Raw genomic sequence first — 265,932 nt, 5'->3', positions numbered from 1 at the left:
TTTTAACTTGACTGAAATTAAACACGGTGTCACAAGCAGCACAATTCATCTTGCAGTATAGATGTATGCGTAGATTTAGTAGTCTAGGCAGCTTTTGATTGAACACATTTACATGCACTGAACAACAATGAATTCAGAATTCAGACATATACATGCATAAAAACCAATGCTCTCACATGTACAGTAATGGTTTGCGGTGCTCTCTGTTCTTTTTCTCACAGCAGCAGGATGGAGACAGCAGTGTGTCTCCTGTGAAATGTCTGCCTGCCTTTGCACTCTATGTTAATGCAGCCGTGCGTCTGCCAGAATTTTTCCAAAGGAGATGGACAGCTTCTTGTTAGCAGCAAGAAACTGCTCAGACATTCACAGCCATACATTCACAGACACATGGGGAATATACGTTCAGACAGATGATGTCATACATATTCATCCGCCACTAAAAAAAAACAACCCTCACTGTATCCCTGTGTCAGGCTGCTCAGTGGAGATCTTTTACCTCATACACAGATACACTTTTAAGGGAGAGTTCTTTCTGTTTTTCTGTTAAAAAGTTTATTTTTGAAGAATATCCTTGTACCTCTTTTCAATATGATTGAAGTGAATGAGGACTGGGGCTATCAATCTCCAAAAGGACATATATCATTGTGTGACATACTATGGAAACTTAATTTCTGCTACAGAATAGAAATAAAAAAGGTGATTTAAACGTTTTTGTATCACAATTCTGAAATGTTTTTTTTTTTTTTTTTTGCTTGCAATTAAGAGTTTGCATCTCACAATTCAGACTCTTTTCCTTAGAATTCTGCGTGTGCATGCTTTCAGGTAAGGAGTCTAAAAATATAAAATACGAACATTAGAGGAAAAAATTTAAACTTAAATAAAAAACTTACTAAGTTTAAGCTGGAGTATAAAAATTACTAAAAGTATAACTGAAATAAAAATAAATTACTGCTAAAAGAAATAATAAAACAACAAAATGTCAAAAACAACTAAATTAATCAAACTTAAAATGATTTTTTTTTTTATTGAAACTGAAAACATAAAAATGCAATTAAATATATAAATAATTATTTTAATAAATAGTTCTAAAATAATACTGGTTCCACAGAAGAAGACAAAAATAAATGGGTTTGAAAAAATATATATTTTTTCCCATTCCTTAAGTATAGTCCCTAGAGCCATTTTTGGTTGCAAAGAGTTCATTTACATAACCCTCTCTTTATCTTCTCATCTAACTAATGCCATTTTGGCAGAGTGACAGTCATTATCCTCTAAAGGACGTTAGAGATGTACCTATTAATATTAAAACAGTTCAACTCCATCTAGTGTATGTCTGCCTCATTCACCTTGGGCCTGTCTAGGTAGCCGGCATCTTATTTTACATTTTTTATGTATGGCGTGTCAGACTTGAGCAGATGGTATCTGTATGAATATGAGCGGCTTGTCACCCTTTCTTATCACCTCACACCTTTACCTGACGAATATCACTTCCTGAAACAAGACCCCCTGCAGGAAGTATTGGCAGAGGCCGAGGTGTGTCAGCCCGCTCACGGTAGGACACTCCCAACCCAGACATGACCTTCAGCGCAAAACTCTCTCAGCTGTCTTGTGTTGCCATTTTCAAGATGCAAGATGGATACTCTCCCTGTCTGGTTGGTTTAGCATGCAGGGGTTTATTCAGTCAAATTTACCACAGGGGAGCTTTAATGCTTGATAACCTTTCCTACCACCGGTGTTCAATCGAAAGCAATTTCAACATCAATTCTACCCATTTTATTCACATTGATAATACGCCAATAACTGCAGTTGATTCAGCATCGATCTAACTAGTTTTTCGCCTAAGGATAACAAGCAAAGTCACTTTGTTCTTTGGTAAACAAAAGCTGATGGCGGGGAAGTGCTGGTAAAACCATAATATGTCTTATGGTGCCTAATATGCCTGATAAAACTTTTACTTTTTTATAACTCGGTTCTCTGTCATCGCGCTGCAAAATACACAATCTTGCCAGAAACTTCAGCATACGTCTGGGAAGTCATTGCCGTCCCAGGGGGAAAATGTGAAATGCCTAATTTTGGCCGTCCTTCCCAGCACGTATTATCCTTTGACTTGTTTTCTCACTTTTTCTTTTAAGCCACTTCTGATTTTCTACTCTAATGTTGGTAAACCATATACCAAAATAACAGATTGCCATAGAACTTGTACAGTTTGTGCTGTATGTGTATACTTTGGACAGTATGCAGATTTTTAGTATCCATGGAAAATGTTCTACAATTGCCAAAATGTGCAGTACTCAAGAGAAAACAGCACAGAATACTGTATCCCACAAAAACAATATGCTCAAGTACATATGTAGCCACTCATTATTTGAGTGGCCTTGATTCCGGAAATAAATATACATATATACGTATATATATATTTGTGTGTGTGTGTGTGTGTGTGTGTGTGTGTATACAGGTGCATCTCAATAAATTAGAATGTTGTGGAAAAGTTCATTTATTTCAGTAATTCAACTCGTATTGTAAAACTTGTGTATTAAATAAATTCAATGCACACAGACTGAAGTCGTTTAATTCTTTGGTTATTTTAATTGTGATGATTTTGGCACACATTTAACGAAAACCCACCAATTCCAACACCAATCTCAACAAATTAGAATACTTCATAAGACCAATAAAAAAAACATTTTGTGAATTGTTGGCCTTATGGAAAGTATGTTAATTTACTGTTCATGTACTCAATACTTGGTAGGGGCTCATTTTGCTTTTATTACTGCTTCGGCGTGGCATGGAGGTGATCAGTTTGTGGCACTGCTCAGGTGTTATGGAAGCCCAGGTTTCTTTGACAGTGGCCTTCAGCTCATCTGCTTTTTTGTCTCTTGTTTCTCATTTTCCTCTTGACAATACCCCATGGATTCTCTATGGGGTTCAAGTCTGGTGAGTTTGCTAGCCAGTCAAGCACACCAACACCATGGTCATTTAACCAACTTTTGGAGCTCTCGGCAATGTGGGCAGGTGCCAAATCCTACTGGAAAATGAAATCAGCATCTTCAAAAAGCTGGTCAGCAGAAGGAAGTATGGAGTGCTTCAAAATTTCTTGGTAAATGAGTGCAGTGACTTTTGGTTTTCAAAAACGCAATGGAACGACACCAGCAGATGACATTGCACCCCAATTCACCAAAGTCTGTGGAAACTTAACCCTGGACTTCAAGCAACTTGAGCTACTGTATGAGCTTCTCCACCCTTCCTCCAGACTCCAGGACCTTGTTTCCAAATGGAATATAAAACTTGCACTCATCTGAAAAGAGGACTTTGGACCACTGGGCAACAGTCCAGTTCTTCATCTCTTTAGCCCATGTAAGACACCTCTGATGGTGTGTGTGGTTTAACAACTTCCTTGACACGTCTGTGTGTGGTGGCTCTTGATGACTTGACCCAAGCCTCAGTCCATTCCCTGTGAAGTTCACTCAAATTCTTGAATCGATTTTGTTTGACAATCCTCATAAGGCTGAGGTTCTCTCGGTTGGTTGTGCATCTTTTCCTTTCGCACATTTTCATCCACTCAACTTTCTGTCAACATGCTTGGATACAGCACTCTGTGAACAGCCAGTTTCTTTGGCAATTAATGTTTGTGGCTTACCCTCTTTGTGAAGGGTGTCTGTGATTGTCTTCTGGACAACTGTCAGATCAGCAGTCTTCCCATGATTGTGTAGCCTAGTGTTCCAAACTAAAAGACCATTTTGAAGGCTCAGGAAACCTTTGCAGGTGTTTTGAGGCGATTAGCTGATTGGCATGTCACCATATTCTAATTTGTTGAGATAGTATTTTGGTGGGTTTTTGTTAAATGTGAGCCAAAATCATCACAATTAAAAATACCAAAGATTTAAACTACTTCAGTCTGTGTGTGATTAATTTATTTAACACAAAAGTTTCACAAATTGAGTTGAATTACTGAAATAAATGAACTTTTCCACGACATTCTAATTTATTGAGATGCACCTGTACTACGTATACTGCTAACTGTATGCATATGCCTGGATAACATAGTTTTTGTTCAAATATGCAATATATAACAGTGTATATAACAGTGCAATATATAAGTGAAGTTAATAACAGCAAAATGTCTACATTTTACAGTTAGCAAATGTATAGTGTGCAGGATTTAATTAGTAAACTAGTATTCCATTCCAAACCCAGCCATGGACTGATGAGAAGGCAACTGAAATTACACAAGCACACGGTGTGATCGATCCTCCTTTTGATTTTCCATTTCTTACTCATGGTGTCAACAAGATGAAGAACTTCCATTCCCTCATCTCTATATTTAAACTATTCTCTAGTTCTCCCTAATTCATCATGCACTTGCTGCTTCCTCATTGGGAACTAATGGCTTTGTGTAAAGAGCATGTTAGCTCATTTCAGACAACCATGTGTGTTAGTTCGGCCTGGTATAAATTAATGTTATAAATTAACATGTTTTTTGTTGCTTGAGTAGCACATGGTAGTAACCCTGAAGATATGTAACACATTTTTTTCTTTCACACTTGCCAAATTTTGTCTGTTAATTTCAATAAATCATTATTTATACAAACACTTCAATATTAAGACAAAAACAAGGAAGAAGAAAAAACCCAGAAGAATTTGGACACTTAAATGATTATTAAAATGTATAAAAGTAACTGCATCATCTAATTAATATCAAACCAAATATATATATGAGAAAAGGAAAGTCAAAAATTTTAAGAGTCACTGAAATTGTGAATACTGTTTCCAGGTTAACAACATCACATTCTGCATGAATCGAGTCATTTGAAAGTGGAAAGACCCTTTTCCCTCTTGCATGTAATTACATTACTTGTAGCACTAAATGAGGGCTTTCTGAATTCTCAGTGCAATGCATGGTAGGTTGGGACTGCAATTTTAAAAGAAATAAGTGACAAATTTGACATAACAGAACTTTTTGCACAAACCATTAGGGAGTGTCTCCTTTTTTGCAGGTCAGCACAAGCTTGTGGTAAGTTACTGCCATCTATGGTCTGAAAGGCTCTTTTTAATCATTTTCTTTTATTCAGTAATACATGGATTGATCACATCTTGTAAATTATTTAAAGAAAGACTGGTGAAGGTATGATATTCATGCTTTAAAAAGTTGCAATATGGATGCACACTTTAAATCTAAAAGACAGGATATTCTATAGAAACCATAATTTTGCCCCACATCTATACAGTAGATTCCATAGAAGAGATATAGTGTTACACTACTGAGTAGATTCTAAAAAGAACCATAAAGTTGCATTATATTTATAAAGCAGAATCTAAAGAGAATGTCATAAAGATGTTGTGTCACACCTTTATAATGTTGCACCACATATATACTACAGATGTTAAAAAGAAACCATAATGTTACAACACATCCAAGCAGTAGATTCTATAGAGAATACATAATGTTACACCACATCTACGCAGTAGACTCTATAGAGAAACCGTAATATTACACCACATCTACGCAGTAGATTCTATAGAGAAACCATAATGTTACACCACATCTACGCAGTACTCTATAGAGAAACCATAATGTTACATCACATCTATGCTGCAGATTCTATAGAGAATCCATGTTACACCACATCTACGCAGTAGATTCTATAGAGAAACCATGTTACACCACATCTACGCAGTAGATTCTATAGAGAATCCATAATGTTACACCACATCTACGCAGTAGACTATATAGAGAATCCATAATGTTACACCACATCTACACAGTAGACTATATAGAGAATCCATAATGTTACACCACATCTAGACAGTAGACTCTAGAGAAACCATAATGTTACACCACATCTACGCGGTAGACTCTACAGAGAAACCATAATGTTACACCACATCTACGCAGTAGATAGTATAGAGAATCCATAATGTTACACCACATCCATGCAGTAGATTCTATAGAGAATCCATAATGTTACACCACATCTACACAGTAGACTCTATAGAGAATCCATAATGTTACACCACATCTACGCGGTAGACTCTACAGAGAAACCATAATGTTACACCACATCCATGCAGTAGATTCTATAGAGAATCCATAATGTTACACCACATCTACACAGTAGACTCTATAGAGAATCCATAATGTTACACCACATCTACGCAGTAGACTCTACAGAGAAACCATAATGTTACACCACATCTACGCGGTAGACTCTACAGAGAAACCATAATGTTACACCACATCTACGCAGTAGATAGTATAGAGAATCCATAATGTTACACCACATCCATGCAGTAGATTCTATAGAGAATCCATAATGTTACACCACATCTACACAGTAGACTCTATAGAGAATCCATAATGTTACACCACATCTACGCGGTAGACTCTACAGAGAAACCATAATGTTACACCACATCCATGCAGTAGATTCTATAGAGAATCCATAATGTTACACCACATCTACACAGTAGACTCTATAGAGAATCCATAATGTTACACCACATCTACGCAGTAGACTCTACAGAGAAACCATAATGTTACACCACATCTATGCAGTAGATTTTATAGAGAAACCATAATGTTACATACATAGCCCCGCACATGACATGCAAGAAAAAATAAATAAATTGTGCGCATGATTTACTTATTCGTTCCCTCGATGTACTAAAACGTGCACACAATTGCTATTGTGTACCCTCGATTTGCTAAATTGTGCACACGATTTAGCAAATCGAGCGAACAAATTAGGAAATTGTGCACATAATTTATAAATCGAGTAAACGAAATAGTAAATCGAGGGAACACAATATTAACCGTGTAACTGATAACTGAGGGGAACCAAGTTGAACACAGCTTCCAAAAGACAAAAAATAGCAGATTAATATTTTCTATGTTTGATACAATCACACCGGCGTGAGAACTCAGTGAGTCATATCATTAGCTGCTAAATTCAGATCTGCATTCGCTGGCTGGCAGTGAGTCAGAGACAGACGCGTTTTTACAGCACTGCACATTATAACCAATCACACAAGATTCTGTTGAGCTTATTAAAGCATTGGCCAATCAGAGGTGTTCCGATGAGTCATCGCTGAAATGCCGGTGCTTCCTTCACTCGCTCACTGACGGAATACCTCTTTCTGGCGAATTCTCTCAATTCGTATTAAAAATATGTTATGGCATGACACCTATATTACTTAAGTAAACAGACAGGTTTTATAATAAATTACATAATTAGGCTATTTTGACCATCGCATATTATAATTATTAACAATTTATGAAAAGTGAGAATCCAGATATTTCATTATATAGTTCATGTTTCTGGGAATGTTTCTAATAAAATATCAATATCAATAATAATAATAATAATAATAATAATAATGCTTAATAATAATTTGCCAATATGCTGTGGCTGCTGTGTGTCACATGATGACCCCCCTATGCCTAGACACAATTAATAATAATATTTCCACAATATTTATGCTTGCAGAAATATACATTTGTTTACATTTTGCAGAACAGATGAAAGAAGATCCGTCAATGTGCATTTGGTTCGTTATGTTCAGATGTTCAGTAACTTAGCGGTTATGTTAGGAGTTTTCACTCTTCTTTGTGTCAGAGGTTATTTATACATATTGATACATACTTATATAATTTATTTCGTGATGCAAATCAGAATTTTCATCAGCTGTTACTCCAGTTTTCAGAGTTATGATCCTTCAAAATATAAATATAATATATTGATTTATTACCAGTGCTGGAAACCGTTTTGCTGCTTAATATATATTTTTTGGAACCTGTGAGATTTTGTTTAGGGTTATCTGATGAATAGAAAGATAAAAAGAGCATCATTAATAGTAAATCAACATATTGGAATGATTTCTGAAGGATTATGTGACATTGAAGACTGGAGTAAAGGCTGATGAAATACAGACCAAACGTTTGGAAACATTACTATTTTTAATGTTTTTGAAAGAAGTTTCTTCTGCTCATCAAGCCTGCATTTATTTGATCAAAAATACAGAAAAAAACAGTAATATTGTGAAATATTATTACAACTTAAAATAATAGTTTTCTATTTGAATATACTTAATAAAATAATAATTTATTCCTGTGATGCAAAGCTGAATTTTCAGCATCATTACTCCAGCCTTCAGTGCCACATGTAACATCCAGTCTATCACATGATCATTTAGAAATCATTCTAATATTCTGATTTATTATGAGTGTTGGAAACAGTTCTGCTGTTTAATATATTTGATGAATAAAACATTAGAATGATTTCTAAAGGATCATGTGATAATGATCCTGAAAATTCAGCTTTGCATCACAGAAATAAATGATAATTTAAAGTACAATAAATTTAAAAACAATTATTTTAAATTGTAATAATATATCACAATATTAAAAAAAAATTCTGTATTTTTGATCAAATAAATGCAGGCTTGATGAGCAGAAGAAACTTCTTTCAAAACATTAAAAATAGTAATGTTTCCAAACTTTTGGTCTGTCATATATATATATATATATATATATTTATTTATACACACACACATACATTACATACATTTTATCTATATATCTAAATAAAAATAGACTCAGTATATATGACCCAAAGTAACTAACTACTTGAGTAGATTTTTTTATCCAATACTTTTTTTACTCTTACTCAAGTAACTATTCAGACTAGTAATTTTACTTTTACTTGAGTAAATATTTCTATAAGTACTTTTACCTTTATTTGATTACAGTTTTTGGGTACTCTACCCACCTCTGGTCATGCACACAATTTAGCCTAATATTTTTTCCTGCATGTCATGTGCAGGGCTCCGTGGTTACACCACATCCATGCAGTAGATTCTATAGAGAAACCATAATGTTACACTTCCACGCAGTAGATTCTATAAAGAAACCCTAATGTTGCAACACATTCTAAATCTAGGCCAGTCTTTTGTAGGTTTTGTCATATTTCCCCCATTCTCAAATGTCTGCAACAGTTATCAGTTTTAGAATGACTGGCACACAATTGAGATCTGCTCGGTTCTAAATTCTCTGTGTCCACCTGCCTAATTTCAGAGGTAGGGGTATCTATCACACTCTGATAGCATCTACATCCAGCAAGCATTTATTCTGTCGCTACCACTCTGCAAGCTAATGAATCAGGGGTTGACCACACTCTACAAAGAGATTCTATCAGGGCCTGCCACACTGAACACAAGAAAAATGTATGCAGCCTTTTATTATGAGACACCCCATCGGGTGATGGATGGCCCAAATTTAGCCTCAGCAAACTTCACTGAGCTTCTGTTGATACTGGCTGATTAATGACTGTGTGATCCATTCAACAAAGGGAGGAAGGTGGAGGAAGAGGAGGATAGATGAGATTGAAGGAAATGTCTCTGATATTAAGTTTTATTGACTGAAGCGCACTGCTCAACAAAAGGTCTGGAATGCAAACGAGTTGGCTGCTTAGTTAAAATAATTCACCATTGACATCTATAGTGTTGCGTGAAGTATGAAGCCTGTCCAGGAAAACGGGCATCCAGAATGATTCTCCAAATGATGCATTTGGAGCAGGAGCAGAGAATTAAAGATCTCCTGTTGAAGTGGTCATCTGGAAACTTTTAAAAAACGCTTGGTTGCCCACATCAATCCAAAGAGGCCTATAATACCTGAAGAAAGCCATCCATTAGCATTCCCATTCATCTCAATGGCAGTCATTTGGCTGGCATTTGCAGCCCTGCAGGAATCTTTGTTCATGGGAACTAAGTGCTAAAATAAAATATGATTTATATGTTTGGGACCACATAAAGGGTTAGTTATGGAATCTACCAGCAGAGGGTGACCAGCCAAACAAAAATCAATCATGTCGTCACGCTAACATGCACTGACCAACAAATGTCTTTTTTTTTTCTTTTTTTTTCACGGTCTACTTACTATATAGATCCATATCAAGAGGGATTTTCAAAGGGCACTGAAGTCATGCGAAGGTAATGTTTCGGTAATAGCCTCCCAATGGCCTTTGTAAATATTTATAGAATATGTCCTATTAAGATCATGTATGGAGGTCCTAGGCCCAGATAATCTGTAAACAGCTCTTGTTTAACCTCAGTAATTTGGTTTCACATGGAAATCCTAAGAGGCTGAAGCAAAACCAGTCAACCTGAGATCTGGTGCACAAATCTCTTCATGGACCAATCAATTCTGTTTCATTACATCTGATCCAATCAAAGTCTAGATTATTTTCCCTAAAGTACCCCATCAAATATCAGATGATGGGATTTTTTTTTTAAAGAGTCGGACGAGCTTATTCAAACTTCAAAGTTCATAATTGAAAATCACTGAATCTTTTACAGTTTGATTGTCATGCTGATGCTCTCCATCGTGCCAAGTTCGAATTCATCATCTTTCAACATTACATTCCCATCACCCCCATGTCTCTGATTTCTTGCCACGGCTTTATTCATTTCAAGTGCCACCGAACTTCCTGAATGCTGATGGACATTCTTGATGCAATGTTTTGATCCCAAAGCTCAAAGACAAAATTGGGCTCTCGGAAGTCTAGCAAAGATTGAAAAAATGAATGCCACCAATCTTCTCATCTGTAAATAATATTTAATAATAATATTAAAAAGGACTGGACTGGAGATGGAGATGTCTTTTAATTCTGCTCATCTTCTTTTTCAGTAAACAAATCGCAATATTATAAGTTCAAATGATGATTGTTTAGAATGTGATGCTGCAAAATAAATTAAGAAATAAGTACATCTGTATAGAATCATGTGAACCTGCTCTTACAGCAATACAGCTCTTCACTTACACACTGCTTGTGCATGCATTGGGAATGAATAGAAATAAATCATAAAAATACCACTTTTGTCATTTTTTGGCTTCCAAGCAAAGCACATATTTTAAAAGCTTCCTTATAAAGCATGGAGAGGCAGATATGAAAAATAGCCTACAAATGGGTAAAAATCTGATGAGAGCTGATGGAAGCAGCATTAGACTTTTTCTTTTTTTACAAAATCATCACTTTAAAAGCTTAAGAAGGAGTCAAATGAGTTCAAAATCAGGAGAAAGTATAAAAATCTAATCCAATTCTCGCAGTTAAGCTGTCAAGTAAGTTCTAGCACTGCTCTCTGAACATGCACCACTCAGCTTTCACAAAGTCTGTTCTCAACCCTGTCCCCATTTTGAGCCAGATGGGCGAACAGGTTTGACTTAACCACCGCGGCCGTCACCGCCGTGACAAGTACAATAACCAGGTCTTCCGCTGACTGTCGACAATTTTCTCGAACAATTAATGCACTCTCTGTGATTCATGTTCTCTTTTCTGGGTTACTGAGCAGGTTGTTGCTACTGAAGCCTCTCCCTCCAGGTGTGCTCAAACCTGCCAAGGAGCATGTCAGGGAAAGGAAACCCATGGGAGACCATTAAGCTGCAGCCTTTCTCCCCACCGAGAGTAACAGCAGGTGGGGGTAAAAATAGTCCACCGTCTGTTAAAGAAAGAGAGTCTGAATATCTTTTCAGAGACTCAGCAGGGACTCAATTAAAATGTGCATTTTCCACAGTGGCTAAGGGAAGAAGCGTGGCCACCCTGGTCCATGCAGGTGCAAGTATGGCTAAAGGCCCCCCAGGCGGAGCGGGGTCCACATTTACAGAACCACAGAGAACTAGGCCGTTTGCTCCTTCTAGCCAATGTATTTCTGTTTGACTTCCCAGTCCTTCAGACCTTGAAAAAAGAGATGGCTTTTGTTAAATGGTTAAGTGAAAATGTTTTAAGGTTCATGACACCTGCGGTTTAACCTCATGTGCATTCAAACTTTGTTCCAACTGCCTCAGGAAATCAAATTCCATAACTGCTTGGAGAATCTGGGAAATGGCATTTGCACGGCCTAGTTTGCCACGGATTCATCATAATATGGTTAATCACATCTGCATATGTTGGGAGAATAACACTCAGTAGGAATCGTAGCAGGTGCGGACTGCTGGTCTGCACATGTGCATTCACCGTCGCTCCACAAGGGTCTAACCATTACCCACTCCAAATTCTGAGCCAAATTAGTATGACTGTTCTGGGTACAGGCACAAGAACCACCTGGCATATGGAACAATCAAAGTAGTTAAGATCTTTAGTCAAGAGACCACCTGGCAGCAAACCATTTCTAAACTCAATTCTTCTTCAACTTTGTTGTCAAATAATCAAACTTCATTGACCTGAAACAAGAGCTGAAGCAGAAGTTCAAATTGTTGACATCACAGTCAATCATGAATGAAGACCATTGATGGTTCATGTTGATGTTAAATGATAGTAAAGTGATCCTTCTTATGAGCTCTGGAAATGAAACTGGCCTCAAACTGAGATATATATATATATTGTAATAAATTAAGACTTCGTAATCATCGGGAAGAAGGAGGCGGGAACCGGCAGACAATCCAATAACATTTTAATAATGCAAAATAAACACAAAACAGCGCACCAGCCCCTCACGGACGACTGGTGCGCATAAAATGAAACCAAAACACAACTAAAAGCCCAGGCCTGGTCCTCTCTCGTCCTTCACTGTCGTCGTTCCAGTTTTATATCCTTCCATCTCCTACGTGGGACTCGAGACCGGCGGTGGGCCGCAGGTGTCACTGATTTCCCAATCATTGCCGGCCTCCCTCCTTGTTCCCACGTCACTCGGCCCCGCCCCACTTGCCACATATATATATATATATATATATTATATTTATTGTATGCTATTATAAAATATATAAATTATAATAAATAATATTTACTATAACTGAATCAAATCATTTTAAAATAAGCAGTTTTGTGAGAATGAACCATTTTTTTCTTCCGAGTTATCTTAACTAAATGTATTATTATTAGTAGTAGTAGTATTATTAATAGTACTAATAATAATAATGTCACTGAATCAACCGGTCTACATTAGGTTACACCAACAAAAGTGCATGTTATGGGTCAGATGAGAAAGATTTAAATTAGGACACTGTCAGTGTCCTTTTTACATATTTCTTTGTCAAAAGTTCTATAAGAATCATTAATGTAATCATTAAGAAACTAAAGTTGTTAAGATGAATCTGAATTGGTACCAGAATTGTGAAACTTCTTGCACTTCTCATCTTTATCCATAACACTTTACGGCTCATTCTAAATTCTGTATTCTATGGTGCACAGAGACCTTTTATTTCTGTGTAACACAGCAGGACATGATGGCTTACACTTCAGTGCTGTGTTTATGCACTTGTGAAGCTGAGAGCCTCTGACTATTCCTGAGCCACTGTTAAAGCAGAATACATAAACACAGCGGCGGCTGCTATCTGTGTCCGGCAGCTGAATATGTGTCCTTACTTAATCCTGCTTTCTGGAAAAAGTCTCCGTAAATCACCTGTCAACGGTAGCATTATAGGGCTTCATAGAACAGGAACTCAAACGGTGCAGGATAGCTCAGGAAAACGGTTGGGCTTTTATTAAAAACATCTTTCACTCAAAGATAAATGAGATCACCACAGGGGCAGGACAAAAATACTGTTTTGCTACAAAAATAAATAACTGCCTTAGTGAAATGTGCCGAAAAATAAAAGATCAAAAAGTTGTTCACCTGACACAACTAAACCAAAAATAAGTGTGTTCGTTTTTAATCATGGTAATATATTAAAGGTCACTTTTTTCGTGTTTTTTTTTAAGCTTTGATTGTGTTTACAGTGTGCAATATAACATGTGTTCATGTTTTGCGTGTAAAAAAACACAGTATTTTTCACACAAATCACCTATCTGTATACCGCTGTTTTCACTGTCATAAAAACGGGCTGATGACTTCCTTGTTCTATAAAGTCCCTCTTTCAGAAATACGTAATGAGTTCTGATTGTGCCAGCGGTTCCTGTGTTGTGATTCGACAGCAGCTGAGCGCAGGCTGCCCTCCTGGAAACGCGATTGGTCTAGTTTTGATAAGCAAGTGGGCAGGATTTGTTTTGAAAACCTGGCAATCCTGATCTGAACGCACGTGCTGGAGATGTACTTCTAATCACAGAACACTTTTACTGACGAGATGCGCATGAAAATCGCATTTGATTTTTTTTGCACAGCACTACCATCTAACGTTAGTTAACAAAGCTAAACAGCGTTGCCCTTTGTGTAATAAGTTACAGAAACTGTTAAACGCACCAACTTAAATAATAAAATACACTTACCGGTTGTGGTCCATAAACAACGCCTTCTCCAGACAAAGAGGGAACTGCTCCATCTTTCAAGAATAATCTTTGTGCGAATCCGGTATTAAACTGATTGAGATTGAGGAAGCTGTCCTCAGCAAAATGTGCTGCACATTTTACATGTGGATTATAATTTTCGGGAACCAAGTTAAACATAAATTGTAACCATTGATCTCTAAGTACAGCGTCCCTGGGAAGGCCAAACAAAGGGTGATTGGACTCCGAGATAAAAATAACAGCGTTTCGACGACATGGCAACTCTTCCTCTTCTTCGTCAGAGCGCAACAAGACCATGTCCCCTTTTTTGTGTATTCCTGTGGGCGGAGGTCAGTCAAAAAATGGTTTTAGTGATGTCATTACTGCAGGAAGTAGAGGGATGTAGTCCATACTGGTCGTTCGATGTAGGCGAATTCTGTTAAATAAAATATCTCGCTTGGCATTGAACTTTGAGCTTTAGAATTTTACAGATATTATTTATACTCTAACAACAACATTACACACTAACTAAAGTTTAAAACATGGGATCATGAAGAACGAGACCTTTAAGGTCTTATCATATTATCAAAGCTAAATTATCAAATTAAACATTGCCTTCATTTGTTAGTTAATTTTTAGCAAACCAGCTTAGCATATTAGCTCTGTTTAAGACAAACCTTTGATTAGTTTGGACAATATATCACAATAATGTGCTATGTTTTTAATAAGGCGTTGAGGAAGGAGGATATAATTGCATACAAATAGAGATTCATTCATCACACGGGAAATATAAGGTCAGGTTGAACACACTGCATTGTGGGATTCAGTAATTATGAATGCTGCATCTGTATTTACCTAATTCCCTAGTATAGTAGGCAAAAATAGTATGCAAAAAGAATTGTATGTCCAGTCAGGGCCTACACTCCAGGACTGGATTTGTGAATGACAGAGATACAACGCAACTGAATGTTATTGTCTGGATTACATTTGTACTACACACATCCATGTGCAATTTTGAACACAGCCAGACTACTGCTGAAAGAGTACGAGCAGTATTTTAAAATGATTTTTGGAATGCAGGGACCTTTTCTTTTAGTGTCATAGCAGCAGAAATAAATTGGCTGGGATTGGTCTGGCCACCAATGAAAGAACCAATCAACACATCACTTCATAGTGTGTTGTTCATTGTTTCAGTTCCCCTTCTGGCTTTAGCAATTAAGTGTCAGATGTGGAGTTAGCACATTATGTTTTGCTCAATAACTCCAAACAATTCTGAAAGGCGACAGCAATACCTGTTCAACCCTGTGCTCAGGCTTTCATAACAACAGATTGCTCCGATGATACTTTTTCACTCCACTGAGCAAATTATTTACAGCGTTCACACCATATGGGCTGCAGATTTAAGGCCCAGTCCCTGAGGTTTATAGACTTTAGATGCCTGACAGCACAGCCATGTGAGAACCATGTCTGCCATTACCATCACACAACTAAAAATGGAGCAATGAACTTATTGCAGTCAGATGGTTCAAGACCTTGGCCATGGGAGACGTGAAATAGCTGGAAAGCCATGAATTCGCCCTGCTAGACTGGAAGTGACTAGAGCTGATTTGCTGATGTTGACTGTAAATCAATGCAGAAGAGCAACTCCCTTTTCAATAATGGCCACCAATAAACAGGCTGACTGACACTTTCTCATTCGGTTGAGTCCTGTGCCTGTCTGGCTCCTATCAATCTCGAAGTAACCACTTCGTCCTCCACTGATCCTTTTCTCTGAAAACAGCCGGGTTTGCTGAGCTGGGGGCGATTACAGATAGTAATATCAGACTGGCTATAAAAGTGAGGTTTTTATGGACAGGTTTCTCTTTCATGAAGTGACTTGTGACTATGCCAACTTCACAACTTTTTGTGTCACTCCGGCTTCCTTGATGAAAGCAATTGCCAGCTACCTTGGGTTTTAATTACCGTTTTTCAATTAGTGTGTTTAGTGTGTGATTCCAACCACCTGCAGGTGTGTCCATGCTGCCATGTCATAACGGCTTTCCGTTAAAACTAATTAGGACCTGGAGAGAGGGACGGGCAAGGAAACAACTGTTGAGACATCATGTTCAGGTGTGTGTTATTTATTTTTCTCCCTAATTCCTATATTTCATCTTTAAAAAGTTCCTTTCTAAAATAACCTAACACTTATATACATTCAGAAAGTCTTCTAGTTTTGTGGACATTCACACAGAGAACAGTCATTGGTCAGGTGGCTGGAATTACACAGAAAACTGACCCAACGCAGCATTTGACCACTTATTTTTATTTTAAGCAGTGTTTTCTCAACATTTTAATATTGCATCAACTACTGAAGAACACCTTCATTTTAATTTTCACTCAGTAGGTTAACCATGTATTACTATGTATTTGGAAGGCTTTTGTCTTTCAAACACATTCAAATGCACAAATTCATGTTATTTTTTATTTACATGAAATGCAGGCATTACCAAACATGTTTTGTCAAGCCATATCTCTTTCACCTAACTTCTATTTATCTGAAGCCTGTGTGTGTGTGTGTGTGTGTATCGATAGATAGATATTAAAACTTATATATACATAGATTTTTTTTATTAATTGTCCATTTTATATTATTGCTTAATTTATTATAAAATGCATGTACTGTCAAGCCTCTGCAATTGATCCAGAATGCAGCAGCGAGGGTTGTCTTCAATGAGCCAAAAAAAGCTCCCGTTACTCCTCTCCTCATCAGGTTACACTGGCTACCAGTAGCCGCTCGCATCAAATTCAAGGTACTGATGCTTGCCTACAAGACGACCACTGGCACGGCACCAACATACCTAAACTCACTGGTTAAATCTTATGTGCCCTCCAGAAGTTTGCGCTCTGCAAGTGATCGACGCCTTGTGGTACCATCCCAAAGAAGTTCAAAATCACTCTCACGGACCTTTTCCTGGACTGTGTCCAGCTGGTGGAATGACCTCCCAATCTCAATTTGTACAGCTGAGTCTTTACTCATTTTCAAGAAACATCTAAAGACTCCTCTTTTTCAACAGCACTTAACCAACTAATACTAGCACTTTTCCTTTTCTTGTCTTTTCATTAAAAAAAAAAAACCTGGCTATGCGTTCTATACTAGACTAACTGAGACTTGTCATGGCACTTGTATACTGTTGTTGTTCTCTTGTTGACCTGACTGCTTCTATTGTTCTCATTTGTAAGTCGCTTTGGATAAAAGCGTCTGCTAAATGATTAAATGTAAAATTTAAGTCCATCAACTTATACGTGTGTGTGTGTTTGTTAGATTAATAGATTTTTTTTATATGATTTGGAATTTATTATTATTAATATTATTATGCAGCTTACAACAATATCAACACTAATCTACCCAGATCCAGAATCGGATTTAAAATATATATATATATATTTTTTTTTTTTTAATGTTAAGTGATGAAAAGATGCATAAAGACTTTAAGAGAGAGAAACTGTTGGATATCTTACATCTTAAAGGTTGTTTCTGAGCCAGTCGTTTATCAGAAGAATGAGTTGGCCTGTGACAGAGCTCAGAGCACCTTGGATTTCAACCCAGCGATGGGCGTCCAGGTTTCCTGGGCTGCTCGTACACTAAGCATTCCAATAGGAAGATGAGAAATGTTGTTTGCTTCAGGCCACAGTATATCACTCTCCGGCCTTGCCACTTGTTGACAGCTGTGACCTTGTCCAAATATACAACTGAGACATCCACTTTCAAGTCGTAAAAACTGCAATGCCTTTAAATTTTACATTACATTTTTCCCCACTAGTTCTACCCTTGAAGAGAGACATATATATACATATATATAGAGAGAGAGAGAGAGAGAAATGAAACCAAGCTCAAGTTATCATCATAGAAGAGGACTTTTTTGTTATTGTTTTTCTTCCTCTTTTAAAGATTACAATAGAATTATAAAGGATTCACCTGAAGTTCAAAGATCTTCGTGACAAGTTCAAGCTTGAGTCTGGAACTTCAATTTTCAAATTGTTCTGTGTGAAATGTAATCGGTGTTATACAAGGAAGTTGCATGTGCCACCCCAGAGCCTTAACATTAGAATTAAGTTCCAAATAATTCCTTTTTTTTCCCACAGTAATGCCATAGAATAACCATTTTAGGATCCCCGAAGAACCTTTCAGTGAACAGACCTTAAAAAGAAAAATAATAATGTAATAAAAAAAATGGAATGATCTAAAAATATTTTTCAAATATAAAAATCCTTTTATGCAATGGAAAAGTTCCATGGATGTTAAAGGTTCTTCATGGAACCAAAATATCCCAATAAGAAACCTTAATTTTGTGTGTAAAGTAAGATCTTCTCTGCTTAATGCATCCACACCAAAACACAGCATCTACCATTATATCATATTTCTTGGTGCTTAACACCAACCAAAAAAATAAAATAAAAATTACCAATCCAAAATGACAGCTCATTCTATTTTTAAGAAAGCAATTACCATCTTCAATTACCAATGCACAATTAAATGAACTCTTGAGTAGCATTTTAGATTATAAATCAAGGTAATTGGCAATTAGGATTTGCTTAATGTTACAGAACAAAAACAAAGTTATTTAGATTACCCTAATAATTCTCATTTCAGAATAAAAAAGCATGCCTTTCACCCCAGCAGTCTCACTGACTTTGACTAGCATCTCATAAGTATTTCAGCCGTCTCGACAGCAAACAGCCTTTCTGCCACCGAGCATGTCATAAACAGGGCCTTATAAAAATAGTTTTCAGCATTACTGTCATGTAAGACACTCTCTCCCTTCAGCTCCCCGTGAGGCGGCCGCCTCGGGCTCCTGCTCTGCGCTGAGCCTCTCTGATCTCAAGACCTAGAGGCTATGACTGCATTAGCATACTACCATAAACAGACTACGCTTTCCGTAAACAACAGCCTCGCTCGGCGCGAACAACGGATGATGTGGGCAGAGGTCATCCTCACCCACTGAACAGCAAGCTGCGAGAGATTTAGCTCGTAATGAATAGAGTTTCGATTTAGGGGACTGCGGACGGTTCTCGGTTTACAAATCCGCTAGGGTAAACAGTGGCACATTTGCCTTGGATGCATTGTTACAGCCATATCCTCTCATGCCCGTGGCTGTTCCTTTACCTGGCGGGCCTTGTAGCAGAGGACTGGCATTAATGGCCCCTCTCTTGAAAGGCTCTTAGCTGAGTCGCAGTCCTAAGCTTCTCCCTGGGCTCTCCATTTGTTTTACCTCTGCAACCCAGTCATGGCAAATAAACAACCTGAAGCATGGAGAATGGCAGCTCCGCTCTCCTCTACTCTCCAATTTAGATATCCCAGCTTCACAGCTGAGGGAGATTAAAGAGTGTGGCGCATGGGAGTCGGCCTACAGCCACAGCGAGAAGCCATCTGGGTACACATCACAGCCTCTCCACCCTGCTTTCTCCCACCCTCCAACCAGAAGAAAGGAGACAAGCTGCATGTGCTGACTAAGACCTCTGCGATGAGGGATGAGTTTGGTAGAATGCATGCAAATTTCATAGACAACTCTAATAAAGCAATAAGACATGGTGTGCATTATCACAGTTAAGGGGGTTTGGAAGACACAATGGATATTCAGCAGCTCAACATAAAACTCAACATGACTCATTGGGAAAATCTGCCTTTACCTACAATTTGGCAAAACTCCAATAGCATGCCTATACACATACAGCTCACTGCAGTTGAGCTCTAGGTCACACTAAAACACCAACTTTAAGTCCTTTTCCCACAAAATATGACTAAAGGGGCAGATTATTGATTAATAATGAATTGACCTCAAAACACGTATCATAGCACGAATTATGAAGTCTGTATAACATAACCAGCTCCATTTAAATGGCTTTCTGAAGTAGTAAACCTGCTCCATAGCTCACCCGGTACAGCCCTGCACTCGGGTATGGATCCTGTGAACCAAGGGTCACCAAATGACCTCAAAGACTTGTACAAAGAAGCTAAAATGGCATGGTTGCTTCAGCAAAAAGCTTTTAAAAACAGTATCAGTTAAGTTTAGGGTAGGATTTAGTGTAGATGGTATATTATTTTCAAACTTAATTGAGCATTAACTTATAACATATATTAATATACACATTTAATATATATACAGTACAGACCAAAAGTTTGGACACAGCTTCTCATTCAAAGAGTTTTCTTTATTTTCATGACTATGAAAATTGTAGATTCACACTGAAGGCATCAAAACTATGAATTAACACACGTGGAATTATATATGGAATTATATACATAACAAAAAAGTGTGAAACAACTGAAAATGTCATATTCTACGTTCTTCAAAGTAGCCACCTTTTGCTTTGATTACTGCTTTGCACACTCTTGGCATTCTCTTGATGAGCTTCAAGAGGTAGTCACCTGAAATTGTCTTCCAACAGTCTTGAAGGAGTTCCCCGAGAGATGCTTAGCACTTGTTGGCCCTTTTGCCTTCTGTCTGCGGTCCAGCTCACCCCTAAACCATCTCGATTGGGTTCAGGTCCGGTGACTGTGGAGGCCAGGTCATCTGGCGCAGCACCCCATCACTCTCCTTCTTGGTCAAATAGCCCTTGATTCCTTCAGTGTGACTCTACAATTTTCATAGTCATGAAAATAAAGAAAACTCTTTGAATGAGAAGGTGTGTCCAAACTTTTGGTCTGTACTGTATATTCTAGGAAAAATTTGGTGCTGTCACAAAGCCAGAGTATTGTTACCAAGGTGTTCAGATTGTTTTTTTTTGTTGTTGTTTTTACAATGGTATGCAGCTGTTAAGAGTGTTCAGCTTGGTTTCTAGATGGTTGATTACTAAAAAAAAATCCAATTTCCAAGGGATTTGGTGCCTCCTTCAATTTCTTCAATTCACTTTTTTTTTCTTTTAATCGTCCGGCAATTAAAATTGATCTTCTGATCATTTAAATATGTAGCACACCTCAATAAGATGGAAGCTCTGGAGGTAGGAGGTGACACATGGCAAGGTTTAAAATGTATATTTTGAACAAAAAGTGAGTTAACGACACGCCGGAATTACTGCAATTACGAGACTTTGACTTGTAAAAAGCATTCATGTCCTTGTATAACTCATAATTATAGCTTGGGGCTCCAACTTATACCACCGGACCACTGCAACATCACACTGAAACATTCAAAATGGCAGCTGCTTCATCGGGTAATTTTATTTAAGCAGTTATTTTGTAGTATTTTTGTTTAATAATTCCTACAATTGAGTACTGTTAGTGCATTAATAATGAAAGACACGTAGATCTGCTAAAACTAAAAATTTTGTTATGCAATAGAAATCAAGTAAGAGCAACTAAAAGTGAATTCAAGACAAACTGACTGTTTTCCAACTGATTAATTCCTGTCCAGACAAATAGCCAAACTCCTAAATGAAATTGGATGAATCCTAATTTTTCTTCTGCCAGTGGGTTGAAAAAGGAAAGAAAAAAGAAATTGTGAGAGCAGAGAAGTGGCCTCCTCATCAAACAAGGGAATTATAGCCAAGTGTAGAACTAAACACACAAAAAAATTAAAGGCAGAACAGCAGAGCTGGTCTCCACTGCGGGTCAGCCAAACCACTGGACATGCAAATTGGCTACTTTTATGGTAATAATGAAAGTTAAAAGAAGGCTGAGGAGAGCTGGCCTGGTTTCATTGTGTTGGCAGAGCATTAACTAGGCCCTGCACACTATAGTTCTCGCAGAATTATTATGCTGAAAACTGAACATGCAGCTCTGGCCCTGCCTACGCTTTCTGTAACACACACACACATCCTGAAATGGCAGGAAGAACACATTGCATGAAGATAAAAATCTCCTGTAAGACAGAGAGAATGTTGCAGTTTTAACAAAGTGAGTTTGTTAACGTAATATTGCTACATAACATTAACCTGAGTGTCTATTTACCTATCCATCTTCATTCGTTCCATTGTTCTGTCATTCTATCTATCCACCGATCTATCTAACCATCCATCCGACTATCTATGAGTGCCTATTTTAAACTGAGAATACAGAAGAATACATTTTTCTGATGGCTTTGGTTTGATACTTTTTAAGAGCAATAACCCTCCCTTGACACGGAGCGAATTGAATAAAACATCTCTGGAAAAGGGTTTTTAAAAAAGCATCAAATCCCATGTCAAACATGCAGCGACACCATCCAATGCTGCCACCAAGTGGTTCACATTAATCTGTAGCTTGTGGAAATGTCAGCCATGAGCTCAACGCTTGAAGCTTATGAACAATGATGGGCCAGTTTTTAAGGTATCGAGATTCACTGCATTGGCTCAGACCACTCCAGTGCATTCATTTGTCATGTTTAATTACCTAATGACTTCCAAACAAGCGTGTAATGAAAACAAAGCCTCCATTACAACAATAAAAGACTCCGAGCCAGTGAGACAGACCTGAGAACGACTGCTATTTTGGTGCCAGCAGCCGCTGTCTAATTGGTCCTGCTTCCAAGAACTAGCAGCTACGGAGTTAGCGTTTTACAATAACACTGAAATTGGCATCCTGGGCATAATAAATCTGATAAAAGGCTTTTGCTAGAGAAATTCGGGGGAGGTTGTTATGACAGTGCTCATTATACGTGTGAGAACTTCCTGCTGACTTCTCTCTGACACATCATTAACTATTAAGGTAGTCCTATTAGCACAAGAAAGGGACGAAAGGTATGTGTTTCCTCACGGAATATATCCTGAGCCATCCGACAATACGGTCTCATTGTAGTCTTTACTATGCTATTGATTTTTATCATAGATAAGACGGCTAAATCTCCTCAAGAGTTCTAAATGCTTCCTCTGCATGCAACAGAAAATTATCTTTTCTTTCTGGTTTTGGGGATCCTCTTCTCCATGCTCTCTCAGGAGAAAAGCCTCGGTCACACCGTATAGGGCAACAGATATAAGCAACACTACAGAAATATCTTCTAAATTATACTGTTGTTACAATGTAATAACTGTGTAATTACATTAATACATGTGTATTACAATGTAATAACTGTAATTGCATTGTAATACGCGTCAAGTCTGCTTGTCAAAATACACTTCAATCACATGATTTTAAAATTTAAACATGGCTAGAGGAGAGACATGGTTTTGTTCACATTTGTTTCAGGTAGTGTTCTGCATCATGCAATACATGTGGCTCTTCAATGGGAACGTCTATTAAATATTAACAGCCGAGCAACTGATGGAATTAGATGTGCTTTCATCACCGACCTTTTTTTGCCTCTGAAATTATTCTTCAATGATTGTCTTCCCTGCGTAAATGCAAACGGCAGCTTACCTTGCAGCGTCAATAGATAAGCTACAGTGACTCTGAGGAACAGACACAAATGCACAGATAATGTGACACACTGTGATTGACGGAAGCTGATTACGTAAAATGACATATGATAAACAGTGAGGCTGAAAGTATGATCTGTATTTCAGGACCACAAATTGTGTCATGTTACACAATCCATGACTACTAAAGATCAAAGCAAACAGAAATCTCTGCAGCATACTGTGTCATTATACAAAATATCATCAAGCGGAGATAAAAATCAAAACTCTGTCCATTATTTTCTATACAGGTCATCCATATGGTCCCATGTTTATCAGAACATCAGTAGAAGCTATGAACACTTTGATTTCACCAGAAGATCTACCTGTGAATTACAAATTTATGTAACCTTACATATGATGAACCATCTTGCCACCTTGGACAAAAAAAATGTATTTAAAGAAATGGTACACACACAAAAAAAAAATTCATATCTTGTGATTATTTACCCATGTCATCCCAAACCTATTTGCAGCTACATTTGATTAAAACAAGAAGAGTACAACATCCTACGTTTTATGCCATTCACTAAGCTACGATATGACTTCTATTTACAGCATCTTGTACTATACTTAGTTTTGTATTTATACTCTCTTCTTTTTTGGGGCTAGACAGATGTGTTGAGAAAAAAAAAGTGTCTGTGTTCCACAAAAAAATAACATGAAAAAAGTTTGGAATGACATGAGTCCAAATAAGGACAAAATGTAGATTTTTGGTGAACTATTCCTTTAAGGCCATGAAATCTCCCGCTTGTTAAGCCTTCATTGTCCTGTCAAGCTGTCTTCAGTCCAATCCGGGTACTTTGTTCTTTGGGATTCCGACTGTTTGTTCATTCTATTGTTTGTGACGGGTGTTGTTGGATGCATTTTCAAAGTCAGAATCTAAAAGGCCATGGTAATTTGCAGCACTGCAAAAATCGAATGTACAAATGAACAGAACATTTCTTTCTGAGTCAGCTGTTTGCCAAGGATGTCATTCACCTATTATTTGTGTCCATGGAGACAGGGCTTAGAAGAAAGTCTCTCGGCACAGAGGACATGTGGATTTGTTGCTAGATGTGAACCATTTATACTGTGGAATGAAAGGAAATGGAGACAACTGGTCAGTGAGGGACCAGAAGCATTCGAGATCATTCAAGGTTGCACATTTTGCTGATTCTGAAATATCTGCAGAATTGAGGTGATAAATGGTGACAGATTGAGGACTTCACTGCGGATGGGAAATTATTCAGTTTCAAGTGCACTGGTGACCTTTTATAGAATTTGAAACCTATGATTTGAAAGGGATTCAGTCATAGTGCCAATAAGAACATTAAAACTCAACACAAAATCAAAATTGAGCTCATTTACTTTCTGAAAATCTTTGAATATCTTGTTTCACACAAACATGTCATATAACACAATTAAAATGGGTGCCAGATATTTTAGTTATGTAAATTCATAAAATACCAAATGCTCAAAACTCCACTTACTATGTTTTAAAAACATTAATCTAAAAATAACTATGATGGAAGCAAAAGATGCTGCATGTGGCACTCACCAGACAGGCGGAGTGGAACTTCTTTTTGCAGGTACGGCAGGCTTTCTTTGGCAGCGAGTAATTGGATCCGTGAATGACAGAGAAGCAGATCATACAGTCCTCCACCCCCTCAAAACGCTTGTCAACATTGTTCTTCCACAGCGACAGACCTTCCAGAATACTGCCATTCTACCAAACACAAACACATCATCTAAATTAGTCTGGGCATTTTCAGTTATTCAAAATAAATCACTCTGAGCATTTAACTGTTACTTTGATAAACCAGTTCAACTGGGCTAATCACAAACTAAACATGCAACATTAACAGCAGCCCCCAAAAGTATTCAAATCTAAAAAGAAAAGGGGGGAGGGGGATGTACAAATACTACTGCATTAGATAAAGAGCCCACCTTTTAAAGCAACAATGGCCCAAAAAATATTTCCTTTTTTTTTGACAAGCTAGTTGTTTTATTAAACTAAATGTTACTGCATGTATCTTAAAAGGTTTAAACGGAGAACATTTTTTACTCCCTGTACCTGGTGTGTGAGGTACGTGTTGAGCTGAAGCATCCAATTGCGCCACTGCTGAACGGCCACACCCACTCTCCGCCCACTCTCCACTAAGATAGAGCCGAGCGGATAATTCTGAGGCAGCTGAATCACCAGCTCTATGAAGATTTCGTCGACAGAGTAAGTCGCAATCACCTCCCGCGTGGCAGACCGTGCTTTTACCTGAGAATGCCAATCACATCAGATCACAATGCCTAATTTAACTTAAGCACCGATTATTTTCTTACACTTAAATTTCCACCACAGCTCACCATCATGTTCTCAAAAGTCTGGGTGCTGGACTGCACAGAAGCAATCTCCTGTGCAGACAGAACGCTGCTGACATACTTGCTGGTGAATTTATCCACCGTGCTGAATACACGTTTCTCTTGGCTGTTCCACCACAGACGCACCATTGCAGGCAAGTCTTTCAGCGCACCATAGAATACAGAGCAGGCCAGATGGGGAACCTCAAACTGCAGACCTTCAGTTTCTAGAAAACACACACACTTATTGAGATAACCTCAGATACGGGAGATATACATTAATGTTAGAAATAATTGTCAACTGATGGGCTGCAGGTTTATTTTGATCAGGTCACAGGTAGCAGACTGAGTTGGTATCGATGACTAAAACTAACTATTAAAACTCTGTAATTTCCATAAAGTTTCAGTTATTAAAATGAAGCTGAAATAAAATGTAAATATAGATGAAAAACATGCTTAAAAAAAAGAAAACAAAAAAGGAAATATTAGGAATGTTGCTTTGACTACTAATTGATAATTGTTAAACAGACTAAAATTTAAATAAAAATAAAAACTAAATAGAAATATTTTTAAAAAATTACATAACCAAAACATAACAAAATTGCTTAAAATGTAAAATGAAAACAAAAATGAACAAATAAAAATAAAAAATCATGCTAAATGCAAAGAATAAAACACATTCAAACAAATAATTGTGCTTAGTTTGAAACTAAATTAAAAGGCATTACTTTTTTTAATTACTAATAATATTGCATATTTAATGCTTGGTTTTTATTAACACTTTTATTTACAATAAATCATTCTGGTAGTGTGTTGAATCCTGTGGTTAAACCAGCTGAGAATTACGGTTATAAATGATCTACAACATACTCCGGGGTGAGAGAGACAAACTCTCAGTGAAGAAGGTTTTGGGTTCTTTGCTTGAGGGTTCTGCTGGCTGCCCAGGCACTGATGGGATCTCTGGCATCAGACGGAACAGGTGAAGGAGGAGTTTATGAAGAGAGCGAGTCTTTTTCAAATGCAGAGAGTATTGAGCTCGCAGCTGATAAACAAAAACAGACATTTTCACTACGTGAAAGATTCTGCAGCCTTTTTTCACTTTCACTCAAAATCATAAAGAGCTGGGGAGATGAAAGCTGTGACATTATCTCTCAATATTTCTGTCACAATGAGACGGACACATCTGACAGATCATTTAACCTCTAGAACGTCACTTTTAAAAGTGTATTAAAAAGGATGAGACCATGACTGACAGCTTTCCAGAGTAATATTACTTACTAAATACTTACATGAGATGAAGAAGACTTGAAGAAGGTGAGGAGGAGTTTCCAGGCCAGAAGATATCCCAGAATGCAGCAGTGCTCCATACTGAGGGGCTGCACCACTGCAAACTCGCCCACTTGCACACCACCTAGAATACTCTCCAAGAGCTCTTCTGTGGCAGACAGGATGCTCATTAACGCTGCTGGAGGAGACCTAGAGGAAGTGCACACAGAAAGTTGCCAGGATACCATTTAAGTTGTGGGTGGCCAAAAAATAAAATAATAATAACATAATTAAAAATAAACAGCAAATATTAAACATTTTTAAATAATAAAATATCTTAAATAATAAACAAATAAGGGTAAAAAATGCAATTAAATAACAATAAATAAACATTTATATAATGTTTACTGCATTTCTTTATTTTACACTGTAGTAATTTTAAAATATCAAACCAAAATGGGATCTATTCTGCATTACATATCCAAAGCCTTTTAAGAGCCGGTGTGTGTATTTGTGTGTCTTACAAGCATGGTTCTTCTCCATCTTCGTCATCAGATTTAGCTCTGGCACTCTCACTGTCACTCTCTGGCAACAAAGGCATCACCCTGTAAGACACGAACACATCACTCACATTTCTCCTGAGACGATTCAACGCCAGCACTGAGCCTCATTCAAAGCCTTGTAATGGACATAGTATTACAGCAACAGCACAGAGGAGATCTCAGCTAACCCTGTGGAATATAAAACCGTTTCTCTCCCAGAGGCTTGTGCTCTCAATGAAGCATATTTAATTAAACCCAAAGCGGAACGCATTGTGGATTAAACTTCTTCCGTACAATATGACCTTAAGGCTATGCAAAAAGTTGCCGTCCCTTGGAGTATTTATTTCAATTACATATACAATTATGTTCTAGACAGATACATTCCTACCAAAGCAACTTACAGGAAAGTCCATTATAGCGTTTCTGCAGATGCTGCAGAACAGGTAGATAACCTTAAGGCGGTATTCTAAATTTTGCATTTTACTTTTCCCCACAAGTCCAATTATTATGTTAAACAAGTTTTCTTGCACCAAAAACAGTTGTAATTTGGTTTAGCATGACCATTTTCTGCCCTTTCAGTCTTTAATACAGGTTGTTTTTGCTACTGTTCCTTTAAAACTTTGTTTATACGTTAATGTGCCTATGGTTGCTGATCATGGGAAAGGGCATTTAAAATATATCTACATTATGCTGGAATTTGAGAAAAAAAGTTTACCCCCAAAAATCTAAATTTGCTGAAAATGTATTTCCCCCTTAGGCCATCCAAGACGTAGAAGAATGTATTTCTTGATCGCAACACTTCCTCGCCATTAGTCCTGTAGACTTAATGGGTGCCATCAGAAAGAAAGTCCAAACAGCTGATAAAAGTATCACAATAATCCACAAGTAATCCACACGACTCCAGTCCATTAATGCCTTGCGAAGTGAAAAGCTGCATGATTTTAAGGAACAAATCATCATGAAGTTGTTTCATGATGCACAGATCGAGCACCATTAACAGGCAGAAACGGTTCTAAACTGTCAGTGGATTTTTGTGCGCGCTGACAAAAAGACTTTTTCGTGGGAGGAAACATTATTGTGGATTATGGACTGGTATTTTGGCCAAAAAGTTTAGCTTAAAGTTAAAATTCCTTACTGATGGATTTTTTTTTACAAACACTCAGCTTTTCCATTCACAAGACTGGACTGGAGTCCTGTGGATTACTTGTGCATTATTGTGATGTTTTATCAGCTCTTTGGACTCTCATTTTGACGGCACCCTTTTACTGCAGAGGATCCATTGGTGAGCAAGTGGTGTAATTCTAAAAATTCATTAAAACAAATAACATTTTTGGGTAACCATTCCTTGATAAAAAGTAAGTTTTCCATGATATGACACAGTTAAATGAGATAAAGGTGGTAACAGATTCTATACTTGTGTAGGATGTGGTAGACCGCGAGCTGTAACGGCCGGGCTTTGAAGAGCAGGAGGGGTGAGAGGGTATTCAACAGGGTCTGGAGGGGCTCTGGCAGACTGCTCCTCTGGTCAGCTACAAACCGAGGAGGGAGTTTATTCTGTGTGAGCAGCTCCACGGGGATGTAGGTAAGAGCCTCCCCCACTGCCCTCAACACCGCCAGGGGGAACAAAGGATCATCTGGCTCTGTAAAGTCTGCTGAGACAAAAGTTTGACATTTTAACCACCTGACATCATGTTTCCATTAAATATCAAAATTATAAATGATACAAGTATAAAAATGATTTCTAGGTTAATACTAGGGATGAGTCACTATGCCATTTGGGCAAACAGATTATTACGAAGTTTAAAAAGTTTTTTTGCTTGTTTTGTTTAGTGACTGAGCTTTAATTTATACTATACATTTATTTTTAAATGACTAGTTTTTTTTTTTTTTTGCAATTTTTGCAATTGTAAAAACTATAAATACAATACAATTTATGGTCAAAACAGTAGAACATTTCCAGTAGTCGCCGCATGACATTATGTATAATTATATAGTTAATCTTATATAAATAATTTTTGTTATCATTAAGGTATTTTGTTATTTAGCTAACGTTTGCTGCATTTAGTACTGTTGCCGTTTTGTCTTGGTTTATGGCCTTTTTCACCATCTATATTGGAGTACTGCCCATGTTTTATGAAACAGCCTGTCTTTCTATTTTACCACCAGTATTATTATGGTGGTTATCAGCATGTTTTAAGGTAAAGGGGAGATTTCAGTAGTTCAGGTGGAGTGGTATATAAATAACATATGATTTAATAAAAAAATAATGTTAAAAGTTATAAAAATATATAGGCACCAATATGCCATCCTGTAATACTTGAAGATTGTAACAGTATTTTTTTAATATGAAATTCTTTTTTTTTTTTTTTCCAGGTCAAACCTTCTTATACAAGTTGTGTTTTTAAATGCATCCCATTTAAAGCACTAGCACAACAGCCAAACACTTTTTTTAGATGGCATGTTTTGAAACATTTACATATTAGGGCTGTGCAAAATAATCTAATGCGATTTTCATGCACATCTCATCAGTAAAGACGCTCCTGTAATTAGAAGTATATTTCCAGCACGTGCGTTCAGATCAGGGTTGCCAGGTTTTCACAACAAATCCTGCCCAGTTGCTTCTTAAAACTAGTCCAAAACTAGTCCAATCGCGCTTCCAGGAGGTTCCCTGATAGAAATTGCTTCCCGGGGTTACAATATAAGTTTTTTAGCAGGGTTGCCTTGGTAAAATTCGCATTTTAGGTGCTAAATATCACGTTATTTGTATTGGGGTCGCTTCGACCCGCAGACATGAAAAACAACCACAGACTTGGCAACACTGGTTGGCATTTACTACACCGAGCCGTAATTCACTGACAATCTACACAAAATCGATGTTAAAATCGCAGACGATTCTTTGACGATTTTGAAGACGATTTTGTGTTAGTTGTTGGTAGACTACGGCTCTGTGTAGTAACTGCCGCTCCACCTGAACCAGTGTTGCCAAGTCTGCGATTGTTTTTCATGTCCGCGGTTTGAAGCAACCCAAATACAAATAATGTGATATTTAGCCCCTAAAATGCGAATTTTACTAGTTTTGGACTAGTTTTAAGAAGCAACTGGGCAGGATTTGTTGTGAAAACCTGGCAACCCTGATCTGAACGCACGTGCTGGAGAAATACTTCTAATCACAGGAGCATCTTTACTGATGAGATGCGCATGAAAATCGCATTCGATTTTTTGCACAGCCCTATTACATATACACTATTGTTCAAAGGTTTATGGTTGGTAAGATTTTTTTTAAATGTCAGGATTTAGACTAAAATATTAAGTAGCATGACTGTTTTAAACATTGATAAGAGGAAATGTTTTTTAAACATCAAATCAGCATATTAGAATGATTTCTGAAGAATGAAATTTAGCTTTACTATCACATTAATAAATTACATTTTAAGACTTATTTCAAAAACATGAAACAACTTACTGACCCTGAACTTTACACTATCAGTAGTGTAGATATATATTTTTTTATTTATTCATTTTTTTTTTAATCATTAAACCACAAACTAAACATGAAGGTTCTTGTTAAGTCGACTCACCGGGGATTTTAATAAGCAGTGGGAGCAGAAGGTTGTGAATTCCCTCCAAAAAGAACTCCTTCCACTCGGCTTTCAACTCTGGAGGAAGCTGTTCCTCCACACCAGCAGGGGGCGATGTGAAAAACTCGCTCAGCCTCACAATCAGCTCACAGTTTGTACACACAAACAGCTGTACCCAAGGATTCCAGAACATGCTGCTGTTCTCACGGGCAGTCTGTGAAAACAACGCAATTACATGTTGCGCTGATTTAAAATGACATACGCATGATTGTCGCCTATATGCAACACGGTTCTAGTAAGTCTGATTATTTATAAAATCAGCCATATGTGTAAAGCATTTCAGATCGGATTTACACCTGGTATTAAAATAAAATCTTTTCAAAATGCAGCTTTTATTGTGCAGGGAAAGTGTCTCTGTGAGCCTGTCTACTGCATACAAACAGTGTGAATAAAGAGGAGGAGAGAAATCTCACCTCAAGCCATGCCAGCATGGAGCAGAGCAGGAGATCCCAATGAGTGTTTCCCAAGACTGTAGGAGAATGATCCACCACCCAGGACAGGAAACGCATTATTTCTACAGCCAATAAGAGCCATGCGGCTGAAACTTTTCCAAGGTCACTGAAAAAGGACAGATTGCTTGTTATGATAACTATAATAGGGCAGTCATGATAACCGCATTATCGCAATACCGCGCTATTGACGAGCCAACAGCAGAGGAATGCAAGAACAGCAGCAACAGAGCGAGTTACATTTTCTTCTTTGTAAGGTTACACCCTTCTCGTTTTACACTTTGTGCATGTGTACTGAATTTTAAAGTTGGTAATGATAACACAATGTACACTATACTGATTTGTACAAAAATAATTTCGACAGTGTTTTTCATTACATCTCTCTTTGTATGAATCAGTGTTTTTGAACATGCAGTTGAATGAACTGTTTAAAGACTCACTCAAAGACAGTCAGTCCCTTGCCATGTGGTGTAAAAATTTAATTGCATTGACTGACAGCCAATCTAGAAGATGGCTAGAACTCCAGCTCTTAATGCATTGTGTTGCCTTCTTGAGCATCAGTAAATGTTTTTTTGTAATAGTTATATAAGAGTCCCTCAGTTGTCCTCAGCTTTAAAAGATGATCTCAAAATCATACAGTCACTGTTGGAAAGGGTTCAGATATGCAGAAGATGATGGAAAAACCAAAGAATGTGAAGGATTTTTCAGAAGAACAGCAGGCAGTTGAACTGCTCAGAATAAACAAGGGATTAATGAACAACTATTACAAAACATAAAAACAATCATGAATGATCCAAGAAATGACACACAGTATTAAGATTTAAGGGTATGTAAACTTTTGAGCGGGGTCATTTCTACAATTTCAGTTATTTTGTCTTGTGGAGTACATATAAACATCTGTTATGTGAAATAGTTTATTTAAGACAGTACTCAATAAAAAAAAAAACAACATGCAATTTTCATGATCCCCCTTTTGTTACAATTATGAACATTTTGGATATTCTGCAAGGGGTATGTAAACTTATGTGCACTGTGTATACTGTGTGTATATAAATCCTCTTATTTTCACTGTGGTCGTTAACAGTTCTGTCTAATACGAATAGAAGTCTGTCTAATAATCAGATAGAATGGTTAAACAAAGGAATTAATGTATACAGAAAGGATTATAATGATTGCTTTTATATTAGGCCTATTAGTAATAGAAAGGCAAACATTATTATACTTTCTCGTTTGCCATCAGCGTTAAGCAAATATGCATTTAAATAAGTTAAACAAGTCTTTGAATGACTAATGAACATTTAATTTCACAAACCTTGCAAACTTCGAATCCAGCTGTGAGATCTTGTGAAGTGTGTATGTGTATCCAGCATGATCACATGTGTGACGGTCGGTCCGTGTGAAATGAATGCTTTAAACTTTAAACTCGTGATTTCAAATTAAACTGCGCTTTATGCATTTGCCCGCCATCATATATTCATGTCATTTTCACTGTGTGCTCTATGTAAAATGAAGGTTACCCTGGCTTTATTTGAAAAACATTATTCCCAGTGCACAAAAACTTCCCAGAATACTGAGTGCCCTGTTGGTTGCAGCATTTACTCTTTTTAATTATATTTTATTAAATATTTATTTATTTGGGGAAAATACTGTCATCTAAATTATAAGCATGTTTAATTTACACAATTTTTTTTTATCCATTGTCAAATGATTTCCAATTTCTTAAATATTAATAATAATAAAAAAATCATATGGACTTTATATCGGCCCCATGCTTTCCAAGATATCGGCATTGGCTGTCAAAAAACACTAGTGGTCGACCACTATATTGCAACACCCACTTTAGCATCTTGGCCACAGCTCTGACATAGTAAACACGACTGCCATTGCCGTCTTCCTCATTACAGAGGTGCACACGGCTGAGGCAATGTCTCACCTGGTGAAGAGGAACCATTCTTCCCTACTGTTCCTCCATTCGGCAATCGTGGCTACGACAGCCAACAAAATCTCATCCTCCACAGCCGTGTCGGCCTGTAGACAGCAGAGCAGAACGGCCAGACAGCCCCACACACCTACACACACACAACATTACTTTTTCACAACACTTAAGTGAGTGAGATCAATGTTGCTCAGCCTACACGACTCATCATGTGCGGTGTGTGTATATGGTTTGAATCTCACCATCAGTGCAGTCCTGCTCTCGGTCCTGCCAGTTAAGGAGCTCTGCGACACACAAGGCGATGAGGGATTCTCTCTCTTCACTGGCTAGATATGGACATAGCACTTGCACTGTGCTTACACTGTGTTCTGAGAGAGGAAAGAAACTGACACACACAAGAGCCGCAGAATTAGTCGGAACGTCACAATCACCTCACTGGTTAGGCTGACATTTCTCATCAAAACGCAAGCACATTGTGATCATCTGGATCTGTATAAAAAGATTCCTCCAGGTCATGAGGAGGGTCACATCCACATCAGCATATGCTGTTTAACACATTAAGTATTGGGGATGTCTCACCTTTCTACATTGTCATATAAGGCCTTAATGTGGCTTGGTTCGGTTTTGCTGCTCTGCATGTATTTTGCCAGAGCAAGTGACCAGAGGGAGCCCTCTTCTTGTGACCTGTGATTAAAAAGGATAAAAGGGTCTATAAATGATGCTTATTAAAAACAAAATAAAATACATCTATTCTATACACGGACTAGACCAGGGGTTCTCAACTCTTTCCTGCAGAGTTTAGCTCCAACCCTAATCAAACACACCTGAACAAGCTAATCGATGTCTTCAGAGTGACTCGGGCTAAAGGCAGGTGAGGTTTACTAGAAAGTTACTGGTAGGAGGGTTTGATCAAGGTTGCAGCTAAACTCTGCAGGAAAGTGGATCTCAGTGGTCAGAGTTGAGAACCCCAGCTGAGCTAGATCCTTAATAATGAAAAATCACATGAATGAGCAGACCTTGTGAAAAGTGTGTCTAAGAGAGTGGTTTTGATCAGGCTGCTGTTGTGGATTCTCTGCTCTAAACTCCAGGACTGCAGCAGTTTGTGATATTCACACACCATGAGTGGTGACAGCTCCATTTCTTCACACCACTGAAGTCCATAGAAAATCTCCGAAACTACATTAAAACCAATATTGGTGACACTTTATTATAACTCTATAAAGCCTATTCTATCAATTTTACACATTTGATAAGGCCTCCAAATAAAATGACAAAAAAAAACGTTGCAAACAATCTTCAACAACTCTTTGATTGATAGTTTACACTTTTCTTTAGCAAATAAAATGCATTTTACTGTAATTTTAACAATGAGCATTTCAGGTCTTGATACACAATACAATAGACAATAAAAACTACAGAGCTTTGATCATAAAACTAAGCATGTACGTTTAAATAAGACACTGACTGAATTAATTATTTACATTACAAGCTATCAGAATTGACCCTACTTTTTGGCATCTGCACCAAATTGAATGTTTTGCTCAGTTTGGGTCTATGAATAAAATTCAGGTGTTTTCCCTCCTTAAATGTTTTAGCTGAAACACTCTATCCTTTTAGAGCTTGTAATACATAAGCAACAATGATTATTATTTTACAAGATCACTGCTACCAAAATCTATATGAATGAACGAGTCTCACCTATGTGTTTGAGATCAGGAATTTCAGAGAAGTCTGCCTCCATCTGCTGGTCATCAGGTGAAGCTGCAGTGAAGATGATTCTGCCCAGTAATGCACTTACACACAGGTGTGCCGGCAGCCGGTTAGTTTCCCTGATCCTCCAGACGTCCATGCAGGGGTATTCACCAGTGACTCTGAGACGACCACACAGTAGAGGGTGTCTCACCCACTGCCGACATGCACAAAGATAATTCATTAGAATGGCATATTTTTGCCATACGAGTACCTTCCAAATACAATTCTAACAAAATATTGAACCAATGGTTCCTCACAAAATCTGCTGCCGGCTTGTTTGGCCTGTGTGAATGTCATTTTTTGACCGGCTGAGTACCTGAGGCAGCAGGGCTCGTCTAATGCGACTCCATTCCTCTTCAGTAGGATTAAGACAGCAGATAAACTGAGACAGGAGACAGCTGCTCTTCTGGGCCGAGGCGATGGTCTGAGCCAGACTTTCCACAGCCTGCACCAGGAGCTGCAGACTGACATTAACAGAGGAGATTGAGACAGGTTCTTAAACAATTCTTTCAGCCATCCAAACTTAAAAAAAAAAAAATTAACAGCATTTGGAGAAAGCACATTTATGTAAAGGCGATTAGATGAGTCCTTATAAGACCTTTTGACTGTCAGCGGTGTGGTGAGCAGCTGACTTTTAACCCAGAGTGCAATGTTGTGGAGGAGGGTGCCCTTCGTGACCCCTGTGCCCAGGTTAGTGATCAATGATTGAATGCCAACAGTGTAGGCGTGCTGCAGGTTCAGAAGAAGAGCATCTGCCGAGAAACATAAGACATGCATTTAAAAGCAATACACATAATTGAGAAGAAATTGTTTGTTGGTGTGTAATGGATGAGAAATTCAGAACTACATTCTACATAGACAAATGTTTGAACTTCTGGATTGTTTGGAGTCTACCTGAGAGGTGAGTGATGGTTTGGTCCTGTGCACAAAGCTGGAAAACAGTCATAAGCAATTCCTCAGCAGATGCCAGCAGCAGGCAGCTCGTAACCGAAGAAAAGAAGGTGGCAGCCACATCAGAGATGAAAGTGACTAGCGGCTCCATGTTCCCAGCGTCTGACATGCCCTTTGCTTCCGACAGGGTGGCGTGAAGCTTGTCAATGATCTGCTCGACATACACCTTACCAATGAGAGGCCCTGTAGAGAGAAGAAAGGGGGAAACAGCATTATTTTCTTTGAAGAGAACCACTCATCAAGCCATTTGCAGCTTAATATACTACGATTCAAAATGTTGGGGTCAGTAAGATTTATTTATTTATTTATTTTGTTAGAAGAAATTCATACTTTTTCAGCAAGAATGCTTTTTATATACATCTAGATTCATATTTCAAATGGATGCTGTTCTTTTGTACTTTCGATTCATACTGAAAAAATATTAACACACCTATTTTCAACATTGATAATAAAAATAACTGTTTACACAGCGTCAAAACAGCCAATTATAATGATCTCTGAAGGATCACATGACATTGAAGACTGGAGTAATGGCTGCTGAAAATTCAGCTTTTCATCACAGGGATAAGTGACATTTTTAAATAAATTAAAACAGAAAACAGTTATTTTAAATTGTATAATTTATATTGTAGCATAATAGTATAATATAATTGTAAATATTTCACAATATTACTGTATTGTTGATCAAATAAATGCAGCCTTTGTGAGAGACTTCTTCAAAAAAATGCCAGTATTACTGTCACTCTTATTTATTTTTGTGAACAAATTTTCTACCAAGGACTTCAATGACTCTGGTATTTTATTTATTCATATCTGTGATCCAGGGACTTGTAGAAAGAAAGTAAACAAGGTCAGTTTTGTCTTAACTGCTATATGTGAGAGATCAGGTTGTTTCTGAGTAGCGATGACTTGCAGACTTACCATTATTGTGCTGCTGTGACAGAGCGAGGCTGATGAGAGGCCAGCCGTGTGCATGATGGGATGATGAAGAAGGGGATCCACGCAGACCCATCACACACAGCTCTCCTGCCAGACCCACAAACCTCTCCCCTAACACAGGACCCCTTAGCCAGCCAATAAACACCTCCAAACGGACAGGATCTGCACAGGCCTGGTGTCATGAACGTGACAAGAGAAGATTTAGTTCATTCATATTTCTTCAATGCAAAACACTTTAAAATGTAAGGCTAAATATAACTTAACTGAAAAGATCTCTTAATAAAAACAAGTACCTTTTCAATAAGTTGAAGAATCACACTCCAATTCAAATCCCTCTGTTTTAAAGAGACAAATAACTGATTATTGATTTCACATGTTCGTAAATGAGAAAAAATGTCTGTTGATAGACAGAAATGAAGTAAAAACAGTTGGGAAAAAAAAACGTAACATTTAATTAAAAATATGCAATACCATTCAAAGGTTCAGGGTTGGTAAGTTTGTTTTTGAAAGAAATCTTTCATGCTTACCAAGACTGCATTTATTTGATCAAAAATACTATAAAAACTAATGTTGTGAAATATTACAATTTAAAATAATTGTTTTCTTATATATTATATAAGGCTTTATTATAAGGCTTTTGTGAAAATATAATTATTCTTTGTAATAAATATAATGCTTTACTGAAGACCAGTGTCTGTTATTGTACTGGGGTTGTTACTTTTTTATCATGCTTAATGATACCCCTTGTACGTGGTAAATTCACTGAAATACAGCATCTTATGGTTTATTGTTTTAATATATCCCAGTCCCCCCGAACCATGTGGGTCTCTTACACTGATGTGGTTGAGGATCAATGTCTTGTCATCACTGGAGCAGCAGCACTGCAGGGAACTGAAAACCATGTCCACCAGGAAGTCCGTGTCCTTCTGGTCGTCTTGTTTTAACCATACAGTCACTCTTTGCAGGAGAAAGTGGACAGCTGCATTCTCAGCGAGCGGGCTGAGCTCCGGCCCCATTTCAGGCTTCATTTCCTCCGGCTTCAGCAGCACTTGGAACACCTTAGGACTCGGGAACGACCTAAGAAGCTGAGACAAGAAGCGCAGGTGCCTTTCCGACTCAGAGTCGCTCACGTACACCATGTTGAGCTCCGCCAGCTGGCACACCAAATCCAGCAGGTGTCCATTTCTCAAGGGACAGTGCTGCTCCTCCACTGCTGGAGTTTCCTTGGGAGGTTCCTCTCCTTGGCCTCTTTCTTCTCTGTCCGTGAAGCAAATTTTCACCGTTTTTTTCTTCTTAGTTTGTTTACTGGCACTTTTCGGGTTATGCATAATCTGCAAGAGCAATGCAATGCCCTCTAGGGGAGTTTGCTCGGCTTTTTCACAGTCCACATATGTTGTGCACAAGCATCCCAGACCCTCCCAGAAGTCTGACAACAATCTATGAAAGGTGGGAGCCTCTTTCCCAACTGCCCGCTTTTCCCAGGACAGAAGCATATCTGAGACCTGAGGGAACAGAGGACCTGTCTGCAGTGATGGGTTTCCTAGAGCCCTGTCGATCAATGGCAGGAGCTGTGAAGAGAGAGATCAATGCATGAGACATAAGCAGATTTCAAGAGAGACCTTTTCCTTGTGATCTACAGACCTGTTCTGAGATCAGCATGTTCTGGATGATTCTCTGCTCCTGCTCGTCTCCGATGTTCTGCAGAATGATAAACCGAAGGCACTCCATTGTGGCAAAAATGATGGCTGCACTCTCTGAGGGACTGGACTTAGCACGATCACTCGACAGCCTGTACCAAACATACCAGAATAAAGGAAAACATAAATTAAAAAGTGCAAAAATACACAACTAGTCAAAAGTTTGGAAAAATTATGATTTTATTGTCCTGTTTTTTAAAGAAGTCATCTCTTATGCTCACCAAGGCTACATGTATTTGATCAAAAATACAGTAAAATGCTATTATTCCAATTTACAAAAAACATTTTTTATTATATTTTAAAAAATGTAATAATATTTTTTACAATATTACTGTACTACTGTCTATTTGATCACATACATGCAGCATTGTTGAGAATAAAATACTTCTTAAAAAAAAAAAAAACATGAAAAAAATAATTCAAAATTAAAAAATAATTCAAACATTTGACTGGTGATCAAACACATGTATTTTGAATTAATAGGCAGTGTCAATACATTATATGCAAAACAACATTTTGAATTCCTAAAACTGCCAGTTTAATTGTAAGGGTCATGGGAGGATGAAAAATGATTATGTAAAACTAAATGAATTACAACTGGGGTAAGACATTTTAAAAGTGCACTTACTATTTGAAGGAAGATTTAAGTGCACTTAAGATGGAAAATGTAAAAAAATATTCAAAAAGAATTATAAATTAAACAGTAATAAATTAAAATAAAAAATTATAAATTTATACAAATTATTAATTTACATTATAAATTAAAAAAAGATCTGTATGAAGAATTTCAGTCAGGTTTCGGGCCCCACCATAGCACAGAAACTGCACTTGTTAAAATTACACATGACCTGCTTCTTGCTTCAGATCAAGGCTGCATCTCATTGCTTGTTTTATTTGATCTTAGTGCTGCGTTCGACACCATAGATCATGAAATAGATCGATTACTAAACTATACAGGTATTCAAGGGCAGGCTCTAAAATGGTTTAGATCCTACCTGTCCGATCGCTACCACTACGCCACAAGGATCTGTCCTATGTCCTCTTTTTCAATATACATGTTGCCCCTTCGTAATATTATTAGAAAATATGTTATTAGTTTCCACTGTTATGCTGATGATACTCAACTATACATCTCAACGAGACCAGATGAAACTTCTAAATTATCCGAGTGTGTTAAAAATGTAAAAGATTGGATGACCAATAATTTTCTCCTATTAAATTTGGATAAGACAGAGATATTACTTATTGGACCAAAAAACAGTACACAAAATCTAGTAGACTACAGTTTGCAACTAGACGGGTGTACTGTTACTTCCTCTACAGTAAAAAATCTGGGTGTTATATTAGACAGCAACATGTCTTTTGAAAACCATATTTCCCATGTTACAAAAAAAGCAAAAAAAGGATTTCCCACTTCAGGTTGGTGGAGAGTTCCTGCCTCAAGTGGAGGAGTTCAGGTATCTTGGGGTCTTGTTCACAAGTGAGGGAAGGATGGAACGGGAGATTGACAGACGGATCGGTGCAGCTTCTGCAGTAATGCGGTCGCTTTACCGGTCTGTCGTGGTGAAGAAGGAGCTGAGCTGTAAGGCAAAGCTCTCGATTTACCGGTCAATCTATGTTCCTACTCTCACCTATGGTCATGAGCTGTGGGTCATGACTGAAAGGACAAGATCCCGGATACAGGCGGCTGAAATGAGCTTTCTCCGTAGGGTGGCTGGGCACTCCCTTAGAGATAGGGTGAGAAGCTCGGTCACTCGGGATGAGCTCAGAGTAGAGCCGTTGCTCCTCCACATCGAGAGGAGCCAGCTGAGGTGGCTCAGGCATCTATTTCAGATGCCTCCTGGACGCCTTCCCAGGGAGGTGTTCCAGGCACGTCCCACTGGGAGGAGGCCCCGGGGAAGACCTAGGACACGCTGGAGGGACTATGTCTCCCGGCTGTCCTGGGAACGCCTCGGGGCTCCCCCGGAAGAGCTGGAGGAAGTGGCTAGAGAGAGGGAAGTCTGGGCGTCTCTGCTTAGACTGTTGCCCCTGTGACCCGGCCCCGGATAAGCGGAAGATGATGGATGGATGATGGATGGACAAAAAAAAGCATTTTTCCATCTTAGAAATATTGCCAAGCTACGAAATATGTAACCCGTTTCTGATACAGAAAAGCTAGTTCATGCATTCATGACCTCTAGACTGGACTATTGTAATGCACTTCTTCAATAAAAAGCTACAGGTAGACCAAAATGCAGCAGCTAGAGTCCTTACCAGGTCAAGAAAATATAATCATATTACCCCAATTTTAAAGTCTCTGCACTGGCTACCTATTAAGCTCCATATCAGTTACAAATTATTACTACTTACCTATAAGGCCCTTAATGGTTTAGCTCCTGCGTACCTAACTAGCCTTATACCATGCTACAACCCATCGCGCTCCCTAAGGTCACAAAACGCTGGACTTTTGGTAGTTCCTAGGATAGCAAAGTCCACTAAAGGAGGTAGAGCTTTTTCGCATTTGCCTCCCAAACTCTGGAATAGCCCTCCTGATAATGTTTGGGGTTCAGAGACATTCTCTCTGTTTAAATCTAGATTAAAAACACATCTCTTTTGCCAAGCATTCGAATAATGCATCTCATAAATTGTGACTGCAGGGGTTAAACTAAGCTGGGGTTAAATTAATTAATTTTACTTTGTTGGAACCGCAGCTACACTAATGATGTCTCTATTTGTTTCTCTGTTTTGCCACGGGTAATTTGCACATAAACTGATTACCACTTATAAGCTACTACTAAATATTGTAGAAACTTAATTTTCTGTAAAGTTGCTTTGCAATGATTTGTATTGTAAAAAGCGCTATACAAATAAACTTGAATTTAATTTAATCTTTATCTCCTTCAAGTTCAAGATATTGATGCTTGCATATAGAACAGCCACAGGCTCAGTACCCGCCTACTTCCACTCACTATTACAAATCTACATCCCCTCCAGAAGTCTGAGATCCATTAGTGAGCGAAGCCTCGTGGTATCATCACAGTGAGGCACAAAATCACTATCCAGAACATTCTTGTTCACCATTCCTGGCTGGTGGAATGATCTTCCCACCCCTATCCGGAATTCTGAATCCCTGACAATTTTACAGCTTAAAACACATCTAATTGGAAGCAACTTGACTTCACTTCATCATGAAAATAAAAAAAAAATGTCTCTCTTTAGTAATTCCTTCTCTTTCTAGCTTGTACTTATTTGAACAATGCCTAAAACTTTGTATTACAAGCACTTCCTGTGTCCGTTTTCCTCTTTAAGAAGAATTGCTTTATGTATCCCCCAATTGTAAGTCGCTTTAGATAGAATGATTAAATGTATATGTATACATATACACACATTAAATATATATATATATATATATATATATATATATATATATATATATATATATATATATATATATATATATATATATATATATATATATATATAATTAAATTAAGCTACGTTTTATATTATATATAATTATTGATGGAAAAATATATTAAATTAGTAGAATATAACAAATTTAAAAAGGAACATAGGATGAATGACTATATGAATATGACATTTACCCCTGTATGACAGATGTGAGGAATGTCCTAGAGAACTCCAGGTTGGGCTGTGTGACCTCTGCTGGCAGTTTGCTTATAAAAGGGAGCATGTTTGGATGCAGAGATGTTGCAAGACCTCGACCCCCTTCTTTAAGAAGCACCCAGAGCTTTGGCATCACGCCTTTCCTGGCACTGACATGCGTCCAGCAGTTCTGCACAGAGTTTATGTGACCATTATGAATCACAGCGGACAACAGACAACATTAAGGTGCACTAACATTTCAATAAGATAAATCAAGATTAATTTTGGAATGAATTCGCTTTATGGCAGAGCTAGAAAATATTAGATTTTTGTTGTTTATCATGTAAAATAAAGATTTATATAATTATTAATTTAAATTACCATTTAGGTTTGGGGTAAGTAAGATTTGTTGATGTTTTTTTTAAAAGAATAGTCTTTAATTCTCAGTAATATTTTGAAATACTATTATAATTTAAAATAACTGCTTTCAATTTTATTAAACCGTAATATGTCATTTATTTTTGTGATGGTGATGCTGAAATTTCAGCATCATTTCTCCATTCTTCAGTGTCACATGATCCTTCAGAAATCATTCTAATATGCTGATTTGCTCCAAACCATTAAACGGTAACATATTTTTCATTATATCGGTGTAAAAAAAAAATCAGTCTCACATCAACGCAGGACAGAATATGGAGGACTGCCTCCCACAGAGGGGGCAGCACCACCGGGTCTGTGTCGTCGATTGACAGCAGCACAGAAGAACACACTCGGGCCGCTTCTGCCTGGATCAGCTGGGGTGTGTGCTCACACATGGTGACAATCAGCTCAAAAAACGCCCCTCGAATCTCGAAAATAAAAAAGAAAATTCTGAATCATATTAACACACATAATAATCAAGAAATCATCTAACAAATAGTACAAAGAGATTTTAATGTGGGTGTAAAGTGTCATAAATAAAAACTAGCAGAGTTGCTAGTCATGGTCACGTTTGGTTAGGATCCCAGCTCACCTGTGGGGTCTTGTGTTTGCTGTACTTCCAGAATTTGACCTGTGTGATGAGTTGTGTCAGTCGCTCCTTTAGAAGCTCTCTGTCCTGCTCGGGTAAAATGCTCAGCAGTCTCTTCAGAGCTAGCAAAGAGCTGGTCAACAGACGGATGAACTTAGCCTCGCGTTCCTCCTCTGGCACACTCCTGCACAAAAATGAACAAAATTTCATATATTCTACACATAAACTACTACTAATATTAATCAGGAACACACTGCGTTTATCTTTAAATATAACAATATCACCAAGTAAAGCAAAACTAATGTCACCATCAGGTTATTATTGTACATATACACTTACTGAGGGTCACTGAGAGTCTCAGCTGTTTCTTTCAGCAAATTGTCTTGGAGAACCTGAGAATCACAGAGAATATATATATATATATATATATATTCCTATATGTATATAACTTCAGCTGAGCGATGACAACATGCATCAAAAATTCTGCAGTTTGTCATTTTTTCTAACTAGGAGCATAATATAAGCTTATCTTACATTCAGGATTTCATCTTTACAGAAGCTGATGGCCTCTGGTTGTTTATTCAGGGGAAATGCGGACTGGAAGGCAGCGCTGGCAGCCGAGGCAGCAGGAGAGTATGTGTCACACTGAGAGATGAGCCAGTGGCCCATGATGCTCTTCAGGTAGGGTGCCAGATTCCTCTTCACTTTTAAAACCAGCTGCTCAAAGGCCTGTTGGGTGGCCTCTCGCACACGGCGATCATGGTCCTGATGAAAACATTATATATTAAATAAACTTGTTCAGCAAACCTTTTATTTACACAGATACACAGGTAAATTAAGCACATTCAACTTCAACTAAATTAATCATTTAAATCTTCTAGCTGCCTCTATATAAAGTGGGGTTCGAATCTCTGAGACCACTAGAGAAAACTTAGTTTTGCATGTTTCTAATTTAACACAAAATCTTTCATTTAAAATTGTATAATCAATATTACAATTTGAATAATGTTAAATTAAAAAAATGTTCATTTACGCAAAAATACAAATTAAATACAATTATAAACGTATAAATAAAATAATATACAAATAATGATAGGGTTGTCATTCTTCCCTTACCACTGATATTCGGCAGTATATCCGAGGCCAGTATGGGAGGACACCTTTTACAACATCAGGCTGTCGCTCTTGACACATTGCTCCAAACTCTTGTACTGCCTGAAATAAACATCAACCAGTTTTTATGACCCATTCAATTACAGAGTCAGTTAAATAAAATAGTTTATTGAAATGGATCTGTTTTTTTACATATGCAACAGGATAGCAATATATGGTTAATTTACTGAAATTACAGTTCTAATAAATTATTACATTTACAATTTACCTTACATACAGTAGTTGCATTGCTATCTATGCAGGGTCAGAAAGCTCTCGGATTTCATCAAAAATATCTTCATTTGTGTTCCAAAGATGAATGAAGGTCTTACAGGTTTAGAACAACATGAGGGTGAGTAATTAATGATAGAATTTTCATTTTGGGGTGAACTAACCCTTTAAGAAAATGCGTGTGGAGATCAAGAATGACCGTGATAGTGCTTAGTGATACACAGTTTTTACATTTTGCACATCCCTTTTGAAACATTTGCCCACTAGACAACAGTGATACCTTCAATTTTGTGACTGCATCTCTCTTGGAAAGCTTCCGCAGAACCATGCGGAAGTCTGGATCAACCTGATTGTCTATCTCCTCTGCCCCCTGTACTGCAGGTACATATCCTGGATCACTGGAGGTGGAGACACCGAATCCATCAAACCCTGGTACAACGCCACTCTCCCTGGCCAACAGATCAGCAGCTCTTCCACTGCTAGACGGCTGAAAGGCAGAACACATAGGGCTGCCATTACACATTCATCACCATTTCATAGCTAGTTGATTACAGTCCTATGGTAGTTAGTCAGTGTGTCCCAGCCGCATCACAATCATCATATATGATTGCTCAACTCATGCACTTTCAGTCAGATTACACTACAAACACGTGACGTCAGGCGGTTTACATAACGAGACAAGATAAAAAGAACCGCTGTTTCACAAACACTTTACTTTCATACAATAGGTGACAGGAAGTACATAAATGTACATCATTTGTTGTAACGAGCTATCATGCAGTTTACATAAGTTAGTTTATAAAACTGACCAGTTAGGGTCAACTACAATGACTCATTGCTCTTATTTCACAGATTTGGCTTGTAGCTAGAAAATGTTACCAATCGAATAACTTCCATTCGTCTTACCCGAACATTTCCTTTCGTTCTCTGTTTATTTTTGCCACCCATTTTTATTTGTCGGCTGATCGTCTGATTCTTTTCCGACTTGAGCTTGAGTACAGTCACAGTAGGCGCGCGGTTATGATGTCACGCACACGCGATTTGCGTGCGTCTAAAATACTTTACGTTGCACGCGTGGAGTGTGCTGTGATCAATAACGACAGGTATCTCGGTTTTTTTACTATGTGGACATTCTCGCATTCTGTATACATATGGAATTCTTGTTTATTTCTTGAATTTATAAAATAGTACTGATATTTAATTATCTTACTGTTACTGATGTTTAATAAATAGCTTGTTCTGTACTTTCGTGCCTCATGTGCTGATAGTATACTTCAGTGCGTTTCTCGTTTAAAGGGAAGGATGAGCATGGACGTGGAGCGTGTGTTGATCCAGCTCCAGGATGAGACCGGAGAGGTGCTCGGATCCCCCTTCGATGTGCCGCTGGACATCAGTCCGGAGAAACTGCAGCTGGTCTGCAACGCACTGTTACAGAAGGTAGGACTGATGTCCTCCATCCAGCTGTCAGAGAGCCTGCACATGATGTACTGGACTACAGTACCTTACCTTATCTATTCTGTTAAAACCCTTTTAATATATTTTTATGATAGATATGAAACACTGTGTTAGAGATGTGTACCGTTCAAAGGTTTGGGGTCGATAAGAAGTCTCTTTGTGCTCACCAAGGATTCGTTTAGTTGATAATCAATGCAGTAAAACAGTGATATTGTGAAATGTTATTAACATTTTAGAAATACCTGTTTTCTATTTGAACAATTTTTTTAAATGTAATTTATTCCTGTGATACAAGTCTGTATTTTCAGCATCATTACTCCATTCTTCAGAGTCACATGATCCTTCAGAAATCATTCTAATATGATGATTTGCTGCTCAGGAAACATTTCTTATTATCATCAATGTTGGAAACAGTTGTGATACAATTTTTCAGGACTCTTAGATTACATGTATCTGAATTCAGAATATTTTGCAACATTATAAATGTCTCTACTGTCAGTTTTGATCTGTAATGCACCTGTTGTATTACATTCTTTAAAACAAACTCCAAACCATAATGTATATTTAGTTTATTGCAATCTTTTAAGTATAAAATCAGTTATATATCCTAATGTGTTATAAAGTTTATGTTCATTTAGAATATATATTTGGGTCGTTGACATAACATCACAGCAGTGATATACTATATCTAAAACTTTTTGCGTACTTGAGTAATACTTTTAATTGTTTTATTACATATTGTTCAAAACATTTAGTTTTAATATATTATTTGGTTACTTGTAATATAGTTTCTTAGAACTATTTGAGTCAAATGAAATTATGATCAGCACATAATATACAATTTACAATTTTTTTCCACTCTTCAGCCTATAGTCTAGATTTTGAAAAAATCTGATGTCCTTGTTATTTGTCAATTACACATTACATCAGCAAGCCTTGTTCAATAGCATGTATACTGTACAATAGCTGTGCTTAAAAAATTATTACATTACTTTGGATAAGTAATGGCTGGTTCTGAATGATGCTGGTTATGATGTACTGCAGATTTGATTGCTTCATAACCTCAATCTTTTTGTCTTTCTACAGGAGGAGCCTGTGCCGTACCTGTTCTTTGTGAAAGATGCAGAGGTGGTGTCGTCCCTGGGCTCCTGTGTTCAGGACTTGGGCCTGGAGACTGAGCAGGTGCTGCCGGTTGTGTACCAGCCGCAGGCCGTGTTTCGTGTCCGGGCCGTGGCTCGATGCACCAGCTCTCTGGAGGGCCACACAGAGGCTGTCATCTCTGTGGCTTTTAGCCCTACAGGAAAGTAAGTGGATTAAACCGTAGCTTTACTTTATATTAATACAGATTAATGTCTACCATATCAGACTATATGCATCCAATTAAAGCTTTTTTTATTTTTGGGGATTCTCCTCAGATATCTGGCCAGTGGATCTGGGGACACGACAGTGAGGTTCTGGGATCTGAGCACAGAAACACCACACCACACTGCTAGGGGTTAGTTTTTCGCTCAATTTTATGAAATGTAGTGCATCTGTAAGTTAAACCAAGCATCTGACATTTTGTCTGTCATTTTTTATAAGGACACACACATTGGGTTCTGTCCATCGCCTGGTCTCCAGATGGCAAGAAATTAGCATCAGGGTGCAAAAATAGTCAGGTGAGCAAATCACATTTATTATAAATCACTGATATTGCAGTTTACAAAATGTTCTTTAGGTCTAATATAATCATTTATATTTGCAGATCTTCTTGTGGGATCCAATCACAGGAAGTCAGATCGGAAAGACCTTGACGGGACATACAAAGTGGATCACCTGGCTGTGCTGGGAACCTCTCCACCTGTGAGTTTTAACAAATCAATTTGGCCTTGTAATCAAAGTAAAATGTTTCATATCGCTTTATTTACATGTGTTAATTTAGTTATTTTAGCTCTACAGGAAATTCATGATAATTTATTTGAAATGAAAATAATTTAACTTATTTCATTTTACTGTAATAATTATAATAATTAATAATATTGTTTTGTTTATTATTTAACAATTGTTTAATTTGGTAACACACTAAAATCAATAAGCTCCCATTAGTGATTGTTAGTTAATGCATTAAACAAAATTAACTAACAACAAGCAGTTCATTTAGTATATGTAATAATCTTTGGTAATGTTTGTTAAAAAAAAAAAATGTAATAAATGCTTTAGAATAATTTTTAATTGTTAGTTCATGTTTAAGAATGTTGAAAAATGGAACGTTATAATTCTTAAAAAGGTATAATGAAGTTATCAGTAATTTTCACCCCATCACAGGAACCCAGAGTGTCGATATTTGGCTAGCACCAGTAAAGACTGTTCGATTCGGATCTGGGATACGGTTTTGGGCCGCTGTGATAAGATCCTGACCGGCCACACACAGTCAGTGACGTGTGTAAAATGGGGAGGTGATGGTCTCCTGTACACTTCATCTCAGGACAGAACCATTAAAGTCTGGAGAGCCAAAGACGTAAGTTGTTTCCACTCATGATGGATCAAATATAACTTGAAAAAATATTAACTTGGGCGTTTGACTGAATTGTGGTGTGAATATGTGTTCTCGTCTGTGCCATAGGGGGTTCAGTGTCGTACATTGCAAGGTCACGCTCACTGGGTCAACACGCTGGCCCTCAGCACAGACTACGTTCTGCGCACAGGAGCGTTTGAGCCAGCTACTGCAACCATAAACCCTCAGGATCTCTCTGGATCATGTATGTTTCAACTCCTGCACATGATTAATTAACACACGCTACTGTTCAAGTGTTTGTGGTCGCAAAGGCTGCATTTATTTGATCAAAAATACAGTCATATTTTAAAATATTATTACAATTTTAAAATAATGTTTTTTATTTATTTAATATATTTCAGAATTTATCTTATCTGTTTAATTTATCTAAATGTTTCTGCTTTCTGCAGTGGAAGAGATCAAGGAAAAGGCTTTGAAGCGCTACAACAGTGTCAGAGTGAGTGCGACCAGTCTATATATAGTACCATCCTGTGAGAAAAGGGATTTATGTATAAACCTGAGCATTTTGTGTTCTTAAGGGTGAAGGCCATGAGAGACTGGTGTCAGGATCTGATGACTTCACAATGTTCTTATGGAACCCAGCAGAGGAGAAGAAGCCAGTAGCCCGTTTGACGGGTCACCAAGCACTGGTCAATGAGGTGCTGTTCTCACCGGACACACGGCTGATCGCCAGCGCTTCCTTCGATAAGTCTATAAAGATCTGGGACGGAAAGACGGGAAAGTAAGTAGGGTGGTCATAGATCCTTGATTGATAGATCGACAATTTAATTATTATGTAATAATTATTTTAGTTTTAGAAATAAAAAAAATAATTTAGTTAACATGGTAAAATAAGTTTCTCTTCTAAAATTAATGTCTTTGTTTTTATGTGTGGCCCTGGACCACAAAACCAGTCTTAAGTCGCTGGGGTATATTTTTAGCAAAAGCCAAAAAAAACATTGTATGAGTCAAAATTATCGATTTTTTTTATGCCAAAAATCTTTAAGATGTTAAGTAAAGATCATGTTCCAACTTCCATGAGGATATTTTGTGAATTTCTTACCGTAAATATATTAAAATCTAATTTTTGATTAGTAATAAGCATTGCTAAGAGCTTCATTTGGACAACTTTAAAGGTGATTTTCCCAGTATTTAGATTTTTTTGCACCCTCAGATTCTCCTCAGGTAGTTCTATCCCAACCAAATATTGTTCTATCCTAACAAACCATACATCAATCGCAAGCTAATTTATTCAGCTTCTAGATTATGTATAAATCTTAATTTCGAGAAATTGACACTTAAGACTGGTTTTGTAGTCCAGGGTCACATTGCAGCTTTATATCAGATGTTGTTGAATTCAACAGTTATGAAACAAAGAACTTCCAGTAGTGTACACTAGAGGGCAATATCACATTATCACGGGCATATTTGCCTGCACATGGCAACAACCCAGAATGTTACTTGAAATACAACATTAAACATGTCTGTGTGTTTTCTCTGACCTCATGAAAGTGATTTTAAAGGGCTGTAAGGTTAGGTTATTTCTTACTGTTTTTCACAGGTATCTGAGCTCACTTCGCGGTCACGTGGGCTCGGTGTACCAGGTGGCGTGGTCCGCAGACAGCCGTCTGTTGGTCAGTGGCAGCAGTGACAGCACTCTGAAAGTGTGGGACATCAAGAAGGGCAAACTGACCGCAGATCTGCCTGGACACGCTGATGAGGTGACACACTGAATGGATTTAGTTCAGGGCTTGGAGTCTTACACGAGAGCCAGAACTTCAGAATGACTCGCATCAGTTATTTTATTAGCATTTATATATTATAATAATATTTTGTATTATTTTATATTTTTTAAGTTTTAGTAATTTTTAGCTTTTGTCATTTTATATATATATATATATATATATATATATATATATATATATATATATATATATATATATATAAAATGACAAAAGCTAAAAATTATATATATATATATATTTCTACATAGTATTATTTTTTATTTGGTTTTAGGAATTGTAGTACTTAAATCTATTTACTTCAGATTGTTGCCAAGGCAACACCCACTGCTCCGGGTGTGTGTTCACGCTGTGTGTGCACTCGGATGGGTTAAATGCAGAGCACCAGGTCTGAGTATGGGCTACCATTTCTTGATAAATGTCACAACTTTCACATTTCTACTACAGCTACAATTTATTTCTCATCAGCCTTATTTCAATTTCATTTTGAAGTTTTCATTTTTATAAAGCTTTAATTTATATTTTAGTTTTTAGGAATTTTTGTACTTCAATTTTATATATTTCATTTAGTTGCCTAAGCAACATTTCTAACTTCAAAATTCAACATTTTTTAATCAATTTAAAATTAATGTTATATTGGCTTTAATTTAAATGTCAGTTTAAGTTTTAATATTTTTGTTTTGGCTTATGACATTTAGTTCAAAGTAGTCCATGTGACATCAGAGGGTCAGTTAGAATTTTTTGAAGCATCGAAAATAAATTTTGGTCCAAAAATAACACAAACTACGAGTTTATTCAGCATTGTCTTCTCTTCCGGGTCTGTTGTGAGCGCGTTCACAACACTGCAGTGATGCTGCCGACGTGTTATCTTTGTTATTGGGTGCACCAGAAAACACATCAGCAGCGCCGTACGTCAGCAGTCGCACTCATTGCGACTGTCGCATATATTTTAAAATCTGGAGATGACTTTTGACAGGCCACTAAGCACTCCAACACTCCAAAATATATAATAACAGCATAAGTGTTTTTTTTGCATGGACAAACACCTAGATTAGTTTGCTCTCATTGCTCAGGTTTTTGCAGTTGACTGGAGTCCTGACGGACAGAGAGTGGCCAGTGGTGGAAAAGACAAGTGTTTAAGAATGTAAGTGACCCTACATTATTTATTTCCACACACAAACACAATACCATCTGCTAGGAACACCTGGCATGTCTTGTATTCTTTTCCCCTTTAGATGGAGGAAGTAACCCGGAGAAACCAGCGACCTCTGGCTCTGCACACAACAGCCAATCAGGCGTCTCGAAGCATCACCCCACAGGAGGTGGACAGCAGTGTCGGAGCATTAAGCCTTAGCCTATTTCTCAAACAAAACCGCTTCGACAGCATCACAGTAGCTGACATATAATGCTCTCTGATGGTGTCAGGCCAGATAACAGGAAGATAAAACGCTGCCTTTTTATTTTTTTTGCCCGACCCCCCACTCAAATGAGCAGTTGCCCTGTGGAAGTGGAGGTGAATTGACCCAGTCTAATCTGTGTAATCTTTCTCACACACATTCTTTGCAATTAACTTAATCCCTAATGCTGTGATATAGCAGCATTAACTGGGTCTGTTCCAGGGCCAAGAGATAACCAGCGTCATCACAATGGACCGTACTATGTCAGCAGAGATGTTTTCTCATTTAACAGCAATAAAATGATTTTTATTGGACCTGTGTTGTGAGTGTGTCTTTCTTATCTTAAATAACCAACTGTAAAGCATCAAAAGCAGTGTGTTGTTATCTTACAGAACATATATGACGTGCAGAGTCTTAAGATGGAATTCAAAGAGTTTGGATCGATTAATCAATATTGGCTACTCAGTAAGGTCAAACAAGGAAACTGAACCTGGTTGGTTTATTGAATCTGTCTGAAGTTTTCAGAATTGGTTTTGAAGAAGCACTGCTTATATAGCAGACACAAACACAAAATTAGCATAACTAGTACAGAATAATCAGCCTTTGTGGGAAATGCTTAAATGACAAAAAGCGTTAAGTTAAATAGGGCAAATAAAAAAAGCTGCCATTTACATTATAAAAACACAAAACCTCAAGCTTGAGTGCCAAGGTCTTGATGATGCCACTCACCATGCAAGTTTTATATTGAGTATCATGAATGTCTGAGCCCCTACCAGTTCTGAGACTTACGACAAAATCAAGATACATTTGACTTCTTATAAAAGCACATTTTCAGTGTACCTCAGAGCTTTGCATGTAAACTTTGACAAAAGAACTTGTACGTTACATACTTGGTTGTGCGGTTAGGTTTCATGCCACATAAGTAGACTGTCTCAAGACAACCTCTTTAAATGCATGTTGGTGAGAAGACACTTGCACAATTTTACTGAAGTGAACGGTGCAAACTGATGAAATGCTTGCTAATTAATCAATATTTTTGTGCATCGATAAAGAGCGTAAGCTACAGGTTCCTTCACATGGCTCAAGCTCATGGCTTCAACTATACAGACACAGATGGATGGTTAAAATCCTCCAGGCCAGTGGTCACGGTTCAAATCTGACGTGGCCAACTGTGTTTTGGATAGTTCAGTCTGTCTCAATTTGTTTTTCCCCCGATCCGTCCTCAGTCGGTTCTCCAGACATTGTTCAGTAGCTTTACAACCTCCTCGTAGAGAACAAAGACAATGGCCACATCTAGACACACTCTGCCCAGTCGTGGGACCGTGCCTTTGTAGAACCTGTGATGCAAAGTGAAAAAAAAGTGTAAAGGTGAGGACACGTTTAACATTGTTCAGCAAATTTTCACAGTCATTTTAGGAGTTCACATGATCAGGAAGTTAATGTGAGGGCGAAAGGTTTTGCATCAGGTTCAGTTATTCTCACTGTATTGACCATCATAAGGCCACTTGGTTTGAAATTACAAAATATTTGTTACGAATTGGGGGTGAGTAAATGATGACAGAATATTCTTTTTTGGGTGAACTAGGAATTCATGATTTTGAAAGGAAAAAAACATACGCTTGAGGGCCTTCATTCTTCAAAATCTGGAATGCACAATCTAATGTGCTCTTGTAGCGATGAGCCTCCAAACCCTAAAATAAGATTATAAAATATATCGTGAGTGGTATTCAAAAACATTTTCTTTTAAAAAGGATAAATATATTCATTTGAATTAATTATTTAATCAATAATAAGCATCAGTCTCTGCTAACCTGCATTCGGGTCTTCACCACATCAAGTGGCGTGTTTCCAAATACGCTCGCCGCCCCGGCTGTTGCTCCGAACATCGCTGTAACCAGTGGATGCATGTCACGACTCGGGTCGTCGCCTGATGGAGAAGCCGAGATGATCATTTTTGTTGAATGGCAATAGTGAAAATATCAGAGTATTGTTAGGGCAGTGATCTCATCCTCACCTTTGTACCAGTTGCGCAACAAGTTCATAACATAAAAGCGTATAGCCTGGTTGCTGCCCTGCTTCAGAAGTGTAGCAGTCAGTCCTTGATACGTCCCTCGAACACCTATAAACATAGAAAGATTCGTTTTAGATTTTATCAAAACTACTATTTTATTTATCTATATTTTTCTATGAGTGGTCTGTCTCCTCCTACTTTACTGTCTCTACGCTAAATTAATTTAGATCTCATTCATTCGGTACCTTGATCTCTGATGATCTCCCTTACACCATGGAAGAACCCTCGGTAGCGTGGCCTCAGGGAGCACTGGTCATGAATGAACTTCACCTGAAAATAATACAGACATGAGATATTCAGAGTAAAATATGAATCAAATTGTTCATCACAGAGAACCAGTTAAGGTGGTATATAGTAATTTAGAACCAAAACAACTGGTCCCAGTCCTACCTTGACTGTCTCCATTGGACAGACTATCAACACTGCCTCTGCAATTCCTGCTCCAAGACCACACAGCAAACTTCCTTTATTGTCAAGCCGACCCGTGGCATCCCTCATTGGGTTACTAAGAACCTCAAAGGTTCCAAAACTGCCATAATGTCAAAAAGAAAAGCGTCAGCAAAAGAGACCATATGTAAGCTTTAACACACAAATACCAACGTTTCTTACCGTACAGCGGATTTCGGGATGGATCCATAAAGCAGTGAACTAAGCCCTCTGTATAGACCTCTCAACCCATGATCCTGCACCGTCAGCTTAACACAGTCGCCTGCACAAAATAATCCAGGTTATACTTGTTTTTTTTAAACAATCACACATTTCATTCATTCATATAGTTCACCCAAATATAAAAAAAATGCTGATACTCGAAGATGTAGATGATATTGTTTCTTGGAACAGATTAGAGAATTAAGCAGCACATCACTTGCTCACCAATGGATGTTCTGCAGTGAATGGGTGCCATCAGAATGAGAGTCCAAACAGCTGATAAAAAATTCACAATAATCCACACCACTCCTATCAATTAATGTCTTGTGAAGTCAAAAGCTGCGTATTTGTGAGAAACAAATCCATCAAGGCATTTTATTTTTAAACCATTGCTACTGGACAAAATATCAGTCCTATAGTATCTACGACACTTTCTTCTGGTGAAAGTCCCATTGTTTTCTCAAAACAAAACCCACTTATACATTTGTTAAGAACTGTTTTCAATTGTAAACAGTGCTTGATCTGTGCATATATCTGATACAATTTTTTCACTGGTGTAAGTGATAAGATATATAAAGGAATTGTATTTTAGCCTGAAGCAACAATTTAAAGTTAAAAACATCTGAGTGATTGATTTGCTTTATTACAATTCTGTTCCGACAAAGAAATAATCTCATCTTCATCCTGAACAGCCTGAGAGTGAGTACATTTTCAGAAAATGTTCATTTTTGCGTGAACTATCCCTTTAACAACAGCCATCCTTCACCTATGCCTCGGTAGCGTGGAGGATTTGCTCTTTCATCTAACTGTAGCTGGGTCTTCACGTACTCTGTTGGAAATGTGATGCAGATCTCAATGCCTCCTGCAATGCCACCTGGATAAAAATAATATCATCAGTAAATAAAGTATAAATTACATTCAGTGATATCAGAGGCAATCTATGTGATTCATTTAAACTTACAGCTGTTTAAGTTCCATCAAGGACAAGACAGTTTCATACAAGGTCATTTTGTTTTAGTTGTACTTTGTTGTTTAATACAGTTGTATGAACAATGCAACAAAACAAGTGTTTGTTGTTAAAGTAACAATTATGGGATATGATTAAGTAGTTAAATTAACATTTATATTACTAAAACACACTATTTTTAGTGTCCAACCCTGTATAAACTGAAGTCAACACCATAGACTGTATAGGTCAACACATGAGATTTCTGGAAGTTGCCATTTGGTTGCATGACTGTTGTTGTGGGCTCGCTCATTATAGGGTATCACGTGATCCACCAAAACATTGGCGCTTGTCGGCTTCTAACACAGACACAATACGCACTTACCTGCAAGAATAGCCTTCCACGGATGAGTGATTTTTCTTCCTCCGATTGCAGCGGCCGCTAGATTCCTCTGACCTGGGTACATGTTAAGAATTGGGGTAAAAGTGCGCGTCGGCGCGCCAGCGGAGGGAATCCGGGTCAGCGCGGCAGGATGCTGTAGCGGCGTGCGACCTCGCCTCACTATCGCATCTTTGCACGGCCCGTCCGAGACAGAAAATGGTTTATACAGAGACGACATATTTAATGATATTTTATGAGTAAAGTGAAAATCTGCGATGTGTGACGACGCGCAAGATGCGTCTGCCGAATAGGACAGAGACAACACAATCACAGGAAGACTACTGCGGAGGCGTGGCCCGCGAGGAGGTCATGAATATTAATATGGAGGTCATGCACCGAGCTCAATCATTGGTCTGTTTTAAATATTTGAGTCATTATGACTATGACCATGACTTACTCATCTTATGTAATATTAATCAGGTACGTTCGCCCAATTGTACCCTACGACCACACCCACACTCTAGGGTTCATGTTAAAAATACAAGAAATGTTTGATCAGAGAAGGGGTGCTTTCACACCTTCCTTATTTAGTTTGGTTGAATCGTACCAGAGTTCGTACCAGAGTCCACATCCGCGCTTCATTGCCCTTGGTTCGGACCAAATGATCCGAACTAGAGATGTGAAAGCACCCAAGGTTTGAGTTTAATGTAGCAAAGACATCCAGTGTAGATATGTTTGATAAACTGTCATCTAAGGTTCTTGGTTAAAATCGTACAATATTGAATTCCTATAAATTCATTGTATAAAATATTTTAAATGCGTTACCAATTTTAATAACAAAATGTTCGTCAAACTCAGCCATATGCAAAAGAAAATTGCATAATCATGAAAGCATGAATGAAAGTTTAGTATATTCAATGAAGACGCTGTTAAAAAAAACTCCTGTGGCATCTGTGTTGCTTCATGCGGTACTTCAGGAATACTTTGTAGTTTGTACAGACTTGGGAATCTGAATATGGCTGTGGTCTCTCAAATGCTGCCACCAGTTTCCCAGTTTCACACCTCACCTGTTGGCCAGACATGCCTTTGTAGAGCCTGGACCAGGGCTGGAGATAAGAGCACTATCATGACAATAACTGCACCGCACTCCAAGTAATTCTTTCTACTAGTGTATTTTAGAACTTGAAATAAACCTTAAATCAGGAAGAAGGAAATGGGAACTAAATAGATGGCTTGAATTGTACTTGTCCAGTCAATCAATTTAAAGATCCTAATTTAAAGGTGATTTTCTTCAAAATCCTGTTGTAAAAACCACATTTTGGAATCCTTTTCATCCTACTCCAAACAATAACCTAACCTATAGACAGTGGTGTCCTCAGAATTGATAATTTGACATATGATAGTGACCAAGCAGCCAGCGGCAGCTAATGAGTTAACAAATTTTGAACAATTTAACTTTCTTAAATTATCACAAAATGCCTAAAATAATATCTGTAGATATAAAACACTTCAAGCATATTAATGTTAGTTTAAACGTTTAACTAAACAATTTGCACTTATTCAAGCATCTGTAAGGAAAGTGGGTGATAAAGCAGGCTTTGCAGGACATTGAGGCACCGGCACGTTCACATACGTATTATTTTTAATAACAGAAACAACTGAACGCCATCATTTTTGCTCATAAAGATAGTAATAATGCATCATTTGGAATTGTAAACAGTCTACTTTTATTTGCGTGCACTCAAAAAACCTACAAAACACTGTGCTTTTTTAAAATAGACTGAAAACAAACCGGATGCACTTTTCTGCAGTCTCGGTCTTGAACATGGGCGCTTCACAAAAATTAACCAAGACTCATCAAATACTTGTCTAACAGACATGATAAATATGTCTATAGAAAGCTTTAAATTACTGTTTTAAAATGAAATAAGTCTAAATGAAAACAAAAACACTTTCTCTATGTAATCCGTAAAGATGCTATTCTGTCTAAAGGCGTGTCCAGTGAGGATATAGTGAGTCAGGATCTCAACATTAATCTCTGGTCAAGTCAGCCCTAGTTTAAAGCCAGTCTTCATCTCTTCCGGTGGCGATGAAGGCACGCTCGCTGCTGCTGCTGGCGTGGACACTAAACACTGTATGAGCTGGTGTTGACAGTCGAGGTAGCATGGTTAGTCATGTTATTGCTACCAGCTGGCAAATCTTTTTCATCACCATAATTGATAGATGTCTAAAATTAAAGAGGAAAAAAAAAGCCTAAAACAAGCCCAATACCACGACTGAGCTATGACGCCCGTCGGGCTCTGGCTGAAATGCAGGGCTCTAGATGTAAGAGACAGGGCTGTCTGAGTAACAGCACACTGAATGGTGTTGTTACTTGTTTATCCTTGTGCCTGAATGCAGTAAAATCACTTAAATGTTCAAATTGGCAAGGTGTATGTGCATTTAAGCACTTTAAAAAAAATCTAAATTCGTGATTTGGGGGACCTCTATCTTCCTAGGCTCATATGCCTGACATAATCTGTACACCCATAACAGCACCCCTGGGGAGACTTTACTGTTGCACCTTGTAGAGGCTACTGGATCATTTGTGCTCAGTATTAGTCATTTGACAGTCTAATTGTTGAGAACTTTGTCTAGCTGCTCTACCTTTTCTTGGTCCAATCTATGTTGAACATCCCAGTATCGATGTGCATCAATTTTAAGTTGACTATTCTATGCACTATTGATAGATATTGTAATATTGGTATATGGATTTCTGTTATAATGTCATCGACACAAATAACAGATATAATCTGTTTGTTAACTTTTTGCTGATACCAGACAAAGAGATACTTTTTGTATATATCATGTATATTAATATATATATAGAGAAATGTACATATATGGCCAATCAAAATGTTCATATTAATAAAATAATACACTGCAGGTCTGTTTCTTATGGTAAATGGAGCTGTGTCCCTGTTCTGAATTAGAAAACCAGTGAAAATCATTTTGGCATCCTGTCTTGGCCCATAAGCCAATGGTCTATGGACACTTCTGGCTTTAGGATGTTGCTAGACTCAACCATGTTGACAGTTCACTCCATGTGTGAACTTTCAGCTTGAGGCAACTTTGAGTCACCCAGACTTTGGCTGCCCCAGATAACACCTGAAATGTGAGGTTTGTGCATGAGAAATGAACCTCTCAGCCTCTGCTCATTCCTCCATGCAATCAAACACAAGGGTTTAACACTGATATAACTAACCACCGGGCCATATACATTTTAATTTAAACAATTTTAATGTATACATGTACTACACAGCTTTAACAATATAGTTTTTCACATTGCTAGCAAACTTTGGGCAATTCAATACATTTTTGACATTCCTGATTCATCCTTAGTAAGTGCTATTTGACAACATTGCACATAATGCATTAGCATCATTTCAAGCATACAATAGTATGAATAAAATAAGCACCGCAGTGAATAGTAAAGACAAGAAATCCATGACTCTTGAAAGGTTCAATTTCCTCATTGTGATAAATGAAAAAGCATGTAATGTAATGCTAAAATAAAGAATTGGATTTCGCTTAGAAACACTGAAGCAGTTGAGTGCTGTTCTTGACCTCAGAGAATATAATACTGTATTGTTAAAAGGCAATTCTATTATTTCTGACAGTCCAACTCCTAAATTGTTTACAATATGTTACTGAACAAATATATTAAAACTTATAAACTGGTAAAACTGGACTAAACTAAATTATCAACCGATTCATAGCTTATATTAGGTAGCCATCAACAGACAGGAGCGACAGACGTATTAAGATGAATCGTTTCTCTGTCCATCAAATAACATACACTTTTCCTGCACAAAAAGACAGAAATAAAAACAGTGAAAGCAAAGCCAGAGAAATGTACCATTGTTAGGTAAATCAATTTATTTTAAATATCATACTGTTTTTATGTTGTCTCTAATAATCAACATGCACATAAAAATCTGTATTTTATTAATTTTATTATTTATATATTATTATCAATATAATATAATCATAATAATAATAATATCAATAATTTAATTAATAATATAATACATTAATTTATGTTATTATAATATTTATGCTAATATTGTTCATTTATGATTATGAACGTGGTATGATTTTTTTTGCAGTACATGAAAAATGAACTTAAGAAAGGAATTATGATATATTATTATATTTTATATCATTAAGGAATAATTCTTATATTAAATGTATGTGTGTGTAAAATAAATACACAGGCATTAGACAATGTATAACATACATATACAGTATAAATATGAATTAAGTTTATTTATTTAATTTTTGGCAATACACAATGTAGTAGTATATACTATTATTGCATTCTGAAAACAACTTTTGGCGTGTCTACTAACCTCATGCCAGTTTAGTGTATCACGTGGCAGCCCAAGATGGCAGTGAGGACAACAGCTGACAGATTCCTCGGCCTCCTCCTCCTCCTCCTCCTCTCCCCTCTTTATCTCCCTCGGCCTATCACTGTCCCACAAGGGGAAAGACACAGAGCGAGAGGAGTGGGCAACTCCAAAATGAGGTCTTGGGTCTCGCTGGTAGTGCAAACGCTCACCACTGGGGGGCAGTGTTAGATCCTCTCTGTCCACCTGCAACTGAAACAAAACCTTTACTAAACTCCTCCATCTAGTGGACACATACGGGAATGGCACGTTATATTTATCGGCTACATAATTTACAACCAGCTGAAATGGTTGCAACAAGATACTGAATGCATGTCAGATCAATGAAATCCAACCCCAGAGTCTATCGATAGCTATAAAGGCAGACAAACCAGATAATAAATCTATTAAAGCATGCCCTATATTTGATATAGACGCATATTAAGGACAAACATGAGTTTCTCACTGTACCTGAGACATGTTGTGGTCTTCGATGGGGAGAGATTTCAAGCAGTACCAGCAGAGTTCAAGGGCGACTCCTATAGCTATTGAAGAGCATGCTCATTATAAATTAATTACTTCACATACTCCACCTACAAGATCTGTGAGCACTATCAGTCTTATTTTCATTCTATATAGCCTAATGCCATTTCTACAATGTTTTATTTATTTATTTTTCCCACAGAACAAACCGCCCCAAATATCCAAGAGCAGGCCTGTGTGCCGGCCATTTCCCATCATCCACCTGAGTACACAGCATCAGCATTTCAGTGCCGAACATTTGCACAAGGACAAACTGTTCAGCATTTTTAGTGTACCTTATCTTTATTATCAGTGTAATAATTTATCAGCTGGTTAACAGTGATGGGTTCAGACGTACTGTGTGTGTGTACTGGAGTCGCTGCCAAGGCCTGTGCAATGTTTGGCATCTGGCCGGATTCAGATTTCTCCTGTGTAACACAACAGCTCCCTTCCTCACATGAAACGGCCTGTGAAACAACCCATAATGAAATATAGTACAAGAGAATGAGTCACAGTGTTTAGGGACAGTTCACACAGAGCACGTTTATGCATTCACTTGCGCTGCTTTTTAAGCGTTTTTTATATGCAAACAGGCGTGCTGTGTCTTGTTGCTTTTTTAGATGTTTTTATGATTTTAAATAAACTAATTGGTCCATTGAAAATAAAGAAAAAACTCTGACCTGTTCCTGTCGGTCCTGTGGAGAGTTTTGTCCCTTGTCACTTTGGTCAGTCGTACTCATTCTGTATTTTTAAAAGAAAGAGTGAGTAAAGAGTAAAAAATAAATAAATAAAACATGTTTATATTGTTTTTGTTTGTTTGTTTTTTACATTTTAATAAAATCCCTGACACATGGCTGGACTTTTCCAGACAGTGCCTTGACAGTCAGTCTCAATTACTGCTGTTTACCCCTCAGCGGGAGGTTATCAATTAATCCATCCGCCTACGAGTTACACTCAGAGGCTTGAGTTTTCCCAGCCAAGACCTTTTAACTCACCCTGACACTAGCAAAACATCAACAGTTAAGTGTTGTACTCATGGAGGGCTCACTTACCCCACTTGGGCCACTTGGCTGTCGTTAACCGTCCCCGCCATCTCACTGACCTCCTGTTCCCGTGACAGCAACCTCTTTTTGTTTATCTGCTCTCTCGTTCTCTCTCTCTCTCTCCTTAACCCCCTCTTCTCACGAAACGGAAAACTGTGGCCATTCAATATTTGATGAATCTCAATGGCTCACAAGCAGATTTGCTGTAAAGAGTGACAGCAGTGGAGCTCAGGTGTCAGGCCTCATCTGCCTCGGTCAGTCAGCAGTCTGGACTCCCCAGCTGAGGATAAACACCCCTGAGGGACATTTTACCCCATCTGCCATAATAGCACTTGATGTAAACATCAAATAGATTACGCCCTCGAGACAAGAGGGCTGTTTGCACACACAGTGTAGATCTAATAAAGTAGAGTGAGTGTGAGTGCATGGGGAGCAATATCAGCGAGTGTGTGTTCACTTGTTGTCCCTGTGGGCTTTTAGAAAATAGACTCTCTTAAAACACACTTTTAACGCTCTCATGTAATTTGTCTGCTGACAATATCCAACAGTATATGCACACATTATCAAAGGACTTTTTTCTGCATTGTCATTGTCATCACATCTTACATGCTTACACATATTTTAATACAAATATTTAATAAACAGGAAACACTATTTTACAGTGTCCTTTTCACATGTATACACGCACTTAGTAATAACAGTACATTTTGCATAATCACATCCATAAACCAAACCCTAATCTTAACCCTAACCCTGTTAAGTACACATTGTTAATTTATATTACTCAGAACTTAAATATATAATTACAATGTACACCTTAAAATTAATTGTAACCACCAAAAAATTTAAAACATATTTAAAATGTTTCCACCACAGAATTGTATTACACAATCCATTTGTGTTTAATCACATTCTGTGATGGAAATTATATTTTAAATGTATAACTAAATGTTTAATTGGTCAGCCTGGGGGCTGTTGTAAATGTGCTATAAAAATAAAATTGAAATTGAAAAATTGAAACAAATAAATATAACCTCACATGAATTATAACAATTGCTTAACCAAAACAGCTTAACCAAAGCTAGTGACATATTTTTTCTTCTCTCATCATGTCTCATATTTCATATCTAGCTCTTAACAGACACTAAAAGAGAGTTAGAGAGCCTTTAAAGAACTATACAGGGGCTAAATGGGTTCTTTGTATGGCAGTGGTGCTATGAAGCACCTCAACCACCCAAAAAAAAAAAATAAATAAAAATTAATTAAAAAAAAAAATAAAAAAATAAGTATATATATATATATATATATATATATATAGCTGTACCAAAAATATGATAAAGGCATGGCAAAAAAGGAGCCTACATCAAAAAGAGTAGCATTGGAATCTATTTGAAATCCATTACCTTTAATAACATAAATAAATAAATAAAAATCAACCCCTGGGACAAAGAAGAGCCCACAGTTGCCAAAACATCCATGAATATGAGAGTGTTCAGTGCTAGAGAAGCCTGCAGGCAATGAGCTTGTTACTGTGAAGGTGGTCCGCCACTTTACAGAGCTGCTGGATAAGTACTTATAGAGAGTGAGTCACTCAGACCTCCACCTTTATTCTCTCGGTTTCATCTGACTCCATCAGCTCCTCAACCCTCTTCACCTTTTCTTTTATAAATGCGGCACCGACCCAACCGGCAGATGAATAAAATGTTAATGTTGTTTTTCCACTCTCTGTTAACCTTCTTGCAGGTGTTTCTGCGGTGCTGATCGTGATCAACACTTTTTTTGGCTTGAGTGTCATAATACAGTTTCTATCCTTCCATTTACATCAATACACTTCAATAAAGATAGCAAGCCACATTAATCAGACTTCATAACGTGATAGATGGCATTCCTTTTGTTTTGCTGTCAGAGCACACAAAGCTGTTTAATGGAAACATGACTGCTGGTGCATGCTGGGAGCCGAGAGCCTGACGCCTGCCTCCCCTGCCAGTTCTGTCAAAGATCATTCTCCCCCCGGCGGGTGAAATGGAACATTTTGAATTGATTCCGAAAGAAAATAATTTCACACAGTCTTTAAAATGAAACCTCTAGTACGTGACATTTTAAAGCTGTATCCACCGCCATATATTACAACATGACAGTGCACGTATATTCGTTTGATGCCAAAAAAATGGCATAAATGCACATCCTGTGAGACACAACGGCAGACTCTGGCAATCAGCTATTAACGGACACACCGACAGCTCTTACGGCGAGAGCAGAGGGTATAATTGAATGGTAATTACAAGGTAATTATCATCATGGATAAAGGTTTGGCATACAGAGAAGGATTGGGGGAAGAGGAATTTTTTATTTTATCTTTTCTTTTAACAACCTCTCCGAGATTTAAATGATTCTGTTCAATTATGGCTAATCACTGAAATCCAGGAAGGACGTAAATGGGGGTTGTCTATCTACAAAGGCAGCAGAGAGCTTCAAGGCACTTTGAAGCACCTTAGAGAAAGTTTCATCCCAGAGTGTTTTTCCTGTGCTGTGTTGGTTGGTCGGCTCGTCAGAATGCATCATTAGAGCATCTGTCTGAGTCACACAGTCATTATCAGCCACTTTTTACCTCTGAAGTACTGGCTCCACTGCCATCAGGCTGTGTTTATGCCTAATATTTGCATGTGCATGCATGTGTATGTGCGATCACGTGCCTGAGCAACAGATGGAGCCGCGGCATACATTTAATGACTCAGAAAATTTCGTGTGTGAAGGTTTTGAAGAGTCGGGCGTCCATTTACAGTAATTACCGCTGTAACTTAACAGACTCTTTGCATATTTCAGTGAAACTGCTTCAGAATGGAGGTTGAGGCAGAACGTAAGTGGCCATGACTCACCAGCCTCCGACAGCAGCGCCATGAGACTTCGCCACACTTATGCTCATTCATGGCCCTCTGTGTTTTGACACAAAAGCTGAAAGAAAAGGAATGACAGAAACACATCAGAGGCAAACAACTGTCCCTCATAGCCGCTGCACTCTGGTCACTAATGGAACATTTTCAAGCGACCGTCTACCACCGCAATGGTTAATTTGCAGCCAGATCGACCACTAAGGGCTGCTAGATGGGAAGCCGTAGATGTTTAGAGTGCATCAGCACGATAATGAACATCTATTTGGGGTTAAATCCCACTATTATCGGTCGCCAAGAGGTCTTAGTGGTGTTTTAACCAAATGCTGTGTAGTTTGAATTAGACCGCAATGCCTTCTGGTAATAGGTGTGTTTGTGTCTTGCCTAATGCAGGTGTTTTTAAGCATTATTGAGTTCTGCATTGTGTCCAAAGTCAGTGTGTGGGGGAGTGGGCTGGTGTTTGTGCCTGTGTGTATGAGAGAGAGAGAGAGAGAGAGAGAGAGAGGGTGTAAGTGCTTGAGGTTCTGCAGTGGTGCATGGCAGTAGATGACTCACCCGTCAATCATGTGACTCATTAATCACTGCAGCTTTCTCTCTCCCCACCCCTCTCTTTCATTTGGTCTCAGTGTGTCTCTATGTCTATTCCCTTCACATTACTCGCCTTTTATTATTCAAAGTTCTTTTTATTAGTGAATGACTTTCATCTAGTGGTGTCTTATTGAACAGCATCATTCTCAGGAGGTTGAAAACATTTTTTGCAAGTTAAAGCCTGCATTCAGATGCTCTTACATCTTCTTTCATGTAATTCTGTACATGTTTTGCTCTGATGCTTGGTAAACATGTTCCATTTTAATAATCACAACAAGTTCCAATGACTGTTTGTTGGGGAACAGGATGCCACAAGTCATGATTGCATTACTCGTGGCATCCTGTTCCGCAACAAACATTCATCCATAAAGGTTTTTAAGAAACATAGAGCTGCATATCTATGTGTTTCATTAGAGATCTTCTCAGACACACATAGGTACGTGAGATTAAATTCACTCTGTAGTCTGTCAGTTTGTGTTTTCAGTGTTCTGCTGTAATATGGCATGACAAAATGCTTGTGGAAAATACAGATAAAATTCAAAGATGTACTGGGCATGCTGGTTCAAACTGTGTGTTGTCAAATGCAATTTCTGCTACAGGTGAGATAAGACACGTCATATATCATCCTTGCAAGAACCCTCTGTCATACAGAAATTTATTCATTTCTGCTCAGGATATGATCAAAGAAGTTCCAATAAAAGATCTGTTAAAAAAAACTGACTTTAATAAAATAATTGCTTTTATTTTCGTCATATAGCAAAACTAGTAATCAACATGCTGTTATTTACACATTGCACACACACTTGTTTATTTGACACTGTACAACTTACAATTGGGAAGTTGACAACAACATATTCCTTTCACAAGACAAATCACTGATGAAAAACACTTTTAGAGTTGTCTTTCTTTGTTTTGTTTTTTTTTATTAATTTTTTTTAAATAATCACAGTTTGATCAAGGAAATTTTCCCCAAATTTGTCTTTTTTTTATTTTTATTTTTTTGTTTTGTTTTTTTAAGATGCAAATACAGATAGACGTGCAAACTGTTCACCCTTAGAGTATTCCTCACAAACTTCAGACATTTTCAAACTTATTTTTAGGAACAAACTTTACAGTATTTTGTTGGCTCTCAAGAACATCGGAGGTAACTCATAGCAACAGGGGCATTTTTCAAATTTGTTCAAAATTTTGGCAATATGTTAAGTTTACTGTAAATCACATGTATACAGGTATTCCATCAAGCAGATTGACAGGGCACCAACCAAGCAAAGATATTCACCATTTTTTCATTTCTGTGAATAAAATGGAAGATTTAGTTTCAAGCATTGTTTACAACGTGTGTGACAGATTTTTTTTTTTTTTAAAGTGGTGCAAGACCTGCATGCACGTGGATGAGCTAAAACAGTGATCAGTATTAAGGCAATAGGAACATTGATCAAAACAAATCAAACAGACCCTCAGTAAAAGCCTGTAATAATTTGACAGTTACTTGTTTGTGTAACTAGTGCCATAGCAATTATTACTGTGCCCTGCAGTGTCAAGAATGCAACCCCAAGCTTTGCTTTTCAATTAATCAAGTGTTTCCTAAAGAAAATAAATCTTTATATAAACATGGGTCTCTTGCAATTGGCACCAAAATGTTTTCTTTGACCATTTTGTCTGCTTGTTTTTGTTTTGTTTTTGCATTTTATTTTTATTTTTTTCCCATATGCAAGAGAATCAAAAACATACCTGAATGAAACCTTACAAGTTCACCTGTGTATTCTCTCACCAAATTAAAATGTAAACTGCGAGAGAAACCAAATGAGTACACGCAGAGAGGCTCTGGTATAGCATCACCATCTCTTCCGTTCCTGATTTGGAATTTATCAAAACACAAGAGTGGAGAAGAAACACCTAACTGTCTTTTCACATCCCTGTCACAGAAACTCTCTGTCAGCTTTTTCTCCTCACTCTTTCATCGCTTGTTTCATCGCTTTAGAATATCCTGAACTCTCTGCTGACTAAAATAACCTACGGTTGTAATAAATCTTCTCTATGAAGTTCTCCAGTTCTTCATCACTCTGCTGTGGAGACTCCGGCTCATCGTACACATAGTCTGGTGGGTAGATGTAAGAAGGTACTCTCCCGCTTGGAGGAGAACGTGGTTTGGGCATGGGGAGAGCCTGGTAAGTTCGGGGATGGGGGAGAATGTAATTAGATATGACAGCGTCCGGTTGCGGGTAGGGGCTCTGGGAGCGTTGCGGGGCTTGTGCCCATTTCCAGTCCCTGGCCTTAGGCCTGTCTCTGTTCCTACGGTTTGGAGGCTTCAGACCATACCCCATGGAGTCCCCAAAGTTGTAGTCAAATGACAGAGCAGGATTTGTATAGAACCGCGGCTTGGGGGGCGGGAAGAAGACCGGGTAATAGGCTCGATATGGCTTCTGATAATAGGGGAACGAAGGATAGGCCAGAAACTGTTTCTGCGGCTTAAACCAGTAGTCCTGCTTGCTGAGCTTGCCTTTGTTTTTCTCCTTGTACCATTTCTTATTTGGATTTACTGTATAAGAGGATTTCTTAGGTGGCTTGGGATATTGATATGCCTGAGGCCTCGGCTTGGCTTTGAGAGGAACTAGAGGGCGAAAACGAGGAATGTTGCTCGGGGGTAAATCCTTCCTCTTTTTCTTCTTCTCCTGAACATCGCTGATTATTTCGACCACGTCGTCAGCAGGCAAGTGCAGCTTGCTGGAAATCTCTATCAATTTGTCAATTGTCTGGGGATCCATCTCATCATCGTCATCATTATCCTCCACCTCGTTTGAACGCTTGTCCTCAGCCACGTTGTTTAGAAGAGCTGCCTCCTTCATGTCTCTCATGTAGGATGATGCTTTCTGCTTCCTGCCCATGTAGTCCAGAAGCATGTCAGAGGCGATGTCTGCCAATCTCTGCTCCTCGTCACGTGCCTCCTGTGCCTCTGCCTCCTGCCGCCTCACCTCATCCTGCTCTTCCCGTGCCCGTGCCTCCTCCTCCTTGCGTGTCAGAATCTCCTCCTCCTCTTCCACAAAATCAAAATCATCCATGAAGTTTCTGTCAAGCTGGGATGGGTTTCTCGTTTGCTCCTCCTGCCACTTAAGCTTCTTGGTTGCCTGGGCCAGTTGCTGGTTATAGGCTTTATAGCCTTTTAGAGGTGGGAGGATCTCATTGTCTTGCAGTCCGAGGTCAATATTTTGGAAATAGCCCCTGGTTTTGCGTTGAATGGGGTTGGCAATGTTGGACTGATTCCGCCCATCCATTCCTCCAACCGGATTCACTTTGTCCTCCTTCACACTCCCACTTTCATCCTTTGGCTTTTCATGTCCCCAGTTTTCCTGCCCTTGCTGTAATACCTCTGACAATTTCTCTGTGTTCTGCTCAAGGTGTCCCTGATTAATTTTTGCCTCTATCAAGAGTCCTTCTTCAGATTCCCCCTGGGTCATCTTCTCTCTAACTGGGTGGTCAAGAGCCTCAAGCAGAACCGAGGCTAGAGAACTGGCAGAGTCCATATCTGAGACATGTTCCTGTCCCATGGGTTTCTGGAGCAGGCGGTCCACTTTCCTATGCGTCCAAGCAGGTCCTTCTGCTGCTCCCGGGTCCTCTTTTGCCAAGTTGAGAGCCTCATCGATGCTGCTGCTGACTGGAGATCTCTGCTGAAGTGCAGGGGCAGCCAGGGCCAGCAGTGGGGTGAGGCTGAGGAGGACTAACAGGAGAGCTGAGGTGCAGGAGGGGTAGCAACAGCAGACCATGACCATGCAGAGAGGACAGGATGGGGGAGAGGGGAGCACCTTACAAAGACAAAAGAAAAAATGGTTGATTGGTCTGTGTTTTTCATTTTTCTGAGCATTAACAAGACTATACAGTTTATTGACGCTTATATTTTAATATCTGTATCAACAGCAGTATAACCTGTGAGAGCTGAAATCTGTTTAACTAAATTAGTATGGTAGAATAATACAACGTGCGCTTGTTTTACAGCAGTACGTCATTAACAGAATATATTATCACTTTTTAAATCCAATTATTTGTTATGCTTTAAAGTGACCCCACACGAAAACATACATATAAGGGCAATACCGAGCGAATTCCCTGTGGTTGCCTCTTCACCTATCACTTCTGGAGTCGGATTAGCGAAGCGCCACAGCAAGGCGACATATGGTCAATGAAGCTATATTTAGTGTAAATCGTCTTTCTTGACTCACAAGGGAATTGACAGCATGCATAAAAGAAAACTTATAAGTTCGCATGTGCTTTCTCTCACACTCTCCAAAAATGCAAACTATCATATAATATAATATAAAAGCAATATAACCGTTGTAACCGTTTATTTACATGCAAATCTGTACACTCTCTCCCCTTCTTTCGATTTTCAAACAATGAACTTCCGACGAACTCTTTAGATTTCTTCTTCTTCAAAAAAAAAAAATCAGCATTCTGAGGCACACATTCCAAAAATAAAACATATTATAAATATAAATAAAATATATTTTTATAAATATTGGATTGATTTAGCAAAGACGAAACAGAGAACACATATCAAGATTACCTTGTCGGGAAAATACTGATGCGGATTGTTGTTAAAGAAAAAAAAAAAGAAGTGGGGAAAGACGTTTAGAAATTTATGAATGAAACGCTTGTTGATCGGTCGACCGGCATCTCCTAGAATGACTTGCACTGAGATTCAACATCATCTCAAGGTAAGTATCAGCAGAAAACGTATTATCTTGACCTTCGTAGCCTCTCTTTGTTTTATATGGAACTATAAACTATTTATCGAGTGCGTGTAGGAATGTCAGTGCACTTACCTGATTTCCCGAAACAAATTAGCTGGAACTCAAAACCGTGTGCTTCTTGGATGAGGTTTTGAAATAACCGCTATCCTTAAGTTCATTTAAAACTTGAGTTAAAGAAAGTTTGCTTCCCACAAGAATGATTTGAAATACAGTTCGATCTGTCTTGTTGAGAGATGAATGCGGAGCGTGATTTTCTTTCAGTACCACGGACAGCGCAACTCCCATTTGTATAGACGCGTCTGGACACGTGATCCTCGAGTCATCCCGCCGCTGTTGACGTCAGACTCTCCATTGATAAGAATTACGTGTCTCGTTTGAACTCAGAGGGTACGCTATGGTGCTCCGATGAATGAACAGAGATTGCATGAATGAAAGCGTCTCTCCATTAAGAACGGAGCGCTGTTGTACACAGTGAAAGCACCACTGCTAAAATAACTCATACAGAAATTAAATCTAATTGTGGCTGAGTTGATTAAACACTGGCGATTTGCTTTTTTGAACATTATACATTAAGGTTTAAATATCCGTTTATTCGAAATACGTAGGATGTATTTATAGAGTATACCATGCACCTAGCATAAATTGACACTGTCACTAGTAGACCCCTTTGGCCTGTTGATTGTTTTCGAGGTGGCCTTAATCAGAGCTGGATCGAGAGACCGAACGGCTGCACCCACTGTGACGCAGGCGGTTCAGCTTCACTGCTCTACTTCGCTCAATTTCCCAAGCTCGTTCAATTTTCCGCTCTTTGTCTCCTGCCGAACCTGACTTTTATCCATCTGTCTCTAACGTCATTCTCATGTAGGCTAATGTTTTCAAATTAAAGTTTTTATTTATTTATTAATTATGTGCATGTACAGGTAGCTTCAGTTGATTCAATTGACCTACAAATGATCCAGAAATAGTCGAGACGTTTCATGACGAGTGCAACCATACTTTAGCATTCTCTCGCTTGCAATTACGCTTTTATAGATAAGAATTCCGTCTGACGTGGTTTAGAACCTTTTTATGAATACTGTAGGTTTTAGGAATAGGCCTAATTGGAAAACGCTGGCGTGGCATTAGAGCCAACAGCAATCCCGCCAATCAGTTTATGATTCGTGTAATTGGATTAGTTGCAGTGCGGATATTGAAGTCCCACGAGCCACACTAGAAATGGCAGCATCAAAGCTGTCTCATTATAGAGTGGGAACCTTATTTCAATATTTCCAAAGGTTGCATCCAGACTTGTGCTCTTGAATTGGCATGAAACTTTAAGACCCGGCCTAACCCTATTATGGTGTATGTTTGCTTTTTATTTGTTTTGTTTTTTTATTGTTATTTCCAGGTGGCCTACTTAATCAGGTTGATGAAAATTGGTTCGAATTAGAACCTAAAGGGTTTTGCAGCCTGATGTCACTGGCAAACAGTTTTAAGAACCTTTGTAGCCCATGTGGCACATGGTGCTTTATGAACCCATAAACCAATACGCTTATCTAAACAATCTAACGAAACATTGAAAGGGAAAAGAAAAACACATTTAAAACAAACAAACAAATAAATAAAATCAATAAATTTCTAAAGAACCACCAGTTCAAGAACCATATACAACCACCTTCACTGCAAAACCATTAATTTTAAGGGTGGCACTTAGTAGCTATACTTAGCACGCTCCATATAGTATAATTACAATACCTGATTGTATCAATATTTTCCAACAGATTCAATGCCAATAAATATTTTATGTTATTTAAACTGTAGACTAAAGAAAAATGCGGCATGCAACAAAGGCATTCACAGGAAAGCGTGTATATTTGAGTGTGAATGCGTGTCCTTTTCTACCTTGGTGGCGAATAATTTAAGAGCTCAAAGGGCCAGATTCTGATACGGCTTGGCATTATCTACTGCCACTCAGCATTAGCACAGTTGCGACCCTTAACCAGCGCTCTCCATCCCCCGCGCTGACTCACCTCCTTACTGCCCATGTACTTCACGCAGGACCCAAAATGCCCACTCTAGAAGAGAATGAATACATTATATGTTAAAAACTGAGTTAAATCAACGAGAAATTGGCAAAATAGCAGATAAAAGCGCTTTTAAAGTTTTTCCTGGGTGTATGGGATGATGAGAGTTATTGTTAACACCTACACAAGGAAAAGATTCGTCAAGTTTTAGAGGGCTCTGTAGAAATATTGGCTGCAATTATGAAAATGTATGTTCAGATACACTCAAAAATGTCCACCGCCTAATGGAAGTGACATAACACGCTCATGAATAAAATAATTCCTACTCCCACCAGACTGAAAAGAGCATCGTCCTGGGATCGATTAATTCTCCCATTTCACATTTTACTCAGCTGCGGCTCGAGCTTAATGGTGTGTAGCCCAAGCTCGCGCCCACACACGAGCACCGCATCTGTTTGAATGGCAAATTCTCGTAAGCGACTGCTCTCCTGAGGCGACAGGCTCTGATTTGTCGAAAATGTCTGACTGAAAGGTGCCCCAGTACGGAATGAGCCCCGTGACACATTCAGTCACTTGAAGCTGACGATTTAAACCGATTTATGAGAGCTAATTTCCACGTAAATATTGACAAAGAAGCACCGTCCCCATCGCAGACAGTTAATCGCTCTTTGACCGTTGCCACTGGACTAACTTGAGGCTAGCAGTGATCCGTTTGTATATGTATTACGCACGATGTCACAATTTCAATAATATCGACCCAGGGGAGTGTTTGACCTCGGAATATCTTAGTATTTACAGTTTGCACAGTTCGTTACACTGCGAATGAAGCGTAGTCTGTCCTCGCGCGCCCGTCGTCATTCAAACAGCTGTTCTGCGCGCGTCATTCACCAAAAGTGCTTACTACTAGTATTGTAGCGTTTTAATTGATGACCTTTGTCAGCAAAAATATTTTTTGGGATAAATGCACAGATGATAACACCAACATGTTCCTTATGTTCTGTCGCAGAAAACGACATTTTGCGCTGTAGGCTAATATAGGCTACAGCCGATTGGAAGCAGTTGTGCTGTAAAAATACAGTTGTTGGAAAGATAATATGATTATCGTAAAAAAAATTGTTTCCAAATATATTTGCGTTTAGCATCTCTTGCGTTTTTGTTTAGAGAACAGACCAAAGGGCATTTTCGCCGAGTTATGGGATTAAACCTTTTGGTCAGTGACATATTACGTCGGAGGTTGGCTTCGTATTTGGAGTTAATGAGCCGATTGATATCAGCCAGAGTCATCGGTTCCCTGCCATCAATCTCTTTTTCTTTCTCGGGGAGAAACGATGGATCAGCTCGCACATAACATTCTGACTTGGTGCGATGGTGAGATGTTCAGATAAAACACGCATTTAGCCTACATTTGTTCAGTAAATACGATTTTGAAAAAAACAAAAATAGTGATGTCTCGAAATTTTTAGAGACAAAAGGGTCAAGACAAACCATTTAAAATATTTTACGTATTTTGTGTTATTATTATTACAAATTATTGTAAATACGTTAACCGGTCCTGTTAATAATATGTTGTGGATATTTGTGCAGACTTGAATTTCGACAGAAAAAAAAAACATATTGCTATGATACGTTAAGTTTTAATATCTCGGCATGATTTTTAATTCACTAAACAAATTCCGTAATATGTAAGCTAAAAGATCATATAGAATCCAGTATCACAAAATGTATGAAGACCTTTAAAGGAATGCTAAAATAAATTGGAAATTAGTTCTAAACAAGCTATGTTAGTTAAAATCTCAAATATGTTTTATAAGTAGTATTTATAAATAAGTGGCCGAGAAACAATCACATGGAGTCGGAATGACAGGCTATATAAATCTTATGTTTTGACAAATTTAGCCTAATGCAAAATACGTGTTAAGAAATAGCCTATATTTCGTCATACATTGGCCTAAAATACAATTTATTCATTTATTCTAAGACAAATTATTATTTTATGTTTTAATGAAAGGTTACAAGAAAATGTATTGCTAGCCTAGATGTGGAAGTATACAGCTATCATTCTAATTTTTACATGCATTTTCATATGGGTATTTTCAAGACTTTATTAAAGACTTAATTATATTGTCAACAATGTATAATAAAGAGGGTTTAATAAACTGCTTTGTCTGAGTGTATATATATCTCTTGAAAATAATTCCAGGAGAGGGCGCTATCATTACGCGTTTCCAAACGTTTTGACTTATGGTTCCTCTCTGATGTTGTACATTTCACTTTTAAAGTTGGCATCAAGGCAAATATTGGGGGGGGGGGGGCTAAACTATTAATTTCATCAATGACAGAGATTTCAAAAAGATATGGGCTATGCGTCCTCTGAAAAGCCTTTTGAAGATTAAAGTCGATGGAATGCACAAACGAGTAAGTATAAGAAAAGTATCAGAAAAGTAAGATGAAACAAAAGAAGATGAACTGCAGAATAAAACGTAAACAACAAAAATGGTGGCCATTCAAGAGTTAACAACCTCAAAAAGTAAAAACGAATTATTAAAATATCATATTTTTCTCACAAATTGTCACTTTCGATTGTTATAGACCCGACAGTGTCAAACTACGAGTAGCAATCCATTTATGAACCTGCAGATCAGGGGATCGTCTTCATCATTTTTGTTTTCAGCCACATGACTGTCGGTGTTTACCGAGCTCGCGACGCGCGCATGCGCACCTCTGCACAACACACATACACAGTTACGCGCCATAAACACGCGCGAACTTGTTGTAGGAGCTGCACTTACATGTCCGAGAGGCCTTTCAATGACGGCCTCCAAATGAAATGACTTGCCTTAAAGGGACTTTGACAGAAGCCCAACAAAACATTTACGTTGTGGCAAAGTCGTTGCCACGTTCCATTTATACCATGACAACGTTGCGGTCTATGACGTGCTCGCGACATTAGTAGCAATGTAGAATTGTAAGGGCTGGAGCAATGTCCTGACCACATTTGTTCATTTCTTATGCCAGATAACAACCATTACTCTTTATGTGTGTAGTTATATTTTGTGGTTAAAAACAGCCATCCAACATATGTTTATATTATATTGTAAGTCATCAATCTTTTTCTTAATGCTAACAGTAAATTAATAAATTAAATCAACACCTGCCAACGTAAACTGGAGTTTTTTAAAATATATAAATTCAGTATAGGGTTGTGTAATTTAACTTTTATTAAAAATATGCATATGATATAATATAATGTGCATATAATAGTATTTTACACATACGGAGATGACGTGATAAGATAATGAGGACAGCACCACATTAACATCACCATTATCTGTTTTTGTGTCATTTGACATTGGTATGGCATATGAATGTACGAGAGCGAGCCTCCGCACCAAACGCTGATTGTCTTGTCTACAGGCGAGGAGAACGATAACATCTGTGTAATTTCAACACGATGACGGGCCCCACTGGAGCAAGCGCAGGAGATGATCTGAGTTGAGCTAAGTACTATTAATCGTTTAATTACCACTGGCTGATTCAGTCCATCAAAGCCCTCTCCGCATCGCCTCATACAAATTCATCCATTATGAGGTCATTCATGCCCTCGTCAATCAAATCGCACCACCCCCAACCAGCCGTCATACCAGCTTGTGTTTTTACAGTGTGCAACGATAGGTGACATGAAAGGAACAGTATCTCTTGTCCTATTCAGTGCTGCACTCGGTGAACCAGATGGTTGTGTTGGTTAAGAGGAATATGTTTAATAATGAGGCCTATTATGACTGGAGATTAGCGCATAAGCCTCGGTACAACGACGGAAGATTCATTGAGGATATTTAGATGAAACAGATGGAGGCCAGCACGTGCCCCCTCAGATTTCTGAGCCAAGTGGATTTTAAATGCAGCTTCCAAACGAAAAAAAAAATTGCAGAATAATATTTTTTATATATTTGATACAATCACAGCAGTGTGATTAGATCATTCAGTGCACAGCATCAGCTGCTAAATTCAAATCTGCGTTCGCTGGCTGACGCTGAGCCAGAGACAGACGCGTACGTACAACGCTTCATGATAACCAATCAGAAACTATTCTGTTGCGCTTATGGATGCAATGGCCAATCAGAGACGTCCAGAAGAGTCATCACTGAAACGCGGTGTTTTGTTCACTTGCTCGCTGACTGAATTATTTAGCGAATTCTCTCATCAGAAACAACAAAAAGTGCAGATGTGCGTACGAATGTAAGTAAGATATTCGTTTCATAATGTAAAGTGCTTCAGTGATTTTAATGGGAGTTTTTGAGAGTGCCTGAACTCTGGCTAGACTGAATGAAAATGTTTTTTGATAATGTAAATGTTCTTTACTCTCTGTAAAATGAAAGTGTTAAAATAAGTATCTTACAATATTGTTATTAAAATTTACATTAAATGCAAATTCAGTCGTATTAAAAATATTTTATGGCATGATATGGCACTTAAGTAAAAAGTCAGGTTTTTATGTGTAGTTAATAGATTACACTACATTTCCATATATTGATCAAATAGCAATCTATAAAGGTGCAAAACGCGTTTACCTACACATATTTGAGAAACGAGATATTTCCTGATATATTAAGCATGTTTGGAATTGTTTTGAATAAAAAGGAAAAAAAAATAATAAAAAAATAAGCCTATATCAGTTATACAGTGCTTTCGTAGAATGACTTATACCCCCGACCCCGAACCCCACTCCCCCGAAAAATGTGCCCCCTCAAAAATCATGAATGCATGACGCCCCTGCCCATCACTGTGCAAGAGCTGCATTACAAAACACAATATTCCATCTGCATTCATTGTAGCAATATTGCCTCTCAGTTTATAATGGCTTTATTCTCCACACTCCAAAGGTATTATAATCTCTTTCATTTTATGTCAATAGGAGAGCGTTCACTCTTAGGATTTGTAAACATATGTCCAGAATAATGCTCTCTTTGCTTCACTTGCTTCTCCTCGAGTGTTGTTTAGTCTGCAGATCATTGACTTCTTAACTTTCTTTGTAGGTTCCCCGGATATGATTCATTTGTTTATACAAATGCCATCATAGGAAGTAGGGTTTTTTTGGGTATAAGCAAATAAGAAACAGCATATAGAATATCTGTGGCTATAGGCTCAGATAGACGATTTAACAGGTGCTTATTAATGAATCATATCATGGATGTCATATCTGACGCAGACACAAAGCAAATTGCGCAAGATAGAAGTTTAGCAGTTTGGACAATATAACTTGGTTTTTATATTTCAACCAACAAAAATACTTCTAATGCTTGTTGTCAAAATCATGGGTTGTGGAAATTATATTTAGGACCACATAACTGTCTCCATCCCTCTCAATTTCATTCACAGCAAATTAAATATGGCCGTTATAATATTTTTTTATATGATGCATTAAAAATGAATAATTCAAAAGTTTTGGGTCAGAACGTTTTTTTTAATTATTATTATTAATAAATAATATCATACATATTCATTTTATTATACTCATTTATTTAGCAAGGATACTTTTAAAAGATCAAAAGTGACTGTAAGGACATTTATGATGTAACAAAACATTTCAAATAATTGTTGTTCTTTTGAACTTTATAATCATCAAAGAATCACTGTTTCCACAAAAATATTAAGCAGCACAACTACTTAACACTGATGAGAAACATTTCTTAAGAACAAAATCAGCATATTAGAATGACTTCTGAAGGATCATGTGACACTGAAGACTAAAGTAATCATGCTGAAAAATTCAGCTTCGCATCACAGGAATAAATTACATTTTAAAATGTATTCAAATAGAAAACATTCTAAATTGTAATAATATTTCACAATACTGTTTTTTTTATCATATTAATGTAGCCTTGATGAACATAAGAGACTTATTTCATACGTTTGAACGGTATGTACACACACACATACACGTTGACACGTAACGCATTTGTATTCTCTTACAGTTCGAATATGATTATTTCTTTAAGCTGTATCTTGGTGGGTGGTTTTTAACAGTGTTTTCCAAGTACAGCAAAGTGTCAGGTGTCCACTGGTGTGCAACGACCTTGCTGTCCCAGATAATGTTTTGATAAGGACATACCTGCTCCACTACAGCCCACCATCATTCACCCACACTGCCTCTTCTTTGGACCGCTCTTAAGGGTAAGGAGACCAGATTTCAAAACCACACAATATTTAAATTACAGATTTGTAATAAACAGATTGTAGGCTACACCTCGCCAGCATGTGCTAATTAAATATTTTCTGCAAATAAATGTATAAAGTAGCAACTATGTTTTAATTATGAATAACTATAATATAAAAAAACTGTGTATACTTTTGTACCTTCACTAAACATTAAAACTGCTATGAAAAAAGCACTATTTACAGCTACATGGTTCTAGGGTTAGACAGTAAATCAAAATTGATGTATACACAATGATTTGACAGACTTTTCACTTGGCCATTCAGTTTCCTTAGGAACTTGTCATTAGAAAAGTGATTTTGAGTGCCGTCTGTCAGTTCAAATTTAATTAGAAAATGACAGGTGTTAGGTTTGATTCTCTTCTACAAATTGGTTCAAATTGAATTAAGGAAGTGATTCAGAAATCTGATTCAGTAATTAGTTTGCATCAAAACTCACAAATGTTCACAAAAAACAAACAAACAAAAAAACAATATATATTACAGTATTGTAATGTTTAGTTTTTTTACTGTATTTTTACATTGGTTGAAATAAATTAAAATATTAAATATTTTATTCTTATAGGGAGAAAAGACTATTTTTCTTTATGTTGTTATTGTATTTTACTACCTTGCAGTGAATATTTGTAATTTACTTTGCAACAATTAAAGAAATATTAACTTTTAAACCATTCAAAGCAAAAACAAAAAATATCCAAATACCATTAAAAAGATACCTGGACATCAGTGGTTCATCCGTAATTTTACGAAGCTATGAGAATACTTTTTGCATGCAAAGAAAACAAAAATAACGATTAACTTTATTCAACAATGTGTCAGTCTGAGTCAGTCTCCATCACCATTCACAAGAGTACCATGATGCATACGTGTGCATTCCTCTGCTTGTAAACAAGGCGCAGCGTGTTCTAAGTCAGAAAGCAGCTCCTGGTAGTTGCCTTGCTGTTTACTTGCTCTCAGATTTCATCAAAAATATCTTAATTTGTTTTCAGAAGATGAACAAACGTCTTATGAGTTTGGAACGACATGAGGGTGAGTAATTAATGAATTAAGAATTAAAATTTTGGGGTGAACTATCCCTTCAATGCACACAAACTCACATATAAAACAATGCAAAAACAAACTGATATGCATTACTGAGAGTAGAGACAATTTGAGAAGTCTAAAGTTTTTATTGTGACTCTTTAGCTAGTCATGGCACAGCTGCAATGGCTGAGCAAACTGAATGAGTCATAGCTGCAACCGCTTTAAGAAATTCGAAAAAGTTACATTTCCGATTTCTTTTCATTTACATGGATAGCCAGCTCCCCACTCAGCCATTATTCTATATAGCCACTTTCAGTTTAATAAAAGAATAGATTTCATTTGATTGTGTTTCAGCAGAAGTCTTTGAGAGCGTTTAAATGGTGACATCAGTTTGTTGCTCCCCATGCGTATCCGTGTTTTAGATTAAGCTAATTGGATAACCACGGCAAGTTAGGTGCTAAATTGCTTCATCTTTTCAAGCGATGAACAATTATTAATTTTTTTTTTATTTTTTTTTTGGTCAAAGCCAACGAGAGCAGTGCTCACAATTACATGACTCACGGATGTGATCTGCCTTTTTCCCACTTCTTCCCAAAAATCTTGAAGGACAGAATAGAAGCATATGGCCTCAAGATCCACACAATACTGTAATTTAAGCAGTGTTTAAGCATTAAACATAATTTCTGATCGATTTATTTTCACTATGTGCAAAAATTGATGCAACTGCAATTACTTGCAATTACTTTCCTATACTGCTCCTTGCTTGTTTTGGTTGCAACTGTCAACTGAAAACACAGTGATTAAAAATGAGTCATATTCTGAGTCAGAAATTGTGTAGCTTTCATGGTAAATCAGGTGACTTGCCAGCATACATGAACACGTGTATATGGTTTCTTGTCGTGACGCATCTTTGACGTGTAACATACAAGACAAACATTCACTTTTGACTTCTTTTCTTTCCTTCTTTCCTCCTTTTTCATTTTTGTTACTTTCTGCCATCTGAACTTTTTCAGCTAACGCATACATTTTTATTGATTTGATACAAATGGAAAAAAACATGGCAAAATATAATAGAGACTGCGAGAATGATAAAGTGAATGAAAAGGACAGAAGATGAGAATAGTGAAAAAGTAACAAGTTTGTGGGATAGAGAAAAAACAAATACAGATAGATTCAAATACTGGAGGGAATCGGTCAATAAGTGAAAAAACATGATTAGAAAAATCAGGGGACAGTGGCGAAAGGAGAAGAGGGATGGAGTGGCAGGGACTGAATGGAGGAGGGTAAGAGAGAAAGAGGTACAAGGGGGGACTGGGGAAGAGGTGGGTATAGAAATAGAGGGAGGGCTGGTGATCCTCAGGGCTGGATGACTCACTTTGCTGCAGCCGTTTGTGCGTCACTGGCGCAGGGCTGGAGGAGGAGATAGTAGAGGTCTGCACATTTAATTACAACCTGCCAATTTATATACAGTGTACACACACATATTCTCACTCTCTCTCTCTCTCTCTCTCTCTCTCTCTCTCTCTCTCTCTCTCTCTCTCTCGCTCTCTACCCTCGCTGCCCCCCCTATAATGCCAACATATGATAACATGAACGTTCAAAGACCCCCACATCTATACACATGACAGCATTTCAGGCCACAGAATTTCTGCACTTAGACTGATGTGGACACAAAACCACTCATCAATGCAAATGTAGAGTCCCGGCAGCTTGGCATCATGTCAAAGGCAATGCAGAGAGAGAGTGTTTACAAGGATTTAAACCTTCACAATTCCAGGTGTCACAGGATAAATTAAACAAAACGGATGGAAAAAGCCAGGCAAACAGATCCCAGCTCTAGCTTTAAAGGCAAATGTATCTTGTCAGATAGTACAAAACAACATCTGACAAAAGTCTTACTTCAAGTGGAATGAAACCTCAAAGATCATCACCATCGCATTAACAGATAACGTCTTTTAAAAATCATGATGGCTCCGGGGCTCTGAGGGAGTAGACTATTCTCTGAACATTTCCGAGCAAGGCAAAGACACATATCACGGTGAGAGATAGGGACTTCAGGTTACAAGCCGCAGAGTTGTCTTGGCACACAATAGACTGGTATAAAAGCCATTACGGTTGTTTTTGTGCATTTCCCACTTGCCCTTAACAGAGTACCCTGGGTCTTTGGTGAAACAATGGAAGTGTATTTAGTACAGCTTAGTTGGAGAGTCCCTCTGGGTGTTTTTTTTATATCTAGAGAGCGTTGTAGAGAAACTGATCATAAATTATAAATTGAAAACCTTACGTTGGGTTCGTCCTCATCCTCCTTCCAAACACAGAACACACTTGCACTCACACACATTCGATCTCTCCCTTTGGAGCACACCTTAGCCTCCTAGAGCGGCAATTACCCCGTGAGTGCCCATAAGCCACACTCGCTAGACAATAGCCGCAATCAGCCACCCTTTCTTGAGCCGCGCACTCTGTTCCGGCTTTCTTGTTCAAGAAGAGAGCAATTTAAGCAAACAACAGCATTCCAAGGAAATCATAAAGACAGAAGAGACTGCACGCTGCTCCGATGATTGGCCAATGCGGCAGCACGCTCTCAAAGAACACAAGAGGAAAACATAACACACCACCATTTAATTTATGCTCTAATATGGCAGCTGCTGATTGGATTGAAGGGATCATCGTGCTTTAGTATAAATGCCCCAATGGAGCGACCTCAGAAAGCGAGACATTGTTCAATCAGAAATGGGTGAGCCGAGTGTGAAGCCATTGGCCCCGTCACTCAAAACATGGTGAACAAATGTCAGGCAGATTTCGCTATGAATTGTTCACTATGATCTCAAAAGAGATCTGCGCTAGCAGGCCGACATGCATTTCAGAAATACAGAATAGGAACCTACGGAATGAGTCAGGCTTTAGGTGACATCATAAACAGCTTGCCATTTCCACGCTTGAACTGCACTTATTTTCAGTCAAATGGCTTTGAAACGCTTCAGCAATCACCCCTGACTGTGAAATAAAGGCATTTTCTGTCCTTTTAAAATAAATTTCAATAGACCACCGAAAGGCAGAGTAGCACACAAGTATAATAAAGCTGATTACAGACCCCTATGCAGCAGCTCTGGGACACAGCTCTTACTCGTCTGACAGTTTTATTCCCATTTAGTGTGTGGCGTTTATGATGCATGTTTTTCAAGTGTTTTCAGCAAGCTGTTGTAAGCCTGAGGTGTTTTAATACTGTCAGAGTGCAAATGAGCAATAACAATCATGTAGACATGATAAATGGAAAAGGGAGGATGAACAGACTGATACGGCGAGAAGAAATTGCAATGGAGAAGACAGAGATGGATGGGGGGAGAGGACAGTGATGATTGATGCCAATGTGACGTTAAATGGGAAAAAAGGGCGGAGTGGGAAAAGAAATAAAAAAAGACAACTGGGCGACACTCACAATACATCTCAGATTTGAGCCGATGCTCCGCACTGCCGCGTGCCCACACTCGCTACGCAACACACTTACAAGTTCTACACACCCTGTGACATCATGATGACAGAGCGAGTGGTCATGTGTATTGTCCAGTGATTGGATGGTGGGTTATTCCGATGCTAAACACGCATGTGAAATTGTGTCTTTTCACATTAGTAAAGTGACCTATTGGAGGCGGGCTCTCATTTTACATTTAGAGAGAGTGAGAGAGAAACAGACAGACAAAACGGATACAGAAAAAGAGAGACGGGGACACAAAGAGACAAAGAAATATGCATGAAGCAGGTGAGTCACCATCAAACAACGGTCAAAAACAACAAGTGGGAATTCATTTTTTTGATGATAAACATTAATTGTCATCTTTTCGGTTGTTGTTCAACAGTACGCAGACCAATACTAACCAACTGCAGAACCATTACGTCATAACAGTCTGAGGACGACAGCACCAGACCGACTGTTTGAGAGCAGAAGTGGGCGGGGTAGCAGTCCGATGCCGGAAGTGTACGGAGTTCATGTTTAGACGTGTTTGTTTAGACTAGACAATAAAAGGTTTTTAGACAGTAAAAGATAGACAGTAAAAGGTTTTTAGACAGTAAAAGATAGACAATAAAAGGTTTAACTATGGCTGAGCACACTGAAGAACAAGGAAAAGAAGAAGAGAAAGAGGTAAAAAGAAGTTATATATTAGATAGATGCAACATACTTAACATTAACATTAACGTTACGCTTATACAAAACGGCTCTGTACTGACATTTTTTTTTGAAAGGAAGTATTTTGTAAGTTAGGCTAATATTTAGCAATATCACAGTATCATTTTGTTGGGTTACATATTCATGGTTTGTGATTTAATTTGTTGTTGGCGTTGTATTTTACAGCATTTGTTACATTTTCTGACCATGAGAATTCCGCTCTCAGACAGTCGGGCTGGCGCTGACGTCCTCAGACTGTTATGACGTAATGGTTCTGCGGTTCTGCAGTCAGACCTATCTCACTCAGACACTTTGAAGGGGAGGTTAACAGATCTAAAAAAATTATCTTTCTGGCTTAGTTCATAAACAAACACACATTTGTATACATACACACACACATACACACAAATAAATAAATATTCACACAGGCAGACATTTTCTCTTTCATGTGAGCTTCTTTGATATAAAGGATCAATAATCTGGAGGTTAAACGGGTGCAGAGAATAAAAAGATGAGAATGAGCAACATAGCATCTTACTCCTGCACACACACAAACTGTTTATATATTTGGTCTATCATCCTAAGCTTTGAGGTATAGCATCAGAACAAGGATTAAAGCACACAAAACCATTACTATTGCACAAACACACACAGGCCTCTGTGAGGATAACACACACACACACACACAGTCCCCTATCAGGCAGAGCGCATAAAAGGGACAGATGTCAAAGGAGTGTGATGGGAGAAAATTGTCTACCAGAAAGACCACAATAAAGAGATAATTGTACACCGCAATCTAACCATCATGGGCCGAAAGATAATGTAAACCGACATAAAAACATGAAAAATAATAGAGAAATTTCTGTTAGAGTTCAGATCAAAGTATAAACTAAGACGTACACACGTAAGAGGTTGGCTATTTGGCAAATCCCGGTATTCACAAAGGTTTTATTCTCTCCTCTCCCCCTCGGTGAATGGCTAATGTGTGGTGTGCATGGTGGCGTGACACAGCTGCAGTGTGCTGGTCTGTCATCTCTGCTGGTTATTGTGTCTGAGATTAGCCTCTTCCATTCTCTCTAAAACCCTAAGGGCACTAGAGCCGAGACGATGGCCGTTATCACAGCGCACACAGTCTTTATCTGGAAAGCAGAGATGACGAGCGAGTGCTGTCACATGCGTGTTTGGCTGCTCAGGTGCCCATCTGTGACAAGCCCATGTAAGAAGCATGTGTGCTCATATGTGAAAAAGTGCTGTTTAGGATTTAAGTATGAGGCTTGTTTATTTTTATTAATTTGGATTATTAAACTTTTCATTAATAATATTATGTTTAAATGAATAAATATCTTGAGATGTTTAGTGTATTTTTGTTCCATGGCCCTTATTAAATTGTTTTTATTTTGTCCATTATAATTGATAAGATAAGTTATGCAAGTATTTAAATGTACCATCAATTATTTTATAAATGAGTCCTATGACTTGGTTTTGGGAGTCTGTTACAATGAATTTTACTGTAATGTTCTGATAAAATCATCTGTGGTTTTATTACTGTCGGAGTAGGGTATGCATAATCCTCTAGCGATTTCAAAAATAGTACAGGAAAGCAGTAATCCTTCAGAACAAAGGTGCGTAAATTAGAATTGTCCCACTGAGCAGAGGGTTATCATTTGACGGGCGATGTGACTCTGTCAAGACAGGCCTGTAATGAAACACTGGCACATGTTTAAAGATGCTTAAAGGCAGCTGAAAGCAGGGCAGTCATGATAAACATCTTTCATTTACAGAACATCTAATTCCTAAATGTTTGACTCATACACTTAATTTGGCTGCGGATTCATTATTCACCATTTCCAAACAAATGGAGACCCTCCCCCCCAGCCCCCATCTACAGCCCAACTTTTCTCCTACTCCCCCTCTCTCTGTCTTCCCATTTCCCTCTCCATCACACACAGCCCTTACTGAAAATTAGCCCAATTTAGCCCACCATTAATAGCCCCAGTGCCCACCGCCCTAAAACTAATGGCACTGGGTCTTTTCCTTCATTTATGACCAGTAATTAAATCTCTGTTGTTTCAAGGCAGATTTGCACACTAAGAGCCCCAATTTTTTTACAATTAATTCCGTCATGCTCTTACGACGTGGCTTTTAATTACTGTATAAAAAAGCAAGCACCTGGGACTGCAGCCTCTTGAGTGATTCATGATTATGTGGAGACAGATTCAGAAATATTTCGCAATATACTTGCATCTTTTGAACTCATGTTGATTTTCCATGTGACATTTTTAAATAGTCATTCTAGCTGTTAAATTAAAAATGCAAACAAACATCTTATATCCTAATATCAACATTAGGAATTATTATTTGTCAGAGTAGATGGTTTCATTTGAAGTGATTTAGTGTTGTAGCAGCAGTCCCCCTGGAGGAACTGGAGGTTAAATGCTTTTATGATACGATTATCCTCTTGAGACCCAGCAATTTATTTTTATGTCTACTATAGAGCACTTTTTATATATAATATATCTGAGACTATTCTTGACAGTTTTACATCCAATATAATATAATTAAAATCATAAAATAAACATTTCCATTACTTGAAATAAACTAAATGATAACTATAAACACTTTTTGCCAAGACAATGTTTCTCATTTTAATTTAGTATATCTAAAATGACTAAAACTAAAATAAAAATTGTAAAATTCCAAAGACATATATATAAACATACAACACAATTACTAAAACTATAACTAGGCCTATAATGACTAAAACCTTAATGACTCAAAATATTAAAAATGTAATGTAATTAATGTAATTAATATAATGTTGATGATACTAAAATAATTCTAAATTATAACAATATAATGTAATGACCAGCTGACTGTACATAATCCCACTATTTACATAACAAATGGACACGGTGTAATAATTTGAGTGTAATATATTTTTCATTTTGTGAGAATAATGAAACAAGGGACACAAGAAACATGAACCTTCCACAGCTATGAAAAAAAATTAATATATTGATTAGATTTATGTAAGAATAAAGAGTAAACTGTAAATATATATATATATATATATATATATTTAGATTTATATATATATATATATATATATTTAGATTTTCTTTTTTTTTTTTTTTCCGAGAAAATAATATAGTCTTTAACCTTTAAATTTACTAGCAACTTCTAAATAAAAATAGTTTCTACACTTGTTGGTCATAATATAAAAAATAAAATGCATAATGATATAATATAACAGTATTCTATAATAATACTTTCCTATTGTTTTTAATATTTTATATAAACAAAAAAAATTACCTTCAAACTAAACATTTTTTGTAAACCTATAAATGCAGAAATATTTTTTGTTGAGCCTCAGTGAGAGATATAAAAGACCTGGATTCAGATCAAATTAAGTCTCCAATTTCTGGATTACACCTGTTTGGGAATCTTGGCAGCTAACTACTAACTAAAAGTAACATCTGCTTATTTACATATTCAAAGAAAGCTAATTACGAAAGCAAGAGCTATCCTCAACCAAAATGCCAACAAGCAACGTGTGTTCACATGTCGTTTCCCCAGCAGCACTTTTAGACACTATTCTTAGAATTCAATAGAAGCTTAACTACCAGCTAATTGACTTAATTGCTTATCCTCGTACCTCAAAATTAGTATGATCTCAGACCAGAAGTCCTTTCTGTGCATTTGTGCGAGTACAAATCGAGTATGTTATTTTTAGTTACTGAGTCAGAGCGTCATAGTCATCAGCATATGAGACATGACAGGAATACCTGCAAATGTGTAGCGAGGCAAAAGTGTATCCATGAGTCAGACTCTAAGCACAAAGCATACAGCTGCTATGACAACAAATCGTTTGAACAACTTGTGTTGTATTAAATCACAGCAGCAATTGTTTTACCATGGAAATACATGTACTCTTTTAAAAAAAAAATGTTATTTGCATCTATTGTTCTAAGAAGAATTTTTTTTAATCCATGGAAACTTTCCATTCCACAAAAGGTTATTTTATAGTGGAAAAAGTTTCTTATTATTTATTTTTTTTATTGATCATCACACTAAGATCAAAAATATATATTTCAGTCATGAAACTCTAGATGGCGCGGGTGAAAGGTTATTAACGTAACTGATGATATTCAGAGAGTTGAACAACTTGGCACAAGCTGATTGGTTCATGCTGCATATGCAGCCAATGAGCTTACTGCCTTGCACTTATATGGCTGGCTAACATTCACTAGAGATTCCTGCAGTGCACTTTCAGGGTTTCTCTGAAACCCTCCTTTCCCATCTCCACCTGGTTAGATCAGTTACGGGTTATTTTATATGCTATTTGTTCAGCAGCATTATGTCTTAAATACTCCAGGCACTGATAGCCGTATGCATTGGCAGTAACAAGTTCATGTACTTGCTTGCAGCAGCAGCAATAATCTACAACTAAACCAATAACCGCAGCAGCAATTCAACAGCAAAGTAGCAGATCTATTCCACCAAGACCAAATACATCAACATTGTCATATCCATCACCATGCTAAAATTTTCAGAGAGTGGTCATGAGTGCAATGGTTCTTTTGGGGCTTTTGCACTGGTTGCTTTTAAAGGAACTAAGTTATAGGAACTAGACACCAAGGCAGTCCCTGAAGAACTAAATTTTCTCCTAGGGCCCACTTTTTTCCTGGTTACACTTGCATCATCACCAGGAATTCGTGAGTGACGTAAGCCAGCGTAAAGTGACGCCATTCAACAATGTCAGCAGCTGGAGGAGAGAGAAATACCTGGACTTCAGCGTTGGTCAATCTATCATGGTTTTCTGTGTTCGTGGAATTATCTTATGGAGTAAGTATATGTAAACTGTGTGTTTATACAACTTTTTAAACATGACAGGTGCTAGGTTTTTATATGGCATGTAGCCAATCAACAGTTAATTTTATGCTGGGTAAACCCTACAACGAAGGAGCTAATTTTCCCCCCCAAAAGGCATTTCCTATAATTAAAATCAAGTTCTGGCACGCAAACAAGCCAAATAAGTGGGAACATACTGCATATGAAACACCCACCAATTTTAATGGTGAATGGAACATGGAAAATAGGGACAGATGGATCAACGGCAAAGTCCAGGTACTTCTCCGTCCGCCATCATCGAGTTTTTGAAGTTGCTGACTGAAGCGCTTAAATTATGTCATATTATCGTTGTCGGAGTTCTGGTGGTGCAAATGCAACCAGAAAAATGGCCTTAGGGGAAAAGTTTTTAGGGGAGCACGCTGGTGGCTAGTTCCTATAACCAAACTCTTATTACTACCTGGTGTGAAAGCCCCTAGTCAACAGATCTTAAAAGAACCATGTTGTTTTTAGGTTGAAGAACACTTTAATCTAAACAACCTTTTTCACTCTAAAGAACAATGAAAGGTTCCAGTGTTCCAAGGTTGCAATGTTGAAGGTTCCAACAGTGCCAATAAGGAACACTACTGCGAAAAAACAATTTTGGAGCCTTTATTTTTTAAAGTGTTTATGAGTTTATGTTCAGTTACTTAGTTGGTCAAGTGTACAAGTAGGGATCTTCTTGCATGTTCCTATCATAAATTCAGTTTAGCTATATAAAACAATGAACTATGAATCATCGGTCCTAAATCTCCTTTAGATGCACATGTCCAATAGATGGGGGCTCTAAAGGTGAAAAGGGCAAGTTGGTAACTGCCCACAGCTGAGCACCATCAGAACAGGACTTACAGCTGAATGGGACACCAATCTCAGGCAAGAGTGTAATTGGCAGGAAATAGAGGCAAGGGGGACAGATTTGAGGGCGTCACCATGTAAACACACACACGCATGCACATATGCACCAGCACACAGAAACACGCACACGTTCGAGCCCCAGGGTACTGCAGCATCTCCACTTTAGTGTGTCAGAGCGACTGATAATCCTTACACGTAAGCAGCTGGCAGGATGAGAGCGACATGGAAAGTTGGTTATTACTGTTATCATCATAACTATTATCATTATCAGCTTGAGCAGCAGCAGGTCCCCTTCATCTAGAAGCGGTGCGTCATACGGCTGGGTCGAAAGACTCTAAACCATGAAGTGCCAGGAAGCGACCTGTGCTGAATGTAAAATACAAAGTCTGGGAGAAAAATGGGTTGATTCACTTCATTCTTTCTATTTCTCTGCCTCTCCCTATTTCGGTCTCCCTCACCCTCTCGTCGCTCTTGCCCTTCTTCTCAATTTTATGTTTTTCTTGAACAAGCAGAGATCCATTTCTCCATGTCTCCTATCCTGTACTGGACACAGTTATATAATGAATACACCTATATGTCCTCTTGTTCATTTATTTTCTTTGGTGCTCACATGCTCGCGCCACGGTAAGGCCACACCATTGTATGCTGGTGGGCTAAAAGCTCATGCTTGTCAGAGACAAAGAACCACCACTTGTCTCTCTCAAACACTGTCTTTTCCCCCACAAGAGAGTTTATTCGCGTTCTTCTGAGACTAGCATCTTTCCTCTTATCTCCAATTGGCACATATCGGAGGGTGAAAGGAATCATCATATTATTTTTTTTTTGGATGTCTCGCACTCCGACAACCGACAGCCTGCCACTGCAAACACAGAACATAATGTCCGTCATCATGTTTTAAGGCGCCAAATCAGAGAGGGTGACTTACTGCTGCCATCAAGTGGCCTTCGGGGAATCTGCAACCTGTTGCTCATAAAGATTCACAATAAACCCGTAGTGTACTGTACGTAGGCCCAAACCTGCAGAAACCGAAAATAAATAAATGTAATAAGATAAAAAAAAATATTCAAACAATTTAATTTTGTTTACATTTTTTAACTTAATTTAAAATAATTGTAAAATTAAACTAATTTTTATACATCACAAAATCACTTTCTCACATTAATTACCTTAAGGGTGTATACGTTTTTTTGTAAAGCAATAAAGACTGCACTTACTGGTTTCAGGCATCTGAGCACTGTCACTAGCTTTCCCAAAAGTAAAGTAAAATATGTTGTCAATAACCTGTGACTTACAGGGTTTTGAGTAAACGCACTTTCCAACAGTGTGTTAGGCTGTCTGTAAATAACATTAATGATTTTGGATGTCGAGTACATAATTGACTGAGGAGGTGGATGCAGGAGGTTTGTCTTTCCCGGTGGGGTTAATCAGGTTAAGTACAATGTTGTCATGTGTGCTTGATGCTAATTCTGCCTAATCTACGGACATTATCTTTATACATATATGAAAGATTAATGCTTCAGAAACAAAATGCAAGCCAGTAATATGACAAGAATATGTTATCTGGATTAAAACTCATTTTATGTTCCCATCCCACGTATACCTGTGGGACAGGACTCCTCATCTTCCTGAGGGTTTTTTATACTCCATCGGATGTGACTGATCAACAACCCCTTGAACAAAAGCTCTGAGACGAATGCAAATTTCAGGGCATCTTCTAAAATAAACATGTTATAAATAAATATGTGTACTGTAATGCTATAACATATTTTTCTCTCTCTCTCCCTTTCTCAATGCATTGTTCTCATGCACTCAAATGTTCATGAATGACCTGAATTGGGTTTTTTTTGGGGGGGGGGGGTAATTTGTGCATGGACATTTTTTCATTGTGGTGGCTGAATGGTTAAGGATGTGATGTGATGTGGGCTGCTAACACAAGCATGGAAGGATCATTCTGTACAGTAGTACAGTAGGAGTGATCCATAAACTGGTGACAGCAAGCCTTCTGCATGAATACTGACACAATATTAAGTTATAGTGATTGTGGCAGGGGAGGTGTGGTTTAGCGAGGTCTGCGACGGGAGAGAGAGTGAGGAGATCAGCGGTGGTAAGTGAGTTAAGTGAGAGACAAGTGACACCTGCTTCTCACTTAACTCACTTACCACCGCTGATCTCCTCACTCTCTCTCCCGTCGCAGACCTCGCTAAACCACACCTCCCCTGCCACAGTGATAATGTACTAATCACACATAAGATCCCTTTAGATCATTGGCATAAGGCCCACAAAATAACTTATCCTGGGCAAACAATGCCCACTTGGAATGGAAGAGATGTCTAAAGTGGGCTAACACAGTTCAATTGTTTTTATGTGATATAGGTGATATAGCTCAGTTATTGGAACTAGCCACCAGGTCGATCCCCTGAGACCTAAATCCACTAGGGCCATTTTCCTGGTTTCCATGTGCATCACCAGTAGTATATCTAAAGTGGCACAAGGTGACAGACAGCTACGTCATTTAAGTGTTCAGTCTCTAAAAAAATACGCCTAAAAGTTGCATGAAGTCAGACAATCGGATTCTAAACCATCATAACTAGTGACTAATGTTGTACCTTCATCTTTCTTACATTAATTTATAGCCAGTAAGGTTTCAGACAGTTAACCTCAATATTAACATTAAATGTAAGTAAATGTGGAGACACATGCTAGACTTTTCATACAATCATTTTATAAAAGCCTTGTATAGGTATATATATATATATATATATATATATATATATACACAGCCTGCAAGTGGATTGTGCATAAGTATAACAATGCAATTTAAACTTAATTAAACATAATTAACTTGAATATTATCTTTATGGTGATTTGCTATGTAATGTAACATCAATTATCTGTACTTTAGCCTCAAGCACAAATGCTAATCTCAGTTGTCTGACATTATCCAATTCAATAAACATTTTAGCATACAATTAGGTTAACTTTTTAATAATATGAAAGCTAAATTGCTGTATGTCCAATAACAATATAACAATATGAAAAATCAGAGATGGTTTAAATGTCCTTTGAAATAACGCTAACCACTTGTTTCGGTGTGGTGGAAATTTTAAGTAGATCATTAATTAGCCTATTATATACATTTAGCAGACGATTTTATTACTAATGAGATCAATAAAAGCAGTCAAAACTGACAAAAGAGCAATAAAATGCAAATGCTATGACAAGTCTTGGTTAGTCCAACGCAGTTAGCAAGGTTTTTTTTTTATTATAAATAAATGTGTATATATATATATATATATATATATATATATATATATATATATATATATATCAGTCAACATTTGTGGATCAAAAAGTTCATTAAAGTTGTCCTAAGACAATATCGCATTTTGGTTTTAGGACACTTTGATTTATGGATTTGATCCACTTCAAATGATTACTAGTGTACACACACACACACACACACAAATCAAATAGTTAGAATATAAAAATATAGAAAGCAAGTGTTTATATATATATATATATATATATATATATATATATATATATATATATATATATATATATGTGTGTGTGTGTGTGTGTGTGTGTGTGTGTGTGTGTGTGTGTGTGTGTGTGTGTGTGTGTGTGTGTGTGTGAAAAACAAGTAGTTAGAAAACGAACGGAGAGTAAGTATTCAACCCATTATGATTACTTCAAATGGGAGCATTGATATGTTCATAAATGCTTCTCTTTGGGGTAGTAGTAATGAGGAAATGAGGGTCAAGTGTTTTTTTTATTTAGATGCAAACATGTAAACAAATGTGTACAGAATTATGTAAAGTTACATATTTACATTATTTGTACAGTTACATTGTATGGCATAGGTAAGTGGTAGAAGTGAATGGTGTGTGTGTGTGTGGGGGGGGGGGGGTATTCTTTTTTATGTCATCAAACCAGAGTCATGGAGTGGTGTATCATTCCTGAATCCTGATATCTGCTTCCTGAATCCCATTATTATAGACAATTCAGTGACCAATTATTAAAAGACAGACACTTGAATTTATTCCTGAATGAATCAGAATCTTGATCGAATAAATTAGATAAAAGGCTTCTTTATTAACAAGGTGACTTACCGCAACCTAGTGATGATATTACTTTCATAAGTATCATAAAGTAGGCCTATCATTTCTGTTACAAAAAGGCTATGGGATTCTATTATTCTAACTCTATTTTAAATCTGTCCTTCTACATGTTGAGACCTGTTTTTATACAGTCTATTGTTGAGACAAGTACATACACAGTCTATGGTTGAGACAAGTAACGTACGTACATTGACCACTTCACCTGAGCGAATCAGCGTCCAGAAACCTTGACCACGTGATTCCCCCCGCCCTCACAGAGACTGCAGTTCAGTGCAGGATACGGGTGGACGCTTAAGTTTCTGCAACATTATTGTTTTTGGACTGTTCATAGATCGCCTTTTGGACAAAGTGTTGTGCGTGAATGAAAAAGTATGTTTGAATCGCTAATTATATAGTCGATGAGATACTTATTCACCTTTGTATACAAGTTATAAAGTCCGTGAGGTAACGATATCTATATATGTATGCGTGCATTCATAATTAGTGTGTAACATTGCAAACATTGTAACTCCGTTGTTTATATCCTTATATACATATCTGGTGAGTGCTTGAGTAACATTTGTTGTTATTATTACAAGGTAAGTTCCCGTTTGAAACAGGGTTCGCTGCATTTCTTTATATCTAACGGTAACGGGTATACTCAGTGGTTAAAGTGGGATTTGGCAGGTGGGGGAACCCTCAAATTTTGTGTAGGTGCAACAGGGAAAACAAAAAATTACTCGCCGTGGGACAACGTATTGAGGTATAGAAAATTTTTGAGACAAGAGTGTCACTGTGGCACCAAGTATCACAATACTTATTTACTTGATATTTGAATGGTTTTATTTAGTTTTGTTTTGTTTTCACAGACTGCTTTATTCTGTGTAATTACTATTCATGGACATTTTTGTCTCTTTCTAGCTAGCCAACTACTCTGCAGTTAACCTTACGTTTGTCACAAAGTTATGATAGTTTTGCATTTTTAAATTAGTTTTTATTTTAATATCGTTTTCAATTTTTTTTAAATTTCAGTTAGTTTCATCAATGGTTTTGTAAGTTTTAGTTTATTTTTTATTTTGCAAACACATTTCTATATAGTTTTTATTTTATTTCGTTTTAGTTTCAGTTTTAGTAATTATATAATATTATTTTATTAGTAATTATAGTTTAGCAGAGCAAACAGAACACTTCCAGTGAAGACCAAAGCAAGACATTTAATTTCATCAAAGTTACATTTTTTGCACAGATTAGTTAACCCTTGTGGAGGCATCTTAATAATAAAAATAAAATAATGGTTTGAGATTGAAAAAAAAAAATGCAACTTAAAAGTATACAAGTAAAAACTATGAAAAGTTCAGACAAACTAATTCATATTACAGATGAAATCGTGTGTGTCTGTCTGTTTGTGTATGCGTGCGTGTGTGTGTGTGTGTGTGTGTGTGTGTGTGTGTGTCCTGGTATTCTCTACATTGTAGTCTCTCCACATGGATGGTAATATTATTAGCAATGTTTTGTAAAAAACAAAGATAATAACAGCACATTTCAGCCTGTCAGCCTTCGTGAAAATATGACATCTCAAACATAGGCTACAATAAAGTTTTTTATTTATTTATTTTTTTTGTGCTTGACGGACTTGTTTTGCTGTTGCACCTGCGTCTCGCACAAGAAACTAAAAATGCAGTGCTCAAGTTTAAAGTTCAACTTCTGTCTCATAACCTGTGTTATTTTCTATTTCACTGCCACAGAAGCATCCTTTATGATCAGCCGCTTAGAACTAACAACGTTAGCGATGTGTTCAAGGTTACGGTCCTTCATTGAGCGGTTAATCGCCTCAGCAACTTCACGCGCGTACAGGCATTTCCCTAAACAGCCACAGGCCAGATTTTCCGCCACAGTAAAGAGCTTATTAATAACGAAAATGTTTATTGACCAATAGTTTAAGTCTTAGTTTCAGTTTTTGTTTACAAAAATATCCTTTGTGAATTCCTCACTGACTAGCTGATGAACAGAGCCATACCACCCTGCAAATAATAGTCTAACTCGGAGCCTTGCTTGTTCTTTAACTTGTGTTTGTTGCCCTGTCTAAATCATGGAAATTTGACATTAGCCTACTTCACCTTAGACTTTTAACTCCACTGCAACATCCACTAGCTATGGCTAGAACAGCAACTGTAAACACCACGACTTGCGTTTAACCGGCGATGCCCTCAAATCAGACAGGAGAACCATGACGCAGAACATAACACACGTCGGGAATCGTGTTTGTGAAGGTGGGGCCAGGGGGTGATATTACTTGATGCGTAAAGACTCCTTCAGATCAGAAGCACCAGGCTGGTTGGAATTTGATAGTGCACACACAACATTTTTTTTAACTATAGCCTACCATCGCTCTATCATTGATATTAATGAATCTATTTATTTATTAATTTATCTGACGTGCCGGAACGCAGTTCCTGACCGTTCCGGCCCACTTTAACCCCAGGGTGTACTGTTATAAACATAACTTTTTAAGCACATGTGCTCTCGTGGCTCAGAGTGGCGTTCACAAGTGGCACGGCTCTAATAAGGTATCAAGTTACAGCTGTGCACTGCTTATAATATAAGAATTACAGCCTGCCTTGTATTCTACATGTCTTTTGCAAATAATGTTCATATTAATGTCATACTACTGTAATTATCAAGTTCAATTTATTGTGCTGCGTTGTTGCCAGTTAGTTGTGGTTTATTTTTACTGTTATCATGTATATTATGTATATTCATGTTTATGTCATTGTTTTATTTTTTTGTAGAAAACCCACAGCCACGACCAAACAGTCTGTTGAGTGGTGACAATAAATGGGTTAGTCTTATAAACCCAGTGCATCTTAGTCTCGTCTCTAATCGGACAGTCTTTGGCAGGTCAGTACCCTGAGCCGGTAAATAGTTCTATTTGGTGAAGAGCTACAAAAGTAAACAATATGGTCCTTTGAGGCGGAGCCTGGCCTTGCCAGAGAGATAGAAGATATCACAACATTCTGAGGATGAGCCAATTGCGCGCGGCAGACGGTCCTTCACGCACTTTACGATGAGTATGATCTCACTGGATTCACCCTCCCTAAGGCTGTTACACAACCCATGTCACCACTCATCCATTACAACCAGACTGGCTGAAGGCGACGAAGCAGAGGAAGGCACAACTGGCTTTACTCCATTGTTACCAGGTTATGAAGTAGACAGTCCGCTACAGTGGTCTGGCGACGAGCATGAATCTGCATCAGACATCATAATGAGAGAGAATAAGGATCTCCCCATAGCCCTGCATATGATACAGCAGGAAAGAAACACATTCCAGAATGCAAATGATCAATACGTAAATGAGCGTTCTCAGCTCAAACAACAGATGAAGCACCTACGATCCACCTTCATCTGTTGCCCCTCCAAGGCAGCATAGCTCCAGTCGTTCTATACCTGCACCATGGGTCCAGCCACAGGCACGTTCTGTGGAAATGAGCAGCAAACCTGTACCAGCTCAACGCCTCAGACTACAAATGGAGCATCAGACTGAGAACAAGTTTCGAAGCCCAACTCCAGTATCCGCCCCCCTTACCAAACAGAACGCCTCCTTCCATTATATGCCACAAACGGGTCAGAGATCCAATGTGCAATATTCCCATAGACAGGACCCTTCCAATTCTCCATATAGGGAATCTCAAGACACTGCCAGGCATCCACAAATACCATGCTGGTCACTTACTCCACCACCTCTGCCTGAGTAAGAAATGATGTATCGAGGTCCAACTCCTACGAACTCTGACTTCATACATCCCAACCCAAGAGAGTTCTCGCGGTTAAAAATTGCTTTGGAGAATGTCCTCCCAGCTAATACGATGGAAAGGTTCAAATTTCAGATACTGATGGACCATCTGAAGTTAGAGGAGGCTTTATTAATTGCTGACTCATACTGCCATTCTCAACATAGTTACACAAGGACAATGGCTGCTTTAGACCAACAGTATGGCCAGCCACATCAACTGGCTCTCCAGCGCATTGCAGACTTAATGGATGGCCCAAGCATAGCTAGTGGAAACCAGAAGGCCTTTCGTCTTTTCTTTTCACTCTTAAAGTCCGTTCACTGGTTGGCATGCTGAAGCAGTTAGGCAGGAAGGGCACTCACGAGTTACAATGTGGTTATCATGTTTCTCAGCTACTTGGAAAGCTTCCCCATGACCTGAGATCCGGGTTTCGGAGGTTTGCGCATCCACATTGTGTACCCATCCCTAATCTTCTGGATCTTGCAGAATGGCTGGAGTTTGAAATTGAAGTTCAAGAGGACACTACAAGGTTTGTAAGCAATCAGCGCAGAGGACCCTCAACATGAACAAGAGAGACTTTCAGAGAGTCTAAGCCAGCCACTAAAAGCACCACAATTTTGCTGGGTACTGAGAAGGTGATTCCTGAGTCTACACTGTCTACTCCACCATCTACCAGTTTTCTGAGACCCTACTGCCCCTACTGTGACAACAGTAAGCTCTCCCTCAACAACTGCAACAACTTCAAACAGCTTACTAAAGAGCAAAAACAAAGCTGGGTCAAAGACAATAATAGATGCTGGCGTTGTGGCAGAACTCATAAGTCTGCAGAATGTAACCTGAAGATGTGCTGCAGACAGTGCAGCAATCGACACGTTATGGCTCTGCATGACATCAGTGCTGGGTAGCCAGAGAATCCAAAGCTTGTTAAAGATGAAACTGCTGATACCAACAGCTGTCTATTCAATACCATGAATGAGATTCTCCTGATTCATAAACCGCCTACCAGCAGGAAGGTTCTACTTAAAATCAGCAAAGTGATTCTCAGAAATGGCAAGAGAAGGTTGAATGCATACGCAATCCAGGATGATGGATAGGAGAGAACTATCCTCTTCCACAATGCAGCTCAGCAGTTGGGCCTCAAAGGTCAGCCTGAAGATCTCCCACTCAGAACAATCAGACAGGAGCTACAAGTTCTGAGAGGAGCAGCAGTCTCATTTGTGAACTCACCAATTGCTCAGCCGACTAAAAGATATCACATCAAAGGTGTTCACTGCTCAACAGCTAAGCTTGGCAGAACATTCACACCCAATGAAGACTCTGAGGGAGAGATATATCAGCACCTTAAAGGACTTCCACTGCATGACTTTGAAGCGGTCTGTCCTGTGTTGCTCATTGGATCGGATTATCTCCATCTTATCACTCCTGTGGAACCAGTTAGGCTAGGGCCTCCAGGGGGACCCAGCTGCCATAAAGACACATTTTGGTTGGACATTATAGGGTCCGATCCAACACTTACGGAAGGACATGACTGAACAACACGGTCTCTTTACTGCAGTCTCATTCCCAGAAGCTGATCTCTACAGGCAAGTACAGAAATTATGGCAGATGGACTTACTACCCTGGCATAATGAAAAGATGTGCATCAGATCCAAACAGGACCAAGAGGCAGTGGAACTTCTGGAAAGGAAGACAATAAGGGTTGAAGTGGAGGGTGTCAAACGATATGCAACCCCTCTCCTGCATGTCAAGAACATACCCGAACTCAAAGCACCTAAAGAAGCCGTCTTATCGCAGCTGAGGGCCACTGAAAAGAGACTGGCCAGAAATACACAGCAAGCAGACGCTTATACCAAAGAGATTGCAAAACTGGTACAAGCAGGATATGTTAACAATTTTCCTCAAGATTCTGTAACAGACATGTCTGGCTCCTGGTACATCCCACACCACATGGTGCATCACAATGGGAAAAACAGGATAGATTTCAACTGCTCATTCCAATATCATGGACAAAACCTGAATGAGCTTCTGCTCCCAGGACCAGTGTTGGGGCCATCTCTACTTACTGTGTTACTCAGATTCAGGGAACATTCAGTGGCAGTCAGCAGCGACATCAAGGGGATGTTCCACCAAGTTAGACTGCTCCCAGAAGACAAACCACTCTTGCGTTTCCTCTAGAGAGATCTAAACGCACAGGAACTACCCAGTGTGTACGAATGGCAGGTGCTTCCTTTCTGCACCACCTGCAGCCCCTGCTGTGCCATCTTTGCACTCCAGAAACATGCCCTGGATCATAGCCAGCCCGGAGATGATGTCTGTAATTCTGTGCTGAAATCCTTTTATGTAGATAACTGCTTACAAAGCTTCACTTCAGCAGAAGAGGCAAAGTGCTTTGTTGACAGAATCAAGAGCCTGCTGGCCCTTCAATGATAAGTCACCTGCCACACAATTCCATATCAGACAGTGCAGAACTCTGGATTTCGCAAGGCCGAACAGACATCCATGAATCAACACTGGGGCTCCTCTGGAACCATCAGTCTGACACAATCTCCTACAAATACCGTGCTAAGGACAGTTGTAAAACCAGCCAGTACGACCCGTTAGGTTACCTCATCCCGTATACCACTCACGCCAAGATCATTGTACAACACCTGTGGAATAACACTTGTGTCAAGAATGAGTCTGGGTTGGGGTACATATCTCAGAAAGAATAATGCCAACATTAGCGTATATATACTCAGTCCACATTATGCATTTAAGACTCAATTAATATTTAGTTATCATTTGAAAAATCTTTACTCACAAAGATAAGGTTAATCCTACATGTTTTTGTGGAGGAAAAAGATTAAATCCACTGTAGATGGCTTCAGCGCGTTCCTGCACTCACTGATGGTGCGTCATTAATCACTTATTATTCTCATTATAAACATGGTCAAAACTTTTCCACACCTCAGACTTTGCTTTAGTTGCTGGTGCAACCAAAATGTAATCACCAGAGGCAAGCCTCCGTTACACCTACTCAGCATCCATTTTCTCATCTTTCTCGCGCTAATCGAAACACATCACATGACCGCACGTTTAACTCGCAAACCGGAGCGCAAGCCCTAGCCCGGCCCGAGCCCATGTAAGATGATACTTCGGGTCCCGTCGGGTTTGGGTAAAGATAGCTCTATTGTGGACTGACTCTACCACTGTCCTCACATGGTTACAATCCGACTCATGCTGGTTCAAAGTATTTGTGGGGACTCGGTCGCAGAGATCCAGGATCCAGCTGATTACATCACTCGGGGAAGGAGTCTTTGTGAGCTTGGCCCGGAAAGTCACTGGTACCAAGGACCACTCTTTCTGAAAGATCCACCCAATCTGTGGCCTGAATGCCCCAGTTCAAAGGAACTAGACAGTAATGAACTTCGTAAGACTTCGAGCTTTCAAGCCTGCCTTTTTCTCCACTGGCGTGAATTGCTTCGGTCCTTATACTATCAGAACAGGTCAGCACAGTGAGAAGAAATGGGGAATAATATTCAAATGCCTCACTACAAGAGCAGTATATATCGACATCCTCCACAGTCTGGCTCCAGGCAGTTCACCAAGGCACAAACTCGGTACAAAAAGGAACTTGAACTCCAAACTATTGAAACATACTTCATGTAATGCTTCCGATCCTGAACCTATTACTCCAAATTGTCTCCTAATGGGGCGGCCGGATGCATCACTCCCCCTGACAGTATACCCACAATCGGAACTGATAAGTCGGCGTCGATGGCGCCACAGCCAAATCCTTGTGAACCAATTTTGGAGACATTACGTCAAATTCTACCTCCCTGGTCTTCAAAGTCGTCAAAAATGGCAAAAGGATACTCCAGACATCCAGGTTGGCACTACGGTGCTGATCATTGATCCGCAAATACCCAGAGCTCTCTGGCCAGTGGGGAAGGTGTCGGAAGTATACCCTGGAGCTGACACCAGAGTGAGGACAGCCAAAGTTCAGGTGGGAGAGAAGGCTTACACTAGACAGGTCGCACGCCTTATACAATTACCTGCTATTTCTGATTAAAGTAATTGTAAATTCAACCAATAAAATAGGCCTTTTTGTATAAGTACATATTTCCTTATGGAAATCTGGGGGCGGCTGTAAAAAAGGCTATGGGTTTCTATTATTCTAACTCTATTTTAAATCTCTCCTTCTACATGTTGAAACAAGTACATACACAGACCACTTCACCTGAGCGAATCAGCGTCCAGAAACCTTGACCACGTGATTCCCCCCGCCCTCACAGAGACTGAAGTTCAGTGCAGGATACGGGTGGACGCTTAAGTTTCTGCAACATTATTGTTTTTGGACTGTTCATAGATCGCCTTTTGGACAATTTGTTGTGCGTGAATGCAAAAGTAAGTTTGAATCGCTAATTATATAGTCGATGAGAGACTTATTCACCTTTGGATACATGTTTTAATGTCCATGAGGCAACGATATCTATATGTGTATGCGTGCATTCATAATAAGTGTGTAACATTGCAAACATTGTAACCCCGTTGTTTATATGCTTATATACATATCTGGTGAGTGCTTGAGTAACATTTGTTGTTATTAGTACAAGGTAAGTTCCCGTTTGAAACAGAGTTCACTCCATTTCTTTATATCTAATGAGTATACTGTTATAAACATAACTTTCTAAGCGCATGCGCTCTCGTAGCTCAGAGTGGTGTTCACAAGTGGCACGGCTCTAATAAGGTATCAAGTTACAGCTGTGCACTGCTTATAAGAATTACAGCATGCCTTGTATTCTACATATCTTTTGCAAATAATGTTCATATTAATGTTTAATTATCAAGTTATTGTGCTGCGTTGTTGCCAGTTTGTTGTGGTTTATTTTTACTGTTATCATGTTTATTATGTATATTCATGTTTATGTCATTGTTTTATTTTTTTGTAGAAAACCCACAGCCACGACCAAACAGTCTGTTGAGTGGTGACAATAAATGGGTTAGTCTTATAAACCCAGTGCATCTTAGTTTCGTCTCTAATCGAACAGTCTTTGGCGGGTCAGTACCCTGAGCCGGTAAATAGTTCTATTTGGTGAAGAGCTACAAAAGTAAAACTATTTTTATAATCTCATTTTGTCATTACATATTTCTGTGTTAAAATTATGTATAAAACATTAATCTCTTTTCATTATACAGTTATAATTGTTATGTAAAGGCTGCAGATGCAGTTTCTATCTCTGAAAGCTTGATTAATACTGATTTAATTGGTAACAGCCTATTGTCATATTACATGTTTTCTAATTTAACAGTAACATTTAATAATTTAACATTAAGGTTGACATACATATTTAGGCCTAATATGACATTCTGTTTAAATCGTTAATAAAAATCAGTTGCCCCTAATGGGAAAGTAAATTGCGGACACTGATAGAATCATCTCTGGTTTATTTCCAGTTAGTGAGTGCAGGTATGACGTAAATTCATGAGATAAATGGATATTTCAATATTAAATAAAAAATTGATTAGGATGAAACACTGATTATATGCTGATTCATCACAAAGACGACATTCTTCTTTAGGCTATTCATTTATTTTATGTGAGAATTAAGAATCAAAAAATTCTGCTGGGAGAATTTGGAAGAATATAAATCATTAAAGAACTTAGCACAAAAATCTGTAATTATCTTAAAGTTATTTTCCTATCAATACATAGTTGCTGAATATAATTTTTATCTTGCTGCCTTTCCAACCTAAAGAAATAGGCAGCTAAATTCTGCTCACCCTCCTCTAGCCAATTCAATATTAATAAATGTAAAAACTGTAAAAAATAATGTAAATATGTCATTTCGTAGTTCTGTACATATTTGTTGACGTGTGTATTGCTACTAGATCTTACATTTTACAGTACAGCTGTGCAATAAAGCTGTTCTATAAATTCAGTATAGTGAAAGTGTGTAATATATTTGACTAATTGTCAGGTAAAATACAAATTACAAACATTACATTTTTTCAACCATTGCCTTTTTAATTGCATTGTTACCTTTAAAATTGTTATATTGCAAAGCAAAACATATTTTACATGCAGTAATGCACATGCATCTTCAAGAAACATCTAAAAACGCATCTCTTCCATCTTTATTTGACCCTTGAACTCTAGCACTCTCTATTCTAATTATATTTTAGCTATTTTAATTTTTTATTTAAAAAACAAACAAACACGGATGACCTAATGTAAATGTATTTAATAATTAATGATCTACTTAAAGTGGTTAGCGTTATTTCAAAGGACATTTAAACCATCTCTGATTTTTCTTATATCGTGTTTGAGCTCTGCTTTAACACTGGGTTTTGTTATAGGCCTAAACCATAAATATTTGACTGAAACTTGTCTATTAATATCTGTTTGCATGAACTTTAACTTTGAACCTTTAACTTTGAAACTTTTAACTGTTGCCCCGCCTTCTACTTCTCAAACCAAGTACTTTCTATGGTATCATGCGGGGAAAACATGAAGGAACATTGTGCTTTGCGAGTTACCCATCGCGTGTTGGTAGTGGCGTACACGTGTGCCACAGTTTGCTTTGCCGATTGCAAAACAGGATTGGTAAACAGTTTGCCAGAATATACCCTGACCTACCCTGACCCATCCGCCCCCCTTCACAGCCATTCAGATAATTTCTTAGGAAAAGAAACGAGGGAAATGTGTTTGTATCGTGAAACTTTGAAAGAATTGGCAGTGGCGTATACAATGAGAGTGTGTGTCTCGTTACTGATAAGAACTGACAGTTATAAAGTGAGCTTGCCGGAAGATTTTCCTTTCAGCCAATACAGCCGTCCCACAGCAAACAACACAGGAGAAATCCATATTGTTTGGAGGCAGCTGACTCAAAGACATGACCGAAGTTCATATTAGTGACACATTATTCAACTGTTGTGGTGACCAAGCATTTCTTTTCGAAAGGCCTTCAAAATGGGGGATTATGCTCACTAAATCTCTGCAGTAAACAGCTTTGTGTGTAGTGTGTGTGAGTGATTATCGGCAGTGAGTTTTCAATCCAGAACACGTAATTGCTTCTGACTCATATGAAACCTGCAAGTGTGCTGATAAAGACAATCAGTGCGCATGCGCACATTTGTCAAGGGGGTGGGGAATCATTCTTTTAGCTACATAAATTATGAGGAATTATAAAATCGGAACGGAAAATACTTTTTGCTATTTTGTTCTGACTCTTTATTTATCGTTCTCTGTGTTTTCTGTATCGGGTTCGTTTTTCTTGTAGCTCTGGAGCATGGAGCAGAGGAGTAAAGCTCGTGTAGCGGTGATAGGAGGTGGGCCGGCGGGGCTTTGTGCTGCTCAACATATCCTGTCTAGGCCCGAGGCCTTTGATCCACCCGTGGTGTATGAAATGACCGATCATTTGGGTGGGACGTGGTTATATGAGGAACAAGTGGGTACATATGACAATGGATATCCCTTCCACAGCAGTATGTATAGAGATCTCAGGTAAAGAGCCAAAAGTTGTTCCTATCCCTGCTGAGAATAAAAACAACTTATTAAACCTGCCTTTAAGATGTTTTTGTGACTTTAATGCCGGATGTTTAAGTTGTTTGTTTTTGAGCAGGGGATGTAAATTTTTATACATTTTATAACTTTATGTGCTATAAAATCTCATATCTGTTTCAAGAACCAATTTGCCTAAGGAGATTATGATGTTCCCTGATTTTCCCTTTGATGACCACCTTCCTTCTTTTTTGCACCATACGTCAGTTCAGCAGTATTTGGATAAATACTGTGAGAGACATGACATTGCTCGTCATATCAAGGTATATGTCTGTCTTAATTCTAAATTCTGTGTTTGTAATAAACTACAACATTTGAAAAATAGAAAAATGAAAAATTGCTGAACAGGTTTGGAGGAATGTAGCATTACGTAACTAGCTTATCAGTGGATATGGCTGCCCACTGCTCCGGGTGTGTGTTCACTGCTGTGTGTGTGCACTTTGGATGGGTTAAATGCAGAGCACGAATTCTGAATATTGGTCACCATACTTGGCTGTATGTCACGTCACTTCATGAGAGTCCAAAAAGCTGATAAAAGCATCACAAAAGTAATCGACACGACTCCAGTTCATCGTTAAGCTATTGTTCAAAACCAGCCCATCACTATCTCTGTGACTGTATATTCTGCAAAACCAAAACATAATGTCTCTAGATATTTGAGGATTGGAACAGAAAAAAAATCATAATAATGAGGGAAGCTGATGGTATTGGAAATTGTGCATGTATGAGTATGGTATGTATGGTAGTATAAAAAAATATATATTGACTTGTCTTCACACATTTGATATTGTCACTGTCTTTGAAATTGTGGGTAAATCATCATGTTACAAATGCTATTTGGCATGTGTCCTATTATTTTAAATCTGAGAAACCAATGCATCACTCAGTAAATCTGTAATTTACTGACATCTCTTAGTCCACCTACATAAGACTTTAAAAAAAACGTATTAGTCAAATAAAAATGGCTATTGGGGGAATATTGTTGTAGAACTGCTTGTGGCCAGAAATTTGAGATAATTATGGATAGTCTCTTTGATCGGGTATCACTGACCCCTGCTAGTCAAAGGCATCAATGTCAGTACAAAATCCAAGGACCCATCAAGTGTGTTTCGAGACCACAGTAGAAACATTCTCAGTGTTACTAAGTGTTTTTCTTACCAACGGAAGCAAGAATATTGCATATGACAGACTGCTTTGTCCCTCACAGTTCAACACCGTGGTGGAAAAGGTGAAGCCCGTCTCCATGGAGACGGAGACGGGGGGAGCTGTGACGTGGGAGGTAATTTCACGCAGCACATGTGGAGACCAGAACAAGCAGACATTCGACTCTGTGTTTGTCTGTAACGGGTGAGGGATGCCATCTTAAAGAGTCCTTTTATCTCCCAGACATGCTCAAATGGACATAACAGCATCTAATCTCTGCAGTGATGTTCTAAATGCATAGCATTATTCAAATAGTGACATGTACATTTACCCCATAATATACCCAGAGGCTTTTATCTGGCTGAATTCTCGCTGAGGTGATGTGAATGGGTATTATGTTATGCATTCATGTGGCATTTCTGTGAGGGAATTCAGAAGACCACAGGAGCCCTTTAGCATCTCAGCGCTGACTCATATTTCCTTCCTCTTTCTGCAGGCATTACTCCGACCCCCACCTGCCCTACATTCCTGGAATAGAGCATTTTAAATGTACAACAAATGATCACTGATCACTACAAATGCATAACCCTGAAAGCCCCAACCATTAGTCTCATTACTCTCCCCTTTTATCTCTCTGTCTCTCATCTTCTTGCATTTATCTTTACCTTCTTCCACTGCTGTTTGGCAGGGAAATTCTTACACAGCCACTGGTACCGCTATCCAGAGCCCTTCACCAACAAGTCTGTTGTGGTCTTGGGGGCCAGAGCATCCGGTGTGGATATTTCCATTGAGATAGCCCAAGTTAATGCTCAGGTTTGTGACTTAGCTCCCTTTTTTACAATGTCACATACTATTTTAAGTGCATGCAGCAGCTTTATTTGGATGTAAATTAAAGGGTTGGTCACCTGAAAACGAACATCTATCATTATACTCACCCTTCATGTTGTTCCAGAGCCAAATGACTTTCATTCCTCTGTGGAACACAAAAGAGCACATTAAAGTGATGTGCAATATTCTAAACAGTGAAGTTTTAGTATCCTTGATATGCTATTATAGGTTTTATTAATATTTTATTAATTTGGTTAGATTTTAATATTTCCCTTTTTTTCTACTGTATATAGTTTTTATTAACTTTCCAGTTGTGGTTATTTTATTACTTATAACTTTAGAAAATAAGTATGGATGACAACTTTTAAACTAAATATTAATTAGATATGTTGCCTTGGCAACTAGCTGCAATAAAACAAGTTTAAGTTTATATATATATATTTTTTTATTATTATTATTATTTTTTATTTTAGTTAACTTTTTTCTCAATATTTTGTTACACTCAGATGAACAATATGGAAGAAAAGATCCGTCACTACTTCCATCTCATTGTGACACTAAACCTTCCCACCAATCCATTTTTATTGTCTCAAAAATTTATATGAATATTCTCCTTTTGGGTTTCACAAAAGAAAGTTGTCATGGGTTTGGAAAAAATCTAACTTTGCGTTCTTCATTCTATCCATCTCAGTGTTTAATATTTAAATTCTTAATCACTTCCAATTAGTCTCTAGTATCTGTGTGGAGTGAAAAGTGATGCTTGGCCTCACTGATAAGTGACTGAGATTGAGTTAATGTTTTCTCTATTTTTCATCCACAAATGTTTTTCTCATTCTAGGTGATTCTAAGTCATAGCACACCACCCATGTCCTTACCTCCACGTCTGGGTATCCGGCAGGCTAGCGCTGTCATTGGGGTTTCAGAGGATGGATCTTTACAGTTCCAGGATGGATCAGTGACCCAGGCTGATATTCTTCTATTCTGTACAGGATACAAACTTAACTTCCATTTCCTTTGTCCATCAGACCTAGGACTGGATGTACAGGATTTTTTTGTGACTCCACTGTACAAGTACTTGCTGCCCCCTGGTTTCCCTTCAATTTTCTTTATAGGCACTTGCAAACTTATTTGCCCTTTCATACATTTTGACTGTCAGGTGAGCAGAGATTAATCACAGTAAAATTTGAATATTGATATTGATTGATTCTCACTTTTAATGTTCCTGTTTTTATCAATAGGTTAAGTTCGCTCTTGCTGTCCTGGAGGGCTCAGTAGAGCTGCCCACCCAGGAAGAGATGGAGAAGGAGGTGCAGAGAGAGATGCAACGAAAACAAGACACAGGTGTGCAGGTGAAGCACCTGCTCAATTTGGACAAAGATCAGTGGGATTATTACATGGATCTGGCCAAGGTGGGCCGATTCACACCTCCTCAGCCAGTATTTCAGAGTCTCTATGAAGAGGTGCGCAGACAGAGGCAGAAAGACCCACAGAAATACAGACAGATCAACTATAAGCTCATTGATGCCACACAGTGGGAGATTTTGGAAGCTCCACCAGAACAGACTGAGTTTAGCTACAATCTTGAGGCCAAATGAATTATATTTACTATTATTATTTGTTTTTATTTATTTATCTATGGACAAAAATCTGTAGAAATGTGAAAGAAAGAACATAAAAATGCTTACAAACTCTTACAAAACTTACACCCTTGGTAAATAAAATCAAAGAATCCTTTTAAAAATTTACTAAAATATAACCTTTGATTGGAGAATAATAATTTAAAAATGGGAGCGAAATCTCATTATGAAATAAATGTTTTTCTCTAAAATACATTGGTCACAATTAATAAATTAATCATCCCCTTTTATCCAATACTTTTTGCAAAGAACATCTGACAGGAGATCAGAGTCCATTCCTTCATGCAGAACCTCTCCAGACCCTTCATGTCAGCATGAGTTGTAGGTGGGGGCAGTGAATGAATAGTGCTCTCTTCCTCCCTCAATACTCATGGCTGAAGTGCCCTTGAGCAAGGCAGTGAACCCCCCCAATTTTTCCCCGGATGCTGGAGCAAATAGCTGCCCACTGCTCCGTGTGTGTTCACAGTAAGTGTGTGTGTGTGTTCCCTACTCACTGCTGCGTGTGTGCACTTGTATGGGTTAAATGCAGAGCACCACTTCCGAATATGGGTTATACCATACTTGCAGTGTTGTGCCTGAACGCGTTCATTGAACGATAGTTCATGAACTCGTTCATATTTTGGGCGAACGTGAACTGAACGTGCACTGAACGTGCTGTATTACTGCCTGATGAACGTTACTGTGAACTCGTTCATTCTGGTGTCTGTGAACGGCACGCTCTCTCAGGTTAACTTCGTTCAATAGGGTGCCAGATTTCTATAGAGCCTTCCAGGCGAAAACCCGGCTAAAACACACCGTAAACGGGTCTTAATATGTAGTGGAAAAACACCCAATCTGGCAACACCAGCCACCAGTGTCGCACCGCCGTCCGCCGCATATGCGTGACGCGTCATCAAAAAAAAAAGCATGGAGGCGACAGCAGCATGTAGCAAGAAGGCGTATGATCATTTAAAATAATTTTATGATGTTTATGACAAGGTCGGTGAGAATGGGAGACAAAGCATTAAAGCAACAATGGGGAAATGCTGTCCCCTCAATGCTAATGTAAACCCTGGTTGGATAAGGATTCAAAAGTGGATATGAAGATGAAATCTGACGCATAGCTTCATTGTTAAAACTGATAAAATAATTGCTGTCTGTGATTCTATATGGGCTGTGGCAATAATTTTGAAAGATAATAGCTCGCAGCAACATATGGAAAAAAGAACTATGAACTAGTTCATAAAATTGTGTAGTTTGAACTATGAACTGAACTAGTTCATTTTAAAATTTGTGAATTGAACTTTGAACTAGTTCATGTAGAAAGTGAACTTTCCCAACACTGCATACTTGGTAAATTTCATGACTTTCTTTTTCATTTCATTGTACACATGGGGTACTTTTATCCCTGTGTTCACCAAACCCATCTTGAGTGTTTGCTGCTAAAAAGCTTTTTTTTGTTTGTTTGTTTCACCTGACCATTGAACCCATTCCCATTTAAAGTGCCAGTCGTGTCTAGCAAATAAATATGCTGGAGTTTAAATTAGCAAGAGAGCGTTTTCTTTTTTAGTCTTTTCCCTCCCAAACAACAGTAATTCTTTCTTAGGCTTTCTGACCCCAAGACTTAACTATTTTCTGCAGTTCTCCAGCTGTGATCCTTGGAGTCTTTGGCCACTCAAGCGCTCCTCCTTACCGTGCATTAGGATGATATAGACACACATCCTCTTACTGTCCCCAAACACTGAACAAAATTATAAACGCAATCGCTTTTGTTTTTGCCCCCATTTTTCATGAGCTGAACTCAAAGATCTAAGACCTTTTTTATGTACACAAAAGGCCTATTTCTCTCATATATTGTTCACAAATCTGTCTAAATCTGTGTAAGTGAGCACTTCTCCTTTGCCGATATAATCCATCCACCTCACAGGTGTGGCATATCAAGATGCTGATTAGACAGCATGATTATTGCAGGTGTACCTTAGGCTAGACCAAAGAATTTCTGCACAAACTGTCAGAAACCATCTCAGGGAAGCTCATCTGCATGCTCGTCATCCTCATCAAAGTCTCGACCTGACTGCAGTTCGTCATCGTAACGGACTTGAGTGGGCAAATGCTCACATTCGATGGTGTCTGGCAGTTTGGAGAGGTGTTCTCTTCACGGATGAATCCCAGTTTTCACTGTACAGGGCAGATGACCGACAGCGTGTATGGCATCATGTGGGTGAGCGGTTTGCTGATGTCAGTGTTGTGGCTCGAGTGGCCCATGGTGGCGGTGGGGTTATGGTATGGGCAGGCGTATGTTATGGACAGTGAACACAGGTGCATTTTATTGATGGCATTTTGAATGCTCAGAGATATAGTGATGAGATCCTGAGGCCCATTGTTGTGCCATTCATCCACGACCATCACCTCATGTTGCAGCATGATAATGCACGGCCCCAAGTTGCAGGGACCTGTACACAATTCCTAGAATGTGAAAACATCCCAGTTCTTGCATGGCCAGCATACTCACTGGACATGTCACCCATTGAGCATGTTTGGGATGCTCTGGATCAGCATATACGACGGCGTGTTCCAGTTCCTGCCAATATCCAGCAACTTCACACAGCCATTGAAGAGGAGTGGACCAACATTCCACAGACCACAATCAACAACCTGATCAACTCTATGGGAAGGAGATGTGCTGCACTGTGTGAAGCTAATGGTGGTCACACCAGATACTGACTGGTTTTTCGGACCCCCCAATACAGTAAAACTGCACATTTTAGAGTGGCCTTATGCAGCCTTAGGCACTCCTGTGCAATATTCATGTTGTCTAATCAGCATCTTGATATGTCACACCTGTGGCAAAGGAGAAGTGCTCACTAACACAGATTTAGACAGATTTGTGAACAATATTTGAGAGAAATAGTCCTTTTGTGTACATAAAAAAAGTCTTAGATCTCTGAGTTCAGCTCATGAAAAATGGGGTCAGAAACAAAAGTTGCGTTTATAATTTTATTCAGTGTGTTTATCAAGGGTATGAATAATTTTGAGCACAACTGTATGTCAAGATTTGCATTTTAATCCATTTAAAAATATATATTAGCATAACAAAAATAAAATATTACAATTTAGTTGTTTGAAATTTTTTTAATTTTGATTTAAACATTAACATGATTTACAAAATATTTTTAGTTATGTTCTTACTTTGCTTGAATGACAGCCACATACTAGCTCAGTGAGCTCCACAAGTAATACAGTAAGAAAATAATAATAATTCTCTGTATCATTGACCCAAATGCATAGTGACATAAATATGTATGTTAATGGGCAAGTGACATAACACTATTTTCTGCCTAGGAAAATAAATGAAAAGGCTCTCTTTAAAATGCAAAACTTTCCTTGGAAAAAAAATTATGTTGGCATGTATATTTTGGTATTATCTTTTTCTTCTTCTTCTTCTTTTTATGCACTTAAAACTATTTTGTTGTCATACAATTTAGACTTTTCTTTAGAATATAATGCTATTTATACTTATTTAATGGATACATAACTTGACATTTTGTAGTCATTAAACCTCATTTTAAAGATTGTTTAATATCCCACTTCATTTTATTCTTTTCTTATACTGTATGATCCTGCAAAATGAATGTATTTCTTTTTCCAAACGTTTTCCGTCTTCATTTTAGTGATTGATTGGGTTGATAAACATTTTCAATACTTTAGTTCACTTTTCAGTTTCATCTTAACTCAAGGCAACTCGGCAACCTCGAGCTCCTCTAGAAATATTCAAATATTTACACAGAGATGCGATGTGAAGTTTATGTCAGGGTTGAATGAGATGCGATTTTCTACATTACTGAAGCATTGCACCACATCTTTCATCAGCAGAGAGAACACCACGCCACAGTCCCGCAGACTTTCCCATCTGCTCGCAGTCTTCATCTCCCAACATGTGAAACCGGACACCCACTTTCTCAGCCCGTCCCAAACAGTCTTATCTGCACTTCCAGCTGTCACTATAACACAATACAAAACATTCACGCGCAATTCAAACTTTAACAGCAGCAACTGACTCCACAAGTTCAGAAGATCAACATCGATAAAAATCTCCGTTTAAGAAAACACACGAGAAGAAACTCGGACGGAGGGCGGGAGGAAAGGGAAAGCCAGAGGGGTGTTTTCTCTCCACGAGAGGAAGGATTAAAGTAGAAAGAAATAATTCATTAAACGGCGTGAAATAAATACAGACTTTTAGCTTCCAGTCGCGATGTCGACATCAGTTTTGCGATAAAAGGTGAGTGAATTCATGTCATGTAGACGACTACTAGAAAAGAAAACAGGAACCGAAGAGGCTCAGTGACGGTACGATTAAACTTTGTCACTTCTAAAACTGAGTAAAAAGTTGACGAACAATAGGGAGGAAAAACATTTCAGTTGTTACTTTTTAAAGATTCGTATATTAGTCATACGTCATGAAGCAAACAGAAACGCTCCTTCATTTTAATATGACTTGAGTGTGCTGGACTTGTTTTCTCTGAAAACAGGAATTTTAATGTAGCATGGTTTTACTTAAAGGTCTGGAAAGAAATCAGATGCCCTTGTGTATTATCTGAAGGGTCATTTCATTTCATTTTGTCCATAACAGCGCAAAACAGATTTTTACTCTTTCTACAGGCATTTTCTTATGTAGCATATGTTTCTGTAAATAGAAACACAAATGTGGTGAATGTATTGTTCCTCCATGAGAATGTCTTTTGGCCTGTTCTCAGCCATGTTTCCCAATTCTCCTGTGTGTGTTACGAAATATGCACATTATGATTGTTCAATTTTCTGTAAAACTGTTAAAATATGTAAAAATAAATAAATAAAAACTTGTTTTAAATTGTTATAATGTTTCACAATATGTAAAAAATGTTGACTGCATTTTGATCTGCAGACTTGGTGAGCATAAAATATTTATAAAAGTCTTACCAACCCCCAAATTTTGAATGATAGTCAAAATTATTTTGATTGCCACAAAACATTTTATTATCACTTAAAGACATTCTAATAGAATCTTTAAGAAATTAATCACCTTCTCAGACTAGAAATTACTAATTTTCTTGAGTCACCCTGGATTTTATACCTCTATATATATTTATATATATATAATGTCATATAATGAAAGGTTATAAAAGTTGTTTAAAGTCTTTATATATTTTATAAATACTTAACATGTTTTGACTTCTGGCTTAAATGCTTGTGGCCTGTCTATGCTGGACTAGCATCACTCTCCAACGGATGGAGGAGAATCCAGATAGCGACAGGCATTATGAGAGGACCACTGATGACCCCTCACCCTCTGGCCAGGGGACCAAACAGCAGACTGAGGAGTCCCCCCTGGGTGATCACGACCTACCTATCATGCAATGGGAAGATTTAAGTTTGCGAATTGCAGAGTTAGAAAGGCAGGAAGAGGAGAGAAGGAAAAAAGCAGAGGTAACAATTGATCAAGACTTTATATACATTTATTTATTAAAATATACATTTTAAATATTCAAAATGCAGTAAAGACCTCCTTATATTTCAGAGGCTGGGTTTATCAGAGCGAGACCAAATACTTGACAGATGCTGGACAGAGTCAAAACAACATTCACTTCGCCGGGCTCCAGGGGCGGATGAGGACGACTACGGTCCCTGCCGTGTCCCTGTCATAACGTCACGGTATTCTGCATGTGCAGGTTCATAATCTTTAGCTACTTTGTTCTGATGTTCTGTTTTATGTGTGCTGTGTGTTTCCATCCTTCAGGTTTAATAGTCCTAAAAATCTTCAGCTGTGTTTCATCAACAACAGTGAGAGTGAGGATGACGAAGTAGCATCTAGCAAAGAGGTGGGTGCAGATTGTAGATTCCCTGAGTTGTATCTCAGGTCATGATTTATGAGGTTGCAAAAGGCATTGCGTTTTTTTATCATCCTCAGAGCTCATGTGAGGCAGAAGTACGTGGAAGTTGCTCTCGGGGGCTAAAACAGGAAGTAAAAGCAGCACTCAGGGCTCTAAGAGACAAGCTATGGGCCGAACAGAAGGAGAAAGAGGTGAGCGGTTTCAAAGACATAGTTCACCCAGCAGTCTTTCTTCCCTGGACCACAAAAGGAGAATGCGTTGGGTGGTTTATTCATACAATGACAAAAAAAAAAACAGAATTGGAGCTTGTAATGGGGACAGAAGCTTTCAAGTTTCAAAATGGATTATAAAACACCATGGAAGTGTCATTGAAGATATCTACTTTTGTGTTCCACAGAATAAAGTTAGACAAGATCACATAAGGGTGAGTAAATGATGACAGAAAAGTGGACTTGTTTCCGGTACTTTTCCCTTTCATTTTCTCCTCAGGGATTTCAAAAAATTCTTCACTAAAAAGTTCAACCAACTTCTGGGATGATTCACAACATTACAAACTTTAATTTAAAGTATAAAATTACATATCTATAATATGTAAAATAATTATCTTATGCTCATTAAGGCTGGGTTCGTTTGATCAAAATTACAGTAAAAACAGTAATATTGTGAAATATTACAATTTCAAAGGGGGTTTTACTTCTGGAATGTTAGTGATGTACTCTGTGCCTTTAAGGCAAAGGAGTGTAAGATTTCAGTGTTATCTGAATGTAATCCCATATGTGTGTGTGACTCTCATGGTGGTCATTTCTCTGGTATTTATATTTTGCATATTTTTCTTTTATTTTCAGCAAGCCCCCCACAGTAACATGAGCATAAGGAGAAAGATTCTTAGCCTTAGTGATCTGCAGACATGCTCTTTACTGCAGCTGAAAGCGCTCAGGGCCTCGCTGAATGAGGACATTCAAGGTATCTCTTTCCTCAGTGATACAGTTTGCAGCCACTGAACTGCAGCAACCACATTTTCAATAAGTAATACAACTCGCTAATGTCTTACAATTTTCATGCTTTAAACTGTTTTCCAAAAAAAACTTTGAAATGAAATAGATTTTTACTCATGTACTAATTCGATTCATGCTTTTAGGTTTGAGCTCAGAGCTGGTGAAACATCTCGTCATACGGGACCACCTTCAGACTAAGCAAGATGCTTTGCTCCTGGATGTACAGGATATGACATCATTATGAACGATATTTGTTTTGAACACTGCGTAACTGCAGTTTAACGTTGGCACTTTCTGAAAGCAGTAATTTACTGTTACTCATCCTGTGGACTAACAAAGGCCAGAATATCCTGTTTATTCTTGAAGAAATGTAGCCCTCTCAGAAACTTTTGTTAAAATGTGAGTCAAATTGATTATAGTCACAAGTTTTATTGTGGAAAAAAGTGCCTTATAACGAACCCTAATGCTCTGATTCATTTGTCACTTAAGGTTTAATTTTGCTTTCGTAAATAGAGAATATATTAAGCTGCTGTCAAAGCCATATGTGATATAACTGTGATGTATTAATCATCAGTTAGGCTACTTTAAGCATTCCATTGAAATACATTATATGTAATCGTCATGAAAATATAAACGTGTGCATTCTTATGAATGTGCCTTACAACTTTCCTGTGTATCAAACTTATACACGAGACTGAAGTATATCTCAGTGCTAAATATTCACAATGATTTAATAAATCATTTATTTTATATCTTATACACAGTCATTAGCCTTTTTGTGGAACTGGAAAAGCAATTATGGCATACATACTCTGCATTCAAAGATACTTAAGGTCCTTTTGTGTTTCCTTGGACTGCTAGACACCCTCTTGAAGGTGCCTCAAATATCCCAGAAAGCCATAATTAATGCCATAATTAATGTTGTGGTTTTTCTTTTTAAAGAAATAATAAATAAGATATAATCCACATTGTATATTATGTGTATTGTATATATTATATGTTATGCATTTGTATGAATGACACTTAGCAGAATAAATGTGTAATTTGCTGACTTTCTTTAATTATATTACAGGAACAGTTCACCCAATAATGTTAATTTACTGAAAATGTACTCGCCCTCAGGCCGTCGTTTCTTCATCTGAACACATTTGGAGAAATTTAGCAGTACATTACTTGCTCACTAATGGAACCTCTGCAGTGAATGTGTGCCGTCAGAATGAGAGTTCAAACAGCATCACAATAATCAACATAAAATTCACACTGTTTTTTTCGGCTAAAATACTAATTCTCTAACCAAAATATTGCTTTCTTCAATGAAAAAATTTTCTTGTATGAATCAGAAGAGAAAAATGCACAGATCAAGCCCTGTTTACAAGTCAAAACAGCCACAATAGTTCAAAACAAATATGTTGATGAATTTGGATGTGTGAGGACAACAGAGGATGATCTTTTACATTTGGAGAAGTGTCATTATGGATTGACTGAGTATTACTGGTAAGGGTTATGGGGGTTCATAATGCACAGTGAACGGCAAGGGAGTGAGAGAGGACACAGAGACCAGAGAGAAAAGAAGAAAGCACACAGAATTACTGATTGAGAACCGATTAGTAAAACCAAGCAGATCTGGATACCACACTAAGAAAGTAATTTGTAAACAGAGACTGTAGTTCAAGAAGTGCAGCAAAAAGTACCCGGCACTGAACTTTTCAACCTGACCTTTTATCAAATGCGTGAAGAAATGAATGCATTTCCGCTGCACAATTGAAGTTACGTTTTTTCTTGGCCTTTAAGCAGGTAAGATATTTCATTTAGATCTACTTTCAGTGGATTTATCAGAACAAACTTTGCTTTAATACTGTAAAAAAATAGCTTAAAATAAGGATGACCTATAGAGTCTTTTTCAAGTAATACTATCACACTTTTTGAAGCAAACTTTTTCCAAATGAAACTCAGAAACACACACTTTCAGCTCATTATGATCATGCTTTATTTATGCTTGAATTGTAATTCCTAGCCTTTGCTAATTCAGAAGCAACACCAGACATTTGTTTTTAGAAATATTGTTCAAACTGATAGAATAAACTTTATCAATAACTTAATTTTATTTTGTTTAAATTGTTTACCTTGTTAAACACGGTTTTGAAAGTAATACACACACACACACACACGTTCAGACTACCTCTGAGGCATGGCTGGACTGGCCATTGGGCATACCGGGCATTTGCCCGGTGGGCCGACGTGCTTTTTTGGTCCGACATATCTCATACTCATACTTTTTTTTTAAACGGCCCATAAAATTTGTACATCGGCGGCCCAGTCGTTTTGTTTTGTTTTGCTTAATTGGCGGCGCTGGGTTTGTGCCGGTGTAATGCATTGGTCAAAGTCAGTGTTAGTTTTTTTTTCTGACAGACCAGCCCATGAAACACGTAGATCAGCGGCCCATTGGCTCTTTTCTTGATCGACACTGATGCCGAGGTCACACCTCTACTCTTTTCAAAAGACATCCTGGGATTTTTACTGACCACAAAGAGTCAGGACCTCGGTTTAACGTCTCATCCGAAGGACGGTGCTTGTTGACAGTATAGTGTCCCCTTCACTACACTGGGGCGCTAGGACCCACACAGACCACAGGGTGAGCACCCCCTACTGGCCTTACTAGCACCTCTTCCAGCAGCAACCTAGTTTTCTCAGGAGGTCTCCCATCCGGGTACTGACCAGGCTCAGCCCTGCTTAGCTTCAGTGGGAAACCGGTCTTGGGCTCCAGGGTGATATGGCTGCCGTTGTCCAAAAGACGACCATTGACACCTTACATAAAGAGGGCAAGACACAAAAGGTCATTGCAAAAGAGGCTGGCTGTCTACAGAGCTCTGTGTCCAAGCACATTAATAGAGAGGCGTAGAGAAGGAAAGGATGTGGTAGAAAAAAAGTGTACAAGCAATAGGGATGACCGCACCCTGGAGAGGATTGTGAAACAAAAACCATTAAAAAATGTGGGGTAGATTCACAAAGAGTGTACTGCAGCTGGAGTCAGTGCTTCAAGAACCACTACGCACAGACATACGCAAGACATGGGTTTCAGCTGTCGCATTCCTTGTGTCAAGCAACTCTTGAACAACAGACAGCGTCAGAAGAGTCTCGCCTGGGCTAAATAACAAAAAGGACTGGAATACTGCTGAGTGGTCCAAAGTTATGTTCTCTGATGAAAGTAAATTTTGCATTTCCTTTGGAAATCAGGGTCCCAGAGTCTGGAGGAAGAGAAGAGAGGCACACAATCCATGTTGCTTGAGGTCCAGTGTAAAGTTTCCACAGTGAATGATGGTTTGGGGTGCCATGTCATCTGCTGGTGTTGGTCCACTGTGTTTTCTGAGGTCCAAGGCCAACACAGCCGTATACCAGGAAGTTTTAGAGCACTTCATGCTTCCTGCTGCTGACCAACTTTATGACATGTCACCTGCACGCAGTGCCAAAGCTACTAGTACCTGGTTTAAGGACCATGGTGTCCCTCTTCTTAATTGGCCAGCAAATCTATGGGGTATTGTGAAGAGGAAGATGCGATATGCCAGACCCTAGAATGCAGAAGAGCTGAATGCCACTCTCAGAGCAACCTGGGCTCTCATAACACCTGAGCGACTCCATGCCACGCCGCATTGCTGCAGTAATTCAGGCAAAAGGAGCCCAAACTATGTATTGAGTGCTGTACATGCTCATACTTTTCATTTGTTCAAGATTTCTAAAAAGCCCTTCTTGGTATTGGTCTTAAGTAATATTCAAATTTTCTGAGATACTGAATTTGGGATTTTCCTTAGTTGTCAGTTATAATCATCCAAATGAAAATTAAATTAATGTTTGAAATATATCAGTCTGTGTGTAATGAATGAATATAATATACAAGTTTCACTTTTTGAATGGAATTAGTGAAATAAATCAACTTTTTGATGATATTCTAATTATATGACCAGTATAAGAGATTAAAATTCGAGAGAAATTACCAACTCATAAACAGCTGTAGATATTTGTTTCATGAATGTTATAATAGAATTAACTTACCTTTTTAATTTTATTTTGTTAAATGTTTACCTTAAATATATACACACTTTTAGATACCACTGTGGTAAATGTTTAATCTTGATGTAATGGTGTAAAATGTATACAAATTCAGAATTTTACGGTTTTGTTGTTGTTGTTGTTGTTGTTTTTACATTTTATACATTTTCAATTTGTTATAATACATTTACTTTGATCAAACACAGTTTCGTAGTGCACTGCTGATGTATGATGGTTTAGTATTAGTATGAGTCATCATCCCAAGGTGACTCTTTTGAATTAATCCTCAATGAAAATAAACCTAAATATTTACCCTTTTTCTTTCATTAATCGTATTACGTTCTTTTAATCAGATTAATCTGAAAAGCAAACTCTATATATCTTGAAATAATGCCAGAGTAATTGGCAGAAGAATAAGCAGTAAATACTGGAGCTATACGCCACATATTCACGTCTCTTGAGCACAGTGCTTTATCTCTGCGTGCAGTTCTCTTGTCTACCAGAGCGAGGCGCTGTTGTACAAGGGGATGCACACTCTATTTGGTTGCGGGAAATATGTTTTATTTTCTAAATTAAGAAATGACCGAAAACTTTTAATGTATCCAGTGTTTCAGACTGTATCAGCAGACACTTTTAAATGAGGATGCTTTCGCCGACAGAGCCGATGATCATATGTTTGATCGGGATGGTGTTATGTCATTTTTCCGACTGCTTTACAAACTAGCAGGTAAACTTGAAAAAAAAAATATAAGCCGTGGCAGAAAGCTTCACTTTTATCACGACATTTCACCGAAAATATCCGAAAGCGTATTTTATGAACAATTTTATTCGTATTTATTCGCTTATGTGCTGTTTTTGCTTTTCGATGTTTTATTTGCTCTGTTTGGATAAATTGGATTGGATTAAAAAGCCAAAGGACCTTGTCAAGTTGGTGGCTTTGCTTTGGAAATTGTGCTGACTATACATAACTTGTGGTCTGAAAACGAAAAATATGTTTAATGCTCAGAAATAACTGTATTTGCTTCCTGTTTACGCCGACGAAAGCAACCTGAGGAGTTTAAATTAAGTTTGTGCGCGATCCGATAAACCAGCTGTAGCTCGAGCTCACAGCTGTTCATTAAATAAGTGTATCAAGCTGACACTGTTTCGCTTAGAATATAGAACAAAATGCGATAGACACGAGAAAACAGTTCATTCTGTTAAATTGGACCGGGTATTTTGGCGTAAGGCCTGCTGGTCGGGCTTTTGCCGGGTGAGATTTGGGGGTTAGGCCGCGTCAGGTCGCCTTCAGCCCGGCCGTGAGTGACGCGCAGTCCCGCTGCCAGAAGAAGAGCTATGGAGCGGATGGAGGTGGACCAGTGCGCAGGCGCAGGAGGAGCCCTCCGAAGGTCGAACAGCGCCCCCATGATCACGAACGTCAGGTGAGAGAACTGCACTCTGCTGAGTGACTGGAACGGAATACTACCTTGTGAATTCATTTAAAACAGTGATATACACTACACAATCAAATAGATGAATGATTTAATACCAGAATATTATTTTAAACTCCCAACTGTTGATTGCTGGCACTGCAGCGACGGGACGACAGTATTCAGCCCTAATAGTTCGGCTCGGTATCGTCGGAGCAGCGTTTCTGTTAATCCGAGCTGTCCCTCCCGGGTGAGTGTTTGTTCAGAGGGTCTGTGAATATCAGTTTTGGACGTTTAGTGTTCCAAAATCTTAAGCAATTTGTTTGTGTTACAGACCCTTCCTCTGTCCCCATTCTCCCTGCCATGTGAAAGATCCGAACACAAGAGACGGGTGAGAACTAAAGAATCGATTCAGTGATGCTTCTGAACTTCAGCGAAGGAGTTCTCAAGCGTGTTGAGCACTTGTGGCCTTTGACTTCAAAATTAGAAGAGATCTAGAAGCCATTGTAGTTTTGCCAATAAGTTTATTAGTAGGCACAATTTATATATCAAAATTATAAGACATAGAGAAGCCATTGTAGTTCTAGCAAGAGATTTATTAGTAGGCACAATTCATATTTCTAGTTCAAGACATTGATTCAGTCAAGTGATGTTTTATTGTACAATGTTTGTCTTAAAGATTGAGAATATGGAGCTCACTTTGAGGGGGAGCTTGCAGAGACTAAGGTAACCTGATACAGAATTATGCATAAATGAAAGGTATATGTTATCAAAATATTAACTTATTTAACGTAATTTTCTGGGCTGTTTATTCACTTTGATTTAAGCGCCTCGCCTGCTGTTCCCTTCCCTCCTGCGAGTCAATGGCATGACCATCTGTCTCCAGTGAGTAGGCTATCGCTCTCTGTTCGTGTTTCAGGTCATCAGTTTCAATCCATTTTCTTTCTTGTTATTCACCCCTGTCTGCACGTCCCATGCAGGGATTCCATTCCCAGGACAGCGGTGTCACTCCTAATTCCTCACCCAGTCCAATTCGAAGGTTTCGAGGGTAAGTTCATGAATAAAACTACAGTATTTGAATATATATCTTTCAAATGTTGATGGTAGCAGGAATTTGGTCTAATATTTAGTTGTTTCAAAATACAAGAGATACAAATATCTTTTCTGAACAAAGCTTTTGGTGTGGTTTTGACTGAACAGAGGATCTGTGAGCTCTGGAGTGAGATGGCCATCATCAGTTGCACCTTTGAAAAGGAAAGGTAATGATACTCTGGTTCATTATTCTAAATGCTTTTGCAAAATAATACTAGAAAATTATCAGAAAGTATAGGAATCCTAATGAATACAATGAAAGAATTATTATAACTATTTAATATTTTATTGGTAGTATCTTTTTTTGTATGTTGTAATACTACACTGCCATTCAAACATTTGGGGCTGGTAAGATTTTTAAACAGCACTGGGGGGAAAAACATATGCTTATCTAGTATGTTGCTGTATTTATTTGATAAAAAAAAAAAACAATAAAACAGTAACATTTTGAAATATAACAATTTAAAATAAAATGTAATTGATTCATGTGATGGCGAAGCTGAATTAACTACAGTCTTCAGTGTCGCATGGTCCCCCAGAAACCGTTCTAATATGATAATATGCATTGTAATTTGGGGCAAAGAAACATTTATTATTAGCGATGTTAAAAACAAATGTTTTTGTGGAAACAGTGACAAGTGTTTTTTAGGACTCTTCCATGAATAGAAAGCTGGAATGAACAGCAATTATTTAAAATAGAAATCTTTTGTAAAAATGTAGCAGTTTCTACTGTAATTTTTTTTATCAACTTAATGCATTCTAGCTGAATAAAAGTATTGAATTGTTTAAAATGAATCTTACCTCAAACTTTTAAATGTTAGTGTATGTAATTCTAATATTTAGCTTTCTATATATATTTTTCTATATTACTATAATGTTTAAGCAATATAGTACATAGTAAAAGTTCTTGGTTAATTTTTAGTAACATGGTGAAAATATGTAAGAGTCATTGGAAACTTGAGTGAGTCATTTGGACTGATTTATTCAAAAGAATCAACTAGTTTGTGAATCGAGCTTAACTGTTGATGCTGTTTGTTTGTTGCGCGCAGCGTACTTCAGTTCCAATATTAAAATTTTTCATCTTTTAATCAGTTTCTCCAGTGACTTTGTTGTCATATAATTTTGTCTTTCTTCCCATCTTCTCCACTCAGGTGGAGTGGAATCGGACGGTCCTCCCAAAAAGCTCTTTGTTGCTGGAGTCACAGACCCTGCTCACATAACCAGTTACACAGTCAGGTGAGTCCTATAATGATGCTTAAATAATAAACTCAACAGAATCTCATCCCGCATTAGGATCTTGTTCAGAACTTAATGAATCTCTTCATACATACAGTGTTTCCCAGTCAGTCGACTGTTCCTCTGGGACTGCTCCTGTCGATTCAAACCCCCAGGCCACCCCCCTGTGCCTCTCCTCTCCGTCTCCCTTCACCTCTCACCACCCCAGCATCTAAACCCCAGTATTCATCACCTTGTAGAGCTTCGGACTCAAGGTGTTGTAAAATGAAGACCAAACCTCGACCTAAAATCAGTTCTGTCCCTTTTTGTTTGCCTGTTTTTAATTTGGTGTTTTGAATAGAGTTTTTCAGCTCAATCACTTCTGAAGGAAATTCAACCTAGTTGCGACTTTGATCTAAAAGAAAAAATCAAGATGCATTAGAAGACAAAATCTTCTGGATGTATCTGACATGACAACATGAACGCTGCAGGCTATCATGTGATTTGTGTATAAATATGGATCTTCGGTGCCTATGGAATAGTGTGTTATAGATGTGAAACAGTATCTGCAATAGCACATTGCAATGAAAGTGTTCAGGTAATTGAAACCTGGCGAATATTGACACAAAGACTCTTTCCTCATTGTACGGAAGTGTTCAAGAGAAAGACCAGTTTTGCTCTTCTTTGTTTTCCTCAACTTTTGTATTTTGGCACATCTTCAGCTTCCATTAACAGGGTCCAACGGTCTGGGAAGACATCCAGAATGCATAGATTGCGAGTATTAAAATCAGTTGGCCATAGATGTCAATTCTTTGTATAAATGTGAATAATCGAATATTATTTTGGTAGGTATTAATCCTATGTTTTTTTTCTTGCGTTTATCCGAGGATTCTGATGTCTGTAAATGTTTATTTTTCCATATAACTTTAAGCTTGGACTGAACTTTTTGAGTTTGAAAAATATTCCTTAAATCATTGAAAAGGATACCAGCGAATTCGGGCAACGCCCACATTTTGATTCGCTCGTCGCTTACTTGAAGGAATAGTCCATCCAAAAATGTAAATTTGCTGACAATTTATCTACCCTAAAGGAATGCAAGATGTAGATGAGTTTGTTTCTCATTCTGACGGCACCCATTCACTGCAGAGGATCCATTGGTGAGCAAGTGATATAAAGCTAAATGTAATGCCATTCTATTCTATTCTAATGAAGAAAAACTCATCTACATCTTGGATGGGCTGAGAGTGAGTACATTTCCAGCAAATGTTATTTTTGAGTGAACTATTCCTTTAAAACAAGTACTGTAAAGACTAGATGTCTCACTTGGCATCTACAATCCAATGTTGGAGTATACACAAAGCACTTTCAGTGAAATGTCCATATCAAAAACTGACCTAGAGCCTTATAATGTATCCCGTCTGAGGCAAGAAGATGCTTTTGAGTAACGCCGCAGTGTGAAAAATCATTAGTCAATCTGTTTTTCCTTCCTAATGAAACCCTAAACAAGACTTTTATATTGTGAACTATGTATAGAAATTGAGGAGTTAAGATACTTGCAAGGGATGAGCTGTTGCATTACAAAACAAGATAAATGTTTCTACAATCACTGTTTCAGCAGATATCATACTCTTCCTCTTGTACTATTTGCACAGTGTTAGATGTCAATGTTGCTGTTACATGAGTGGGATCATATTTACTTTTACTTTGCATATGTGGCTATAATTGTGGCGTCTGAGCTGGATGGATTTTATTAAGCTCATTGAAAATGTATCATCCAAAAAGTGACATGCTGCAGTTAACTGAACTGGAAGCCCTTCTGAAGCGAATTGACCATGATACTTCACAGCATTATGCAAATTATTAGATTGTGGCGCATTTTGCATTGTTATTTATGAATGTGTAAAAGCTCTGGTTGCCGTATGTACTTCAGTGTCAATGTAAAAATATATCACAATTCTTGATTCCCAAAATCTTTATTGAATCGGCACCGGCAGCTTGTCGGTCAATAAAGTTGCACAACAGACATTTGAAGCCGTTCCTCTGTTTCCATATTCATGTATCAGAAGGAATACAGCTCATTCTTCATTTATTGAAATTATCATTTCGTTTTAAACTCAATGGTAATGCTTTACAGGTTTTGAGTCTTGAAGTTTTAATTCCAAAGTTACTTTGCAGTGTCATCTGCGATTTCCAGTTATTGGGGTCCTTTGGATTTCAAAGATTGATACCAATGTTTATGGGTCTTTAAAAGTGATTACAAATGTGCAATATGCATTAAAGTTGCTGGAATTAGTATGTCAAGTTCATCTGGATAATCAGTTCAAATCAATGGGATACCAGGTATTTATTAAGAACCTGCACGGAAGACTTGTCAGCTGTTTGTTCTGAATCATTTGTATAATCTAGTTGTCATTTATTTTTCAGATTTGCCATACGCTTACTATGACAGGATCTGTTGTATATGTGTGTCAGACACAGAATCATGATTTGTCCCTTGTTCTCCTTAAATGACTGAGTGGTGTTGTGAAGAAACTAAATGGGTTGGGAGCACATGAAAAACATTGTAAAGAAATGCCAAAGCCATTGTTCATAAATTGTAAATATATCCTGGAAGCCAGAAAAATTAAGGGAAAGACGGATATTGTTTTGAAATTGGTAGCAAAAGTAAATTTATTCCCTCTCAGTTGCTCAAGATGAATGTCCAATTATACGAGAAAAAAAATTATATTATACCATATATTCTTATGAAAAAATTCATAATTAAAAACTCATTTCATTGATCTGTATGCTGTCTTTTTATGCTGAGCAAAGAAATTGCATGATGAAAGCTTTTGTTCATATAAAATTCAAGCAGCTATGACTCATGTTTGCTGTTGAAATGACCTGTGTAAGTATTCTGTAATGGTAAAAAATGATATATATACACATACAATAGAAGCTGCACCTAACATACAGTGGCAGTGAAAGAAAATGGTTTTCTCAAACTATTTTTGATATTGTGCTGCCACATTTTCATTACAAGCATCTTACTTTACAAAGCTTTACTTCAGCCAAAAGGGCCTAATAATAATATTAATAATAATAATAAAGGAAGTACAGTTTGACTCTTGCAACACGGTCCTGTAAACCCCTTTTCAGCTGTGGGCAACACAACGTGAACTACTTAAAAAGTGATTTGATTCCATTATTGATTTTTGCTGCATTTTAAGGATGCAGTTATTTTTCATGGAGTACTTCATCTAAACTGACATGGGTAGAAAATGGATGGTTTTATCTGGTGCTGTTTGAACCCACAGTGGGAAAAGTATAAGGGGTTACAGCAATGATCAAACTGCAGACCCCTGAATATCACTTTGACTGACAAGAGAAGATCAGCGGGACAGCAGAGGCAGATCACTTGAGTTCATTATAAGACTGGAGTCCAGATTCAAGCTCTCTGCAAGAAAAAACACACAAGAAAATTCAACCCACTTCAACATATTTAATCAACACATTTTCTATATGGATTAATTTACCCAAAAATGAAAATTCTGTCATGTCATTTGTGATATCACAGTCTGTGGAACAATTCTGAATAATACACTTATACAATAACTTCTACTGCACCTTCTGATCATAAAAAAGTGATGTTATTCCTCAGTATGTTCGTCTTTTTTCCAGAGCAAATATACAAAGATTCTTAAATCAACATACACTGAAAAGCAATTTCACATAAGATAGGAAGTCTTGTTTTCTGTGAAATTGATCAACGTGAATTGAGTTTATGATTAAAACAAACACAAATACTTGCCAATGGGCTCAGAAAAAAGAAAGAAAAAAAAATTAAAGGGAAAACACTTTCTGATGCCAATGACATGTTTGTTCTTGTTTTCAGAATAAATTCAATTAATGTTCACATTCTCAGAAAACAAAACTTCAGCTATCTTCATTTTGCATATGAAGTAAATATGTCTTGCTTTCTGGATGTTTAGATAATTGTATTGGAAAACAACACAAAATGCAGAGGAAAATATTCCCATGCATGATTTAATGCCATTTCTTTATGAATTTAAGACTTTCTGTTCCAATGTAAGAACTTTTAAGGCCTAAATTTGCGAAAGGATGAATTTATACTTTTTAAGACCTGAAGAAACCTTGTTTTCTACCTTCATAATAAAAACAAATGAACTATAAAAGGGTTTCGAATGACACAAGGGTAAATGATGACAGAATTCTCAATTTTGGGTCAATTAAATGCCTCACTTCGTTTAAAATGTGACTCACCTTGGTCAAAGTTGGGTTTTTTAGTGGAACCCTCTCCAAGCCCCTCAATATCCACCAAATCACTGTTCACATCAGAGTCATTCAGAGCACTCAGAGTCACATCTAATAATAGACAGCCAAACTGTGTAAGTGTGCTGAAAGACCACTTGTATACTAATATTGCTCATTTGTTTAATTTTTTATCAATTTTCATTCAAACGGAGTCACCTGCTGGTTTAGGGTTCTTTATTGCTGGTTGTAAAGATGACGAACTCTGCAATCCAGTTGTCACGACAACCAGAGAGGTCGGCACAGTGATAACGGTGGGAGCGACTGATGCAGGAGGGGGCGGTAGCGCCACTGTGGTTTTCTTCATAGTTTTTTTAGGTGACTCTGTGGTGAGAGGAACCCTGCTGTCCTCATACAGCTTCCTTTTCACGGTGGTCTTAATCTGGGCACTACAAGATGATGAGGAAACAGATTTGTGGTGCATTAGGGTTAGATAAGAGAAGATGCACTCGTTAAGAACAATGCAAAAGTGCATTTGCTTTTAATTCATAACATATTTAGATAGTTTAGCATGTGATGATGCATCAGTCCATGCGTTATCATAGAAAATAAACGGAAACATTAGCTAATATAGTTATTAGAGCACAAAATGCCCCCACCACTGTGGTAAATTGGCCCCATACCTGGGGAAAGAAGCCCCGACTTTTACAGAATGTATAAATGACTTCTGATTTCATTTTTATTAATTTTATATATGGTTCAAAAGACACAAAGGACTATTTGGGGTTCACATCAAATTAAATTTATAATATACATAGAAGAAAGCATATTTAATGCAAATAAAGTGTCTAGTTCAATATTTCAAATAACTTTTGTGAAAATAAAATACAAAAATGTGTGAAATAATGTTCCATGGCAATTCATTGTAAAATTTAAACACTTAACTGTACTTAATATAATGTATAAAATAAAAAGTGATCATATGAAACTGTATTATATATTAAATTATTAAAAGCTTCTTGCTGATAAAACCTAGCGGTTTGAAGGACAGTGGCAAAGATTGGTAAATATTTAAAATTACAATTAATTAGCTCTCGCACTGTGATCCTTAAATAATGTCATCTTATTGTAAACATGCTGGCAAGATTTTTTGGTATATAAACTATTGTTACAATGAATGACAATGTAAAATATCAATGCTTAAACTGATCCTGTCACACAAAAAAAAAACAAAAAAAAAAACAATTTAAAACAGAATTTTATATTCCACAAAATCAGATTATATTACATCTAATATTAGAGAATTTTAGTATTTTAGTTTGAAAACAAAAAACTGACAATTATCCAGCTATACCTATCACACCAACAGCTTCATAAACACTTACACCGTTCGCTCCTTTATGACGGAGCTGATGCTGTTCAAATCTTCACCGAAGCGGCGAACTGCAGAGCGCAGCATCTCGATCTCCGTGTCGGTCCATTTGGCTCTGAGAGAGGCAGTGAGAGTCAGTTATAAAACATCCACTGCACTTAAACAACACTAGTACATCTGGAATACTACAGAGACGCAGTTTCAGCAGGAAGGAGGTCTCACCCCGCAGGAGAGGAGTCCGCCACGGGATGCAGCTGCATGGTCAGTTCACCCAGTTTAGAGAAAGCAGCGCCTGCCGCCGAAAAGATCTCGCCCACCTGATTGATATTTATACGTGTGCTTTTTTATTTACCAATTACTTAAGAATATTTATAATGCACAAAACAAAATTCCAATGTTTACCTTCGTGGAAGCTGAAGTCATGCTGGAGTGATGAGCTGAAATAAACAGACCTGACACTAACACAGAAATAACCCAGTCGAGTCTCAGTCAACAATCCGGTTTAAAATTACGGTTGCAGTCATTCAGTGACCTTTCGTATGAAAATATCTTTATCTGTGTTATTTTTTAATAGTAAGTCTCTATAAACAACATGAACTAAAAATTCCCAGAGTACAATGCGCTTCGAAACTGAGGCGTGTGGTTGGTTAGTGAATAGCCATCAAATGACATTACACGATCTGCGCAGCATCCAAACGAAAATAGCCGAGCGCTGTCGAATGGGCTTACGGAACTAGTCGAACAAACCCGAGTACTGCCGATATACATCTCGACTCGTCGATTGGGTCGAGAGAAAGCTACTAAGCTAGAAGCTAGCAGGCTGTCATACGGACTGGATGTAGAATCATTTCCCCAGTTTTGAGAGGAAGAATCGGATAAAATGCCGTCGCTTTTATTCTGTGGGCCCAAACTGGCCGCATGTGGAATCGTGTTAAGCATCTGGGGTGTCATTATGCTGGTAAGGATTTGAGTCTTCGTGACATTGCTTGCTAGCTGTAGCTAAAGGCATTCACCCCAAACGACAGGAATATTTTACCGATATAATAATTGTAAATATTGCTGTATGTTGATCTTCACTGATAGAAAATGCATGCATTTATAATAAATGTGCATAAATAGATCTGTTCAGTCACCCATTTATCAGCTGGATATACAAGGAACTTTAAATGAGAAATAAAACTGCAGGTGTTATGGTAACGGTAATGGGATGTAAATGCCTCATAGCTATTCTTTACAATTCGACAGTTTTTAAGTAACGTTACTTTTTTTTCTTTGTGTGTGTGTTTATATACTGTATGTGTATTGGGCTTCTATCCATATTTAATTCCACCTAATGTCTTAATACGATATTATTATTATTTTCAGTCAATGTTAGGAATTTTCTTCAGTGCAAAATCTGCTGTGCTGATCGAAGATGTTCCATTTACTGAGGAAGACATCCGTGATGAGTGAGTTCATCTGATCAAATATTTTAAGATAATTTACCTTTTTGGGGTCAGTAAGGTTTTCTCTCTCTCTCAGTAAGGAAACATTCAATTAATCAAAAGTGACTGTAAAGGCATTTATCATGTTTTAAAAAAATGTTTTAAATAAACGCCATTCTTTTGGAATTTCTTTGGATTAAACATGAAAAAATATCATGGTTTCCACAAAAATATTTAACAGCACAACTGTTTTCGACATTGATAATAATGTTTCAGGCATCTTAGAATGACTTCTGATTGATCATGTGACACTGAAGACTGCAGTAATGATGCTGAAAATTCATCTTTGCTATCACAGGAATAAATTACAGGTGCATCTAAAAAAAATAGAATATCATGGAAAAGCAAACTTTCTTATAGTCTAGATATATTGCACACAAACTGAAATATTTCAAGATTTTTTTTTTATTCTAACGGTTACGACTTACAGCTAAGGAAAATTAAAAAAAATCAGTATCTCAAAAAAAAAAAAATCCATTTTGAGCTTGATTAATTTTGAGTATAAATACTGGGTACCTCTTGGGCTAGTTTAGAACATGCAGCCACAATTATTATTTTCACCTGGGGTAAGTAGAAAAAGGACTGGACTGTTGCTCAGTGGTATACAGTCCTATTTTCAGATGAAAGTAAATGTATAATTTCATTTGGAAATCAAGGTCTGGAGTCTGGAGGAAGAATGGAGAGGCACAGAATCCAAGATGCTTAAAGTTCAGTGAGAAGTTTCCGAAGTCAGTGATGATTTGGGTGCCGTGACATCTGCTGGTGTTGATCCATTGTGTTTCATCAAGTGTAAAGTCAATGTAGCCATCAGATTTTGGAGCACTTTATCCTTCCATCTGCTGACAACCTTCATGGAGACGCTGATTTAATTTTGCAGCAGGACTTTATCACCTGCCCACAGTGCCAAAACCACTTCCAGGTGGTTTGATGACCATGATATTAATGAGCTTGATTGGCCAGCCAACTCACCTGACCTGAACCTCACAGAGAATCTATGGTGTATTGTGAAGTAACATCTGACAAACAATACAGAGGAGCAGAAGGCTGCTATTAAAGCAACCTGGGCTTCAGTAACACCTCAGCAGGGCCACAGGCTGATCGCCTTCATGCCACGATTCACTGAAGCAGTAATTTGTGCAAAAGGAGCCAAAACCAAATATTGAGTGCTTAATTAAACCTGCTTTGGAGATCTTGAACATTTTTGTTTTGTAAATCTTTTATTAATTGATATTTGAGAAAAGTTCTAATTTTTTGAGATATTGATTTTTTTTTTAAAATTCCTAAGCCATCAGACCTTATGAATTGTAACAAAAAACTCTTGAAATATTTCAGTTTGTGTGCAATGAATCTAGAATATAAGTAGCTTTTTTTGAAGATGTTTACCATAATATTCTAATTTTTGAGATGCACTTGTACATTTGAAATGCATTCAAATGGAAAACAATTTTAATGTTTCACAATATTGATGTTTTACCGTATTTTTGCTATAAATGCAACATTTGTGAGCCCAAGATACTGATTTAAAAAGAAACATTTAATCCATTTTACCAAACCCAACTTTTAAATGGTAGTGAATTTTTTTTATTAATTGAAGTATAATGAAGTCTCATATTTTGAATAGACTACATGCATTGAATGAGAAATGGTAGGTATGAGATTTCTATGTGCAAATATTTATTGGTTAATTTTCTTTTCTTCAACAGCAAGAATCCACCGCAGACCATTTACGGACTCTACAACCAAGTTGGCATCAACTGCTTCATTGCTGCTGCCATCTATGTAGGTGTCGGCGCAGTGTCTCTCTGTCAGGTTCGCCTTAACAAGCGCCAGGAGTACATGGTCACGTAAACCCAAACAATTTCAAATTCAACTGCAATTAGTCATAATTATTTATTTCTAAAAGACTTCTCCATGATCTAGGAGCACAGTTTGTTCTGTTACATTGTCTGAATTGGATATATTTGGTAGTTCATCTTTGGGTCAAAATCTAAACACGATATATTGATAGTGTAATGAATAAAAAGTGAAATAATCATGAAAACCAGTATATATGCACAGAGACACGATGTGCATATATATGCATGCTATGTATTATATTTTCCACAAATATTCAGATCTTTGGCTCCACATTCTCGATTATATAAATAAAACAAGCAATAAGTCTTTACTTTAACAGCTGTCTTCTGATGAACCTAAAAGACACTATTAAACACTATGAGTCCATATGATAGTAGCTGGTGTTCATGTAGAATGTGTGAATGTTTGACTTTATTTCATTGTTTAAATGTTTGTTTGGTAAAATAAATGTCTGTTGTTTTATTGAAGTACATCCTGCAACCCTTGTGCTGTACACTTAATATTTTTCACAACAAGATATGTAAATAGACAGTCTTACGTTTCCTTCAATAAAATACTAGTGAAAAAATATTTTATTGTTCTTAAGTCATAACTATAAAAAAAGTGATTACAGAAATTAAAACATGTAACAATTCTTAATAAGACAAAAGCTTTGGTGATATTGTAAGCAAAATCACTAGTTTTGTGTATAATAATAATACAAAAAAAATTTTTTAAAAGTGTTGTTGGCTTGTAGACCGTATTCAAAAAGTTTTTGATGCATGTGGATACTTATGAAGTCAGCTGGCAGATATTGCAAAGCAACAGTCCATTTAATGTGTCTTTACGTCTGCGGATCAAGCATTATCTCACAGGTGCGTCCCAGCTCTCCCAGTTTGACGCGGGCATACTCTGAACGGTTTAGGGCCATCTGACAATCCTTTCTTGCCGAGTATGTCGATCCCTCATGAGGCTGACCTGTTGCTACCTTTCCTCAAAACAAAGGATGAGACAAAGAAAAAAGGAGAAAGTTAGTGCATCGCACCATAGATGTATAATCAAAGGTTTCCTCCAATTCTATGTTTTATACATATATACCACATAGATAGATTGATAAAATGATCAACAGATTGAATGACAGAACAATATATATAAAGATAGATAGATAGAATAGATAGATAGATAGATAGATAGATAGATAGATAGATAGATAGATAGATAGATGTGAACACATACAGACCTGTGTCAGATATCGGATCTGTGAACTCAGTTCACTCTCCACTCTGTTGATGGAGGTCTGGAACTGGTTCAGCTGTCGGTCTAATAAACTGGCATTGGCTTTCTCTTTAGAAAGCTCCAGCACGATCGTTCCTGAAAGACGGATTGTTACTATTCAATTTGTCGATTTGAATACACATAAAAAAAAAATCTAAATATCACTGTAGATGAGGTTTAAATATGTATATTTTGTCATGTCAAAAAATACAAAACCCTTAATTTAAAATAAAACAACATCATTAAGCTGGTCTCCGGGTCTGGCCCTGATGGTCTGTTTACTGCAAGGGCCAACAAACTCAGTCCTGGAGAGCCTTAGCTCCAACTTAACCTGCCTGGAAGCTTCAAGTATCCCTAGTAAGAGCTTGATTAGTTGATTCAGGTGTGTTTGATTAGAGTTGGAGCTAAACTCTGCATGATCCCTCAAGGTTCGCGTCTGGTGACCCCTGGTTTACTGGCTTTTCCTTGTTAAGACCAGCTTATACAAATTTGGCTATTCTAGGACATAAGTAACAAACTATCTTAAGCTGGTTTACGCTTCTTTTTGTCGGCAGGTACGTCAGTTCTGTACGTTTTATCATTGAATACGATTGATTTCATGATTTCTAAGGTAACGCAATCAGAATCCACATCACAGTGTCTGAATTAATATTAAGCATTACTGAAATTAAACCCATGCACACATTTATAAAGTGACAAACCTGCGCTCTGCAGCACTAAAGCAATCTCCTTCTCCACATCTTCTAACGCTCTCAGCCTGTCATTCGCCATTCAGAACACAGCCTACTGAAAAAAAGAGAAAACAAGACGAAAGACGAGACGAATAGCATGAGCAACAACAGCAGAAAAAAACAAACACACACGCTAGCTACACAACGAGTGTCTATTTGCTAAAATATTAATAAAGCAACACAGAAATCCATGTTTAATAGTTAATTTTAAGGCTACTTACGTTCATTCACTGTAGGCTAAACTTGACGAGATGCTCAATGAATGTAACCTAGTACAAAGCGCTCTCAGTGTGTAGCTAACTACGGAAGCCGCAGCGGAACAAATTAATAGAACGCGACACCGCTGACTGCATTAGTGGAAACAAATCATGGGTTATGGTTAACTTGTAATTAAAGCCATTTGCGCCACATCTGGACAGAAATGAGTTCTCTGGGATCGCCCGTGATATTAATTGCGAAGAGGTGGTGAATTGTCACCACAGATCATGGAATTCTGGAAGTCACGTGCTGGCAGAGACGTTTCTCAGAGACTGTAGGCAGAGAGAGATCCTTTCTTTGGCCTCTTTGACAAGGGTGAGTTTCATTACAAATGTACAGAGAGACACAAGCTATAAGTATTGCTTTAGTAATGGCTGGATGCTCTGACAATGTCCAGGCTAGAGGAGATGCTGGCCTTTCACATGAAACTCTGGCAAGACATGAAGGTAAGACAAACAGAACTTGACATCTCTTCTAGTACTGATTTGACTTCTTGATTTCATGGTATATGCACTTGCCATACATTTCAATTTAGTGTGCTTTGTTTTGTGTCATATTTTACTCAATTCCAAAGATAATGGAACCTCCAGAAGCCCAGATGAAGGCGGCACCCTTTCTTTAAGAGTCAATGAGCTGCAATTTCTTAATCAACAGGTGAGAGTAATATTTAGAACAATAAACATAAGTAATCAAATGCCTTATTGCAAAAACGAATATTTTATTTGCCTCCAGGTCTTGGAATTTTGTGCATAACATTGTCATTTGTACATTTAATAAAGGTTTTGTTATGCTTAATTTATATGAAATTAGTTTTTACTTAATAATTCAGCTTTTTAATGTTTTTGAAAGAAGTCTTTAATGATCATGATCAACCCTACTGGCAAAGGGCATCTCAGGAACTGCACTCCAGTGGTTTGAGTCTAACTTATCAGATAGGTCCTTCAAAGTATCTTGGAGAGGTACATCTATCTACCGTGGTGCTTCAGGGCTCAGTTCTTGGACCAATTATCTTCTCTGTTTTCATGGCATCATTAGGTTCTGTTATTCAGAAACATGGCTTTTTATAACACTGCTATGCTGATGACACGCAACTCTACCTCTCATTCCATCCTGACGATGTGACAGTAGCTGCTCACATCTCAGCTTGTCTTACGTTTAAAAATAATACTTTTATTCTGCAAGGATGCATTAAATTGATAAAAACTGTCCGTAAAGACATTTATAGGGTGACAAAATACCTCTATTTTCAAATAAATTCTGTTCTTTTGAACATTATTCACCAGATAATCCTGAAACAATGTATTACAGTTCTCATAGTCTATCACAACTATTAACAATGGATTATCCTTCCTCTTCTGTTTTTTTCTAGCTCAAGCTGAAATTCTCAGATCTGACCAGCAGTATATACCTGAAGGAGGCGGAGTTACAATACTGTCACTCACAGTAGGTCAAACAGCAGTTACATCATCATCAAGGCAAGCAGTCCTAATAGGCCACTGTGTCTTCCTGCTATAGAGTTGCCCGCTACAGGACCGAAGCGGAAGCGAAGTGGAGGAACACCAGCATCAGCTTGAGTGTCAATCAAGGAACTGACAGCACTGAGACTGGAGCACAGCTCACTCAGAGAGGATCTGACTGCCGCAAACCTCCAGAACGAGCGGCTCCTCGACCGCTGGTTAGAGGAGAAGAAAGAGGAGGCTGAGATTATTAATAAATACAATGCAATACAAGAAAGGTGAATGTAATTCTATTAATATTTTATTACAGTTTCTTCAATGACTTTGCACATCAATGATTTAATTAATTTATCGTCCACTAGGTGGCAATGTTTGGCTGGTCGCCTGAAGACGCGGTCTCGTGTCCGATCTCGTGCAGCCAAAAGCAGCTCAGCTCAAAAGCATCAAGCCCACAGAACGCACTCCTTAAGACTTGCTTATCTATGAATGTCAATTAAGTTGTAGGCAATTTTACTCCGCTTTTGGAGATTATTTTACAAAAAAATAAAGCTTATTCTTAATACCTATGTTTAATAACACGGTAACACAGCCATGTTGTATTTCTATTAGAGGTTTATTTTTAAAAAATTAAATAAAAATTCAGTTTTAAAAGAAAAAATACAATGGCAAACAGTGTATCCTGTATTTATGAAAACTGTAATAACACAACAAATGTCCTTTCTCTTGAAGGATGATTTTAAATATCTATACATTTACTTCTCTCTTTTTGAACCAATGCAGCAGTCAGACAAATTAAAAGCAGCACTTTCATATATTAAGCTCCTGTGCTAAATCACACATGATCCTCACAGCAGCACTGAGAAACATGCACAACCTGTGTCAATGAAACCATCCAGCTGTCCATACTTTATATAGATCACATGAAAATTCATGCCCACCTTCCTAAAGGAATAAATATGGAGCAAACCTCACCATCTTTACAGACTGGTTTGCTGTTCATAACACAAGAGACGGCACAATTTCAAAGAAAGATATAATTTTACATGATTATGCAAAAACATGAAATTCCCTGGAATCCCCACCTTCATTGCTTTTTTCATATGTATATTAATTAGTCTTTTACGTTTCTCCAGGTTCCAGTAAAATATCCCAATACTGCTTCTTTCGTAATGAGATGAGAATTGAGTCACTGTTACACCCTTGACGAGATGAGATGCAGAATTTAATGAGGAGCACTTCTGTTCATGATGAATGAGATGATAAATTCAGCAGTCCTCTTCCTTGTCGATTATTCCTTTTAACCTCAAGCGAGCAAAGTCCTCGAATACAATGTCGTCATCTGGGGTTAAACCGCTGTTAGAAAGAATAACAGAGAAAAAAAACTAAGCTTAAAACAAAAGAGATATATGATCATTATGCTTAATAATATATATATATATATATAAAAACTCTCACTTTGTGTCAAACTCTATCAAGTTGGTGTCAATTGGTGGATCCAACACTGGAGCAGCTGTTGAACACAAAAGTAACAGGTCCTGTTACAGTTCCATGCAGCCTTTTTAGTGCAATTAATAAGGTGTTCTGTGAAATATTAATAAGATCTCAGCACAAACCTGAGGTTGAATGTGAAAGGGTGGAATCTGTGGGTTTTGGATGCATTAAGACAAAAGGCAGTTCTACGGAGACATCCCTGAATGAAAGAGAAAAACAACTCAAAACCAACACAGCCATCATTTGAAATACCGGAGGTGTGCAAGAGTTTATAAGAGGATGAATCTCCCACAAACTGATTAGCCCTTATTTCAAACTTAAAACAATATGGCTTTTCTTTTGAACTTTCTATTTATCACAGAATAAGCAAATCAGCATATAAAAATGATTTCTGAAGGATCATGTGACACTGAAGTAATGGCTGCTGAATATTCAGCCAAATATATAAAAATAGAAAACAGTTATTTTAAATAGTATTTCAGTAATATTTCACTATATATATATATATATATATATATATATATATATTCATTCCTCTTGACATATATAAATGCAGCCTTGGTAAGCATAAGAGCCTTCATTTAAGACATCCAAAAACATTACTACCCCCCCCCCCCCTTATTGTACTTTACAATAAGGTTCATTAGTTAACATGAATTTAGGATGAACAATCCTTCTACAGCATTTATTAATCTTAGTTAATGTTCATTTCAACATTTTTTAATGCATTATTAAAATCAAAAGTTGTACTTGTTAACATTAGTTAATGCACTGTGAATTAACACAAACATTTTTAAAATATTACTGAAAATAAAATCTCATTTTTAAAATAATACTAATTAAAAAAAAATGTCTTCTGTCATATATATAAAATGCCATATATATATAATTTGCAAAGCTTAACAATTCAGCTGGTTTCATCATGTGAAAGTTTTTATTATATATATTTTTTTTTCCAAAAAAAAATTTGTATCATTCTAGTAGTATTTGTTTGACATTAATCATTTTAATATATATTTTCCCAGTGGGCCAAAACATTCTCTACATTATAAAATGTCTTTCTTTGTATTTAGAGATACAAATATGAACTAGACATTTCTTAGTGAGATTCATCCATACATGCGGCTTCATGTGTGTTAAGGTTAGTGCTCTAACTCTATGAATATCAAACAGTAGACATCATGGTAAAGCTGAGCAGAGCTTTCAACAGCATGCAGATCTCCTTTTCATGGCAGACCTAGAGACACTACAGCAAAACAACATACACAATGGATGTATTTACCTCTCCAGCAAGCTGCTTAAAAGCCTGACGCAACAGACAGATGGAGGGGAAGGAAACAGATAGAAAGAGAGGCATAAAACAATGGGAGAATGACAAAATCATCTGATAACCAGAACGAAGCAGCACAATCCAGGGAGGGAGTATAAAACACTCAGGCTCACAGCATCCTGCAAAAGTTTTAACAGCTAAAGCACAGCACGCTAACTAAAGCACCAGCACTGAAAATATCAAACCGAAAAAAAAAGAGATCAAATAAGGCCAACCTCACAAACGGACTACTTCACTATTGTTAATATCCACAGAGAATTGAATCATACCATCAATCTTGTGCACATACACTCACACACACACACAATATGGAACAATCAAAACTGTTCCCCAGTGTGTGACTGTAGAGAGGAAGCAGGTGGGACAGAACACATGACTTACCCTCCACGGGAGACCACCAGTTTGACTTTAACCCGATATGACACCAGGACACCCAGAACTTCCTTATTAGTCACATCCTTCACGCTGCAGGCAAACACACAAACAGAATCAATCAACTGGCTCTTTATCTTCAAAAAATTAAAGTCAACACAAAACTGCAGCAACTGCTTTTGGCACCAATGGTAAACCATTGACTGATGAATCCTTTTTGATTGTACACTACCATTCAAAAGTTTGGATTTAGTAAGGTTTTTAGTATTTGTATTTCTACAATATTACTATTTTATAAGAAAATAAATAGATGTTTTTTCATGTTAACCACTGAGCATATGGGTAAAATGTGCAAAAAGTACGGCATTACTCACATAGTACTGGACGCCAGGTTGGTGTCCTCATGTTTGAGTTTTCCATCCAGCGCCAGTCCTCTCTTCTCTCGATTGTTGTTGAGAGTGGGTGTGAGTGTGTACACTTTACAAAAAGTAGAGCTGGATGCCACCTGATCGCTGCAGGACACAGAGACGGAACAGACACACATCGTTAACGAAAGACGACATGTTGTTCGTGTCATTTTTTGGGCAGGTTTGTTTTCTCAATGACATCTCAATGATAAATCTTGAATAAAAGACAACTAGAAGTTCAGAGACAGAAGGATTTCTATAAATAAAACACTTACTCTGCCTCTATCTGAGCCACTGGACATTTGTACTGTGCTGTACTGAAGAGACAGATATCAGCATACTGTCGTACTGCAGAGACACAGATGGAAACAGTGCAGAGGTTATACCAGATCATAGAGGATGAGAGCGATAGGAAAATAATGTCAATCTACAAACAGCAATAAAAGAACTGTTGGCTGTGACTCACCTGATATTTTAACCCTTTTCACAGTCTTGGTTGAGTTATTGGTGACATGGACATTAACACAGATGGGCTCCCCATGGTAGTAGAGCTGGGTGAGAAAATCAAGGTTAATTATAGGTTAATTATTTATTACTAGCACTGATCTGGGTTAACTATCGTTATGCATTCAAATCTGTATATATTTGAATGTGAAAAATATTTGTATATATATTTATTAATATATATATATACAGAGAGAGGTTTTTAGAAATGTTATATACGTGCAGTTTTTAGATGTTATACATCTCTTCATTGAAATTCTTTAATGCAGAAAACTTTTATTTTGTGAAAACTTTGATTGCTTAACTAGATTTTTGCAAATATGCCTGTATGTGTTAATTTCTACAATATGTTGTTTTCATGGTAAATAAGTAAATAAATAAATAATGTGTATTTTTAGAGTCTTGAAGCACTTGCAAAGTTTCATTCCCTTACTAAATACAATGCGGTTTTTAGAAATGTTTATATCTCTCTGTATTGATCTCTTCCAGGTCAATACACACCCGAATGCATTATGAGGGTTAAACAGTATGATACCTCTTTATCTAGTGAAGCCTCTAGGTGTAATGACCGATCTGACATGAGGAAACTCCTCGTCATCTCCACCATCGGCTGTGGGCCGGGTTTCTCAGGAGCATACTGGACTTTACGTATCACTAGTCGCACTGAATTCCTGTGGAGGAAGAAAAAGGCTTCAAATAAGATCTAAACTCTCTTTTCTCTTTTACACTGAAAACAAATGATTACGGACAGGAAATTGTAAATAATCTAACCTTTTGTAGTTCTTCTCTTCCACCATTTTGGCACAGAAAGCCCTGATCTCAAAATCCACACCACAGGCCTGGAGTGAGAACGACGGAGATGAACAACGGACAAATTAACCCGAGCTTCACAAACAGGGTGTGTGCAAAATAGGGTGACAAATCTAAAGGTGTTAGATGGAGTTTGTTGTGTTAAAATGAGCCACATATGAGTGATAATACCTTTCCTGTGTCCTCAGGCCCGGGCTGCAGAGTAACAGAGCATGGCAAGTTTTGTGGTATCTGAAAAACAGAAGAATATTTCAACGTAAGTATCTGATCAAGTTCTTCCCATTTAAAAGAAAAAGGTACATTAAAAAGTTAACGTCTGATTCCAAACTGATCATTTTTTCATGTTATGCGCTGTTTTCGTTCAAATCAAAGCGTAAATACACATAGAAAACGTATCCTTGTGGCGTGGCTGACACAGAAGAGCAAACACTGCCTGCGTTCAGCTCATATTCTCCTAAATGGCGCTACGGTGATGTGGAGTGACACAGAGGAGACAAATTGTCGAATAAAGTCGTTATTTTGGCTTTCTTCGCATACAAAAAGTATTCATGTCGCTTCATAACGTTATGGTTGAACCACTGATGGCAGATGGTCTATGGGACAGTCATAAGCCTCCCAGTTTTCATCCAAAATATCTTAAATTATGTTCCAAAAACAAACTAAGTTTTTACGGGTTTGGAATGATATGGGGGTAAGTGATTAATGACAAAATTTTCATTTTGGGGTGGAGTATCCCTTTAATAAATAACAAAAATAATAATTAAATTACATAAAAATAAATAAAATAAGAATTAAAAACAAATACTAGATAATAATTTAAATGCAATTTAAATGCAATTTAAGCATTATAACACAATCATTTGTGACCCTGGACCACAAAAGTCTTAAGTCGATGGGGTATATTTATAGCAACAGCCAAAAAAAAAAAACATTGTATGGGTCAAAATTATAGATTTTTCTTTTATGCCAAAAATCATTATGATATTAAGTAAACATCATGTTCCATTAAGACATTTGGTAAATTTCCTACTGTAAATATATAAAAACTAAATTTTTAATTAGTAATATCCATTGCTTAGAACTTCATTTGGACAACTTTAAAGGGTGATTTTCTCAATATTTAGATTTTTTTGCACCCTCAGATTCCAGTTTTCAAATAGTTGTATCTCAACCAAATATTGTCTTATTCGAACAAACCATACATCAATGGAAAGTTTACTTATTCAGCTTTGAGATGGTGTATAAGGCTCCATTTCAAGAAGAAGAAGAAAAAAAACTCACAGGGAGAAACTCACAGTGAAATGAAAAGGATAAGCATTCTGGCCCATTTTCTTCAAGAGCCTCTCCTGCAGATGACTGTGGGGCTTGGCTTCCTCTGGAATGGGAGGATAGGCCTGAAAAGTGTAGATGTAAAGATCTTTTCGGAAAGAAAGCCCTAGAACGTCAAGGTCCTCACGGCCATACCGGAACGCACAGGTTAAGGTCACAAACACTGGAGGATAAACAAAGAAAGTTTATACCAGAAGTGAGACATCATTTGCACATGATATTAAATAGGTTGTCATAAAACATGGAAAAACTTTCTATTTGAGAAAAGCTTTTCAAATTCATCAACTGAAAAACCATACAGTAGTGATGCTCGATATATTGGTATCATATACTTTAATTGGCCATGCTCATTTCCTTGTATTTAAATTTAGATTACCTTTGCAATCATCTAATGCTCACTTGAATCTTTAAAAAGTAATAATTTAATAACACCGTTGTAATTTTTAGACAAAAAATATCCAAATGAATATCTATTACTTTATAATGTTGAAATGCATAAATTCTTGCATTTAATTTACTGAATTCCATTTTTTTTGTTTTTGTTTTTTATTTTATTATTTTTTAGACAAACCAATATGCAATTATAGTATCTGCAGTTTACTGGTTACCAGCCATTATATGAATTTTATTATTGACTTATCTGTATTATCCAGAATTGTAATTTCAATGCATTTATAGCAAATAACAAAGATGCTTTCAAGCTCACCTTTTTTATCTTTGAGATATTCTGGGTCGAACAGAACCACACCATCTGTAGCAGAAGTAAAATATGATTTGTCAGTGAATATAACTAGTAGACTTTCACTTCTCCATTAAAATTCAATTGAACTGTTTATCTGAAACCACTGACCAACAGGGTCCACGTGATCTAGATGGTCCACAAAATCTCTTTTCCCCAAATATACTGTAAGCTGTGGAAACAGACAGGGTTGTAACTACAACTTGTGGAAACCAAAACTGTGATATATAAAAATCTTACCTTGCAATTCGGACTGGACTTCTTGAATACCCTTTAGAATAAGAGAAATGAGCGCGTGATTAATCACAGGCATTATCAAAGCTGATCGATTGTATGTAGGTGAGAACATTTTAAAGTGAAGCTGATGCCAAGATTAAACAAATGGTGGAGAGCAGCAAACTGAATACTGGGAGAACTAGTTTGCTTGCAAAGCCTATTATTATTACATTCATGCTGACAACATTAATAATACTAAGTTTCATTAAATAAGCAACAAGAGCAATATGATGATGTGGGCAGCTGTTGTTAGCTGCCAAGCTATGCGACATGAATGCTAAAGGATGAACGGACTTCTAAAGAAGCCTTTGGAAACGTCTAATACACATTTCTAACAAAATGATACAGACAAAACATTTTTCATATAACAAACGTGCTGCTTCTCCAACACGCTCAGTCAGGTTATCCATCCACGTCCATTACAATCCAGCTAGTATTAGCTTTGCGACTGTTCGCTTTATAATTTCAACAATAATGATACCAAACAAAATTAATTAGAAGTGTTAAGCTTTAAAAACAAATACTCACCGGGTGCCTGCCTTGTCTCCCATAATGAGGGAGAATTTGGCCGTGGGAATTTGTGGGAGAAAACGGAGTGTAAACAGCAGCAGCTCCTGTTGGTGTTCAATCGTTCCCTGGTGGCTGGCGGTGGGCGGAGCTACGGTTGGGTCACGCGGCAGCACTGCTACAACAAACCAAAGAAATGCATTATTTTATTTTTTTACTTTTAATATAGATTTAATAACACTGAATAATCGCATCTATTTATTTTGTATTTATTATATGAAGTGTTTTATCCGTGTATTAATTATATTATACTAATAATTATATTTACTATGCACTAATTAGTATAATACAATATAATTATAATATCTACTATATATTATACAAGTCACACAATAACACAGTAAAAAAATAACCGTAACAAAAAAGACAAAGGGGAAAAATAAAAGGAAATAAGAGGGCAGTACACAAATTTATATATAAAAAAATTACACATTAAATACAGTAAAGAGTTTGTAGGCTGTGTAAACTGTACATGTTTAGAGGGGTTTTTTTTGTTAATTGAGAGTGAAATTGTAGGTAAATAATGTTTTATCTCTTGAAATAACACTACAAATACTACAAATATAGGTTTACAGTTCGAAAACTTACATTTATGGATATAAAATCTACTTAGAAAGATAATTATGTTTATAATAAAGCAGGCATTTGAATCCGATGAATCCCCATACCCCCATCTAAAAATTACTATGGAAGTCAATGGCAACCACCAACTATTTGATTACCAGCAATCTTCAAAATATTTTATTTTATGTTCAACATGAGAAAGCAACTCATGTCAGGAACGACATGAGGGTGAGTAAATGATGACATAATTTTTCATTTTTGGGTGAACTAACCCTTTAAGTATTAAAAGCATTTTTCAGGTATCTGTAGTTTACTGGAGTAGTTTTATTTTAAGTAACTTTTACTTTTACTTCACTACATTCCAAAGCATAAGGTCGTACTTTTTACTTCGCTCCGTTTCATCGTTACTCTATGGAAGTAAAATAATGACTTATGTCTTTGAAACAAAAAAGCATGCCGAATAGCACTATCTGAAAAAATAATACATTGAATTAACAGTTCTTGCATTTTAATGCCTTGTATTTCCAGGGTTTTGCATCTTTAGGTCCTGAAATGTAATATAGTTGTTCGTTTAAGCTGTGAATATTTCAATTAAAAATATTTCACACACTTTTTCATAATAAAAAAATCAATAATTCATATTCACGTTCCAGAATTCACTTCCAAAATATTAAATTGGTTAAAAAATACGATGTATAATATTCAACAGGCAAATTTCGGTCCATTTTATTTCACTTCCACAAATTCAGTGGTTAAAATTCGGCAGATAATTCGCCCTTTCACATCCGGGAGCTGCAGGAATAGCAGTAGAGCACAGAGGCATGATCTCTATCTACTGTCAGTTGCTCACCAACAGGTGGTGCAAGCGGCTGTTAAATAAGGCCAAAGCAACAGGTGGATTAAGTAATACAGTTACAAAAACTGATCTGCAGAAATTAAGCAAGCGCTAAGTAGAAGTTTTGATTATCGGGGCATGTGGAAAAGCTGATTGTGCGTATGTTTATTTCAACCTCTTTTCTGTTACCAAGTAAGCAGCATTCAAATGAGATTATTATGGTGTTTTACCCAACGCTGAATTACAGAACTAACATTACATCTAAGGAAGACATATATTGCTTTCGGTTGTTTAGTTTGCCTAACTTTGTGTCATGGCTTGTGAGTCGCTGTGCTGTAATACTGGGGATCCCCTCACGTCACACTCCAGGATTCCCCAATGACGAGTAATGCTTCTCAGTCAAATAATACTGTGATATAAGACCTCAGATCTCAGAAGACATTTTATTGATGATTATGCAAACTATATAGACAGTTAAGCAGATGTAAAATATGAACGAACGCTCAAGGTTTCACGCGGTTTCCCTCAGAAATCTGTTAAAGAAAAGAAAACACGTGGCTCAGCGCACTAACAGTGACAGCGATTTAAAGACAAACTCACATCTTACTGATGATGCAAACTATATACAGACAGATGTGGATATGAACGCAAGTTACGGAACAAGAAAAAGTGCATGTTATATATATAAAATAATTTAATTTATTTAAAAAATAATTAATGAATGAATAAGGGGCCATTCACATATCGCGCCTAATAACGCGTGGAAAAGGCTATGTGCGCCGCTTTCTCCTTTTTTCCAAAGTGCTCGGGCAGAAGCGCTCCTGAGGCTAAGAAACAATGACGCGCTCTCTCCATGAAGACGCGGAAATTTCAGCAAAGGATAAATGGATTTGCAGCACAAAAAAAATCGCTTTCAGTAGCTCTGCTACTAAATTTATTTCAAAATGGCAATCCATTCAAAGGAGATTATAATGGTGTTTTACCCAACGCTGAATTACAGAACTAACATTACATCTAAGGAAGACACATATTGCTTTCGGTTGTTTAGTTTGCCTAACTTTGTGTCATGGCTTGTGCGTCGCTGTGCTGTAATACTGGGGATCCCCTCACGTCACACTCCAGGATTCCCCAATGACGAGTAACGCTTCTCAGTCAATTAATACTGTGATATAAGACCTCAGATCTCAGAATAGATTTTATTGAGGATTATGCAAACTATATACAGGCAAGCAAATGGGATCAAAAAGAATCCAATGCGCTGCATTTTCTTTATAATTGATTTCCATTACCACTGGTCTATAAAGTCGACAGTCACACAAAGATATCAATACCATGATTAGTTTTAACAATATGCAACCAATTTATATTAACATAAAAAAATGAGTTAAAAACAATCTAGGTATATTCTGAAAATGTAAACTGAAGAAATTATTGACGTGCTACCGCACCCAAGGGACCGTCTGACAATTCCACTGACTGGGTTAAAAGGTCCAATGTGTTTTAATTAAAATTCTAAATAACACAGTCAAATTCTTAATCTTGTATTTCTCATAGTGATTTTCTACAGGTGAGATTTTGCCAATACCTCCCTTCATATATTTACAGTATACAATCATTTACATATTAAAGATCCCTGGAAAGGGTTTTCATGTTCCAACAGTTGTAGTACATTGCTAGATACAAGACTGACTTACTAGGGATGGGTGTTTTCCACAAATATCACATTCGACTATTTGAGCTCACAAAAAAAGAATACTCGAATATTCGTTTATTTAAATTAAGTTTAATGAGTCAGACATTTTTCAGCAACATTTGTTTTCGTCATTTTGAACAAGCTTACACACAATAAGCTTGAACATTACACATCGTGTTTTGTAGCTGAAAACCTTTAACAATGCGTGCAAACAAATAAAAGTACAGATTAAAAGCAAAAAAATAATAATAAGTGAACAAAGAAAAAACGTAAAGCAGCCTGCAGCAATTAGGCTATTGTACACTTAACTTTTAAACTGTCAGCAAATCTTTTTTTCTTTTTTTCTATTCTTTCAAATGTTCTTGTTAAGAAATACGGGCATGTAAACATGATTGGGGGAAAGTCGGCTCCTTAGTCTGTTAACAATAAGGCCAGCCGCGGAGAAAACGCGCTCTGACGGCACAGACGTTGTCGGGACTCACAAATAACGGTGTGCTAAGCGTATAAGTTTTGTGAAGCGCTTCGTGTTTTCGTTTCACCACTGAATGGGATCCTCATCTGGTGGAATACATGGAATACATGGCTCCAGCAAGAACTGTTCCCACTCGTCTCGGCTGGACTCTCTGTAATCATCGCTGAAGAACTGGCTCAGCCTTTTCCAGCCTTTTCCTACGAGTTGTTATTGCATCCTCTTCATCGTTGGTGATGGCGGCTGCATCCGCACCACTGGCATCAAGGAAAATGTTCTGATAATGTTCAAATAAAGTTTTTTTTCTTAATTCTCTCATGTTTTCATCGAGAAACCTGAGATGTTTGTGCCGAGGGTCTAGGGCAGACGCGAGAAGAGGAGTTTTCACTGTATTCTCCAAGTTAGCGGTGTTTATTCGTTGCATGAGAGATGCTGCAACAATGTTCTTGAATTCGGTCACTTTCTGTGATTCTCCACGGCATATTTGAAGTACTGTAGAAGACCGCAGTTCTTAGGGGGCGTTCACTTATCGCGTCTTTTGCATGCTCAAGTTCGTTATTTCCAATGTAGGCGCGCGGTATGCGCGCTCATAATGGAAGCGACGCGGTCGCGATGCGCACGCGGTGCGACGCGCCCGTTTTTTCCAGGCGCGTCCGAACAGCATCGAGTTAAATACATCTCAACTTTCAGAATGCCGCAAGCGCACCGCAGGTCATGTGACAAGAACTAAACATTTAGCTTCATCCTTTCCCGTAACAACGTTGAAAGCTCAGCCAAGATGAAGGAACTGCTGAACATAGCTGCTTACTTGGTAACAGCAAAGAGGTTGAAATAAACATACGCACAATCAGCTTTTCCACATGCCCCGATAATCAAAACTTCTACTTAGCGCTTGCTTAATTTCTGCAGATCAGTTTTTGTAACTGTATTACTTAATCCACCTGTTGCTTTGGCCTTATTTAACAGCCGCTTGCACCACCTGTTGGTGAGCAACTGACAGCAGTTGGAGATTATGCCTCTGTGCTCTACTGCTATTCCTGCAGCTCCCGGATGTGAAAGGGCGAATTATCTGCCGAATTTTAACCACTGAATTTGTGGAAGCGAATTTGGAAAGTGAAATAAAACGGACCGAAATTTGCCTGTTGAATATTATACATCGTATTTTTAACCGATTTAATATTTTGGAAGTGAATTCTGGAACGTGAATATGAATTATTGATTTTTTAATTATGAAAAGGTGTGTGAAATATTTTTAATTGAAATATTCACAGCTTAAATGAACAACTATATAAAATTTCAGGACTTAACAATGCAAGCCCTGGAAATTCAAGGCATTAAAATGCAAGAACTGTTAATTCAATGCATTATTTTTCAGTTAGTGCTATTCAGCATGCTTTTTTGTTTCAAAGACATAAGTCATTATTTTGCTTCCATATTACTCCTTATAATATATCACGTGCTCCGACACGCAGAAGCGGTGTCTGAATCAAGAACGAACTTATTTTCCGTTAACCTTTTAAATCGGTTCGCAAATCGCACCAAACGATTCATTCGCGAATTAGAATGATCCGATTGCAGCTGTTCTCGATTCGACAACTCACTGATTCAAATGAACCGTTTAGTGCGAGTCTCCAGTGAACTGAATTCACAAGTAACGTTAAGCTATGGTAAGAACCGGGAGATCTTGTGAGCGCGCGCGCAACTGATGGTGCCTAAACATGTGCCAAAAGTAAGTTACTAATGTTTCTATGTTTTAGGTAACGTAAAAAAAACCGAACCATTAAAATAACACAGATTAAATAAAATAACTCACGCACGATCAAATTACCCGCTGCCGTAACGTAATTTATTTTATTAAAATGCTACGCATTTAGCCCTATGTGACCTTTTACAGTAACGTTATTTGTTTTTATATTGTTTGCATTCACTAGCCGAGTAGACGGATATGAATGTTTATACATAACCATACTGAAAATAAGTAAATATTGCTAGCTGATGCTAACTGTCTAGCTAACAGGCTTTCTGGTGCTAAATTGAGGTAATTTTTTTTAAATAAAATCCAAATATTTGTATTTAGCCACCTAGATAGATTACATCTGGGGGGAAATTAAGGGATGTTCAGAACATGGTAACTGAAGTTACCGTAATTATCAAAGTGGTAAGTGTTGCCCTCTGGGCATATAGTGGTTATTTTAGGAAAATCCCAGGTATTTTTGAGCAGTAAGATTATAAAAAATATGTGCTAATATAAAATTAAGTAGGCTATATAAAATTGCTAAATAAATCTATAATAACTTTTTTTTTTACTTAAGAACATAAAAAATAGAGTACTTTTGTACTTTTACTAGAGTAAAATTGAAAAAGAAGTAAAAAATAGAGTACTTTTGTACTTTTACTAGAGTAAAATTGAAAAAGGAGTAATGTACTTTTATTGAAGTAATATTTTATTAAACGTATCTGTACTTTTACACAAGTACCGGTACTTGATTTGTGTACTTCATCCACTCTTATAACTGCTTGCCTGCTTTTACATGAAATTTAATAGAAGATATGACAAAAAGAAACAAATCATTATAAGTAATTTATGCATATTTGATAATTATACAACACTGGGCTTATTTTATTTTAAATAAAGGAACACTATTTGACAGGCATACAGGACACATACAGCACACAATATTGTTATATATCCAAAAAATCTAGACTCTGTCAAAGAGAAAGGAATGAAAAATGAAAGGAGCAAAACTGCAAAACTTCCCAACAAAATTTTAAAAATAAATAGATACAAAATATTGTGGCTGGAAGAGGCACACAACAGTTTGTTTACTGTTCTTTCCATCTGGTTAGGTCAGATCCGTATGGTGTAGGAGTCAAACTGAGTGACATATCGAACGCAACGTTTTGACAGTCCTGTCTGAGCTGGAGAGAGCCGGAGGAAGCGGATCTGAAGGCCAGTGCAGGTTTGTTTGGGCAGTAAGAATGACATAGTGACAGGGCCGACCTCCAGCAAAGAGGCGGAGCTTAGACCAAGAACATCCACCTGTGGGATCAGATTATACATCATCAGTGACTGATGACAATTTGTGTCAAGCAAATGACCATATAATAACATCACCTTGAACAGTGCTGACAACTGCACTCCTCCTGGGAAAAATAATAATAAAAATAATAAATAGGATCCCAGAGCAGGGCTTTGTTCTCCGGCTGCAGTTCAGCGGTCTGCTCAGGACTACTGAGCTCCTGAGACATACTGTACAGAACAGAGAGGGATGCAGGGGTTATAGATGGTCCGTAAGACTAAATAACTTTAATAATCATGCTGTTGCATAAAGTCTGACCTCACAGAGCCTTTTGGAACAGGAACAGTGATGGAAACATTAAGAACCGTACTGCCGGAAAAAATAAGAACAATAGTTGTGATGTAATGATGCACTCATATTGACACATTTTTTGATTATGTCTTTTTTTGATTATGTACACTGACCTTTTAGGTTAAAGATCACATCTAAGCTTAAGAAAAATCAACAGCCTGCAAAGGAAAAATTATTAAAGTAATAATCCAGGAGAGGATGAGCATTATAGTGATTTTTTTACGATCAAGAGGCATCGTCAGCATATGTCGGCACAATCTAACAAATTTATACATTATACATAAAAAGACAAAATTATGCATAAATACATTTCCAAACCTGTTGACATAATCGTTCTGTACAGAGGGGAATAACTGAAACGGTGGTGCACACAGCAGCTCATCACACAGCTGACACTGCATTACTGTTTGCTGAAAAAAACAACAACAACATCAGCTATCCATGCAGAGAGTATTTGAAATTGCATTTCTGTGAGTATGGCAGCAATTTACCTCTCCTTGGCTTGGACAAACTTTCAATATTCTGAAAGTATCAAATTCGTCCAATTTGACATTCATCTACATGAACAGCTGAACTATAGCCTGTAGAACAGAAGGAAACAGACTTAATCACAGCTGTAATTAAAGATATACAGCCTCTAGAGATATGTGTATTGATCAGTGTTGCATACTCAACCTTTCAGCTGGGACTTTCCAATAATGAGCGCTTCATTCAGTCCGATCTGCATCTCTACAGGATGAGCAAAAAAATATACAACCATAGAATATACACATATACAGTCTGTGTTTACTTGGGATGCTAGATGTAGCCAACTCACCTGAACTGGTCTGGAGAAAACATTTTATTCTGATCTCTCCCTGAATATCTGATTTCATTAAAACTCCCTTAAAAGAAGAATAACATGTAAATGAATAGCAATTAGCAGTTTTATTTCAAAACATGGTTCTTTGAGTTGTACTCACCTTGGAGGCAATAACCACAGACAGTCTTTCTATCACATCCACAAAGATCTCATTCTTTCCTCCCTGCAACCAGAGAGAAAAAGACAATAATTCATACATGACATGTAACACTGAATAATCCTAGTAAACCCACCTGCTCTCCTCGACTGGACATTATAGGACGACTGGCTGCAACACTAGGGGCTACTTTACTCTGCTGTGTCTCAGCCCCAAACTACAAAATATGAAAATTGAAATGTTTAAATTCATCATTAAGATTTAAAATGAGTTATACAGTTAATCTGGTTGATTCTCAATCAGGGGGCCAGGACTCAATAGGGGGTCTCAGCACACTTCCAAGGGGGCTGCAAAATGGCTTAAAATTATTTAATATAAGACAAAACCAGATTTACAATTGTTGTAAGCTACAACAGCAATTTGCTGATTTGATGTGATTTTATAGTTCTCATTTGAATATGTTAACAACTATAATTTTGAATTAAAAACAAGATTTCTCATGGATATACATGACAGATTTAAGTGTGATTCCTAGGCTAGGAAAAGTTGTTAGAATTAATCAAATTATATACATTATATACAAATATAGTAGTATTTGTGTGCAATAATAATGATAAAAAAATCTGAAATCACATCAAATTGATAATCAAAAGTCAAATCATGAAGAACATTGCTATTGGAATTAAGGAATTAAATTATTTTATTCAATATTTTAAAATATCGCCACTACCAGTTTTTAAATAAAAGTAAGTAAATAGAAAGTTTGAAAATTAGCAGCTTTGTCATCATAGCTAAATTATCACAAATATCTCAAGAGACTTATATTTGGTATATATTTAAATATTCAAATATAGAATATATTAAATTCGAATATATTGAAATGGTAAGCCTTGGAGTCAAAAAGTACCGCTGCTTTAATTTAAAGCCTTTAAAGTAAAATCAACTATTATAATGAAGACCACGGCTGTCTATTTGTTAAACAAAAACCAATATACTTAGAAATAAACCATGTGGAGAAAGAATTAAAGATTTATTTTAGTAGGAAGATACTAAACTAAGGACGGATAAACAAACACTAAAATAAACAATTACTTGCCAAACCAACATTACTTAGGTCAAAAAGACTGAAAGGTTTGGATGAAACCGCTTCTGTCTGAATGAAGTTTTTCAGGATGTCAGTTGAGGTTGTCTGTATGTAGCCAAAGTCCTGGTGATCAGACACATAGAGAAAGAATATATAGAGTCTGTGTGTTTTTAAGACTTATTTGTTTGGTGTGACAATAACAATAAAAATAAAAAGAAAGAACATTTACCACCATCTCATCCGGCAGCTCATAAATTAGAGCGAGTGATTTCTCTGACAAACTGCTGCAGTAGTCCTTCATAAGAGCTGCTAATCTATGAGACATACAGCTTCTGCTTATCGTCATGATATCTACACAGGTAACAAACAGCTGTAGGAGTGAGTAATTATAAAATACTACATTACTGATAACATTAAGACTTGTTAACCTGTTGAGGAACTCAATCATGGTGAAAGGGGATGGGTTTGTTTTGGTGGACGCCACCCAGTAAAGTCCACCCTGCCTTATGTGGATGAAACGAAGATCTTTGTGTGACTGTAACAAGATCAACAAATGTTAACATAGTCAAAATAATGCACTGCAAAATTATTAAACAGCTAGTCAGACATCAGAATATCACACAAACACATAAATGTACCATGACAACTGAAGTTTGATCACCACTAAAGCGCTGTGACCATCTCATAGAAGACGATGTAATCTTTACTTTACAGAGTTAAGAACAACTGATAAACACAAAGATCATGTCATATGAGTCTGAACCACACTAAAGGCAGGGCTTCGTTATAATGTGATAGTTAGACATAAACAAACACATAACGTCTCACTAACAGATTTGTAAGCCAGTTCTAAGGAAATTATATACGGCCTTTATATTCAAGATGATCTCCCTTTAATGACAAGATGAAAATTTGACTGATCATTTTCTTAAGCAAACACGATTATCAAATCGGTCTGTTTCCTTATCCGCCATCATTTGTATTATGCAATATGACTAAATAAACTTTTTAGCTGCTCATATATTTCATTATTTCTGTAGTTTCTACTGTTTATTTCTACTGTCATGACTGTAAACAGCTGTGTGGTCTATAACTCCTCCCCGAACTCCCCGCTGCTCTGTATCTTGCTCTCTCATTGGTTATTGGTCATCGCCGATGTATTTTTCAGTCGGAACACTTTTCACACAGCAGGATTTTGAATCGCCGACAGGTCCAGATATTTGCGTGATTGTCACTCGCGTGAACGAGCACCGATTTGCCTGTGATTTCGGGCATTTGTCGGCGATTTCTCAAAACCTGTCGGCGAGCCAAAAACTGGGCTAAAATCGTGCAGTCTGAACTCGACTTAAAGCTACTCTCCAAACATTATGCACACTAATAGCAAATTAATTTGAAGTATGATTTTAAAACTGTAAAGTGGCCTTACCAGAATCCTCTGTGTGACACGTCACATTTCATTATAATAACTATGTTCCTTCCTAGTTTTGTCTTATCAATAAATTTATGTTTTTGTTACTTTAATGTTTATTGCATTATATTAGTGTATACTTGTATAACCATGATGGTGTTTTATTCGTGTGTATGACACACCTTCTATTTATATCAGCATGTGGAAAAAGCTATTTTCTAGTTCCTGGTATGGGTTTTTGTTTACCATCTGTGTTGTTAAGTGGTTGTAGCTTATTATAAATTTAGAAAACAAATTTTAGTGTTTAGTATTAACAATAGGTTTTATTACTGTAAGTGTAACTTTAATTTGTAAAACTTTGTTCATACTGTAGAGGTCTGGCAACCATAGCTGTGTGTGTGTGTGTGTGTGTGTGTGTGAGAGAGAGAGAGAGAGAGATAGTTTTCACAATAGGGTGTAGTTATGACGGGATCATTTTTCATGATTTATTGTGAAGATAAGAGTGTACAGAGGCTGGATGGGACCTGTGCAGTAACTCCTTAATGTTAAGTGCTTCTGTTATTTACCTTCTGTTTTCCTACATATCTCAGATTCCAGCTCTGCTCCATCACACCTGTTTAACCAACTGCTCACTCCACCTAAAAGTATTCTGATCCTTCTGCCTTCATGCCACCACATGTGCAACATAATATGCAAAAAAAAAAAAAAAAAAAAAGTAAAAAAATGAATTGTCTCATATAGCCACTGTCTTTAATTAACTTTTTTTGTTTGCTTTGAATGTTTAAATCAAAACAAAAGTTCAGAAGATTTGGTTTAAGAGGTATGTTTTGTGCTCGAGTCCAAAATTAGAGCTCCAGCTGTTTCTAAAGGAGTAAAGGTTTAATTTTGTGTGGCGCCTCTAAAGACAGGGGTGCTTATGCTATCATCTCCTGAACACACACATCTGAGCAATTTTTCAAACCAGACAGCGGAGATGTTGAAATTATGTAGAGCTGAAGCGATGACTTCTCGACCCTGTACCAAAAACATGCCTGAGGGATCAGATTTACAACATGTCACATACATAATAGATCCTTTAATGTTGTGATTTATGCCATAAGATCAATCAAATGATAGTTGTAAATGTTCTGACTAGTTTTCTTAATAGCCTACTTATAAAATCTATGTAGGTCACTGAGACAAAATAAATGAAAAATGCTTGTCAGTCATTAGGGAACACATTAATAATGCGTAAGTGTACATATACATTTTGCAAGTTTTTGAACTCAAGATTTTCAGACAAGGCCCACAAAATAGGTGGAATGTTGTTTTGAGTCATTTAAAAATGTCTGTAAAAATGAATGGGAGTACAAGGAGGAGGAGGGAGCATCTTGATCTTCACAACCAATCAAATGTAAGGATGCAGTTGCTAGTACTGGGTCCAGTATTTAAATGTTTTACCATTCTCCTATCTGAAGAGAGACCAAAGATGAGACAGAAGGTGAGTGATTTTGACTTTCAGTTCTCAAAGTTTGGTTCAAGAGTAAAATATTATCAAGGTAAAATATTAGGATGTAGTATGTAGTACATTAGGATGTTAATGTAGTACAAAAACAAATCTTTTTTCAGGTGACGTCTGTGCTGTGCATTTATGGGGCTCTGCACTGCTTGGTAGTTCTACCAGGTATGATTATTTACATTCAGAACTTTTTCTACATGAAATCAATATTCAGCTGAATATTTCTTTGCTGTTTTCAATTTTTGTTTGCAGTGTCGCAGGCCACATCCCTAGCAAAAGTTTCCAAAGACAAAGGTAAGATTGAAATATTTCAAATGCAATAATGCATGACAAAACCTTTAGTTCCTTTATTTTTGCCAGTGCAACACCATACACGTATTTGTCTTTTAGACTTTCCCATCAAAAATGCAAATTTACTTATGCTTTAGTACTAATTTCTCTTGCAGCATCTAATCCAGCTGTCAGCATTGACTCTGAACAGGCCCATGATTTTCTGGCACATGCACGCCCAAGGAGAACAGCTAACCCCAACTGGTATCACAAAAATCCAGACTTTCAGTCCTACTATCGTTATTACAACAGTATTGGGCACATTGAAGGGGTAAGAAGAACAATATATGTTTTTGTTTTGTTTTTTGTTTTCTATCCTATTATTGATAAAACTTTTTTTTCCCACCAGTAAACAGCATAAATGTAGCTGTTTTTGATGAATAATGAATATTATGTAATGAATTGGTCTAAGTCTAATCAATAAATGCTAACATATTGTTTTAAGTTGTTTTTTAAGTTATTGAAGGAATAGTTCACCCAAAATTCAAGGTTCTGTCATCATTTACTCATCCTCAAAGTAAGACATTGGTTAAAGACAGGGTAGGTGATTTGGGTAAAAACATTGTTTTGTTATGCCGGTTAAAAGTCTCGTCACATCCCAATAGCCATCACTATGTTCGGTAGCCTAAATGTATTTACATATACATAACATGTTTGTCCAATCACATCTCTCGGTCCTACATGCCTGTCAATATATGTATTTGCATACCTTCATGCACCCTGTTTGTTTAGATGTGATACATCAACATTGCGTCCCATGACGTTACTGCAGACTGAGCGAGAATGGAAGGCGTAATTATTGCAATATTTTGTACTTTGTGTTGTAATGTTTTCTCACCGGTAAATGAGACATAAGGTAATCTGACAGTGTTGGATTCAACCCTTGCCGTTTCTCTTCATGTTGCTGTTTAGCCTCTGCTCTGCCTGTGCTCGTTCATGTGTTTTTGGAGGAGGCATGGTTTTAGAGAGTTAGCAAGAGCTAACTTGCTATTGCTATCCTCTCCAAAATCACCTACCCTACTTTTAATCTTCGAAACACATATTAGGATTTTCAAATGAAATTTGGGATATTTTAATTCCTCCATTGAAAGTCCAGGTAATCCAAAATGGTCATAAAGACATCTTAAAAGGAATCCATATCAATTGAATGGCAAACCAATATGGTTTAAAAGGCAAAATTAAATCTGTTCATCATATAAAGCGATGGTATTGCTTCACAAGGCTTGGATTAAACCGCTCAATTCATGTGGATTTGTTCGACAACACCTTTATTGGATCTTTTAAATTTTTAAAGATTAAATCAAATATTATGGGTTTGGAGCAACATAAGGGTGAGTGATAAATTATGACAGAATTTTCATTTTTGGGTGAATCATCCCTTTAAGTTATTTCCTCGGCCAGCAATATACTGTAAAAATAAAAATTGGAGTGTTGTTTTCTAAAATGCACAAAGATCTGTTTTATCTCTGGTTCAACTATCTCTATTTCTCGTCTAGCTCTATGAGATAGACAGAATTCGAATGCTTTACCAGCAGATGCGGCATCTGGAGCTCACGTATGGCCCTGATGCATCCAAATTCCAGAATGCACTCGGTCTTCAACTAAAATCGACACCTCCACCCACAACCCAGCCTCCTCCTCCTACTTTACCACCTGTCTCCAAGATGGAAGTTATGTACCTGTGTAATTTAAAAGACCCCCAATGCAAGCCACATATCGTTTACCTGCCCACTGGTGGTGTACCTGTACTTTGCGATCCACGTTACCACCCAAACTGTAAACTCAGCTCTGTCCAGGAGTCGCCCTCTCCCCCTGTAACTGCCTCAGAGCCAGTGACATCTGCTCCTCCACCACCTCCACAAAAATCTACTCCACCACCCCCTCCTTCAATGATCATGAAAGAAATGGAGTACGACTGTGATCCTTACTGGGACCCTGACTGCCTAATCGACAATCCTCCCAGGCCAGTTACGATGCTCGAACCATCACCAGCGTTTGCTGCTGAGAAGGTGAAAAAGGAAACGGAGAACAAAGTAACCCTAGACGCTCTGGTTCCAACATATGACCCATATGACTTCAATCAAGATCTATATGATCCCTTCCGCCATGCAGCTCCGGCTCCCTGATTTAAAATGAAGTCAAATCAGTCTATTAATCTTAATAATTTACCCCTACATTGATGGTTTCTTGTCTAATTGATGTAAAAAAATTATAAGATAAAGTACATATTTTACATTAAATACATTAAACCATGGCCTTATGTATAATATGTAGCTAGATATGTATTTAAACAAATATTGAGGCCAGAATAAAGGATATGGACACATGAAAACTACTTTTGTTTGTTTATCTGATTCATCTTTTTGTTTCATATGTATTTCAGCTTAGACGAAAGTATGTGAGCACACTGACACCATCAGGTCATAGAAAGAAAATATTGCGCCTAATATTTTTTCCGTCAAAACAAGAGGCTAATCTTTTTTTTTTTTAGTCATGGTTAATTACGTGGAGCAATGACCAGAACAAAAATTACGTTTTCTAGCTAGGTTCATGGGGTAGCGTGGCCGAGCGGTCTAAGGCGCTGGATTTAGGCTCCAGTCTCTCTGGAGGCGTGGGTTCGAATCCCACCGCTGCCATTAATATTTTCAAATTGTTCCTAAATAAGGAAACCTTTTTTCCTCCTGGATTTATCACTTAGCACAGATTTCAACTTTGCAGCTGTCTTTAAAATTGTCTTCAGACATATAAATTCTTGTAACTTTCAGCTGGTCATCCCTTTCACACGCACACACAGAAAAAAGGTTTATTGAGCTTTCTTTCTATTGTCTTATCATTTAAACTTGTACAAGAAACGACACGATTTCCGAATTTCAAAAGGCACCGCTGGGATTCGAACCCAGGATCTCCTGTTTACTAGACAGGCGCTTTAACCAACTAAGCCACGGCGCCAGCGAGCACTCTGTAATATATCATATTAATTCAGAAATGCCTTCAAACACAACAAGGTTATCAGAAGACCATTTGCATTTTTGAGAGATTGTCCATCCTTTATACATTTTGTGGTAGTAGGACAAAAACCTTGAATGGAACAGATAGCTGGAAGACATTTTAACCCACAGCACTTCAAGTTCCCTTTCATAGGTCACTTCGATGCTGCGGTGACGTCACCACGTATGGGAACACCTTCGGTGTGACGAATGTCTGAAGCCCTATACCATCCCGCCAATCCTATTGGCCAAATAGCGTGTGGCACCGCCCAGCATGCGTAAGCATATATATATCTAGTGCCGCGCGCCATTTACCTCAGATTTCATTCCTTCAGTACGAAGCGAATCTTCTGTGCCCTATTGTCTCGCGTTCTCATGGATCATCTACGAGCAGTATACTCCTCTCCGCGGACGCGATGAGCTTCAAAAAGTGCAAGGACCCGTGTACCAGGTACATCGTTAAGGGGGACACTCATGACAGGTGCGTAGTTTGCCTAGGCTTACACCATGCACAGGAGGCGCTTAGCGGCCTTTCTTCATGCCCCCATTGCGACGGCCTGCGGCTCAGGGTGCTTCGCTCTAGGGTAGATGTGTTCTCCGATGTCGCCGTGTCTAACCCCCGCCACACCACTTCTGCGACTTCCGAGGCACCGCACGAGGTGATAGCTTGGGGTAACACGTGTGACATGGAGTTTGAGGACAGTTCAGCGGTGGAAAATTATTCTCCACATCGCTCGCTCTCCCCTACCCTAATACACAGAAAAACTTTTGAACCTGTCGTCTTTTCCTGTGAGGATTTACGGCCCACACCGGAGGCATGTAGTGCCATCTCCTTCGGTTGTGACCGCCATGATGACGACGTTCTTTCCACTGCGGCCTCGGGGTCCGAGGACTTCGCGGCCGACACGAGCCCTCTCCCTCCTAGTGGACAGGAGAGGCGTGTTTCCCCCTCCTACAGTGAGCTGTTGGATGTGGTTTCCCGTGCAGTGGGTACATTGGGGCTGGAATGGGAGGTTGAGAAGGCCGAGGCCCAACCTTCTTTGAAGCTGGACGACCGTTTCCTAACTAGTCGGACACCTGCGCAGCCCCGGAGGCCTTTACCCTTTTTCCCGGATCTCCACCAGGAGGTTTCGAGGTCCTGGAAACAGCCGTTTGCGGCGCGCATCACGAATGCTGCGGCTGCGGATTTCACCACCATTTCGGACATGGCGGGCCATGGCTATACAGCGATACCGCCGGTGGAAGAGACTCTCGCCGAACATCTTGCGCCTAATTCGGCCGCGGCGTGGAAGTCTCGCCCCCTCCTCCCCTCGAAGGTGTTTCGAGTCACGTCTAGTTTAGTGGGGAAATCCTATATGGCCGCTGGCCAAGCGGCTGCTTCGCTTCATTCTATGGCGGTCCTTCAGGCCTACCAAGCGGAGCTGTTCAAAGGATTGGACGAAGGGGAGGGCATTACACCTGAGGCGGTTAAGGAACTACGGCGAGCAACTGATTTGGCGCTTCGTGCTACCAAACATACTGCTCGAGCAGTAAAAAAGGACGGCGGATTACGACCCATTCTGGATAGAATTGGACTCTCGCGCGGGATTGAGGATTGCGTTCTCGCCCCCTGTGCAGGCTGGCGAGACGTATTCTTTTTTGGTCTCACGACAGATTTCTGTTGATCCGGGCTGTTCACATCCCCGGACGACTGAACTTCGGAGCGGATTTACTATCCAGACAGGCTCTGGAACAGGGGGAATGGAGATTACACCCCCAAACGGTGAATCACCTATGGCAGATTTTCGGGGAAGCGAAAGTGGATTTATTCGCGTCGAGCACGACTACGCATTGCCCTCTATGGTTCTCCCTATGCCCTCCATCACCCCTGGGTCTGGATGCGCTAGCTCACAGCTGGCCCAGGACCAGTTTGTATGCGTTTCCTCCGATTCGTCTGAGCCCTTGGAAACTGTATCGGATAAGCTCGTGACTCTGAAAACACTTCTTCTCATGGCTTTATCCTCCCTTAAGAGAGTTGGGGATTTACAGGCTCTCTCTGTCTCACCCTCGTGCATGGAGTTTGCACCAGGCTCTGTGAAAGTGTTGTTGCGACCTAGGCCTAATAATGTTCCTAAGGTCGCGTCTAATCCTTTTCATTTTCAGCAGGTGGTCCTGGAGGCTTTTTCTCCTGCTGCGGCAGAGTCTGGGGATCTAAGTCTTTGCCCTGTGAGAGCGTTAAAGACTTATGTGGATCGTACTGCCCCATGGTCTGAGTCTGACCAGCTGTTTGTCTGTTTTGGACATAAGAATAAAGGCCATGCAGTTACGAAACAGCGCATGTCCCATTGGCTGGTGGAGGCTATTTCCTTGGCCTATGAGGCGCGCGGGCTCGCTTCGCCCTTAGGAGTAAAAGGTCATTCCACGAGAGCAGTGGCTTCTTCTCAAGCCTTTCTCAGTGGATCTTCTATGGATGATATCTGTGCTGCGGCAGGCTGGTCCTCACCGAGCACTTTTATCAGGTCTTACAGTCTGGATGTGAGGATGGCTCCTGGCTCCCGGGTTCTCTCCTCTTGAGCAGATGCTTCCTTGGATCCAAGCTATCAGGTACGTCAGGCGTGATGGTATAGCGTTCCCATACGTGGTGACGTCACCGCAGCATCGAAGTGACCTATGAAAGGGAACATATCGGTTACGTATGTAACCTTGGTTCCCTGAATAGGGAACGAGATGCTGCGGTTCTGGCCGTGCCATACCTTGATAGCTTTCTTCTTCTTCGTCATGAAATCTGAGGTAAATGGCGCGCGGCACCAGGTATATATATGCTTACGCATATGCTGGGCGGTGCCACACGCTTTTTGGCCAATAGGGTTGGCGGGATGGTATAGGGCTTCAGACATTCGTCACACCGAAGGTGTTCCCATACGTGGTGACGTCACCGCAGCATCTCGTTCCCTATTCAGGGAACCAAGGTTACATACGTAACCGAGATGTTACGTGTCAATATTTACATGTAGCAGAAAACGACGAGGACCCACGCGTACGGAGCACAATAGATCAGCACTCCATCGCCTTAACCTCCTCTGTACGCCTGCTTCGCTCGAAACAATTCAATACAGTATTTACATTCAGTTTAACTACGATTATCCAACATCCAAACTATTAATCACTGACGTAAATGAATAGCGTAATTCTCTCAAGCACCAGTTTAGTTTCTAATATACTTGTAATATATTTTTTTTACATGTATTAAAAGGTATCAGATAGGATTCGTTAGGACGTTGCATTTCCTAAGCGAACACGGATAATAATCACGTATTCATAAAATCCAATCATCATGTTCTGAAACCTTATTTCTAAGGTAACAGGTAAGGATATACCTCACTGACAGCTACCAAATCGGTCTCGGAGAGCTTTTGTAACTCGCGCATGTATTTTCAATGACGGTTGTGATTCTAACTTATTTAAATAATTTGAAGTACAAATCACGTGTTCGGTTATACATTTAATGACTTGTACAAGAGAAGCTTTTTAAAGTTTTTTTTTGTTGTTTTTATTTTGAATTCGGTTTCATTTAGCTCTCATATTAACATGCTGGTGCTTCCTGCGATTCCATTGGTGGATTTTGAAAGCGATTGCCTTTTCTCAATTTATTCGCCTTTAGTTTCGTTTAACCATACATTTAATATATACATACATCCCGTTTCTGGTTTTTATCAAAAGTATTTTATAAAAAGGAATTAAAACGTTTATTTATAAAAAAAAAGTCCGGCTGATATGAGTCAGGAGGCGGGGTCATTGAAGTTGCACACAGGCGGAAGCTGAGTAAATCTCTCTTACTCGCAAAAATATTATTAATGACGTATATTCATATCGAATTGTTAACAATGAACCTTTTATTCATTTTAATAATAATAAAAATACTGTATTGCAAAAACTCATATGAAGACAGATCAGTAACATAAAATGTGTGATTAATAAAACTTCAGTAAATTAATAAATAATACAATAATACCGTTTTTTTATAGATGATATATAAACCTAAATATAGACATAATGGCCCGAATGTAAACGTAAAAAAATACGAGCTACACATCCCATCTTTTTCTCATTCCTAGTAAAACGCTTCAGTTCAACGGTAGCGTGGCCGAGCGGTCTAAGGCGCTGGATTAAGGCTCCAGTCTCTTCGGAGGCGTGGGTTCAAATCCCACCGCTGCCAATAACTTTTTCCCTAAGTACCATTGCCTTTTGATGTCTTTAGGCTATATCTCATGGATCTTTAAATCTGGCCTACGAGATCCTGCAGAGTTTAGCTCCAACCGTAATCAAACACACCTGAGAATGCTAATCAATGTCTTTAGGATCATTAGAAAATCACACGTAACGTTAGGTAAGTTTGATTTGTTTGATTAAGGTTGGAGCTAAACTCTGCAGCGCATTGGCCCTCCAGGCCGAGATAAACGCAATATTTACATATATCTACTAATTCAAGTGCTTAAAGTATTGTGAAATAGTATTGGCGGCACCTCTGCTATCAGGATGCATCACAATACTAAAAAAAACTCATCCAGAAATCTAAAAGTTTCCATGTTTTCCATTAAGGCAACTAGCAAGTGAGCATACACCGCCTGGGAAGCACACTCATATGGGGTTAGAATTGTTGCATTATTCCAAATAAATAGATTATGATCCACAAATAAATGTAACGAGATTCACAAAAATATATCAAATTCACAAATTAATATAAAGAGTTTCACAAAAAATTTTAAAACTCACAAATAAATAAAATCAGATTTGCAAATAAAAATATATATATTTACAAATGTGTTTAATGTCACAAACACAACTCTACCTGGTATTTATTTGTGAACCGCTGTCTGTGCATTTGTAAATCACTGCACGCATTTGTGGATCGGTTCCTGTGCATTTGTGGATTTGAAACACTTCTAGCGTCGACATGCAGATAAATCCACAAATAAGTGGACTCCACCCACCGTTTACTCAAGCCAATCAAATAACGGCCACATTGAGCTGACCAATCGTAGCACGTTATCGCTTCAACCAATCACGTTTTGGCTTACAGCCAGGGGAACTGCGGGAATAGACACCGAACTTGAGACCAACAACAGACAGTCAGGGCATTTCTCAATACCAAGTTCGCAGAGTCTGGACTTCCGTCCTTCCGAGTTTGGACATGCCAAGTTGGACTCAGAAGAACGAACTCTCGAGGACGGGAGGACGCGAGTCCAGTCATTCTACAAATGGAACGGAAGCGTACTTGATAGCATCACTCAGCATGCATGTTTTACTTGAATTAACTTCTTTTTTATTTTCAATATATTAAATATATTAGTATTAAAAAACTAATATGTACCTACTCTGATTATTTTCACTTTATATTTATAATGAAATTGAATATAATATTAAACGACTGTCTCTTTTTTATTTTAAAAACTATTAAACATTAATATGTGGTTCAGGTAACATTAATACTGTGATTATATTTACGTCGTTCAAAATAAATAAAATATGTGGAAACAACTGCCTCTTTTCATTAAGAACAATCTAGCAATAAACCCACTCAGCTACAATTTAAATAAAAAAGCGGGAAAAACGGTTGAAAGGTGTAAATCAATTGTAAATAAGTGTAAATCAAAATGGAACAGCTTAGGATTGCCATTGCAATTGCTATTTATCAAGATGCTGAAGAGGAGGCTGCCGAACGGAGGAGACGAATCCTTCAAAGAAAAGCCAGGATGCAGCGGAGGATGGCGAAGAGACGTGCCATATTAGCATGTCTCTCTAGCATTGTACGTTTTTCTAATTATTCTTTCTTCATAAACTGCCCATATACTTATGTGGACTTAGTTAGGTATATCCAAATGAAAAGTCATAATAAAAATGTATTATAATGTATCATATAGGCACCCTATTTACAGACTACAAAGTACTATCTCACAAAAAGTTATGTAAACTATTGCAGGGATGTAATGAGACTACATTAGATTTTTCAGTATACCAAATAAACTGACAAGTACAATAGGTTTGACAGTTGATAACATTTAAATTAACTAGCTTACACTTCACACACCTTTTATTTGTCTTTGTGGTGCTCAAATAAGTTTATAGTTTATCATCTTTATATAGCTAGGTGCACATCATATTACTGCATTAACACAAACAGGACAATTTAATATCTATAATAATCATATAGGCTACAACTTTTAGACTCTGGGATGAATGTTGTGCTAGAGCTTATCAATAAATGAATGAAACCGAAATAGAGTATAAAGAAATACTTCACGAAAAGAGCAAATGTTAGAGGGAGATTTAATTATGGCAGATTTTAGTAAATTTTAGACAAAATCCTTAAAACAACTGAGTATATAGCTTATATTAAATCCAAAAATATAATAAATACAATGCAACGACAGTACATATAGTAACAACTTTTTAAAAGCAATACATATAACAAATACATAATACAACAAAAGTAAAAACATTCTTAATATATTATCTATATATTTTAACAGGAACAAAGTCCCACTCGCAGGTATTCACAGATCAATGACCAGGTACCAATCCTGGTCAAGTTTTTTTCTGGAGAGGATTTAAAGCCAGCTTTCAGGCTCTCCAGGAACAGCATCAACATGCTGGTACAGATGCTGCCCCGTCAAAAAGCCCATGGATGGAGCCGTGAAATTGAAGTACTTGTTACGGTTTATTGGCTTGCCTGTGGAGCATCCTACAGGGTCACATCAGATGACTTCAGCATGCCACTTTCAACAGTTTGTAGGACTGTTCACAATGTTGTGGAGGAGATGATGACCATCCTCCACAAAATTATTCATTTTCCAAAAGCAGAGGTGGGGGGTGGCTTGCTCACCTTGCTGGCCATGAGGCATTCCGCTGTGCTGCTGGTGCCACATCAGGATTGTTCCTCCTGCAATGCCACAAAAAAGATGCTACATAAATAGAAAGATCTTCCCTTCCATCATTCTACAGGGCACCTGTGATGCTAAAGGCATATTTATAGATGTGTATATTGGCAATCCAGGCTCTGTACACGATGCCCTTGTGCTGCGCAGATCACCAATGTACCAGCAGGCTTTGTATTCACCAGCTGGATACTATCTTTTGGGAGATGGGGGATACCCTTGCTTGCAGCATCCTATTGCAATCATGATCCCATACCGCCAGCCTGTCGCAAGTAAGAACACTTTTTTTATGTCAGACAGACAGACACACACACACGATAAACCAAATTTTTACTGTTATGAATTTGCAATACACTACACATTTTCTACACGATTTTTGATTAACAGGCCAAGTTGAAGCCCGATACAACAGGCATTATGCACAAGCACGGAACATCATCGAGCGCACTCGATGATGGGATATATATACTCGATGATTGGGATGTTAAAAACTCACTGGCGTGCAATTTTCTTGCGGGCCCTGGAGATCAGGCCACTGTTCGCCCCAAAGGTGATTGGTGCCTGTTGTATCCTCCACAACATCTGTGTGATGGGAGGTGATCTCTTGGAGGAGGAGGAGGAGGAGGAAAGCCAAGGACAAAAAGACCGCGAGGATGGTGAGAATGCAGCAGTGGGTGAGAGGGACCTATCAGGGAACCATCTCCGAGGACGTCTGGCTGCGCAGCTTTCTTCTCCCGTGGAACTGCCTGGGTGTCTAACTGAACAGTACTACATCTAGACAGTAAACCTTTCCAGATGTTGTCATGTTCATTAAAAGAGCAACATAAACAGTTGAAATAGCTATGACATTAATTAGAAAGATAGGTATGAATAAATGTGCAAGTAGATGGGTATAGATACATTTATACGTTTTCTTAATTTTGGTATGTTCTTCTTGAGATTCAACTGCATGATTGTAAATAATTGTATACCACTATAGACATTGGATATTACATTATTTTATATTATTTGTGTTTTTGTTGTAAATATAAAGAATACACTGTTGCTATAACAATGATTTGCCAGGGTTGAAATTGAAACATTCATTTTTTATTTTTTTTTATTCAAATAATCTATATAAAATCATTTATCATTAAATACAACATTAATTTAGAATTTATTAAGTTTTTCAAACAGAGACAGATATGTCTCTGCTCTGGCTGTTGCTGCCCTCTCTCTCTCCTCTTCTCTCGCCAATGCTTCTCTCTCCTTCTCCTCTTCCCTCTCTGCCTGTTCTTTTAGAAACTCAAGAAGAGCCTGGCTGTCCCGTCGCCTCTTTCTTGACTGCTGGCTACTCCTGGCTTCCACAGAAGGGGTAGAACCTGGTGTGCTGACTGAGCCACCTGTAGTGGCAGTGGGTTTGATGCAACAACTAAATTAAATGGCTGCCCACTGCTCCGGGTGTGTGCTCACAGTGTGTGTGTGTGTGTTCACTGCTCTGTGTGTGTGCATTTCGGATGGGTTAAATGCAGAGCACAAATTCTGAGTATGGGTCACCATACTTGGCTGAATGTCACTTCACAACTACGGGCATAGTAACTGAGTGCTGCCCTTGGAGTGCAGCATCCATTGCAGTGTACCACTGCCAGGTGGCAGCAGTCACACTACCGGCCTCTACTCCTTTTCCTGTGGGTGGGTCCCTAAGCTCCTGAAATAAAGCAAAATGCTGTCATGTTCTCACCTCACGTTGTTCCACACTTTTAGACATTTTTTATTTTTGCTCTACACAGAGAAAGATATTCTTAAGAATTTTTGTAACCTAACAGTTTGAGGCACCAAAAAATTACACATGTCAGTGGTGCCCCAGAACTCTTAGGTTACAAATATTCTTCCTTTGTGTAAAGCAAAAAAAAAAAAAAAAAAGAATAAATAAATAGTGTATACAGGTGTGAAACAACTTAAAATTGTAGGTGAATGGCAGAATGTTCATTTTGGGGTGAACTATTCTTTTTACAGTCTCAGAGTAAACAATGTAAACGGAGTAAACTACATTTTACAAAATAAAATGTAAGGGCCAATGCATCTATGTTAGGTTTCAAATATGACCGGAAAGTCTTTACACACATCTTGGTAAGTCTCTTTCAGTAACAGAAAGTAGAGAAACAGGCAGATTACCTTGTATTTATCTTTTAGGTTATTCAATTTTTTCTTTGCCTGTTTGGCAGTTATGGCCAAACCAGAAGTGGAACAAAATGCCTATAGGCAAAACAAAACCATAAAGATTTACATGATTCCACTTCAATAACGTATTCATTTTTATGGATGAAGACTGTCCAAATCTAGCTCCAAACCTTCAGACATACAGGGAATTATACAAGCACTCAAAATGAATACTCACTCCCATCAACTTTTGGAGGAATTGCGCCTCCCGGTGAAAAGCCTTTCGTTGGCCGCCCGCCACTCTATCAAGGCCCGAGTTTCCTCAGCAGTCCCTTGATAAAAAATAATGCTTAATTTAAGTTGATGAAAAATAATACAATTATAAAAGAATTTGTAAAAAAAATTTAAATAAAGACAAGCAAACTATTTGGTTAAAATGACAAGAGCACTCTAAAATAAGGTTTGCATTTGATATAAGTATCGTTAGGCAAACGTTAGTTAGGAAACTTTTCCCTCAGGCAAAACAATTGCCCATTAGATATACCCAAAGCAAAATATATCAAATGTTTATCCACTACAGAATCAACACAGGCAGCCCCATATTTTACAAAATGTTACAGGGCCTAGCTACTTTTTTGGAGGACTTGCCGAGGGTTAGGCTACTTTTCAACTCGTAACGAAATCGTCTGAGCAAATTTTCAAATAGTTCCTTAAAATTCGACGGTAGCTTTGAAGTTTAAACAACATTCTGGCATCAAAACTCTTAGAACTACGTTACATTTTGTGATAAAACAACAATAGTATTTCGAAATGTATAACTTACAGTTGTGAGTTTTCTCCTCCGCCATTGATGCTAACCTGGTTCGAGCTGAATTCTGGGTTATGGCCCGTATCAAGTCCGCACAAGTCACCTCTCCATGCATCCTCGGTAAAAGGGGTGCATGGAGGGGATTTGAACTGGACTTGGCTAGATGTGAACTTTGAAAAGGGAAACAGTACTTGGGCAGCGACTGATGACATTTCACAAGTCCACAAGTAACGTTACAGACAAGTACGCATAACATGGCCGATCAGGCAAGACGCCCCCCCCCCCTGGATTTAAGCCAAAACGTGATTGGTTGAAGCGATAACGTGCTACGATTGGTCAGCTCAATGTGGCCGTTATTTGATTGGCTTGAGTAAACGGTGGGTGGAGTCCACTTATTTGTGGATTTATCTGCATGTCGACGCTAGAAGTGTTTCAAATCCACAAATGCACAGGAACCGATCCACAAATGCGTGCAGTGATTTACAAATGCACAGACAGCGGTTCACAAATAAATACCAGGTAGAGTTGTGTTTGTGACATTAAACACATTTGTAAATATATATATTTTTATTTGCAAATCTGATTTTATTTATTTGTGAGTTTTATGTTTTTTTGTGAAACTCTTTACATTTATTTGTGAATTTGATATATTTTTGTGAATCTTGTTACATTTATTTGTGGATCATAATCTATTTATTTGGAATAAAGCAACAATTCTAACCCCATACACTCATCCCTTCATAGACCGCCATTTTGTTTTTTCAGCAATCCTTACTCATGAATAAATTAACCACAAGCCGTGTTGCGCTAATACAACCCATAGACCCCATCCCACGTCCTCTTACATATACTGCTGAAAGTGTTCCGAACGGATAGCCTAAATGTGCCCTTGTACTATCTCGTCATACTGTCAGCAAGCACAGAATCCATCCTCCATCTCCTGTCCCTCACGGTCACCGACACCTGCAGCTTCCCGGATGACGAGTGACGTCAACGAGCCATCTTTGTTAGCCTAATCCGAGCATCTATTTTCTTTCTATGTGTACATAGTGACAGAAGAGAGTAGTGGTAGAGCGCCCTTATTATAAAGAAAATAACAGCGAGGCGCGGCACACCGCTGCAAAAACATAAATACAAACCCTCAAAGAAACAAAACAAAAAAATAAAATAAAATAATACCGCTTTACTGGAATAACCTGGAGAGTGCATTATTTATCCCGGAGACGGGGAGAAACGCCTGAAGCAGCGCGTCCATCCACACACGTCTTCTAGACGCACAGAAGCCCCGGTTCACAATGTGAGTACGATTTCATTTCAATTAAGGTTTGTAATCTGGTTTTGAATGAGGTTTTATTTGCTCTGTTATTATTATTATGCTGTCACTTGTTAATAGAACGTTGTATATAAATATTAATATGTATGCACAAAATAATCATGTTTCCATATTATGGTAGGTTTATATTTTATTGTATACAACGTTACGCATAATTCCATATCTATTGCGTATCTCACGAGATCAACTGAATTCTGACGAGCGCACTTGCTATATTATATAGCCTAGTCTATAAATTGGCTCCTAATGGCCGATGTTCTTTCCATTTCAGATGCCGCCGTACTAAATTTGCATCTAAACAGTAAACTGCTGTCAAGAAACTAAAATATTTATGATGTAGAGGGTTTTCGCGTTATTCTGCTGTTTGGAACGAGCGACAGCGATAGAATTACGCCTTGACACCGGACTGGACTGGTTTGGTTCGGTCGCGCGCTTTTAGAATGAAAATAATAAATGAATGGACATCACGTATTGCAGTTAATATATCTGTCCACCCAAAATCTCCGTCTTGATGATTATTTCGACGTTGATGTCAAAAGCCCACTAGGATGTGTCCCAAATAGCCCAAGGCCCACTGTATTTCAAACCTGGCTTGATATCAGTTTTAACAAGTGATATTCAAGTAATGATAATAAGAATAAATATACCCCATATGCTATAAAAAATACACCATAAATAGAGGCGTGATATTCCACGGGGGTAGGTGAACGGAGGGTCATATGCTCGGAACGATGCAGTTTGTTACGTTTTCGAATTATATTATTCTCAAACCCATTTAACATGTTTCTATGGAAGCGGGCCTTGATATTCATTGATATTTGGTTAGACTGAAGCCAAATGGCTGGCACAAAGGGCGCAGGTGTTCCTCTGTAGGAAAGATGGCCTTGTATTCTAGGATTTTCTAGACACGCTGGTCTAACTGGTTTAAATAATCCAGTCTCTAAATGGCGCTTAATAATAATTCAGTAATATGCTCGCATTACCATTTACTATAGAATGCCCTTAAAAATGACTTTGGTATTACCTCCCCTCTACTGTTATTAAGGGATCACTTGGTGTGGAATGTGATATTTTTTGGTATGACCATGTATATGCTACTTTTGTTACATGGTTCTACCTTTTGCTTTCAATGCATAAAAATAGATAGATTAGTAACACTTAGGAACATTTGGTCCAGCTCTTTGACAAAATGTAAGTTGATTGTGACGCAACAATGACAGGGACTCCTGACACATGAAGGCCTTGTGTGGGGGTGGGGATGTTGTCCCTATCATTCATATGACCCTGCCTTTACCAATCCTGTGTAAAGAACAGTCCAGAAACAACATATTAATGTAAAATACAGTAAATGTACAATGCTTTTTCATTTGTTTATTTGGAATTTGTCAACGAACATAAAGAAAAATAACCTTGCATAACCAGGTCGTAAGAGCACTGGACATGTTTGGTTTGTCATTTGATCAAATTCATTTTGATGAAATTATACACATTATGCTTTAAATGCGAATTTTGTTGCATCAGCAAAAAGTAATTTAGCATTGAATCGTGCTAACAGACTATTTCCTCTTTAAGCCTGTGTCTGCTTCTTATGCTTCCATGATTGATAGAAATATTTACACTTCACTTACTTAACACTGAATACAAATACATCTCAATTTACAACAAACTATTTTTTCTGTTTATAGCTTAGTTTATTATAGTCAAATTGTAGGCCAAGAATTATGAATAGTTTAAATGTATTTTAGACATTAAAATAAAAACCTTGAGTTGCAAGAATGTTACTGTGTTTTGATTGTAAGAACCATTAAACTGATACACATCAGTAAAAGTGAAGTGCTATAACATCTTTTTCATGCCAGTGAAGGTGAGTGGAGCTAAGACGTAATGTCTTAATATAGGTTGTTATTGTAAATGCGAAGAAGCGGAAGCAATTGAGAATGAGAAAAAATATTGTGAGCTTTACTCCCAGCTCATTTACTCCTTTCATACATGGAAAAAAAGATCCCAGTAAGAAAAAGTCTTAGGGGACTAAACAGGGATTATATCCAGGGATCCTTCAGAGGTGACCTTTATACAGATTTTTGTCTTCCTCTGGTGGCTGAGATTGGCATTAGCAAGGAGACTTTTTCAGAAATCCCAGTTTAGCTACTTATGAGTTCTGTCAGTTACATTAAAACACGCTGAATTTTGTTTCACACCAGTCTTTACAGAAGAAAAAACTAGTGAGGAGCTGCAGTACTTTTAACTAAACAGTTTATTTTCATGCAACAGAGATGGCACTAGCAACATGTGATTGTATGTAACCCTGCTGGTATGATGATTATGACAAATCAAGTAGATATTTGTGACTAATTTAGAAATTAATTTTAATTGCAATTAAAATTGGAAAACAAATACTGTTCTTATAAGAAATGCAAGCAAAACCACTACTTTTAGTAATTTAGGATAATACTAATAAATGTTCTTCATATTCCTTATAAGTAGATCCTCTAAATCATTGTACTAATAATACACCCCTGCTGGTGTGCAGGTCTGCCCCAGGCCCAGCAGGTGCCCCCGCCCCAGAAGGAGGTAGCCAGGGTCCCCCTAACCTCACCAGCAACCGTCGCTTACAGCAGACACAGGCTCAGGTGGATGAGGTGAGTGAACCCCATCTCTTTCTTCTTTAATCTACAAGTGCATTTTCAGAACACATTTATATATATATATATTTATATATATATAAGGGATGACACAGTTTACTAAGAGTCACCTTCATCGTTTCCCAGGTGGTGGACATTATGCGTGTGAACGTAGACAAGGTTCTGGAGAGGGACCAGAAGCTGTCCGAGCTGGATGATCGGGCTGATGCCCTGCAGGCTGGAGCCTCACAATTCGAGACCAGCGCTGCCAAGCTCAAGAATAAATACTGGTGGAAGAATGCCAAGGTAAACAACACATAAAGTGCCTTGAGTAAGGCTGAAAAAGGCAATGGATTTTCAGAACAACACATCTAAATCAAGCAAATAGCTAACAGTAAACCTCAAATCAGTATACCTCTTTGAAACGAAAGTCATTTATCATTCTAACATATTTAGCTTTCAGTAAAAGAACGCGGTGTTATTTCAGTACCTCAAAACAAAAAGTAATCAAATGTTTGAATGTTGTGTCTTTATAGTCTACTCTTTACTGCTTTTCAACCTATTCTCCTTCTTTTTACCCCTTTTCTTTAGATGATGATTATCCTGGGGGTGATATGCGTGATTGTCCTCATTATAATCATTGGTAAGTTATGACAATATTCCATAGTAATTCCATAGAATTAATTTTTAAAGGGGTACATGCCAATGGCAAGATAAAACTCATCTGTCTATGCAGTGGAAACAGGGTGACCATACAGGCCATTTATACAGGACTCACCCTTGCCAGGATTTCTATATGGCCTAAAATATCCAGGTTTTGGCTGTTTGATCGTTCGTTGATCGATCGTTGTATGCCATTATTTCACAAGAGCTATAGAGAGCAGAGCAGACAGCTCTTTATTGTTTTTAAATTGCTCTTGTTGTACTTTGGTGTCATACAATGATCGGTGTGCAACTTTAAATGGAACAAACAAACAAATACGTGTGTACCGCCTTGGTTGTTCTCACGCCACGATTGGTTGATTATGTACAATACCTGCATGTTACTGATCAAACTACTTTGGGTGTTTTAGGCAATCTAAAATCTGGCCAGGATGTGTCCTGTTAAATGGCACATATGGCCACCTTAAGTAGAAAGGCATTAAAAAAAAAAAACAGTGCTACCTGAGTAGCGAAAACAGAGAAAGAGGGCTGTGGGCTGTCAAAAGATTTAGCATTTTGCGCCATCCCGCGGTTATTGGCTGACCAGTTAAGATCTGAGTGCAGGTAGCATGAAGAAAGAGTATGCATTGTTTATTTGCATATACCACTGACATTGTGAAAATAGAAAGCTGGCTCAAAATCAGCGAACTTGTCCTTTAAGCACTCTTTACAGTCAACTTGGTATTTGTGTTTAATTTCACAAACAGGTAAAATATTCTGAGCGAAAATTGTGTTTTGAATATAGAATATCCCTTTAAAACAAAACCGCCTTTCCACTATCTCTGACACTCTCATACATAGTCACATGGAACGTCTTATTCGCTATTATAAAATGAATAAATAAATCACATCCGAAAATTCAGCATAAGATCAAACTCCACTCCACTACTCTCCATTAGAAACGAATGACTTCTGGTCTGTATTTTGTCAGTGATAGTGAAAAGGTGGCTTAAGGTCAAAATACTTAGTGACTCGTTTATAGAATTATATTTCTTATTACATACTGTTTCTCAGGTGTTGACGATAAATCTGATCTGCTTCTCTTCACAGTGTACTTCAGCACCTAAAGTGCGATGTTCCTACCCCACTCTGAGCTCATGAACGCCCAATCCTAAGCCACAGAAAAATCCCTCCCAAAAAAGATGAGAAAAACGACTTCTCACAACAATCAATTTATTTGCCCCTTCCTGAGCCCCCTTGCCCCGCCTTCACTACCTCGCACCTGGGCCCCTGTCACTCGTTCGTCCTGTCCGTGAGTGTGTGGCCATGTCTCCTCTGTAAATATCTCCGGCTTTTCTGAAATACTGTTCATACTACAAACTCCTGATTACTTGTGACAACCGATTAAAAAAAAAGAAAGAAATCACAGCCCTTAGAATGCAATTATACAGTATATATTCCAAATGTTCTTTGTAGAGTTTTATTCTGATATAATGGTTTTTGTAGTTTGTGAGTGTGTGAGTGTGCATTTGTATATTTTTTGTTAAGTTTTGTAAAACTTATTTTGCTTCAGGTTTAAACGACTGCCTCTTAATCTGGGTGTTTGTATCTTGCACGCTCTGTTTCACTCTTTCTTGCTCACTGAGTATTTGGTGTATTTTTGCAAGCGATTGACTCCCTTAACTGAGGTACTGAATCAATATCCCCAGTTTGTTCTTTGTCACATGCACTCTATCTCAGACCTACACATTGCCCGCTCAACCCCCTTTCTCCTTCTTTCTCTTCTTTCTTTCTTTTTCTCACCAATAGTACTTACTTTCTTAGTGAACTGCCACAAAAGACCAATGACTGTAGATGTTTATCTTAATTTAATGTCTTCAGTGTCTTATCTCTTAAACATTCCTTAATAGCGGTGTGGAATTATGCTGTCTATCAAACAAAGTAAGCGTATTTATCTTAAAGGATTCCAAAACAGGTCTTAAACTACCTTGAGTAACTGTAACGCAGTCAAACTAGGTTTTGACAGGGATGTCGAAGCTAATAATCGCACAGGGGTCGATTGCGCAGTACATGGAAAGATTTCAGAGTGTTCGTGATTTTCGAATGGCTCAGGATCAATATTCCCCGATTCATTCTCCTGTTAAAATTTTTTTTTAGCACAGAGAGATTCAAGGCCAGAGACTGAACAAAAATTGGAAATAGTATCATGCACAGAAAGCTTGTTTTCGAAGGCGCCTTTTAACTGGTTAGACTGCAGGGGGGAATGAGAGCAAACCACGCGCTGTGTTGCTCCCTCACAGCAGAACTACTGCCAAACTGATTCATTCGTCTGAAAGCACACAGGTTGATATTAATACTTCTACATGAGGTAGGCCTAGTTTCCACAGCTGCGGTTCTCTCTTAAATCTAGATACTGCCTTTAATTTAGTCTTTCTTTTGATTTTAGATATAGATTGTATTATATTTTTGTGTGTGAAGCAGGCAGGAAAGGGACTACTTAGTTTCAGGAATTGGCTCTGCTGCCATGTGCACAGCGAGCACCTTTGTGTCCCTCACTATTATCCACCTCTCTGTGTGCCTGTTTGTAAAGTTCAGCTGTAGTTTACACACTGCCAAGCACCTGAGGGGAGTTTTTTTTTCTTGTTTTTTTTTTTCGCCGTGCTCTTCCTGGTTTCCTTTCGTGCATATATATATATATATGCCTCCATTAGCATCACTTTTCAGTCTCATCCGCCCAATCTGCCAACAAGAAGCGAGCCAGGCGTGAAGTGTGCATCTGCACGTGAAAACCACCACCCTTCCCATTCATGTTTCAAAGTCACTAGCATTTCTTCTTTCACACATGATTCGGTTTCTAGCCACTAGTTGCAGTCTGTGTGAGTATTTCGGCTTCATCGTAATTTTTTAGGCTGCTTAGACCTCTGCAGGTAAAGAAAGGCTGTTCCCGTGGCAACCTGCTTGCATAAACAGGGGGAGGGTGTAGATTAGCTGATTGATTGTGACAGGAGGCGGGGCTGATAAGGGGCGGAGCTAGAGGTATTATTCCACTGGTGTGTTTTTACATTCCATATTAATCATCCGTATGGAAAAGCCTGGTGTTTGGAGCAGAATGAACTGTAATCTTTTGTATTTATGGTTTCTGACAAGCAAACTATTTTTCATTTCATTCATTTACTCATTTTCATTTCATTTTTCTTCTTTAAAAGGAGATAGCCTTAGTTCATTTCATTTTTCTTTATATCCCTGCATGCTCATTCACTCCTTTGTCCCACTCACTTTGAGCTATTTTAACAAAAAATTACCAAAGACCATATAATATCTTGCTTAAACTGCCAATTGCCATCAAAAACAGGTTAAGGGACAACATTTCCCCAAATCTCTGGTTTTTAAAAGTTCTCATCCAGCATAAGGAAACGAATTAGCCCATCTCTCTGCATTTTTCAGGTCTAAGTTTATTTTACTTGAATATTTAGGAACCACAATCCAACGAACGTACCCCAGACATAATATCAATAACAATGATAGCACAACTTCTCCTTAAGGTCTGTGTCTGTATTGCTGAATATAAAACATGAAACTATTTCTTTGTAGCTATTTAAAGAAGAAAAAAGAAAAACTAAATCTGTATTGTATTGTTGTAGTTTGGGCTTCATCTGGGGAAAGGGGGTTCTTTTGTTTAGATTTTACATTTAAGCCATAAACAATCTGGAATTAGAATACGATCCTATTAAAATACATATACTATATATTATATTAGGCTCCAGGGGGTTGTCAACATTTTAAGGAGGTCTATAACTGATAAACAACATGCATTGGGGTAGGACTCAAACATGACAAGTGAATCAAAGTGTTTAAAACGCTTCACAAATTAAAAGGATTCTAATAGGGGGCTACAAACAATGTATGTGCTTTTCTGTTTTTCTCTGTGTTAGTGTATGAATACATTTTCTTTTCTCTTGGCACTAATGTATGTTTTGTTCAAAACTGTGTGGGTTGAGAGGGACAGTGGGAGTAGTTTTGTCACGCCAGCCTGTTAAAGATGCTGCGTCTTCTTTATTGGGTGAGAACCAATGAAGACAAAGAACAAAGCCACAGTGGTTACTCCATTACTCATGTCATACAGTTTATTTAGTCCTCAGTTGTTTAAGCAGAAATTAGTTAAGGCTTCACAGTGGTGCTCCGTGGCACAGCATCATTGTGCTTAGTCAGGAGAGGGTGTTTTTTTCTATAATTTAAGTAATACTGGAAAATGAACCCTGCCTTGCTAAAGGTTAGCGTGTCAAGAGTTTTTTCAGAAAGCTTGTACAGACTGGGATATCTACGTCAATTGCTTGCTATTAGTTCAGAGATGTTTTGAATGAAAACGTAAGGCATTTTACACATGTTTGATTCTTTGAAGGTTTTTAGGACTGAATAAAAGAGTATAAAAAGTGGAATATCCCATAGAGCTTCATGGAGGTCTAGAAACACCTCGAATCAAGAGCCAAGTTGCTGTATTAATAACACTTTGTGTTTCATTTGTTTATTTATTTGATTTATGGAGGTTGGTTTGGGGAGGAAAGGTTGAAGATTAGCATTACCCCTGTTCCTCTGGCGTCTTTGGAGGGACTAGGCTGGATGATCATGGGTAATGTGGTCTTCACAGTTTTATTTTGTTGTTGTTACTTTATTTTAATTGTTTTTATTTATTTGTGTCATAGTAGTGGACTACATATTTAACAGAACGAAGTACATTGTAACAGGAAACCTTTTGGCAACCAGACATCAATTGTAGAGTAAATCTGTCAATGTCTATTATATTGATGAACATCTTGGGAAATATATATATATATTTAAATATACAAATATATATATATATATATATATATATATATATATATATTGCAAAAAAAAAGACAGTTATGATGACCTGTGTTTATTGTTCCAAGTTAGAAATTAAAATGTGTGTTTGAAAACAATGACAACGTAAAAAAATAAATATATAATAAAATGGGTCTGTGTTGTTTTTTTTAAGAACTCTTTGATATAAAGTATCAAAAATATTATTGCATTATGATTATGTATTTGGGAACATTTAAGCTGTGTTTTTTAGTAATTTCCTATAAAACTTGGCCAGCTCCAGCATTTGGAGAGGGTTTTTACACTATCACAGAATGATAAGGTAAAACATTTATAAAATACAAGTTACTATTCACTACTGCGTCACTGTTGAATAAAATATTAATTCTAACAAAAGTTACTGAGTGCAATGACTTGCGGACATGGAACAACAGAAATACATGGTTATCTGGTCATGTTCTGTGGTGGAAGTACATTGAGTTACATGCATTCAGAACAGTATTAATCATGGTTCAATAACAAATAATTTAATATTGAGCATTAACTTACCTTCATTTTGTACAGGCAAATCATAATTATGATATTAAAAGTCAAAGTTATGATATGGGAAAGTCAAAAATATAGCAAAATCTAAATTATTTTTATAGTATTACATATTTGAAACTGACAATTTTGACACAAAAGCTGATTTATTTTGACAGAAATGTAATAATTATGTATAAACATTTGAAAGCATGCAAATAATACAAAAGTAAAAAAACAAACGTTGAAATTATGAGACAACGATTATGACTTAATGCATGTCTTAAAGGGTTAGTTCATCGAAAAACCAAAATTATGTTATTAATAACTCACCCTTATGTCGTTCCAAACCCGTGAGACCTCCGTTCATCTTTGGAACACAGTTTAAGATATTTTAGATTTAGTCCAAGAGCTCTCAGTCCCTCCATTGAAACTATGTGTACGGTATACTGTCCATGTCCAGAAAGGTAAGAAAAACATCATCAAAGTAGTCAGAATTTTTTGAAGCATCAAAAATACATTTTGGTCCAAAAATAGCAAAAACTATGACTTTATTCATCATTGTCTTCTCTTCCGTGTCCGTTGTGAGAGAGTTCAAAACAAAGCAGTTTGTGATATCCGGTTCGCGAACGAATCATTCGATGTAACCGGATCTTTTTGAACCAGTTCACCAAATCAAACTGAATCATTTTAAACGGTTCGCGTCTCCAATACGCATTGATCCACAAATGACTTAAGCTGTTAACTTGTTTAATGTGGTTTACCCGAGCTCATAACACTAGCACAGAATCAGTTCAGAATCAATCACCAAAAGAATCAGTTTGGTTCAGACGCTCTGTGTGTCGGTTTGCTTCACGCTGAATCACACATGCCCAGTATCATCAGCTCCTCGGTTCTCGAATCGGTCGCGTCTGACAGAAACGGTTCTTGACTGGCTCGGCTCGGTGTTCATCTTTAGTTCTCTCTTCACAGCAGTTCAGTCAGTGTACTGTTTGAGTAAATGAATTACCCTGGGATATTGGTTTGTTTGAACTCAGAGGGAGTGTCAGCCACATTAAAAAAGTTAACAGCTTAAGTCATTTGTGGATTAATGCGTATTGGAAATGCGAACCGTTTAAAACGATTCAGTTCGATTTGGTGAACTGGTTCAAAAAGATCCGGTTACATCGAATGATTCGTTCGCGAACCGGATATCAAAAACTGCTTTGTTTTGAACTCTCTCTCACAACAGACACGGAAGAGAAGACAATGATGAATAAAGTCGTAGTTTTTGCTATTTTTGGACCAAAATGTATTTTCGATGCTTCAAAAAATTCTAACTGACCCTCTGATGTCACATGGACTACTTTGATGATGTTTTTCTTACCTTTCTGGACATGGACAGTATACCGTACACACAGCTTCAATGGAGGGACTGAGACTTCTCGGACTAAATCTAAAATATCTTAAACTGTGTTCCAAAGATGAACGGAGGTCTCACGGGTTTGGAACGACATGAGGGTGAGTTATTAATAACATAATTTTGTTTTTTCGATTAACTAACCCTTTAATACTGTAAGAGTTATGACTGGCTGACTGACTGTATTATCACGTGATATTTAATTACCATATGATACATGATGTCATAGTCAACCTAAACACTGACCAAATGTAAAATTAATTGCAAATAATAATGAACTCTTCTACATAATAGCATCCTTTCAATGTTGCATTTAATACATCGTCCACAAATGTGTCGAGCTGTGATCAACTTCCACCGCGTATTTGAGCAGCAAACGCAGGGAGTCGCCTACAGTCATGAGACATGTTCCTCACACGCCCTCCTCGTGTGTCCGCGGCAGGTGGACGGACACGCTCGGTACACTCCAACACGAGGAACGAAGCATACGACTCCCAGCGAGTGCGCTGAAGTTGCAACCACCAAAAAAGACGCGCACTTACAAACGGTGGCATTTCAACGACGCATAGGTAATTATCCACAGAATAGTCTCATTTATTTGACTTTCATTAAAAAAATGACAGTGTATTAGTCTTATTTAGCATAAGCAAAAAGCCCTTATGCGCATCTACAGCAGTTAGTACGGTTTTGAAAAGGGCAAATTAGGTCTCGTTGTTGTTCCCTTACGTCAACACAATTCAGATGGAGGCTTTGCTACAACGTGACATCCACAGCCCTGCCCACATGGCCAATAGCAGCGCGAGTTTCTCTTTGAGGGGCGGGGTTCAATTCTTTGCAGTCAGGGTAATGGCAGATTAGGAGCCAATGCGAGATGGTTTCGGGAGTCGCTCGTTACACGTGAAATTTGTTCCCAAAGCAAGAATGATGATGGTGTGCGTGCACGGGTTAACGTCAGACAAGACCAGAGTTACAGTAAAGAGCTACACTGTTGGACATGCGTCTATTCGTGTACAAGCTCTGAAAACAAGCCCAAACTTCACTTTGGAGCAACCGAAATACTTTTATGAGGTAAGAAAAGCTGCTTTTTGTTGTAATAGTTGTGTCGTTGTCATAGTCTTGCAATCTACTATTTGTCAAAGAAACTGCGTTAAACATTTAGCTTTTAGTCTTTATTGTTATTTCTTGATGGCACTACGGATGTCTGATCACCAGTAAAACATTTGATTGTAATTTTGGGATGTGCTGGATGACCTTTATATATAAGGCAATTTGCATGGTCCTTTGACTGTACTATATATATATATATATATATATATACTAGGGTGTTTTTGACAATAACTTGTAATTTGTCAAAGAATTTTGCGGGTCTGTATCATAATGCTTCTCATTTTCAATGTTTGTATGATGTCAGATGTACCGATAGAGGGCTCGCGTTCATCTAAAACCCTACATGAGTTGTATTTAAGTTTATTACAGTCAGATCATAGGTAAAGGACTAGACCAGTGAGTCTCAAAACTAATGAGATTATTTCAATAAAATAAAAGGATTTATAACTTGATTTTTTTATATAAATTTGTAGTGTTATTCTAAAAAGCTTACTTCATGCAAGATACACGGAGGTGCACTGAAAACTGAAACTTGGCAGGGTCAGCAAAACAGGTTATCAAAAAATTGATTATTTTAGGAATGAGCAGTTAGGTAGATCGATATTTCCTTTGTTCTGATGGAGAGATGTGCTGTTTTCTTTCTGGAATCCAATTGTCATCTGTATCCTAAATGTAAGATGTTTTCAACACACACACACACACACACACACACAATAAGGCAAACATTTTTAAAGAATGCTGTGTGCAAAATAATGTCACATATAGTACTTTTTTTTCATTGACCCTCCCACTTTAAAATGTGTTATGGCTCTCATATCATTTCATGTCTCTTCATATCTTCAGGTGTGCAATTGTTGCTTATCCTGTTTTTATTATTATTTCCCACCAGATGGTTTGTAATTTTAAGGACGATTAAGCAGATACATCTAGGACAAACAGATGAAGAAAAGTTTCTCGACCGTACCTATGTTTTAGTTCCCGTGCCCTGCTCTGTCAGAAGGTCCCTTACAGATGCACAAGACAGATGTAATATATACAGTTATTCTGCTTCATTATGAGTAATGACAACTTTCAAACACCAGTGACCTATGGCTCTCGTAGAGGGAAGGGAACAACAAATAAGAGTGAAGGGGAAACTCACAGCAATGCTTCTCCCGGAATGACCAACAGCCAGTCCATTTGTCCCGGGCTGGACATTTCAACAGCGCCCCAGCTGACACACTCAGATGACACTGATACCCACTCCAGTGGGAATGACTCGGCTGAGAGGGAGAGCGAGGGACACATGGGACGAGAAACATCCACCTGCAGCTCTCACAACGGAAAGGGTTCAACCACAGAGACTACGGAAAGCAAGAGGTATGTGCCATTTAAACTGAAATCTGTTTAACATGACTTGATGTGGTAGGAAAATGGTTAAATTAATGTTAGAAGTAGTTTTTCCCAGTGTCTATTTGTACAGTATTTACTGCCGTTTAAAAGTTTGAATCAAGAATTGATACTTTTATTCAGCAAAGACAAATTAAGTTGATTTCTACTGTAAATAAATGATGTTCTTTTGAACTTTCCATTCCCCAAAAGAATTCTGAATATCATGTATCTTGGTTTCTATAAAAAATTTAAAAAATAAAACCGTTTTCAACAATAATAATGATAAGAAATGTTTCTTGTGCACAAATCAGCATATTAGAATGATTTCTGAGGGATCATGTGACACTGAACACTGGATTAATGTCTGGAATAATTCAGCTTTGGATCACGGGAATAAATTATATTTTAAAGTGTAATGATATTTAGCAGTTTTGATCAAATAAACGCAGCCATGGTGAACATAAAAGGCTTTTTTCTTTTTTTTTTTTAAACATTCAAAAATCTTCCCAGCCCAAAACATTTGAACTTGAATGCCATTGCAGATTCATTGTGGATACAAATGTTTGTCAAATGTATGAGTGTAAACTTATGTTACTTGTCTGTAAACCACTTTAGTCAGGAAAGAGATGTGTATGCCTGAGGAGCTCTGACCTAAATATAGCTCACACATTTAGTTAAATAAACCAATTGCTGCAGTTTGGTTTAGCTTAGTACAGTTTGTTCCCGAAAAACCTTTTCTTTTGGAACTGGTTGAGGCGATGGCATGATGACGCTACTATTTGGGCAGATTAGAATTACATAGTACATGCAGTAATTTTTAGGAACAAGACTGGTATTTGGTCAGGTTCATTTTGAGATTATTGGACAATAACTGTGCCAGATTGGCTGATTGACAGAAGTGCCCAGAACTAGTATCAGCTCCAAAATCATATATTTCAGAACTTGTCATTGCTGAAATGATTTAATTTTTACATTTGAAATGTGAAATCCTGTATTCTGTTAAATAAATTGTATTAGAAATAATGGCTAATTTCACCCATTAAAATGTCTCTCCTCAGCTCGAATGGAAACAGTCCCTCCCCTCCTAGCAGCTCGGTTTCGTACAGTCTTTTGAGTGGCAGCTCGGAGCAGGATCAGCCGACCCGGCTGGAGACCCAGAGAGAGCTGCTGAAAGCCCTGCGTGAGCTAAAGATCCGCGTGCCGGCAGAATGGCACAGGAAGGGCCGATCAAGCACCCTAGCCTCCTTGCAGTATGCACTTAACTGTGTCAAACAAGTCCGGGGTGAGTAGAAAACCGAAACTCAAATTGCATTTCCTTGTACCAGCATGTGTGTGCCAATGAAAGTGTGTTGTGTTCATCTGTAGCTAATCAAGAGTACTACCATCAGTGGAGTGTGGAAGAGAGTCATGGGTGTTGTTTGGACTTGTCATCGTTTACTATTGAAGAGTTAGACAACGTTACATCAGAGTACACCCTTCAAAACACGGTATGACTAGACAGGTTACCTAGTCATACAGATCAGGTTGTGAGTCTTCAGGAGAATCTAACGCATGGATTCTTTCTCTGTTCTATCTCAGGACACGTTCTCTGTGGCAGTGTCGTTCCTCTCTGGTAAAGTGGTGTACATCTCGTCCCAGGCGGCCTCTCTGCTGCGCTGTAAACCCGAGAGGCTTCAGGGAGCAGTTTTTTCAGAGCTGCTCGCACCTCAGGACGTCAGCACGTTTTACAGCAGCACGGCTCCCTGTCGTCTGCCGCCGTGGTCCTCCTGCGCAGGCACTAGTATGTGGAAGTTTATTGACTGTGTGAATATAGCAACAAAGCAGAGATCACAGAACATTTTGTAAATCAGTTACAGTTTCGCCATAGACTGTTATAAAGCTGCCAGGCACATGTTTTTGTCCTCAGCTGTTTATATTGGCACACTGCAAGACATTTTGATGGGGGTGTTTTTTTGAGGCATATAGTTTTATGGGTATAGTATGAGTATTTATTAAAGCCTCATTTGTGTACAGCCTCACAGGCGGACTGTACCGAGGAAAAGTCGATGTTTTGTCGGATCAGCAGAGGTAGGGACAGCAATGGAGAAGTGAAGTATTACCCCTTCCGTCTCACGCCATATCAGCTGACCCTGAGGGACTCCGACACGTCCCACCCTGAGCCCTGTTGCCTCCTTATCGCTGAGAGAGTCCACTCCGGCTACGAGGGTAAAACAAGACTCTGTCAATGTCAAATACTTCACCATTCTAAGGTTTGGGGTCAGTAGGATTTTTGATTTAATGCTTTTTTTTCAGCAAGGACTAGTAAAAACATGTTATATAAATGCTGCTTTCATAAAACTAGTAAGCAGCATCAAATAAAAATGCAGCCATGGTGAGAATTCGGCTTCTAACAAAAACATTTAAAGAGATCTTACCAACCCCAAACTTTTGATTTGTAGTGTACTTGGTGTGTTAGAAATCTGAAACTGTCTCACTGTTATGAAAGTATAATCTTAACACTTAAATATTATGCATGCTGACAATAGGTTTCATCTAATATATTATAATTGTTTTAAACATTCTTAATTTGTTTTTTTAATTATCGAAAGCGCTGTAATTACTACTAAACATGCATGTAACTGAAAAATCACCCTTATATAAGTGTAATATGACACTTAATTAAGCATTCTTCTATTCTTCTTTCTGTTTTTTTGTGTCTGTTCTAATGTATTTCTGTATTTTGACCTAACAGCACCTCGTATCCCAGCAGACAAGAGAATTTTTACCACCAGTCACACCCCAAACTGTCTGTTCCAAGAGATTGATGAAAGGTTTGCATTTTTGCCTAGAGCTGTCTTACATGTTTACTCTCTATGTCTCTTTTGAACAGTTGCATAAACCTCCTTTGCTCTCATTTGCAGGGCAGTGCCATTATTAGGTTACTTGCCTCAGGACCTGGTTGGGAAGCCAGTGCTTATTTACCTGCATCCAGAAGACAGACTCCTTATGGTGGCCATCCACAAAAAAAGTGAGTCGCTCAATCTGGAAACAGGCACGATTCAATGGTGAATATGTGTTCAGGAGAATTCATTGATGTAGTTTCCCTTTATCAGTTCTCCAGTTTGCAGGGCAGCCGTTTGACCACTCGCCCCTGCGCATGCGTGCACAAAGTGGGGAGTATTTGACCCTCGACACCAGCTGGTCATCCTTTATCAACCCCTGGAGCAGGAAGGTGGCTTTCATAGTGGGACGCCACAAAGTTCGAACGTAAGTGCTTGCACTACATATCGCAATCAATGCAATCTCTTCATGTGTGCACACAGAAAACAGCACGCGAGTAGCGAATCAAGTTCTCTTTCGCCTCTGCTTGTGCTGGAATGGTTTAAAATCGCTTGAGTGTGTAAACATGTTTCACTCTATTATGGTGAAATTTTGCAGTTATAATCCATGGATCGCATTTGTGCTGAACCGTACGGATCAACTATGATCCATTCAGCATCCAAAGTGGTCCCACAAATCCTGTCTACCATCCCTTCCCTTCTGTAGGAGTCCATTGAATGAGGATGTGTTCACTGCCCTGGAGGACGTGGAGGTGAGAACCATGTCCCCAGATGTACCACAGCTGAATGAGCTGATCCACAGGGTCCTGGTGCAGCCCGTTCATGCCGGCAGCTCACAGGGGTACGGCAGCCTGGGCAGCAGTGGCTCGCACGAGCACCAGCTAAGCGCCAATTCCTCATCTGAGAGTAATGGACATGCTTCCGAGGACCAGATCAAGCCCAGGAAACCAGTGAGAGACTTTATCTTTTTTTCAGTCAAGATGTACACATAACAGTATTTAACACCAACTTACACTAATATGCAATGTGTCGACCTTTATTTCCTAATTTCTTTCTAGATGACGTTTGAGCAGATTTGTCAAGACATGCACATGGTAAAGGCCAACGGACAGCAGGTCTTCATTGATTCCCGAAACCGGCCACCAGCTCTCAAACAGAGTAGCTTAGGTAAACATAGTTGATTTGTCAAAAATAATGACCTGACTTTATCTATTTAGCCTGAGGTCACACTTGCTTATCACATTTGAAGTGACATGATTCCTGTCATATATTAGAAGCACTGGCAAATGCAGCAGATACAGCAGAGGCCTCTGCTAGAGAACGTCTGGCAAGTTTAGCGCTGTCCAGTCCACCCAGGAAGGAGCTGCCCTTCGTCTACTCATACCAGCAGATCAACTGTTTGGACAACATCGTAAGGTGAGTCTGTGTGTCCGCCTGTACCAGTTAAAAAAGATTTTTGTGTGCTTTTATTTTTGTTTCTCCAATTCCATCTTATTTTAAGAGAGAAAAAAAAACAGGTTAAGTTTGAATAATAATTAATAGGTATAGTATTTAAGGTATGTGTATTGGATATATGGTATATCATTCTTTCACTTTTTTTTCCTTCAGATATCTGGAGAGCTTTAATGTCCCTGGCACAGTTAAGAGGAAGTGTGGTTCATCTTCCTGTACAACGTCTTCTACCTCTGATGATGATAAACAAAGAGAAGGAGCTGAAGCAACTGAAGGTGAGTAAAGGATTGCTAAAGGATAATGGGATATTCACCCAGCACGTCTTATAAGTATTCAGAAAGTCAGAGACAAAGAAGCTGATACAAACCCATGCAACCAACCACTATTGGTATTCTTTCATTATCAGCTAGTGACTGTGTATGTTGCGTGTGTAAATGTATGGAATTAAAGTTCACTCTCTTCCATTTAGACATAGCAGAGACTCTTGTGGTGACCGAGGGTTCGAAGGTTGTCCCTGCAGCACCAGCACACACCCTAACCCCGCTGGCTCTGCACTGCAAGGCTGAAAGTGTTTTCTCAGCCACTTCCCTATGTAGTTTTAGCAGCACCATCGTCCATGTTGGTGACAAGAAGCCACCTGAATCAGGTCTGAACACTTTTTCAAGTGAAATCTTGTAATTTACTTATATACATTGTTTGTCTTATATTCCATTAAATGACTGACTCTGCAATCTCAAAGCAAACAATCTAATTTATTTGATCAACATCCAGACATTGTTATGATGGAGGAGCCACCAAACAACCCAACACCTTCTACATCAGTCCCACCCACCTCTGTCACCTCTCCCATGCCCACGAACCTCCAACAGGCCGTGTCCCCCACTGCTGCTGTTCCTGAGAAAGAAAAGGAGAGGGAGAGAAGAGGTGGAGGTAATACAGGGAAGGGCCTCACAAAGGCAGTGTTATCTGCACATACCCAGCAAGAAGAGCAAGCTTTCCTCAGTCGTTTCAGAGACATAAGCCATCTGCGGATGGTCCAACCCAGGGGGCCACCACATAACAGACACATGTCTACACCTGGGGCAAAAGGTAACATCATTGTAGAGTTGTTCACAGGTTGAATTTGTCTGACTTTCTTTACCTTCGCCTTTAATATTTGGCTTGTGCCATCTAGGAGTGAACAGCTCCCAGAACTATCCTTCTGTGGGCAACAGCAGCAGTCGTCGGTATGGTAGAGGTGGGAAAAGACAGAAACATCAAGCAGATGGCAACACATCAGACAGTCCCTCCCCCTCTGGATCTAGTCCCTACAGAGGATCCAATCCTGGAGCAATAAAACCCAATCTCCCCTCAGTCCAGCAATCTTCCACTTCCTGGCCACCATCTGCAACATCCCTGACTAGCGATACTCCCATGATGACCTCCTTTCCCCCAAGCTACATGCCTATGTTCCCCATTTCATCACCTTTCTCAATGCCCCAAATGGGAACAGATCCTTCCCTGCAAGAGGGAGTCCCTAGATTCCCCATGCAAGGCTTTCCTCCAGTGATGCCACCAGTCATGACCTTCATGATGCCCAACTATATGTTTCCACAACTCTGTAATCCAGGACCACAGTTAAACTCAGCCAACTCGCAGTTTGTTGGACAACTGCCTGCACAAATCTTGGGCCAGTTCCCTTCCTCTATTGTTGGTTTACCGTCATTCAATCCTGCAATGGGACAGTTCAATCCATTGGGCTCCCAAATGTATCCCGCCATGCCTACAATGATTCCCCAGCAATTCTACAACCCAAATCCCCTGTTCACTTACCCCAACTCTTCATCAGTCCCAGCAGTAAATACCAATACTGCACCACATGTGCAGTCTCGCTCCAGCACACCCCAGTCCACTGGGCAACTGGCTGGCGAGAGGGAAGGGTCTGGATCTCCTCTGTTTCAATCCCGATGCTCCTCCCCACTCAATCTTTTACAACTTGAGGAATTGCAAAGCAACAGAACGGACACTATGCAACAGACTCCACCCCCAGGGTGTGGAGGAACACAAGGGGATGGGACTGTGGTACAAAATTCCAGCAATCGCAGCAACACCAAAGATGGCAAACTCAATGACAATGTAAGAATTAAGAACCTTTTAAAACTCATTTGTTTTTCATTACCTTGCTTCTTTTCTAACTTTGAGTTAACTACCTTAGTCTGAAGTCAATGAGTCCAACCAGGATGCCATGTCGACCTCCAGTGACATGCTGGACCTACTGCTGCAAGAGGATTCCCGCTCGGGCACTGGCTCCGCTGCCTCAGGTTCTGGGTCATCAGGGTCAGGGTCATTCGGATCTGGATCAAATGGGTGTAGCACATCTGGAAGTGGCACTAGTGAGTAATTTACTCATGAATGCTTTATTAAAGTTATAGATCACACAAATATCATACTCATCCTTATATCATTATAAACCTGTATGTCTTTTGTTCTGTGGTGGAACATGAATGGAGAAATTCTAAAGAATTGTAATAGTTGTTTTTAAACATGCCTGTTTTTTTTTCTTTCTTTGGACTTTTTGATCTCAGGGAGCAGTAATACTAGCAAGTACTTTGGAAGCATTGACTCATCAGAGAATGATCACAATCATAAACCAAAATCTAAAGATATTGGAGGGGAACAGTTCATAAAGTTTGTCCTACAGGACCCTATCTGGCTCCTCATGGCGAACACAGATGACAAAATCATGATGACTTACCAGATTCCCATCAAGTAAGGCCATTTTACCAGATTGCTTAGTAGCCCAATCACATTCTAAACTAACCTAAATGAATATCGGCTTTGTTTTGACCAAATCCTGGAAATATATCGAAGCAAACTTCCTTTGCCTGTTATTTACAATTAGAAAAAATCATGTCCAAAGACCTTGATTAGTTGGTTCTGGTGTACTTGATTGAGGTGAAACTAATTCTGAGTTAAAGTCCTTAATTATGAGTTTGGATATCATAATTAAAATGTGATGTTGGTGGGAATTTAAATGACTCACTGGACAAATTTGTATACTTAATAGAAGTAGACTTAAGTGTAGCACAAACTTTGCCAGAGGAGGACATTCATTTGTATTTGTGTGTGTACAGAGACAGAGAATCAGTACTTAAAGAAGATAGAGATGCACTAAAAGCTGTTCAGAAGCATCAGCCTCATTTTACTGAGGAGCAGAAGCAAGAGTTAACTCAGGTCCACTCTTGGTTTCAAACCGGCTGCCTACCAAAGGCCATCAATGTTACGGTAAGTAGCTCTGAAAAAAAAAAACAGTCTATATTTGTATGGCGTCTGGAGTATTGGTAGCTTAGCAGCATGCTAACATGCAGTAGTGCTATTTTATGTATCTTACGTGCATGTTATTTTATTTCTTCACAGTCTTGCACAGGATGTGAATCTCCCCCCGATTCCTCGTTTCTTACTCCATTCGATTTGGACTTCCATGAGTTGGATCTCAGCATGGTTTTGAGAGAAGAGGCCAAACAACAAGAAAAACTTGTCACAGCTGAGACAACCTTACCCTTGAGCCCAACTTCATCTGATAATGAACAGAGAGACAATCAGACCAGCACAATCACTTAGAAGTGGGCCGTGGAGGAGCTGGAAGTGACATCATCAGCGAAGGTGAAGCGGGACTGCAGACTGCTGGACAGTGATTGGTTGTGTTCCTGCTTCATAGACTTTTGGGACCAAGTTCAATTTGGAACATGCTGAAAGGGTAGAAGGTTTATAATCAGAATGTATGGCTTATTTTTACATAATTCTTTAAAACTACAAATAATTTGGAGCTTTATAACCAGGTCTCTGAATAATAAAAGGAAGAAGGGAACAAAAAACTTTCATAGCGTATAGGAGCACATTTTAAATGTAAACCAATTGCACATGGTAAATGTTGTTGTTGTTGTTGCACTAAGTTCTGCTTTCAGGTTATTCATGAGTCTGCATGTTATTATCTATCCTATGACATGCACTGTTTTATAATTATTCATGACACCGTGTGACCTTTTGCTATTACAGGTTTTATAGAATTATGGACAACTGGATGTGGAATTTATGTTTTAATTTCACATAAGTTTTAAATTAGATGTAGTCTGACATTTGCCTTTTTTTTTTACTTACACTGTTGCAGTATGAGTTTCCAGCCTGTGTCAGTTCTTGAGCCCTTCCACATGGTTCCCAGAAATTGTGGATAGGGAAAATAGGTTCCAGTCTGACCCTAACAGCTTGCTGGTCTGTAACCAGGAACCCGGGATTAGGGAAATGTTGATGTCTTTGACAGTCTTATTGAGCAATGTAATAATGTTGGCTTCCAGTTAATTTTGAATTTATTTCTCCTGGCCAAGAACTGGGTTTGCCACCAGAATGCAAAGTATTTTGGTGGAAAAGAAGCATGATAGGCCAGAAATATTTTCTAGACAAACTGCCGATACATTGCGAGTCGTTGTCTGACTTGTACATACTTTTACTTTTTATTTTTATTTTGCGTTACTGTGAACGTAACTAACCTCAGTTTTCATGGGGATAACTTGCCTTCAAATGTGTGTTTTTTTTTTTTTTTTATGTTGTGGTTTTGAATTGTGGCCTTAGACATTTAAAATGCAATGACGCTCAAAATTACGATTGCGTGCTAAAAGTATTTGTGTTCATGTTGCACTTATGTTTCTTCAGTCCATGGTGTCAGAATCACCAACCCCATTCTTTTCTAAGTAGCCTTAAAATATTTATTTATTTGTCCATATCAGAATAACAGGATATGGTTTTAAAAGAACATGTAAAATATATATTTTTGATTATTTAAAAATATAAATACACACATTTTAAGAAGCTTTAGAAGTCCATAAAATGGAAATAATTGTCTGGCAGATAATTTTGCTCTGTTGTGACAGTTCATTTGCCCTTATTTTCAAGAGCGATACAATTATATTTTAAAACCTCTCAGCTGAGCTAGTGTCTTGTTTAGTGTAAAATAAAAAAATCAACAACAAGACGACTACTTCCCTTTTTTCCTGTTGCCCTCAGATTTATTTGCGAGGGTTTTACAAAAGCTTTTCTGTGAAAGCAGACTGGCCCAATCAGTTTACATGCAGTACTGTTCTGTTTAAAAAACTGTTGAATGTGCATCGAATGTAAATTTTTTTTTTTTTTACAATTGCTGGACCTTGAGTCAATTTTTTTTTACTTAAACATGCTTGTAAGTTTTATTGTATTTTATTTTTTGCTTTAAACATAAATAAAGAAATATGTTTTTAGTAATCTTTTTTTGGCAACCGTTGAGTTTTTCTTCATTAACTTGACTGAATTGATTTTCTTAGCCACTAGAGGGTGTAGTAACATATCTAGTAACATCCTATGGTAACATCCACAATTGTTTTCACATTACTTGAATTATCTTCAGCCAAAACAAATATTTCCAAGGTTTTGACTCCTCTGTCATTTTCAGAAGGAACACTGTTTTCACAGTCCAGGTTGTTGATATGAATGGGTGTATTTCTGTCTGAGCAACTCAAATCTGTAGTTTCCCTCCTCAGCTCAAGAATGCAGTTCAGAGTGTCTCATGACTCTCGTCTCCATATCTCAAACTATCCAGAGTAGCAAAACTGTCAGGTTTCTGTAAACACTTCTAGTTAATCTCTGTGAATATTTACATAGACATCTTTGAAAAAACTGAGATAGAGAAAAAGAAGCAAGGAACTGTATGTTGTTGACATTGTGTGATAGAGTTTTTCTTATTCAAACCATAATGAGAGAGGAGATGACTAGTGGCATGTTTCATCCATAGACTGTATAAAAACATCATCCCTACAAACTGTTTGCATAATATGTTGCATAATCCTCCCCCCCCCCTCTTTTTTTCCTTTTTTCCTCTCCCTGTCATTCCAGACCTCCTTTCTTCCCCTGAGCACAAAAGGAAACACTTGGAAGAATGTTCATACTGCTGTTTTCCCTACAGTGACAGTGAAAGTTGACCAGGAGCTGTCAAGCTCCAAAAAGCACCTTAAAAATCAATACATTGTACCATATTTGACACCAATAACACTAAACATCAACAATACCTGAATCTGGTATCTAGACAGTTAGTTAAAGACATCAGTTTGACATTTCTGAAGAGCTAATAAAATAAAATAAAAATTTGGTAAAATTGTAAGTGAATATTAATTACTAATCTATGTTCTTCCGACAAAGCAATTGTACAGTATTTAAAAAAAAAACTATCAGAATTGTATTTATTATAAGAGTAAATTTCCTTGTACAGTGAAAAACTATAATGGTACAGTTTTTTATTATTTGAAATAGAGTAGCATGAACATTCTTTAAAACCTCTCCTTTTGTATTTAACAGAAGGAATACAGGTTTGGAATGACATTAATGATGGATAAATAATGACTTGGTGGGCCATTTCTCATCGGGTCTCTAATTCTGTCCTATCCCTTTGCCAAGAATACATCGATGGATTGTTTTTGCAGTGATACTCGAACCCTTGACCTTCCTCCAGGTCATTGTTGGCTCAACACCACTCCCCTCCTCCCTCCACCTTCCCCCGTCAGCCAGGCTTCACGCTCCCTCCACCCCCAGCAAAGTCCCACATCACCACATTCTTGTGCTGTTGCCTGTCATCACAACTCCAATCACATCCCAGAGAGCACAAACACAACCAGAGGCCAAGCACAACACATTAGCAGCATCTACAATCGATTCACATGATACAGTTTAAATGTGTTTTCATTATTGTGCAAGCCTGGCTTTATACTTTGCTAACGATGGTTATGTTTACTGTAGATCTTTTCCTTTGTTCATTAATTAAACTATGGTGACTATGTCCTCATCCTCGGAGAACTGCTGATCTGCTGTGATCTATTATGAGATTTTATGTGAATGTCGATTGAAAGGCCAGAGCTACACCAGAACGCCATAAAGGGTAAATTCTTCAAACAACATGACTCATTTCCTTTACTTTGACCAAACACAGATAGAGAGCATGAATGTGTTCACAAGACTGAGCTCACTTATCCCAATTACAACCAGGAGTGCCTTTTAATCTTAAAGGAATGTTCTGGGTCAATGCGAGTCAAGCTCTATGGACAGCATCTATTGATTTACAACAGAATATTATTCAACTAATCTTTTGTGACTCGAACATACAGTCAGTGTTGTTATTGTTAAATACAATGAAAATGATTCAATAATTGAAATAAATATGAAATACATTTAAAAATATATATATATATAAATAGAAGATGAAAAACGTAATTTACTTTAAAATTATAAAATTATAGATAGTAAAAATGTTCAACCATTACTAAAACGTAAACTGAAAATGTAAAAGCTCCAAATAGTAACAAATATTATAATTGTATATGAATAATACATTCTAATAAGTTAAAAAATTCCCCCTTTTTATTTTCTTAATGCACATTGCTGGCCTTATTGTGCATAATTCATTTTTATTTCCTATAAGATAGTTGCTGCCTTTGAGTATATAAAATTTATGAAATACAAGGTTGCAATTACCTTTCTTTTTTTTATATATATAATTTGAGGTGGAAACAGATTTGTGTCCTTTCAAATGTTCTCCAGAATGAGAATATCAGAAGCTCCCATAATAACACTTCCAGCTAACAAGTGACATTTCAGCTGTGACTCTGCTGCTGTTATTAGCATTTTACTAGTTGAGGTAATATAAAATATATAGCGCTTCCTCAGGCTCTTCCTGATAGCAGATGGAGCAGCCTGCAGATCACACTTAAAACCTGACAACCTGAGCAGCACGGAGAGCTTCTCTTGAAAGACCTAATCGAGTAGAATGGCTTTCATTTCCAATGGCTCCCACACACAGAGTTTGGGTTGCATTTGTTTCTTTCCCCTTCCTGCTTTTGTTGATGCAGCATTTCTCCCTTTGGCCTAAGTCAATGAGGCTGTTATTCAATCCAAGGTGAACATCTGGCTCCGATTAAAGCCTCTCTTTCCTAGTCCCCCCCATAGCGTCACTTTCCCACTCCCTCTACTTTTTCCTCAGCATCCCGCCTCCAAACCTCCGCCTCCTCTCTGTGTCATGTGTACTGTTGCTGCATCTGTATGTGGATCTTAGTGCTGAGGAATATGGAGCATCTGACTGCTGTGTGGAGTTTGGGGCTTCTTCTGTCTCTGAGTTTTGGAGGGGTCTTGTGTCAAACCACCAATGACACCAGGTGTGTGCGGTAGGGCTGTGAATGAGGATGAGCTAAGTATGCAAGTCAAAACAGCTCTTTTTACAAACCTTCAACTGTTTTTACTGCAGAAGCTGTTTAAACTTGCTAGCTTGGAATTTTACATCTTTTTAAGTGTTTATTTATGGTAGTAAGTGTCATTTTTGACTCATTAAACACATGGAGAGTGTGTGCTGTATGTATTTTCAGGAATATTGATTATAGGCTGATACTTTGTTGGCAGTACTTTGGGTTAGTGTGTTTTCAGGGTGAATCAGGTTGCTTTACCCTGTATCATGTCTGCTGAGAGTGTCATAGCTTTTAGTGAAGAAAACAGATGAATCAAATGACTAGACTGAGTGCTCTGGCCAACATCCTTTTAGGGCAGAAATTCTGGAAAATGTTTTATGCTATTTAGGCTGTTGTGGTTGCAGAAATAGCGGAGTCAAAAATGAAATTTCGGTTCATATGACTTTGTCTTTGTTGCATAAATTTTTGTAGAATGTTTGTGCTGCACTTTTCCTTAAATGAAAGAACCCAACATTCCAATAACTAAAAAAAAAATGAATTGCATAGTTTAAGATTTTAGGTGTACTGTCACTTTAAATGTGTTTAAATGTGTTTTTTATTTATAAAACTGAAATATGTTAATGCATAACTTATTTCTAATTGGTTGTGACATTTGTAAGAAGCTCTAATTTTCTATTTATGGCAAATCTATTTATAGTTTAATTATGCAGTGTTGAGTTGAAACTGAACCTCTGTCCTATAAATAGCAATATGATTGAGGCTATGTTTAGCTAAATTATATTATTACGGTCATTTTAAAAGCCTTCCAACTTTTAAAACTGGTCAGATTTGTTATTTATAGAATTCTGAAAGCACTTTCTTTTTGATTTTGTAAATGTTTCTGTCATTCGTCTAGGTTAACTGCATTTCAAACCCATTGAAATGCTGTACATGACATAAACATTTTATCTTTAAACACAGACATTTTATTTATACAGTCAATAATTTACATTGTAAAACAGGTATCTTTAATAGTTTTTGGTCGGAAAAAAAAGTATCCTCAGCCCAGATGCCCCCCTTAATTCAGTTTTGGAGTTGTTGTTCTGTGCATCTGTTTGTACTTGTGAAAGTATGTCTTGGTCAAACTTTTGACTCACCTCTCAAAAGCTGTGTTTATTGTGCAATATAAACACATTCCGTATTTCGTCATAGTCACCAGAAATCCTTCCTCACTCTCCCAGGCCCGTGTTTAACTGTGGCGGTGATCTGGTTGGAGACTCAGGCTTTGTGGGCAGTGAAGGATTCCCATCGTTCTATAAACCCAACAGCAAATGTACCTGGTACATCACAGTGAGTTCACTTTGAGTTCACACTCCATACGCTCGAGATGTCGTATCCCGGAATAAAGCCTTTAAGTATCTCTGTCTCTTTCTACTAGGTTCCAGAGGGCAATGTGGTCATGCTGTCCTTCAGAATTTTTGACCTGGAGGCTGATCATCTCTGCCGCTACGACTATGTGGATGTGTATAACGGACACTCTAGCATGGTACAGAAGCTCGGGCGTTTCTGTGGAACGTTCCGGCCTGGAGCTCTCATTTCCACATCCAACACCATGATGGTAGAGATGGTATCAGATTCAGAAACAGGAGGAAGAGGGTTCCTGGCTAGCTTCAGTGGAGGAAAGCCCCATGTGGATGGTGAAATCAACTATTAAACATCAAACGTGTTGTGATTGACTCTGGTTCATTGAGCATTTTCAGTGTGAACAGAGAAAATAATTGATTCTGGAAACTTCTTGTTTTGACTTCTCTTGAGCTTACGCATATTAGAAAGTGAGTATCTGTAGCCTCGATCGTCTTTCGTTTCTCTGAAATGATTTTTTCTTTCTTACAGAGCACCAGTTTTGTGGCGGGAAGCTCACACAGTCTCAGGGCACGATCAAAACTCCCAATTGGCCAGAGAAAAATTATCCAGCGGGCATCAGCTGTTCTTGGCTTATAACAGTGGAGCCAGAAATGGTCAGGAAAAAACATAACCCTACAGTTCTGATCGTTTTCAGTTAATATTTCAACACTGAACAAGGTGGCGGCATGCCAGATATTTTTTGCAGCCTGTTCATTAAATGATAAGAAACAAGCCTGTTGGGAAACATGGCTTTTCTTTGCTTGAATCTGGGATATTTTCCAATATATTATATTATATATCAACTGATTCCCAGAATAAAAAAGTAGTTAGCAACACTTACTTAAAGCAACACTTACTTAAAGCAACTTAAAAGAGACAATATCTATTTAATATAAATATATAATGATGTAATTTATAACACTTGTCAATTTTTCTGATACAAAAATAAATGTTTTTGAACAAACTTAATTTGGGGCACAACAATAAACTTATATATAATTTATATAACTAAGTTATATAAAATGTACTAATGAATATTTTGCTATTAAAATTCAGTAATATACAAAAATCCAGTGTTTAATTCTGCAGTGTTGAGCTGAAATTGAAGTCTGTCCTGTGATGTAGGCTATGTTTAGCTAAATTACAATATTATGTTCATTTTAAAAGCCAACTTTTAAAACCGGTCAGATTTGTTCCATATGGAATTCTGAATGCACTTTCTTGTTGATTTTCTAAATGTTTATGACATTTATCTAGTCTTTAAATAATAAGAAACAAGACTGTCAGGAATAATGGCTTTTCTTTGAATTAATCTGGGATATTTTCCAATATATTATATTATTTTATATAAAAACTGTTTCCCAGAATATGAATATTTATGTTTTGATGTTGAACTTTGTGCTCCCCTCCACTTTTTTTCATTAGGAAGAAAAAAACGGATTAAATTTGAGATTTCGGAGTTTTGTGTTTTAGGTGATTGAGGTGAAGTTTGATAAGTTTGATGTGGAGTCTGACACATACTGCCGCTTCGACTATGTGGCGTTCTTTAACGGAGGAGACAAAGACGATTCAAGACGCATCGGAAAATACTGCGGAGACACTGCGCCTCAGTCAGTGGTCACATTTATCTCTTTGACTGCCATTTTATTATTAATGTCATATGTTTAAACTAAACCAACAATGTTTTACAGTTGCATTAGTTTCTGTTTTTGTGTGTGTGTGTGTGCCATCTGCAGGAACATTATTACCAATAGCAATGTGCTGTTGGTGCAGTTTGTTTCTGACCTTAGCGTGACTTCAGACGGATTCATGGCGTCGTACACTAGCATCCCACGTGGCCTCCGTACACCGACTACAGGTGGCGATGTTGTGTCAGGACCCAGAGTGTCATCCACGGCCACGAAACCCCGTGTCACCCCGGGCAAACCGGTGAAACCTGTGGCCTTCACAACAGAAGCAACAACTATAACTACGACAACTACCACTGAACAGCCAACGGCACGACCCAAACCTGCAAGACCCTTTAGACCTGCGAGACGTCCATTCAGGAAACCAGAACCAGAGGTATCCAGTCCAGGTGAGGAAGAGATACTAGTAACAAATGATGCTGGTTATGATTTATGATAACTTGTTACACATTGTTGAATGTCTTTTTCAGCCACAGACACGAACCCACTGTGCCCAAAAACATGTAAAAGAGATGGAACCTTCAAGACTAGTTTCTGTGCTAGTGAATTTGGTAAGTCATTACCCACACTGACAATTTGATGTAGAAGCAATTTTTACTCAAAAACTAATTTTCAGAATATTGTATAGTTAATTACAAAGAAACAACAAGTAAATATTTAATTAAATAATACATTTATTGGTAGAAAGATTTAAATAGTATTTTCATGTTTGTTTACTGACCCCAGATTTCTGGGTGTAAAAAAAATAAAATTCTGCCATTATTTACTCACTTTATTTCAGTTTTTTTTCATCTACAGGTGCTGGTCATATAATTAGAATATCATGAAAAAGTTGATTTCACCAATTCCATTCAAAAATTTAAACTTGTATATTATATCAATTCATTACACACAGACTGATATATTTAAAATGTTTATTTCTTTTATTTGTGATGTTTATAACTGACAACTAATGAAAATCCCAAATTCAGTATCTCAGAAAATTTGAATATTGTGATATGGTTCAATATTGAAGATAATCATATAATCAGCCAATTAACTCAAAACACCTGCAAAGCTTTTAAATGGTCTCTCGGTCTAGTTCTGTATGCTACCCAATCATGGGGAAGACTGCTGACTTGACAGTTGTCCAAAAGACGACCATTGACACCTTGCACAAGGAGGGCAAGACACAAAAGGTCATTGCAAAAGAGGCTGGCTGTTCACAGAGCTCTGTGTCCAAGCACATTAATAGAGAGGCGAAGGGAAGGAAAAGATGTGGTAGAAAAAAGTGTACAAGCAATAGGGATAACCGCACCCTGGAGAGGACTGTGAAAAAAAAACCCATTCAAAAATGTGGGGGAGATTCACAAAGAGTGTACTGCAGCTGGAGTCAGTGATTCAAGAACCACTACGCACAGACGTATGCAAGCCATGGGTTTCAGCTGTCGCATTCCTTGTGTCAAGCAACTCTTGAACAACAGACAGTATCAGAAGCGTCTCGCTTCAAAAAGGACTGGACTGCTGCTGAGTGGTCCAAAGTTATGTTCTCTGATGAAAGTAAATTTTGCATTTCCTTTGGAAATCAGAGTCCCAGAGTCTGGAGGAAGAGAAGAGAGGCACACAATCCATGTTGCTTGAGGTCCAGTGTAAAGTTTCCACAGTCAGTGATGGTTTAGGGGGCCATGTCATCTGCTGGTGTTGGTCCACTGTGTTTTCTGAGGTCCAAGGTCAACGCAGCTGTATACCAGGAAGTTTTAGAGCACTTCATGCTTCCTGCTGCTGACCAACTTTATGGAGATGCAGATTTCATTTTCCAACTGGACTTGGCACCTGCACACAGTGCCAAAGCTACCAGTACCTGGTTTAAGGACCATGGTATCCCTGTTCTTAATTGGCCAGCAAACTCGCCTGACCTTAACCCCATAGAAAATCTATGGTGTATTGGGAAGAGAAAGATGCGATATGCCAGACCCAAGAATGCAGAAGAGCTGAAGGCCACTATCAGAGCAACCTGGGCTCTCATAACACCTGAGCAGTGCCACAGACTGATCCACTCCATGCCATGCCGCATTGCTGCAGTAATTCAGGCAAAAGGAGCCTTAACTAAGTATTGAGTGCCGTACATGCTCATAATTTTTATTTTTATACTTTTTAGTTGGCCAAGATTTCTAAAAATCCTTTCTTTGTATTGGTCTTAAGTAATATTCAAATTTTCTGAGATACTGAATTTGGGATTTTCCTTAGTTGTCAGTTATAAACATCAAAATTAAAAGAAATAAACATTTGAATTATATCAGTCTGTGTGTAATGAATGAATATAATATACAAGTTTCACTTTTTGAATGATGATATTCTAATTATATGACCAGCGCCTGTATATAATATAATGTAACTTAACATAATGTAATATAATATAATACAGAATAACAATAGGCTATAATCTCATTTTAAAGGGGTGAACTATAAGCGTGAATTATTTCAGTTTGTTTCAATGCCTCTCTTTCGCTCTTATTCTCAGTTATCACTGGTAAGCTGACAGCATCGAGTCCTGGACCTAATGGAACTATGCAGGCCACAGTGTTTTTAATTAGGGCCTACAAGGCTGGTAGTCTTACCATCACCCAAGCTGGAGAAACCATGTCTGTCAAACTTTTGATGCCCTGCAAGAGATGTCCATTTCTGCGCAGAGGTATATGGCTACATATGCACAGAAATACAATACAAACCTGTGTCAGATTCCTTGTTCACTATTCCATATTAAATTTCTCACAAATCAGCCAGTTACTGATTTATTGTCTCTTCATTAGGTCAAAACTATATCCTGATGGGTCATGTAGATGAGGAAGGCCGTGGTGTTCTCATTCCTGGTAGTTTCACTGCCCTGTACAAAGCCCCACACCACAGGATACTGACCAAAATCAACAACCAGCTGTGCTGATATGAGCTCTCACAGGTCCATGTTAGCAACATCAACCTTCAGAACACTAGAGGAAAGCAATGGACAGTGATTAGACAAGAGCCCCAAAATTTCCGGTGCTTTGATTAGCTATAGTGTGTTTCAAAATTGTCTACTCAAAACTGAATTTTGGTGTTGTAAAGTGAAGATATTTTTCATACAAGTTAACATATATACATATATACACACACAGAGATGTCATAAAATATATTTGTAATTTATGATGATGTATTCTAATACAGGATTTATATAACACATTATTGCGTTGAACTTTATTCTGTGTTGTTTTATTGGGATTGGCCTTTTCCTTTCATTGAAAGCTGGTTTTGAGTTTTATTTTTAAACCATTCTTCTAAATCATTTCTGCAATTTGAAATAAAGCTGAAATGAAATAAATGAATAATGTAAATATTAAATAATTATTACATTTATTAATTGATAGATAAAAAAACTGAATAATATATATTACTGTATAAATACTAACTTTCATGTTAATATTAAAATAAAAATTAGATAAAGCTAACTGAAATGAATAATGTACTTAAATTAGCAAAAGAAAATTAAGTCAAAATTATAATGAAAACTGAAAATGTAAAAATAAAAGCTAATTTAAAATATTAATAAATACTACATGGCCATGGCCAAATAAAATAATAAGTAATAATTAAAAATTAAAAAAACTTAGGTTGGTAGCTTAAAAAAAACTCCACAATATAACTTCCTATCTTCAGTGACACCTGCACCCTTTTAATTTTCTTTCTTTCATTTTAATTCTCTTTTATCAATAGACTATCGACAGTTGCTATTCTTTCCATTGAAAATACACAAAGCCTTAAATTAATCACCAAAGACATTGTAGATGAATTAAATTGAATTAATTACAACTAAAATTAGTGAGTAGTTTTTTCTTTTTAAATTTTGGGCCACTGTGCCAAGAGTGTGTTTGCATTAAGTATTTTAGTAAATATGGCAGATTTTAAGTGCCACAATATATTTTAGAATAAAGTCAAAATGACTAAAGTTATGACTATTCACAAGCGGTTCTATTGACGATTTTCCAAACACTGATTGATCGAGTAAACTGAGTTTTTTCAACATGTCTTCTTTTATTCATTCATTTTTATTTCGTGCTGAAACTAGAAAAGAGGAAAAGATGATTCTCATGCTGCTTGGCGTACAAGCTTGCGTTTTTGCGTATGAGCCCGGGACTGTTTGAAACTAAAATCATGGGTTTAGTGTCATCTAGTGGCTGACGTTTTTACAGACACTGCTCAAAAAGAGCAATTCATTACTGCAGTTCTCTAAAAAATAAAAACCTCTGTAACATGTCAGCTTTATAAACGCATCATGTAAATATCCAATCAAAAGAAACATAAGCTCTTATAGGCCTATATCATTAGATGCTTTAGAGACATCCATCAATGTCACTTAGGCCTACTTAAAGCGGATAATGACTTGTCCTGTGTCTGGTAACCAGGGAATTTGTATCCTGTCTGTCCTCTCTGATGACAAAGGGCCACATCTCTTATCTGAAGTCTGGATAATGGGTTTGTGTTTACCCATTGAAATTAAATTGCACAATGTCGGGTGACAGTAATAATACACAGCCAGCCAAGTTAGAACATTTTTGAGTTGTAAAGTGGCAAAACATCCACAACATCTGTAGTAGAGTCCATACATTGCAAATTACATTATAAAGGATTAGACCAACAGTGAAGTGTGTTAACTTCATATTGCATTTTCATGAACAATAGGGTGCAATATTACAAACAATTAAATAATCAACTTCAAAATATTGTATATGTATTTATTCGTTTTATTTATTTATTTTTCGTTTCATTTCATCACATTTAAACGAGACAAAGATTTAAAAAATATATGTTTATATATTTAAAATTTAAAAATTACAATTTTATTCAATACTCAAACTGTTTTGACACAATCAGAGAATAAGAAAAAAATTAGATCACGATAATTACTAAATGTACATAGATTTTATATCATAATTCCAGTGATTAGTACAAAATGTTTTCTTTTGCCTAAAATGCATTCATAAACCTCTAAAAAACCAACCGTGGTTTGTCGTCTGAAAAACAACAGGCAATCATACATCCAGGATCAGAATTGCACAACAAAACACATAACCATTACATTTGTATTTAAAAAATCCAGCTGTCTTCCTGTTTTTCTATTCCATGTGGCCTGCACACTCTGTCTCCCTTGAAACATTATATTATATTTCAACACCGTAAGAACAAGACAGGTGAATGGTCTGGCAAGAGGGTGGAGGAACCAGAGGAAACACTGACATCTTTACTAAATACTAAATATTTAGTTTAATTACACATGATGGAATAGTCTAGTAGGTTCCTACAACGCTCCTCTACGCTGGACGTCTACAGCCAGGTACAAGGCAAGAGATTCTGGGAAAGAAGCCCAAAGGTCAGCAGGTGGCATCAATAATATTGCCTTCCATCTGGTGGCGATAAACTACTCGTGCTTTATGGGAAAAATAAACGGGGCGTGTGGCGCTTTCCTCTCCGTCGTAACCCCAGGAGACTGTCGGAGAGAAGCAAGGTTGCACCTCAACAGATGGCACTGTGAATGCAAAGAGAGAGAGGAAATAAATGTTTAATGTTGGGTACTGAAAAATGGTTTGATTTATTACTTAATTAGCAACATATCAGGACAAAATCTGGTAAACAAGGCGACTTACCAGGCGGAGGAGGGCACAGCCTGCTTTTACCCAGGTCTTTACAGCGTTTGTACCAAGGAAAACACTGCAAGACTTTCTTACCCATGGTTTTCCCAATCTAGAGGACTGGAGAGAGAGCATAAAGTGTAAGATCTACTGACTGATTAACGTGGACTTTTAGTGCCATTGTGTGTGTGTGTGTGTGTTTCAAGCTTATCACACTTCTCCGACTGGAACGTTTGCTGAGAGGTGAAAGCAGGAGATTGCTAATAATGGTTCAAAGAAACAAAGAGCTCATTCATCCTGAGAGGATTAATCCTCAGTCGTGTCTGAGGCTTGTTACGGTGCTCTATCACTTGAGCTGGACACATAGCCGTGTTCCCTGACCCACTTCAGAGGGCTGGGACAATGGCCCAAGAACAACCAGCTCGGACTCCATGATCAGTCACAAAGTCAGTCACAAAGTCAGTGTTTATGAATAATACTTACAAGGGAACCGCTACATAACAGAACACTTCTGTTAAGTAAATAATGAGCAGGACCACCCATGTATTTAGTAGAATGGGACAATGATTTAATTTGTCATCTATAAACCATTCAAATGTGCTGCAAATGTATTTCTGGTTTGCTAAATTTTCGAACCAGAGATAGAATATTTTTCAAAATAAGAAAATTTCAATTAATATATTTTCTTTTTATTAAATTAAAATGAATGAAAGAATGAATCAATATTCTTTATACATTTGAGAAGTTTACAATATTCTATTTATATTTACATTATTTATTTAGCAGCCACTGTTATAACCAAACAAATAAAGGATACTATTAGAAAACTGTTCAAAATTTAAAGTAATATTTTGAAATGGCATATACACACACACACACACACAATTATTATTATAGTAGGGTTTACAGATATGCAGGCTGTGGACAATTTGAAAAAAATAATTTAAATGAATGATTGATTGAATAAATAAAGAAATATCTATCAATTTATTTATTTAAATTTGCTATAGTTTAGAATTGTCAACATAACATGCTTTAGTACAGTGGCAATATAAAAACATTTTTCTTTGAATTTAGTTACTTTATGTTGCACTGTCAAACTTGCCATTTTTCTCAAATTATTGATGGGTGGGCTTTATAAACCAAAATACAAATGCTACAAATCATTCGCAAGGAGCTGATAATATTTTGGGGTCATTTGGCTACAGTACATCATCTTGACCCCTTTTCACCCCAGTGCTCACTGATCCCTTGAGCACCGAACTAGATGCGAGAAAGAAGCTTTGTCATTCTATGAAAAGTATCTTACATAAAACTCAACCGAAGGGAGGTTAATCCTTCATTTAAGAAAATCAGAATAGAGCGATTTGGCGCGCGCTACTCAGACGAACACGTCACAGATCAAATAAGCGCGAACCTAGACAAACATGAGCCCAGCCCAGCATCAGCAATCTGACACAAACATTGTTTATAGCCAACAAGTTACAAAAATGTAATTCTAAACTCTTAAAATTCAGAGTAGAACTGCTTTATAACTTATAGTTCAAGTAGCAGGAAATATTATAAAAATGCACGTTAACAATATTATAGTGGGCATAAAAGAGTATATGTAGCTATTATGTCAACCTAAACATTTATGCATGACGCATATATATTAAAAAGTTGTTTTGCCCAAGCTATAACACATAATCTTTGCCTACGACACACACGACAATTTAAAAAATGTTATTCACCAACTTGTTTCAAACCTGTAGAGAAACGAAGAAACGCTGCGTGTCTCATCCAGTGATCTGTTGCATCTGCTGCGTTTGAAACTCTGGCTCCATGAGAGTGTGCTCGTGCTGGTCCCTATAGAGGTCGTCTTATGGCAGTGATCAGGTCGCATTCCCGGCGGAGAGGATACTGATGCTGTACTGACTCTATCTGCCCCTCTGTTCCGTTGCCTCAGTTGCGTATTAAAGCTTTGATGGAGCGTGCGCGGAACGCCATGGGAAATTTCCACAGACTGAGGCTTTAAATAACTAATCCTGCAAGCCACAACAAAAGCTCCTGACCTCAGAAGTGGCTGAGTACAGGGACGGAACTATAACATTATTTTTCGTGTGGCAACACCAAAGCAAACAACATTCAACGTAATCTAGGCTATAGTAGGCTATTATCTAGGCTTATACAACAAGTATATAATTAAAAATAAATTATGGTCACAAGCAGCAATAGTCGGGGTCCAAAAACCAATGGGCCATGATTAGAGATCTAACGGAAATGAACCTCATGACGCGCTTTTTACAGGAAAGCTTAGCTACTTGATTATTTACTGAAACCTTGGGTTGGATGAAACCAGTTACAGCAAAACACAAGGGTCAAAAAGCGCAACAGACTTTCAAAAGAAATCACTCTTTCTTACTGTTTAAAGGAGAGGTCAAAAATATTCCTCTTAAATGTTTACTGTCATAACTCATGAGGCATATGATTATAATATATTTGATGTAAGTGTGAACGTATGTTCAACATTAAATCTTTATCTGAAGCATTTTTCTCAAGGCTCTTTTGTTTTATTTTTTTTCTATAATTATGTGCAGCCATAATTTAATTTTTTATTCATACCACAATAGTAAAATATGTGTCCTTTTAGAAATCTTTTATTTAAATATATAATCTTGGAAAAGACAAATAAATGGTCTCATCATTTTAAATGCATTTTAAATCCATGGATATAGCCTGGCTACTTAAAAATGTTTTAGTGGGACTAATAAAAATTAAATAAACATTTAAAGATCTATAAAAAAAATCTATAAAAATTCAAATGTAAAAAAAAAAATAATACAAAAAATAATAAATGCTTACATTTATATTTTTTACTGGGATAAATCTTTTTTTTTCACCCCGGTGGATCCACCCCTGGTACATTTTCCCCTTCATCAGAAGTTGTCTTAGCAGACCTTCTTAATAAATTGCACTCAATAAATGAATTAATCACGTTAATGGCAATTAAAGCTGCTATAAAGGATGTTTTTGCCTGTAGCCTAGTGTCTGACAGATATCACTGATGTATGGGAAATAAACTACTCGCTGTTGATATTTCATACATTTGTGGTGAAAATGTTTTATTTATTTTATAAGTTGTAAAAGGTGTTTGTACAGCAATAAGCAATATTTTTTTTAAATACTTCATCGTTATTATTAATGTTAAATGTACAAAAAAATCACTAAAATACTAAAACATGTTACAAAGGAACAGCATTAAAATATCTATAATTTCATTTTTAAAAATAGTTCCACCTTTTTTCACCATATGACAGACTTTAGGCTAGAAGCCATATTGAATTTAACACATGAAAACAAGGCTTTGAGGGATAAACTTAGGCTAATGATATAAGCAATGTTGCTGTTAACGGTCAAACGCGTGAGACAAAGGGCCCACGACAGATCTAAAATATCCAGATAGACATTCGTTGCCTTTTCTCAATGGGAAAGTGACCAAGCAACATTGCCTGGCAACACTGCATCATAAGCCTTGCAGTATTTACAATGCCACAGACTGTATAAAACTAGATCATGTCTTTTTCACAACTTTAAAAACGTTTGTCTACCGAAAATTATGTTTTGACAGCTGAAAAATCTTTATGTTTATAAACAACAGTAAAATCCACTGAACGCAGTGCACTTCTATCCCTCACAGCCTTGTTTTCGTTACTGTCAAAAATGAAATGGTGTTAAGCTCTATAGGTTGATCCAGTTAAAAAGGACTGAAAAACATCACTGCAAAAGCATGGCTTAAAAGAGTCTGGCATAATTAAATCCACAATTGTAAAAATTCTGTTTAACAAAACTAGTAAGAACATGGCACTGCTTGTATTGACATATTGGCACTCTTTTTTGTATGTTTTTAAAAAAAATGCTCAAACCCAGACGCTACCCTTTCCCTCGCTCTCTCCTGCTCCCTGCTGGCCACAGCAGCCCCCCAGGCCTCGATGGCGTGATGCAGGCAGGTTCTTGTAGACAGCACGGCTGTAGGGGATGAAGCACAGGCCCAGCTGGAGGTGGCGTGCCATCCTGCAGTAAGCGGCCAGAGCCAGAACCAGGAGCGGAGCCAGCAGCAGGAACCCTACCACCAGTAAAGCCACACAGCCTCCATCATCCAAGAGATCTGAACAGTAGACTGAAGTACCGTGGTGCTGAACCTTTGGAACAGATAGGGAGGAGTGCAAGAAAAGGGGTTAGTTAGGAAGATTTCACAAGAGAGGGAGGGAGGGGACTGATATATGTGCCTGATATACTGTATATTCTCAGATCAGATAAGAGCATGATTACATTGACCAGCGATGAGAAAATGAATGAAAACATCCACATATGGTGAAGAAGTGGGAGTTGACAGCTCAGTTAGAGACGATTAACTTATCACTGTCACAGTGAAATGATAAAGAGAGGATTACGTGTCAGAGTTGATTTCTTCTGCTCATCCAGGTGTTTTGTGTTAGTTTGACTGAACTCTAAGAAGTTTAGTCATCACACTAGGGCAATCTGAGCTGTCTTCATTTCTTTCGGAGGAAGAAAGATGAAATTTGGGGTGGATAATAACAAATTCATCATACTACCTTTCAAAGTTGGGGTCATTTGGGCTCAGGACTCATTAAATTGATCAAAATTTACAGTAAAGACATGCATAATGTTACAGAATATATATGCTGTTCATATGAACATATGAACTTCCTATTCATCGAAAAATGCTGAAAAATGTATCACGGTTTCCACAAAAAAATATGAAGTGGCAAAGTAGCATATTAGAATGGGTTTTTGAAGAATCACGTGATACTGAAAAATGCTACTAAAATAGACAACAGTTATTTAAAATTTTAATAATATTTCACAATATTACCGTTGTTCAAGTATTTTTTTTTTTTTTTTTTTATCAAATAAATGCAGACTAGGTCAGCACTTCTTAAAAATCATTCAAAAATCTTACCGACCACAAACTTTTCCCCCTCACTTTTAATGTACAAAAATTAGAACGGTAATCGGTCAAGTAAATTTGGTCATTTTGGACTGGAAATTAACTTTACATTAACATTGTCTTACTTATTTACTTAAGTTACGTAACTTAGAAACCTCGCTCACCGTTGAGTGGCAGAGGAAGCCAAACACGACCATGACGAGCGAAGGCAAGAGGATGAGGCCGAAGATCAGCGCCGCCAGACCCGCATTGAGCGCGGTGATGATCAGATTCTGTGCTGTGACCAGAACAGAGCAGGCCCAACAGTCCAGAGAGCCCCTCAGCTCCAGGGAAGACTCGTTCTCCGCACTGCCTGCTATCGAGTACGGAGGAGGAACCACCACACATGAGCTGGACACGTTTACCGGAGTACTCGAGGAGATAGAGCCGGTGTGATGGAGGCGCGGGTGAGGTGTGTCGGGCTCCCCTCGGTCCGTGGAGGTCTGCAGGGACGCGGGTTTCTCCAAGGTACCATTACGGGAAACACTCATCTTGCCGTTCATCATGCTTTCAGGTATGAAAGTCTAGTTTTTGGCTGGCAAAAATAAATAAATAAATAAATAATCAAACTAATGAATTAGCAACTGTAAATTGTCCAAAATACAGCAATAAATAGCTTTTTAAGTCATGCTATCAGCAATAAAATGACATATTCCAGGATGAAAAGAAGTTTAAGCTCAGTGGACACAGTAGATGTTTGTGAAATTATGTTGATTACCATCAAACAAGTTCTTAGAATAAAGCAAAAGATTGAGACACTTTTGGGGCAAATTTTTTGAAGGATTTAAAAACTAAGCTTAATTTTGTAAAAACACTTACATTAATTCCTGCGTTAAAACTAGTGTATTATTTGGACTATAAAGCTGTTCAGCGTTTACGAATGTAGCCTAGTTCACTTCTATTGTAAGTGCCTCGCTGTAACCCAAACTTTTGCCTTTTTTTTTAAGTGAAAAATAATTGTTGTGTTCATCAGTGTTGTGGCACAAATGCTGTTGACTGAGCTTAACTTGCTTTAAAAAAGAATATTCATTTAAAAGAAAAACAACTGTTGGTGGAAACTCAAAAGTGTGGACTGTATACCTCTAAAAAGGTCTGGGAAAATGCAGAGGAAGCAAACAGTGAAACCTAACACTGAAGATCAGGAAATGAAGTCGCTGACCCCACCCCGATCTCCAGGATGACCAAAAAATACTAAACAATAACTCTGGAACAGCTCATCAGGAAACGCTGACTGCTGACCAGACCACAAATACTATAAGACATAAGTCATAAATAGCCCTTTAACAGCTTGTTACAGATTCACAATAATAATTTGAGTGAAAGCCAGGAAAATATTAATTATCCTCTAATTTATGCAGTTTAGTGCCTTTGATCAGTAATACACATTGAGTAGTATAGCATTGAGGACAGATGTTATAGCACAGATCATCATGTTCTCTCTCAGTTGAAATGTTTTAGATTGTGAGAGTTTTTTCCAGGCACGTCTGCACCGCATCAAGTTAAAAAAATTTCAACTTTTCAGAATGCCGCAAGCGCACCGCGGTTCATGTGACAAGAACTAACCAATCAGCTTCATCCTTTCCCGTAACAACGTTGAAAGCTCAGCCAAGATGAAGGAACAGCTGACCATAGCTATACATGGATTGTCATTTTGAAATAAATTTAGTAGCAGAGCTACTGCAAGCGATTTTTAGAGCTGCAAATTCATTTATCCATTGCTGAAATTTCCGCGTCTTCATGGAGAGAGCACGTCATGGTTGCCTAGCAAAGTCAGATGCCTCAGGGGCTCAACTGCCCGAGCGCTTTGGAAAGAAAGAGAAAGCGGCTCGTCTAGCGTTTTCCACGCGTTTTTAGGCGCAATATGTAAACCGCCCCTTCATTTATTTTAAATCTCACGTCAGGTTCTTTCGCAATGATTTTTTTAATGTGACACAACGCGTTTACGTCACCCACAAAGCGGAAGGAGACACAAGCGCTGAGTCTGAAATCGCATACTGCAAGGAGTCAGCAGTGTTTTGATTTGAGGGAAAACGTAATGAGAACGTTGTGGCGTGTGTCCATTGCAAGATAGAACTGGAATACCACAACTAGGGCCCTACGGAGGGAATCGCGGAATCCAGTCATAAAAACGGATTTTACAGTTTAACGCGGAATGGCACGGAATTTGCTAAATTTTGAATGAATTAATCAAAAAAAGGTAATTGCACTTACATCAAATCACAATATGGACTAATATCTGTAAATATTAAGCCGGAACAGTCTATTTAAATATGAATCCTGCATGTTCTGCGTGTCTGTGTTAATGAATGGAGCAGAAGCGCATCTTCATTCATTAAACACACGGAAGCGCGCGTGACGCTCACGGTGATTTCAGCTTCTGCTGTCTCACAAAATAAGGACGTGAACACATGAACAACATCTCCAGAACTGCTCTGACAGTCACTTCATGAGCATTTGACCGTTTGATTTGAGTAAAACAAGCGTCACATCACATACACAGAACTGTAAAGGTACGTCAACCCGTCGAAATAAAAGTCCGGTTAAAGACTATTGTTAAGCATACTGTACATAGACTACTACTACTAAAAAAAAACATTTTTTTTTTAAGGTATAATCACACAACATTTCTTCCATGTTTTATTTTTAATAGTAAATCCCCTTTGTTTACCAAAAAGTTAAGTTAGTTTTCAATAATTAAAAGATAATTAAATTAATGTTTTATGCGTTTAAAGGAGCTATGTGGAGGTTTTTACTTAAAAAAATCTTTAAGATAGAGTTTTCATTTGTACATGTATGAGCCAACCATGATGTAAAAAAAAAATGACACCTCGACTGTCCACCACGGTTGCCTCTATCAGCCTGTAGGCTCAATTGTGCGTGGAGGAGTCGGGCCCGAATTGGCGCGAAAATTCACAAAATGTGACGTCATGCGCGTTCTCGTCTACTTGGGCTTACAACCGTACGGCACGCCAGCCATTATAGTAAGCAGCGGCAATAGTGTTTTCAAATGGACTCTGCGGATGGAAAGAAGCGACCAGTCTCCAGCACAATTCAGACACCCACGGACACTCCTCGTAAGTTAAAAAAAAAGAGCGTGCGCACTGAGAACGAGCATGAGACTGGCTTGCAGTTCCTCTAACGGCTACTGGTGTCAGTAACGGTTTGACATTTCAGAACCTACGCAATGCTCCTTTAATGTTTAATGTGCATCTCAGAAAATGCTTTATTTAAAACCCCAACTGAATGGCACTTAAATGCACTTAATTCATCTGTCAACTTTATTGTCATTGTTCAGAGTACAAGTACAGACAGAGAAACAATGGGTAATTAAATGTTTATTTTTGATGTATACATTGCATTCTATGAATTTAAAAAAATGCAATTTTTTTTTTCTAAATATGTATACATAAAAATATGTATACATAAAAAATTGAATTCATACACTGCTGGTCAAAAGTTTGGAATAACTGTGATTTTTTTATATATTTTTTAAATAATCTCTTATTCTAACCAATACTGCATTTATTTGATAACAAATACAGCATTGTGAAATATTATTACAATTGTAAATAACCATTTTCTATTTGATAATATTTTAAAATGTAATTAATTCCTGTGATAGCAAAGCTGAATTTTCAACATGATTACTCCTGTCTTCAGTGTCATACGATCTTTCAGAAATCATTGTAATATGATTTTAAAAATCTACACCAAAATCATATATTACTGACATAATTTTTCAGGGTCAGCACGATATAAAGTAAAACCCTAAAACACATTTAGATCATGAAACAGGGCTGTTTATATAAGTCAAAAACACAATCCAAAGACTAAAATCTTCTAGACTTACATTAGAGTAATAAAGTTGGTCGTCCGTTCTCTCACAGACCACCTTTCCTGCAGAGAAATGTCCTTTTCTTGTTATATAATTTCCTATCCTCAATGAATCCTCCACACTGGCTGAGATGATTATTTCAGTCTGTTAAATTTGTATGTCTTATTCATCTACTTTTCATGTCCACTGGCTCTGGGTAAAACTGCTCTCCTCTGTTTCAGCCTGTTCTCTTCCTCCTTTCCTGCTCCTCTCTTTCCTTCCTTTGACGAAGATGTCCTGCCTTGGTAACTCTGTAATATCTCTCCGCTCCCACTTCTCTTTCTGGCCTCCCGCTGCATTAGTTGGGGCATTTAGGATTGTGGGGTTTTGGGTAGTGGGGGGCGTAGTCTTATCCAGGAGATTTTTTTGCCCAATAAGATGGATGTCCTCAACTCCCTTTGTAGCTACACACTGTTTTGCGCATTACACTGAATACATTTGGAGTAGGATTTACCTTTTTCACTCAGAAATAGTCAGTCAATTTAATTTCTTCCAAAGAAACGGCAAGTAACATTGAATTAAAATAGAAAGCATTAAATTAAAATGTTGTGCATGTTATGACGGTATGTTTTTTTCTGATGCAATTAAATTTTTATTTTGTGCATGTAAGTCCATTGAAAAGATCTTTACATGCACGTTATACAAAACTGACATTTTATAAAAGCAAACCTGATAAGAGCAAACTCTGGTCACAACCTCTGTATTTTCATCGCAGTCGTAGAAAAGAACCATGACTCTGATCTAAAATCAGAAATCTCAAGCACTATAGAAGGACTCAGATGTCCTAAGGAAAATATATATTAGGATCAAAGATATCAAAAAACAGTTTTTTGAAGGAGATTGCCAAAACTCCAAGTGGGAGAGAGAGAGATTATGAAGGCTTTCTCTCCTGAGTTACAAAAGTATGTGAAATACTGTGTATAAGAGTTAAAGTCTTAAACGCATGTCTGAATCACTCTCTAAATAATTTGGCTCTTTGTGTGATGGTTCCCTTTAGTTCAGCTGCAGCTACAGCAGGGGGAGTCCATGTCTGTTTAATATCTCTCAGGATGTGTCAGAGCTGTCAGGACACACGGGGTGTGGGGATGTTTTTTGGAGATTTCAGCAGACGGGACGTAGATTGGCTGTTTTTGAGTGAGATACTGGAGGCTTTTGATATTATATTATATCTTCATTTTCCATTTGCATTTAGCATAGTTTTGTTTGCAGCTCTGTGATTTTATCAGAACAGAAAAACATTTTCAGATCAAGACCCACCAGTTGAGAACTGTGAAAACAGGATATCTTAATACATTTACATATTGTTTATTTATTTATTCATTCATTCACAGCAGGGAGATAAAAAGGGTGCTGGTGAAATACACAAGTTAAGTGTGGAGGGACGGTGAAAAACAAGATATATCCTGACAGTCTTCCTGTCCTTGGAGCCAGGATTTCCGCAGTAAAGTCCGGAGAGAGCGCGCTGAGGTGTCAGCGAAACATTACTCCTGTCCCATGACCTCTGCAGGCCTCCGCTTCCACTCGCAGACACACAGGAGACTGTACACTTCCACACACACACACACACACACACACACACACACAATCCAGAATAACACGCAAACACATGCAAATTTATCAGAATGTTTTATTTTTATAGTTAGAATTATATCAGGTATAACACACAAAAAATCACAAAATGTTTTAGACAAGTCTGGCTCAGTTGCTTAACGTTTTCCTTTTCTTTTTTAGTACAGTAAAACGAATAAACAAACCAAAAAAAAAAAAAATGGCAACGGACCTGAAAACAAACTCGGAGAGGTATCAATGGAACGCAAATTTGAAAACGCTCAATAATCTGCAATTCATCAAGAACGATACAAATCAGAAAGGGTCATAATTATCATAACAGCTAGGATGACTGGAATCATACACGTGTCACAATATCCTGTACCTCATGTAAAGCAAACAGGTTTAATGTGTTAAATATACAGTACAAAGACATTCAGTTCAGAAAAGTGTACTGACTCTGTTCTAAGCACCAACTCGTGACATTAAATTCATGTTTTCAAACCTACAGATCATTTATACAGACAGAGAGAGACCGGGGAGGGAGGGAGGAAGGGAGGGAGGGGGATCAGCACCATTCGGAATCAGACGTTCCCCCGTAAGCCTCACCACATCAGCACAACAGAAAGATCGACAAAATATGCATGTCTCAGAAAAGAGAAGCATCACAGAACAGTCAATAAATACAAAAGGTAAATAAATAAAAAAGCAAAACCAGCAAAGAATAATTCAGTTATGATTCAAAACTTTCTAAAAAAACTAAAAAATTCAAAAAAATCTAATTAAAGGAGTCAATCAGATTGAGAAATGCATCAAAAGCCACAAGTTCACAGGAATGTTTTTTTCCTCTCTTTTTTTTTTGAGTTGTACAAAAATTCACATAACACGCACAAGGTTTTCCAGACAAATGCAATCAAATAAGTTTTGGATTAAACCCGTTTTTTTGGGGGGGGGGGGGGGGTAACTGTTACATATACTGTACCTCACATGATATTTTAATGCTCTAAGAAAATTTTATATTATCTATTTAATCAAATACAATGAAATCAGCTTTTGTCTAAATGCATACCACAAGGCCCAAATGGTGTTAGTCTAGATTGTTAAAAAACTTTTTTTTTCTTTCCGAAAACACTTGACAACTTAAAAAAATAGCACCCAGTCAAATATGCAAATACCATTTACAAATGTCAGACTTGTAGTAAATATGACATGACCGAAACAACAGAAAAACAGAACGCAATGCCACTGCAATGGTCATCAGCTCCAAGAGAAATCAATCCCCTGCTCTTATATACTGTATGTTGTATCAAAGCACCACTCATTCAGAGACACAGAATAACTGGACTGGTGAAATCGTCTTCCATTTGCATAAAAAAAAGTAAACTACATCAGTACCTGAATTAATGCACATGCTAGGCAAGTTGACAATTTTTTAAAAAGGAATCACAGCAGTTATCCATTGTAGATGAGTGACCTGATAGCCAAGTTACACCTTATTGTTAAAGTCCATTGATGTAGCACCACTCTAGTCATTCTATAACCAGGAGCATGAGAACTATCAGATGTCCCGTCAGTAGCTGGCTGAGGGGAAGACGACTGCGCTGGAGAGACATCTGCTGATAGTATTGTAAACAATATGAAGAAAACAGCGATTTGATTGGCTGTTCCACAAGCCTGCAGTAGTGGTTTTGGTAATAAAAGTAAAAAATAAGGAGAACGTAAAGTTTGTGCCACTGATTTGAGGCAGAAGGATGGGAGATTTGGTTATGGCTGTGTAGTCTCAGACATCAAGTTCATCTACTGCACGGGACTTGAGCCTAGGAAGAGAAAACTCATGCATTACAATTGCTGTGAAAATAATTCAAATGTACTTGTTTGGTCAATGACAATGCCGTTGATGGATTATTTTATTTTTAAATACTGTATGTCCGGGTAACATTTCTTATTGTAAATTATATTATGCATACTGGAAACGAAGCTTATTTTATAAAAATAGCATTACATATTGACATTTTATTTTAAACACAGTTCACATTTCACAAAAATGTTGCAAATTCTATTTTGCATACTGAAAATGAAGTTTCTTTTTTCAATTAAAATAAAATAAAAAAACATCATTACATAGTGATTTTTTTAAAACGTGTCCTGTATTTCACAAAAATATAAGGCATTCTATTTTGAATACTGAAAATTGTCTATTTTCAAAAAATAAACATACTTCATTTAAAAAATGTCAATTTACTTATTTAGTTATTTAATTGTGTTTGCATTATTTTATTGTAAAATGAATTATTTTTAAACACATCAGGATCACATTTTACAAATTCAATTTAGCATAATGAAAATAAAGCCTACTTAAAAAAAAAAAAAAAAAAATATATATATATATATATATATATATATATATATATATATATATATATATATATATATTTGCATATTTTACTTTAAACATGTCCATGTCACTTTCCACAAAAATATTGTAATAATTATTTGCATTCTGAAAATGAAGACTATTTAAAAAAATAAAAACAACAAAATAAAATATAATCATGTAATTTTATATGTTTTTATTTTATTTTATTTAAACCTGTTCAGGTTTCATTTTACATTAGTTATACACATTTTATCATTACATTTTATTTTACTCTTATTTTTTTTTTTTATATATGTTCTGGTCACATTTCACAAAATAATTATAAATTCTAGCATACTGAAAATGAAGATTTAAAAAAAAATAAAAACAAAAAGTACAATAAAATGTTATTACATGTTACACTAGTTCATAAGTGTGTATGAGAGTGTTTATCTTACTAGGGTGAAGTTATCATATGTGTTCATGAGCTCATTGATGCGGTACTGCTCCAGCACCACCACCCCGCTCAGACTGGGGCTGTGCTCCCGAGCGCAGTCCTCACAGTGAACCACGTATGATTTCCTACTGCTGTTCTCACTGGTCACAAACAGGAGGTTAAACACCTCCACCTGTTCAAACACACACAGTCACGTACATCAACAAGATACTACGACCTATGACAAGTATTATTTTTCATCAGTGTATTGAGTGCTGGTGGTCCTCACGTCGCACTCGTTGCAGTAGTACGCTGGCTCATCCTTCACCCTGCTCTGATAGGAGATCTTCTTCCCTGCAGACACCAGCTGGTCCCTCAAAATCTGAATATGTTTGATGGATTGGAGTAGACAATGTCTGAAAGACAAGACAAGAAGGAGGTGGAACTATAAAACAATTGAATGTAAGTTTTAATGACACAAATAATGCAACGCCGCACTCACTTGATCATCTTAAATGTGTTTGGGTCTGTGACCTTGATTGTGCGGGCCACGTTCCAGGACACGTGAATCATGGGGACGATTGATTTGACTTTCTTGAACTCGTTCCACTCAAAACGTTCAAGAGCCAGCTGGTACTGATAGGCTGGAAAGACAAAGGGCATGATACAGCAAGAGCCAAAAGTATATGCAGTATATGTTTGGCGAATGTTTATGGCGCCCCCTATCTTCTCACTATAGACTCACCATTTAAAGGGCCCACGTTCCAGGCAATGTTGTTGCACCAGCCCACGGCCTGGACCCAGTGCACAGTGCCAGCGTTGATCCACACAAGGTCACCAGGTCTCTGAATGAAGCGGTACACTGGGATGTTTGAACAGTACAGATCCTCCAGAACCGGCCACCACGAGCCTGTCAGATAGTCCACACCATGCCTAACACACACAAGACATATTGCTTTATATTTAAATCGCATTTGTCATTGTGCTAAGCCATAAAAATAACTGCAGTGTGTGATCCAAAACATACTTTTCGCATAAGTCACTGATGGCTTTCCAGTAGTGTTCATGGACAGCAAACCACTCACAGTCTCCAGGGCCAATATTGATGTTCACTGAACAGAAGTTATTATTTTCCTGATGTCCTAGTGAGAGGAAATCAGACTTTCAGTTTTTACAGAAGTTTTGTTTTGTTATTTTATTTTAAACATGTTCAAGTCTCATTTAACAAAGTCTATGCAATATAATAAAAATAAAGATTTGCTTTAATTAAAATAAAAATAATATATCATCTGATAATGATATCTGAATTTTATTTGAAACATTTTCACATATTTGATTCAGAAAAATTAAAATTATATATATTTCACAAAAAATAAACAAAATATATAATTTTGTCTATTTTAATAAATAAAAAAACGTAAACATTTCGATATTTTATTTTATTGTTAACATCTCAAGTTAATGTTTTACCAAAATATTATAAATAATTATAAATTCTGTTTATCATAATGAAAAATGAAGCATTTTTTAAACAAATGTAAGTAAATAATGGCAAATAAAAAAATGATCTTTTACTTTTATATATTTTTTAATGTGTCCAGGTCACATTTCACAAAAAATATTATAATTTTTATTTTGCATACTGAAAATTAAGCATAAATAAGTAAATATTAAGAAAAGATGTCCAGACTTCAGGTTTGTGACCATGTTTTGTTTTGCTTTACTTTAAACATATCCTGGACATATTTAAAAAAATATGAGGAATTTTGTATAATGATGATGAAGCCTATTTTTTATTTTCTTTTTGCAAATTAAACATTTCTGTATGATATTATTGTGCATTTGAAACAGTGTAAAAAGGTTTTGTTATTCTCAAGGAAACCAAACATCTGAATGGTAGTAAAACCTGACAAAAAAAAACTCCACAAAGAAAACTATTTGTTAAATAAATTCAATAATGTCCTATTTCAAAAGTAAGTTAGTGAGGGTTAGAGAAATCCCAAATGCACAAGTACCTTGTGTGTATGTGTGTGTACACTAACCTGGTGTGCGGCTGCCAGGTACCTTCATATAAAGTTGGACTGTGTTCATGCCCAGTATAGTGTGGCCAACATGACTCAGCATGTTCGCGCTGGAGGACACACGCATGAACGCAGGCAACTTCAACAGCTCCTGCAGCTGCAGCTTCCACCTGAAGACAAGTACGTACAGATGTTTACTCACACCAATGCAAGTAATAATGACACTAATAAAAGCATAGTGAATGGGGTATATGTCGAACATCACATGACAAAACCGGAAAACAGGTCTCATCGCATCTGCTTAAAAGTGTTAAGAGCTGTATGAACTGATGGCAATATCTATGGAATTTTAAGGTAATCAGCTAACCTAGCTATTTGTTATTGTTGTTAATTTTAAAAGAATAAAAATAAAAAACGTTTAGATATCAATCTACATATGTGATGGAGATCATTATTATCATCTTTGGAAGACATCTTGAGTTAAACAGCTCCATATTTAACAGAGCACATATAAAACACTTGAACCGGAAGCAATGAGACCTGTTTTTTAGAATATAATTATATGGTGCATAATCCCCATAGTCTCCCTGCCCAACATTATTTTATGAAAGTCTGTCAACTAATGCCACAGTGATGTCAAAGTGAACATCTCTCACCGTTTTGGGTCTGATAAGTCAATGTTGGTTCCAAATTTGATGATTTTTCCAACGGCCTTCTGCTCTGGGCTGTTAAAAAATGTTTTTTTCAGAGACAGCGTTAACAAAATACAAAATAAAATTCAACCTGGGCCTTATAATTGCAATCTATTTCGTTTTATGATAGTTTAACCATTAAATGTTAGTTTTGACTTTACCTGGATGTGGGGATAGAAGTCCCAGTGTTTCCTTGGGGGTTGGATTTTTTCACATTTTCTTCCTCTGATTTGTCTTCTTCATCCTCATCTTCACTATCTTTCTCTTCCTACAAATACAGATAACTGTCAACTTCTTAAAATTGATTTTGAGTGTGTGTGTGCCTCTGTACCTAGAACTTCCAGGCGATTGCCTGGAGCCTCAGCATCATCAAACTGCAATACCCTTGCCCTGAGAGGGACGAAAAGGGACATTTCACGTAATCATTTGTCATTTCACTTAATATGACTTTACTAGGTGAGGCAGACTGTTATGCTGTCACCAGTGCTGTTTCCCGTTGAGACTTAGATGACTTTGACTCCAGTTAAGCGTGAGATCGAGTTGATTTCTGATCCCACTGAGGCGCTCATGGTAACAATATCTACCTGTAAGCTCTCCTGGAAACTGGATGCTTGGTACTGTGCATATTTAGCGATGGTGGTGTGAGATCTGCTGCTTTCACAGGGCCAGGTCTGGGCGGATCCTGAATGGTTCCAGTTCTCGTCTGCCGGCTGCTGCACCTGAGTCCTCACCTCCACTGCATGCTCTGAGTTGGCCTCCACCAAGGATTTAGTGGAGAACAGACCCAGATCTACCAGAAAGACAAGAATGTTATAGGCTACACTTGAAAACCATCTTTTTTTTCGATGTTTTTGACTTTTATCCATAGTGCGAAAACTGATCTTTTTGAAAACAATGTTTAGTCATGTCACACATTGAAGCAATAGATATCTATGTTTATACCTGTATGTGCCTGTTATATGGTATTCACTTTCAAAGTGTTGCTAACCTTAGACTATTTGTTACTTTGTACAATCTTTGTTCATATTACATTCTAGAAAATATCCTAAAATTTACTCGCAATTGCTGTCCTGTGGAGTGCATGTGTGTTTGTGATATATATTGTATTTTTCTCACTGAGACGGAGGGATCCAGCCAGCCCTCTGATGACAGTAACAGCATTTTTAGAGTCTGTGCAGAATTGCAGCAGCACCGGAGAAAAAGCATCTCTTTTACTCTCAAGCTAAAAATACAAAAACATAAATACAGAGTCAGAATAACAGACATCAAACAGACAAGTTATATGGTTATATGGTTATCGTTACAACAACAATAAAGACCTCTAATGTATCCATATAAACTAATGTCTGACAGAGCATATGATTAATAAATAATAATAAATTACAGTACTTTAATAAACCTTATGAACTGATTTGCCTCAACTCACATAAATGCTCGGTGTTGGAGGGTTCAGTTTGTTTCTGGGAATAGGAGTGTCATTGGACAGGACAGGTTTCATTGAAAATGCTGGAAGCAGGTATGACTCCCGAAACTTGCAGTTGATATTTGCCCCTCTGTTACAGAAACAGAAAGGATGTATGTGTAAATGCACAGAAAGAAAACAGAAAAAAAACGGAACAAAGAGACATGGTTTATATTCCCGATCAAAGTCATAATAATAATAAGTTTAGAGTTTTATTAATAGGTGCTAGGGTGGTGCCACGTGGTTTCTAAGTGGTTCTTTTAGCACATTTGTAACTTACTTGCAGGCACGTATGACCTCAGTTGCGTTATTTTTTATGTTGATGGCATTGAGTGGCATGGTCTTCTGCTCGACCTCTGAGACAATGAAAGTCTGCCGAGCTTCGCTCTCAATCTTGACCAAACGGATCCTCAGTTCTTTCAAGGGAATTTTAGACAACTCCTGCAGATTAAGGAGATTGACCCGTTCCAGCAGCAGAGGTCTGCTGGAGGGTGTCACAGTAAGAGAGGTTTGTGTGTTGGTTGTGGCAGATGTAGATGATGCCGTAGCAGATGTATCAGCCTTTAGTGTGTCTTCTTTCATGGCCTCTTTTTTAACGTCTGTCTCTTTTTCTCTCTCGACTTCTTTAGATTCTGTTTCGTTATCTTTCAAGTAAATTGTTTGGTTTTCTGGGACAACCTGTTTGTTCTTGATTTCCACCAAGTGCTCATTTAAACCTTCAGAGGATGAATCCTTTCTCTTTGTCTCATCCTCCACTGTTTCCTTTTTATTCTCTCCACCATTTCTCTTTTTGGGATTTTCTCCTCTTGTGTTCCTACCAGCTTTTCTTGGAGACTTCACTTGATCTTTCTGTCTGGCCCTGTTTTGTTCCTTTTCTCTCTCAATAGATGTGGGCCCGCTGACTTTCATTGCCTTTGACACAGGGCTGGAGTTTTGATTGAGCAGAAGCTCGCAGCTTTGTACTAGTTTGGCCTGCAGAGTGGCGGGAGACATTAGAGGTTCCTTATCCTTCAGTGAAGTACAGGCTGGGTCTTTAGCTACTTTGATCTCCACTTGTTCATCCATCTTCTGCACTTCAGTTTCCTTCTTTTCTTCTTCCTTTGCACTGTTTTCCATTCTTTCTTCCTCTGTTTTAGCCTCTTTGTCTTTTTCCGCAGGCTGGATCAGTGGTGGTGTGACCTGATCTGGGATTTCTGTGGTTGGAGATGTGGCAGGTGGACTATGCTGATCTGGAGGGTGGATCTCAGGACCCAAGGACAGAGACGATGAGTATTTCACCCCAACCAGAGCACCAGGGGGTGGCCGACCAAATGGCCCACCCCTGTAAGTGTACCTATGGCTGCCCATCGCTGAGGTTGCTGATTTAAATGCGTCCATTTGATGCAAGTGCGGTTTGTTGGGCTCAGAGCTGCTTGCTGCATCAGGACTACTATCTTTCTGCTCTCCTTCTCTCTTTTCTTCATCCTCTTCCTCAGTGTCCATTGCTTTAGAACACTCAGGAAGGCCATACAGTTTGGCCAGGTCACTGTGGCAATAGTCAACTCCAGTGTTGATCTCCACTGGGTCTCTAAATGGAGATGAGTGTGTTGGACTAGGTTGTAGTACTGGCCTCCTCAGTACTCTTACCATTTCTCCCTCGTTCCCTTCCTCATCATCATCACCTAAGTCTGACACCGGAGAGCCCTGCCAGCTCAGAACAGGTGGGCTTGTTGGTGGGTCCAGCTTTAGGAGTTCTTCACTATAGGTGCAGTGAGCTGGTAAGAGGTCTGGGGCACTATGCAACCCTAAGACACCCTCCTTGGTTCTGATGAGTTCTTTTTCACAAACCTTCTGCTTATTGGGAAGAATACGTTTGGACCTGCCAACATCATGGGCCTCTACACAGTCTTCATCACTAGTGTCTACATGGTCAGGCTCAGAAGATTCTGATTGGTCGTCAACCTCTAAGGCTTTAGAATTGGCTCTATGGGTTGACTGGCATGGAGAACAATGGTTTTTACTGACAGGAGGAGATGTGGAAGGTGGGATGAACCCTGAGGTGTGTCTAGAGAACTCTTCCTCTCTGTTATTGAGATGAAGTGGCTCAGACAGTACGTCATCCAGGAGAGGTTCAGAATCACTGGTATACAATGTTCCTAAATTGGGAGATGCTGATTTCGAAGTTGGCATCTCACTCTTCCTGTCTTCATGCATTCCTTTTTTCCTCTCCTCCTTTGCTCTTCTAGTTATCTGTCCCAACTTTCGGCCATTTTGATGTATGTTCTTCTTATCATGCCCCTTTCTTCCATCCCTCATCTTTTTCTTTTTCCTGTCCTCCATTTTTTTCTCCATCCGTTCTCTTGTGTCTAACAGCTCTCCTTCCTTCTTTTTATCCTTCCTCCTTAATTGCTCCTTGTGCCTCCTCTTGGCATTAATATGTTTTAAGAGTTCAGTGTCCAGCTTGCTGAAAGAGCTCTCTTGGGTGGATTTAAATCCAGTCTGATGTTTAGAGTGCCTGCTCTTCTTCATTTCTGACTTCTGTGCCCTCATACCTCTGTCTGAGGTTTGAATGCTGTGTTCAGAAGGGGAGTCTGAGTCTCTCTGATTGTATTTCTTTAACCCAGTCTCTGGAGTCCTCCATTCTGAACAATCTGTGACTGTACCCTCTGCATTGCTGTATGGCTGAAAGGGACTCCGTTGGCGGCTAATGTGTTTAGATGTGCTTGGTCGTTTTCTGTCCCCACTCACAGACTCTTGAGACTCTAGGCCAGAGGTGGTACGCCCAATCTCCTGTAAAGACACAAATGACCCAACAATTCACAAATCTGTACTAATACATAAGAGTAGCTAAATATATTTGAATTACTTTTTAAAATGTAATCGTTTTGGCTTTTACTGATAATTTATATGGACTTGACATTTAATTGATAGTCTTGCATTGTCAGAATTCTGACTACTGATATTAAGTCTTGGAGCTTATCCTGGCCAAGAACTCCCACTTATACAGTCTGTGGGTGTGTTGTCTGAGGCTGAGACTAGTTCTTTATAGTTGACCCAGAAATGAAAATTCTTCCTTCATTTACTCACATTGCTGCCATGTTTTCCAGAGCAGCTCTGTGTTTTCCAGGCAGGCTGTGCTGTGTTGAATCTGGGCTGAGGTACTGAGGTGGCTGGGCTGCTGAAGGGGCCGGTGTGCCTCTGTGGTGGAGGGAGCTGGTGATGCTGACTGTAAGGCACACTGGTGAGGTTTGCTGGTGATGGGCAATCCCAGCCCCCTTTGGCCCCACGGGGATGGGGGCCTGGATGATCTCGGGCCGGATGATGGGGTTGCCCCTGTTTGGTGCGTTTCTTGCTATGTAGGCCCTGGCTTGGGGCACTGTTGGGTGGTGATGGGATGGAATACGGTCTGTGATCTCTCATGACTGTATGACTGGACTCCTTTTAAATAAGTGAAATAAGGATGAACATGAGCAGCACAAAGTATATAATTGTAAATTATAAATATAAAGCAAAGAAGTATGTGATTAGACCTGTTAATGTGTATTGAAGTTATAAAGTGTATAGAGTTATAAACCTTCCTTAAAGGGATAGTTCACCCAAAAATGAAAATTAGCCATGATTTACTCACCCTCAGGGCATCCTAGGCATATCTGACATTCCTCTTTCAGAGGAACACAATCACAGTTATATTTAAAAATTGTACAGGCTCTTCCAAGCTGTATAATGACAGTGAATAATGCCCCCATATGACTGGAAACTGGAGATTACTGTTTATACATTTTTAAAAATCTACATTTTTTTACACTAATGCATCATTTCGCTTCAGAATGCATTTATTAAAACCCCTGGAGCCATGTGTAGTAGTTTTATGATGGATGGATGCACTTTTTTCGGCTTCAAAAACAGGGGCACCATTCACTGTCATTATACAGCTTGGAAGAGCTTGGACAATTTTTAAAAACTCTGATTGGATTCATCTGAAAGATGAATGTCAGATATGCCTAAGATGCCTTTCAGGCATATATAGAAAATCAGTTTTACAAAAACTACAGCTGAGACCACAGGTCTACCTGAAAATGAGAGGGACTCTTCTCAGACAGGCTCCAGGGCATTGAGCTTTTGTATGCTGGGCTCCATGGCCGAGGTGGATGTGATGGAGGTGGACGGTTGATGAAATATTTCTCTCTTGGGTGGAAATTCTGCAGAATTTATCAAAGGGTCATGTATTATCACTGAAGGATGTTCTCATTCTGACCAGCAGATGGTGCTTACTGCCTCTTTATAACCAAAACTGTTAGACTGAAATATCACTTTATACCCAAAAACTAACTGTAAATGTAAATAGTAGCTGTCTTTGCACATTAATTTTAACAAGAAAAATAACATGACTGACCTGATGTGAGCTTATGCTCTTGTTCCTCTTGCTGGGACAGTCGTCTCGTGAAGGGGATGGGTTCCGGAGTGGTGGTGAGATATTGTTAGGAGGTGCTGGACGTTTGAGAGAGGGCCCTTGTAAAGTCCTGGACTGAGTCGACTGTGTCCATTTCTCTCCCTGGGTCTGTGGGGCACACCCAGTGGAACGCTGCTGCTGATGCGGACCCCCATACTGAAACAGGAAATAGCTTCAAGTCAGTCAGGAAATTAAGAGTTCTTTTGTGTTTTTCTCATCTTTGATAGCACTGTAGCTCTATAAATGTGGATGTCCTCACCCTGTGTGGCTGGCTGCTGTGATTGTTGCTGCTAGAGAGGTGTCCTCCACACCCTGAGCTGTAGTTTAGGGTGGAGCGTTCTAAATTGTGATGATGGCTCTGTGTTGGAACGCAGCCCCTAGGGACCCTCTGCTCCTTTCCAATGCCTCTGTCTCTGGGGTGCGTGTGGGGCCTGTCCCTGCTGAACCCTGGAGGTCTGTTTGTAAATAAAGAGGAATGCTATGTATGAATGTCACACAGTGTTACCAATGTGCTAACATGACAAATTTGCATATTATCTAAGTAAGACTGTGCGTGTCCAATCACAGCACATTGAAACGTACATTAAACACCTGAATGGTATGCTAGTAACATACTAACAACATAAAGAGTAACATAAGTAGAGGTATAAAAAGCGGCACATTGATTCAATAAAATACACATCAAATAAGGGTACAAGTGCTGCAGTTGCAATAAAGGAGTGACTTTGTTGACTATTATCAGTATAGTACATGTATAGGATGCAAATTGGGATTTAGCCAACAAGTCAGAAATATTAAAGCACAAAAGAATGACTGACCTGTTGTTATATGCTTTATTTGGGTAGCTTCGTCCTGCTATGTAGTTTTGGGATGGGGATTGATAGTTCCCCCCACTGCACCTGAAAACAGAAGAACTGATGATTTCAAAACTGTAATATATACACAATAAAACAGTGTTCAATTAATGGATGCAAATGCGAGTAGAGGATAGATGACCTGGATGGAGGGGACCAGTGCCGGTTGCTGCCTGGGGCCCATGGTGCCCGACTCGGCCCAGAAGAGGGGAAGGAGTCCCATGAGTTACGTCCAGAATACTGCTCTGCTATGTGATACATTCAGCCTGAGGTGAGACAAACACACACACACACACACACACACACACAAGTAAATAACTGTAGCTGTTCACTCATGATGCACCTTGTTGTGGAGAGAAGAAAGTGTCCTTTGAATACTCACCGGACTGATGAGTCTGAGAAACCCTCCACTGCAGATCTCAACAGAGATCACTACACCTTCCCTTGCTATCAATTTGGGCTTTTCTGAATGAAAGAGAGAAAAATAAATACCAAGGATGAATAAGACTGGAAGCATCCATTCATAATATCACATGATAACAGTAATATCACATGATAACAGTAATGCCTTGTTTAGAGGAATATTAGTAGTGAGGATTGTCTTTCAATGTAAATCTAGAGGATTTTTCACCCATTTGAACTGTTATATCATTCAAGTCCGTATTAAACGATGCAGGACCAGTTACTGGTTTAATTATAAAACTTAGGGTTAGGGACCTGACATAACTTTAGTATAAGCAGTATCAACAGTAATGTGTGATATCGTACAGTACACAGGAAGTTAGAGACGTAAAGACAGATGGAAAACGAAGGAGGGGACAGCAGAAAGGAAATCTTCAGGATGTGCCCTTGTGAATGATGGTTAATATCAGTTTTCTGAGAGAAAAGACAACATGGCTCCATGGTAGCCATAAGCATCTATACACTATAGAATATTTGTGGCTACCATGTATAATGTGCTGCACAACACAACGTCCTTAACTGTCAAATAAATAAATCTCATTGTGATCTTCATGTCGCCCACACACCTAAAACACCTTTGAAGATTTTCTAGCATCTGACAGACACTTCCTCTAGATTTGATCGAGGCAACAGATCAAACGTGCAATGCTGGAACAAGTTCAACCTGAAGCATGTGCAGCAATCCACAGGCTCCTGTTCGCCCCATTCCTCTGCCCCCCACGCTCCAACCCACCCACACCAACTGTCCTTTATCATCGGAAGAAGCGTAACTAGTGTGCGAGGTTAAAGGAGGGCATTTGTGTTCTTTTTAGTCCATTAATAGCTCCGCTTTCATACTGTAAAACCCCAGTTGTGCATTCTGGTTCAGATCAGGACAGAGCAATTGCAGGTTCTTTGTTTGTTAATGGGTGTTTCACCTCTTTTCTGCATCTCATAATAGCACAATTAAAACATACTTAGTTGAACACACACGCTTGAACTTGGACACATTTGCTAGATGTATAATACATGGTAAGTATTTGTGTGTTTCTCTCTCTCTCTCTCTCTCTCTCTCACCGTAGCACATAAAAATCGCAACATCTATTATGTTGAGAGCTCTTGTTTCTCATGAAAAACAAAGAGATCAAATGGAGAAAACACGGAGATTAGAAATGCCTAGAAATGTCACATGCGTGTCCTCTAGAATTTCAGAAGCGATCTGAACAATAGGCATGTTTCAATCCATATATTTGAATGCACATTATGCAATATTGGCAAGTTGTGAACAATATTTCCAAAAAGGGCAAAAAAAATATATGCTCACTTGAGGTCATTTTTTTCCCTTGGTAAGAAAACATTCACACAAACTACGATGGAAACACATTTACTGAATACATTCCAAGATGTATATCAAAAACGTCACATGACTGCATCATGAGGAAGTCATGTGATCGAATGTATCTGTCGATGTATATGCTGAACTTCTCCAATCATTTAGTCCACTTAAACCCCATCCCTTTCTTACAATCATCATTCTATTCAGATCTGACTCCATCCACTCAAACACCAATGAACTGAACCCAAGTCTCCACCCTATTTTTTTTTTCTTCTGATAATTTGTTTCACTTTAATGTATGTCACAATAAGGAAAAAATATATGCCGCTACTTCTGTTTCATCGTGACTTTAAACTACGATTGGAAACAGTAGCTAAATAAGAAAATGATTTCAATATAAATCCAAACGCTTCTTATCAAACTCTTTAAAGACCTATTCTATCTTCATGAATTTTTTTTAGCTCAATCTTAACTAGAGCTAAGTCTTCTGACCTTCGAAAAACACCTCTGTGAAAATTCCTTTTTATTCGCCAACGTTCATGTGAGCGACTGTCCCATTGTAATCAAATTTTAAAGCAGACCAACAATGCTCTGTCTAACAGGTTGAGTTATATCAGATTACACAAACCTATCCAAGTACATCGCACCTGTTCATTTCAAACCAGATTCTCACAGTGTATTTCACCAGTGAGGATACAAAACACAATAATGCAAGACTGACGTGCACAAGTGGGTTGTGTATACCAATGTTTTTATGACATTTTGCTAATGTAGGTAGCCATAGAAACCCAGCAAACTGTTCCGTTGGAAAGGAAGTGGTTCTAACTTCCTGTAAAAATGTGACGCTGTCGTGCAGTTGTGGTCATGACCTCACATAAACAAACTGCTGAAAAATAAGTTTTACAAACATGTCTGAAACGTCTTCCCTACATACTTTTATTCAAGTGGTTCAGTTGTGATTGTGGTTGTTATCAGGCCTCATTGGGATGCATGAGCGTAGAGTCTCACATCTGATGGATGAATACAGCTTCTTTGCATTTCATACAAATGAGGTGTGATGCAGACTGACAGTTGGAGAATCACCCGAAGAGCTTCCACTCGTGCATCTTCCTCCTACTATAAGCTTTTATGAGTCTCTCCAGTTTTAAACACATGCACTTAAATTAAGAAGGAATTACATTAGAAAATAATGGGCCAAAGGCTGTCCAGCACTGTACGTCTTGAGTTTCATTTTCTCCCATATCTTGCTCTCCTTAATTTAATCGAGTCCATATTGGCAACCACAGTAATTCTGCTTTGTATCATAGTTCTACAGGGGTCATATCATATATATGTTTTCTCTGAGGCATATGTAAAATGTTAATCAAGGTTTTTTGCACTAAAACACTCATAATTTTAGTATATGTACTATGTCTGAATTAAACAGGCAATTTTTGCTGTTGTGCCTGCCTTTAAGCATCATATGTAAACTGACTTTTTGCATATGAAATGAGTAATAGCAGGTATGCTGTGAAATATAATTTAGTTAGCGCTTCCCTGTTTCTTAATAAGAGCCTGCATTACATTGTGATGTATACTAAAAGTACAGATACTGAATTTGCTACATGAACTATGAAAATCAGGCGGAAATGTTAAAAATTAGCTTTTTAATGGTTGGTTTTTGGACCTGTTTAACTTACAAAGTTCCAGAAAATTGGATGATATGACTTATTCAAAACCAAGTAGAGTTTGATACTCCATAGAAAGCCACAGTCTTGAATCCACATTGATTTCACTGACGAGAACTCTTCACAAAACTCAACAGTAAAGCCAGAAAACCAGTCGATAACAGCGTCTACGGTGACTGTCCATCGGAGACAGATATCTCACGAGAGCAGAGGGGAACCACAGCTGGAAAGTGAGATGAAGAGTGGGAAGGGAAAGATAGGGGTGCCACTGCTGTTGAGGCCAAACTATCTGGGGTTTCCGGTTTAATCAACTAAATTAGATGTGCAGTCTCACTTTATCAAAAGCAAAATGCAAATGGTGTTACTGACACAAACATAGCCAACAAACTAAAATGGCACATATCATGTGAGAATTTGAGGTTTTGTTAATCAGTTTCAGTTTCAGACACAGAACAACAACCAGTTTCAAACCCAGAATCAGTAAGACGTCTTTTATTGTTGTATTTCACGTCAAGCAGGACTTTGTTGTGGACAAAACGGTATTGTAAAACAGATGCTGATGTGGGACCATCGGTGTAACCGCGTGAACATGATTCTCTACTACGCTGTCAAAAAATCAGCCACATTTTCTGAGAGAGTAATTCTCACAGGATTTCTGTCTTGGTGTCTTGTTCTCACATCCCGCTTTCACTCTTAAGTTGTGGTGCCATTGACGCTTCCAAGTCGTTAAAAAATGTACGTGCTATTGCAGCTGTTGGGGTCACAGTCAATGGGTTTATGAGTTGATATCCAATCTGAGAGGCAGATATTAACATGTACACATATCTCATATTACTTTAAATAAACAGAGACAGAGACCCACTCTCACATATGAGGTTTATATCAGATCAAGAGTGTGTGTTGTAACAGGCTGGATGCTTTTGGTAGTTTTAGGTCATTAAACATAAGGCAGCTAGGGACTATTTTGATAGAAAATACCATTGATGTAAGGTAAGCCTGTGAGAAAATAAAGACATACAAACTCTCATAGAAGTCTTCTTTTGAAACACACTCACACATATGCATGCACACACTTTCTACTCCTGCCTGATAAAGGAACAGTGGACCCAAAAATGAAAATTGGTTGCAATGAAATGCACTAAGTTTGAATATGCACGAGTGCAAATTATGTTTAAGTAAGATCATGAAAGTGTTCCATACGGCTTTTGCACTATATTACAAGTCTCCTGAAGCCACATAAATCACTTCTGTGATTTGGTGAGAAGTCATTATTCACTGTTGTAGAACTCAAATATCATTCACCCTTGATGGATGAATGGATTTTGGTGTCACTGACAACAATTCTGGCTCAATGCTTCTTTACAAGACATTTACACAAGTGCAAATGAGATTTCAGAGATCAAGAGTGGTATTTTCATTGAGGATGAACTGAAATTGCATTCACTTCATCATACTCTATGCTTTCAGAAGACGTATTAGCCACATGTACCACTCACAGTACTTTTATGACCCTTTTTTGTCACTTTCAGAACTCCCCCAAGCTTTTAATATATGGAAAAGAGCAATGTGATTCTTCACAATATACCCTTTTGTGTTCCACAGAGATTCCAGTTCCAGTGAATTATGGCTGAATTTTCTCTTTAAATGCGATGAGAAACAAACTCTATGTAACACACATGAAGGTTGCAGGAAATCCCAATGTTAAGCAGATATTTAAATTAGTCATTCAGCTATTTTCAATTCTGTTGGGGATGTGCCAATGCGTCTGTCTCTGTTTCTCTTCTCTCTTATCTTTTCATCTTCATTTGCAAGTGCTGCTAATGAATTGGGCACACAGGGAAGACAGGTGACCATTGGACCCCGCAGGAGGGTAACGTAATGCATGCATGTGGGTGTTCTTTGGCAGAAAACCAGCAGGAAATCTCTCTTGTACAAAGTTATGGATGATACTGCTCATGGGGAGGTTGTCTGAGAAAGCTCACTGCAGACAAACACAAACACACACACACACACACACACACACACACACACACCAAGGCGGTGTCTTTTATTAGATCTGTGTTGAGCCATAATGGCTGAGATCAAGATCGCCAGCTATAATAACCTTACTTCCTGTACAAAAGTATTCAGCAGAGACCGGCTTGCTATTATATCTCACACACACACACACACACACACACACACACACACACACACACACACACACACACACACACACACACACACACACACACAACTGCATTATGTGCAGAAGGATCTCCTCTGCAGCTAACTTCTTAATTCACTTTGAGTTGTAGATACTTGCACATGATTCATTGCAAAACATTCAAAGTCATATTACTGCACAAAGCAAAGGAAAAGAAACCACAAAAAGCACAAAGACAAAAATAACAAGCCAGAGGGGCCGGTATTTAAGTGGCATGGAGAGGAGAGATGAGTGTTTCTATCCTGGGACACACAAGCGTTTCTTACCTTGCAGGTCAGAGAGGAAGAGAAAGGCACTGCTTCCTGTTTTCCCTCTGCTCGGACGCAGTGTACCTTTAAATGTTTCACCCTTTACCTTTAAAGGTACCGGATGACAACTCTGACAAACTGTGTACACACTCTGCCTCTCTCTCTCTCTCTCTCTCTCTCTCTCACACACACACACACACACACACACAGACAGACTAAAACAGTGAAAGGACTTACTTACGAAATGCCACTGAGAGACAGGAAGTGAGCTTCTATTGTCAAAAAGGCGAGTGTGCCTGATCGACACCGTCTTGTCCTCTCTTACCTCTCTCTCTCTCTCAACACACTCTCTTGTTTCTATCACATTTGCACCCTCTTCTTCTGCCTTCTCCTTCATTGGACAAAGAATGGGAAGGAATGGTATGAGAAAGCAGAAAGAGAGAGAGAGAAATCGGGGGAGAGACAGCAAAAGAGGTAGAGAGAGTGGTGTTGAGAGATGATAGCCCAACCCCCTTCTACCAGCCAGTTTGCTTTCATTTCTTTTCCTTTTTTTTCCTTTTCCCTGTACAGCACCTCCCCCACCTCCATCTCCTCCACTCTATCCGCATTCTCTCTCTCTCTCTCTCTTCACACCTAAAGAGTACAGTATGTGTTTCCAAGGAAACCAATCATAAACTCTGCTCACCGCACATCAGCTACAGAAGATGTTCTGAGCTCAAAACAAGGATCTCACCTGAGAAGAAAAACACATGCAAACATGGAGTGCACGAGAGTTCCTGAGGGAGATTATGTGCAATTGAGAAATTTGCATGGCGGCTTATAAAGATTTACCTGTCTGGACTGCATTGTCGGATTTATTTAGTTATTTGTTCACTGACTTCATAAATGACGAAGCATACAAACCTTGCAAAGTAAATAAGATTTTGTCCACCTGGAAAAAATTACAGTCATCTGACTGGTATCAAAAGATTCTTACTATTATTGAGGAGTGTAAAGAAATGTGTTCTAATTGTAATACATGGTAATATTGATCATTTTATTCCCAAAAACCTACTGTGAATTCCTTAATGCTTCAGAACACAATTCAGAATGCATCACAAATACATTTTAACATTCCTTGAGGAATTCTCATTATTGCTACAAGGCACCTCTACAGTCAGTCTTCTCTTTCAGAACAAGTTAAGCTGATATGGCTACGCTGTTTTAAAGGGGTGGTTGATTGTGATTTCACTTTTTTAACATAAGTTTGTAATGTTGATGATTGAGCATAAACAATATCTGCAAAGTTGCAGAGCTGATAGTTCAATGCAAACGGAAATATTGTCTTTTAAAATTCTGGCAGTTTAATGCCTACAAAAATGGATGGTAATGGACTACAACAAGCTTCTTCCCAGGTCCGTTACATCACAGATAAACCCCTCCCTTGGGAACACGCAACAAAGGGGCGAGGCAATACTGTGCTGCTTTAGAGAAGAGGAAGAGAAAACTAGGGGTGCATGTAAAAAATGTGCATATATGAATCGCAATTCTGTCTTCTAACGATTCTAATGGATTCACAAGTTTCAAAACCAATGTTGCTATGCTGTATTAAAGCTTTAATCAGAATAAAACCATATTTTAAAAGCTAACAGAAGCAGTATCATTTACAAACAAAAGCGTACCTAAAAGTATGAGACAACCACAAACACACATACCATTAAGTGCTGAGCCGTCTCAATCGGGCTCAAATTGATAAGCAATATAGAGGACGTCATCGTTTACAATACAACTGGAGCACATTCTGAGCTAGAGAGGGCGGGATGTTCAGATGAGCTAGAGGCGGTTTAGCAAAACACAACACACTGATTTAGCTGACCAATCTCGGTCCATCACTTATTTCGGAGGGAGGGGTTTCATAACAACAGGAAATAAATGGAGGTGTTTGTCAGAAAAGGGACAGATCAGTGTGGAATAAAGGTAAATTATGTGAAAAATAATGAAAAATAAAACATGTTAGACTGCACCCCATAAACACAATCAAGCCTAGAAAAAAAACAGTAAACCACCCCTTTAAGAGACTCTTGCTGAGCAAGTTAGTTTAAGATGCTTTAGTGTCATGGTAGCTAAATAAAATCCAGTTTAATGGCACAGACATTTGAGGAAACTCCTTTAGTACAAGTATAAAAACATGTTAAGGAACTGTAATCTTGCAGTGGGTTGGACAAGCGTTTTCTGCAATTGAGTACTTTGCAGAATTTCATTTGTTTCCAGCCAAGTTCTTGTAATTGACCTTTTTTTCCTCACTCTAATTTGCCAGTTTGAATAATTTGTTAAAATTGGAATTGGATTTCACCTTGTCCTGTTATGTTAACAATTTAACTTTGACAATGTTGAAATCATAGTGTGTAAATCTGAAGTTTCAGATAAGACGTTGGAAATCAATTGTCAAGAAGCTTGATATCAGACCGATGAAATCAGAGGTTTGAGATCAGAAGTATAAGGCATTTGCATGCAGACAAAAAAGATCAGAAATTTGAGATCTGCTGTTAGAAAGTGAAGATCAGCTGAATGAACTTGGAGTTACTTGGCAGCCTGACAGTAAACCAGTCCAGGCAGATATGATGTGTGAAGCAGATACAACACAGGTAGAACTACTGTACACTGCTAGCTGACGAGCTCCAAAACGATGGTGGTCCAGTAATGTCAGTTTCCTCAGAACCACAGATTCCCATATGAGGTTGTGAAGTGCTTGAATTGGCAAAACTTTAAGATGTTAGGATGTTTCCAAAACCAAGTTTCCTTCATTCCTAAACCATAAAAACCACCACCACTGCGACTCACACAGCTGGACCACCGTGGTCCAAACCAGAACCAAGCATAATGTTTCAATTTACCACTGAGCTGTAAAAGGTGCTTACTATGCATGAGAAATTTAAAAGGGTGGTTTGAGTTCAATTTCAGAGTGCTATAATTACATATTTAGGGTGTTTTGGGTTAGAGTTAACACTAGACAACACTCTTCGAGTAACTTAGTAAATTTCTTCTTTCTAAGGTTTCAGCAGACACTTAGGAACTATGTGAGGAAAAACAAACCTGGTCGAGGTTCAGCACATACAAACTCTGTCTCCAAAAACACAGTTAACGCAAATATCTAAGCTGTCCTCACAAACGATTAATTCTGCAGTTACAGAATTCCTATTTCGGTGTTTGAACCCTATTCTGGGTTTCAGTTCAGGAAGGTTCATTTTAGACTACTAGGTTACAAAGCACAGCAGATTTAACAGACATCATGGCTTCATTCATTACAGCTCGAGCAATGACTCGGATTAAGCATCTATTTTTAGAAGGATATTTTAGCAGCTCACGGTTGCTTGTGGTAAAGCTCCGGTGAATGTAGGTCAGTATGTGGAGATAACCACGGCATGTGTGCCATTAAGCCCCCTGCAGGGCTGTGCAAACAATAGCCTTCCAATGTTATCCCCCCCCCCCTGGAAATAATTACAGTACACAGCCGATTGATTTTAAGTAAACACAATAATTTTCAGAACCATATTTCCTCTATGAGTTGACATTATGACATTTTCTAAATACCAGTGCCTTTCGAAGCAACATTTATTTGAATGACAGTATTCTTACAATATGAAAACTAGCATGCCGTGGGGATTGTAAGCTCATGATGGCATTTATTTAATCACATGAAACCAGAGAGACAGTGTAAGCGATACTAGTAACTATGGTTGCCGGTGTTATGCTACCAACACTGTATTTATCATACTGTAAGGGTAGGTTTAGGGTTGGGGTAGGTGTACATGTTAATAAAGCCTCACACCTTATTAATATCATGCATGAAGCAAAATCTGATAGGTAACACTTTTCGCTATCGAATTATGCTACCATTGGTTTTAATGGGAGGTAGCATTTTTCGACAAGGCAGCACAAATCGACAGAACACCTGCGATGATTTGAGGCAATGCATCTGTAATGCTTTCACACACACACACTGCAGTGAGAATAATGAATGACTGCTTTAGTGCTGATCAGTGTGCACGTAATGCACACATACACAACATTTAGGTATATGAAACACATGCCCATGCTAATTTGCACATAAAAACCCATGCATGTCGCTCTAACTATTATGAGATGTTCAGAATAAAGAGATGCTCTTTACTTTCAAATCTTTGTCTTACCTCCTTTTTTCTTTCACCTCCTCTTTTTCTCCCCACTTTCTCCCTTTTTTCCTCCCTCTATGTCCTTTAAAGCAAATCCAAACCTTTCCTCTTTCTCTCCTTCCCAAGTCAATCCTGTCGCCTCTGTTCCCCAATTCTCTCCTCCCTCTTTCCCCTCTCCTCTCCTTTCTCTGATTCTCACAGCAGACTCATCCACGTGCACAGCCTGGGGGCGGAGCCACTGCTTGCTGCTCCTGTACTCTGCTCAGTTGTCAATCATCTCACTTCAGCCAATCAGAAAAGAGCAGCCTGTGTCAGTCAAGGGATACCATATGAGCTTTGTAGGTGGGGAAAAAAAGTGGGAGAGAGAGAGTGTGTCTGCCTGTATGTGTGTGTTTTGGAACCAGGCCAACACACTGTGTGTGCTATTTTTAAACCTCACTGTAGGGTGGCAAAAGACTCCATTTTCTGAAAGAATCGGGTATGTTTCAAAGCCATAAAAATATCTATATGCTCAATTAAATCTGTTTTGATTGAAGAAATATGAAACTGTGGAATTCTTCATGGGATAATTATGGTCTGTAATGGTATTTTGATGCAACTGTCTCTCAATGTAGCAACGGATGGGGTTGCTACAGTTGCTACAGAGGTTTTAATGGACTAAAAGCTGCAGCACTGATACCATATGAACAATTCTGAGCTCAGCTAGATTAGAATGAATCAGAATGAGCTTTATTGCCAGGTATGTTCACACATACGAGGAATTTGTTTTCGTGACAGAGCTCCGCAGTGCAACATAACAGCGACAGAACAAAAAACACAATAAGGAATAAAAAATACAAAAAAATACAAATAGGTGGGTAAGGATTGACAATATACAAATTGACAATGTATGGCAGGTATATTAAAAAGAGCATTTATGTATGTACATGTATATTATGTGGAAAAATTGTAACTGTACGCTAAGTATGTGTGTTTGGATAAATAAGTGTATGTGTATATAAATATAAATATAAGTAGTATAGTGTGTTCCATGTATGTACATGTATATTATGTGCAAAAGATTTACGTGTACGCTAAGTATGTGTGTTGGATAAAAAGTGTAGTGTATATAAATATAAATAGTGTAGTGTGTCCCACAGTTATTATCAGCTGTTCATAAGATGGATTGCCTGAGGGAAGAAACTGTTCCTGTGTCTGGTCGTTCTGGTGCTCAGTGCTCTGTAGCGTCGACCAGATGGCAACAGTTCAAAGAGGGAGTGTGCTGGATGTGAGGGGTCCAGAGTGATTTTAACAGCCCTTTTGCTCACTCAGGATAAGTACAGTTCTTGAATAGATGGGAGGGTTGTACCGATAATTCGCTCAGCAGTCCGGACTACCCTCTGTAGTCTTCTGAGGTCCGATTTAGAAGCTGAGCTGAACCAGACAGTTACTGAAGTGCAGAGGATGGATTCGATGATGGTGGAGTAGAACTGTTTCAGCAGATCCTGTGGCAGGTTAAACTTCCTCAGCTGGCGAAGGAAGTACAACCTCTGCTGGGCCTTTTTCACAATGGAGTCAATGTGAATGTCTCACTTCAGGTCCTGAGAGATAGTGGTGCCCAGGAACCTGAATGACTCCACTGCAGTCACAGTGCTGTTCATGATGGTGAGTGGGGGGAGTGCAGGGGGGTTTCTCCTGAAGTCCACGATCATCTCCACTGTTTTGAGCGTGTTAAGCTCCAGGTTGTTGAGACTGCACCAGACAGCCAGCTCTTTAACCTCCTGTCTGTAAGCAGACTCGTCACCGTCCTGAATGAGGCCGATGAGTGTGGTGTCATCTGCAAACTTCAGGAGCTTGACAGAGGGGTCCTTAGATGTGCAGTCATTAGTGTACAGGGAGAAGAGCAGTGGGGAGAGAACACAGCCCTGGGGAGCTCCGGTGCTGATTGTACGGGTGCTGGATGTGTATTTTCCCAGCCTCACTAGCTGCTGCCTGTCTGTCAGGAAGCTGTTGATCCACTGACAGACGGAGGTGGGCACGGAGAGCTGAGTTAGTTTGGGCAGGAGGAGGTTTGGGATGATCGTGTTGAAGGCAGAGCTGAAGTCCACAAACAGGATCCTCACATAGGTCCCCGGTCTGTCTAGGTGTTGCAGAACATAATGCAGTCCGATGTTTACTGCATCGTCCACAGACCCGTTACTGATAAATATAACAACATCACGGTGTTGCTATGTGGTTGTTTGGGCCCACATGGAAAAAACCTATATAAACATATATGTTTCAATATAGGTTTTGATATAGGTTTTTAATATATGTGACATATATAAAATTGGCCGTTTTCCTATATTATATGTACATATATGTACATATATTTACACATATATATGTACACATATATGAACATATATATGTACATATATGCACACACACATATATATATATATATACACATATATGTACACATATATATATACACATATATGTACATATATGCGCACATATATATGTACATATATGCACACATATATGCACCTATATGTTTAACTATAATAGTACAATTAAAATCCATAGCTTCTAGGCAACATAAATAAAAGTCCAAAATGTAGAAATGTACATTATTTATTTACTCAAGATCAATCAAATAGTACAAAACAAAAAATATAGTACAAGAACAAAAATAAGACAAAAAACCTGCTAGGCAACATAAAAGTCCAAAATATAGAAATGTACATTATGAATTTATAAGAACAATCAAATAGTACAAGAACAAAAATAAGACAAAAAACTGAACAGAAAAAAAAATTATCTTTATTATTCGTTGAAGGTCTGTCATGACGCGCCTCATCATCATCATCCTCCTCCTCCTCCTCCTCCTCCTCTTCCTTCCTGCACTATCCAATGACATTTGATAGGGTGTCCGAGATTTTTATTTTTTCCTTTTTTTTTCGGCGCACAAATTTTTTAGCGGATAGGCATTTTCGTCCACACGGATCTGGCGTTTTGGAAGAGTGAAACTGATGTTTTGAAACCGGGTCCCAGAGTGGATATATTTGAAAACGCCGCCTTTGCGTTTCGTCTGGATGGCGAATCCGTACATTTTCAATTACATGTGATACCAATTTCACGTGTTCGCACATAAGTTCTTGCATAATTTTTTTAGTTAATTCTTAGTTTTGCCTTGATAATAGAAAATATGAGCTTGGCATCATGTATGTGTCACGGTTGGTAAATTGTGATCTCTGGGTTTTGCACTTTGTGGGTGAAGTCTGTGTGTTACGCGTCTGCACTGATTAGTTTATGGGCGTCTCCGTTAATTGTCATCAGCAGCAGCTGTCACTCATTACCCTCTCCATATAATGGCTTGTCTCACGTCTTGTGTTTGTGAGAGTGTTGTTTCATGTTGATTAACCTGTGTTTTGCTTTCTGTCCATGTCTTTCCCCGGAACCTCGTCCACTCTTCGCAACCACCACAAGCATCACAACTTACCTTCGGCTCGATTCCCTGCAGTTCCTGTGCCACCCTCTCCTGCTGCCAACTCACCACCGCCATCTGGATTCATCACCTCCTTCCACCATCTCGGACTGTATCTTCTTCCCAGCGTTGTTTGTGTTCCAGTTTGTTTGGTTATCGTATCTCATTAAAACTTTGTTGATACTCGCACTTGTTTTCAGCTTCTCCTTCACCCAGTCGGCACAGAACGCTCTCAACCATCATGGAAGCAGCGAGCACCACTTCCTTGTCTGACTTCATCCATCACAGCGTCAATCGAATGGATCAGCAGCAGGAGAGCATCGCAAACACCGGACGCGCTATCCAAGCGCTGGTGACACAGGTGTACGAGCTCACCCAGCAGATCCACCAGCTCACCTCTCCCACTGCGCCCATCACACCGCCTGCACCGCCCGTCCCCCGGGAGACCTTCCAGGATCACTTCTGGCCAGAGCCGCGATTTCCGGTGCCAGAGAATTATTACGGTGAGCCAAATTTCTGCAAGACTTTCCTTAACAAGTGTTCCATGCACTTTGCTTTACAGCCCCGCACCTTCGCGACCGAGGAGTCGAAGGTTGCATTTACCCTGACTTTACTATCTGGCAAAGCCGCCTTATGGGGGACGGCGGTGTGGGAGAACCAACATCCGTGTTGCGCCTCGTTCCACACCCTCTCGGATGAGATGAAACGGGTCTTCGATAAAGCCGCGGCCGGCAGGGAAGCCGCCCACCAGCTCTCAGACCTGCAACAAGGTAGATCTTCGGTCACGTACTATTCCATCCAGTTCCGTACCCTGGCGGCCGCGTGCCAGTGGAACGAGGCGGCGCAGTGGGATCGATTCCTGCATGGGCTGGCCGACCGTGTTCAGAAGGAGATCTACCTCCTCGAGCTGCCCCCCACACTCAACGGACTAATCGACCTGGCTCTTCGAGTTGATGCCCGGATTAACCGTCTGGGCAGACAGACCAGTCCTAATCGCCATCCCATCTCTCCGGAAAGGGACCGCTCGAGTCGAGAGAACACTGTCGGTCCCATCGACGACCACGAACCCATGTAGGTGGGTAGAGTAATTTCATCGACTCACTCCTTCCACGTCACCTGAACATTCCTGTCCTGCCTGTGTCTCTTCCTATCCATGTCACCGCACTCAACGGCCAGGAACTGCCACACGTCACCCACTATACTGAACCCATCACTCTGCTCACATCAGGCAATCATTGTGAAACCATATCCTTTTTTCTCATGGACTCCCCCGTAGCTCCCATTGTTTTAGGTCACCCCTGGTTAATCAAACATAATCCACGAGTGGATTGGGGTTCCAACACTGTCACATTGTGGAGTGAAAGTTGTCATGAGTCTTGTATGGTTTCTGCTTGTCCTGTTGTGCCTGTTTCTGTCTTTCAGAAGGAGAACATGGTATTATCAAACGTGTCCGCAGAGTACCTGGCCCTGAAGGAGGTGTTCAGTAAGTCCCGTCCTGCTTCTCTTCCTCCGCATTGTCCCTACGACTGTGCTATAGACTTAGTGCCAGGTAAGTCTCCGCCTAAAGGCAAACTATACTCTCTTTCTATTCCAGAGAGGGAGGCCATGGAGAAATACATTTCTGATTCCTTGGCATCGAGGTTCATCTGCCCTTCCTCTTCTCCAGCAGTGGCGGGATTCTTTTTTGTGGGTAAGAAGGTTGGTTCTCTGCGACCTTGTATTGACTACCGAGAGCTGAACAACATTACGATAAAGAACACCTATCCGTTGCCACTAATGTCTTCAGCTTTTGAGAGGTTACAGGGAGCATCCGTATTCACAAATTGGATTTACGTAATGCTTATCATTTGGTCCGCATCAGGAAGGGGAATGAATGGAAAACCGCCTTTAATACCCCTAGAGGGCACTTTGAATATTTGGTGATGCCATTCGGGCTCTCCAACTCGCCTGGAGTTTTCCAAGCACTCGTTAATGACGTGTTGAGAGATATGGTAGATCAGTTTATATATGTTTACCTGGATGACATACTGATTTTTTCTTCATCTCTCCAGGAACACGTTCAACACGTCAGGCGAGTGCTCCAGAGATTACTTGAGAATGGGCTTTTTGTCAAGGTGGAGAAATGCGTATTCCATGCACAGTCTGTTCCCTTCCTAGGGTATATCGTCTCTTCCGAGGGAATACGTATGGACCCTGACAAGGTTAAGGCTGTGATAGATTGGCCATCTCCAGATTCCCGTAAGGCCCTACAGCGGTTTCTGGGGTTCGCCAATTTCTATCGGCGTTTTATTCGCAATTTCAGCCAACTAGCCTCACCACTGACGGCCTTGACCTCTCCCAGTACTTTGGTCAGGTGGTCGGACGCAGCCGAGACTGCGTTCACTAACCTCAAGAGCCGCTTTGTTTCGGCTCCCATCCTTGTGGCCCCTGACCCCACACGGCAGTTCGTGGTGGAGGTCGACGCATCAGAGGTGGGGGTAGGAGCAGTGCTGTCCCAACGTGCTGCCTCGGACGATAAGGTACATCCATGCGCGTTTTTCTCTCATCGTTTATCTCCTGCTGAACGCAATTATGACATTGGTAACAGAGAATTGTTGGCCGTCAAATTAGCTTTAAAGGAGTGGCGTCACTGGTTGGAAGGCTCAGGGGTACCTTTCATTGTTTGGACCGAGCATAAGAATTTAGAGTACATTAGAACTGCCAAAAGACTCAATTCCAGCCAGGCTCGGTGGGCACTTTTTTCCGGTCGTTTTGATTTTACTCTATCGTACCGCCCAGGTTCCAAAAATGTCAAACCCGACTCTTTATCACGTCTTTTTGATCCCTCCGCCTGCCCGGTGACTCCCAAGTGTATTTTACCTGAGAAAGTAGTTGTCTCAGCACTCGTATGGGAGGTCGAGTCGAAGGTCAAGATGGCCTTAGAAGGGGTAACGCCTCCGCCCGGTTGTCCACCGAATCGTTTATTTGTGCCGAATGAGTTAACCAGAATCGTAATCAGAAACAAGCAGGGATCGAGACAGGCAGCGGAGAATCAGAGTCGGAATAAACAGTCCAAAGGTCAAAACACAGGAATAATAAACACAGGGAAAACGCTCGGAAATGTCAGACTGGCTAAACAAGACTTCGCAGTGAGTGAGAGTGAATGTGCTGCTTTTATGTGTGTGTGTAAATGAGGTGCAGGTGTGGCAAGGAAATTGGCTGATGAATGAGGTGCAGGTGTGGCAGGGTGATTGTGATGCAGTGACTCATGGGTAATGTAGTTCGGGTGTGGTGCAACAGTATGAGAGGTGCTAGTGTCCAAGTGACATCTGGTGGTTGATGGGTGGAATGGTCCTGAGTGGAGTGCCCTCTAATGAAGTTCATGGGCACTCCATCTAATAATCGTGACAGTTATAAGTGAAAGGAGCCGAAGACAAAAAGCAATAGGATAGGAAAAAATAAGAATTGTAGATGGTAGGATAGGATAGGCCAGAATAGGGATAGCATAGGTCAGGACAGAACAGCATTAGGAACAAGAAAGGGAAATGCAGGATAATATGGATATAGGAAATATAAATAGAATAGAATAGAATACAATAGAATAGGTCAGGACAGGACAGGACAGGACGGAAAAGAACAAGACAAGATATAAAAGGATATGATAGAAAACAATAGGAATGGAATAGAATAGAAAAAAAGGCCCAAACTCTGAAATAATCTACCTAACACTGTTCGGGAGGCAGACACACTCTGTCAGTTTAAATCTAGATTAAAGACCCATATCTGTAACCTGACTTACACATAATGTAACACACTTACACATCTATATTACTCAAATAAGTTTAAAGAACACTCAACTATTTTTGAAAATAGGTTATATTTAAACAGTTGAGTTTTACCGTTTTTGAATCCATTCAGCCGATCTCCGGGTCTGGCGGTAGCACTTTTAGCTTAGCTTAGCATAGATCATAAAACTCAACTGTTTAACTCTAGGGGGGTTGGAAAATGAGCCTATTTCAAAAATAGTGGAGTGTTCTTTTAAAGGATTGCTAGGCTGCATTAATTAGGTCAACCGGAACTGGGAACACTTCCAATAACATACAATGTACTTGTTACATCGTAAGAAGAATGGCATCTACTCTAATATTAGTCTCTTTCTTATTCTGAGGTCACCGTAGCCACCAGATAAAGTCCATATCCAGCCCAGATGGTGAAACAGCACCTAGAGACGACCTCTACAGAACTGAATTTTAGTGGAGTCCAGGACAACCAGTTGAGCCCCAGAGACAGATCCCCGGGGAAGACCTTGTCTCCTAGACGGCCATCGGGACAAGACCACAGAACCAGAAGACCCCTCTGCACAGTTTAACTTTGCTGCAGCATGGATCAGACTGCTGGAGAACGCACCCCCCCCCACCCCCCACCCCCCGGCCCCCGACTAAGCCTGGTTTCTCCCAAGGTTTTTTTGTACATTCTGTCACAGATGGAGTTTTGGTTCCTTGCCGCTGTCCCCTCTGGCTTGCTTAGTTGGGGGCACTTAATTTCCAGCGATATCATCGACTTGATTGCACATATACTATTAAAACTGATCTGAGCTGGACAATGACATCACTGAATTCAATGATGAACTGCCATTGACACACTATTTTCCTATTTTGATACTGTAAAGCTGCTTTGACAATCTGTATTGTTAAAAGTGCTATATATATAAAGGCGGCATGACAGCTAAGTAGACCCACAGCTTCTGACTGAGACTGAGGCACTTAGACTAAGCTATTGAAGCAGTGAGCCAGTGGGTGAAAGGAGGAGGGGGTCTTGCCTACGTGACTTTCTGTGCATAGCACCCACGTACCCCATCTGTCCTGTCCCCGTCTTATCAAATGAGGAGAGAAGACAGTGTTCAGGGTGTGTGCAAACCAAAATTTGATAAACACGGAGAGACGGTGCACACAGATCATAAAAAACACACAGACCATAAGAAATGAGACAGATTCCTGCCTGACTTCCCATAGCAACAGCTCCAGCGCTGCACGGTCTCCATTGGGCGAGTCAGTCGGCTGCATGATATACCAATGTCGGCATGCCAGCCAATCAGATGCTCTGTCTGGCTGAGCTGGATTCCATGCTCACCATGGTAACAGAACTACACACATGGAGTTCTAACATCCATGATCCACATGTGACCGCTGACTCCATGCAAAGAGAGAAACCAGAAGATGTCATAAATCAATACTGTTCATGTGTTCACGATAGCTTAAGGACATACAGAAGACAGACTCACACTGTGAACAGTGATGCACGAAATAGCTTATTAGAATTCCTCTGGTGCTACAGATCCATAAAAGATGCATCTAGTTTTGAGTGGCGGTGTAGTATGCTTCATATCTGTGGCTCTGAATTATAATTCCAACTATTTTGCATGTACAAAGGTTGATGCCACTATATTACAGGGAGCTGCTAGGCTATTGTGGATGATTTCTAGGGTGTTACAGGTAATTCTGGTCTCTAGATATAATAGTAGTAGTATATTACCTTTAATTAGTCAAATCTCTTTTTTATTGTATGTCTATGGGATTTTATTTACTTTTATTATTTAAAAATAATTGACAATCATACATCTACGCATCCCTCTTATTAATATACAGTACAATTTAAGGTAGTGTCATCCATGTCCATAGCACAACATAAACTTTAACACAGGTTATTGGTTTGTTCAAATCAATAACAACATCAAATTAGAGATTTGCTTTTATTTGGATGGACAATGCAACAATAACCCATATTTTAGTTACATGAAATGCGTTAAATGATTCTAACCATTTGTGTCCGCATCATAAATAAAAAATTATATAAAAACTAGATGAAAATCCATAAATGTTAACCAGCTGTACTTGGGAACAGATACACAAATGAAATTTGATGCTCAGTCAGTGCCATCATATTTTAACCCTAATGAAGCCATGATTATTCAGGAGGAAGTTTAAAGTCAGTTGTGGCCTAATGGATAGAGAGTTGGACTTGTAACCTGAAGGTCACAGGTTTGAGTTTCAGGTCTTGCAAGAATTGTAGATGGGGGAGTGAAAAAACAGTGCTCTATCCACCCTGAATACCATGACTGAGGTGAGATCCTTGAGCAAGACACACTGAATCCCCAATTGCTCCCTGGGTGCTGCAGCATGGGCTGCCCTGTGTGCGTGTTTGTGTGTGTGTGTGTGTGCACTTGGATGGGTTTAAATGCAGAGCACAAATTCCTAGTATAGGTAACCATACTTGGCCACACATCACTTCCCTTTTTATCACTTAAAAGACCCACCTCTTCTCCATGATGATTGGTTCTCCCAGCTGTTCATCTTCCTGAGCTCAATCAGGAAGAAGCTCTTCACAAATCGGTACCAATGGCACTTTTCTACTAGCTGCAGAAGCATCAGCATCAGTGACATCATTTTCCATCCCACTGCAGGGATGAAGGAAAAATCCCAGCTGCTGGACAGCTGTGCAGTTGACAAGAAAGAAAGAAAGTGTGTGTGAGAGAGAGAGAGAGAGAGAGAGAGAGGAGAGAGAGAGAGAGAGAGAGAGAGAGAGAGAGAGAATAAGTTTCATAGTGTTTTGTTTCTGTAAAGGTGACCAGATGTCGTGAGGTATGTTAGATTATTAAAACATAGCTGCTAACGCTAATTCTTTAGGAATACAATGTATATATATATAAATATATATATATATATATATATATATATATATATATATATATATATATATATATATATATATATATATATAGATAGATAGATAGATAGATAGATAGATACAACATAAAGTTATTTCAACAAATTAACAAACAATATTAAAATTTGTGTAAATAAATACACAAAGAAATATTGAAAGAACGTTGACAAATAATAAACAACCTTAAATATCTTAGACATTTCTGTTTTCAAATAGTGCCATCTAGTGGAAAAGAGACGCACAAGTAACTAAAATCTGTAAAACAGTTTTTAGTGAGTGTAACTGTAAAGCAGGACAGATCTTGCTGGCTATAATATCTACGAAGTAACTTAAAATATTAGTTTGAAACCCAGCTATATTTAAATATATTCATCATCTTACCTGCATCTTTTCGCGTGAATGAGCTAATGAGTAAGAATTGCGCAGTTTAAATTCCTTTAAGGATGCTCCATAGAGCCTTAAAGGGTTAGTTCACCCAAAAATGAAAATTATGTCATTAATGACTGGTTAGAAAGGTAATAAAAACATCATCAAAGTAGTCCATGTGACATCAGAGGGTCAGTTATAACTTTTTGAAGCATTAAAAAAAATACATTTTGGTCCAAAAATAGCAAAAACTATGACTTTATTCAGCATTGTCTTCTCTTCCGGGTCTGTTGTGAGTGCGTTCCAGTTCGCGAACGAATCATTCGATGTACTCGGATCTTCTTGAACCAGTTCACCAAATTGAATGGAATCGTTTTAAACGGTTCGCGTCTCCAATACGCATTAATCCGCAAATGACTTAAGCTGTTAACTTTTTAATGTGGCTGACACTCCCTTACCTTTCTGGACATGGACAGTAGACCGTACACACACTTTCAATGGAGGGACAGAAAGCTCTCGGACTTAATCTAAATTATCTTAAACTGTCTCACGGATTTGGAACGACATGAGGGTAAGTCATTAATGACATAATTTTCATTTTTTGATGAACCGAGACTAGAGGAGCTGTTTTGACTCGAAGCCGCGTTACTTTGGATGAGCCGTTGAGTCACTGAGTGACGTAAGTGCGATTCTTCCCTCACGCTGTAGTGTCACTTGGGCTCCTGAGCTCATGTACTACATAGCACGCTTTAATTTTTTTTTACTTATTAACTTTTTTTTATTTATGTAAAATTATATCTTTCCTAACACAGTTGAGAATCTTCTTCGTACAAAGTTTGGTTAAAATAGACTGAAACCTAAAAACTAAAAACCTAAAAAGAAAACATTGTTTTAGCCTATAATTTTCCTTTTAATGTCTTTTCTTTTTTAATTTATTTTTGAGTAATTTAGTCCTGGGGCAAGTTCAAGCTCACACCGGTGCGCAAGGTTTTGCTACGGTTTCCGGTTTGAACGACATGTTTCCTGGAAACGGTGTGCAATAGGGTTTGAGATAGGTTTTCTCTTGTTTGGTGATGGTGTCAAAAATGTCAGCCAAATCAGCAGCAACATGTCTATAAACTACACAGTATTAAAGAGACAGCTGCACAATGTAATTAACATCAAAATAAATTCACAAGAGCAAGTATATTGTTTGCACATTTATTTACATTAAAGACAAAATAACTGAAATAATAAGAACACAAGACCTGGAACTTCTTTAAGCCTGTCTAAATATCAATTAGTAATTTCAATGTCTTCTGGTCCATATCCTTTCCTTAGAAAGGTGTGCTAGACACCGATTAATGTAACATAAAAATGCTATACATATTTATATATTTTGCTATTGTATTGCAAAGTGACACTTTCATAAACTTTGATTATGTAATGGTAAATATTACAATAACATAGCACAACAACAGTCATCAGCAATAATAATAAGCCTAACACTCACAATAAAAATAATAAGGTAATATACTGTAGATCATAACATAGTCTCTGAGGTAAGAAGTGGATTATCCTTCACCTGAAATGCTTGTCTTTTCATCCTGAAATGAGAGGCAAATGTTGGATCATAGTAATTAAGAACCACAGTTTCCACAAATCCCTTCACTCGATTGGGATGTTCTCTTTTATTCTGGACGGCAAGGGCAGTGTCTGTAACAATGAGCATTTTTTTCAGTATTAAACATGTATTTAAACTGATTTCATTAGGATCTGAAAATTCAAAAAGAACACAAAGAATGGCCTTCTCAGCTGCCATAGTTGCAACTCTAGTGCCATCAGAACAGAGAGTTCAATGCACCACCGTTTCCGTTTTCAAACTGTTTTGCATCATTTTGTTGGGGCTGAACGCAGCCCTGGTGTCCTCCACAAAGGGCATAGAATAATATATTAATAAAATATCCTTTATATTTTATTTTTTTCTCAATTTGTTTCTTATGCTCCAACCAATGTAATGACATAAAAAAAAATCACAAAACTATTTTTATGGTTCCCAGCAGGATTAATGTTTTCTGGAATTTATTTAGGGTTAGTTCAGGATAAGAGGTCCAGTTATCTCAACAGAAAAAAAAATTCCCAATTTACCTGAATTCACTCTACTACTTATTTATTGTTAAACCGAACCCTCCATTTTTCTGTAATATTTATTTACGACAAACAATTTGAAAATTAGTCCGATTTTAATGATGATTACAAAACAGTATCAGTATCAAAGGTCTATGCCTGGGTCTCAGGAGGAATACAACTTCCATTTACAGTTAGAACATTTTCTGTATTTATTGCCTTAAATGAACAGTGCACCCAAAAATAAAAAAATTGCTGAAAATATATTCATCCTCAGGCTATCCAAGATGTAGATGAAGTTGTGTCTTCATCAGTGCAGATTTGGAGAAATGTATGTATAAATAAAAAAATGCATAAATTATTATTAATTTATTAATAAACATACAATATACAAATTAATGTCTCTTTGTTTCTTAAGTTTAAAATATAATAAAATAAATTAAAATAGAAAATACTAACACTATATGAAAATATATTTAAAATAGAAAAATACAATAAAATACAGATTATATTTCTTTGGTGAAAAATCAAATAATGAAATACAGTGTAAAATATACAATAAAGTTAACATTTGTAAAGTAAATTAAAATTATTTAATTAATATATATATATATATATATATATATATATATATATATATTTGATACAGTGAATTGAATATATTGGTTAATTAAGTATAACCCAGTTGTAAATAGGCTAAAAGAGGATCAAATCTAAGTGGTACTACTTAATGACCATTTCTTATGTTCATTTGACAAGTATTACAGTATTTAGTGCAGTGTTTATGGGTGCTACAATCAAGCCATTGCAGGCCAATCCTCATTGCTTGTTGAGACGCTGTTGTCATCGTAGAACATGAAGAGAGTGAAGAAGAAAAGTACAAGCGCTTCACAAAATGAGAAATAACCACTTCAAAAGACATGCAAGCTCTTGACCTTCAGAACCAACGAGAGCAATCACACACACATATACACAAACATAAACTCACACAACATCCCTAGTAATGAATCACACACTTGATTTAATGCCTTGCTCTTCTATCTGCTAACTACACCATTCAAATGGCTTCATTTTTCGACATCTATAGGCTAAATGGGAAGTATTATTTACACATAGAGAATCCATAAATTCAATTTAAAAACGGTCAATGAACATCAGTCACTAGGGGGTGCTATGACTCTTTGCTGGTTGTAGTCTGTCTATCACTATCTTCCATTTAATTCCACTGAAAGCTGATTCCACTTATACAAATACAATTGTAAAATTAACACATTTCAGATCGCTCTGACCCTACTGGGGTTGCAAAATGGCTTATTTGTTTATTTCAACATGTTGCAAATGCAGACTCGCATCAAAATATTGAGCTATATTTTCAGCTTATCAACTTCAGACTATGTACATTAAAATAAAACAGAAATGTGTTTTGATTGTTTGAAAGCATACAGAGGGGACAACAGAACACTTTGTGTTTATGGCTCGGCCCTAAATCCCAAATTACTGGCGTCAACAGGAAATACATGATTATTATAGTTCACTTAGACCCGGTGTAATGCCATTCATCAATCAAATCTGAAGTCAGTTATAGACTGAAAATAAGAACAGACCAGTGAGGATACGTTTATTTCACTGGACATCGTCCATAGCCCTGCATTAATGTTTCATTATGGCTTTATTGCAAATTTATTACTGTGCATTATGTATTTTATAATGACTTTATAACAGATTCTCTAAGAGCCACTGTATTAAATAAAAGCTATTTAATGTCCCAATACTTTCTGAGTCACATTTTGCACGTATATGCATTTGAAAATTTACAGTCTTTCTCTTCCAGGAAGAATTAGCAAAAATATTGTTGACTCATTCTGAACTATAAACATTTTTATCCAATCAGATGATCTCTAGAATGAGAATGCCCCACCCACTAATGATATCAGAAATAAAAAAGGGAAATGGGACTTGAGATAAATCTCTCTCAAACTTAACATTTAAGGAAATATATCAATATCAGAAAGTCATAAATTCAGGCCATATTGTGACGAGTTGTCATATGTGATGTTTCATATCATATCGGTGTTACTATATAGTTTTTTACTAATATTCAGTTTTTAATTTTATATTTACTTTAATATACATAAATATTAAAGTTTCAGTAATTTTGTGTGTTTTTATCATTTTTAGTAGTTAATACATATGTGTAGTTTAATTAATTTGACTTCAGTCTTTAATATCATATCATATATCATGTCATGTCATATCATTAGATTTATGGTGCATCATTTAGAATTTCCCTTTTGAATTCATTTTGAATTTTTTATTAAAAGCCTAATTTCTTACCATTATTAAAATCTCAGTAAACACTCTTAGCCTCTATAAATTGCTGTCACAATGAATGGCTGAAAATATCTGAGTCTGTGTCGCATGATAGAACATGAAAAAACAGAACACGTTCTATTTCTAAATGTTTGACAGGAGCACCATATGTTTGTTAATTATGAAGCTGTTATGAAAGCACGTCAGCTTTGCTTTTCTCTGCTGCTGGTCATATGGCTCACATCAGCTTTTTGGGCACAGCTGGCTGAGGTCAAACTCTTTCCTTGTTTTGCAACATGCTGACAGAAAGTTTCTGAGCCTGACTAGATGTGAACCAAACAAGACATCTTACTGACATCTGAGGGTCATGATTTTGAGGGGAATATGTGGCAAGATGTGGCAATACTGTATCACTTGTTTCCAGCAGCTTCTGCCGCAACATTATTGGACAGTGGTTGCTAGACACACACAGAACTCACAGATTTAATTCATACAGAATTTGAGAACCTATCAATCATAAAATGATGCACATCTGGTGCTTCCCACTGTATGCGATTATGAAATATTTTAAATTAATTCAGCAATGCTTTGACCTACTAATAAGAGTGCAGTAGGAAACTCTCAGCTATATTTAAGTCATTATATGTTTAAACCCGTTCCACAGATTTTGCCACAAAAATGGGTCAATGACATGAAAGTTATTTTTCAGATCTATTAAGTTAACCCTATAAATTAATTTTTAAGGCCTCTTAATTATCAGCTTGGTCAAAACTTTTCTGAAAAACCTGTTTTACACAATCTAATACTGTCTGATTGATAGTTTATTGATTGTTTGATTGATTTTTGTAAGAAAAATGCCTTTCAGTATACGGTAGTTCTGGTTGTGATACATTTTTTTTTTTATCTTTCAAATCTTTAATGGTTTTTATAAAGTAAATGGAATAACTTTTTTATTGTTAGTAATATTTCAAGATGAACATTTACTGGAGTGAAACAACTATATATATATATATATATATATATATATATATATAGATTTTTTTTTTTTTTTTTAAAGAAAAGTCCTGTTAAATTGTCATTCATTCAATTGTTGTATTGCATTGCATTTTAACTTTAACCCCCACAATATATTTGATAATAAAACTTTTAAATATAATCTTCCTTAAGACATATTATTGGGAGATAAAGAGTGACAACTGATATTCATATGTATTTTATGTAATTTATAAAGATCTTATTGATTTGACTTTTTGGCCTCAGGCTTTAAAGGGCTAAATTCAAAACTACTAAAATCAAATCTATTTATTCGATATTTAAAAAAATAGATGGTAAAAAAAGATGTACAAATTAAATTGGCATAAGTAGTTTGCATAATATTATTATTTTGAAAAATAATTAGAGAAGCAATATTGTTTTTTAAATAAAATAAAAAAATGTCTGATATGATATGATAATATTATAATATATTATTACTTAATGGTTACATGTTTTTTTTTATGTGTAAATTGAAATAAATGCTTTAAAAATACAAAACCAGCATGAAAGCAAAGGGTATATAACTTACATCTTAAACGAGAGTTTTCATGTTAAACTAGATTTCTTCTTGGATCCATATTCATTATGAAGCCAATTGCTTGAAAATTTCAGATTCAGATCAGATTCAGATTCTGTCTGGGCCTGGTGATTCTATATACACCTGTCTTTATGCCATAATAATGATGGCCCCACAGCTACAGTAGCACAAAGATCAATGATGATAACTAACAATTCCACTGACAGATATGTAAAAGATTAGACATTAAACTTTGTGCATCATACAGGTCATCTGCAACCTGCCACATTGAGTCTCCAACCTTGAGAGCTGTGTTTTTAAAGCACGCGCTCGAGGGAAGCAGAAAGCGATATGTCAACCATCACTCCTCATTAGAGGCCAAATAACCACAGCATGTCGCATGGCGCAGTCCCTCAGCCAATTTCTCTGTCCCTCCAAAAGTGTATCGCCCTTTTAGTGTGTCCTGCTGGTGTCTGGCTCAGCAGTTTGAGCAGAACTCGTCCCTGCATGCGATTGTGAGCCAAATTCTTCCTACAACTATTTGAGGTGCTCATTTGTCTGCATTCCACACAGAGAGGAGCCATTTGGATCTGACTGACTAATTTAATCCCTCTTAAATACAGGCCTGAAGATTTCAGAGAAGACCTGTTACACACGGGGAATGTCTGACAGATCCCTGGGTATGTGTGTGTGGCCATTGCTTTTGAAAGGCTGTCTTCAAGGAGTCTGACAAATCCGTATTATTGAAAGCTCAGCAAATTTAAACCCTCTTTCTGAAAAGAGGAGGATGGGATGGACTAGCAGTGTTGTCTGAGACAATGGTCGTCTTGGAAGGATCTCACAGGCAGACATGCTGAGATGTAGCAAACAAACAAAGAGATAAACAGAAAAAGGTGGATGGATGTAGAGATGAGGAGAGGGAGGAGGGAGATTTATACACACAGACAGCACTAGTATTGATTTTCACCTCAGAACTGAATTCTCAGGAATCTCTGGGATATTTTGGAGGCAGACGTGAGTCAGACTCTTCACGGAGACAGAAGCTTTCTCTGCATAGCAGCTGCAGGATCCTGTCGCGTTTTGCAGCAGTCGGCTGTGTCAGATTAGCACATGTGCTTGTTCATGAAGAGACTACGTGTGCGATTATTTTGAGGCGTTAATATGAACATTTTAATGTTGTGCTAAAGTGTACGACGATACAGTCTGAATACCGAAATACGTGACTTCTGAGGTTGATTTCTTGTGGCATGTCATCTGAGATCTTCTTGAGCTGTCATCTCTTGAGAGATTTGTTGCTCGCTCTGTTTGCTTAGATATGGCAGCCGAAGCACCTGTTGACCCACCCTGCTTGAAAGGCAAAAATGACTGTGCTAATCTGTCCTAGCGTATATGGGAGTCAGGGTTTGCTTACATTTTGTGGACCAAATGTCCCGTGGAATCACCCCCATTGTTAGGATCAGCTGGCTTTATAAACGTTTTAAATACTGAAAGGTTTCTGATGGGAACAGGTTTATAAATACTGAAATGTAAAAAGAGCAAAGTGTTCAAAAAGAATATTGATCAGTAACCTAAAAAGTGTCTGTCATGTGGTAACAGCTCAATCAATTATAACCTGGCTAATATCATATATTTTACATAACTATGCTAGTTTAATGACTTTTGTATCACTTTAGCAAATTGTAGCAAATTATATCTTCTCCCAAAATAAAACAAATAAGCTATAATAACTGAAATTGCAACATTCGGATTTCGAATGCTCCTAATACCTGTCAAATTGTGTAATAATATAATATAATATAATATAATAAAATAATATAATATAATATAATATAATATAATATAATATAATATAATATAATATAATATAATATAATATAATATAATATAATATAATATAATATATATTTGAATTATTAAAAAAACTAGAAAAAAACCTGAATTAAAATTAATTTATAAAATGTGGCATTTTGCAATCATTAGGGTGACAGCTCAATAATACAGTATAATATAATATAATATAATATAATATAATATAATATAATATAATATAATATAATATAATATAATATAATATAATATAATATAATATAATATAATATACATTTTACATAGCTGTGCTACTTTGATGCCAGTTTCATCACTCATATTAAGTCAACCAAGAAAAACATATTTTTAAGGACAGGTCAAGTATAAATTGATTAAGCTGACAACTATCAGTTTTTATTGAGTAGGAGAAATCAAAAGTGATTAAGTAATAGGAGAGAAAGAGAAAGGAAAATATAGAGACATACAGGTACAAATAAACAGAAAACTGACATAGAAGCAGAGACCTTCAATGTCTATAAAACGGTCGATAAAAAAAAGGTCAACAGCTGCATCATCTATCTCGTTCAGCAGAATAAAATATGAATGATAGAGGAATGGAACAGAAAATGAATAGATATGTAGGGCACCTGAAAGATGAGTGAAGCTTATCTACATAGTTAATCAAGGATGAGTTTGTAGTTTAGAGCAAGACAGCGCCTGTCATCAAATTATAACACACATTAAGTTTGGGAAAGTCCAAACAATTGGCTTTTTACTTCCTTTTGTTTTTCTAATGTAAATTTAATTTAGCGAAAATGTTGATTTAATCTCTGCTTAGTACAGCATGGCAGAGCAATGATGAAACAATCAAATAAAGAAAGGGACTTGAAAAGAAATGGAGGCACTTTATAAATGCTTATCTAAACACATAATTATAGGTTATAGCAGACGTTCATGAAACGGTTTTCTTTTAAATTGCACTCCGTCAGAATTCCTACCTCTAGACTCAGAGATAATCCCATAATTAGAGAAAATTTCTGTTTACAAGCTAATTCTATCACACCAGAAGAATTTGGGTCACCTTTCTCAACACAGTTGTTCCTGTGTGAGAAGCGGTTTGCTTTGACCATCACATGTGTCCTCAGCTCTGAGGAGCATACGGTCTCTTAGTACCCGAAGCTCAAACATCAAGAAAGTGTTGAGTTGCGGAAGTCTGATTTATACTGGACAATTTGTTCGTTTATTTTTAGACCCAGTCTAAAGCCAATGAGAAAAAGAATGACACGCCTCTGACACATGACACTTGCTCATCTATTACAGCCAATTCACCCCAATTCAATTTCTGAATCTCACTCAATTCGCCACACATGGACTGCTTGTTTTTGTCAAGACATGTTATCCAATTATCAAGTGGAGGTCGGCTGGCAAGTCAGAAATCTTGCTTTCAGAACATCAGAGATGGTAACCTTGCCTTGTCATGTTTTGCAACCTTGTGAGTTTCAAGTTCACTACGACATACAAAATGATGCATTTTGAGTGTCTGGAGCTACAGTGTTCCAAATCTCTCCAATGCAGTTGCAAATAAATAAATAAAGATACATTTTATCCAGTTGTTGGGGAGCTCTATCGAACACTCTACGGACTAACACTTCACAGTACATTTGTGAGTGTTTTTACGGTCTCAAACCAGGCAATATAACAACAAGTCCTGCTGAAGAGCCCTTCCATGACAGTGCAGGATGGACAGAAAGTGATTTCAGAAATCATGCGGTAGCTGAGGCCATTGATTGAGACGGTTAGCTGATTAAAAACGCCTGAGCTCCACCACCCAACCTCACAACATGTAACTTCATCAATTACAGGATTTTCCATCACTGCAGAGATAACATCGATCCAGCACGTTCAGTCAAATGCATTTACAGCAGGATGTTTTCACGGCCTTCTCCTGTTCAGAAGCCAGCTGTGGGATGGATATAACACCCTCATAATGGCTGTGTGTGACAACATTCTCTTTCAGGCATGTAGCATTTTAATTAATCTTGACGACTGCCTGTCACAGGGAGGTAAACAGAGGACGAGAGGGAAAATATGTTTATTAGACAGTTATATTTGGAAAAGTTGCCTTGTTCTTTCTGGATTGAATTAAATCGCTGCAGACACACATATCAGGGTGATTAGCGAATGAGAAAAGTAGAACACCAAAATGATCTATATCGTTTTAATTCTGCTCTATTATGTGAACTTGGCTTCTCTCTCGTTTTCCTTTTGCTCTACAGGATTTGTCTGGAGACAAACTTTTCATCTTTTCAATTTTCACTTTGGCTGGCATTGAGAGCTGATATAATTATTTCTCAGGTCGAATTTCTCTCATTGTTCAGCAGAAGGTCAAGTCCTTGTGTCTCTGCTGCCATACGGGCACAGAGCAGTCAGAGGGCAGCTCAGTGTCCCCCCACTGAGGCGCTCGGAGGGCGAGCAGGTGCCCCTTTAATATGCCAACTGCAGGCTCTTTAGTCATAATGGGTTTACAATAGTCATTTTGGAAGAAGAGACTACTAGAGCAGGGATGTTGCACATGTGACCTGATATCCATGAAAAATGAACCATCTGCTGCAATTCAAGACAAGACCGAAGGAATGGGATACTGGAGAGAGGAATACACAAGATGTCTTGTCTAGTGTAGAAAACTGTCCTTCACAGTATTTGTACTCCTTCCGTCTCATTTCCACATTCTCACATTCTTATTTCCAAAATTCAGTTATTTAAATGATGTTGCATTCACAGTAGTAAATACAGCAGTAAATGTGAAGTATTCATGATAGTCTTTTCTTTTATCATTGTAAAGAATAATGAGAATATTTTCATGGAAATGATGCACAATGTTATCCAAAATGACCATACTGTCACGACACAACTATATATATATATATATATATATATATATATATATATATATATATATATATATATATATATGTGTATATATATATATATATATATGTATATATATATATATATATATGTATATATATATATATATATATATATATATATATATATATATATATATATATATTATGCCAAATCCACTGCTTTTGTGTCATGGAATGTAGTTTTAAGAGTTTTTTTTGGCGAACATGTACTTGTTTAGTCTTGTTTAGATATGTGGTTTGTTAATAAATAATAAAGTTGTTAATCTATTTGAAAATCTGCTTCGACATTTTCAGAGATGTGTGACAATTCTTTAAAGGTCCCGTTTTTTGCGCTTTTTTTAAGCTTTGATTGTGTTTACAGTGTGCAATATAACATGTGTTCATGTTTCGAGTGTAAAAAAACACAGTATTTTTCACACAAATCACCTATCTGTATACCGCTGTTTTCACTGTCATAAAAACAGGCTGATGACTTCCTTGTTCTATTAAGTCCCTCCTTCAGAAATACATAACGAGTTCTGATTGGGCCAGCGGTTCCTGTGTTGTGATTCGACAGCAGCTGAGCGCACGCTGCCCTCCTGGAAACGCGATTGGTCTAGTTTTGAGAAGTTAACCATTCCAAGTACAGGGTCCCTGGGAAGGCCAAACAAAGATGATTGGACTCCGAGATGAAAATAACAGCGTTTCGACGGCATGGCGACAAACACAAACGCAACTCTTCCTCTTCTCCGTCGGAGCGCAACAAGGCCACGCCCCCTTTTTGTGTATTCCTGTGGGCGGAGGTTAGTCAAAAAACGGTTTTAGTGATGTCATTCCTGCAGGAACTAGAGGGATGTAGTCCAAACGGGTCGTTTTTTGTAGGCGAATTCTGTTAAATAAAATATCTCGCTTGGCTTTGAACTTTGAGCTTTAGAATTTTACAGATATTATTTATACTCTAACAACAACATTACACACTAACTAAAGTTTAAAACATGGGATCATGAAGAATGAGACCTTTAAATAAAAAATACCCCCCAAGTGAAAATCATTCAGTCTGAACATAACATGTCTTTGCTTTAGTAATATATATATATATATATATATATATGATGTCAAAACTTAAATAAACATTATAGAAACCTTAACACTGGCTTTATTTTTTTATATACTATAATTGTGATACCCTTATAATATTAGTGCATTTAATGCATTTGTAGGCAAAACAGGGATGAAACTACAGTGCAACTGTTTACTGTTTATACATACATACATACAGTACACACACACACACACACAACACACACACATATATATATATATATATATATATATATATATATATATATATATATATATAGGTCTATATTGTACATTAACAATATCACATGCATTCGTTTCCCACTGTGGCATATTTCAAACGTAAACATGAAATGTCAGGGGTAAGAACAGGTAATGGTATTTTTGACATCATTAGCCCTGTTTTCACTCCAAGTTTAGGTTATTAACATTTTAGTAAAAACAGAGAAGGAGGGCACTGAAAGAAAGACGAGAGTGCAGCAGGGAGGGAATGGGAGTGAGTGCTCTGTATTTAATTGCTTTTATTCAGGTCATCAGATGGGTGAACTACGTGACAACTGTACAGTAGATGTGTAATTAGATAGGAGGAGCAGAGGAGGAGAGGAGCATAGAGAAGGGACAGCGACAGACGGAGAGGTCACACAAAGGTTACTGAAGAACAGTGAACAATCCCACCCACCCACAAACACACACCAGAACCGCAGGCTCCAGCAGCATTAGCAGTGCAGATGCACATCAAACGGACTTTGATTTATTAAGGTGGTGATTAGAATCAGGAGATGACCGTGTCTGATTTTCCAATGAACCAATGACTGACCACATTGAAATCGCATTTTCTTTCTCTCACAGTTTCTCTCTTGAATTAGATGCATGTTGTGTCTAATCTCAGACTGTAATCCTTCACACTGCAACCGTTCCCCAGCTACTCCTGGATTCAGTGTTGTGTGTTCTGCTTACTGCACAGTGTATAGTATATACTGCTTACTATTTGTAAAATATTAAGTGCAACAGTATTGTCTTTTGATTTATGGCATATGTGACCTGGAAATGCTTTTGTAAGATTCACCTTTATGATAATAAAGCATTTATAGTGAAAACAATGATGAAACATCAGCGCAGCTAGAAGGAAATAATTTATTTTTTTGTTATAATACAATTACCTTGATATTGTAGGACTATTTAGTTTGGTTAATATGACTTTACATATGTGTCTTATTTTGGAAACAGTTAGAAACAAAGTGTGCTAACTATTTAAAATGTTCATGAAACAGCATGCATTACACAACAAAACTGTTTTTGAACAGTACTATACCAAATTTTTACTACATGTAAAAAAATGTTTCGATTTACTTTTAGACTACTGCATTTCAAAATAGCAGCATGGCTGTGTGATATTAGGAAATACAGAATGATTGCTTAAACTGACTGTTTACATTACTATTAAAGTAAAATCTTGTCATCGCTGTCAACTATTTTCAAGCCATACAGCTTGAATGTACTTGAATGGAGGAAACTGAAATATCCTAAAGGTATGTTTCAAACATTTTTTTTCAGTCATATAGAAAATTGCAAATAGCATGCATACTGCATATAGTTTTCTTCAAAAATAGTATGTAATATGCTTTTCCGAACATATGTGCTTATCTGTTTGTTGTCAGCTTTGAGGAAACACAAATGCATCTGATCCCTGAATGAATCTTGGCATGATCTGACATGGAAAAAAACCTGAGAGGGTTCCGGGTATCATCACAGATGAGGGACTTCAATCATCATGCAAATGAATTTACCCACGATGCCGTGCAACTGCAGGATAAACCTTAGCGAGTCAAAGGAGATACACGGCTCAAACATATCGTGACATGTTTACATATTGGCAATTAATAATCCAAGAAGAGACTGCAGACACGTGTTTGCAGAATCCTCAGTGTTTGGTTTAGAGATACAAAAGATTAATAATGATGAAGTTTGGTGTCAAGAGACGACCGCAGACAAATGTATGCATCTCCACTTGAGATGTGAGGAAAGAGAGGGAGGAAATGAAAAAGCAGATATCAGGCACAGAACGGCTGATCAGAACCGAAGACAAAAGTGGCTTCAGAACTGCTGCAGTATCGCTGCCAAGAACAGCAGCAGATGCTTGTGAAAACCAGAGCGGTCTGGATGCTTGAACTCCACCTGACCTTGAACACATACCCTAGTCTCTGGACAGACACATAAAGACTGAGTGCTCCAGTTGACCACAAATCAACCCAGTGTGGAGGGAGGTCACAGTTGTGTGGTGAGAACTGTCAGTGAGTGGGGAGTCCCTGCTTGACTTTACAACCTTCTCTTTTCATGAAGTCACAAGTACCTTTAGTGCAGTAACTGTACAGTACTGCATCCAAGAGACAAAAATAACCATCTGTCCATTGCACGGTCTCTCTAAGATAATCAAAATGTTCATATGAGAGCACTCTAAAAGGAAGCATAATTCAACCAAAACAATAAAGCACCACATTGGTCGGCAGATATGAGAGCTGCGTGTTTGTCTATGAGCGTTTTGAAGTCTATTTCAATATCAACACTGCCTGAGGACGCATGCCAACATTTAGTTGGCCAAATGTATTTTCTGTCTGGATGAATCTCATGAAGAAATGGCCGTTTTATATCACCCCAAAATCATTAACAAAACAACAACAAATTATGTTTTCAAAGTAGTTTATAAGAAAGAAAACGCAGATCGTTTTCAAGACCTTTAAGACTTCATGGTAAGGCTTTTTGTCACAGATTTTCATTGTAGCAGAAAAAAATATATACGTTTATGCAATTTTTTAAATAGAATTTGAATATATATATTTTTTTAATTAAAATTAAAATTAATGTTAAATTAATTATAATACTTGCACCAAATAATTATCATTATCATTACACACACACACACACACACACACACACACACACACACACACACACACACACACACACACACACACACACACACACACACACACTTGAGCAAGAAATATATTATTTTGATTTTGGGGTGTAATATAACTTTGTGAGAGATTTACCTGTCTAGATAGCCTAGAAGATTTTCCTAAAATAACATAAAAATACATAAAATATTTACCTAGAAAACTACACCACACTGAAGTTTTAGGAAGAACTATGAGACAGTTTTCTAGAGATGGACTGTTGTCTAGGTCAGGTGAGGTGGCCACAAGAAGATTAGCTGCCCTTTCATTCGCAAATACATTTCTAAAGTATGCGAAAGCTATCTGAGTTATTTACTTTAATTGTTATTTAAATCCCAGGGCTTTGGCCTTGTAGCCTCTTGTCATAACCTTGCTAACATTCTGTTAGTTAAGTTCTGTTACTTAAACATGCATGCCTTTGAGCCAACCGGATATTTGGGCATTAGCAAAGAATACACATTGCAAACTGAAGTGGAATTTTTTTAAAGAGGGCCAGAAATGGAGTGAAAGAGTAGAAGATCAGAAGTGTTTGTCTGGCCATCCTGATTCTTTTATTTGACTGCTGTTTACAGGACTGACACGAGTTCACTGTTGTAATCTGATGAAGCTTTCCAGCTGATTTTCTGTTCTGTCCTGAGACGTGTTGTGGTGGTGTTTCTCTGTTCTTTCTGAAGGTGACTGGAGAAACAGGTGTGTACTGCACTCAATGCTCTGAGAAAGGACACTGCAGTATTATGATGTCCTCCGGAGACCTTGCAAAAACTGTTTTTACAAAGTTACAGTGTTTGGTGTGCAATGAACATTACACAGAATGTGTTTTTGAAATTTGTTCATATTTACTAATATTTCATAACATTGCTCTGCAACACTGTTTATATATATATATATTTTTCCTCAATTAAGTGAGACTGAACTGCTTAAAGTCATCATGCCTGCCCATTAAGGGATAACAACAATCAAATAAATAGGATGGTATTTGATTTATTCATTAGGGTGTGACTGGATGAATGTGAGTTTGCTAAAGCTAAACAATGTCTAAATAGCTATCCGGCTATTGGTTCACATTATCCAATAACCTGCATGGAAAAGTCATTTCAGAGGAAGAGCAAGTTATTACATTTTGATTGTCATGACAACAATGACCTTATGTAATGCTTTAACATTTTTATTTTGCTTTCTTGGCATTTCCTTCTGGTATATTACATAATTACTGTTTCATATATAGTGGGGCTTGTAAAGTCTTAAAACGATAAATTATTAAAATATAAAATGTTAAGTATAATTTAAGCCTTATTTTCTCATAATTTATCATTTTTACTGTTATAAAAAGTAAAATACAATAATATAATGTACAAATTATTTGTTTCCTAAGTGAAATACATACATTTAAGTATACAGTGCCTATAAAATGTTTTCATACCCCTTCTTTTCTTAATTTTTTTTTATGTTGCAGCCTTTTTTCTAAACTGCTCTAAATAACTTTTCAGTCAGTCTACACTCCATACACCTTAATGACGAAGGAAAAAACAGGTTTGTGACAACTTTGCAAATTTATTAAAATTCAAAAACTGAAATAAGAACATTGCATAAGTATTCATACCCTTCACTCAGTACTTAGTTGAAGCACCTTTACAGTCTCAAGTCTTTTTGGAATGATGCGACAAGCTTTGTACATCAGCATTTGGCAATTATATGTCATTGTCCTCTGCATCTCTTCACTTCTCAAGCTCTGTCAGGTTGGATGGGGACAGATGCTCATTTTCACGTTTCTCCAGAAATGTTGATTGGGTTTAAGCTCAGGCCGTGGCTGGGCCACTCAAGGACATTCACAGAGTTGTCTAACAGCCTCACAGCATGCATGAAGCTGCTACCAGCACATTTTACTTTTTTGGATGCAACTCTACAGGTGATGAGCAGTGCCTGGTGTCCTCCAAACATGATGCTTGGACTTAAGGTTCATCAGACCAGAGAATCATTGTTTCTCAAAATCGGAGGGTCCTTTAGGTGCTTTGATCCAAAGACTTGCAAATTCCAAATGTGTTTTCATGTGTCTTCACTGAAGAGAGGATTGTGGATTGATTGAAGACCAGATTGATGGAGTGTTGCAGCGATGCTTGTCTTTCTTTAGGTTTCTCCCATCTGCACATATGATCAATGAGCTCAACTAGAGTGACCATCAGGTTCTTGGTCACCACAAGAAAGCCCTTCTCACCAAAAGTGAGAAGTTTTTCACACCAAAGCCCTTCTCCATCGATTGCTCAGTTAGGCCAGCTCTAGGAAGAGGCCTAGTTTTTTCAAACTGCTACCATGTTTCTATGAACCTTCAATGCAGCAGAAATTTTTCTGAACTCTTCCCCATATGTGTGGCTTGATGCAATCCTGTCTCAGAGCTCTACAGACAGTTCTTTTGACCTCAGGGCTTGGTTTTTGCTCTGATATGCATTTTCAGCTGTTCAATCTTTTATTGAGAGGTGTGTGCCTTTCCAAATCATATCAATTCAACTAAATTTGTTTAGGTTAACACCACTCAAAGTGTAGTAACATCTACAAGCGATATGAATGCTTCTGAGCTAAATTTCAACTGTCCCAGAAATCTTAAATCATTTCAGTTTTTTATTTCTAATAAATTTGCTAAATTGTTACAAACCTGTTTTCTGCTTTGTCATTATGGTGTATGGAGTGTAGATTAATGTTGGAAAAAAGTTATTTAAAGCAGTTTAACAAAGCTGCAACATAACCAAATGTGAAAAAGAAGGGGTATGAATACAGTACTTTTTTATAGGCACTGTACATTTCCTAAACTAAAACTGAAGGTGAATAAAGTTATATATATATATATATATATATATATATATATATATATATATATATATAATGACTGAAACTAATAAAAGAAAAGCTTTTTTTTTGTACTAGAATAGTATATAAATAATACTAAAATAACACTACCACAAATATTTTAAATAATTCCAAAAAACAAAGATGTGAATTTCAGGATGAACCTGGGCTGTACTGTACACCCCAAAATGGAATGGAAAATGATATCCACCTCTGCGTATGTTTTGTAGTCTATACGACGGCCCATTTCTAATGGACGGCTGGTGTTGGCCAGTCATCTCCTGCATTACTCATCTGTTTCTCATTTTGCATCCTTTTCTTTTCTCATCCACTCTCTCATCTCTTACATCTCTGGGTTGATTTGAGCCCAGTCAGAGCCCTTTTCTATTTCAAAGTCCATTTTTCAAACACTTCAGCTGCCTTTCATCTCGATGTTTCCTCATACATAGAGAGAGACTGAGAGAGAGATGAGGAGCAGCTCATCTGGAGAAAGCAGAGAACAATCTCTTCATCTTCAAGAACCACCAGCCTCTGCGTCTTGCCACTCCAAGCCCTGGATCAGGTATGACATATCTCACTCTCACATTCTCTGTCTCACTCCCTTCTTCTCTCTCGCTCTGTTCTAGAAGATGAAATGTTCATAGCTTTCATGAGGTGCTCGCGGTCCATACAGTGCTCAAGCATCACCTTATGTGCTCCCAACACACTTTACTTCACAATTCAGTCGGGGTAAATTTCAAAGTCAGAGATGTTTGTAGGTTTATGTGAGTAGGTGTTTATTGATTGTGTTTCTATGTTGATTAATAAAGTGAGATGACACTGTTGTAACAGGATGTCTAAATTCCTGTCATATAAAAGGACAGAGACTGACGAATGAGAAAATAACACTTACACTAGCCTCAAAACTGTTTGTCAAGACTACACTTCAGTATATTACATACGGTCTGGCAACAATGGTATCATATATTTTAATTCATGTCAAATCATGCTTTTTTTCATTGTGACCATGTCTTGTGAAAAAGAAGCACACTCTATCATAGGCTAATGTTAAAAAACATCTTATCATGGAATATACTTGAATATACAGTAATATTGGACAGTTAATTGCATGTCAATTGCAATTAAATGAAAACGAATTATAGTCATAATACATTATAGTCAGTAATGTAATGACAAGTGTTTATGGTGAACTAAAATATACTATAATGTTATTTCGATTTAAACAGTATGCCATTTATTTACATATTTCAGTAATTACACACCTATTATATATTATATAAGCATTATATTTAAGATTGTTGAAATATATTGAATTGCAAGTTTATCATTGCAATGATATAAAAAGTTGCAATTTAGTGC

General features: G+C 37.9%; 17 protein-coding genes, 2 long non-coding RNA genes, 4 other non-coding genes and 1 pseudogene across 31 annotated transcripts; 12 read left to right on the top strand and 12 right to left on the bottom strand.

The window, feature by feature from the left end:
* Window positions 1-23,616: 23,616 nt before the first annotated feature.
* On the bottom strand, window positions 23,617-46,067 carry LOC132132417 (E3 ubiquitin-protein ligase listerin-like). Its single transcript, XM_059544782.1, has 30 exons — window positions 45,925-46,067; window positions 45,299-45,505; window positions 44,752-44,850; window positions 44,170-44,400; window positions 43,975-44,027; window positions 43,639-43,819; window positions 43,301-43,474; window positions 42,626-42,816; window positions 38,986-39,133; window positions 38,178-38,912; window positions 37,638-37,679; window positions 37,327-37,516; window positions 36,349-36,588; window positions 36,053-36,206; window positions 35,771-35,918; window positions 35,401-35,608; window positions 34,719-34,878; window positions 34,282-34,386; window positions 33,945-34,087; window positions 33,700-33,835; window positions 31,731-31,875; window positions 31,258-31,471; window positions 29,094-29,331; window positions 27,662-27,742; window positions 27,161-27,347; window positions 26,742-26,913; window positions 25,878-26,098; window positions 25,594-25,788; window positions 25,078-25,245; window positions 23,617-24,609 (listed from the first exon to the last, which is right to left on the bottom strand). Exons 1-30 carry the CDS (start codon window positions 45,964-45,966, stop codon window positions 24,547-24,549), a joined length of 5,271 nt encoding a protein of 1,756 aa, XP_059400765.1. The 5' UTR covers window positions 45,967-46,067; the 3' UTR covers window positions 23,617-24,546.
* On the top strand, window positions 46,028-52,459 carry LOC132132418 (notchless protein homolog 1-like). Its single transcript, XM_059544783.1, has 13 exons — window positions 46,028-46,121; window positions 46,315-46,455; window positions 47,560-47,777; window positions 47,889-47,968; window positions 48,055-48,131; window positions 48,218-48,315; window positions 48,778-48,970; window positions 49,076-49,211; window positions 49,417-49,463; window positions 49,546-49,748; window positions 50,568-50,727; window positions 51,822-51,892; window positions 51,984-52,459. Exons 2-13 carry the CDS (start codon window positions 46,321-46,323, stop codon window positions 51,994-51,996), a joined length of 1,431 nt encoding a protein of 476 aa, XP_059400766.1. The 5' UTR covers window positions 46,028-46,121; window positions 46,315-46,320; the 3' UTR covers window positions 51,997-52,459.
* Window positions 52,460-52,611: 152 nt separating this feature from the next.
* On the bottom strand, window positions 52,612-56,543 carry LOC132132419 (tricarboxylate transport protein A, mitochondrial-like). Its single transcript, XM_059544784.1, has 9 exons — window positions 56,196-56,543; window positions 55,631-55,738; window positions 54,826-54,925; window positions 54,607-54,745; window positions 54,402-54,486; window positions 54,160-54,264; window positions 53,957-54,072; window positions 53,763-53,836; window positions 52,612-53,482 (listed from the first exon to the last, which is right to left on the bottom strand). The coding sequence occupies exons 1-9, from the start codon at window positions 56,428-56,430 to the stop codon at window positions 53,368-53,370; spliced, it is 1,077 nt and encodes a 358-aa protein (XP_059400767.1). The 5' UTR covers window positions 56,431-56,543; the 3' UTR covers window positions 52,612-53,367.
* A 9,834-nt stretch (window positions 56,544-66,377) lies between these two features.
* Window positions 66,378-75,272, bottom strand: LOC132132733 (uncharacterized). Of its 2 annotated transcripts, none has more exons than XM_059545234.1 (2): window positions 75,198-75,272; window positions 66,378-69,460 (listed from the first exon to the last, which is right to left on the bottom strand). In XM_059545234.1, the coding sequence occupies exon 2, from the start codon at window positions 69,425-69,427 to the stop codon at window positions 67,664-67,666; it is 1,764 nt and encodes a 587-aa protein (XP_059401217.1). In that variant the 5' UTR covers window positions 69,428-69,460; window positions 75,198-75,272; the 3' UTR covers window positions 66,378-67,663. The 2 variants fall into 2 exon arrangements, with proteins under 2 accessions (XP_059401217.1, XP_059401216.1); XM_059545233.1 differs by lacking the exon at window positions 75,198-75,272 and adding an exon at window positions 70,478-70,673.
* Window positions 75,273-93,961: 18,689 nt separating this feature from the next.
* Window positions 93,962-108,551, top strand: LOC132132347 (uncharacterized). The gene is made up of 8 exons (XM_059544725.1): window positions 93,962-94,041; window positions 104,705-104,928; window positions 105,110-105,248; window positions 106,193-106,332; window positions 106,625-106,677; window positions 106,817-106,941; window positions 107,795-108,112; window positions 108,195-108,551. Exons 2-8 carry the CDS (start codon window positions 104,714-104,716, stop codon window positions 108,549-108,551), a joined length of 1,347 nt encoding a protein of 448 aa, XP_059400708.1. The 5' UTR covers window positions 93,962-94,041; window positions 104,705-104,713.
* A 3,935-nt stretch (window positions 108,552-112,486) lies between these two features.
* Window positions 112,487-116,191, top strand: LOC132132704 (schwannomin-interacting protein 1-like). Of its 3 annotated transcripts, XM_059545186.1 has the most exons (8): window positions 112,490-112,851; window positions 113,822-114,035; window positions 114,127-114,260; window positions 114,346-114,427; window positions 114,517-114,630; window positions 114,837-114,863; window positions 115,285-115,402; window positions 115,578-116,191. In XM_059545186.1, the coding sequence occupies exons 2-8, from the start codon at window positions 113,838-113,840 to the stop codon at window positions 115,676-115,678; spliced, it is 774 nt and encodes a 257-aa protein (XP_059401169.1). In that variant the 5' UTR covers window positions 112,490-112,851; window positions 113,822-113,837; the 3' UTR covers window positions 115,679-116,191. The 3 variants fall into 3 exon arrangements, with proteins under 3 accessions (XP_059401170.1, XP_059401169.1, XP_059401171.1); XM_059545187.1 differs by lacking the exon at window positions 114,837-114,863 and having other exon boundaries at window positions 112,487-112,851; XM_059545188.1 differs by lacking the exon at window positions 112,490-112,851 and having other exon boundaries at window positions 113,922-114,035; window positions 114,110-114,260.
* Window positions 116,192-119,972: 3,781 nt separating this feature from the next.
* On the top strand, window positions 119,973-125,974 carry LOC132132923 (P2R1A-PPP2R2A-interacting phosphatase regulator 1-like). The gene is made up of 9 exons (XM_059545490.1): window positions 119,973-120,899; window positions 121,053-121,137; window positions 121,222-121,278; window positions 121,567-121,613; window positions 121,715-121,772; window positions 121,868-121,935; window positions 122,088-122,146; window positions 123,131-123,215; window positions 123,313-125,974. Exons 1-9 carry the CDS (start codon window positions 120,814-120,816, stop codon window positions 123,428-123,430), a joined length of 663 nt encoding a protein of 220 aa, XP_059401473.1. The 5' UTR covers window positions 119,973-120,813; the 3' UTR covers window positions 123,431-125,974.
* LOC132132924 (chromatin complexes subunit BAP18-like) lies at window positions 125,836-129,486 on the bottom strand. The gene is made up of 6 exons (XM_059545491.1): window positions 129,220-129,486; window positions 129,040-129,134; window positions 128,831-128,932; window positions 127,665-127,894; window positions 127,458-127,559; window positions 125,836-126,630 (listed from the first exon to the last, which is right to left on the bottom strand). Exons 1-6 carry the CDS (start codon window positions 129,238-129,240, stop codon window positions 126,566-126,568), a joined length of 615 nt encoding a protein of 204 aa, XP_059401474.1. The 5' UTR covers window positions 129,241-129,486; the 3' UTR covers window positions 125,836-126,565.
* A 61-nt stretch (window positions 129,487-129,547) lies between these two features.
* Window positions 129,548-132,294, top strand: LOC132132925 (ribonuclease kappa-B). Its single transcript, XM_059545493.1, has 3 exons — window positions 129,548-129,775; window positions 130,183-130,265; window positions 132,005-132,294. Exons 1-3 carry the CDS (start codon window positions 129,698-129,700, stop codon window positions 132,147-132,149), a joined length of 306 nt encoding a protein of 101 aa, XP_059401476.1. The 5' UTR covers window positions 129,548-129,697; the 3' UTR covers window positions 132,150-132,294.
* Window positions 132,295-132,712: 418 nt separating this feature from the next.
* LOC132132070 (mediator of RNA polymerase II transcription subunit 11) lies at window positions 132,713-134,507 on the bottom strand. Of its 2 annotated transcripts, none has more exons than XM_059544295.1 (4): window positions 134,365-134,507; window positions 134,114-134,198; window positions 133,378-133,508; window positions 132,713-133,125 (listed from the first exon to the last, which is right to left on the bottom strand). In XM_059544295.1, the coding sequence occupies exons 2-4, from the start codon at window positions 134,181-134,183 to the stop codon at window positions 132,982-132,984; spliced, it is 345 nt and encodes a 114-aa protein (XP_059400278.1). In that variant the 5' UTR covers window positions 134,184-134,198; window positions 134,365-134,507; the 3' UTR covers window positions 132,713-132,981. The 2 variants fall into 2 exon arrangements, with proteins under 2 accessions (XP_059400278.1, XP_059400279.1); XM_059544296.1 differs by having other exon boundaries at window positions 134,114-134,195; window positions 134,365-134,491.
* Window positions 134,508-134,790: 283 nt separating this feature from the next.
* Window positions 134,791-136,446, top strand: LOC132132071 (uncharacterized). The gene is made up of 3 exons (XR_009429001.1): window positions 134,791-135,055; window positions 135,917-136,136; window positions 136,221-136,446. It is a non-coding gene; the product is annotated as an uncharacterized LOC132132071 (long non-coding RNA).
* A 21-nt stretch (window positions 136,447-136,467) lies between these two features.
* On the bottom strand, window positions 136,468-143,793 carry LOC132132068 (arrestin red cell-like). Of its 2 annotated transcripts, XM_059544292.1 has the most exons (16): window positions 143,645-143,793; window positions 143,081-143,111; window positions 142,952-143,012; window positions 142,808-142,852; window positions 142,068-142,264; window positions 140,944-141,003; window positions 140,734-140,801; window positions 140,498-140,633; window positions 139,925-140,009; window positions 139,734-139,806; window positions 139,426-139,563; window positions 139,061-139,144; window positions 138,632-138,655; window positions 137,472-137,548; window positions 137,314-137,368; window positions 136,468-137,211 (listed from the first exon to the last, which is right to left on the bottom strand). In XM_059544292.1, the coding sequence occupies exons 1-16, from the start codon at window positions 143,665-143,667 to the stop codon at window positions 137,124-137,126; spliced, it is 1,245 nt and encodes a 414-aa protein (XP_059400275.1). In that variant the 5' UTR covers window positions 143,668-143,793; the 3' UTR covers window positions 136,468-137,123. The 2 variants fall into 2 exon arrangements, with proteins under 2 accessions (XP_059400275.1, XP_059400277.1); XM_059544294.1 differs by lacking the exon at window positions 138,632-138,655.
* Window positions 143,794-150,048: 6,255 nt separating this feature from the next.
* On the bottom strand, window positions 150,049-153,582 carry LOC132132729 (AP-4 complex subunit mu-1-like; annotated as a pseudogene).
* A 1,906-nt stretch (window positions 153,583-155,488) lies between these two features.
* On the top strand, window positions 155,489-158,230 carry LOC132132308 (uncharacterized). The gene is made up of 5 exons (XM_059544697.1): window positions 155,489-155,546; window positions 155,675-155,729; window positions 155,817-155,858; window positions 156,011-156,165; window positions 157,391-158,230. The coding sequence occupies exons 1-5, from the start codon at window positions 155,535-155,537 to the stop codon at window positions 158,018-158,020; spliced, it is 894 nt and encodes a 297-aa protein (XP_059400680.1). The 5' UTR covers window positions 155,489-155,534; the 3' UTR covers window positions 158,021-158,230.
* Window positions 158,231-158,448: 218 nt separating this feature from the next.
* On the top strand, window positions 158,449-158,530 carry trnal-uag (transfer RNA leucine (anticodon UAG)). Its single transcript has one exon. It is a non-coding gene; the product is annotated as a tRNA-Leu (tRNA).
* A 239-nt stretch (window positions 158,531-158,769) lies between these two features.
* Window positions 158,770-158,843, bottom strand: trnat-agu (transfer RNA threonine (anticodon AGU)). Its single transcript has one exon. It is a non-coding gene; the product is annotated as a tRNA-Thr (tRNA).
* A 3,272-nt stretch (window positions 158,844-162,115) lies between these two features.
* Window positions 162,116-162,248, bottom strand: LOC132133003 (U8 small nucleolar RNA). Its single transcript, XR_009429123.1, has one exon. It is a non-coding gene; the product is annotated as a U8 small nucleolar RNA (small nucleolar RNA).
* A 746-nt stretch (window positions 162,249-162,994) lies between these two features.
* trnal-aag (transfer RNA leucine (anticodon AAG)) lies at window positions 162,995-163,076 on the top strand. Its single transcript has one exon. It is a non-coding gene; the product is annotated as a tRNA-Leu (tRNA).
* Window positions 163,077-169,517: 6,441 nt separating this feature from the next.
* LOC132132233 (vesicle-associated membrane protein 2-like) lies at window positions 169,518-178,195 on the top strand. Its single transcript, XM_059544569.1, has 5 exons — window positions 169,518-170,039; window positions 172,606-172,714; window positions 172,844-173,002; window positions 173,288-173,339; window positions 174,449-178,195. Coding segments are annotated over exons 1-5 (339 nt in total). The 5' UTR covers window positions 169,518-170,037; the 3' UTR covers window positions 174,466-178,195.
* A 2,341-nt stretch (window positions 178,196-180,536) lies between these two features.
* Window positions 180,537-190,843, top strand: LOC132132932 (period circadian protein homolog 1-like). The gene is made up of 21 exons (XM_059545502.1): window positions 180,537-180,667; window positions 180,840-181,166; window positions 182,095-182,564; window positions 183,635-183,858; window positions 183,942-184,063; window positions 184,155-184,356; window positions 184,590-184,781; window positions 185,308-185,386; window positions 185,477-185,583; window positions 185,669-185,822; window positions 186,102-186,345; window positions 186,454-186,562; window positions 186,670-186,811; window positions 187,004-187,122; window positions 187,317-187,493; window positions 187,619-187,936; window positions 188,022-188,962; window positions 189,042-189,219; window positions 189,412-189,595; window positions 189,961-190,111; window positions 190,244-190,843. Exons 3-21 carry the CDS (start codon window positions 182,260-182,262, stop codon window positions 190,445-190,447), a joined length of 4,152 nt encoding a protein of 1,383 aa, XP_059401485.1. The 5' UTR covers window positions 180,537-180,667; window positions 180,840-181,166; window positions 182,095-182,259; the 3' UTR covers window positions 190,448-190,843.
* A 4,060-nt stretch (window positions 190,844-194,903) lies between these two features.
* On the top strand, window positions 194,904-201,232 carry LOC132132604 (procollagen C-endopeptidase enhancer 2-like). The gene is made up of 9 exons (XM_059545044.1): window positions 194,904-195,051; window positions 196,299-196,407; window positions 196,496-196,754; window positions 196,951-197,075; window positions 197,935-198,071; window positions 198,198-198,538; window positions 198,620-198,700; window positions 200,650-200,820; window positions 200,939-201,232. The coding sequence occupies exons 1-9, from the start codon at window positions 194,939-194,941 to the stop codon at window positions 201,067-201,069; spliced, it is 1,467 nt and encodes a 488-aa protein (XP_059401027.1). The 5' UTR covers window positions 194,904-194,938; the 3' UTR covers window positions 201,070-201,232.
* A 2,165-nt stretch (window positions 201,233-203,397) lies between these two features.
* LOC132132296 (uncharacterized) lies at window positions 203,398-205,777 on the bottom strand. The gene is made up of 3 exons (XR_009429026.1): window positions 205,537-205,777; window positions 203,804-203,908; window positions 203,398-203,685 (listed from the first exon to the last, which is right to left on the bottom strand). It is a non-coding gene; the product is annotated as an uncharacterized LOC132132296 (long non-coding RNA).
* Window positions 205,778-207,417: 1,640 nt separating this feature from the next.
* Window positions 207,418-212,958, bottom strand: LOC132132144 (transmembrane protein 88-like). The gene is made up of 3 exons (XM_059544437.1): window positions 212,629-212,958; window positions 208,904-209,313; window positions 207,418-207,969 (listed from the first exon to the last, which is right to left on the bottom strand). The coding sequence occupies exons 2-3, from the start codon at window positions 209,282-209,284 to the stop codon at window positions 207,688-207,690; spliced, it is 663 nt and encodes a 220-aa protein (XP_059400420.1). The 5' UTR covers window positions 209,285-209,313; window positions 212,629-212,958; the 3' UTR covers window positions 207,418-207,687.
* A 2,157-nt stretch (window positions 212,959-215,115) lies between these two features.
* On the bottom strand, window positions 215,116-236,685 carry LOC132132307 (lysine-specific demethylase 6B-like). Of its 4 annotated transcripts, XM_059544696.1 has the most exons (21): window positions 236,518-236,683; window positions 226,833-226,915; window positions 226,593-226,716; window positions 226,415-226,495; window positions 225,856-226,051; window positions 225,540-225,752; window positions 225,217-225,345; window positions 224,234-224,584; window positions 221,448-223,936; window positions 221,132-221,258; window positions 220,822-220,927; window positions 220,290-220,495; window positions 219,867-219,973; window positions 219,670-219,738; window positions 219,035-219,183; window positions 218,020-218,134; window positions 217,738-217,925; window positions 217,495-217,636; window positions 217,282-217,408; window positions 217,015-217,185; window positions 215,116-216,017 (listed from the first exon to the last, which is right to left on the bottom strand). In XM_059544696.1, exons 3-21 carry the CDS (start codon window positions 226,709-226,711, stop codon window positions 215,994-215,996), a joined length of 5,109 nt encoding a protein of 1,702 aa, XP_059400679.1. In that variant the 5' UTR covers window positions 226,712-226,716; window positions 226,833-226,915; window positions 236,518-236,683; the 3' UTR covers window positions 215,116-215,993. The 4 variants fall into 4 exon arrangements, 1 of the variants encoding a protein (XP_059400679.1); XR_009429028.1 differs by lacking the exons at window positions 215,116-216,017; window positions 217,015-217,185; window positions 217,282-217,408; ... (2 more) ...; window positions 218,020-218,134; window positions 219,035-219,183 and adding an exon at window positions 232,586-232,739 and having other exon boundaries at window positions 219,867-220,495; window positions 236,518-236,685; XR_009429030.1 differs by lacking the exons at window positions 215,116-216,017; window positions 217,015-217,185; window positions 217,282-217,408; ... (2 more) ...; window positions 218,020-218,134; window positions 219,035-219,183 and adding an exon at window positions 232,590-232,739 and having other exon boundaries at window positions 219,867-220,495; window positions 236,518-236,685.
* Between the last annotated feature and the right edge of the window lie 29,247 nt (window positions 236,686-265,932).

The sequence above is a fragment of the Carassius carassius genome, chromosome 49, assembly GCF_963082965.1.
Source record: "Carassius carassius chromosome 49, fCarCar2.1, whole genome shotgun sequence".
Lineage (NCBI taxonomy): Eukaryota > Metazoa > Chordata > Actinopteri > Cypriniformes > Cyprinidae > Carassius > Carassius carassius.
This window is presented reverse-complemented; position numbering and strand designations above follow the sequence as displayed.

Coding starts and splice junctions, on each gene's coding strand:
- LOC132132733 (XM_059545234.1), bottom strand. CDS start 69,427: ATGGTCATGGTCTGCTGTTGCTACCCCTCCTGCACCTCAGCTCTCCTG.
- LOC132132923 (XM_059545490.1), top strand. CDS start 120,814: ATGGAGCGGATGGAGGTGGACCAGTGCGCAGGCGCAGGAGGAGCCCTC. Junction 121,773..121,867: donor GGCATGACCATCTGTCTCCA/GTGAGTAGGCTA, acceptor CGTCCCATGCAG/GGATTCCATTCCCAGGACAG. Junction 122,147..123,130: donor TGCACCTTTGAAAAGGAAAG/GTAATGATACTC, acceptor TTCTCCACTCAG/GTGGAGTGGAATCGGACGGT.
- LOC132132307 (XM_059544696.1), bottom strand. CDS start 226,711: ATGTATCACATAGCAGAGCAGTATTCTGGACGTAACTCATGGGACTCC. Junction 217,926..218,019: donor ATCAGTGACTTATGCGAAAA/GTATGTTTTGGA, acceptor TGTGTGTGTTAG/GCATGGTGTGGACTATCTGA. Junction 216,018..217,014: donor CATATGATAACTTCACCCTA/GTAAGATAAACA, acceptor TTCTCTTCCTAG/GCTCAAGTCCCGTGCAGTAG.
- LOC132132070 (XM_059544295.1), bottom strand. CDS start 134,183: ATGGCGAATGACAGGCTGAGAGCGTTAGAAGATGTGGAGAAGGAGATT. Junction 133,509..134,113: donor TTTAGTGCTGCAGAGCGCAG/GTTTGTCACTTT, acceptor TCCGTCTTTCAG/GAACGATCGTGCTGGAGCTT. Junction 133,126..133,377: donor AGATCCGATATCTGACACAG/GTCTGTATGTGT, acceptor TTTTGAGGAAAG/GTAGCAACAGGTCAGCCTCA.
- LOC132132417 (XM_059544782.1), bottom strand. CDS start 45,966: ATGGGTGGCAAAAATAAACAGAGAACGAAAGGAAATGTTCGG. Junction 43,820..43,974: donor GAGACTCTCAGTGACCCTCA/GTAAGTGTATAT, acceptor ATTTTTGTGCAG/GAGTGTGCCAGAGGAGGAAC. Junction 35,609..35,770: donor GACGAGCCCTGCTGCCTCAG/GTACTCAGCCGG, acceptor GCATGTCGGCAG/TGGGTGAGACACCCTCTACT.
- LOC132132418 (XM_059544783.1), top strand. CDS start 46,321: ATGAGCATGGACGTGGAGCGTGTGTTGATCCAGCTCCAGGATGAGACC. Junction 48,316..48,777: donor TGCTGGGAACCTCTCCACCT/GTGAGTTTTAAC, acceptor ACCCCATCACAG/GAACCCAGAGTGTCGATATT. Junction 48,971..49,075: donor AAGTCTGGAGAGCCAAAGAC/GTAAGTTGTTTC, acceptor TCTGTGCCATAG/GGGGTTCAGTGTCGTACATT.
- LOC132132068 (XM_059544292.1), bottom strand. CDS start 143,667: ATGGGAGACAAGGCAGGCACCCG. Junction 139,145..139,425: donor AACCTGGCGTCCAGTACTAT/GTGAGTAATGCC, acceptor GTTTGCCTGCAG/CGTGAAGGATGTGACTAATA. Junction 137,369..137,471: donor CCTTTCACATTCAACCTCAG/GTTTGTGCTGAG, acceptor TGTGTTCAACAG/CTGCTCCAGTGTTGGATCCA.
- LOC132132604 (XM_059545044.1), top strand. CDS start 194,939: ATGTGGATCTTAGTGCTGAGGAATATGGAGCATCTGACTGCTGTGTGG. Junction 196,755..196,950: donor AGGAAAGCCCCATGTGGATG/GTGAAATCAACT, acceptor TCTTTCTTACAG/AGCACCAGTTTTGTGGCGGG. Junction 198,701..200,649: donor TTTCTGTGCTAGTGAATTTG/GTAAGTCATTAC, acceptor TCTTATTCTCAG/TTATCACTGGTAAGCTGACA.
- LOC132132419 (XM_059544784.1), bottom strand. CDS start 56,430: ATGTCGTCTCTGTATAAACCATTTTCTGTCTCGGACGGGCCGTGCAAA. Junction 54,265..54,401: donor GGAGATCATCAGAGATCAAG/GTACCGAATGAA, acceptor CTATGTTTATAG/GTGTTCGAGGGACGTATCAA. Junction 53,483..53,762: donor AAGAATGAAGGCCCTCAAGC/GTATGTTTTTTT, acceptor TTTGCATCACAG/GTTCTACAAAGGCACGGTCC.
- LOC132132932 (XM_059545502.1), top strand. CDS start 182,260: ATGAGTAATGACAACTTTCAAACACCAGTGACCTATGGCTCTCGTAGA. Junction 186,812..187,003: donor TGTTTGGACAACATCGTAAG/GTGAGTCTGTGT, acceptor TTTTTCCTTCAG/ATATCTGGAGAGCTTTAATG. Junction 189,220..189,411: donor CACATCTGGAAGTGGCACTA/GTGAGTAATTTA, acceptor TTTTGATCTCAG/GGAGCAGTAATACTAGCAAG.
- LOC132132233 (XM_059544569.1), top strand. Junction 172,715..172,843: donor CACAGGCTCAGGTGGATGAG/GTGAGTGAACCC, acceptor ATCGTTTCCCAG/GTGGTGGACATTATGCGTGT. Junction 173,003..173,287: donor ACTGGTGGAAGAATGCCAAG/GTAAACAACACA, acceptor CCTTTTCTTTAG/ATGATGATTATCCTGGGGGT.
- LOC132132925 (XM_059545493.1), top strand. CDS start 129,698: ATGCCGTCGCTTTTATTCTGTGGGCCCAAACTGGCCGCATGTGGAATC. Junction 129,776..130,182: donor TCTGGGGTGTCATTATGCTG/GTAAGGATTTGA, acceptor TATTATTTTCAG/TCAATGTTAGGAATTTTCTT. Junction 130,266..132,004: donor GAGGAAGACATCCGTGATGA/GTGAGTTCATCT, acceptor TTTCTTCAACAG/CAAGAATCCACCGCAGACCA.
- LOC132132704 (XM_059545186.1), top strand. CDS start 113,838: ATGGAGGAGAATCCAGATAGCGACAGGCATTATGAGAGGACCACTGAT. Junction 114,261..114,345: donor GTCCCTGTCATAACGTCACG/GTATTCTGCATG, acceptor TCCATCCTTCAG/GTTTAATAGTCCTAAAAATC. Junction 115,403..115,577: donor GCTGAATGAGGACATTCAAG/GTATCTCTTTCC, acceptor TCATGCTTTTAG/GTTTGAGCTCAGAGCTGGTG.
- LOC132132347 (XM_059544725.1), top strand. CDS start 104,714: ATGGAGCAGAGGAGTAAAGCTCGTGTAGCGGTGATAGGAGGTGGGCCG. Junction 105,249..106,192: donor ACATTGCTCGTCATATCAAG/GTATATGTCTGT, acceptor TGTCCCTCACAG/TTCAACACCGTGGTGGAAAA. Junction 106,333..106,624: donor TCTGTGTTTGTCTGTAACGG/GTGAGGGATGCC, acceptor CTCTTTCTGCAG/GCATTACTCCGACCCCCACC.
- LOC132132144 (XM_059544437.1), bottom strand. CDS start 209,284: ATGATGAACGGCAAGATGAGTGTTTCCCGTAATGGTACCTTGGAGAAA. Junction 207,970..208,903: donor GCTTCCTCTGCCACTCAACG/GTGAGCGAGGTT, acceptor TCTGTTCCAAAG/GTTCAGCACCACGGTACTTC.
- LOC132132308 (XM_059544697.1), top strand. Junction 155,859..156,010: donor AAAAGTTTCCAAAGACAAAG/GTAAGATTGAAA, acceptor TTTCTCTTGCAG/CATCTAATCCAGCTGTCAGC. Junction 156,166..157,390: donor GTATTGGGCACATTGAAGGG/GTAAGAAGAACA, acceptor TTTCTCGTCTAG/CTCTATGAGATAGACAGAAT.
- LOC132132924 (XM_059545491.1), bottom strand. CDS start 129,240: ATGACTTCAGCTTCCACGAAG. Junction 127,560..127,664: donor AAAGAACCCTAAACCAGCAG/GTGACTCCGTTT, acceptor GTCTATTATTAG/ATGTGACTCTGAGTGCTCTG. Junction 126,631..127,457: donor AAAACCCAACTTTGACCAAG/GTGAGTCACATT, acceptor TTTTTCTTGCAG/AGAGCTTGAATCTGGACTCC.